Source organism: Strongylocentrotus purpuratus, unplaced genomic scaffold (assembly GCF_000002235.5).
Source record: "Strongylocentrotus purpuratus isolate Spur 01 unplaced genomic scaffold, Spur_5.0 spur5_scaffold_8, whole genome shotgun sequence".
Classification (NCBI taxonomy): domain Eukaryota; kingdom Metazoa; phylum Echinodermata; class Echinoidea; order Camarodonta; family Strongylocentrotidae; genus Strongylocentrotus; species Strongylocentrotus purpuratus.
This window is the reverse complement of record NW_022145614.1, coordinates 21,844,012-22,124,537: the sequence shown is the minus strand read 5'-3', so window position 1 is coordinate 22,124,537 and position 280,526 is coordinate 21,844,012. Positions and strand designations below refer to the sequence as shown.

Sequence of the window (280,526 nt, the reverse complement as noted above, 5' to 3'; positions counted from 1 at the left end):
TTTCTATTTTCAATAGGATATTGCTCAAACTTTCACCAATTTTTTCTCTCATTTGTTTGCATTTATTAAACCCAACTTAAAAGTCATGCAAAGTTTTGGGAAATTTTGAATATTGGATGGATAGTAATTCTTTAAAATGTTGATATATTTTGATGCCCCTGTGGATGTATTATAAGCACTAGAAAATTTAGCCCCTAAAACGATTGTGCTTTTCAAGAAATTTTCAAAATATAATAAAATTTTACTGGTGCTCCCGGTAAATTTAAAATATTTCAAATTGTACCTACTGTATGGCCATTCCATGGTAGCTGCGACCATGAAAATCTCAGAATATGCGGTTTTTATATATAATTTCCAAATGGGAATAGCAAATCGGTCTACCGGTATTGTAGTAAAAAAACATTGTTTTAAACCTAGAGTAATATCAGTCTTGAGAGGGCACTATACAACGTAAAGACTTTATTATTTATATTTCTATCACTTTAGACCCCATTTCAACCGCGACAACGATCATTGAATATTGTGAAATCACATATGCTTCCAATATGTTCATTTGAACCAATTTCATGACCCCAAACCAAAACTTTGTATTACCTTTAATATCAGGTTGGACTTGCCCTTATAACCTTAATGTCACCTTTGATCTACTTGCCAAGATATGGGGGGGGGGGGGGGGGGGCTTTGTTGAGGTTACATTGCATATTCCTGTAAATTATATTGTCTGTTATAGGAACTTTATAATGTTTGTTTTTTTCCTTTACTGCATTATCTTTGCATAATGTTATGAGAGAAAAGAAATCCAATTTGGGTTAACTCATCTGGAACTCAACCCATTTTCACTGTTGTATGGAAGACCAAGAAATTTAATTTAATTATGATGGAGGGAAATTTGTTTCATTAATTTTGTTTTCCCTTGTTAACAGTGTGTTTCATTGTCCAAGCAGTGATGTAAACATATATTGTTCATTTAAACCCATGTGAAATAAATTATCAAGCATTTAATGAGATATAAAACAATATTGCTTCCATCTTGTTATTTTATACATGTAAATGGCAAATGATTGTGTATAAGGTGCTTACAAACAAGCTCAAGTCCATTTCAATATAATATTATCTGCTTAGATTTTTACATCACTTATACAACTGAGCATGGTCAATTCGCTTGCCCAATGCCCATCTACATTTTGGTTGCCTTAGCAATAGCATGTGGACTTGCGCAAATTTGTACTATCCCTATATGAAATTGTGTTTGAACTTTGAAGTGAGGTGAATATGAGACAGTAATACTGTGAAAGTCGATTCGAATGCTTTGAGTGAAACGGATCAGTCGGTGTCAAGAACACTTTGGAAAAACGTGAGTGGGTGGAACAAAATTAACAAAGAGATTCTTTCGTTTTAGAAAATATTCTCTTTCCTATCGCTTAGAAATACATGAGTTTGAGTTTGCATGAATGAGTCAGTGTCACGAGGACATTGCGACAAACGTGTGGGTGGATCATAAAGAATCGTGTCATCTGTACTGCATTTCTTACCAGGAAGTGGGTCGTGATACTGCCTGTGGCAAGAGCATATAGAACATTATGAACCGAAAGTAAAGGTGACAATGCGAGAGTGCTAAGTAAAAATAATTGTATTTTGGGGTTGAGGGTATTTCCAGGGTATTTCACCCGTGAAACCTAATTTATAGGGGATAATAGTGCTTAATTGCCTGATCGGAAGTACATGTATAATAATGTGAAGACCGATCAAGGGTTGGAAAACAAATGTTAATTGTATATTTACATGCCGTAAAAAGCAGCCACTGTACAACTCTACAAAACACTGCATAACTACAACACTACAACAAATATGAACATAGTAAACTAATATTATGTCGTGCCCGGAGGGCTCGCCTCAATTGTCAACATGATATACATGTGGTAATACCATGAATTGCGTATCCATCATAATTATAATAAATCAAATTTTGTAGAACTTCGCAGGAATTATGAATATGTCATGTATGTCCTATCTGTGAAATTTAAACATGAGCAATATCCTAGTATTCAAATTATACAAGGAAACCTGTTTACCTTCTAGACTTAAGGGATAGTTGAGTTCTGTTGCAGAGGGCGCTACACAAAATAATTTTTTGTGAGAAAATGAAAAACTGAGTCTCAAATTGTAAAGAACATACAATTTAAATGACAAAATCATCTTTGTGTGATCAAAATCGGTTCAGAGACGGCTGAAATATCCATAAATATAAGCATTTCTAATATTTGTGTACCACCACAAATTAGATAATTTGAAAAAGCCGTTGAAAAACGAAATAGCACCATTTACGTTTTATTCCAGCCAATGCCGGTGTTGGATTTTTGTTGGCTTTTTTGTGTTCGTTATAACACGCACAACCAGCTGGCCCATGTATTGTTATTATTAACTAATTAATTAATTAACGGTCACCATATTTTTCTGAAAGTACAGCTGAATTGGTATAATTGGCTAAATTTCACACATTTTGGGGTCTAAAATCATCTTCATAGCAAGTTTTGGTCCTAAAAGGACACTAGAAATGTCATAAATAAGAATAAGTGCAATAACCATGCACTTTGAAGACATTAACTGTCTAAAACAAGAACTCAACTATCCCTTTAACTGTCAGGGATGCATCACTCGCATTACGGTCCCATACTTCGTCCACAAAATATATTATAATATGGGACAAATGCAACAGCTCTATCCCAGGCAGATTCGACGCTCCTATCTGACTGACATACTAGAAGAGGTGTCAAAGAACAACAGAAAATACAACCAACCAGTGGCGTAATGAGCAAAAACTTTTTTTTTTTTTTTGGGGGGGGGGGGGGGCTGACAAAAATATCCGTATCACCCCTACTCTTACATGCAGGCCCTGCTGAACGTTTTTCAAAGAGGGGTCTAGGGGCAAAGCCCCGGCGGGGGTTAAGGGGCGGAGCCCCCGAAGCTCAAGGGGTACGATTTTTCAAATTTTCGACGACTCCCCCCCCCAAAAAAAAAAAGGAATTATAGTGCTCCCTACCCCCCACCAGTACGCCAGTGCACACCCCACCCTACACACACACAAAAAAAAAAAATGAAATGAAAGAACACTTCAAGGGCTTGACAGTGTCTTTTTGTGGGAAAATAACGACTTTAAGGATTGCAGGTCTTTTATTAAATAGTCTGATTTTCAGACCCTTGTACCAAATGATCGCACGTTTTGTGCTGCGCAAAGATTCAAAAAGTTTAATTAGGGCCATTACAAGAATCGGGTTATTGATGTAAACAAATGCTCATGTGTCCTTTACCGATCCTTTACAGCTCAATTTATGTATATTACTACCAAAGAAAAAAAAGATGCCAGTCAGTCACTTAATAATTCTATATACTAACTTTTAAATTTCACAGATAGGACATACGTGACATATTTATAATTCCTGCCAAGTTCTACAGAATTTGATGTTGGCTGCAAAAGGTTTACAGTACCTTTAAAACCGATTGATCAAAAATAATAAAGTCGTGTCAAACTATGAGTCCTCTACTTTTTAAGACAGATTCATCATAATACTGGACCTAAGAGAGGGTCATCTAATTGTTCTTTGATTTCTGAACGCATTTCGCTAACTCATTTAAAGAAAATTAGCTAGGCCTAGGCCTATACGGATATAAAAAGAACATCTACAGCATGCAGTATGATTGTTTTCAATGGTTATTAGCCAAAGCAATGAGTAGTACATCGATATTTATAGTTAATACCGTATAGTTGTCGCGGGTCAGTCCTTGAACATTTTTCATTACTTCAGGTTATGTAATCATGATTGATGGCTATAGTGCACATTATGATCTACTTTCAACTCAGAGAAAGTGGTTCACCTAGCATATTGTTATCTCAAGGTATGCATTATTTTCACCCTTTAATGCTTATTATATCGTTTTACACTCGTTTCTTTCCCTGTTACCATGGTTCCCTTGAGTCTCTCTCTAGTAAGTACATACAATATTATGTATCATGTTGTTTCATAAAAAAATTTTTTTTTAATTTCTCGACTCATTTCTCACTTTACTGTCTGTGAAAAGTTCTTACGTGCTTACGCCTACGAAGTTTGAAAGGAATACGAAACTACTGTGTCTGTGCGATTTTCCATGAACATCAGCTAATATTACGCCATAATGATTATTAATTAAGTAACACAATATTCTGATTTATAACAATTATTTCGCAATAAGTTATGTTCCCCCCCCCCCCACTGCCCCCCGGGAGGGCCGCCTCTGATTATCACAATACTCGCTCAAGTAATACATTTCATTATCCCAAAGTTAATTACACAGTTTTTATTTAACTCATTAAGATGTCAAATCTTTTATGATAGTATTCCTTTTTAACAGAGCGGATCATTTTAATCAATGAATTATTTTGAATTTTTAAATTTCTCTTTTTTTTTCTTTTAGTTTTTAATGGTCTAGATTATTTTCGAAAATCTTTATAAAAAGTATTTTTTTTTCTTATTAATTGACTTTATAATGCCACAGGAGATCCAGGGTTTACGGATTCTTCTATTTTTAATAATTTTTTATTGCGGACGACAGGGAGATATTCATTATAGATACGATAAAATATAGAGTAAAACATGTCATAAGCATGATTCACATCTTTTGAGGCATAAATAGGTTTCCAGTCTACACAGCTCAATTTCTTTTTGAAATCATCAATCCTAGAATCATTTATCAATCTCTTAAAACGGGATTCCTTTAAAGGGAAATCATAAGTGTTTTTTTTTTTTTGCAACATAAATATTGGAAAATGATCTGAAATATCCGAGTACAACAGCCCTTCTTCATGTTCAATTTGAATTGCATTTGAATTAGATATAAATTTGGAAAGATATAAATTCTTCAAATTTTTTGAAATTCTTTTGTAAGCTTCGAATATTAATGTTGAGTAAACTATATCGTTGGGTCCCGTTGAATTAAAAGTTCACTAGTAGTATAATATTTACTCTGGGGTGTATAACCTTGATCATATATTATTTAAAGCCATAATATGTACAATTTGGTTATGGCGACTAATATCAATATTTTGATATTGCTAATGCCTTAAAATGCATCAAGGCGCTAAAAATTATAAAATCCTATACATACATGTACACATTGTCATAAAATACACATATATAATTTTATCATTGATAAATATGATTTATTCATATTTGACGTGTATAACTTTGATTAATATAGTACTTCTTTTGGCAGTCCTTTTTAAATATTTTTGTTTTGGGGATAACATTCATTTTTCAATATAATTCATTACGCAAATTTATGCATAATGCCTGGGGGGGGGGGGGGGCAAACGTAAACAAACAGTGGCGTTGAGCGCAAAAATGAAAAGAAAGATCGAGGGAAAATTGAAATTTCATAGGGGGAGGGGGCAGTCCAGTGGCGGATCCGGGGGGGGGGGGGCATTTTTTTTTAGATCCCCCCCCCTGGCGCTCAAGGGGGGGGGGGGGGCAGGGGCGGATCTAGCTTTTTGCTAAGGGGGGGGGGGGTTGACCAATAATGACGATGCGAAGCATCGTCCACGAGCCGCGAAGCAGCGAGCCGATTTTTTGGGGGGTGTTTATTTGAACCCCGTAAGTGATGTTTTCCTGGCATCTATTAACACAATGGAGACCATAAAAAGCAGTGCATGATAACGTCTTTTAAATCAAGTAACAGTTAAATACACAGTTATATCCAGAGTTATCATGTATTGCTTGTCACTACACTCAGACCAGACTGATAAAAAAAGTGAGCAACTTGAACAAGTAATCCAGGAAATGAGCAGCCCAGCTCAGCGTGCGTTGCCAGGTTAAATCTTCACAAAATCCCCACCCAAACGACACTTAAAATATCCCCAAAGTTGCCAAATTTTGACAGAAAATCCCCAAATTCGTTTTTCATAAAACTCAATATTATTTTCATTCCCAAATATTTATTTTTCATCCCCAAAGACTTCATTAATCCCCCAATTTTTTTTTTTTTTTAATGTGGGGATTTTGGGGATGAGAATCGGCAACGCTGGCCTAGCTTGTCACTTCGGCGGTGGCCCGTGTCCTCAAAAAAGCTGATGGGGGGGGGGGGCAAGGGACTCTGTGACATTTGTTCGCCAACCCCCCCCCTCCCCCCAAAAAGAAATAATATAATAATAATAATAATAATAATATAATAATAATAATAATAATAATAAATGAAATAAATACATAGAAATAGAATAAAATAAAATTACAAGTTTAAAAAAAAAGATAAGATTTAAAAAAAATGGTCCCCGGATTTTTTTTTTGGGGGGGGTTGCACCCCCCCAAACCCCCCTCTAGATCCGCTTCTGGGGGGGGGGGGGGGGGGAGGGTTGCGAATTTTCAAATTTTCGAGGGCCAAACAAAATTAAAAATTATTGCTCACTACCTCCCCCCCCCCCACCCCCCCCCCCCCAACTGAGCGATATATTTGCCGGCACGGTTTTCATATTTCAGCACACTAAATTTTAAATTGATTTTAAATTTGGGCCCCCAACCCTAAGAAATCCTGGGGGGCACAATATAAAAAAATCAATGAAGACGAGGCGAGAACAATTAATCATTTAGGCGTGGTAATGAAAATGGCAAATGTTAAGTTGGCTAAATGATCTGAGAAATTTGACTTGTATTATTCGATTTGAAAACCGAAGTCCCCAAATTACGGCATATACTTTGTATGATCAAGGAGATATGATTGAATCTCTTTGCCACTGAAAGGGACACTAGCATAGAGATATATACTACTAACACTCTATGGACACTAGCCACTATTATAGCGCCATCAGGCGTTGATATTCATTCATTCTGATCCTTAGTTAAATCGAAATGGCGCTCCGTTCGAATAGTACAGGGTCTAGACTCCATGGAAGAAACACTTGAAATTGTTATTTATAATGACTTTTTCGAATATCCTGGACTTCAAATGGCTAGTTCAAGGGATAAAGGAACAAATTTGAACCAAATTTTCGTCAAGTTAGGTAAGAAAAACTGTTAATGTTGCTTATTTATGTCTAATGTTAGACAGTAGCCTAGATCTAGATCTAGTCTACCGTAACTGAAGTCTGAACTAACTTAGATCTAGAAAGATCTAACTAACTTTAGTACCGGTAGTACAGGGAATAATTTTCAGCAAAAAAATTGCATAGCAAAACTGCTATACAAAATATTATTTGCATAGCAGTTGGATAAATTTGTATCGCAATTTTTTTCTCATATAGCAAAGCGCACATTTTCAGCCCACTACAAGTACAATAAGATGAATCTACATGTAAACATGGTGGGTGTAGACCTACTCACATTTCTAGTCCTTAAATGGATATGGCCACTTGCTGCAGTGACAGTAAACAAACAACTCCCAGGTACGATCATCGCGCACATGCGATGCATGTAATTAGATCCCACGTGCATTGTCATTGCATTGTGCAATGAACGCGCGAACCATGCCTCAAAACAACAATCGCGGTTAGAAGGTGATCATGATCGTAGCTAGACCGAATTTTCCGTCTCTTTCGTTCGTTAGCCTCTTATTGGGGTAGGGTCGGCCGGCTCTCTCTTTAGAGACGGAAGCCGTTTATACACATGTCCTTGCTAACGCCACGGCCAGTCCTGGTCGTAGCGTTTTGCCCCAAAATCCCCCAAAATGTCATTTTACCTCGAGCATGTTATATTGTAAATTAGGCCTAGGCTATAATAAATCAGTTCCACTTACTAACTTGACTGAAATAATCAGTTTAATAGTCCCTTTTTAGGAAATTATGGGTCAAAATCGAAATCCATTTCGAAAATCTTTTTCAACATGGATTCCGATTTTGACCCATAATTTCCTAAAAAGGGACTATTAAACTGATTATTTCAGTCAAGTTGGTAAGTGGAACTGATTTATTATAGCCTAGGCCTAATTTACAATATAACATGCTCGAGGTAAAATGACATTTTGGGGGATTTTGGGGGCAAAACGCTACGACCAGGACTGGCCGTGGCGTTAGCAAGGACATGTGTATAAACGGCTTCCGTCTCTAAAGAGAGAGCCGACCCTACCCCAATAAGAGGCTAACGAACGAAAGAGACGGAAAATTCGGTCTAGATCGTAGCATGCCACGTGCTTGCGCGACAATGGGTGTATGTTATAAGCTTCACGGTTAGAGAGTGACTGCAGTATACTTCACGCACAGTAGTTACGCTGTAAATGCAAACATACAAGTGCGAGTGAGTAGCCAATTTCGCGATCGCCGGCCCTGTATTCTGATTACAGGGCCGGCGATCGCGAAACGGGCTACTCACTCGCACTTCTGACTTGTACTGAGGTGTGATGAGCTAGCTTAGTAATTCAGATTATTCAGATTGCGAAACGGGCTTCTCACTCGCACTTGTACTTGTACAGAGGTGTGATGAGCCCGCCCTTAAACATGTATGTTTGCATTTGCATCGCAGCAATTGCGATTCATAAAAAAGATGTGTAGCAAATGGCTGAAAATGCGTCACAAATTGCGATGCGATACCGGGAAAATTATTCCCTGTAGTACTAGTGCCAGCTCCAGCAAAGGCAAAGCATAGAGAGTCCATGCTAATGCGTACCTAAGTAAAAGTTCGAAAAGAAACACGAATTTCAACGCGTGGGACTCTAGTGTAGAAAACGAAGATTGAAATCGGGGTAGACTCTAGCTATTAATTTACGCACACTTAGCTGCATTAGTATCCTGTCTGTGTATTAACAGCTATGCTTCTGATTCTCAACATTTCAAACACCACTGCTCAAAACTCAAACTAATTTCACTCAAAATCGGTACTTTTTCACTTTGTCTTTGGTGAGTAGATCTAGACTATGAGTATGACCAAGACCTAGATCTAGATGATTCTAGGCTATAGTAGTACTAGTACTATAGTAGGCCTAGAGTCTACTACTAGTACCGTACCCTGCCCGGTTTCCGCACGATACTGACGATAGGCAGTTTTTTCAGATAACTTCTCTGAAAATGTATATCAATTTGTAGCCGAAATCTAGCGAATCCAACCATGCCATTCTTATGCCTGAAATCGTAAGGGATTGTCCGTAGTGCATTGTCTGCGTGAGGCATTTTCCTTGCCTATTTCCGCCTAGACCCGCCCTAATTCCGCCCGTGCGCAGTTATCACAAAAATAGACCTCTACATGTAGGGTGTCTGATCGCGCACCCGATGTTGTGTGCTAAAATACTTCCCATAGAGATTGCACGCATCCCTATGCAGTCTACGTGTATTGCGCGACCATGAAAATTGGTCAATGATTTTATGAAAAAAGTTGAAATTCAAACCTTTAGGCCATGTAAAATTGATTTCATGTTGATCGTCCCCGCCCGCTTCCTTTTTTCCGCCCGCCTCCTTATATTTGATATTTGATATTTTTTTTATTTTTTTTTATTTTTTATTTTTTTAAATAGATCTAGACCTCTAAAAAAAATTTTTTAAAAATAATCGAGTACAACTTGTTTTAATTCTTTGTCAAAAATAAATATAGAGTTGAAATTTGATCTATATATATGTGTTCTCAGTGTTTTTCTTTTCAGGAAAGAGAGAGCATTGGATTTTGCCCTGAACATTTGATACAGTCAACAAATCTTGGTAGTGGTTTCTGGCATACACTCCCATTCTGGCACTCCTTTGGTAGGGCATATGCAGCATAGATCTACCGTATTTGCCGGCATAAAGGCCGCACCCCCGCATAGGCCGCACCCCCGATTTTGACATTTAAAAAAAAAAAAAAAAAAAAATTGTTTTTTTTGGTTTTTTGTTTTGTTGTTGTTTTGCTGCCGAAACCCACGCGTGGAAGGACCTTCATTTAACATCGAGGTGCAGTTAAAGGCGCTGATTTGTGCTTGTAAACTTGTCACAAATAATAGTAACAATGTCGTTTTTAGAAGAATGTGTAAGATCATTAATGTGAATTAAAAACAATAAAGTACCTATGGTACCAGTGGTGTACCTTGTGGTACACCATTTGTTATAGAAAAAATTTGAGGAACTATTATTATAAACTACATATTGAGATCTATTAGAAAGATTACTTTCAAACCAAGATGACAGTCAAATTTTAGTGTTGTTGTAGTTTCCGAGTGGTGAGTCAACACACTGATTACTGAGCTGGGAGACATTGCCAGGCATAGCGCCATAAATCGAAACTAAAAAAAAAAAAAAATTTTACTCTTTCGCCGCATAGGCCGCACCCCGACTTTTTGATATTTTCTCTTCCAAAAATACTGCGGCCTATACGCCGGCAAATACGGTAGCTGGATTTCGATTTATACATGCATGGGTCATCACCCTTGGTACTTTCAATGTTGGAGTGAGGATTTAATACTTGGCATTCAATATCATGACGTGATGGTAGTATGCATGTCACTTAGTTGGCGTCCTCTGCTTGAGGCAGCTTCCTGTAGTGCAGACTTGGATAGACCAAAGCTAGCCTGTAGGTACGCCTTCAAGGCTTCCAATGAAAATGTTAAATATCATGTCATTCATGTAGATCTACATAAATGTTAAAACAACAATTACAAAATCAAAACGGGCAAGCACTGAATCCAATGACCGGGGTAATAGTATATTTGTAAAGCGCTTAGAGACATTTGTATTAAGCGCTATATAAAAATTAAATATTATTATTATTATTAAAACAAAAATGACAATATATTTACAAATTACATATTTAAAATAAAGGCAACATTTAATATTTAAAAATAGACAAAAGAAACCTGTTGAAGAAAGCCAAAATTGATATTTTAGGGCAAATCAAACTCACTACAGCAACGTTGGTTGATGTACATATTCAATTATATACTATTTGTACACGCGGCAGCCATCTTGGGGAAAAATATCAAATATCGAATAACATGGTACACCCTCCTCCTCTTTTTCAAAAAATCCGGACGATCAACATGTAATCAATTTTACATGGCCTTAGGCCTCGTGATCCTGAAGGTGAAACTCAATAAATGAGGTTTCATATGAAAGATCAGGTTTTTCTCCATATTTCCCAAGGGGCCGTACTCCCGAAATTCTAAAAATATCTTTGTCAAAACAGCGATTGAAATGTTGTTTGCATCCTAGCTCCAAAGTTTGCCACTTTCCGTAAGGATAATATCCAGGTGCTTTTTTTTTGCTAGCCCCAAGGGATCATTTGGCCCAACGGTTTGAAAATACCCTTCCCACATATTTGGAATCAGCTAATTAGGGAGGCGTGAGCTCCGCTCAGTCCAAACCATGGTTACATCGCGTAAAATCTGCGCGTATTGTGAATGAAAGTATGGATAGCTGTTCGCACAATAGTACCGGAAGTGATTACTCGTTATAGTCAATGGCAATATCGCGGAGACAACGTGCACGTTGTCTCCGCGATATTGACTATAACGTGTAATCACTTCCGGGTACTATTGTGCAAACGGCTAGCCATACTAGTCAATGGCAAATATCGCTGAGACAACGTGGCTCAAGCTGCAAGTTGCGCATAACATGCGTACGCTCTGCATACGCTTGCATATTGCACGATACAGCTGTTTGGCTAAACTTAGCAAAACAACATAACTCTGTGTGTACGTCTTTTTCGTCAATTCTGATCAAAATGCTATAAATATTGCAGCGTTTCGAAGGGGCTGTATCTTTTGATAGAAACATCAGTGAGACTCGAAATTTAAAATGTATTGTACTGATTACATTTTTAATTTAAATATCATAACAAAAATGGTGAAAAACGATCCCAAATTGAAAATTGAAAAGTCATTCAGACACCCTACTACATGACTGTAGCTGCATCAGCGCTTGCAACCCAAGAAAGATCTTGAACGACTTTCGTCATGCTAAAACTACACTTTCTGATCTAGGAAACGATTCTGTTTCTGCATTTGGAAAATCCTGTGACTTGTCTTTTAATGTTTTAATATCAGTAATCATTCAAATCTGAGTGGGAGAGGAAAAAGAATCACAAGATGAATAACAACATTTTGTAAATTAGCCACTATTACTGGTTGAAAGAAAGAAAGAAAAAACAGCCACTAAGTGAACACTTTGGAAAAGAAAATGCTGCATGGCATTTCATTTTTATTAGTTCCTTCCACTGCAAACTATTCTTGACAGCTCCCAAATCTTGATTAACAAATAAATCAGCGTAGTATCAAGCATTATCCTCATTATCATCATCGCCGACATCATCTTAACAATCATCATGACAGTTTTAGTGTAGGCATACATGTGACGCAAATGTGGTTTCCTGTTTGATTATTTGTTCAGGTTTTTTTTCTTCTTTTTTTCTAGTTGTTCTAAATTATGCAGTATTTGATAATGCATTCAATCATTATTATAGTCCAACTTAGAAGAAATTTTTTTCCGAAATGATCTTGAAAACAAAGTCGTCGATTCACTGGGGGGGGGGGGGGGGGGGGGAAGGGCTTCAATCCTGGCCTCCCACCTTATTTGAATTTGCCTATCATAATTTTAAGGACAATTACCCCCTGCACAATTGTCCAGAAATTACCCCCCCCCCCCACCGGAAAAAACTACCCCCTGGAAAATTACCCCCGAGGACATTTACCCCCCACCCCTGAAACTTAACCCATAAAGAAGATAATGACACCCCCCCCCCCGGAACAAACAAGGACAACCTTCGATCCAAGGATAATTACCCCCCCCCCCCCCCCCCCCCCCCCCCCCCGTTCATTAGAGGAGAGTCAACCCTGATAATAAGTTGGGTAATTTTAGGGGAGATCATTTTCAGGGTGGTGGGTAATTTTCCTCTGAGGTTATTTTCCATGTAGGGGGGGGGGGGGGGGGGTAATTGTCCTAGAGGGTAATTTTTCGGGGGTTATTGTCCACGGGGGGGGGGGGGGGGGGGGGGGGGTCCTGGAGGGGTAATTATTGTACCTCTGGTATATTGGCCGGGGTGATTGCCCAAGGGGTAATTTACCTAGAACCTTCGCATATAATGTTCACAGGGCAATAAATAAAAAGAACTACTCAATTTACACTAACACTACACTACACTGTCATTTTCTGGTTGTAAACTCAACAAAATTTAATGACTGGCCACCTCTAAATGATTATTTTCTAGACCATGCAAGTGGTCCTGCAAAATTTCAAGTCTATTAACATGACATTGATATTTGTTACAGATTGCTAATTAAAAAGTGAAATGTGAGATAATGTGACCATTACAGACAGGATAGTGATGCTCCTGTGTGTGGTCTTGGTCACAACCCATTAGATTTATCCCAAATAACCCAAAACAATTTTTGGGGCTAAAATTGTTCAAAAAGAAATAGTCTATAGGGGTCTATACATATGAATTCTCCTGAAATAAATAATAAATAGTGTCATTATCAAATGTAGATCATCAAACAATTTGCATATTTCTGTAAAGAGTCTTAAATTGAAGAAACACCAGTTAGTGTTTTTTTTTTGACAGTCGAATCAAAAGGTAGTTTTAGTTGAAGGATACCGTAATGTGATAGTTTATCAATACATACTCTTTATTGTGACAAGGTATTTTAGGCAAAATACCTTTTCTCTCCCAGTTTTTATTCTAGGGTCTCATAAATACTCGTTATATAATTGATTTGATATTGAAAATATAATTTGGAAGAAGTTATTAGAGAGGGAATAATAATGCACATAGGCCCTAAAGGTATGAAGGTATCCTAATGAAAGACTATGAACCCAAGTCTCCTTTCATTTTTCTCTATCTCTATGTCTCCATCTCTCTTTAAGTTGATAAGATCATAGGAGTCACTCCCACACTGCTATTTTCAGTGATGGAAGAGAGTCATTCGTTCCAAGTCCCTCACCCTGTACATTTCTTTCAATCTCTCGCTCTCTCTATAGGATCATAGAATAATAGGTTTGACTCCCACACTATGGTAAAGAGTCATTCATATCCAGTAATGGTAGAATGTCATCCATTCCGAGTCCCTTACTCTGAACGATTCCTCTCTCTCTCTCTCTCTCTCTATCTTTATCTTGGATCATGAGATCATAGCATTCACTCCCACACTGCTTTGTTCAGTGATGGTAGGGAGTCATGCGTTCCCAGTTCGACACCCTGTACAATTCCCCCTATCTCTCTCTCAAGGTTTTATAAGATCCTAGGATTCACCCCCACACTGCTATGTTCACTGATGGAAGAGAGCCATTCATTTCAAATCGCTCACCTTGTACATTTCTGTAAATCTCTCTCACTCTCTACAGGATCATAGGATAATAAGTTTGACTCCTACACTATGTTCAGTGATGGTAGAGAATCATTCATGTCCGGTGATGGTAGAATGTCATCCATTCTGATTCCCTTACCCTTTAGATTCCTGTCTCTCTCTTTCTCTCTCCTTCTCTAGGATCATAATATCAGGATTCACACCCACACTGCTATGTTCATTTCAAGTCCCTCACCATGTACTTTTCCTGTTTTTCTTTCTATCTAAGATCATAAGATCATAGGATTCAATCCAACACTGCAATGTTCAGTGATGGAAGATAGTCGTCAGTACCAGTCCGTCACCCAGACTTTTCTGCCACTCTCTCTCTAGCATCATAAGATCATTGGATTCACTCCCACACTGCTATGTTCAGTGATGGAAGAGAGCCATTCATTCCAAGTCCCTCACCCAGTACTTTCCCTGTTTTTCTCTCTATCTGCGATCATAAGATCATAGGATTCACTCCCACACTGCTATGTTCAGTGATGGAAGAGAGCCTTTCATTCCACGTCTCTCACCCTGTACTTTCCCTGTTTTTCTCTCTATCTATGATCATAAGATCATTCACTCCCACACTGCTATGTTCAGTGATGAAAGAGAGTCATTCATTCCAAGTCCCTCACCCTGTACATTTCTGTTGATCTCTCACTCTCTCTCTATCTACGATCATAAGATCATAGGAGTTACTCCCACACTGCTATGATCAGTGATGGAAGACAGCCATTCATTTCAAGTCCCTCACCCTGTACATTTCTGTCAATCTCTTACTCTCTCTATAGGATCATAGAATAATAGGTTTGACTCCCACACTATGTTCAGTGATGGTAGAGAGTCATTCATTCCAAGTCCCTTACCCTGTACATTTCTGTTGATCTCTCACTCTCTCTCTATCTACGATCATAAGATCATAGCAATCACTCCCACACTGCTTTGTTCAGTGATGGTAGAGTCATGCGTTCCCAGTTCGACACCCTGTACAATTCCCCCTGTCTCTCTCTCAAGGTTTTATAAGATCATAGGATTCACCCCCACACTGCTATGTTCACTGATGGAAGAGAGCCATTCATTTCAAGTCCCTCACCATGTACTTTTCCTGTTTTTTTTCTATCTACGATCATAAGATCATAGGATTCAATGCAAAACTGCAATGTTCAGTGATGGAAGATAGTCGTCAGTTTCCAGTCCGTCACCCGGACATTTCTGCCACTCTCTCTCTCTAGCATTATACGATCATTGGATTCACTCCCACACTGCTATGTTCAGTGATGGAAGAGAGTCATTCATTGCAAGTCTGTTACCCTTTTCATTTCTCTCTGTCTCAAACTTTGATTTCTCTTTAAGTTTATAAGATCATAGGAGTCACTCCGACACTGCTACGTTCAGTGATGGAAGAGAGTCATACATTCCAAGTCTGTTACCCTTTTCATTTATCTCTGTCTCCATCTCTCCATCTCTTGTTAAGTTGATAAGAAAATAGGAGTCACTCCCACACTGCTATGTTCATTGATGGTAGAGAGTCATTCATACCAAGTCACTCAGCCTGTACATTTCTGTCAATCTCTCACTCATTTCAAGTCCCTAACCATGTACTTTTCCTGTTTTTTTTTCTATCCAAGATCATAAGATCATAGGATTCAATGCAACACTGCAATGTTCAGTGATGGAAGATGGTCGTCAGTTACCAGTCCGTCACTCGGACATTTCTGCCACTCTCTCTGTAGCATCATAAGATCATTGGATTCACTCCCACACTGCTATGTTCAGTGATGGAAGAGAGTCATTTGTTCCAAGTCCCTCACCCTGCATATTTCTGTCGATCTCTCACTCTCTCTCTATCTACGATCATAAGATCATTAAATCCACTCCTACACTGCTATGTTCAGTGATGGAAGAGAGCTATTCATTCCACGTCTCTCACCCTGTACTTTCCCTTTTTTTCTCTCTATCTATGATCATAAGATCATTCACTCCCACACTGCTATGTTCAGTGATGAAAGAGAGTCATTTATTCCAAGTCCCTCACTCTTTACATTTCTGTTGATCTCTCACTCTCTCTCTATCTACGATCGTAAGATCATAGGATTCACCCCCACACTGCTACGTCATAGATGGAAGAGAGTCATTCATTCCAAGTCCCTTACCCTGTACATTTTCCGTCTCTCTCTCTCTCTCTCTCTCTCTCTAGGATCATAATACCATAGGTATGACTCTCACATTTCTACATTCAGTAATGTAGGAGAGTCATCCTTCTTAGTCCGTCACCATATATGTTTCTGTCTGCCTATCTGTAGGATCATAAGATCATAGCATTCACTCCAAAACTGCTTTGTTCAGTGATGGTAGAGTCATGCGTTCCCAGTTCAACACCCTGTACAATTTCCCCTGTCTCTCTCTCAAGGTTTTATAAGATCATAGGATTCACCCCCACACTGCTATGTTCACTGATGGAAGAGAGCCATTCATTTCAAGTCCCTCACCATGTACTTTTCCTGATTTTCTCTCTATCTATGATCATAAGATCATAGGATTCAATGCAACACTGCAATGTTCAGTGATGGAAGATAGTCGTCAGTTACCAGTCCGTCACTCGGACATTTCTGCCACTCTCTCTCTAGCATCATAAGATCATTGGATTCACTCCCACACTGCTATGTTCAGTGATGGAAGAGAGTCATTTGTTCCAAGTCCCTCACCCTGCATATTTCTTTCGATCTCTCAGTCTCTCTCTATCTACGATCATAAGATCATTGGATCCACTCCTACACTGCTATGATCAGTGATGAAATAGAGTCATTCATTCCAAGTCCCTTACCCTGTACATTTCTGTTGATCTCTCACTCTCTCTCTATCTACGATCATAAGATCATAGGATTCACTCCCACTCTGCTATGTTCAGTGATGGTAGAGAGTCATCGTCACCCTGTACAGTTCCATGAACGTTTCCCGTCTCTCTCTCTCTCTCTCTAGGATCATAATACCATAGGTATGACTCCCACACTTCTACATTCAGTAATGTAGGAGAGTCATCCTTCTTAGTCCGTCACCATATATGTTTCTGTCTGCCTATCTGTAGGATCATAAGATCATAGCATTCACTCCCACACTGCTTTGTTCAGTGATGGTAGAGTCATGCGTTCCCAGTTCAACACCCTGTACAATTCCCCCTGTCTCTCTCTCAAGGTTTTATAAGATCATAGGATTCACCCCCACACTGCTATGTTCACTGATGGAAGAGAGCCATTCATTTCAAGTCCTTCACCATGTACTTTTCCTGATTTTCTCTCTATCTACGATCATAAGATCATAGGATTCAATGCAACACTGCAATGTTCAGTGATGGAAGATAGTCGTCAGTTACCAGTCCGTCGCTCGGACATTTCTGCCACTCTCTCTCTAGCATCATAAGATCATTGGATTCACTCCCACACTGCTATGTTCAGTGATGGAAGAGAGTCATTCATTCCAAGTCCCTCACCCTGTACTTTCCCTGTTTTTCTCTCTATCTGTGATCATAAGATCATAGGATTCACTCCCACACTGTTATGTTCAGTGATGGAAGAGAGCCATTCATTCCACGTCTCTCACCCTGTACTTTCCTTGTTTTTCTCTCTATCTATGATCACAAGATCATTCACTCCCACACTGCTATGTTCAGTGATGAAAGAGAGTCATTCATTCCAAGTCCCTCACCCTGTACATTTCTGTTGATCTCTCACTCTCTCTCTATCTACGATCGTAAGATCATAGGATTCACCCCCACACTGCTACGTCAGTGATGGAAGAGAGTCATTCATTCCAAGTTCCTCACCCTGTACATTTCTGTTGATCTCTTACTCTCTCTATAGGATCATAGAATAATAGGTTTGACTCCCACACTATGTTCAGTGATGGTAGAGAGTCATTCATTCCAATTCCCTCACCCTGTACATTTCTGTTGATCTCTCACTCTCTCTCTTTCTACGATCATAAGATCATAGGATTCACTCCCACTCTGTTATGTTCAGTGATGGTAGAGAGTCATCGTCACCCTGTTCAGTTCCCTGAACGTTTCCCGTCTCTCTCTCTCTCTCTCTCTCTAGGATCATAATACCATAGGTATGACTCTCACACTTCTACATTCAGTAATGTAGGAGAGTCATCCTTCTTAGTCCGTCACCATATATGTTTCTGTCTGCCTATCTGTAGGATCATAAGATCATAGCATTCACTCCCACACTGCTTTGTTCAGTGATGGTAGAGTCATGCGTTCCCAGTTCAACACCCTGTACAATTTCCCCTGTCTCTCTCTAAAGGTTTTATAAGATCATAGGATTCACCCCCACACTGCTATGTTCACTGATGGAAGAGAGCCATTCATTTCAAGTCCCTCACCATGTACTTTTCCTGATTTTCTCTCTATCTACGATCATAAGATCATAGGATTCAATGCAACACTGCAATGTTCAGTGATGGAAGATAGTCGTCAGTTACCAGTCCGTCACTCGGACATTTCTGCCACTCTCTCTCTAGCATCATAAGATCATTGGATTCACTCCCACACTGCTATGTTCAGTGATGGAAGAGAGTCATTCGTTCCAAGTCCCTCACCCTGTACTTTCCCTGTTTTTCTCCTTATCTGCGATCATAAGATCATAGGATTCACTCCCACACTGCTATGTTCACTGATGGAAGAGAGCCATTCATTTCAAGTCCCTCACCCTGTACTTTCCCTGTTTTTCTCCCTATCTATGATCATAAGATCATTCACTCCCTCACTGCTATGTTCAGTGAAGGAAGAGAGTCATTCGTTCCAAGTCCCTCACCCTGTACTTTCCCTGTTTTTCTCCTTATCTGCGATCATAAGATCATAGGATTCACTCCCACACTGCTATGTTCACTGATGGAAGAGAGCCATTCATTTCAAGTCCCTCACACTGTACTTTCCCTGTTTTTCTCCCTATCTATGATCATAAGATCATTCACTCCCTCACTGCTATGTTCAGTGAAGGAAGAGAGCCATTCATTCCACGTCTCTCACCCTGTACTTTCCCTGTTTTTCTCCCTATCTATGATCATAAGATCATTCACTCCCTCACTGCTATGTTCAGTGAAGGAAGAGAGCCATTCATTCCACGTCTCTCACCCTGTACTTTCCCTGTTTTTCTCTCTATCTATGATCATAAGATCATTCATTCCCACACTGCTATGTTCAGTGATGAAAGAGAGTCATTCATTCCAAGTCCCTCACCCTGTACATTTCTGTTGATCTCTCACTCTCTCTCTATCTACGATCATAAGATCATAGGAGTTACTCCCACACTGCTATGTTCAGTGATGGAAGACAGCCATTCGTTTCAAGTTCCTCACCCTGTACATTTCTGTCAATCTCTTACTCTCTCTATAGGATCATAGAATAATAGGTTTGTCTCCCACACTATGTTCAGTGATGGTAGAGAGTCATTCATTCCAAGTCCCTCATCCTGTACATTTCTGTTGATCTCTCACTCTCTCTCTATCTACGATCATAAGATCATAGGATTCACTCCCACTCTGCTATGTTCAGTGATGGTAGAAAGTCATCGTCACCCTGTACAGTTCCCTGAACGTTTCCCGTCTCTCTCTCTCTTTCTCTTTAGGATCATAATACCATAGGTATGACTCTCACACTTCTACATTCAGTAATGTAGGAGAGTCATCCTTCTTAGTCCGTCACCATATATGTTTCTGTCTGCCTATCTGTAGGATCATAAGATCATAGCATTCACTCCCACACTGCTTTGTTCAGTGATGGTAGAGTCATGCGTTCCCAGTTCAACACCCTGTACAATTTCCCCTGTCTCTCTCTCAAGGTTTTATAAGATCATAGGATTCACCCCCACACTGCTATGTTCACTGATGGAAGAGAGCCATTCATTTCAAGTCCCTCACCCTGCATATTTCTTTCGATCTCTCAGTCTCTCTCTATCTACGATCATAAGATCATTGGATCCACTCCTACACTGCTATGATCAGTGATGAAATAGAGTCATTCATTCCAAGTCCCTTACCCTGTACATTTCTGTTGATCTCTCACTCTCTCTCTATCTACGATCATAAGATCATAGGATTCACTCCCACTCTGCTATGTTCAGTGATGGTAGAGAGTCATCGTCACCCTGTACAGTTCCATGAACGTTTCCCGTCTCTCTCTCTCTCTCTCTAGGATCATAATACCATAGGTATGACTCCCACACTTCTACATTCAGTAATGTAGGAGAGTCATCCTTCTTAGTCCGTCACCATATATGTTTCTGTCTGCCTATCTGTAGAATCATAAGATCATAGCATTCACTCCCACACTGCTTTGTTCAGTGATGGTAGAGTCATGCGTTCCCAGTTCAACACCCTGTACAATTCCCCCTGTCTCTCTCTCAAGGTTTTATAAGATCATAGGATTCACCCCCACACTGCTATGTTCACTGATGGAAGAGAGCCATTCATTTCAAGTCCTTCACCATGTACTTTTCCTGATTTTCTCTCTATCTACGATCATAAGATCATAGGATTCAATGCAACACTGCAATGTTCAGTGATGGAAGATAGTCGTCAGTTACCAGTCCGTCGCTCGGACATTTCTGCCACTCTCTCTCTAGCATCATAAGATCATTGGATTCACTCCCACACTGCTATGTTCAGTGATGGAAGAGAGTCATTCATTCCAAGTCCCTCACCCTGTACTTTCCCTGTTTTTCTCTCTATCTGCGATCATAAGATCATAGGATTCACTCCCACACTGTTATGTTCAGTGATGGAAGAGAGCCATTCATTCCACGTCTCTCACCCTGTACTTTCCTTGTTTTTCTCTCTATCTATGATCACAAGATCATTCACTCCCACACTGCTATGTTCAGTGATGAAAGAGAGTCATTCATTCCAAGTCCCTCACCCTGTACATTTCTGTTGATCTCTCACTCTCTCTCTATCTACGATCGTAAGATCATAGGATTCACCCCCACACTGCTACGTCAGTGATGGAAGAGAGTCATTCATTCCAAGTTCCTCACCCTGTACATTTCTGTTGATCTCTTACTCTCTCTATAGGATCATAGAATAATAGGTTTGACTCCCACACTATGTTCAGTGATGGTAGAGAGTCATTCATTCCAATTCCCTCACCCTGTACATTTCTGTTGATCTCTCACTCTCTCTCTTTCTACGATCATAAGATCATAGGATTCACTCCCACTCTGTTATGTTCAGTGATGGTAGAGAGTCATCGTCACCCTGTTCAGTTCCCTGAACGTTTCCCGTCTCTCTCTCTCTCTCTCTCTCTAGGATCATAATACCATAGGTATGACTCTCACACTTCTACATTCAGTAATGTAGGAGAGTCATCCTTCTTAGTCCGTCACCATATATGTTTCTGTCTGCCTATCTGTAGGATCATAAGATCATAGCATTCACTCCCACACTGCTTTGTTCAGTGATGGTAGAGTCATGCGTTCCCAGTTCAACACCCTGTACAATTTCCCCTGTCTCTCTCTCAAGGTTTTATAAGATCATAGGATTCACCCCCACACTGCTATGTTCACTGATGGAAGAGAGCCATTCATTTCAAGTCCCTCACCATGTACTTTTCCTGATTTTCTCTCTATCTACGATCATAAGATCATAGGATTCAATGCAACACTGCAATGTTCAGTGATGGAAGATAGTCGTCAGTTACCAGTCCGTCACTCGGACATTTCTGCCACTCTCTCTCTAGCATCATAAGATCATTGGATTCACTCCCACACTGCTATGCTCAGTGATGGAAGAGAGTCATTCGTTCCAAGTCCCTCACCCTGTACTTTCCCTGTTTTTCTCCTTATCTGCGATCATAAGATCATAGGATTCACTCCCACACTGCTATGTTCAGTGATGGAAGAGAGCCATTCATTCCACGTCTCTCACCCTGTACTTTCCCTGTTTTTCTCCCTATCTATGATCATAAGATCATTCACTCCCTCACTGCTATGTTCAGTGAAGGAAGAGAGCCATTCATTCCACGTCTCTCACCCTGTACTTTCCCTGTTTTTCTCTCTATCTATGATCATCAGATCATTCACTCCCACACTGCTATGTTCAGTGATGAAAGAGAGTCATTCATTCCAAGTCCCTCACCCTGTACATTTCTGTCGATCTCTCACTCTCTCTCTATCTAACATCATAAGATCATAGGATTCACCCCCACACTGCTACGTCAGTGATGGAAGAGAGTCATTCATTCCAAGTTCCTCACCCTGTACATTTCTGTTGATCTCTCACTCTCTCTCTATCTACGATCGTAAGTTCATAGGAGTTACTCCCACACTGCTATGTTCAGTGATGGAAGACAGCCATTCGTTTCAAGTTCCTCACCCTGTACATTTCTGTCAATCTCTTACTCTTTCTATAGGATCATAGAATAATAGGTTTGTCTCCCACACTATGTTCAGTGATGGTAGAGAGTCATTCATTCCAAGTCCCTCACCCTGTACATTTCTGTTGATCTCTCACTCTCTCTCTATCTACGATCATAAGATCATAGGATTCACTCCCACTCTGCTATGTTCAGTGATGGTAGAGAGTCATCATCACCCTGTACAGTTCCCCGAACGTTTCCCGTCTCTCTCTCTCTCTCTCTCTCTCTCTCTCTCTAGGATCATAATACCATAGGTATGACTCTCACACTTCTACATTCAGTAATGTAGGAGAGTCATCCTTCTTAGTCCGTCACCATATATGTTTCTGTCTGCCTATCTGTAGGATCATAAGATCATAGCATTCACTCCCACACTGCTTTGTTCAGTGATGGTAGAGTCATGCGTTCCCAGTTCAACACCCTGTACAATTTCCCCTGTCTCTCTCTCAAGGTTTTATAAGATCATAGGATTCACCCCCACAACCCACACTGCTATGTTCACTGATGGAAGAGAGCCATTCATTTCAAGTCCCTCACCATGTACTTTTCCTGATTTTCTCTCTATCTACGATCATAAGATCATAGGATTCAATGCAACACTGCAATGTTCAGTGATGGAAGATAGTCGTCAGTTACCAGTCCGTCACTCGGACATTTCTGCCACTCTCTCTCTAGCATCATAAGATCATTGGATTCACTCCCACACTGCTATGTTCAGTGATGGAAGAGAGTCATTTGTTCCAAGTCCCTCACCCTGCATATTTCTGTCGATCTCTCACTCTCTCTCTATCTACCATCATAAGATCATTGGATCCACTCCTACTCTGCTATGTTCAGTGATGGAAGAGAGCCAATCATTCCAAGTCCCTCACCCTGTACTTTCCCTGTTTTTCTCTCTATCTGCGATCATAAGATCATAGGATTCACTCCCACACTGCTATGTTCAGTGATGGAAGAGAGCCATTCATTCCACGTCTCTCACCCTGTTCTTTCCCTGTTTTTCTCCCTATCTATGATCATAAGATCATTCACTCCCTCACTGCTATGTTCAGTGAAGGAAGAGAGCCATTCATTCCACGTCTCTCACCCTGTACTTTCCCTTTTTTTCTCTCTATCTATGATCATAAGATCATTCACTCCCACACTGCTATGTTCAGTGATGAAAAAGAGTCATTCATTCCAAGTCCCTCACCCTGTACATTTCTGTTGATCTCTCACTCTCTCTCTATCTACGATCGTAAGATCATAGGAGTTACTCCCACACTGCTATGTTCAGTGATGGAAGACAGCCATTCGTTTCAAGTTCCTCACCCTGTACATTTCTGTCAATCTCTTACTCTCTCTATAGGATCATAGAATAATAGGTTTGTCTCCCACACTATGTTCAGTGATGGTAGAGAGTCATTCATTCCAAGTTCCTCACCCTGTACATTTCTGTCAATCTCTTACTCTCTCTATAGGATCATAGAATAATAGGTTTGTCTCCCACACTATGTTCAGTGATGGTAGAGAGTCATTCATTCCAAGTCCCTCACCCTGTACATTTCTGTTGATCTCTCACTCTCTCTCTATCTACGATCATAAGATCATAGGATTCACTCCCACTCTGCTATGTTCAGTGATGGTAGAGAGTCATCGTCACCCTGTACAGTTCCCTGAACGTTTCCCGTCTCTCTCTCTCTCTCTCGTTCTAGGATCATAATACCATAGGTATGACTCTCACACTTCTACATTCAGTAATGTAGGAGAGTCATCCTTCTTAGTCCGTCACCATATATGTTTCTGTCTGCCTATCTGTAGGATCATAAGATCATAGCATTCACTCCCACACTGCTTTGTTCAGTGATGGTAGAGTCATGCGTTCCCAGTTCAACACCCTGTACAATTTCCCCTCTCTCTCTCTCAAGGTTTTATAAGATCATAGGATTCACCCCCACAGCCCACACTGCTATGTTCACTGATGGAAGAGAGCCATTCATTTCAAGTCCCTCACCATGTACTTTTCCTGATTTTCTCTCTATCTACGATCATAAGATCATAGGATTCAATGCAACACTGCAATGTTCAGTGATGGAAGATAGTCGTCAGTTACCAGTCCGTCACTCGGACATTTCTGCCACTCTCTCTCTAGCATCATAAGATCATTGGATTCACTCCCACACTGCTATGTTCAGTGATGGAAGAGAGCCATTCATTCCAAGTCCCTCACCCAGTACTTTCCCTGTTTTTCTCTCTATCTGCGATCATAAGATCATAGGATTCACTCCCACACTGCTATGTTCAGTGATGGAAGAGAGCCTTTCATTCCACGTCTCTCACCCTGTACTTTCCCTGTTTTTCTCTCTATCTATGATCACAAGATCATTCACTCCCACACTGCTATGTTCAGTGATGAAAGAGAGTCATTCATTCCAAGTCCCTCACCCTGTACATTTCTGTTGATCTCTCACTCTCTCTCTATCTACGATCATAAGATCATAGGATTCACTCCCACTCTGCTATGTTCAGTGATGGTAGAGAGTCATCGTCACCCTGTACAGTTCCATGAACGTTTCCCGTCTCTCTCTCTCTCTCTCTAGGATCATAATACCATAGGTATGACTCCCACACTTCTACATTCAGTAATGTAGGAGAGTCATCCTTCTTAGTCCGTCACCATATATGTTTCTGTCTGCCTATCTGTAGGATCATAAGATCATAGCATTCACTCCCACACTGCTTTGTTCAGTGATGGTAGAGTCATGCGTTCCCAGTTCAACACCCTGTACAATTTCCCCTGTCTCTCTCTCAAAGTTTTATAAGATCATAGGATTCACCCCCACACTGCTATGTTCACTGATGGAAGAGAGCCATTCATTTCAAGTCCCTCACCATGTACTTTTCCTGTTTTTCTCTCTATCTACGATCATAAGATCATAGGATTCAATGCAACACTGCAATGTTCAGTGATGGAAGATAGTCGTCAGTTACCAGTCCGTCACTCGGACATTTCTGCCACTCTCTCTCTAGCATCATAAGATCATTGGATTCACTCCCACACTGCTATGTTCAGTGATGGAAGAGAGTCATTCGTTCCAAGTCCCTCACCCTGTACTTTCCCTGTTTTTCTCCTTATCTGCGATCATAAGATCATAGGATTCACTCCCACACTGCTATGTTCAGTGATGGAAAAGAGCCATTCATTCCACGTCTCTCACCCTGTACTTTCCCTGTTTTTCTCCCTATCTATGATCATAAGATCATTCACTCCCTCACTGCTATGTTCAGTGAAGGAAGAGAGCCATTCATTCCACGTCTCTCACCATGTACTTTCCCTGTTTTTCTCTCTATCTATGATCATAAGATCATTCACTCCCACACTGCTATGTTCAGTGATGAAAGAGAGTCATTCATTCCAAGTCCCTCACCCTGTACATTTCTGTTGATCTCTCACTCTCTCTCTATCTACGATCATAAGATCATAGGATTCACTCCCACTCTGCTATGTTCAGTGATGGTAGAGAGTCATCGTCACCCTGTACAGTTCCCTGAACGTTTCCCGTCTCTCTCTCTCTCTCTCTCTCTCTAGGATCATAATACCATAGGTATGACTCTCACACTTCTACATTCAGTAATGTAGGAGAGTCATCCTTCTTAGTCCGTCACCATATATGTTTCTGTCTGCCTATCTGTAGGATCATAAGATCATAGCATTCACTCCCACACTGCTTTGTTCAGTGATGGTAGAGTCATGCGTTCCCAGTTCAACACCCTGTACAATTTCCCCTGTCTTTATCTCAAGGTTTTATAAGATCATAGGATTCACCCCCACACTGCTATGTTCACTGATGGAAGAGAGCCATTCATTTCAAGTCCCTCACCATGTACTTTTCCTGATTTTCTCTCTATCTACGATCATAAGATCTTAGGATTCAATGCAACACTGCAATGTTCAGTGATGGAAGATAGTCGTCAGTTACCAGTCCGTCACTCGGACATTTCTGCCACTCTCTCTCTCTAGCATCATAAGATCATTGGATTCACTCCCACACTGCTATGTTCAGTGATGGAAGAGAGTCATTTGTTCCAAGTCCCTCACCCTGCATATTTCTGTCGATCTCTCACTCTCTCTCTATCTACCATCATAAGATCATTGGATCCACTCCTACTCTGCTATGTTCAGTGATGGAAGAGAGCCAATCATTCCAAGTCCCTCACCCTGTACTTTCCCTGTTTTTCTCTCTATCTGCGATCATAAGATCATAGGATTCACTCCCACACTGCTATGTTCAGTGATGGAAGAGAGCCATTCATTCCACGTCTCTCACCCTGTTCTTTCCCTGTTTTTCTCCCTATCTATGATCATAAGATCATTCACTCCCTCACTGCTATGTTCAGTGAAGGAAGAGAGCCATTCATTCCACGTCTCTCACCCTGTACTTTCCCTGTTTTTCTCCCTATCTATGATCATAAGATCATTCACTCCCTCACTGCTATGTTCAGTGAAGGAAGAGAGCCATTCATTCCACGTCTCTCACCCTGTACTTTCCCTGTTTTTCTCTCTATCTATGATCATAAGATCATTCATTCCCACACTGCTATGTTCAGTGATGAAAGAGAGTCATTCATTCCAAGTCCCTCACCCTGTACATTTCTGTTGATCTCTCACTCTCTCTCTATCTACGATCATAAGATCATAGGAGTTACTCCCACACTGCTATGTTCAGTGATGGAAGACAGCCATTCGTTTCAAGTTCCTCACCCTGTACATTTCTGTCAATCTCTTACTCTCTCTATAGGATCATAGAATAATAGGTTTGTCTCCCACACTATGTTCAGTGATGGTAGAGAGTCATTCATTCCAAGTCCCTCACCCTGTACATTTCTGTTGATCTCTCACTCTCTCTCTATCTACGATCATAAGATCATAGGATTCACTCCCACTCTGCTATGTTCAGTGATGGTAGAGAGTCATCGTCACCCTGTACAGTTCCCTGAACGTTTCCCGTCTCTCTCTCTCTCTCTCGTTCTAGGATCATAATACCATAGGTATGACTCTCACACTTCTACATTCAGTAATGTAGGAGAGTCATCCTTCTTAGTCCGTCACCATATATGTTTCTGTCTGCCTATCTGTAGGATCATAAGATCATAGCATTCACTCCCACACTGCTTTGTTCAGTGATGGTAGAGTCATGCGTTCCCAGTTCAACACCCTGTACAATTTCCCCTGTCTCTCTCTCAAGGTTTTATAAGATCATAGGATTCACCCCCACAACCCACACTGCTATGTTCACTGATGGAAGAGAGCCATTCATTTCAAGTCCCTCACCATGTACTTTTCCTGATTTTCTCTCTATCTACGATCATAAGATCATAGGATTCAATGCAACACTGCAATGTTCAGTGATGGAAGATAGTCGTCAGTTACCAGTCCGTCACTCGGACATTTCTGCCACTCTCTCTCTAGCATCATAAGATCATTGGATTCACTCCCACACTGCTATGTTCAGTGATGGAAGAGAGTCATTTGTTCCAAGTCCCTCACCCTGCATATTTCTGTCGATCTCTCACTCTCTCTCTATCTACCATCATAAGATCATTGGATCCACTCCTACTCTGCTATGTTCAGTGATGGAAGAGAGCCAATCATTCCAAGTCCCTCACCCTGTACTTTCCCTGTTTTTCTCTCTATCTGCGATCATAAGATCATAGGATTCACTCCCACACTGCTATGTTCAGTGATGGAAGAGAGCCATTCATTCCACGTCTCTCACCCTGTTCTTTCCCTGTTTTTCTCCCTATCTATGATCATAAGATCATTCACTCCCTCACTGCTATGTTCAGTGAAGGAAGAGAGCCATTCATTCCACGTCTCTCACCCTGTACTTTCCCTTTTTTTCTCTCTATCTATGATCATAAGATCATTCACTCCCACACTGCTATGTTCAGTGATGAAAAAGAGTCATTCATTCCAAGTCCCTCACCCTGTACATTTCTGTTGATCTCTCACTCTCTCTCTATCTACGATCGTAAGATCATAGGAGTTACTCCCACACTGCTATGTTCAGTGATGGAAGACAGCCATTCGTTTCAAGTTCCTCACCCTGTACATTTCTGTCAATCTCTTACTCTCTCTATAGGATCATAGAATAATAGGTTTGTCTCCCACACTATGTTCAGTGATGGTAGAGAGTCATTCATTCCAAGTTCCTCACCCTGTACATTTCTGTCAATCTCTTACTCTCTCTATAGGATCATAGAATAATAGGTTTGTCTCCCACACTATGTTCAGTGATGGTAGAGAGTCATTCATTCCAAGTCCCTCACCCTGTACATTTCTGTTGATCTCTCACTCTCTCTCTATCTACGATCATAAGATCATAGGATTCACTCCCACTCTGCTATGTTCAGTGATGGTAGAGAGTCATCGTCACCCTGTACAGTTCCCTGAACGTTTCCCGTCTCTCTCTCTCTCTCTCGTTCTAGGATCATAATACCATAGGTATGACTCTCACACTTCTACATTCAGTAATGTAGGAGAGTCATCCTTCTTAGTCCGTCACCATATATGTTTCTGTCTGCCTATCTGTAGGATCATAAGATCATAGCATTCACTCCCACACTGCTTTGTTCAGTGATGGTAGAGTCATGCGTTCCCAGTTCAACACCCTGTACAATTTCCCCTCTCTCTCTCTCAAGGTTTTATAAGATCATAGGATTCACCCCCACAGCCCACACTGCTATGTTCACTGATGGAAGAGAGCCATTCATTTCAAGTCCCTCACCATGTACTTTTCCTGATTTTCTCTCTATCTACGATCATAAGATCATAGGATTCAATGCAACACTGCAATGTTCAGTGATGGAAGATAGTCGTCAGTTACCAGTCCGTCACTCGGACATTTCTGCCACTCTCTCTCTAGCATCATAAGATCATTGGATTCACTCCCACACTGCTATGTTCAGTGATGGAAGAGAGCCATTCATTCCAAGTCCCTCACCCAGTACTTTCCCTGTTTTTCTCTCTATCTGCGATCATAAGATCATAGGATTCACTCCCACACTGCTATGTTCAGTGATGGAAGAGAGCCTTTCATTCCACGTCTCTCACCCTGTACTTTCCCTGTTTTTCTCTCTATCTATGATCATAAGATCATTCACTCCCACACTGCTATGTTCAGTGATGAAAGAGAGTCATTCATTCCAAGTCCCTCACCCTGTACATTTCTGTTGATCTCTCACTCTCTCTCTATCTACGATCATAAGATCATAGGATTCACTCCCACTCTGCTATGTTCAGTGATGGTAGAGAGTCATCGTCACCCTGTACAGTTCCATGAACGTTTCCCGTCTCTCTCTCTCTCTCTCTAGGATCATAATACCATAGGTATGACTCCCACACTTCTACATTCAGTAATGTAGGAGAGTCATCCTTCTTAGTCCGTCACCATATATGTTTCTGTCTGCCTATCTGTAGGATCATAAGATCATAGCATTCACTCCCACACTGCTTTGTTCAGTGATGGTAGAGTCATGCGTTCCCAGTTCAACACCCTGTACAATTTCCCCTGTCTCTCTCTCAAAGTTTTATAAGATCATAGGATTCACCCCCACACTGCTATGTTCACTGATGGAAGAGAGCCATTCATTTCAAGTCCCTCACCATGTACTTTTCCTGTTTTTCTCTCTATCTACGATCATAAGATCATAGGATTCAATGCAACACTGCAATGTTCAGTGATGGAAGATAGTCGTCAGTTACCAGTCCGTCACTCGGACATTTCTGCCACTCTCTCTCTAGCATCATAAGATCATTGGATTCACTCCAACACTGCTATGTTCAGTGATGGAAGAGAGTCATTCGTTCCAAGTCCCTCACCCTGTACTTTCCCTGTTTTTCTCCTTATCTGCGATCATAAGATCATAGGATTCACTCCCACACTGCTATGTTCAGTGATGGAAAAGAGCCATTCATTCCACGTCTCTCACCCTGTACTTTCCCTGTTTTTCTCCCTATCTATGATCATAAGATCATTCACTCCCTCACTGCTATGTTCAGTGAAGGAAGAGAGCCATTCATTCCACGTCTCTCACCATGTACTTTCCCTGTTTTTCTCTCTATCTATGATCATAAGATCATTCACTCCCACACTGCTATGTTCAGTGATGAAAGAGAGTCATTCATTTCAAGTCCCTCACCCTGTACATTTCTGTTGATCTCTCACTCTCTCTCTATCTACGATCATAAGATCATAGGATTCACTCCCACTCTGCTATGTTCAGTGATGGTAGAGAGTCATCGTCACCCTGTACAGTTCCCTGAACGTTTCCCGTCTCTCTCTCTCTCTCTCTCTCTCTAGGATCATAATACCATAGGTATGACTCTCACACTTCTACATTCAGTAATGTAGGAGAGTCATCCTTCTTAGTCCGTCACCATATATGTTTCTGTCTGCCTATCTGTAGGATCATAAGATCATAGCATTCACTCCCACACTGCTTTGTTCAGTGATGGTAGAGTCATGCGTTCCCAGTTCAACACCCTGTACAATTTCCCCTGTCTTTATCTCAAGGTTTTATAAGATCATAGGATTCACCCCCACACTGCTATGTTCACTGATGGAAGAGGGCCATTCATTTCAAGTCCCTCACCATGTACTTTTCCTGATTTTCTCTCTATCTACGATCATAAGATCTTAGGATTCAATGCAACACTGCAATGTTCAGTGATGGAAGATAGTCGTCAGTTACCAGTCCGTCACTCGGACATTTCTGCCACTCTCTCTCTCTAGCATCATAAGATCATTGGATTCACTCCCACACTGCTATGTTCAGTGATGGAAGAGAGTCATTTGTTCCAAGTCCCTCACCCTGCATATTTCTGTCGATCTCTCACTCTCTCTCTATCTACCATCATAAGATCATTGGATCCACTCCTACTCTGCTATGTTCAGTGATGGAAGAGAGCCAATCATTCCAAGTCCCTCACCCTGTACTTTCCCTGTTTTTCTCTCTATCTGCGATCATAAGATCATAGGATTCACTCCCACACTGCTATGTTCAGTGATGGAAGAGAGCCATTCATTCCCCGTCTCTCACCCTGTTCTTTCCCTGTTTTTCTCCCTATCTATGATCATAAGATCATTCACTCCCTCACTGCTATGTTCAGTGAAGGAAGAGAGCCATTCATTCCACGTCTCTCACCCTGTACTTTCCCTGTTTTTCTCCCTATCTATGATCATAAGATCATTCACTCCCTCACTGCTATGTTCAGTGAAGGAAGAGAGCCATTCATTCCACGTCTCTCACCCTGTACTTTCCCTGTTTTTCTCTCTATCTATGATCATAAGATCATTCATTCCCACACTGCTATGTTCAGTGATGAAAGAGAGTCATTCATTCCAAGTCCCTCACCCTGTACATTTCTGTTGATCTCTCACTCTCTCTCTATCTACGATCATAAGATCATAGGAGTTACTCCCACACTGCTATGTTCAGTGATGGAAGACAGCCATTCGTTTCAAGTTCCTCACCCTGTACATTTCTGTCAATCTCTTACTCTCTCTATAGGATCATAGAATAATAGGTTTGTCTCCCACACTATGTTCAGTGATGGTAGAGAGTCATTCATTCCAAGTCCCTCACCCTGTACATTTCTGTTGATCTCTCACTCTCTCTCTATCTACGATCATAAGATCATAGGATTCACTCCCACTCTGCTATGTTCAGTGATGGTAGAGAGTCATCGTCACCCTGTACAGTTCCCTGAACGTTTCCCGTCTCTCTCTCTCTCTCTCGTTCTAGGATCATAATACCATAGGTATGACTCTCACACTTCTACATTCAGTAATGTAGGAGAGTCATCCTTCTTAGTCCGTCACCATATATGTTTCTGTCTGCCTATCTGTAGGATCATAAGATCATAGCATTCACTCCCACACTGCTTTGTTCAGTGATGGTAGAGTCATGCGTTCCCAGTTCAACACCCTGTACAATTTCCCCTGTCTCTCTCTCAAGGTTTTATAAGATCATAGGATTCACCCCCACAACCCACACTGCTATGTTCACTGATGGAAGAGAGCCATTCATTTCAAGTCCCTCACCATGTACTTTTCCTGATTTTCTCTCTATCTACGATCATAAGATCATAGGATTCAATGCAACACTGCAATGTTCAGTGATGGAAGATAGTCGTCAGTTACCAGTCCGTCACTCGGACATTTCTGCCACTCTCTCTCTAGCATCATAAGATCATTGGATTCACTCCCACACTGCTATGTTCAGTGATGGAAGAGAGTCATTTGTTCCAAGTCCCTCACCCTGCATATTTCTGTCGATCTCTCACTCTCTCTCTATCTACCATCATAAGATCATTGGATCCACTCCTACTCTGCTATGTTCAGTGATGGAAGAGAGCCAATCATTCCAAGTCCCTCACCCTGTACTTTCCCTGTTTTTCTCTCTATCTGCGATCATAAGATCATAGGATTCACTCCCACACTGCTATGTTCAGTGATGGAAGAGAGCCATTCATTCCACGTCTCTCACCCTGTTCTTTCCCTGTTTTTCTCCCTATCTATGATCATAAGATCATTCACTCCCTCACTGCTATGTTCAGTGAAGGAAGAGAGCCATTCATTCCACGTCTCTCACCCTGTACTTTCCCTTTTTTTCTCTCTATCTATGATCATAAGATCATTCACTCCCACACTGCTATGTTCAGTGATGAAAAAGAGTCATTCATTCCAAGTCCCTCACCCTGTACATTTCTGTTGATCTCTCACTCTCTCTCTATCTACGATCGTAAGATCATAGGAGTTACTCCCACACTGCTATGTTCAGTGATGGAAGACAGCCATTCGTTTCAAGTTCCTCACCCTGTACATTTCTGTCAATCTCTTACTCTCTCTATAGGATCATAGAATAATAGGTTTGTCTCCCACACTATGTTCAGTGATGGTAGAGAGTCATTCATTCCAAGTTCCTCACCCTGTACATTTCTGTCAATCTCTTACTCTCTCTATAGGATCATAGAATAATAGGTTTGTCTCCCACACTATGTTCAGTGATGGTAGAGAGTCATTCATTCCAAGTCCCTCACCCTGTACATTTCTGTTGATCTCTCACTCTCTCTCTATCTACGATCATAAGATCATAGGATTCACTCCCACTCTGCTATGTTCAGTGATGGTAGAGAGTCATCGTCACCCTGTACAGTTCCCTGAACGTTTCCCGTCTCTCTCTCTCTCTCTCGTTCTAGGATCATAATACCATAGGTATGACTCTCACACTTCTACATTCAGTAATGTAGGAGAGTCATCCTTCTTAGTCCGTCACCATATATGTTTCTGTCTGCCTATCTGTAGGATCATAAGATCATAGCATTCACTCCCACACTGCTTTGTTCAGTGATGGTAGAGTCATGCGTTCCCAGTTCAACACCCGGTACAATTTCCCCTCTCTCTCTCTCAAGGTTTTATAAGATCATAGGATTCACCCCCACAGCCCACACTGCTATGTTCACTGATGGAAGAGAGCCATTCATTTCAAGTCCCTCACCATGTACTTTTCCTGATTTTCTCTCTATCTACGATCATAAGATCATAGGATTCAATGCAACACTGCAATGTTCAGTGATGGAAGATAGTCGTCAGTTACCAGTCCGTCACTCGGACATTTCTGCCACTCTCTCTCTAGCATCATAAGATCATTGGATTCACTCCCACACTGCTATGTTCAGTGATGGAAGAGAGCCATTCATTCCAAGTCCCTCACCCAGTACTTTCCCTGTTTTTCTCTCTATCTGCGATCATAAGATCATAGGATTCACTCCCACACTGCTATGTTCAGTGATGGAAGAGAGCCTTTCATTCCACGTCTCTCACCCTGTACTTTCCCTGTTTTTCTCTCTATCTATGATCATAAGATCATTCACTCCCACACTGCTATGTTCAGTGATGAAAGAGAGTCATTCATTCCAAGTCCCTCACCCTGTACATTTCTGTTGATCTCTCACTCTCTCTCTATCTACGATCATAAGATCATAGGATTCACTCCCACTCTGCTATGTTCAGTGATGGTAGAGAGTCATCGTCACCCTGTACAGTTCCATGAACGTTTCCCGTCTCTCTCTCTCTCTCTCTAGGATCATAATACCATAGGTATGACTCCCACACTTCTACATTCAGTAATGTAGGAGAGTCATCCTTCTTAGTCCGTCACCATATATGTTTCTGTCTGCCTATCTGTAGGATCATAAGATCATAGCATTCACTCCCACACTGCTTTGTTCAGTGATGGTAGAGTCATGCGTTCCCAGTTCAACACCCTGTACAATTTCCCCTGTCTCTCTCTCAAAGTTTTATAAGATCATAGGATTCACCCCCACACTGCTATGTTCACTGATGGAAGAGAGCCATTCATTTCAAGTCCCTCACCATGTACTTTTCCTGTTTTTCTCTCTATCTACGATCATAAGATCATAGGATTCAATGCAACACTGCAATGTTTAGTGATGGAAGATAGTCGTCAGTTACCAGTCCGTCACTCGGACATTTCTGCCACTCTCTCTCTAGCATCATAAGATCATTGGATTCACTCCCACACTGCTATGTTCAGTGATGGAAGAGAGTCATTCGTTCCAAGTCCCTCACCCTGTACTTTCCCTGTTTTTCTCCTTATCTGCGATCATAAGATCATAGGATTCACTCCCACACTGCTATGTTCAGTGATGGAAAAGAGCCATTCATTCCACGTCTCTCACCCTGTACTTTCCCTGTTTTTCTCCCTATCTATGATCATAAGATCATTCACTCCCTCACTGCTATGTTCAGTGAAGGAAGAGAGCCATTCATTCCACGTCTCTCACCATGTACTTTCCCTGTTTTTCTCTCTATCTATGATCATAAGATCATTCACTCCCACACTGCTATGTTCAGTGATGAAAGAGAGTCATTCATTCCAAGTCCCTCACCCTGTACATTTCTGTTGATCTCTCACTCTCTCTCTATCTACGATCATAAGATCATAGGATTCACTCCCACTCTGCTATGTTCAGTGATGGTAGAGAGTCATCGTCACCCTGTACAGTTCCCTGAACGTTTCCCGTCTCTCTCTCTCTCTCTCTCTCTAGGATCATAATACCATAGGTATGACTCTCACACTTCTACATTCAGTAATGTAGGAGAGTCATCCTTCTTAGTCCGTCACCATATATGTTTCTGTCTGCCTATCTGTAGGATCATAAGATCATAGCATTCACTCCCACACTGCTTTGTTCAGTGATGGTAGAGTCATGCGTTCCCAGTTCAACACCCTGTACAATTTCCCCTGTCTCTCTCTCAAGGTTTTATAAGATCATAGGATTCACCCCCACACTGCTATGTTCACTGATGGAAGAGAGCCATTCATTTCAAGTCCCTCACCATGTACTTTTCCTGATTTTCTCTCTATCTACGATCATAAGATCATAGGATTCAATGCAACACTGCAATGTTCAGTGATGGAAGATAGTCGTCAGTTACCAGTCCGTCACTCGGACATTTCTGCCACTCTCTCTCTAGCATCATAAGATCATTGGATTCACTCCCACCCAAGACGAAAATCCAATTGAATCCCCATTGAATGTCCCCATTGAATCCAATTTGGAGTAAATGGAAAGTGAAACAATGGGTACCCATTGAAACCAATGGGGACCAATTGCCAATTGGTTTCAATGGGTACCATGCATTGTTTCACTTTCCATTTACTCCGAAATTGGTTCCAATGGGGACCAATCGCCAATTGGTTTCAATGGGTACCCATTGTTTCACTTTCCATTTACTCCAAATTGCCAATTGGTATTAAATTGGGATTCAATGGGGGCATTCAATGGGATTCAATTGGTAAATCGATCCAGTTAGAAGAACCAGTGATAAATTATTGATACTTCATAATCAATATTGGCAACTGTCCACCAATTAGGTATATTCCAATCTCATTTGCATTAACTTCATCTCTAAGATCATTTGAAGTGAATTCAAGAGTTTCATTTACAATGACATTGGCTCGTACAAATATATATACTAAATATGTATATTGTTTTTTGGTTAGTAATCATATAATCAATATATAAATCAATATATCTATTGCTAAAACGTGAATGTAATTGTAACATGATCAGACAAAATAATCTATTGGTTAATAATTGCTGAAGGAATAAAGAAATCACAAAATTGATGTGCATTGTCATAATTTGCTTAACAAATCATGATAAATTTATTTTTCTGTGACACGTGTAAAGTGATAATGAATATTCATGAGATGCCTAGATTTGTTGGTTTCAATTGGCCAATTGGTTTCAATGGGACCAATTGAAGTCCAAATTAAGGCCAATTGGTCCAATTGAAACCAATTGGGGACCCATTAAAGTCTAATGGGGCCTAGGCCAATGGGTCCAATTTGTCCAATGGGGCCAATCCGGACCAATTGAAACCAATTGGGGACCCATTAAAGTCTAATGGGGCCTAGGCCATTGGGGCCAATGGGGCCAATTTGTCCAATGGGGCCAATCCGGACCAACTGACACCAATTGGGGACCCATTAAAGTCTAATGGGGCCTAGGCCAATGGGGCCAATGGGGCCAATTTGTCCAATGGGGCCAATCCGGACCAATTGAAAACATCTGAGGTCCCATTGAAACCTGTTAAAACCTATTGAGACCTATTGAGACCAATTGAAACCAATTGAAACCAATTGAAATTTCAATTGGTGTTCAATTGGTTTCAATTGGATTTTCGTCTTGGGCATGCACACTGCTATGTTCAGTGATGGAAGAGAGTCATTCGTTCCAAGTCCCTCACCCTGTACTTTCCCTGTTTTTCTCTCTATCTGCGATCATAAGATCATAGGATTCACTCCCACACTGCTATGTTCAGTGATGGAAGAGAGCCATTCATTCCACGTCTCTCACCCTGTACTTTCCCTGTTTTTCTCCCTATCTATGACCATAAGATCATTCACTCCCACACTGCTATGTTCAGTGAAGGAAGAGAGCCATTCATTCCACGTCTCTCACCCTGTACTTTCCCTGTTTTTCTCTCTATCTATGATCATAAGATCATTCACTCCCACACTGCTATGTTCAGTGATGAAAGAGAGTCATTCATTCCAAGTCCCTCACCCTGTTCATTTCTGTTGATCTCTCACTCTCTCTCTATCTGCGATCGTAAGATCATAAGATTCACCCCCACACTGCTACGTCAGTGATGGAAGAGAGTCATTCATTCCAAGTTCCTCACCCTGTACATTTCTGTTGATCTCTCACTCTCTCTCTATCTACGATCGTAAGATCATAGGAGTTACTCCCACACTGCTATGTTCAGTGATGGAAGACAGCCATTCGTTGCAAGTTCCTCACCCTGTACATTTCTGTCAATCTCTTACTCTCTCTATAGGATCATACAATAATAGGTTTGTCTCCCACACTATGTTCAGTGATGGTAGAGAGTCATTCATTCCAAGTCCCTCACCCTGTACATTTCTGTTGATCTCTCACTCTCTCTCTATCTACGATCATAAGATCATAGGATTCAATGCAACACTGCAATGTTCAGTGATGGAAGATAGTCGTCAGTTACCAGTCCGTCACTCGGACATTTCTGCCACTCTCTCTCTAGCATCATAAGATCATTGGATTCACTCCCACACTGCTATGTTCAGTGATGGAAGAGAGTCATTTGTTCCAAGTCCCTCACCCTGCATATTTCTGTCGATCTCTCACTCTCTCTCTATCTACCATCATAAGATCATTGGATCCACTCCTACACTGCTATGTTCAGTGATGGAAGAGAGCCAATCATTCCAAGTCCCTCACCCTGTTCTTTCCCTGTTTTTCTCTCTATCTGCGATCATAAGATCATAGGATTCACTCCCACACTGCTATGTTCAGTGATGGAAGAGAGCCATTCATTCCACGTCTCTCACCCTGTACTTTCCCTGTTTTTCTCTCTATCTATGATCATAAGATCATTCACTCCCACACTGCTATGTTCAGTGATGAAAGAGAGTCATTCATTCCAAGTCCCTCACCCTGTACATTTCTGTTGATCTCTCACTCTCTCTCTATCTACGATCGTAAGATCATAGGATTCACCCCCACACTGCTACGTCAGTGATGGAAGAGAGTCATTCATTCCAAGTCCCTTACCCTGTACATTTCTGTTGATCTCTCACTCTCTCTCCATCTACGATCATAAGATCATAGCATTCACTCCCACACTGCTTTGTTCAGTGATGGTAGAGTCATGCGTTCCCAGTTCAACACCCTGTACAATTTCCCCTGTCTCTCTCTCAAGGTTTTATAAGATCATAGGATTCACCCCCACACTGCTATGTTCAGTGATGGAAGAGAGCCATTCATTTCAGGTCCCTCACCATGTACTTTTCCTGTTTTTCTTTCTTTCTAAGATCATAAGATCATAAGATCTATAAGATTCAATCCAACACTGCAATGTTCAGTGATGGAAGATAGTCGTCAGTACCAGTCTGTCACCCGGACTTTTCTACCACTCTCTCTCTAGCCTCATAAGATCATTGGATTCACTCCCATACTGCTATGTCTAGTGATGGAAGAGAGTCATTCATTCCAAGTCCCTTACCCTGTCCATTTCTGTTAATCTCTCACTCTCTCTCTATCTACGATCATAAGATCATAGGAGTCACTCCCACACTGCTTTGTTCAGTGATGGAAGAGTCATGCGTTCCCAGTTCGACACCCTGTACAGTTCCCCGTCTCTCTCTCAAGGTTTTATAAGATCATAGGATTCACCCCCACACTGCTATGTTCACTGATGGAAGAGAACCATTTATTTCAAGTCCCTCACCATGTACTTTTCCTGTTTTTCTTTCTTTCTAAGATCATAAGATCATAAGATCTATAAGATTCAATCCAACACTGCAATGTTCAGTGATGGAAGATAGTCGTCAGTACCAGTCTGTCACCCGGACTTTTCTACCACTCTCTCTCTAGCCTCATAAGATCATTGGATTCACTCCCATACTGCTATGTCTAGTGATGGAAGAGAGTCATTCATTCCAAGTCCCTTACCCTGTACATTTCTGTTAATCTCTCACTCTCTCTCTATCTACGATCATAAGATCATAGGAGTCACTCCCACTCTGCTATGTTCAGTGATGGTAGAGAGTCATCGTCACCCTGTACAGTTCCCTGAACGTTTCCCGTCTCTCTCTCTCTCTCTCGTTCTAGGATCATAATACCATAGGTATGACTCTCACACTTCTACATTCAGTAATGTAGGAGAGTCATCCTTCTTAGTCCGTCACCATATATGTTTCTGTCTGCCTATCTGTAGGATCATAAGATCATAGCATTCACTCCCACACTGCTTTGTTCAGTGATGGTAGAGTCATGCGTTCCCAGTTCAACACCCGGTACAATTTCCCCTCTCTCTCTCTCAAGGTTTTATAAGATCATAGGATTCACCCCCACAGCCCACACTGCTATGTTCACTGATGGAAGAGAGCCATTCATTTCAAGTCCCTCACCATGTACTTTTCCTGATTTTCTCTCTATCTACGATCATAAGATCATAGGATTCAATGCAACACTGCAATGTTCAGTGATGGAAGATAGTCGTCAGTTACCAGTCCGTCACTCGGACATTTCTGCCACTCTCTCTCTAGCATCATAAGATCATTGGATTCACTCCCACACTGCTATGTTCAGTGATGGAAGAGAGCCATTCATTCCAAGTCCCTCACCCAGTACTTTCCCTGTTTTTCTCTCTATCTGCGATCATAAGATCATAGGATTCACTCCCACACTGCTATGTTCAGTGATGGAAGAGAGCCTTTCATTCCACGTCTCTCACCCTGTACTTTCCCTGTTTTTCTCTCTATCTATGATCATAAGATCATTCACTCCCACACTGCTATGTTCAGTGATGAAAGAGAGTCATTCATTCCAAGTCCCTCACCCTGTACATTTCTGTTGATCTCTCACTCTCTCTCTATCTACGATCATAAGATCATAGGATTCACTCCCACTCTGCTATGTTCAGTGATGGTAGAGAGTCATCGTCACCCTGTACAGTTCCATGAACGTTTCCCGTCTCTCTCTCTCTCTCTCTAGGATCATAATACCATAGGTATGACTCCCACACTTCTACATTCAGTAATGTAGGAGAGTCATCCTTCTTAGTCCGTCACCATATATGTTTCTGTCTGCCTATCTGTAGGATCATAAGATCATAGCATTCACTCCCACACTGCTTTGTTCAGTGATGGTAGAGTCATGCGTTCCCAGTTCAACACCCTGTACAATTTCCCCTGTCTCTCTCTCAAAGTTTTATAAGATCATAGGATTCACCCCCACACTGCTATGTTCACTGATGGAAGAGAGCCATTCATTTCAAGTCCCTCACCATGTACTTTTCCTGTTTTTCTCTCTATCTACGATCATAAGATCATAGGATTCAATGCAACACTGCAATGTTTAGTGATGGAAGATAGTCGTCAGTTACCAGTCCGTCACTCGGACATTTCTGCCACTCTCTCTCTAGCATCATAAGATCATTGGATTCACTCCCACACTGCTATGTTCAGTGATGGAAGAGAGTCATTCGTTCCAAGTCCCTCACCCTGTACTTTCCCTGTTTTTCTCCTTATCTGCGATCATAAGATCATAGGATTCACTCCCACACTGCTATGTTCAGTGATGGAAAAGAGCCATTCATTCCACGTCTCTCACCCTGTACTTTCCCTGTTTTTCTCCCTATCTATGATCATAAGATCATTCACTCCCTCACTGCTATGTTCAGTGAAGGAAGAGAGCCATTCATTCCACGTCTCTCACCATGTACTTTCCCTGTTTTTCTCTCTATCTATGATCATAAGATCATTCACTCCCACACTGCTATGTTCAGTGATGAAAGAGAGTCATTCATTCCAAGTCCCTCACCCTGTACATTTCTGTTGATCTCTCACTCTCTCTCTATCTACGATCATAAGATCATAGGATTCACTCCCACTCTGCTATGTTCAGTGATGGTAGAGAGTCATCGTCACCCTGTACAGTTCCCTGAACGTTTCCCGTCTCTCTCTCTCTCTCTCTCTCTAGGATCATAATACCATAGGTATGACTCTCACACTTCTACATTCAGTAATGTAGGAGAGTCATCCTTCTTAGTCCGTCACCATATATGTTTCTGTCTGCCTATCTGTAGGATCATAAGATCATAGCATTCACTCCCACACTGCTTTGTTCAGTGATGGTAGAGTCATGCGTTCCCAGTTCAACACCCTGTACAATTTCCCCTGTCTCTCTCTCAAGGTTTTATAAGATCATAGGATTCACCCCCACACTGCTATGTTCACTGATGGAAGAGAGCCATTCATTTCAAGTCCCTCACCATGTACTTTTCCTGATTTTCTCTCTATCTACGATCATAAGATCATAGGATTCAATGCAACACTGCAATGTTCAGTGATGGAAGATAGTCGTCAGTTACCAGTCCGTCACTCGGACATTTCTGCCACTCTCTCTCTAGCATCATAAGATCATTGGATTCACTCCCAGCATGCACACTGCTATGTTCAGTGATGGAAGAGAGTCATTCGTTCCAAGTCCCTCACCCTGTACTTTCCCTGTTTTTCTCTCTATCTGCGATCATAAGATCATAGGATTCACTCCCACACTGCTATGTTCAGTGATGGAAGAGAGCCATTCATTCCACGTCTCTCACCCTGTACTTTCCCTGTTTTTCTCCCTATCTATGACCATAAGATCATTCACTCCCACACTGCTATGTTCAGTGAAGGAAGAGAGCCATTCATTCCACGTCTCTCACCCTGTACTTTCCCTGTTTTTCTCTCTATCTATGATCATAAGATCATTCACTCCCACACTGCTATGTTCAGTGATGAAAGAGAGTCATTCATTCCAAGTCCCTCACCCTGTTCATTTCTGTTGATCTCTCACTCTCTCTCTATCTGCGATCGTAAGATCATAAGATTCACCCCCACACTGCTACGTCAGTGATGGAAGAGAGTCATTCATTCCAAGTTCCTCACCCTGTACATTTCTGTTGATCTCTCACTCTCTCTCTATCTACGATCGTAAGATCATAGGAGTTACTCCCACACTGCTATGTTCAGTGATGGAAGACAGCCATTCGTTGCAAGTTCCTCACCCTGTACATTTCTGTCAATCTCTTACTCTCTCTATAGGATCATACAATAATAGGTTTGTCTCCCACACTATGTTCAGTGATGGTAGAGAGTCATTCATTCCAAGTCCCTCACCCTGTACATTTCTGTTGATCTCTCACTCTCTCTCTATCTACGATCATAAGATCATAGGATTCAATGCAACACTGCAATGTTCAGTGATGGAAGATAGTCGTCAGTTACCAGTCCGTCACTCTGACATTTCTGCTACTCTCTCTCTAGCATCATAAGATCATTGGATTCACTCCCACACTGCTATGTTCAGTGATGGAAGAGAGTCATTTGTTCCAAGTCCCTCACCCTGCATATTTCTGTCGATCTCTCACTCTCTCTCTATCTACCATCATAAGATCATTGGATCCACTCCTACACTGCTATGTTCAGTGATGGAAGAGAGCCAATCATTCCAAGTCCCTCACCCTGTTCTTTCCCTGTTTTTCTCTCTATCTGCGATCATAAGATCATAGGATTCACTCCCACACTGCTATGTTCAGTGATGGAAGAGAGCCATTCATTCCACGTCTCTCACCCTGTACTTTCCCTGTTTTTCTCTCTATCTATGATCATAAGATCATTCACTCCCACACTGCTATGTTCAGTGATGAAAGAGAGTCATTCATTCCAAGTCCCTCACCCTGTACATTTCTGTTGATCTCTCACTCTCTCTCTATCTACGATCGTAAGATCATAGGATTCACCCCCACACTGCTACGTCAGTGATGGAAGAGAGTCATTCATTCCAAGTCCCTTACCCTGTACATTTCTGTTGATCTCTCACTCTCTCTCCATCTACGATCATAAGATCATAGCATTCACTCCCACACTGCTTTGTTCAGTGATGGTAGAGTCATGCGTTCCCAGTTCAACACCCTGTACAATTTCCCCTGTCTCTCTCTCAAGGTTTTATAAGATCATAGGATTCACCCCCACACTGCTATGTTCAGTGATGGAAGAGAGCCATTCATTTCAGGTCCCTCACCATGTACTTTTCCTGTTTTTCTTTCTTTCTAAGATCATAAGATCATAAGATCTATAAGATTCAATCCAACACTGCAATGTTCAGTGATGGAAGATAGTCGTCAGTACCAGTCTGTCACCCGGACTTTTCTACCACTCTCTCTCTAGCCTCATAAGATCATTGGATTCACTCCCATACTGCTATGTCTAGTGATGGAAGAGAGTCATTCATTCCAAGTCCCTTACCCTGTCCATTTCTGTTAATCTCTCACTCTCTCTCTATCTACGATCATAAGATCATAGGAGTCACTCCCACACTGCTTTGTTCAGTGATGGAAGAGTCATGCGTTCCCAGTTCGACACCCTGTACAGTTCCCCGTCTCTCTCTCAAGGTTTTATAAGATCATAGGATTCACCCCCACACTGCTATGTTCACTGATGGAAGAGAACCATTTATTTCAAGTCCCTCACCATGTACTTTTCCTGTTTTTCTTTCTTTCTAAGATCATAAGATCATAAGATCTATAAGATTCAATCCAACACTGCAATGTTCAGTGATGGAAGATAGTCGTCAGTACCAGTCTGTCACCCGGACTTTTCTACCACTCTCTCTCTAGCCTCATAAGATCATTGGATTCACTCCCATACTGCTATGTCTAGTGATGGAAGAGAGTCATTCATTCCAAGTCCCTTACCCTGTACATTTCTGTTAATCTCTCACTCTCTCTCTATCTACGATCATAAGATCATAGGAGTCACTCCCACACTGCTTTGTTCAGTGATGGTAGAGTCATGCGTTCCCAGTTCGACACCCTGTACAATTCCCCGTCTCTCTCTCAAGGTTTTATAAGATCATAGGATTCACCCCCACACTGCTATGTTCACTGATGGAAGAGAGCCATTCATTCCACGTCTCTCACCCTGTACTTTCCCTGTTTTTCTCTCTATCTATGATCATAAGATCATTCACTCCCACACTGCTATGTTCAGTGATGAAAGAGAGTCATTCATTCCAAGTCCCTCACCCTGTACATTTCTGTTGATCTCTCACTCTCTCTCTATCTACGATCGTAAGATCATAGGATTCACCCCCACACTGCTACGTCAGTGATGGAAGAGAGTCATTCATTCCAAGTCCCTTACCCTGTACATTTCTGTTGATCTCTCACTCTCTCTCCATCTACGATCATAAGATCATAGCATTCACTCCCACACTGCTTTGTTCAGTGATGGTAGAGTCATGCGTTCCCAGTTCAACACCCTGTACAATTTCCCCTGTCTCTCTCTCAAGGTTTTATAAGATCATAGGATTCACCCCCACACTGCTATGTTCAGTGATGGAAGAGAGCCATTCATTTCAAGTCCCTCACCATGTACTTTTCCTGTTTTTCTTTCTTTCTAAGATCATAAGATCATAAGATCTATAAGATTCAATCCAACACTGCAATGTTCAGTGATGGAAGATAGTCGTCAGTACCAGTCTGTCACCCGGACTTTTCTACCACTCTCTCTCTAGCCTCATAAGATCATTGGATTCACTCCCATACTGCTATGTCTAGTGATGGAAGAGAGTCATTCATTCCAAGTCCCTTACCCTGTCCATTTCTGTTAATCTCTCACTCTCTCTCTATCTACGATCATAAGATCATAGGAGTCACTCCCACACTGCTTTGTTCAGTGATGGAAGAGTCATGCGTTCCCAGTTCGACACCCTGTACAGTTCCCCGTCTCTCTCTCAAGGTTTTATAAGATCATAGGATTCACCCCCACACTGCTATGTTCACTGATGGAAGAGAACCATTTATTTCAAGTCCCTCACCATGTACTTTTCCTGTTTTTCTTTCTTTCTAAGATCATAAGATCATAAGATCTATAAGATTCAATCCAACACTGCAATGTTCAGTGATGGAAGATAGTCGTCAGTACCAGTCTGTCACCCGGACTTTTCTACCACTCTCTCTCTAGCCTCATAAGATCATTGGATTCACTCCCATACTGCTATGTCTAGTGATGGAAGAGAGTCATTCATTCCAAGTCCCTTACCCTGTACATTTCTGTTAATCTCTCACTCTCTCTCTATCTACGATCATAAGATCATAGGAGTCACTCCCACACTGCTTTGTTCAGTGATGGTAGAGTCATGCGTTCCCAGTTCGACACCCTGTACAATTCCCCGTCTCTCTCTCAAGGTTTTGTAAGATCATAGGATTCACCCCCACACTGCTATGTTCACTGATGGAAGAGAGCCATTCATTTCAAGTCCCTCACCATGTACTTTTCCTGTTTTTCTTTCTTTCTAAGATCATAAGATCATAGGATTCAATCCGACACTGCAATGTTCAGTGATGGAAGATAGTCGTCAGTTTCCAGTCCGTCACCTGGACATTTCTGCCACTCTCTCTCTAGGATTATAAGATCATTGGATTCACTCCCACACTGCTATGTTCAGTGATGGAAGAGAGTCATTCATTCCAAGTCTGTTACCCTTTTCATTTCTCTCTGTCTCCAACTTTGATCTCTCTTTAAGTTTATAAGATCATAGGAGTCACTCCGGCACTTCTACGTTCAGTGATGGAAGAGAGTCATACATTCCAAGTCTGTTACCCTTTTCATTTCTCTCTGTCTCCATCTCTCCATCTCTTGTTAAGTTGATAAGATAATAGGAGTCACTCCCACACTGCTATGTTCAGTGATGGTAGAGAGTCATTCATTCCAAGTCACTCAGCCTGTACATTTCTGTCAATCTCTCACTCTCTCTATAGGATCATAGAATAATAGGTTTGTCTCCCACACTATATTCAGCGATGGTAGAGAGTCATTCATATCCGGTAGTGGTAGAATGTCATCCATTCAGAGTCCCTTACTCTGAACGATTCCTGTCTCTCTATCTCTATCTTGGATCATAAGATCATAGGATTCACCCCACACTGCTATGTTCAGTGATGGAAGAGAGTCATACATTCCAAGTCTGTTACCCTTTTCATTTCTCTCTGTCTCCATCTCTCCATCTCTTGTAAAGTTGATAAGATAATAGGAGCCACACCCACACTGCTATGTTCAGTGATGAAAGTGAGTCATTCATTCCAAGTCCCTTACCCTGTACATTTCTGTTGATCTCTCACTCTCTCTCTATCTACGATCATAAGATCATAGGATTCACTCCCACTCTGCTATGTTCAGTGATGGTAGAGAGTCATCGTCACCCTGTACAGTTCCATGAATGTTTCCCGTCTCTCTCTCTCTCACTCTCTCTCTAGGATCATAATACCATAGGTATGACTCCTACACTTCTACATTCAGTAATGTAGGAGAGTCATCCTTCTTAGTCCGTCACCATATATGTTTCTGTCTGCCTATCTGTAGGATCATAAGATCATAGCATTCACTCACACACTGCTTTGTTCAGTGATGGTAGAGTCATGCGTTCCCATTTCAACACCCTGTACAATTCCCCCTGTCTCTCTCTCAAGGTTTTATAAGATCATAGGATTCACCCCCACACTGCTATGTTCACTGATGGAAGAGAGCCATTCATTTCAAGTCCCTCACCATGTACTTTTCCTGATTTTCTCTCTATCTACGATCATAAGATCATAGGATTCAATGCAACACTGCAATGTTCAGTGATGGAAGATAGTCGTCAGTTACCAGTCCGTCACTCGGACATTTCTGCCACTCTCTCTCTAGCATCATAAGATCATTGGATTCACTCCCACACTGCTATGTTCAGTGATGGAAGAGAGTCATTCGTTCCAAGTCCCTCACCCTGTACTTTCCCTGTTTTTCTCTCTATCTGCGATCATAAGATCATAGGATTCACCCCACACTGCTATGTTCAGTGATGGAAGAGAGTCATACATTCCAAGTCTGTTACCCTTTTCATTTCTCTCTGTCTCCATCTCTCCATCTCTTGTAAAGTTGATAAGATAATAGGAGCCACTCCCACACTGCTATGTTCAGTGATGAAAGTGAGTCATTCATTCCAAGTCCCTTACCCTGTACATTTCTGTTGATCTCTCACTCTCTCTCTATCTACGATCATAAGATCATAGGATTCACTCCCACTCTGCTATGTTCAGTGATGGTAGAGAGTCATCGTCACCCTGTACAGTTCCATGAATGTTTCCCGTCTCTCTCTCTCTCTCTCTCTCTAGGATCATAATACCATAGGTATGACTCCTACACTTCTACATTCAGTAATGTAGGAGAGTCATCCTTCTTAGTCCGTCACCATATATGTTTCTGTCTGCCTATCTGTAGGATCATAAGATCATAGCATTCACTCCCACACTGCTTTGTTCAGTGATGGTAGAGTCATGCGTTCCCATTTCAACACCCTGTACAATTCCCCCTGTCTCTCTCTCAAGGTTTTATAAGATCATAGGATTCACCCCCACACTGCTATGTTCAGTGATGGAAGAGAGCCATTCATTTCAAGTCCCTCACCATGTACTTTTCCTGATTTTCTCTCTATCTACGATCATAAGATCATAGGATTCAATGCAACACTGCAATGTTCAGTGATGGAAGATAGTCGTCAGTTACCAGTCCGTCACTCGGACATTTCTGCCACTCTCTCTCTAGCATCATAAGATCATTGGATTCACTCCCACACTGCTATGTTCAGTGATGGAAGAGAGTCATTCGTTCCAAGTCCCTCACCCTGTACTTTCCCTGTTTTTCTCTCTATCTGCGATCATAAGATCATAGGATTCACTCCCACACTGCTATGTTCAGTGATGGAAGAGAGTCATACATTCCAAGTCTGTTACCCTTTTCATTTCTCTCTGTCTCCATCTCTCCATCTCTTGTAAAGTTGATAAGATATAGGAGCCACTCCCACACTGCTATGTTCAGTGATGAAAGTGAGTCATTCATTCCAAGTCCCTTACCCTGTACATTTCTGTTGATCTCTCACTCTCTCTCTATCTACGATCATAAGATCATAGGATTCACTCCCACTCTGCTATGTTCAGTGATGGTAGAGAGTCATCGTCACCCTGTACAGTTCCATGAATGTTTCCCGTCTCTCTCTCTCTCTCTCTCTCTAGGATCATAATACCATAGGTATGACTCCTACACTTCTACATTCAGTAATGTAGGAGAGTCATCCTTCTTAGTCCGTCACCATATATGTTTCTGTCTGCCTATCTGTAGGATCATAAGATCATAGCATTCACTCCCACACTGCTTTGTTCAGTGATGGTAGAGTCATGCGTTCCCATTTCAACACCCTGTACAATTCCCCCTGTCTCTCTCTCAAGGTTTTATAAGATCATAGGATTCACCCCCACACTGCTATGTTCAGTGATGGAAGAGAGCCATTCATTTCAAGTCCCTCACCATGTACTTTTCCTGATTTTCTCTCTATCTACGATCATAAGATCATAGGATTCAATGCAACACTGCAATGTTCAGTGATGGAAGATATTCGTCAGTTACCAGTCCGTCACTCGGACATTTCTGCCACTCTCTCTCTAGCATCATAAGATCATTGGATTCACTCCCACACTGCTATGTTCAGTGATGGAAGAGAGTCATTCGTTCCAAGTCCCTCACCCTGTACTTTCCCTGTTTTTCTCTCTATCTGCGATCATAAGATCATAGGATTCACTCCCACACTGCTATGTTCAGTAATGGAAGAGAGCCATTCATTCCACGTCTCTCACCCTGTACTTTCCCTGTTTTTCTCCCTATCTATGACCATAAGATCATTCACTCCCACACTGCTATGTTCAGTGAAGGAAGAGAGCCATTCATTCCACGTCTCTCACCCTGTACTTTCCCTGTTTTTCTCTCTATCTATGATCATAAGATCATTCACTCCCACACTGCTATGTTCAGTGATGAAAGAGAGTCATTCATTCCAAGTCCCTCACCCTGTTCATTTCTGTTGATCTCTTACTCTCTCTCTATCTGCGATCGTAAGATCATAGGATTCACCCCCACACTGCTACGTCAGTGATGGAAGAGAGTCATTCATTCCAAGTTCCTCACCCTGTACATTTCTGTTGATCTCTCACTCTCTCTCTATCTACGATCGTAAGATCATAGGAGTTACTCCCACACTGCTATGTTCAGTGATGGAAGACAGCCATTCGTTGCAAGTTCCTCACCCTGTACATTTCTGTCAATCTCTTACTCTCTCTATAGGATCATACAATAATAGGTTTGTCTCCCACACTATGTTCAGTGATGGTAGAGAGTCATTCATTCCAAGTCCCTCACCCTGTACATTTCTGTTGATCTCTCACTCTCTCTCTATCTACGATCATAAGATCATAGGATTCAATGCAACACTGCAATGTTCAGTGATGGAAGATAGTCGTCAGTTACCAGTCCGTCACTCGGACATTTCTGCCACTCTCTCTCTAGCATCATAAGATCATTGGATTCACTCCCACACTGCTATGTTCAGTGATGGAAGAGAGTCATTTGTTCCAAGTCCCTCACCCTGCATATTTCTGTCGATCTCTCACTCTCTCTCTATCTACCATCATAAGATCATTGGATCCACTCCTACACTGCTATGTTCAGTGATGGAAGAGAGCCAATCATTCCAAGTCCCTCACCCTGTTCTTTCCCTGTTTTTCTCTCTATCTGCGATCATAAGATCATAGGATTCACTCCCACACTGCTATGTTCAGTGATGGAAGAGAGCCATTCATTCCACGTCTCTCACCCTGTACTTTCCCTGTTTTTCTCTCTATCTATGATCATAAGATCATTCACTCCCACACTGCTATGTTCAGTGATGAAAGAGAGTCATTCATTCCAAGTCCCTCACCCTGTACATTTCTGTTGATCTCTCACTCTCTCTCTATCTACGATCGTAAGATCATAGGATTCACCCCCACACTGCTACGTCAGTGATGGAAGAGAGTCATTCATTCCAAGTCCCTTACCCTGTACATTTCTGTTGATCTCTCACTCTCTCTCCATCTACGATCATAAGATCATAGCATTCACTCACACACTGCTTTGTTCAGTGATGGTAGAGTCATGCGTTCCCAGTTCAACACCCTGTACAATTTCCCCTGTCTCTCTCTCAAGGTTTTATAAGATCATAGGATTCACCCCCACACTGCTATGTTCAGTGATGGAAGAGAGCCATTCATTTCAAGTCCCTCACCATGTACTTTTCCTGTTTTTCTTTCTTTCTAAGATCATAAGATCTTAAGATCATAGGATTCAATCCAACACTGCAATGTTCAGTGATGGAAGATAGTCGTCAGTACCAGTCTGTCACCCGGACTTTTCTACCACTCTCTCTCTAGCCTCATAAGATCATTGGATTCACTCCCATACTGCTATGTCTAGTGATGGAAGAGAGTCATTCATTCCAAGTCCCTTACCCTTTACATTTCTGTTAATCTCTCACTCTCTCTCTATCTACGATCATAAGATCATAGGAGTCACTCCCACACTGCTTTGTTCAGTGATGGTAGAGTCATGCGTTCCCAGTTCGACACCCTGTACAATTCCCCGTCTCTCTCTCAAGGTTTTATAAGATCATAGGATTCACCCCCACACTGCTATGTTCAGTGATGGAAGAGAGCCATTCATTTCAGGTCCCTCACCATGTACTTTTCCTGATTTTCTCTCTATCTACGATCATAAGATCATAGGATTCAATGCAACACTGCAATGTTAAGTGATGGAAGATGGTCGTCAGTTACCAGTCCGTCACTCGGACATTTCTGCCACTCTCTCTCTAGCATCATAAGATCATTGGATTCACTCCCACACTGCTATGTTCAGTGATGGAAGAGAGTCATTCGTTCCAAGTCCCTCACCCTGTACTTTCCCTGTTTTTCTCTCTATCTGCGATCATAAGATTATAAGATTCACTCCCACACTGCTATGTTCAGTGATGGAAGAGAGCCATTCATTCCACGTCTCTCACCCTGTACTTTCCCTGTTTTTTCTCCCTATCTATGATCATAAGATCATTCACTCCCACACTGCTATGTTCAGTGAAGGAAGAGAGCCATTCATTCCACGTCTCTCACCCTGTACTTTCCCTGTTTTTCTCTCTATCTATGATCATAAGATCATTCACTCCCACACTGCTATGTTCAGTGATGAAAGAGAGTCATTCATTCCAAGTCCCTCACCCTGTTCATTTCTGTTGATCTCTCACTCTCTCTCTATCTACGATCGTAAGATCATAGGATTCACCCCCACACTGCTACGTCAGTGATGGAAGAGAGTCATTCATTCCAAGTTCCTCACCCTGTACATTTCTGTTGATCTCTCACTCTCTCTCTATCTACGATCGTAAGATCATAGGAGTTACTCCCACACTGCTATGTTCAGTGATGGAAGACAGCCATTCGTTTCAAGTTCCTCACCCTGTACATTTCTGTCAATCTCTTACTCTCTCTATAGGATCATAGAATAATAGGTTTGTCTCCCACACTATGTTCAGTGATGGTAGAGAGTCATTCATTCCAAGTCCCTCACCCTGTACATTTCTGTTGATCTCTCACTCTCTCTCTATCTACGATCATAAGATCATAGGATTCACTCCCACTCTGCTATGTTCAGTGATGTTAGAGAGTCATCGTCACCCTGTACAGTTCCCTGAACGTTTCCCGTCTCTCTCTCTCTCTCTCTCTAGGATCATAATACCATAGGTATGACTCTCACACTTCTACATTCAGTAATGTAGGAGAGTCATCCTTCTTAGTCCGTCACCATATATGTTTCTGTCTGCCTATCTGTAGGATCATAAGATCATAGCATTCACTCCCACACTGCTTTGTTCAGTGATGGTAGAGTCATGCGTTCCAAGTTCAACACCCTGTACAATTTCCCCTGTCTCTCTCTCAAGGTTTTATAAGATCATAGGATTCACCCCCACACTGCTATGTTCACTGATGGAAGAGAGCCATTCATTTCAAGTCCCTCACCATGTACTTTTCCTGATTTTCTCTCTATCTACGATCATAAGATCATAGGATTCAATGCAACACTGCAATGTTCAGTGATGGAAGATAGTCGTCAGTTACCAGTCCGTCACTCGGACATTTCTGCCACTCTCTCTCTAGCATCATAAGATCATTGGATTCACTCCCACACTGCTATGTTCAGTGATGGAAGAGAGTCATTTGTTCCAAGTCCCTCACCCTGCATATTTCTGTCGATCTCTCACTCTCTCTCTATCTACCATCATAAGATCTTTTGATCCACTCCTACACTGCTATGTTCAGTGATGGAAGAGAGCCAATCATTCCAAGTCCCTCACCCTGTTCTTTCCCTGTTTTTTCTCTCTATCTGCGATCATAAGATCATAGGATTCACTCCCACACTGCTATGTTCAGTGATGGAAGAGAGCCATTCATTCCACGTCTCTCACCCTGTACTTTCCCTGTTTTTCTCTCTATCTATGATCATAAGATCATTCACTCCCACACTGCTATGTTCAGTGATGAAAGAGAGTCATTCATTCCAAGTCCCTCACCCTGTACATTTCTGTTGATCTCTCACTCTCTCTCTATCTACGATCGTAAGATCATAGGATTCACCCCCACACTGCTACGTCAGTGATGGAAGAGAGTCATTCATTCCAAGTCCCTTACCCTGTACATTTCTGTTGATCTCTCACTCTCTCTCCATCTACGATCATAAGATCATAGCATTCACTCCCACACTGCTTTGTTCAGTGATGGTAGAGTCATGCGTTCCCAGTTCAACACCCTGTACAATTTCTCCTGTCTCTCTCTCAAGGTTTTATAAGATCATAGGATTCACCCCCACACTGCTATGTTCAGTGATGGAAGAGAGCCATTCATTTCAGGTCCCTCACCATGTACTTTTCTGCTTTTCTTTCTTTCTAAGATCATAAGATCTTAAGATCATAGGATTCAATCCAACACTGCAATGTTCAGTGATGGAAGATAGTCGTCAGTACCAGTCTGTCACCCGGACTTTTCTGCCACTCTCTCTCTATCATCATAAGATCATTGGATTCACTCCCATACTGCTATGTCTAGTGATGGAAGAGAGTCATTCATTCCAAGTCCCTTACCCTGTACATTTCTTTTAATCTCTCACTCTCTCTCTATCTACGATCATAAGGTCATAGGAGTCACTCCCACACTGCTTTGTTCAGTGATGGTAGAGTCATGCGTTCCCAGTTCGACACCCTGTACAATTCCCCGTCTCTCTCTCAAGGTTTTATAAGATCATAGGATTCACCCCCACACTGCTATGTTCACTGATGGAAGAGAGCCATTCATTTCAAGTCCCTCACCATGTACTTTTCCTGTTTTTCTTTCTTTCTAAGATCATAAGATCATAGGATTCAATCCAACACTGCAATGTTCAGTGATGGAAGATAGTCGTCAGTTTCCAGTCCGTCACCCGGACATTTCTACCACTCTCTCTCTCTAGCATTATAAGATCATTGGATTCACTCCCACACTGCTATGTTCAGTGATGGAAGAGAGTCATTCATTCCAAGTCTGTAACCCTTTTCATTTCTCTCTGTCTCCAACTTTGATCTCTCTTTAAGTTTATAAGATCATAGGAGTCACTCCGGCACTGCTACGTTCAGTGATGGAAGAGAGTCATACATTCCAAGTCTGTTACCCTTTTCATTTCTCTCTGTCTCCATCTCTCCTTCTCTTGTTAAGTTGATAAGATAATAGGAGTCACTCCCACACTGCTATGTTCAGTGATGGTAGAGAGTCATTCATTCCAAGTCACTCAGCCTGTACATTTCTGTCAATCTCTCAATCTCTCTATAGGATCATAGAATAATAGGTTTGTCTCCCACACTATATTCAGTGATGGGAGAGAGTCATTCATATCCGGTAGTGGTAGAATGTCATCCATTCAGAGTCCCTTACTCTGAACGATTCCTGTCTCTCTATCTCTATCTTGGATCATAAGATCATAGGATTCACCCCCACACTGCTATGTTCAGTGATGGAAGAGAGCCATTCATTTCAAGTCCCTCACCATGTACTTTTCCTGATTTTCTCTCTATCTACGATCATAAGATCATAGGATTCATTGCAACACTGCAATGCTCAGTGATGGAAGATAGTCGTCAGTTACCAGTCCGTCACTCGGACATTTCTGCCACTCTCTCTCTAGCATCATAAGATCATTGGATTCACTCCCACACTGCTATGTTCAGTGATGGAAGAGAGTCATTCGTTCCAAGTCCCTCACCCTGTACTTTCCCTGTTTTTCTCTCTATCTGCGATCATAAGATCATAGGATTCACTCCCACACTGCTATGTTCAGTGATGGAAGAGAGCCATTCATTCCACGTCTCTCACCCTGTACTTTCCCTGTTTTTCTCCCTATTTATGATCATAAGATCATTCACTCCCACACTGCTATGTTCAGTGAAGGAAGAGAGCCATTCATTTCAAGTCACTCACCCTGTACATTTCTGTCAATCTCTTATACTCTCTCTCTCTATAGGATCATAGAATAATAGGTTTGACTCCCACACTATGTTCAGTGATGGTAGAGAGTCGTTCATTCCAAGTCCTTCACCTTGTACATTTTTGTCTATCTCTCACTCTCTCTCCCTGTACATTTCCTGTTCTTCTCTCTATCTACGATCTTGAGATCATAGGATTCAATGCAACACTGCAATGTTCAGTGATGGAAGATAGTCGTCAGTTACCAGTCCGTCACTCGGACATTTCTGCCACTCTCTCTCTAGCATCATAAGATCATTGGATTCACTCCCACACTGCTATGTTCAGTGATGGAAGAGAGTCATAAGTTACCAGTCCATCACCCGGACATGTCTGCCACTCTCTCTATAGCATCATGAGATCATTGGAGTCACTCCCACACTGCTATGTACAGTGATGGTAGAGAGTCATTCATTCCAAGTCACTCAGCCTGTACATTTCTGTCAATCTCTTACTCTCTCTATAGGATCATAGAATAATAGGTTTGACTCCCACACTATGTTCAGTGATGGTGGTGAGTCATTCATTCCAAGTCCCTCACCCTGTACATTTCTGTCTATCTCTCACTCTCTCTCTCTATAGGATCTTAGGAAAATAGGTTTGACTCCCATACTATGTTCGGTGATGGTAGAGAGTCGTTCATTCCAAGTCCTTCGCCTTGTACATTTTTGTCTATATCTCACTCTCTCTCCCTGTATATTTCCTGTTTTTCTCTCTATCTACGATCATAAGATCATAGGATTCAATCCAACACTGCTATGTTCAGTGATGGAAGATAGTCATCAGTTACCAGTCCATCACCAGGACATGTCTGCCACTCTCTCTATAGCATCATGAGATCATTGGATTCACTCCCACACTGCTATGTTCAGCGATGGAAGAAAGTCATCTGTTCCAAGTCTGTTACCCTTTTCATTTCTCTCTGTCTCCAACTTTGATCTCTCTTTAAGTTTATAAGATCATAGGAGTCACTCCCACACTGCTACGTTCATTGACTGAAGAGAGTCATCCATTCCAAGTCTTTTACCCTTTTCATTTCTCTCTGTCTCCATCTCTCCATCTCTCGTTAAGTTTATAAGATCATAGGAGTCACTCCCACACTGCTATGTTCAGTGATGGAAGAAAGTCATCCGTTCCAAGTCTGTTACCCTTTTCATTTCTCTCTGTCTCCATCTCTCCATCTCTCGTTAAGTTTATAAGATCATAGGAGTCACTCCCACACTGCTATGTTCAGTGATGGAAGAAAGTCATCCGTTCCAAGTCTGTTACCCTTTTCATTTCTCTCTGTCTCCATCTCTCCGTCTCTCGTTAAGTTTATAAGATCATAGGAGTCACTCCCACACTGCTATGTTCAGTGATGGTAGAGAGTCATCCGTTCCAAGTCTGTTACCCTTTTCATTTCTCTCTGTCTCCATCTACCCATCTCTTGTTAAGTTGATAAGATAATAGGAGTCACTCCCACTCTGCTAAATTATGTTCAGTAATGGTAGAGAATCATCCGCTCCCAGTCTGTCACCCTGTACGTTTCTGTCTGTCTGCCTCCATCTTTCTCTAGGTTTATTAGATATTAGGATTCACCCCCACACTGCTATGTTCTGTGATAGAAGAGAGTCATGCGTCCCCAGTCCGTTACCCTTTATTTCTCTCTCTCTCTTTCTCTCTCTCTCTCTCTCCCCCCTCTCTCTATCTCTCTCTCTCTCTCTCTATTTCTAGGTTCATAAGATCATAGGATTCACTCCAACACTGCTATGTTCAGTGATGGAAGAGAGTCATCTGTTTCTAGTCCGTTACCCTGTACATGTCTCTCTCTCTCTTTCACTTAGACTAGAATTAAACCTAGGTTTATAGTTGAACCTGACTTCAGAATACCGGTAAGAATGTCTAGAGATCTACATTGAAAAAACAACAATGTTCTAACAATTTACATGAACTTTGTGTCAACATTATTAGTGAGTCTTATTATATGAAATTACTGAATACAATGGGCTAAATTGTCCTTTTATTCTTTGTTTTTAAAGGGTAGTCCCAATGTTTTTACATGTATGTGATTTAAAAATGAAATTTAATGTTAAAATTGGACAATTTTTTTTAGCCTAGCTTCATGTACATGTGTAGCTCCATTCGAGAGATGCCACTTGATTTTTGTCTCCCCTGCATACATGTACATTGTAGCAAAAAGCGAGACATAGGCGCTGCTTTTCCAGTGACGGCGGGGGCGGCGGCGGCGGCGTCAACATCAAAAACTTAACCTAAGGTTAAGTTTTGGAATTTTTTATATAATATTCAAAGTATAAGTTCTTAGTCTATGAAACTTGGACCAAAAGGTTATCAAGTATCCCCAATTATGTGAGTAGAATTTCAGGTCATAAAGTCAAGGTCAAAGGTCATTTCAAGTCAACAGACTTTGACTATGTTGTGGCATCATCATCGAAAACTTAACCTAAGGTTAAGTTTTTATGCCTCCGCCACCAAAGGTGGTGCCGGAGGCATCATGTTTTCGGGTTGTCCGTCCGTACGTCCGTACGTCCGTCCCGTTTGACCGTTATCACAATATCTCAAGAACCATTTAAGATTTAAACTTAAGACTCGGGAATAGTATTTATCACCATAGGAAGACGATCTGATTAGATTTTGGAGTACGTAGGTCAAAGGTCACAGGTCACAGAGGTCAACTTATGAAATTCCTTGTATTGAGTTTGTTAGCGCGATATCTCAAGAACCATTTGAGATTTAAACTTCAAACTTAAGGATAGTATGTATCACCATAGGAAGACGATCTGATTAGATTTTGGAGCATGTATGTCAAAGGTCAAGGGTCACAGAGGTCAACTTATGAAATTCCATACATTGAGATTGTTATCATGATATCTCAAGAACCACTGGAGATTTAAACTTCAAACTTAGTGATAGTGTGTATCACTATAGGAAAACAATCTGATTACATTTTGGAGCACGTAGGTCAAAGGTCAAGGGTCATAGAGGTCAACTTATGAAATTCAATACATTGAGATTGTTATCATGATATCTCAAGAACCACATGAGATGTAAAAACTTCAAACTTAAGGATAGTATGTATCACCATAGCAAGACGATCTGATTATATTTTGGAACACGTAGGTCAAAGGTCAAGGGTCACAGAGGTCAACTTATGAAATTCCATACATTGAGATTGTTATCATAATATCTCAAGAACCACTGGAGATTTAAACTTCAAACTTAATGATATGTGTATCACCATAGGAAGACAATCTGATTAGATTTTGGAGCACGTAGGTCAAAGGTCAAGGGTCACAGAGGTCAACTTATGAAATTTCATACATTGAGATTGTTATCATAATATCTCAAGAACCACTGGAGATTTAAACTTCAAACTTAATGATATGTGTATCACCATAGGAAGACAATCTGATTAGATTTTGGAGCACGTAGGTCAAAGGTCAAGGGTCACAGAGGTCAACTTATGAAATTCCATACATTGAGATTGTTATCATGATATCTCAAGAACCACTGGAGATTTAAACTCCAAACTTGTTTAAATTGCTCTATGGCGGAGGCATCATTTTCGACTGTGCGCAGTCAAAATTCCATCTAGTTTAATTTTTGATATAATTTTGAAAGTATAAGTTCTTAGTCAATGAAACTTGGACTATAGGGTTATCAAGTATCTCCAATCATGTGAGTAGAATTTCAGGTCACTAAGTCAAGGTCAAAGGTCATTTTATTTGAACAAACTAAGATTTTGTTGTGGCATCAAAATTGTGAATTTTTAGCATATTTTCAAAATTGTTTGTTCAAATTCCATGAAACTTGTACCCAAGGGTTATCAAGTATCACAAATCATATGACACAAATTCCAGGTCAAAGATCATTTTGGGTCAGTAGACTTGGATTATGTTTTCACAACTTACATTAATATGAGAATTAAAAAAAAAAAATCATTTTTAGGTGGTCTGTCAATATCTACAGATCACCTATTGTTTTTCGTCAGAATTTTCTTTCTTTCTTTATTCTTCATTTTTATTTCCTTCACTTTTTTGTTAACAGGTAAACTCAAGATTAGTTTGGTCAATTTCTTTCAATTTTAGCACAGTCATAAGTCATTGCCATAAGACGTTCCAGTAACATTTTTAAGGTCATCAGGTCATTTTGACGTCATGCAGGCGCCATTTTGTGAAATCACATTATCAATCATATCTCCATGATGTATCAGCAAAGGTCATTCATATTCAAATCACATATATTTCAGGTCAAGGGTCAACAGGTCATGTCATCAAAGGTCACATAAAGGTCAAGATGCGCGCGTACGCGTGCGTCAAAAATTTAAAATGCTCAAAATCACTTAACTATTAAACGAGAGTACGAGTCAGGTCATTTCAAGCATTTCAAAATTTTCCATCCGTACGTGTCCCCGTGCATGTCGCGCGCTCACAACGTGCGGAAAAGGTCAAATTCAAATTTTTTACATGAATTAGATTCCTCGTACCGTAAATGACAATTTACATTAATTTCAGTCACTCTTGATCTTTCATAAGGCCGTGAGCGCGCTTCAAAGTTCAAAATCCGCGCGTGCTGTAATGGGCAATATAATGCAAATTTGATCAAAAACATGCCATTTTAAAAATCGAAATAGCTCTTCAGATAGTCAATTGACCCCCAACTTTGATATCATGGTTGGAAAAAGCATGAGTTGGAGATATGATTTCATGTCTCATTTGACCCTCAATTAACTCATGACGTCAGCAGATTTTTGGAAAATTGATTGTATCTCTGTAAATATTGATCAATTTTCTTTCAAATTTTGATATGTTCTACCTGAGAATATTCTCTACAAATGCAGTATACACGATATTTCATTTTGACAATGGCATCGTGGCGTATTTTTGCGATTAAAGGAGGCATGTCAATTTTTCACATTTTGCGTGTATTCTCTATGGGACATGACTTTTTCTCAAAACTGGATACTACATTCTCGTCTTTCGCGAGCAATATCTCCTTTGTTTTACGCTTTGAGTATGTTGTAGCTGAGACAATAAACTATCACAAGTGTGCCCTTTATTTTTTTATTAGATGCCGGGATCATGCTCATATTTCACTTACCAAGTGGGATTTGAGAATTCCATTTTCCGTTTATGTGTAATCTCTATGGGAAATGTTTTGGTATATCGGTAACGCACTTGACTTCCGACCTCGAGGTCCCTGGTTCGAGTCCGGGCGTCTCCAACAATTTTTTTTCTTCACTTTTTTTTCTTTTTGACCTTTCACTGTACCATCTTCTTTGAATATTAAAACACGTACAATCGCCTATAATGTAATAAACAACCATATTTACTTTATTATTACCCTATTATCACTTGATCCATTACTTTTTGCGTGTAATCCTTATGGGAGATGACTTTTTCTCAAATCTGGATTCTACATTCTTGTCTTTTGCGAGCAATATCGCCGTTATTTCGGCTTGATTTTTGTTGATTTTTGAGTATGTTGTAGCTGAGACTATATACTATCTAAATGTTCTCTCATTTTTTTCAGTCTGATGTCATCGTGGTCTGTTGATGATAATCATCAACATCATCATGATCATGATCATCATCGTCATCACCATTACTATCAAGATCATCATCATCATGATCATCATGAGGATCATCATTGTTTACATGTCTATATAACTTCTCCCTATCTCAATATAGTAAATATTATAATCTATCATAAGACTTGAAGACAGACCACCTTATTCGTCCTCGTGACGAAATAAATTCTAGTTTTAAATTAATTTGTTCATATGTCATTCAAATTATCGATCGTGGTACAATTAATAGTCAATAATTCTTCTGATGACTCTTAGTCAATATTCACTTCAAACTGCTGATTATATTCAGAGGATTAAATTTGTTGGGGCCTGCTAATGGGCCACCCTGCCTATAAATAATGTTCCAACCTCAATTTGTTATCATATTGAATTACGTAATGCAGGCGAGACCGCCAAGAGCGATTCCTTTGTTATTCTTTAATCTGGATCTGACTTTGTAAAAATCTCTTGCTCAGTTGCTTGTGGATGACAGTTTTCTGTGTGCCATGCAGGTCATGACATTGAAGAGATTCGTTGCAGAGCTTTAACCAACCTATTGTGCAAGCTTGAGCATCGACTCATTCAGGAGGCAGACCTGGTTCAAGAGCGCCACCTGTTGATTGGTCTGTTGGAATGGTTTAACTTCAAGTCATGCCCTCAGAAGGAAGAGGTGCTGTTGCTGATTCATAGACTTGCGAAGGTAGGTTAACTCCATTCTAACTGGCCTTTCTGTGAGCAAGTTTTGACCGGGGGGGGGGGGGGGGGGTGGTCAATTTGACTTGACACCCCTCCCCCAGCAAAATTTTGCATGGATATTGACATGTATATAAAGAGTACTGCTGCATAACTTTTTTTTCAATTAAAATCGCCTATTTATTTATTTATTTATATATTTATTTCTTAATTATACCTAATGCAAACTAGAAGCCCATTTTTACATAATTAATGATATTCTGTTTAATAAACGTGGTATACAAGTCAATCTTTTGAAAAAAAATTCTGAGGAGCATATAGTCAAGGATATTGTATTGATAATTTTTTTAATTTGAAACCAATTTATTTGTATAATTGTATTGTTTTATCAATTTCTGCATGTATTATATTCTTTCCATTTCTAATGTTTTTCTTTTTTGATGATTTCTTATATTTCACAAATGTTTCTTAATAAAATTCAAGATATACAAGATCAAGAAAAAGGCGTAAAAGACTCAATTGGCAGTGTTGTAGAGCAATTTAGGAAAAGCAGTATTTTGTACAGAAAATATGCAAAACAGCAATTTGGGCCAGACATGTTATACTACAAATTGTTGCATGACCTCGCATCGGACTATTCAATTTTTGCAAACGTAGTTTCAAAAGTTGTAGGACACTTGAAAGGAAAAAAGTCACTTAAAGGTACTATGTCCCATTTGCAGGCCTGGATAATATAAAGGTGCAATTCCAACAGCATTTGAAAGATATTACTAATTTAGATCTTCCCTCAAAACAAAAGGGCTTGAAATTATTATTTTTTTGTTTGAAAATAACGACTGTTAGTTGTCGAATCAAGTTTAGCAATGGCGGCCATTTAATTCAAGGGGGTATAACCCCAAAGAATAAGTATAAGTATTCTAAAAAACGAGATGAATTCTTGCCTTTTGATGTACAATAAACCTTACCAACGTGTACAAGAGAAAGGCCTATATTTATACAGATTTCTTGGAATAATGTAATGCCTTATAGCATGATATGGGGGCAGCCATTTTCTTGAAAATGTGACGTACCAGATGGAGTTGTACATGTATCATGCACCAAGCCTTGATTGGGAAGACTTTTTAATTCAATAACATAACCTTTACTTTTCAATGACAGAGAATCATAGTCGAGAAGGTTCAAACAAATACATACCAGTAATAGGGTAACAATTGTAACTCATATATTGAAAAATACTAAAATAAAACGGTGGAAAAATATACTTCATTTAATGCGAAACCTTCACCCCAGAACAGCACCAACTTTTTTATGCAATTTGCGTTCTAGCAATTGGAGTACAAAGGATAATAGCAGATGAATGAAATGCTTCAACACTACAAACACCTGGGAAGGAAGCATCCATAAATTTGAATACATTTACGGTAGTTGATATACGACTCTGCATATTGTGTCATGCAATCAAGAAAATGGCGACGTCCATATCTTGCTGAGAAACTCAACTGTACTTTATTTTTGCTTTAATATGTCTTTCTCATACACTGTTTTTTTTTTGGCGGGGGGGGGGGGGGGGGGGGGGGGGAGGGAGGGGGGGGGGAATCTTGTAGATTTATGGGCAAGAATAGTTTTCTCAAAACAACCTACCGGTAAGTTATTCTGTGGGGTAATTTTTCCTTTAGTCTGATTTTCAGACCCTTGTACCGAATGGTCGTATGTTTTGTGGTGCGCAAAGATCCAATCAGTTTAATTTTGCCATTACAAGAAGTGGGTTATTGATGCTCATGTCTTATTTTCATGGAAAAACAGTCAGGAAAATTCAAAAATGGTTGGGAGAATTTACTGTTAGAGGGTGATACTGATGTTGCACAGTGACGCCTTCAAAGATAACTATAAATAACTTTGTGGTTTAAGAATTTTTTCACAATTTTTTGGATGTTGAGGGGTAAGTATAGTAGAAGGTATTTAATAGGTAACATTTCATACGAAAATCACACATTTTTTCATTAACCTTCAACAGTGTTACCGAGTCACTTTAAAGGCAAATAGCAATCTACATCGGTTAAAAATTATTTTTTTCTACAGATTTGTAAACTTTTGTATGAATATTTAAAGATAAACAAGGGTAGCAATAGCCCAATGGGTAGAGCAGGGAGGTGATAGAGAAGGAGTGGAAACTCTTTTAATTATTCAAACGCATGAGTTCTAAAGAGTAACAATTGGATGTGTAATATTCCACTTTGCTTTGAAGTTCCATGCTCCGAGCTGCTCTTCCACTGCAGGGAATTTCGGAGGCCAGGCACCAGTTTCACATTTATTACAAAATATTAAAGTACCGCCAAACCTCCTTTTGTTCTTTACAAACCAGGTTTGTAAAAAACGTGTCATATGACGTACGAAAACCAAGGTTTGTTGACAAACCTCCTTTGTGAATTCGGGCCAATGAGACCGATACTGCCCTGGCCTTGGGACAAGGACACTTTGAATGTATGTGTGTTATTTAGTCCAGGAATTTCAGGAAAGATGCTAAAGAGTTCTTGAAAATGAAAAAAGCTGTGGTAAAATGAACCCCCTCAGAGCTGTAGCTAACTTGCTTGCTCCTTTAAAGACTGCAGATGAAATAAACAAGGAACTTTATGTTATGTTATTTTGAATTTGCATCAAAATCAACCTTATTTCTACATGTAGTATATTAGCCATGAATAAGTAGTTCATATTTAAAGATAAAACAAAGTTTTGGTATGGGGTCATGAATTTTGTTCAAATTAAAAGCATATGCGATTTTACAATATTCAATGATCGTGGTCGCGGTTGAAATCAAGTCTATAAAGTGATGAAATTGTAAATAATGAACTCTTTATGTTGTATAGCTCCCTCTCAAGACTGATATTACTTTAGCTTTAAAACAATGTTTCTTGACTGTACAATCGACCAATTTGCTACTCTCATTTGGAAATTATATATCAGAACTGCATATTCCGCAATTTTCATGGTCGCGGCTACCATGGAATGGCTTTAGGCGCTATTTGAAATATTAGAAATTTACCGGGACTATCAGTAATTTTTTTATTATTCAATTCATCGAAAGCAGAAGTGTTTTAGGGGCTAAATTTTCTAGTGCTTATAAATACATCCACAGGGTTGTCAAATATATCAAACAAAATTAGAATTACTATTCATCCAATTTTCAAAATTGCCCAAAACTTTGCATTACCTAAGTATAATATGCAAGTGGCAGTGCCATTAAATATTTATATGTGAACATCTTCTCTCTTTGAAATATTTCTATAGCACCTCTCTGCTTCAGAACACTTGGTAAAGATTGGAGCAGTCCAGTTTCTATCTCACCTGAGGCACGACGTTGAGGATAACCTACAAGCATCCATTGATGGCACTCTAGAACTACTATTAAACCTCCCTGGAGAAGTCACTTCTAATGCTTCCTATGAGCATTGTTTTTATAAGGCACAGACAACAGGCCACAATGGAGGTACATGTAGCACTGGCTTTTTCTATTTTGCTGATAAATGCTGTAGTTTGGCTGTTGCATTCATTACCATAATTTGTGCGATCAACAAATTACCTAATTAAATGTTATTAAGTCAAAATCTAGGCACTTTATTTTAGACAGGTATTCACCAAGTTTGTTTGTTTAAATGTATAGGCATACCCCCCCCCCTTTATGTTGTAGTAAGTGATTTGTTATTTTTTGTAGCATCTTTAATGTATTATGCTACAGGGTCAGCTAATCACAAGGCTTGTTCCTTTCTTGCTGTCCCTCTCATACTTAATCCAATGTATACTTTGTTATTAATTTTTCTTGTGAATTTTACCCTTTGTATCATGTTGATTTATGAATGTTCGCATGTGTTTTCTGGATTTTTATGAGCAAATAAATTGAAATTGAATTGAAAATTGAATTGAAAAAATTGAATTGAATTACCTACATGTACATTTAAAATTCTTTAAACTTCTTAATTCTCATTGTTGTATCAACCGTTTCAAGAAACCCAAGTTGCTAGTCTCCAGCCACTGGCTTCTAATTTATAAAGACATTGAAGAAATTGAGACATACATGTACATTTAAAAATGCTTAATGCCAATGGATCTGGAAAAATCAAATGACCCTCTAGTATATATTATACAATGCCTTACCGTGAATTTCCATTACAAGATAGAGCATAATCCCCTTGTATTTCCCAATTTGTCTCAAATGAACCTCTTGCATAAAAGGTGGTGTTACAACGAAAGAATAGCCTATAATAACCTTCTCTTTCAAATATTCGCCAAGACACGGCATCCATTTTCAGATCCTTGACACTGTCACCAGACATGGCCAATGGCTACTTCCATCTTGAACCTCCATCTCCAACAGGCATCATCAAGAGCAAATCAAGAAGGACAATTTTACAAGACCAATGTCCAGGTAAGAGGGATCTAGGTCTGTTTTATGAGCCATGTGCAATAATGTGAATAATGTGATGGTGATGGTGATGGTGATGGTGATGGTGATGGTGATGGTGATGGTGATGGTGATGGTGATGGTGATGATAATGATGCTGATGATGGTGATGATGGTGATGATGATGATGATGATGATGATAACGATTCTAATGATGATGATGCTGTTGGTCATGATGTTGAAGATGATGATGATGATGATGATCATGATGATGATCATGATGTTGAAGATGATGATCATGATAAGTTTGATTTATATAAATGGTATATGGTGCAATGCTCTCCTTAAAAAAATGTTCAAGTGTGTATGCTCTTTTAAACTTAGTATAACTTGTACCTTTAGTTGTACAAGCAAGTTTTTATGCATGATATAAAATGTTTCAGACTGTCAGTTTTATAAAAAAAAGAACTTAGCAGATTCTATGAACAAGAATTTCATTCATCCAATACCAGTCCACATACATTGAACTTTATGCCAAGATGATTTTGTTGATGATTTACATTGATTTTAATATTTGAAACTTTTATTTGTACACATACCGGTATATTTAGAGATGCTCTTTTTTTGGTTTCCTTTAAAGATACTATGTCCCTTTTGCAGCCAACATCAAATTTTGTAGAACTTTGCAGGAATTATGAATATGTCATGTATTGCTAATGTTTAAATTTCACAGATAGGACATCTGTGAAATTTAAACATTAGCAATGTCCTAATATTCAAATTATGCAAGAAAACCTGTTTACTTACTAGATTTCACTGTCAGAAACTATTGAGTGACTGACTGGTTTTATTTTCTTCTTCGGTAATAACATACATAAAATGAACTGTAAAGGGTACCTGAGCATTTGTCTACATCAATAACACACTTCTTGTAATGGAAGTTAAACTGATTGAATCTTTGAGCAGCATAACAAGTATGACCATTCGGTACAATGGTCTGAAAATCAGACTTTTACTTACTGACTATATAGCTCTTAAAGCTGACATTCTAAGACAATCCCAAATATTGAGTTCAGAATGGTAAATTTATGCGAGTAAACTCCACCAAAGTCTCGAAGTCTGAAACACGGAATTGCACGTAGAGTCAGGCCTCTATTTGTGACGTCACGAACGGTGATCATGGGCTTTGTGAGAGTGAATGGCAGTGATATGCCTACGTAAATGCTGTCCTGTCAGAGCTTAGATTTTTTGTTGTTAATGATGCGATTGATTTTCTGTTTTCATTTGAATGAAGAATAACAAAGCAACATTTTCCAGACGCTGATTTCTTTTTATATCCTCATATTTTCCTCTTTGGTAGAGTTTTAAGACGAGTTTACTGCTTGAGTTTACTCAATAGGCGGGTGCACATATACATTTCTTGTCATCAAATAAGGTACAGGAGCAGTTTTGTAAAACGAATAAGCGTAGAACTATGATAGTACTTATCATAGATGTGTGTGACTGCCTCAAAAAAGGATACAGTACCTGTTAAATGATTTATTTTAAATATCAAACTCGAACGAGATCAAGCACGCTTCCTCTATGATAGCTGACGACATCTATGATTAGTGATTGAACAAAATTCATCCGCGAGTGGAGTGATGCGGCTCTTGCACGGACGTTCGTGAAGCGAGCGGAATCTGCAGGTAAGTCCAGGCCGCTGCTTTTGGCGGCTTGTCCGCTTGTGGTACATACGTGCGCTAGGTACATGTATATGTATATCGGCAATTGCAAGAGAATGAAAGCGACATTACCAGCTAAGGACAAAAACTAATAAAGACCTGCTCCTCAGTGACTACCGGTGTAAGAATTTGGAAGATCATCCTCGTCTGCACTCTCGACCCTTTCTCCTTCATCACTTTCATCACTTTCATCATCTTCCTCCATAAACGCTTCAAAACCCATAAAAAGATTGTTCTGGTCGAATTCACCAGCCGTTATCCGTACTCGTATATTAAAAGCTAGCTAGAGCAAACAGACCGAACATGAAAAGTATAAAGGCAAACGACCGGATCTACGTTACATACCGAGCTAGCTAGTACATGCACAATCTCACCAAATTGATTTCAACACACACAAAAAATTACATGGTGAAAATATTGACTATTATATACCTCCTGGAGACTCCAGCCCAGACGGACAGTCAGACGAACCAGCCGACCATCCATGGCCACTCCCCGATGACTCAAGCCAACACGGTCACCTATTTTTCCCTGACATCCACACCCCGGTGACTTGAGCTCACGCACGCCAGCCATTCTCCACTCCTGACGACGGATAGTCAACCTGTTCGAAACGTCGAGCCACTCATCCTCTCCAAGCGCTATAGTTCTCCTTAGAACTATATGCTAAGAAAGATAACACCAGTCCTTTTCAGGACTACACACTCCCAAGAAAGATTACAGAGTCAGAGTCCTTTTCAGGACTCCTCAACCCCCTCTCTCTCTCTCACATGGTGCACCCGCAAACCTACTGTATATTATATACCTCACTTAAGAAATCCAGCCATCTGATTGGTCAAAATTGCAGTCATGATTTTAGCCATTCCCGTAAAGAAACGAAAAATGCCAAAACCATTTAGTAGTCCAAGAGTGAAATTCTGGTGAAATTCCAGTTACTGGGAAAATAATAAAATCTTGCTGCGATACCCATTGGTTTACGTGTTAAAATGTTCTTTGCGCAGACAACATACAGTGCTTTTTGTCTGCGATTCCCAACTGATCGAAAATTTCAGTCATTTTTCGGGCGGTGATAAACAGACAGTTTATCAAATTTTCCATGATGTTTTAGTAGAGTACAGTAGTAGAGTAGAATGGTTTTATTAGACAACTGCAAAATGGTAGCCCGAAAGCTAAATTACATTGCAAGTTTTACAAGTATTAAAAAACATTTCAACAAAACTTAGATATAGACAAGTACACATAATACCCAGTCGGATAAATCATAACTTATTACATATTCCCTACTTGCAAACAAATTGATGATACAAATAAAATAGGATTCAGCATTTTTATTATTTCTGTAATCATTAAGTGAGGAATATTCATATTTTGAATAGCAACCAATCTTTACCACTTCGTAATTTCCTTTAGTGTATTTTCCATTTTAGTGGTTTATCTATGTTTGCAAAAAAGTATTGTATTCTTTGCCTTTGTATGTTTTTATGAAAGTGGTAAATAAATTCAATTCATTCAAAAGGATAAGGTAAGAATTCTTGGTAGATTTTTGTTTAAATTCGTCATATAAAAGGGATATCGACTGCTTTAATACTCGAGGACTGGCTGTTTCTATACTGGCTCTCGGGAAATTTGCTTTGAGAGTATATGTAAACAGCCAGTCCTCTTGTAGCAGTCGATATCTCTATAATAGCACATCGTTGGCACGATATGTCATAATTCTAAAAAGGGGAATTGATATTATTACTATGGGGTATTAGGGGAAGGTAAAGAATTGTACAAAGAATTATGATTTATTGGACTTTTCAGCCTTCGAAACAAAATAAGCAGACAATCGTATCTCTCTGCACATGCTTTTCTATGGAACATTGGGATACTTGAATATACTCTTTCCTGGTCATTTGGTCACAAATAGTGGACCACCCTGTGACTGACTTTTTATGCAAAGAGAGGAGGCTATTTTTCGACATTTCAATAGAGGATATCGAGTAGCCAGAATTTTTTTTGGTGATGTACTATGTAAATGAACAACTTATAAATAGCATATGCTTGCCGTAGGTACCATTTATTTGCTTAGAATGTCAGCTTTAAGTCGATTCGACAAGTAATAGTCGTTTTTTTTTCCCTACTTAAAGACATTTTCAAGCCCCCTTTTTTTAGGGAAGTTCTAAATTAGTATTATCTTTCAAATGCCTTTGGAATTTAACCTTTTCATTTTTTTGACCAGCAACTGGGACATAATACCTGTAATGCAATTTAATGTCCAGTTTTAAAGACAATTATTGTATTCAGCAGCATTACGCCGCGTCATATTCTTGTGTGCGCTCTAACTGCCACATTCCTCGACAGATTAAAAAAAAAATTGTATAGAGGTGTATCTTGGTATAATCTACACACCTATAACTTTTGGTGGAGCTGCCCCCAGTGTTCCGTCTTCTATAGGGTACAAGGCCATATTTTTGTGGATGGTTTGTGTGCACTCTACAGGCCACAGAATTTGTTCAAATTTTAAACAAAGGTGTATCTTGGTATAATCTACAAGCCTATAGATTTTGGTGATGCTGCTTCCAGTGTTACTTCTTTTATAGGGTCAAAGGTCTATTTTTATAGATGTCTTGTGTGCACTCTAGTGTGCAGTCTACCTGCATCATTTCTTGATGGATTTCTTTCAAATATTGTTTGGAGGTGTGTCTTAGTACAATCTAAACAACTTTAGTGTTTGGTGATGCTTCCACCTGTGTTCTATGTGTTATAGGGTCAAAGGTCATACTTTGGTGGCTGTCTTTTGTGCGCTCGAACTGTCGCATTTCTTGACAGCTTTCTTTCAAATTTTCTACAGAGATGCATTATACTCTAATCTACTCATATATTGTTTTATTGATGCTGCTCTAAGTCTTGACAATAGTCCAAGCCACTAGTGGCGATCTCTACGTCATCCTTTCGTTTCAGGGAGGGGAGAGGGGATCTATGTCCCTCCTTCGAACATATAAGGATGACACAAAACCGCTGCCACTGCTGGGGGATACATTCGCATTACATTTCTAGTTTTGTTGTAATTTGATGTAATATTGATGAAAATGTGAGCTTTTATTTTAGCTTTGAAATTTTCTCTTTTAAATTCCATAATTTCAGGTCGTGAAGGAATATGTGGAGTGATATTTTCTACATTTCCATGGTTACCTCTGACTGCTACAGATGTTCATGTGCTTACATCAACAAACAAGTAAGAAACTGAGCCCAATTTGCTGAGTAAATTTACTTACTGCTTAGGTATGCAAAGGAAATGTGTGAGGGAACTTGTTTGATTGTCTTTTTATTCGTTGATTGCAACATGATTTATTGAATAGGGAACTTCATGTAGCTTGGGCATTCCTAAATGATAAAACATTCTTGAAATATATGCAAATGTTTACACAAATTGAATACTTTTTCAAAGTGTGAGGCAAATATTCAGAAGGGAGATGGCAAAAAAAAAAAAAAAATCATCAGTGACCGTTTTTTTTTTTTTTTTTTTTTTTTTTTTGGGGGGGGGGGGGGGTTGTCCAGTACTCAAAATACCTGCGATGCTTTTCTTGATAATGTTAATAACAGTCACATTTGCATAGTACTTGATACTATGTTTCTAAGCGCCGTTCATCGCAATTATTGAAATTATTAATGATGATGCATTGTCATAAGGCCTAAAAAAAAAAATGTTGTATTGCCCTTTGCGAATGACCCAAAAATCTTGAAATCTACGGTCGGCCTTTAAAACTATATTTTTTTTTCTTCAGAGAAAAGGATTAAAAAGTGAGAAATAATGGCAAAATCCTGCCACTACTCTGCAGTTGTATTGGGTTTCCCACTTGTTATGCATTACCATATTGTGTTGCTTGATTTTGATTCTAATAAGATTAAACATGTAAATTAATTATCTTATAATGTTCTGTAATTGAAAATTTCTTTCTTCAGCTCTCTGTGTAGTTCTGAAGCACAAGTTGTGGTAACATCCTGTGATTTCATCAATGATGTAGTTTTACATGACTTCCCTGCGGAGATCTTCCTTCAGAGACCAAACATTATACAAGTAAAGCAAACAAATAATTATCTTCTTTCTTTTTAGGGGTTATTAAATTTAAGTGAGTTATTGCTCTCAGATAGGTATGTACTAAAATCATGCACAAGAAATAAAAAATAGAAAGAGACGTAGAACATTTAACTAAAAGAATAGATATGGTGGGAACTAATATATATGTAGACCAAGGAAGGGCTCACAGTTTTTTAGCCGCTTTAAAGTGCCCGTTCAAAGAAAATCACAAATATGGCAAATAACGTATCACTAAAAACTGGTAAGCTAACAGATGGCCATCATACAAGTTTTAGGTCAACTTCATATTGGGTGATTTATAATGATACATGTACAAATAAAACCACCTCCATTGCATCTGGGATATACGAGGGATTCGCCACAAAAAAAAAACGATGTTTAATGACGTCACAATATGAACCAATCCTGCTGAAGCAGACAACATCCCATAAAGAATAAACATAATTGCAATGCTATTATTTCTAAAATTATAATGGGTTTAGTGTATATAAATGTGATGGCATTTTACACCATTCAAAAGGGATATGAAAATGACCCTGATAACTAAATTCTTTTGTTTGTAAACACACAGGATTGGGGTTAATGAACGATCAAAGAATCCACACTTTCAAATTAAAAAAAACAGAATGATAGCAATAAAGGCATTTGTTCCCTCTTGAAACGCCTAACACAACGCAGTCTATGCAGCTGAAAATACAATGGCGTCTTTTTTGTTTACATTTGATGGATTCCTTAATTTTTTATCGCTGCATTTTTCATCAAAAAAATACTATGCGCTGGGTTTAGAGTGAGGTAATAGATTAAACATTTAGCCTGACGGTAGCGAAGTATTAAGAGAAACAACTGAAGAGAAGATGACAAAACAGGCAAAGGCAAAGGTCTAGTTTAAGATTGGGAAAGCTGGAAAATGAAATTAAAAGCTAGTATTTACAAATATGATGACTTGCAGTGTACTGTAAAGACACTTCAATTGTAACAAAAGACATTTTTATGAAATAAAATCCATCAATCATCTGGAAAGAGACGTTATAGGGAGCAATATATCTTTTTATGTTTTCCTTTTTAAAGCTATAAGTGAAATTCGGGAATTAATTTTACCATTTTACCAGTAAGTGAATATCTCTGATCACTGATCAAATTATGATTAATGATATCAGAATGTTGCTTTTGTTACCTGTGGATGTGAAAAATGATTTTTAGTAATCTTTTTCCTCAGAATCTTCTAGCCCTTCTGGCTGACCACCCCCAAGATGATGACAACAAGGCTTGTGTTACCCAGCATGCCGTCGACTGCCTTACTAACATCTCTTTACTGCTCATGGCTCGTTTCCAGTTCTACCATGATCCTGCACTCTACTGTCCAAAGCAAGGTTAGTCTTATTCTGTTCATCCTGAGTAACAAGACTATCAAGGAAACCCTCAGGGTCTGCTTTGTAAGAGTGTTAGGATCTCTTGTGAAGCTTCCTTGCGGATGTCTTTCTGCTCGGGATTTAGCAAACGAGGAACCCATCTTGCAGAAGCTCTGAACAAGTTGCGCAGATTATGTAGGATAGTTTCAACAGACATGCTCATTTCAGCAGTTATGTGTCACATCACTTCGCGCATGTCCTCATGACATAATTATATAGTACAGCTACTATATAAATATACTCTACTGAAACAGTGCTTCTTTACAGACACGCAATACAAATTATTCAAAACCTCCTGAAGTTGAGTGCATTTTCAGCAGCAGACAAGGCTTTTCTTATGTTTAGTGGTCGAGTGCATACGTCACTGGACTGTCGATTGACGTTCTGCGGTTCGAGTCCTGCCGCAGCAATAATATTCTTTGGCAAGACATTGATCTACATTTGCTACACTCAACCCATGATGTAAATGGGTACCTGGCAGAAATTAATTTCTTGAAATGCTAGAGCGCTGTAATGGCAGCACAGCTAAAGCCGGGGTAATAATTTCCAAGTTTGTTAAGGCGCCTGTATGTGTGCATTATAAATATTTTTATTATGCCTCCGTTACAAAGTAGCCAGAGGTGTTATGTTTTCGGGTCGTCCATCCGTCAGTCCGTACGTCCCGTTCTCGTTCTTGATGGATTCCTGCCAAACTTAAAGTACAAGTCCACTCCACTGTAAAGTTGAGCTGATTAGATAGACAAAAATATAAAAAGCCCAAATATAACATGGTTTTGGAAAATGGTGCTCAGACCTATTTTTAATAATTTTGTTTAATGAGCAAAAAACAAGTAAATGGTCGAGTCGGTTTTCCCCCACAATGCATTTTTTGTGACATAGGGTCCTCACAACACAGATTTGAAATGTAACCAAATTTAATGCATACGTCTTTGTGAAGTTCCTCGATACAAACTATTTCTTTCACCTGATAAGAATAACACTATTTCAACATGTCAGAATGCAAACTGCATATATTAAGTGTTGCTAGTTAGGGCAATACATAATGTTTGTCCTACCTGGCAACGACTAATGTTGCAGTTCCGATTCTATTGTCTATTGAAATACACGTATGCGTCCGTATCCAGCTGTACAGGTATTTCGAGGGCCTTTTTTCGATCAGAACACTAACTTAGGCTAAAGTTGAAATGATATCACTTTTTCTCGATTTTTTTCTCCACATAACTTCATTATTTTTTAAATAGATGAGATGAATCGATATATCTAAATGATACTTCAAATAACTTTAGCACATAATAGCTAATAATAAGCTGGAAAACTTTGTCAAAATATTAGGGATACACCTCGGCTTCTGTAGAAGCCCGTCGTCACAGACTTAACAACTCGTTCAGCTTCTGTAGAAGCCCGTCGTCTCCAAAGTGTTCATAAATTGATTAGACTTTTGGGTCACGAGGTCAAAGGTCACAGAGCTCATTTTGTATGCAAAAATAGCTTGTGTTTACATCATTAAAACCGATGGAAGGATTAATATCAAACTAGGGACATGTACATGTATGTATCTTACAGAGCCAATGAACTGATTAGATATTAGGGTCATAAGGTCAAAGATCAAAGGGTCATACATGTACCTGTGTATACGACAAATAGCTTGTAATCTCGATATTCTGAGAACCTGTAAATGGACCACAATCAAACTTGAATTTGAAAAATTGCTTCTGTTTTTTTTCCCTTTTTTTTCTCTATGGCGGAGGCATCATTTTCAACTGCATTGCAGTCAAAGGTCCATCCAGTTATTATTATTATTATTAGCGGTAGGTTACTCCAAAGCTTTGTAGCAGCACAACTGAAAGCGCAATCTCCAAGATTTAATTTTGTTTTTTTTGTGAGAAAGGTTTAGAAGCAGCTTGTCCTTTTATTTTGTAAGTTTTGTGCATATGGATGTGAATTCAAAGATAATAATTCAGACAACTAATCTTCCATCTCATTTTCCAAGAGTTCCTGTCTAGGACCAATTCAACAACGTCATCTGTCGGAGGAGAGCAATCACACTCCACCATCCAATCCACATTGAGTTCAGAGTCTAGACCCTCCATCATAGGAAGGACCAACAGACGTGTGAGTGGAGATGGAAGAGACTGGGATTCTCATAGCTCTGTGTGAGTAAGCATATGATGGAGTTGGGGCAAAGGGGTTTGGCTTCTTCAACTTCATAAACTTCGTTGCAATATTCATTTGCTGAGTTGCTCCCTCAAATGATTACAAAATATTCAGCTGATGATAATATTTTTGTTTTTGTGGAATGTATGATGTACATTAAAAATAAGACAATATCTCTTTTGCACTTATCCTGGGTTTCGCTTTAGTAGCAATTATGAGCATGTTCTTCTGTGTAATAAACCTACATGAAGAGACAACTATTAACATAAAGTATCTTGTCTACATGTATTTACATGTGCACTGGGCAAGGGTTCAACCTCTCAGTCTGTCCATTGAAATACATATGAATGAACTACTACTCAGATATTTCGATTTGATTTGATAAGGTTTTATTCGAATATTCAACAATACAGCTGGAGGCTGATACAAGTGAATTTACAAGGTAAAATAGACATAAAAATATAATTATATGCTTTAACATTTTTAAATGAATCCAGATATAAACAGTACATAGTACATAAATCATAAATAATGAAAACAATAATAATATTGAGTTCGGTTTGCATACTTGGATATGAAATAAATAGAAAATCAAAGGGTGTAAGATCAGATATACAGTTTGAGGGTCGGTGCAGGACATTTTGATAATGTATTAAGAGAAAAATTATTATTGATTATTAAAAAATTGAAACTAAATGATTAAACTGTAACATTTACATGAAGTATATATAACAAAATAAATCGATAAAATACAGTTATTAAATATTGTTATGTATGATCTTCATGAATACGTGATGTAAAACCCGGCTTGAAAACATAAAATTACATTTATTAAATTACATTTATTGAAATAACCTTAAAGGCCCACTGCACTACTTGTAGCTACTTGCGTCCTCTATATAACAAACCATGCCTAATCGGTGACCATTGGTCCCCCATGATCCTTTTTTTATTATGTTAACTGAGAGCTGAGTTGATGAGATAACCACCTGTCAAGTGACCTTGCAGGGCAGTCTAATCCCTCCTGTAAACTATGGCAGATACGCTTTAATAATTATTGCATTGATCAACTTGCATTTATCAAAGTTAAATTTAAAAAGTCAGATAATATACATTGTTCTTCTGAGTTGCATAGATTGGTGATGAGAATATCTTTTATAATAATTTATCGGATCAATTTATTTCATGTCTGATTGTTGAAAGTTGTGGAAAGTTTGATCTTAAATCACTTGATTTCAGCCTTTTTCCGCATTTCCTGTTTCACCTTCCCCTAAAAAAGTGTGATTTAGTTTTTCATGTGAACAGTGTAAAATTATCTTGAGAGATTATCTTGGACGTGTTTTTCGCGACCTCCTGAAAAATGCACTTTTCTGCAGCCAAATAAAGGACTCAAGGAAACTTTTTATACCAAACTGACGACGAAAGGACAGTGGTGAGATTTGTGTAATTCATTTTCCACAAATTTTTAGACTTTTAAAGATTTTGGCCATTTTATACTGTTATTTTGGTCAATTTTCAAATATTTATTTTCCTGATTTTTGAACATTAAACGCAATATAAACAGTTTACGCAGAATTCATCTTGGATACAGCGCAAGTGAGCGCAAAGATACAACGCAAGTGTGCGCTAGTGAGTTATCTCAGCATTTATTACGCACTGATGTTAACGCAGTATTTTTCAGCAAACAGGTGAACAATTATATTAAATGATGTCACAATGACCATCGATAACGTAAGGAGTCTCCGTGTGAAGGAACTCAAAGCTGAACTGCAGAAACGTGGTCTAAATAAAAATGGTGTAAAAGAAACTTTGGTTAATAGGCTGCAAAGTGCAATCAATGACAATATCCATCAAGCGAGTAATGACAAAAGGAATCAGGGGACGAATACTGAGCAAGCTGATCTCTATGACCTATTCAATCTAGTTTTGTCGTCAGTTAATGAACTAGCCGACAGGCTTATCCATCTTGAAGCTAAGTTTGATAGTGCTGATCTGGTAAGGAGAAAATAGATCTCAATGAGATAGTGGGAACTATCTCAAGAGTTAATCCCGCGAGGTATGAGCGACCAGGAAATGTTTATACCGTCCCGACGAAGAATAGGTTCGATGTCCTTGCGGATAATCATGTCACTGACGCTGAGCCTGCTACTTCGATGTCGACGAGCGACCAGATGAAAGAGTACAGAGATGGGCATCGCCAGCGCCGCTTGTTGGAGGTACCTGCTGCTGTTTTCGAAGGCACTGACGCAAAGCCTCCTACTTCGATGTCGACGAGCGACCAGATGAAAGAGTACCGAGATGGGCATCGCCAGCGCCGCTTGTTGGGGGTACCTGCTGCTGTTTTCGAAGGCACTGACGCAAAGCCTTCGAATTCGATGTCGACGAGCGACCAAACCAATGAGTTCCGACAAGGGCATCGCCAACGCCGCTTGTCTGAGCTACCTGATGTTGTCATCGAAGGCGACTCGATGATCAAGCACATCGAGGGCCGACTCCTGAGCCGAAAACATCGAGTAGTCTGCCATCCGAACCCAGGGGCAACGGTGGCTGATATCTCCTCTAAGAAGGCTACTGAGGGTGTAAAGGCGAAAGGAGACGTCATTCTACATGTCGGGTCAAATGACTTGTCGAAAGGTAATGGTAGTACATCCACCGCCGATGACATCATAGCATTAGCAGACGTGATTGCAGCAAAAGGCTGTGATGTATGCTTATCTGGTGTTATACACCGCAGATGGGAATCGGTTCACCAGAGGCGCAGTGTCGACGGGGTTAATGGGCGATTGAGAAGAGCTGCCCGTGAAAGGAGATGGGGTTTCGTTGACAACGAAAACATAGGTGACAGGCACCTTGGCAGAGATGGGGTCCACATCAATAAGGCAGGACAAGCTGTTCTTGCCTCTAATCTACGCCACTTTATTGAGCGACCTCAAGGGCCACCTACTCAGCAAATGTCCTACGCTGAAGTTGTTGGATCTTCAACGCAGGATTTCGAGATGATTGCTCCGAGAGGGAGGCTAAAGTCTGCAACTGCTCTTCCAATGTTTCCACTGACAAAAGCTCAACAGGGGTGGCACGAGCATCTACGTCTCGTCATGGCAACATGCTGTTAAACTCTGTCTCTGGTACTGGCATACTACATCATAATCTTCAGGATCAATCTCATGAACTGAATAAGAGTAACATTAAACAGTTGGAAGGTGGTTCAGTTCCTCCGTTTAGAAACAGGGGCTTAACATTTGCCCATTTGAATATTCATAGCTTAGTTGCTAAGATTGACGAACTTAGATTACTTCTGAGAAATGCATCATTTGATGTTATTGGTTTAAATGAAACATTTTGCGACTCCATGATTGATGATTCTGAATTGTATATAGATGATTATATTTTATTACGTAGAGACCGTACGAGACATGGTGGTGGTAGGGCTGTATATATATCCAAGAGGTTCAATTATAAAAGAAGGGATGATTTGATTTCATCTACTTTAGAATGCCTTTGGTTTGAATTGCATTATCCAAATAAGTCTCCCATCCTGGTTGGAGAGTTTTACAGACCTCCAAATTCTCACGTTGATTTCTTTGAAGAATTAGACGGAAATATGGACGCTGCTCTCTCGCAAGATATGAGCTGTATTATTTTAGGTGATTTCAATTGTGATTGTATGCCACACCAACTTGATCTGAATGCTGAAAAGTTAATTTTTTATACAAATATGTACGGGCTAAGTCAGCTAATTGATACTGCCACAAGAGTTACAAATACCTCTTCTACTTTAATTGATTTGATATTTGTATCAGACAAGGAACTTTACAATGAATGGGGAATATTTGAAACTAGCATAAGTGATCATTATTTGGTGTATACGGTTCGCGATTTTAGTGCAAAGATCCATAACAAATCTGAATACGCAGAATTTCGCTCGTTTAAAAATCTTGACGAGGAGAAATTTTACAGTGAATTGAGAAGTACTCCTTGGCAGGTCATAAAAGATATAGATAATGTTGATGTTGCGTGGGATATGTGGTTGACTCTATTCAATAATATAATCAACAAGCACATACCAGTATGTAAAAAGCGGATAAGAAAAAAGGCATGTCCATGGATATCTGACGAGATTGTTAAGCTTATGACGGAACGTGATAAAGTTCTCAAAGCTGCTAAAGCTAACAAAAGTGATGATCTTTGGGACACCTACAAATATCTAAAGAATACAGTTATTCATCTCATGAGGAAAAGAAAAAGAGAATATAATGCAGACCAGATCTCGCAAAATCATAACAATAGTAAGCAAATGTGGAGATGTTTGAGAAACCTTGTGCCTAAGTCATTACCTATATCTCCCAATAGCATAAATGTTGATGGTGCTAATGTGTCAGACAATGCAAATATTGCTGAAGCTTTTAATGACTTTTTCATTTCTAATGCTACTAAGATTACAAAGGACCTGCGAAGGAATAAGTCTCAACTGAGAGTAGACGAGGACAATAATATTGGTCCAACTCATTCGCAATTTAATTTGAATTTGATTACTGAGGATTTTGTATTGAAACAGATTGATAATCTGAGTATAGATAAAGCAACTGGTGAAGATCACATCAGCTGTAAACTTTTAAAGATGACGAAGAATGTTATCTCAGGGTCTCTTTGTGATATCATTAACAAATCCCTGTCTACAGGAGTTGTTCCACGTGAATGGAAAAAGGCTCGGGTAGTACCAATATTCAAATCTGGAGATATTTCTTCTTTGAATAATTACCGCCCCATTTCAATATTACCTATCGTGAGTAAAATTATAGAAAGGGCCGTCCACCAACAACTCAGTGAATTCTTGGACGTTAATCAATTATTACACCCTAATCAGTCTGGTTTTAGACCTAAACATTCAACAGCTACTGCACTTGCAAAACTTGTAAATCAATGGTCGTTGAATATTGATAACAGAGATTTCTGGAGTTGCCTTCATAGATCTTCGTAAGGCTTTTGATACTGTTGACCATGAGCTACTTCTACATAAACTAGCTTGTATAGGGTGTAGTAATAGGACTATTTATTGGTTCAAATCAAATTTAGGGTATCGACAACAAGTGACCCAATTTAAAGGAGCCAAGTCGCATCCATCAACCATCAAATTAGGTGTGCCACAAGGTTCAATTCTTGGTCCCCTTTTATTTTCAATATATGTTAATAGTCTACCTGAATGTACTCCTGAAGGTATTATAGATATGTATGCTGACGATACGACACTTACCGTCAGTGCAAATGATGCAACTGTTGTGGAAGAAAAATTAACTGTTGCGTTAAACAGAGTCATGGCATGGATTAAGGAAAATCGTCTTGTTCTTAACACTGAAAAAACTTGTGTCATGTTAATAGGCTCTCCTGCTAATCTCAAGAAAATTGAATCTTTCACCATTTCATTAAACGGCAATTTGATCAAAAGAGTTCAATTCACCAAATGCTTAGGACTTTTGATAGATGAAGAATTGAAATGGTCTAAACAAATCGAAAACGTAAGTAAACTTACCCAGAAAAACATTAGCATGATAAAGAGAGCAAAGAGTTTTTTGCCTCAAAAATCCTTAAAGTTACTTTATAACAGTCTAGTGTTGCCACGATTAGATTACTGCTCTGTTGTATGGTCGAACCGATTTCATTCTCATACAACTAAGCTGCAAAAAATTCAAAAGAGGGCCGCAAGAATAATATTGAACAAGACATATGACACACCGTCGGCTGATTTGTTCACAAGTCTTAAATGGATGACACTAGACAAGCGGTTTGAGTTAAGTCGTGTTATGATGATTTATAAATGTGTTCATAACTTAGCACCTTCTTACCTTCAGGTAGGCTTAATCAATCCTAATGATGTACATGAGCATCATACAAGGCAAATAGACAGTGGATGTTTACGTGTGCCTAGATTTCACACTGATTGTTATAAGTGTAGCCCAATTGTTTCTTCCATATTTGAATGGAATAAGCTAGATAATTCATTGAGAACGGCTTCCTCTGTCAATTCATTTAAGAGATTGTTTAAACAAAGTTGTAATTTGTGAATGGCTCAGCCGTATATACACTACGTGCATGTTCTGTAATATTTACATGACTTATTCACATAATTGCGACTTAATTAATATTTTCCTATTGACATTACTGTTTACTAGGTTTATGATATATGTTTATTTTGCAAACGAGTATTATTTTTGTAACTGTTCTGTATAAATGTTATAAACGATGTAAATATGTTCATTCAGGGCCCCATGGAAGACCACTACTTGCTGGTGAATGGGCTACCCTGTCAAAAGATCAGAAATAAATAAATAAATAAAAAGTGTCATTATTGAATGAAAAGTTGATTTTCTCTGAACTCTAATGTAGTAATGCAAATATTTTGTTATCCCAAACCAGAGGTTCTAGCCCCCTCTTACCCAGCTCCATCACCCCTCCAGCGGTGGACCCTGAGACAGATTCTGATGACACCATCGTCCTGCAATTCTCCCAGATGACACTGCCACAGTTCACCCTCGATGTCATGCTGCAGGCATTGAGTCTTCTCAAGGTCAGCTCTTTGGAGCTCACCTCTCATCTCTTTCATCTCCTCCACCAAGCTTTTCGTCTCCTCAGCATAGCCATGACCGCAGACATCTGGCAGGACAAGAGTGTATCTGGAAGACTGCTGGTAAATACTTTTTAGCCTTTTGAAAGTCATGGTTTTTTTCCTTCCTATTCACAGAAATGAACAGAAATGGTCAAGCCATATCAAGGCAATTTAATGAATTAGGTGGAAAACCAAACCTATTAAATGGTTCTTAAACGGATAGTTGAGTTCTGTTGCAGAGGGAGCTACACAAAATAATTTTTTGTGAGATAATGAAAACTGAGTGTCGAATTTGAAAGAACATACAATTTAAATGACAAAATCATCTTTGTTTGATCAATATCGGTTCAGAGACGGCTGAAATATCCATAAATATAACCATTTCTAATATTTGTGTACCACCACAAGTATTAGATAATTTGAGCCAGCAGTTGAAAAAATGAAATAGCGCTTTATACGTTCTATTCCAGCCAATGCCGATGTTGGCTTTTTGTCGGCTTTTTTGTGTTGGCTACAATAAGCACAACTAGCCGGCCCATGTATTGTTATTATTTATTAATTGATTAAATATCGGTCACCATATTTTTTAAAAGTAGAGCTTAATTGGTATAATCGTATTGTCTAAATTTCACACATTTTGGGGTCTAAAGTTACCTTCATAGCAATTTTAGATCCTAAAAGGGCACTAGAAATATCATTACCAAGAACAAGTGCAATAATCATGCACTTTGAAGGCATTTGCGGTCTAAAACAAGAACTCAACTATCATTTTTTATAATTAATTACAGTTCCAGTATATCAGTTGTATTGATCTCAATGCAAGCATATGGTACGGATATGTTGACACTTTTTTATTTTGATAATGTCATCACCACTACCTGAAATTGGATAAAAATGATATATGATTCATTAAGTTCAAGACTTTGCTTTAAAATAATTTATGGTTTTAAGTAGACTTTTCCACTGAGAAAAGGGTAGCTTTCTTGTGTAGTCAATGGAAATAGAGACAGAGTAATTTAATGTTTATGCATCATTGATTTCTTCTCAATTCTTGAAGACTGACAAACTGAGTGAATGCCTTGAATCTATGGGAGGTCTCATCCATCATCACCATCAGTCTGCTCACAATGGTCACATGACAAGTCAACAGAGAACACATCACATTCAAATCTACCAAGCCCTAGCTTCATTCACCCTTGCAATCATCAACCAGTTTGCTCCTGTATCAAAGGTAATCCTTCTTCTGCATGTCTTCTCTCTCTCTCTCTCTTTTTCTCTCTCTCATTTTGCTATTCCCCTAGTACTCTTAACATTAATTTGATTTGGGCTTTATTTACATTTTAAAAAGGTAAGGGTGAGGAATTGTGAATTATAATTGTGTTTTAGGTTAGGTTTAGGCATGTTTGGTCCAGCAATGCAGTTGTGTCTCCCAACTCTTCCTGTGTTGCTTTTGCCTTCCCTCTCTTTCTTTCTTTATTTCTTTCTTTCATTTCTATCTCTCTCTCTCTATCTCTCATAGCCTTTCTCTTTCTCTCTTCCTCTATCACCTTCAACTTTACCCTGATGTATCATGAAGTTGCTGTCATGTGTATACATTTCTGTACTACTCATTAACTTTAACCTATTGAATATTAGCCCAAAATAAATCTGGATAAAATCCAATGGAAATGCATGATGAATCAAACTGTGATTGTTTCTAACAGGTTAAGTAATTTCTATCAAAATTTGGTTTACAACTTGATATATTTTATTTGCATTTATATTTATAGCAGGCCCAGGATCTAATTCCTGAGGAGCTTTCCACAGCCCTAGGTCTGCTACTAGTTGATGCAGGATTCAACCTTGCCTATCCCGAGTGCATCAAAAATCTTCAGCACTATGTCAAATCTGTGAGCCCAGAACAGCATTCCATCTTCACTGATATGGAACAAATCATCTTGTCCATGCAGAGTGCATGTGCCCTTGTGAAAGGAAAGAACTCTTTGGTAAGTTCATTGAAGGAAGGGCAATCCAACCTTGAAAATGACAAGTTTCCTTGATAGGAAATACAACAATAATTGTGACTACTCAGTAAAATATTTAAGGAAAATGAAAACATTAAATGGATAGTTTAATTCTTGTTTTAAGTAGTCGCCCGAAGAATCAAGTATTTCAAATTGATGCGAAATTCATATCATTGCAAAAGGGAAGCTGTACTGATCAAATAAAACAACTTCCCTTTCAAAATATGTTTGGGGCCTGCAGTAATCATCTCTCAAAAATGTTAATTTTGAGATCCAGGTTTTCTGCCTTCAGCGGTCCTCTGTAGAGCATTAAGATTTGTGACCTCACATGCAAGACACAGCAAGCCACAAAGCATTTTACTCCTTTCCATGATATCTATATGATTTTTCAGAAAATGGTCTGTGTTTTTCAAGAGAAAATCTTTCCAGCCATATGTAATTTGTTCATAATTATCAGTTGTCGTGAAGTTTCTTTGGGTGACTACATTAAGATTTTAAAGTGTATGGTTATTGCTCTTATTCTTATTCATGAAGGTAATTATAGACCTCTTAATGTGTGAAATTGAGATAAAATACGATCATACCAATTCAGCTCCAGTTAAAGAAAAATATGGTGGCATTATTTAATTAATTAATTAATAATAATGATACACAGGCCGGCTGGTGATGTGTGTATTATTATACTCAACACGAAAAAGCTAACAAAAAGCCAACATTGGCATTGGCTGGAATACTATGTCGTTTTTTTAACTGCTGGTTAAAAAATATTGAATATATGTGGAGCCCCACAAATATTAGAAATGGTCATATTTATTGATATTTCAACCATCTCTGAACCAATATTTTGATCAAACAAAGATGATTTTGTCATTTAAATTATATGTTCTTTCAAATTTGACTCTCAGTTTTTCATTATTCCCCCCCCCCCCCAAAAAAAAAAAAAAAAAAAAAAAATTGTATAGTGCCCTCTGCAACAAAACTTGTAATGGGTTAAAAAGAAAAACTTGTATATTTAGACTTTTGATGGGTATCCACAAGGGCAATAATTTAAACCATGTATGTTATGAGTGATATAATCCCTTACAACTATCTATTCTCTTTATTCACATAGTAACTTACAGTATCCTTTTTTATGATGTGAACAGATTTTATTTTGAATTGGACAATATTGCCCATGATTCCTATAGAAAGGTTACTTTGGTGAAAATTAAAAATAAAATGCATGGTAAAAAGCAAATCCCAAGCATTTTAATGTATTCTTTAATCTTGATATAGCTTTGTGTTATTCAACGGTTTGTGATTTCTCTCACTCAATAGAAACTGCATGACCAGGTTGAACTGGCTCAGGGCGCATGTCTTGCATGGTCCTACTATGGGATGAATGATATCATCGAGACGTTAGTCCAACTCTCCTCTGACATGTAAGTAGAGTGTAGTAAGTTTGGATATATGTAGTGATTGGAGAATAGTTTGTTATATGCAACTCCATAACTTTAGATGCATATCTGAAGGTGATACCAGTGGTGGTGACTAATTAGGGAACTATGCTTCTAGCTTATTTTAGTTTAATAATGTTATGACCTGTGAGTCAGCTATGTGAATTATTTCATTTGCAGATGTGGAGCTGATACCATTGGTGATGAATTGTTAGAGAGAACTGTTATTCTTTAAACAGATGATGTTGACTCATGAGTCATTTATGTAAATGATTGCAATTTCAGATTCAGTTCAAGATGTGATAAGGTTGATGATGAGCTTTAAAAAAAAATTCTTTAAAATTACTCCAATAGCTATATTACATAATTTTCTGATACATCATCTATGTACCGATAGATGATATCACATGCAGGTTTAGAGTGATGATAAAGAGCAATATATACCTTTACCATTGCTTTAATAGCTCAATCATGAATCATTTATGAAAATGATTTTGGATGCAGATCTAGAGCTTCTACTGCTGATGATGAATATGTTCTGCAACATTTCCTCCTATGTTAGCGCCATCATAAGTTATTTATATGAATGATTTCAGATGCAGATCCAGAGATGATTCCAGTGGTAGTGCAGATGAGAGATCTTGTCATTCAACATTGCTACACTACCTAGCACATCCAGATCTCAGCTGCAGATCACACACATACAGAGCCTGCCTCAAAATTACCAAGGTACAAATATGTATTGATTAAGACGGATATCTAGTTTGCAAGGAAACTGTCTCTAAGAAGAAATATTATAAATACATTTATACACATTAACAGGAGCAAGTAACTTAGGAATTATGCTGTAGAGTTATGATTTTAAGAATATTATTTGATTTCAACACTGAATTTAGTGAAAACTTTTTCAAGTAGTAATTGTACTTTTAATAAAATTAGTGAGAAATTTTTCTTTAAGCTTACCAATCAAGTTGTTGTATATTGACATAAGGTAACTTTCAGTTTTCTTTGACCAAGGTACTAAAGGGTTTAAATTATTGAATACTAAGCCCCAAATAAAATTAGATTTGATGGAAACTGCACATTGTACCAATATCCAAATAGTACACATATCAAGTTCATAGATATTTATAGTCCTGCTTCTGTCCATTTGCATATATTTGTTTATCCTTCAATTATCTTTGTTCTCCTCCTTACACGCATCCCACACAGTGTGGTTTCTCCACTGATCGCACGACCCTCCAAAACATGGCTGTCCAAAAAAACATTGAGATGCAAAAAAGTATTCTGACATAATGCCTTAGCTTATGCCCTAATGAATATGCATCAGTAAGATCGTTGATCTGTATGTGTGTACTTTGTGCTTGCAGTTAACTGTCAGCAGCAATTAGGTACACCCTGCCCTAAAATCACCCCCTGGGAAAACACTGCATTGTGCAGCTAGCCAGCTACTGGTTGGAAGTTAATGTTATTAACAACGATGGCTACCAGGCACCAGTGTTTTGTAAGCAGTACGGATCTCATCTTATGCAAACATTATTCTAGTCTAGACTAGATTAAATGATATGTTGCAATTATCTATTGCTATTTGCAGTTGTAAACACTCCTGCACAAATATACCACTCCTTGTTTTGATGAATTTTTTTTTTCTTCAGTTGTGGCTCATTCTGATCTGACCTCGAATTAGGAGATCATATCTATATCTCCAGAATCGTACTGTCGATTGATCTAAATGTATTTGTGTGAATAATCTGTTGGTAATAACAATAATAATAATGACATTAATGCACATACATGTGCACGACTAATTTGCAGCCTCCCAAAATTCTCTCGAATAACCCCACTTCTAAAGGAACTACACTGGTTGCCAATTCGCCAGAGAATTACATTTAAAATATTAATGATAGTCTACAAAGCTCTAAATGGTCAAACTCCTAGTTACGTTACTGAATTGTTGCATATCAAGTCTCAAACTCATGGTCGTAACCTTTGTAGTACACAAGACACATTTATGTTGCTAATACCCCCCATATAAAACCAAAGTAACCCTTGGGGACCGGTCATTTCTTTGTGCTGCCCCTAGATTATGGAATAAATTACTGCTAGAAATAAGGAAAGCCCCATCACTAGATAATATTAAATCAAAACTGAAAACCCACTTGTTCATATAGTATGTATAGCACAGCATTTACGAGCTCTTGCAGCGCAGTAGAATATATCCACATGGTTATTGTGCTTTACAAATGAATATTATTATTATTATTATTAATGATGATTATGATAATAATGATAATTATAACATTAATGATTATAATTATAACTAGACATTGAATTTGTCATGGTGACGAATAAGGTGATCTGCTGCTTTGATTGACACACAACACATGTTGAAACTCAATGGGAGATTTGATCTTTTAAAAAAATTCCCCCCTCCACTCATATAACACGCCTATGTAATAATAATATAATAATACACAACATTTATTAGGCGCTTAATACAGGTGTTTCTAAGCGCACCATTGTCTGACTCAAAATTACTAACCAAAACTTAAAATAAACACAAATTATGAATCTGTTCTTTATTCAATAAATCATGCATATATGATTATACAAATAAAAATAAAAATGAGATCAAACACGATGATGATGATGATGATTCCCAGCATTTGTATGGCGCCACATATCTGTTTAAAAAAAAACATTCAAAGGCATGAGCTCCTCCAATAAAGTTGGCATTTAAATGTCTGAAGGAAGATGTGACTTTTGGGTGAAGCTTTGAAGTGGTCAAGGTTGTCAATTTCGCGAATAGATGATGGGAGAGAATTCCACAGGCGAGCAGCAATAGAGGAAAATGCCTGGTCTCCATATCCCTTGAGATGAGTAATGGGCATCTGGAGAGTAAGGCCAGATGAGCGAAGTCCAGGGCGAAGATGACGCCGCTTGATTAAAGATGACACATATGCTGGGGTCTGACCATAAATTGCCTTAAATGTGAGCAGCAGGACCTTCAATTCAATTCTGCTCTTGACAGGAAGCCAATGTAGCTCAGCCAGAACAGGAGAGATGTGATCATGCTTCCACAGCCCAGTAAGCAAACGTGCTGCTGCATTATGTACTGCTTGGAGTCTGTTCAAGGTTTCAGAAGGAAGGCCAGCTAGAAGACTGTTACAGAAATCAAGTCTAGAGGAAATAAGTGAATGGATAAGGCTTTCTGCTGCCTTCCTCGTAAGCAATGGTCTAATGGCTGTAATATTACGAAGCTGGAAGTAAGCAGTCTGACATACCTGTGAAATATGCCTGTCCATTTTCATGGACTGATCGAAGTAGACCCCAAGGTAATGGGCGCCTACCGTAGGAGAGACAGACACATTGCCAACTTGGAGGTCCATGGAGTTGATCTTTTTCCTCATGTTAGGTGAAGAAATTATAAGGTATTCAGACTTGTCATCATTGAGTTTCATGAAATTCTTCATCATCCATTGACGAATATCGGCAAGGCATGAGGTCATCCTTGCAGCTATGGCCTTTTCATCAGTTTCCACTCTTGGATCAAATGTCACATACAGCTGAGTGTCATCTGCGTAGAAGTGGACTTGTAGACCATGTTGACGGGCTACGTTCCCAAGAGTGAACGATGTGAAGAGTATCGGTCTGAGGACGGAACCCTGCGGAATGCCGTAGGTCAAGGAAGCTTCATCCGACACAGTTCCACTGATGTTCACAGCCTGTCGTCTGCAGTGAAGATATGACCTGAACCATTCCAGTGCAGTGTCATCGACCTTGAAGTCCTGTTTGCAGCCTCTGGAGAAGGACATGGTGATCAATCGTATCAAATGCAGCAGATAAGTCCAAAAGAATTACCATAGCTGCTTTCTTGTTGTCGACTACCCTCAGGATGTCATTAGATATTTTCAGAAGAGCAGTCTCCACGCTGTGAAGCCTCTTGTACTCCGACTGCATGGTCTTATAAAGGTCATAGTCCTGAAGGTGTGATGTCAGTCTTTTGGCGACTACTTTCTTGAGAACTTTGGCGAGGAAAGGCAGGTTAGATATAGGCCGATAACTGCTCATCTCATCACGATCTAGGGATGACTTCGTCAGTACATGAGTAACATGAGCAAGTTTCAGCTCCTCCAGAAACTTCCCTTCCTGTAGAGAAGCATTGACTATCCTTGAGATAAGCATGGCCATCAAGTCATCATTTTCCTTCACAACTGAGGTAGGAATCGGATCCAGGGAGCATGACTTAGCAGGGGTCCTTCGAATGACTCTATGTACCTCCAGATTTGTTGCACAATAATCACAGGATTGATTACAAATATTGCAAAACAAACTGAAGTGCAATTAAGTATAAAAGTTTCCATTTTTTCACACTGTACAAAGATTAAAGGTAAAATATGGCCCATACATGTAGATATAATAGTATAGAAATAGAAAATAACACATTTTGCCAATGTATCAATCATTCAACACGCTTAAAACTACTACACCCCTCATCAATCTTCGGTTCCTGATCTTTTTCGTTCAATTCCATGTGCGAGTTTGAGGACACCATCAATTTCTGACTGGGCGGTCAACTTTATTTTCTGACATTCCCGGTAATCAGAGATTTTCAAGGGATTTAGGTGGTGGATCACTAAAACAATTGCATAAAAATATTGTTAAACAAATTGATGACAAGATAGTTTGATGTGTGAGGGAGAAGGTTAAGTAGTAGCATAAATGATAACATAAACTGACTTTGCCTATGATTGTGTTCGTTAAACTCCACAAGACTACAATCTCAAACATTGATGATAATGAATAATATTAGTAACAATGATAATAATGATAATAATAATAATAATTAGATGTTGCTTGTAAAGTATCGGTTTGCATGGTGATGTAGATATACAGTAGGCTTGTGGATGCACCATGTTAGAGAGAGGGAGGATTGAGGAGTCCTGTAAAGGACTCTCGGTAATCTTTCTTGAGGTTGTGTAGTCCTGAAAAGGACTGTTGGTGTAGTCTTGAAAAAGACTGTTGGTTATCTTTCTTAGCTTGGAGAGGATGGGTGGCGGGAGTGGCTCAACGTTTCGAACAGGTTGACTATCCGTCTGCCTGACTGATAGTTAACCTGTTTGAAACGTTGAGCCATCCTTATAGTGTCCTTATAGTGAGACTGGTATCTTTGTGACGGCGGCAGAAAAATTACGTAAATATCCAAAGTGATTGTCTTGTTTCTACTTGTCCTATCCTAGCCTTTGTGGGCGGGTTTGCTTTCCCCAAAGATTTTTGGGGACTTTTGCAAATTTAACTGGCTGTATGCAAGGGTGAATGAAAGGCAATGACTGTCTCCGTTCTTAGTGTTGAGGGTGTTATTTTCTTAGCTGATTGGGCGTGTGACACAGAAACATTCCAGGCAGTGGGCAAAGATGTTTGTTATAAAACCACTCAATGAATTTGCAGTCCATCTTTGATGAAATATGTTTCTTTTACTTTTGTACAGGACTCACTGAAGGTTGCAGAAGCAGTACATCCAAGGTCAGAGGTCAGCCATCATGTGACATTTCTCCTTGACCCTGCCGTCCTTCATGAAATAGCATGCTATGGCCTGGATGATTCAAATGAAGAGGTATGGCTTCTATAAGGCTGTATATTGTTGATTTTAAAAAATTAATATGGAGACACAAGCGGTGCATGTATACAAAATGGAAGCTGCTCTGTGGCGACCGTCACTGGTTATTTGTCCGTCTCATATTTTTGTGGTTCATCCTGGCTTTTAGGTATTACAAAGTTTTGGTATGGGGTCATGAATTTGGTTCAAATGAACATATTAGAAGCATATGCGATTTTACAATATTCAATGATCATTGTCATGGTCGAAATCGAGTCTAGAGTGATTGAATTATAGTTAATAAACACTTTATGTTGTAAAGCGCCCTCTCAAGACTGATATTTCTTTAGCTTCAAAACAATGTTGTTGTTTTTTTTACTACAATCGACCAATTTCTGTTGTGCAGATATCAGCAGGTGAAAATAGGAAAGCTAGTCTCATGTGTTCGTTCCATCAGTACTGTATTAACTGGATGCGGCCCAGGCTTCCCTTTTCTTCAGACAAGGGTGTACCGGTGCTCTTTTCCATTTACACTAATGATTTTGTGAGCACTGACGACAATTGCTCTATGATTAAATATGCCGATGATATGGTGATTACAGGGTTTATTTTCAGGTGATAATATTGAATATTTTTTTTCACTGATCCAACAGTTTGTTGAATGGTGTGACAGCTAGGCATAACTTACAATTAAATGTAGCAAAAACGAAAGAAATTCTAATAGATTTTCATAAGAGAACTGTAGTGGATCATGCACACCTTTGTATTCACGATTCCGTAGTCGAGCAGCAGAGATGCCAACCAGTACGATTTTATCGTATTTAGTACGATAATACTTTATTTATTTTTAATTTTTTTTTTTTATACCCATAAAAACCATGGAATCGCATAGAAACATGTACAAGTAAACCCCGCAACCCCAACAAAAACTTTGCTTTACACTTTTCTTTTAAAATTGTAATGAAAGAGCAAACATTTTACTTGACCGTACCACCAGTATCACATTTTTCTGAAATGTTACTGGCCCGTGGCCAACCGGCCATTGATAGTGTTGAGTTTTCGTGAAAATCTGATTTTTCTCTCCGAAATCTGATTTTTTAGGATACTTAGTCTGTTTTTTTGTGTCAAGAGGTTGGCATCTCTGGAGCAGGTTAGCGAGTACAAATATCTTGGCACTACCATATCAAGTAAATAGGATTGGTCGAAATATTTCAACATTATTCAGAAGAAAGCAAATCAAAGGCTTTATTTCCTTAGATAACTTAAGAAACTACACATGGACAAGACACTTCTTGTTCTGTTCTATAAATCAATCAATCAATCTTATTTGTTACCTTGGTAATGGAACACGTGCTAGCAGAAAGAAAACTGAAAGAATAAGGAAAATTGCTCAGCGCGTCATCGGTTTGGGATTGCCCAGTTTAGAAAATATATATGTTGATCGTACATTGCTGAAGGTAACACGTATTATGAAAGAGCCAACACATCCTTTGTTCCATAATTATAATGTTAACCGATCAGGAATTCGCCTCTGCGCTTCAGACGTTCATTTGTGCCTGATTCGACTCATATTTACAAAAGTAGGGTTAAACAAGGGCAAGTATTGTAGACATTGTATTGCTTTCCTCCATTTCCTAGGCAAGCAATCACATTGTACTTATCATGCTTATCTGATACAGACTATTTCCATGGTCCCTATTTATGTTTGAATTGCAAGGTGCCTGGATGTGGGACGTCGCTCGTATTGATTGATGTTATGTTGTTATTATGTTTTATAATTTGTATAATTGTGTACATTGTAACACACCTGTACCATGAGCAATGAATTTGCATTCGTTTGGACAATAAATCAATTCAATTCAATTCATGAGTCAAACCTTTTGTTATCAAAACAAAATAAAAACAAACAAATGTTTAACTATATCACATTTCATTATCTGCATGTAAACATAATGTAACAGTATATTACATGTACATGTTCTTGTATGTTCAATATATTTTCTCTTTTTTTTTTTTTTTTTTTTAAATCCAGGTTCAGAAAATGAGTGAGTCTATACTCCTCACATTGCTGCAGGGTCGTCTCCTCATGAGCCAGGCATTGTGGGATAAATTGCTACAAGCTTTTATTCCCATCATGCCCTTGCTGCAGGTTAGTCTATATTCCTACATACATGTACATGCTAATTATTTACTACATTGCATAGAATGTGTGACCAATATATAATTTCTTGTTCAATATCCTTGTCAATTATTGTTTTTGCTTTCTTTTCTTCTTTGATTAAGTGTAATTGCTCTAATTATTATCATCATCATTATCATCTAAAATTTATCAGTAATATAACTCTAAATTTTCTTCATTTATCTTATCATACCTCTTTGTAATCAGTCAACATGTTACTGTTTCAAAATAGTTTGAACCTCTCCACATGCAAGATATGTCATATTTACTTGTAACAGGCCCATGCCAGCAACAGTCTAGCTGTAAGCCATTGTGCCAATGACCTGATCAACAAGTGCAAAGACCCAGCAGTTTTTGGATCCTATTCCAGACTACCAGCTGTAGAACAGATCCGAGGTGGGCTGAGGATGATGTTCAGTAAAGACTTCAGGTAATATACTTTGCATACATATCATACAATTTCCTTATGCATTTGAGAAACGACTGTGAATTGAACTGAGTTCAAATAGTTAATTCATGGTTTTCTTCTTCTTCTTCTGTTGAAGTACAGGCCACCATGTTGTTGGTGTATCTTCGTACTTTGGGGTTGTGCAGATATATATATGTACAGTGATGTTTTAAATCATACTGTAGACACACTGTCAAACTGAATGCAAGCCGACTGCTGATTGGTAGAATCTTGACCATTCACAGTATTCTAATTTTGTTCCCGTTATATTGTGTCAGTCTCATCTGTGTGACGGGGATATCAGACATAGGTTTACATCGTTACCTTGGCTGGGCACAATTGTGTTACTGAAATTTTCTTGGTAAAGCCAGTCATGTCAAAACTAAATGTTGAATTGCTCAAATTGTAGGCATTTCATATCAACAGATTTGGGAAGAAGATGTGTTGTATTATCAAACATGTATTATGCAGAAACTGAGAAAGTATGAAATAAATATAATTCAGAAGCAATTCAAAATTTCAACGAGGTACATGCATAAAGTAATATTGTCTGTTTGGAGCTACAAGGGCATTAACTCATATACTTTAACACAGAATTAACAATCTGTGGCTCCAAACAAATGATATGCAGATGAACTGATTTTATTTTAGGGACACATGCATAGAGAAAGGTCAAAGGTCTTGGTATTGACCACATACTGTATTCATAGTCATTTTATTTTCATCTAGTTCTGCTCTTGTTATTTTATTGCCTCTGATAAGGGTACGTGCTGAGGCCTCCTCGACTCTCCTGTGGCACCTGCTCAACGAGCCTGAGGCAGAGCTCAAGCACCCCAACCTCAGTCCCCTACCCTCTGGTGTTGAAGACCTGTTTGTCTTTCACACCAAGACTAGTCTGGATAATCACAATGGGATGTCAGTGTTTCAGGTGGGCAAAGTGGGATTGTTATACCAGAGTTGTACTTTGTAAGGATTTTCTGTATATTCCATAACAAGGACAATGCCTATGTCATGTAAGACTGTAGAAAATTGTCAAAAGAATAAATCTTCAATCTAAATTGGTTACTATAAAACATCAGTTTGCTACATTTAATCAGTATACATTAAATCACATTATTTCAATTTCAAAATTCAATTCATATTTTGTTCCAGAGAATATAGCAGTTATTGCTTTTGTGTTCATGCAAACAACGAATGCATTTAATAGAACAGATGGATTGTAACAAACTCATACTTGATGGGTGAATTTTGTATCAGCATTTTTTAAATGACTAACTGTCCAAGGTATTTTGTCACATACATATTACATAACCGACTACATTAAAGATTTTCATATGCAGTGAAACCTGTATGAAAATATCACCCAACTTAAGAGGGACAACAAAAAATAATTAATGGGTCTTTATCTACAGAAACCCACTCCAATGCAAAATAGTTAGAGTCAACCATACAGTCTATCTATACAGAGGGTCACTAAAGCCAGTTAGTTTTTCCTCATGATCGTATGAAATTTTTGATGTGAATTATTATCAATATTCCATGATACTGTTAGGTGTGTGTGTGTGGGATATATTAAAGCCTATCACCATGTACTATTATATTTTTTTCTGGTCACATGTAGGAGGATGGTTTATTGCAAGTATTAAACATCTTCACCTCTGAGAATGAAGAGAGAGACCTGAAGAAATCAGCACTCCAACAAATGGCTATCATCTTACAAGGTATGCAGAAGAAGGTATGGCCCGTGCTCTAGCTACTATTGCTAGCTCCAGCTCTGGACCAAATACTAAACCTGACCCAAACGCTAACACTAGACCCAACTGCAACCATAACCCTGTATCTTTGACAAAATAAAGTTTTATTATTGTCCCAGTAAACACTGCATGACAACAAATATAAATTAATATGATGCATTATTTACCACAATGAATCAATAACTACGCAGCCATCAAGAACTAAAACGTCACAACCACGCATTCCCCACCCCAATACATCGGGAGCCAGCTCCATTCGTCACAGACAGGTGGTTATAGGCTGCAAGAGACTATCCGACCGCCCTGCTCTGCAGGGCCTGTTCGTTAAGTCTGAGGTGTCGACTTGAGTGAATCCGCCGTACCCCGTGCGGCCTTGATAACTTACGAGTCGGCTTTTTACCGTCACAGATGGGTGGTTACGAGACAAGCAGAATATAGACCCTGGTCTGGTTTAACCCTGTCCGGGTTCGCCGGTTTGGACCCCACCTGACCTTGCGATTCAATCCTGTACCAGTTTGCCAGGATTGTGTCCGATCTTTCGGATCTCACCTTCCAGTATCCGGACCTGTTTTACATGTACCTGATACTCGAGATCCTGTTTCTCATCATCATGGCGAAGCTTTGCTCTCCTCCCGGCAAGGAGACTAGCGGATCGTGGTTGCGCCCGCCCCCTTGGGGCCAGGTTCCCCATGTAGCTGATTTTGAGGGTAAGGTTGGTGAATCTGAGTCATCAACTGATTCATCATCACACCGGCTCTCACACCGGCCCAGGCTTCCCTTTTCTTCAGACAAGGGGTTCCCCCTATGATTCTTTTTTGTGCCGGGGGGTGTTTCACAAAGATCCTAATTTGAACTTATTTCTTGGACTTAAAAATTATGGAAAGCCATTAGAAAATAATTTGTAAAAGTTATTTTAGGCTACAAATGCCTCTCCATATTATATTATTTAAGTCCAACTTAGGATCTTTGTCTATCACCCCCCCCCCCCCCCCCTTTGTCTAGCAAATAATAGGTAGATACCTTGATTTATTGTGGTAAATCAGAAAAATCAGAACTGATTTTATTATTTACTTTATAAATCTATGTATCTACCTATGTCCCTCCCTCCGTCCCCTCTCCTTGCCCGGCAACATGTCCGAAGCGTTGTCTCTGGCGGTTGCGCACGTGACCCTGGGAAGGAGATGTATTAGGGTGGGGCATGCACGGTTGTGACGTTTTAGTTTTCGATAGCTGCGTAGTTCAGAGAAACTAGCGAAAAATTGGTAGATACATTGATTTATATAATAAATAATAAAATCAGTTCTGATTTTTTCTGACTTATGTTTGTTGTACATGTATGTTAGCTAAATGTTGGTTTTAAAGCTTTAAAGCCAGAAGTTAATACACAAAGCTAGAAACATGTAGTAGTATTCCGAGGTTATACATGTATTTTAGTGAATCTATTTTAGTGTGTTCTAGAATATATCAGAGGTTAGTAGAAAACTCTGCTGTGCATTTTATTAAAATTATTTTTGATTGTACCCTTTAGATTGTAAACAAAGTTCCCACTGCATCCATGATTTCAAGTTCTTGAATGCCTCTGGTTTGTCCATTGAACAGATAGCAGACTGCATCACACCTTTGTATCCCACGGGGGTATGGAGAAGATGATGAAAACCCTAGCAACCATCATAATCCCTACAGCACAATCCAGTATGACATGTGAGCTGGTACCCCCTCTAGTCTCTATCCTACGCCATCTAGTGCATGCTAACACAGCTAGGAGAAGAAAGATGGTGCACCAGTCTGGATTGTACTTGATGCTGCTCAGAGGTTAGATATGATTTAAGTTTTGTACTATAGTAGAAATGTATTTTGGTACAATCTACACATCTACACTTTTGGGCAATGCTGCCCTCATTGTTCCATCTTTTATATGGTCAAAGGTCATATGTCCTTTATGCGCTTAGAATTGCCACATTTCTTGACGGATGTCTTTCAAATGTTGTATGGAGGTGTTTTAGTACAATCTACACATCTTTAGTGTTTGGTGATGCTGCCACTTGTGTTCCGTCTGTTATAGTGTCAAAGGTCATATTTTGGTGGCTGTCTTTTGTGAGCTCTAACTGCCACATTTCTTGACAGATTTCTTTCAAATTTTCTACAGATATGCATTATACTCTAATCTACACACATATTGTTTCGGTGATGCTGCTCCTAGTCTTGACAATAGTTCGAGCCACTAGTGGCGATCTCTACGTCATCCTTTTGTTTCAGGGAGGGGAGAGGGGATCTTTGTCCCTCCTTCGAACATAAGGATGACACAAAACCGCTGCCACTGCTGGGGGATACATTCGCATTGCGCAGCAATACAGATTGAGATCTTTGTAGTTATATATTTCTCATTGCCATGATTTGGAAAAAAGAAGAAAGGAAATATACACTAATGTTGTGATACATCTGACAAATGACAGTTTTTGTCATAAGCTACTGAAATCCTTGCTTCTGATTAGTTATCAACAGATTTGTCACTGATTTTTGTCATTTGTCATTGAATAAAAGGCTTTGTGAAACGGGTCCCTGCAATTACCAAATATGGAACTTCTGTATTCCTGTCAAGCTGCTGCCTTTCTGTAAAATACTGAAAAGAGTCCCTCGCAATAGGTAGTCTATAAATATGGGTTGATTGATGTATGTATTGATGGGTTTCATTGATTAGTCAATGTAATGACTTATGGATTATTTATCTGTTGCATGAATTCGTTAATGAATTAAGGAGTTTATTGAATGCTGAGTTAATTGACTGGTAAGTTATCCAATAGTCAATAGATTTGTGTTTGGTTGGATGAATAGATTTATTGATTTATGGAATGATTGATTGACTGTTTGATTAATTCGTTCCTCATTAATCAATTACTACAGCCTCTCTGATCTGCAGAGGCTCAGAGGAAGCCAGGCAGGAGATTGCTCATCTGCTTACACTCCTCATCTTTGATGAGACAATCACCATGGCAACAGATAACCAGCATGGCTCCAGGACAGTCTGTTTCCCGTTGGTCATCACTCAACAGTAAGGCTTTTTATGCCTCCGTTACAAAGTAGCCGGAGGCATTATGTTTTCGGGTTGTCTGTCCGTCCGTACGTCCATACGTCCCGTTCTCGTGATCGTGTTATCTCAAGAAAAGATTGATGGATTCCTGCCAAATTTGGGTCATGTATGAATCTTGCAAAGCTAATAAAGTGATAAGATTTTGGGGTTACAAGGTCAAAGGTCACAGGGCTCATTATGTATGCAAAAATAGCTCGTGATCACATAATCATTAGAACCAATGGACAGATTACCATCAAACTCAGGACTTGTATGTATCTTGCTGACCCAATGAATTGATTAGATTTTTGGGTCATGAGGTCAAAGGTCATGGGGCTCATTATGTATGCAAAAATAGCTTGAGAACGCATTCTCATTAGAACTGACGGATGCATTACTATCAAACTCAGAGCATATATGTATCTTGCAGAGCCAATGAACCTTTTAGATTATAGTGTCATAATGTCAAAGATCAAAAGGTCATACATGTACATGTATATGGAAAATAGCTTGTAATCACAATATTCTGAGAACCTGTATAAAATGGATTACTGTATTTGCCGGCGTAAAGGCCGCATTATTTTTGGAAGAGAAAATATCAAAAAGTCGTTGTGCGGCCTTTACGACGAAAGAGTAAAAAAAAAAAAAAAAATCTAAGTCAAAACCAGCACGAATTTACCCATATGGGATTACAAACTGTAAAATAACTATACCACTATGGTACAGGACATTTTCAAACATCTTACCAACAATTTTATTTTGCATTTCAATTCAATTTCAATTCAAGGTTCAATTCAAGGTTCAATTCAAGGTTTATTAAAAAATATCTTCACAGCCGTAAAAGGCTGAATTGCGATACAATTCACAGATAAAAACATGCAAAATTACAAAAATATACATATCAAATACATTAAACATAATTTGACAAAAATTAAAAATCAAATATAAAATATATAAACTGAAAACCAAAGAGTTCAAAGGTGATTTTTAGAAAAATGGGTTGTTCAAATTACATCAGGAGTTTAACGATTATTTAAATTTTAAAACCATTGCAGACATCTAAAGACAAGATGAGAAATTGCAAAAGATTATATTTCAAATTAAAAACTCAACTTTGGAATGATAAAAGATAAGTTTGTTCATTAGAAATGAATCATCGATTTACAATATTCACATGGTAATAAGTTAAATGTATTGCACAAAGTTTTTAGGAAAGTACAAACAAATAAACAAATTAAACGTTTTAAGGAAAGTAAAATTTAAATAAAGATATATTGAAAAAATTCTCTTCTTAAAAAACAACAAATGGTTACATAACTTAATGCAATTTAAAGCAATTTCCATTAAAAATGTATCTATAAGAGATTACAATTCTGTGTTCAATAGACGGACTATGTAAGGTATGGCACTTTTTCGGTAACGTTCTGTTCTGCATCTGGTTTCTATCAATTTATCACCGTTTCGGAGTTGGCGATGAGATGACCTCACCTCTGGGAGCCAGTCACAAAAGTTTCTGAACAACTGTGCAGCAAACTTCCTGCACAATTCATCTCGACGTGCCTTCAAAGAGATCATGTTACATGAAAGCAATGCTTGGTCGTATGATTCATATTATGTACCAAGTATCATCCTCAATGCTCTCTTCTGTATGGTTTCGATTGTCGCAATTTGCTGCAAAGTTAATGAAGAGTGCCAAACAATGCAACAATATTCCAATATCGGACGAATGTATGAAGTGAACAAAGTAAAAAGGTCAGATGTTGGCATTCCAAATCGCTTTAGCAATCGTATCAGGTACAATTTCCTGGAAGCGTTGGAAGTAATATGACTTACGTGGTCATCCCACTTGAGGTCACTTCTGATAATGATGCCAAGAAGTTTAACCTGGATACCCTGAAGAGTACTTTGTCCATCTAGCCGGCAGCTTTGGGCAAAAGTTAGATCATCAACGTATTTCCATCGTCTGACTTTAGATGATCTAAGGGCTTCATTTACAACACCCAAAAATATCAAAGGACCAAGCCGTGTGCCTTGAGGTACACCTGCTTTGGTAGTAAGTGGGGGTGAGAGCTGACCTCGGTAGCGCACCTGCTGAGTGCGTTAAGTGAGAAACGAACACAACCACTGGATGAGAGAAGGTCTAGCTCCCATGGCATACAAGTTGTTGATGGCGAGATTGTGGTCCACAAGGTCAAACGCTTTTGAGAAATCTGTAAGTACTATAGAGGTGACAGTGTTGGGCTTGTCAGCACTTGACTGTAGGTAATCAATGAGGCTCAGTAGATAGTGGCTCGTAGACATACGGCGGTTGCCAAATAGCTGAGGATCGATACTTTCACCAATATCTGCCATGAACCATCGGTATACAAAGAGTTCAAGGAGTTTGGCAAAGTGGTCTGTTAAAGCAATTGGGCGTAGCTTTTCAAGTGATGGTGGTGATTCCTTCGGAAGTGGCACAATGATAGATTTCTTCCAATGGCTTGGCACTACGCCCTGTTCAAATGAGGGATTCATGATGTGGCACAATGGAGAGCTAAGCTCTACGGAAAACTCACGGATCAGTCGAGAAGAAATGCCATCCGGGCCTCCGCTTTTCCCAACTTTCACCTTCGACAATTCTTTGTAGACGGTCAACGGCTGAACGGAGGGAATTGTATTTGTTGGGAAGGGTCTGAATGCTGGGAGATGGACCGGATCTAATGAACGTGAATGATCAGATACACCAACAAAATGTGAGTTGATGGCTTTAGCTATAGCTCCCACATCACTTGGATCAACTCCTGGGATCGAAAGAGACATCTTCTGTTGCACATTGGAAGTCATTAGTTTTATGTACTGGTACCACGATCTTGGATTTTCTTGTTTCAGATTTTGGACTCGATCGTGGTAAAATGACTTCTTAGCTCGCTTTATCTGTCTTTGAACCTTGTTGCGAAGGGTATGCTAGCTGGGAGAGTTCTGAAGGAATGCGGCCTGTCGTTGCTGTATCAACGCCTTCACCTTTGTGCAGACCTGCCAACCAGTACGATTTAGTCGTATTTAGTACGATTTTTAAAAGCAAATACGACAGTACGATTTTCCTTAATAAAATACGATTTTCAAAACAAAAAAAATAATAAAAAACGATTTATTTTATTAATATTTTGTGTGTGTGTCCGCCATTTTCAATGACAAAATGTCCATTCTGTCCTGTAAAGTATCCTAAAAGCATCTCACATCGGCAATTTGGGGATGTTTATTGGTTCATCGAACACACCAGTCGTGACGAAATAATGCATATTCAACCAATGATCAAGAAAAAAAATTCTTCCTGTAGGTAGAAACTGTAAGAGGCATTGATCCGCGTAACAATCCGTGTTTATTTTCAAGAATACAACTTTTGTCAGTAAAATACAACTTTTGACACTAAAGAATACAGTTTTTGAACTCCAGAGGTTGGCAGGTCTGCTTGTGGTTATCCATGGCTTGTCAGAGACATGTGTTTGTACTGATTTACTGGGGAAATATAGATCAATTGCACAGTTTAGTTCCGAGTAAAAGAGATTGCACTTTCTTTCAACACAAGATTGGGTGTACATGCTTGTCCAATCTTTGTGCGTTATCCAATCCCCAAAGCTTCTGATACCAGATTCACATACTGGTCGGACAACCCTCCGTTTGACTTCATTTTTCTGGATATGGTGTCTTCTAGGACGCCATGATACCCCGTTGTGATCACTTAGTCCCACAGGTGATACAAGTTCCACAGGCTTGTAGAGAGAGGCCATATTTGTCACAATCTTATCCAGCGTTGCATCATTTCTAGTTGGGAGATTTACTACCTGTTTTAGCCTGTGGGCATTAAGTAGTGGGGCTATGTTGAGACGATTAAAGTCCCCTGAAATGATAATACCTGCTCCTGGGTGGCTGGTAAAAATGTCATCAAGAGAAGCTACAAGAGACTGGATGAAGGTTTGGTTATTCCCGTTGTCTGGGGGCGAGTAGATTGCAGCGACGAAGATAGATGATATGGACCTGGGTAGTCTGCGAGGACGAAGTTGTACCCACAGAATTTCAAGATCCTCAGGAATGGTGAATTGGGTGGGAGTAGGGTTCAGGTAAGATTTGGCATACAGGGCAACACCTCCACCCTGCTTCGCTTGTCTGTTCTTCCAGAACATAGTATAATCTGGAATGCTGAAGACGCTTTGGGGGATTTCATCCTTCAACCATGTCTCGCTGACGCACACCAGATCAATCTCCATGTCCTGGACCATGCAGTAGAATTCGTCGAATTTGTTATTTAAGGATCGGGCATTTGCCATGTATACCGATGGAAGTGAGGTGTCAGTATGGCTGGCCTTTGTTGCCATTGTAACCCTTTGCAGACAAGGTGTTCTGGAATGACTTAGTCGATAAGGTCGACTGCTTGGACATGAGACTAGTGCTGGAATGGGCTTGCTTTGTAGCTCTCTGTTGACTTTCTTCCTTTGTTTTCTCGATCCACCACGGCACCCCCTATGAGTAGCTTTCTTAATCGAAATCCCCAAGTCTGTGATCTTCCTCCATACATCAGCACTAAGATTATATGGCACCGCCTGCCTTCCATACTGATGTTGCTGAAGTTCTTCTCTCGAATATTTTATTCTAGATTTCTTCAGAGATTCACTTGTCAATATAATTGGGCTGTTGTCTGGGCCTGGGTTAGGTTGAATGTCCCCGCTGACAAGGAGTTTAATGTTGAAACTAGCACAACAATTACTATAGTAGGGAATGTTAGCTTTCAAAAACCCTTTGTGATGAAGTCTAATTACCCCTTTGAGGTTGACATCACTAAGTCTGAAGTAGTATTCTTCGTCATTTGATTCATTCCAACCAGACTGCACTCCACATATAAGGACACAAAGAAGAAAACAGTAAAGCTCCATACCTTATAAGTCACAATTCTGATGCACAATGAACTATACTGTCTTTTGTTAAGAAGATAGGCTTTAGCGAACACAGATCTTCAGACAGTGCATGTGTACTATCATGGCAGCTAATGTAGAATCAGATGATGTACAAACTTGAAAAAATGTCTCCAAATATATCTTCATCTCCTTGTCATGAAATCAACTAAAACTTGTCGTGTTAGTTCCTTGCTATACGATATAACTTCAGTTTAGCTTTAGAAACATAATAATCAGTAGATGACGTACTGCAAAACTTGACAAATCAGTAGAGCTGTAAAACAGTGCTGGCGGCCAGTCAGGTGCTCAAGGACCCGTCATTGCATTGTTGACATGAAAACAAAAATAACTTCCTAAAACAACATTTGCCGATATATATCTTGATCTAAGTTTGTGCCAATGCATTGCAAAAGTAAAGGAAGGGACCGTTTAACGGACCTGCCGCGAAGCATCCATCCGAAGTCGCCATTTTGTTTTTCCATTTCATGCAATTTCGTACATTGTGGTAGGGGTATATCGGACACCAAATCTGCCTGCGATCACTTTTTTAGCTAAACTTCCGGTAAATTATAAGAATATTGATGAATTTGGTATCAGTTTGTAAAAAAAAATGGTGTTTTAAGAGAAAATTATGATTATTTTGTTTTGTCCGTTTGTTTTTTTTTCCTTTGTTTTTTTTCCCCCTCTTTGAAATGTCAAAGTTGGGGTGCGGCCTTTGCAGCGGTGCGGCCTTATCGCCGGCAAATACGGTACAATCAAACTTGAATTTGAAAAATTGCTTCTGTTTTGGTTCGTAAAATACCTCTATGGCAGAGGCATAATTTTCGCCATCATCATAATAATAATTACATTTTTAGGGCGCTTTATACAGGTGTTTCTAAGCGCACAGGTGCTGCTGTCAAACTTGGTAAAATTATTTAACACGTTCAATAGCTTAAAAGCAACAAAATGAAATAAAATATTACTGATACAATACTATTCAGTTGAATGCGTCTCCAGTATACTATAACTGATTAGAAAGGTGGGTTTTGAGAAGGGTTTTGAATGATTCAATGGATGGGGCATTTTGAATATGGGGTAGGAGTTTGTCCCAGAGGGCAGGGGCGATCAATGAAAAGTCACGGTCACCATAACGTGTTTTTGTTCGTGAGCTGTGAATTAGTTGCATGTGGGAAGATGAACGGAGGGATCTGGCAGAAGAGGAGGATAGAAGGGAGACTAGGTCAAGAAGATATTTAGAGGCAAGGTTATGTGTTATTTTGTATGAAAGAAGTAGGATTTTGAAGGTAATGCGAGAATGGACTGGTAGGCAATGAAGTGAGCGAAGAATAGGTGATATATAGTCATATTTCCTACTTATGTGATCAATCTAGCTGCTGAATTTTGGATGCGCTGGAGAGGAGATATATGAGAAATTGGGAGGCCGGCAAGGAGGGAGTTGCAATAGTCCAGATAGGAGGAGACGAAGGATAGGACAAGTCTTTCAGTTGAGGCTTTGTCAAGCAGTCTCCTTGGCCGGTATTCAATTCAATACTTAGTATAAGTAAGAAATTTACTAAGCAAATGGCTAAGTTAAGTAAGTTACTTATCTCGTATTCAAATCGCATTTCAGACTTATACTTACGTAAGACAAAATCTAAGTAAAATACATGTACTTACTGATAAGCATTGTGACGTCACACGGTCAATCAAAAGTAATGAGCAATTGATGCGTTGCAATGAATGCGCACTGATATAATTGTGCGCAGGTTATGGTACTGCGTAAGAAAACCATATGCCTGCCAATCAAGGCCTCCAAATAATTGGCTTAAGTCTGGTATGGAGTTGGCTTAGATTTAGAGTAAAATACTTAGCCAAAAGTGTGAATTGAATACCATAATTGGCTCAGTATTTTATCTAAGCCAAATACTAAGTAAAAAGCTTAAATTTTGTACTTAAGTATTGAATTGAATACGGGCCCTGATCTTTCCAATTTTGTAGATGCCTCAAGATGCAGATTTGCAGACGTTTTTGATGACTTTTGAAGAGTAAGGTGTTTGTCCAATGTAATGCCGAGGTCTCTAACGGTTTCAGAGGTCATTAGTAAACCCTCATCAGTTGTCAGAACTGGTGGAGGCGCCATGCTCCTGAACTGTGAAGAAAAATGGATCAGTACTGACTTGATTTTGTTAAGTCTGTGTTATTGGCTGACCAGTATTTGACATGTCTGTATACAGGAAAGAGTAGACTTTGATTAAAGCTACACGCGTTCCAAGCATCAGGTGGCAGAATGAATACATGGTTGACATCCAAAAGAAATACAATCAGGGGTACACAAAAGAAGAGATGCCAGATTTTAAAACCCCTCCAGTGATGTGGAGGTGCTGCTACTGACTGCAATTGAAAAGGCAGCTGTAACATACAAAGTGAACTGATATAACAAAATGTACTATTGAAAATAAATACAAAGTAATTATACAAAGTAAAGTGTTCAAAGTAAATGTACAGCACTGAGCACTGGAAGTGGTAGTGCAGAGCAAGGTACAGTATTAAGATCAGAGATTCAAAGACTCAACTTCTAAATATGGAGCTAACTTACCAAAATATTGGTTAAAAAATGTCTAGCAAGATCCTTGACACACACAGAATACAATAGTAACAACAACATTTCAAAATTGCAGCAAAAACTTAACTAAAAGAGCAAAATAATCAGAGCCCTAAAATAAGAAAGGCTACCTATGGAGGCGCACACCATCGTTGTCATCTTCATCAATGCAATTATCATCGTCATCGTCATCATTGTCATACTATAAAGCCCCAAAACAAGTACAATGGGCAGCTGTAGAAACAGCTTATAAACAGTAATTTAATATTTGAAATAGCAGGAGAGAAATGAATATACAGGTCAACAGTATATTTTTAAAGAAATAATGTAATTTTGTGTGCACTTGACCTCTGTCATAGAATATTACTTGGGAATTTATCAAGTTTATGCTACTATTATATGAAATGAATAACTAATTTTTGTGTAGATTTGTTCTTAAGTCGACTATGTGTGTACCATTCACAGCTTTCAGCTTCCATTCAGATGTGGTATAACATCTTCATCCCGTGCTCATCGATTGGCTCCTAGACCCAGTCCAGACCCCCTGAGACAGCCTGAGAACTGGTCCAGGATCAAACTGGAATGGATGAAGGCCAGGACTATCGGTCAAGATGGTCTGATGCAGGCCCTCCTGCATGATGACATAATAACTGTTGAATATAGGTATGTTGTTGTCTGTTGAAGATTATGTTGTATTGAAAAGAATTAATACTTATGATTTCTTTCAGGTTACAGCTTTCCTTACTTATTTCATTTATTAATTTATCTACTATTCATTATCCAGTCAAAGTTGAAGAAGAAGAAAAAAACCATAATATAGAGACAAAGGATGTAAGAAATACCATGACTACTGGTATTTGCAAAGGATAGCCAAAAGGAATCTAGTTTCTGTTAATGAGGTTCTCCTCATCAGTCAGTGGCTTACAAACATAGACAAACATACATAAATACAACAACAACAAAAAACAAAAAAAAAAAAAAAATCAGTTTTCAATTATATTTATCCACTGATGATAATAATGAAGTAATAAAGTATTCTCTAACTTAGCTTACTACTGTAGAGACATCATCCTAGATTTAATGACACATCCCGCAGACAATGTTTAACAAAATCAGAATTCTTTACTTCATTCTTGGACCAGGGACCCAAGTCCCTACTTGGACCAAGCACAATACCAGACTCTTACCCAAACCCTAACTAAACTTAACCTAAAACCAAATCTCAACCTAATGTCAATGTTCTTGTTGATTCTCTCACTTGGGGATATTTGTAGAAGAAAAATGTAATAGGGTTAATATTTGAGGCACACTTACATGTATTATGCTTCTTATTTGTACTAAATTAATTTTGAGACTGTGCGAACTGGAATGTAATGAAATAAACATCTGTCCTTCTAGATTTAGGACAATAGTCAGTTCAATGCAATGTGAGTAAAAGAAAAGTTTACACCTAGAAAATTGCTAATAATTTAATAATCATCTATGAACAGTAAATTATTATTCATCTTATGAAAGAGTGTTTCATCCAAAGTCACGTGACCTTTTGTCTTTGCATGTCAGCCCGAAAATTGCTCATTTTCGTAATTGTGTACAAAGCATATGGAAATGTGATTTTTCCTAAAAAGAGATAAAACATTGGTTATTTGGTCTTGTTTAAAGTTTAGGTGTTTGTGTTGGGGGTCAAAATAGTTGAATTGTAGTTAGAAATGAAATAAAACAACAACAAAAATGAAATACATAAGAAATTATCAAAACAAGAGATAACATAAAGATTCCAAATTTGTTTGTCGTATTGTTATTCAAAATAGTCTTGCGAATATATGTAGTGAAAAAAAATGCTTAAATATGAAGAATGTATGATTTATGGATAAAAATGTGAATTTTATGACCTTATTTGCATAAATTACCATAAATATGCAAATGAGTGAATTTTTCAAAAATCGAATTTACCATTGTATTCTATACACTTCACTTGACATGCGTGCAAATTTTAGCGGTGATCAGCCGTTTTACAGCCGAGATCTTAGGCCCCCCCCCCCCACCGGTACTAGAAAGATCTCAAATAACCGACCTCATTAGGGTTAAGAGTGCAAAAATCGACTTGCAGCTAAGTAAAAAAATTGGGATTATGGTATTAATTCGATCTTTGCAAATTCATATTGGAGAAGTGTTATGACAATGTGACAAGGAATGAAAATTTCTCCTTAAAAAAATATATCCATTAAAATATTCAGCATGTAATAAGGCTCGGTGCACCCATCCCACATATATAGAGAAGCGATAGTTAAAGCTTTTAAATAAAACAAACACCTTACTACTTCGGTCTCCAGTGTGTCTCAGATTGTAGAATATTGAATTTAATATTTATAAACTTTTCTGAAAAGGATGCTAAGATTCCCCACCAAAATGTATAAGAGAGTTTTAAAGCAAGATATTCTTAGCAGAGTGTACAGTTTCTCAGCATGACATGAGCATAGCCATTTCCTTGACATAAAAGTTGCATATCAAATAAATGTACCAGGTATTCAAGCTTATGGTTACTTCCTTCCCACGTGTGCGGTGAAGAAGTATTTTATTAACTTACTATTATCTTTTGTAATACAATTATCAGAATGCAAATTGCATAAATAAGTTATTTCTCTTCTGGGGTAAAGGTTTCTCATGAATGAAAAATAGATTTGTCAACTGCTATATTCAAGTACATTGCATTTTTAAATCAATGAGTTACACTTTCTCCCCTGTTATATATTTTTCACTAGATATATTTTCGTAACCTTCTCAATTATGATTTTTCCCATCACTTTTTCATGTCGTCAACCTACAGCTCTGAACTGTTACTTGAACCAGATGAGAGAGCTCTGTTGGCCACATCATACCCCCCAACTTGTCTTCATCAGTCTCTCCAGACAATTATAGCTGCTACCTCCCATTTTACAGTGAAGCAGGCCATTTGTCAACTGTCTCTAATGAAGCAGTGGGCTAGGCTACAACAAAATAGGGGGGTTACTGAAGGAGGGGAGATGTCAAGTTTAACGAGAGCACTGCTTAATTTTGATTGGAAGGCAGCATTGAACAGGTGAGTCAAGTTTTAGGTATGACACATGCTCCAGCAATGTTGCTGTATATCCAATTTTCCACACTAACTGAATTCCTTACCATGGACCAAACACTATACCTAACTGTAGCCTAATCCCAAACCTAAACTAAAAAATCAATAAAATCCCTACATTATATCTTTGACACAATATAGCCTGTAACAATTTTTGCCAGATCAATGTTAGGATCAGCCGCTTGTTCTCAGGTTTTCACATTTTACATTACAATTATAATCTTACTTGACAGCTGTGTTTAAAGTATTAATTTTTTCCTGTAAAATGTTGTGGTTTTATGGATTTGACAAAATACTTTTATACACAATAATTGATGGGCTACCTACAAAATAGGGGAAATATCATTGTTGTTCTATGTTGCATTGTTCTGTTGTAGCTAAGGATCATAATCAATATTGCTATGAGTAATTCATTTTGCAGAACATTCTGTTTTGACATTTTGCAAGCATGTTTAAAAATGAATTTGAGAATATTGCTTTACTGAAATGATATGAAAATATAGCATGTCAATACAGAGGAAAGAATAGTTTACTTCCTTCCTCTGAATGAAAGAACTTTGGAATCATGACTAATTGGAATTTGATATATTGTTTTTAATTTCACAGATTTCTTGCAGTTATTCCAGCCAACAACGAAGACGAGCACCTCCTAGCTCTCCTTCTCTCCCTGCTGTCCCAACTCCTGAGATCCCCCGACCTTGTGACCCCCGACCTCATTGAGTGGGTCGGGTCAACATGCAGTGGGGGCAGGCTCTCGCTTGTGGAGCTCCTGGGGAATTACCCCCCTGCTGGTCAGATGGGAGAGGGGCAGACTGATGGGAGAGGGAAGGGGAAGGAGGGGTCACAAGCTCTGGTGAGGAAAGAGATTCTGAGGTTGCTGACTGGCTTTGTGCAGAATCTCCCACTGTCACAAGATGCATGGTGAGCAGATATTCTTTTTTGGGATGCTCCATGCTATTTAGCATAAAAGTTTAAGTTGTTGGTTCCTCTTCTTCTTTATATTAACTCATGTGTTTAAGTGAATTGGAAAATGTAAATGTATGTCACATTAGTTTCCATATATTTAAGAGCAAAACTTTTTATACATGTATTTGATGGTCGTACTTGAATATATATATATATATATATATATATATATATATATATATATATATATATGAAGATTGTATGAGCCTTCGATGACCTTGTGTAGGAACATTTACCATAGACTTAATGTTTGTCATAGCCTTTTGTATTATTAAAACCCATTCATACCCCAGACCAGCATCATACCAACAAAATATTATTCAGGTTAGATTTAATTTTTCATTCACCAAACAAAGATAGAAACAAACAAATTATATACCCACAAATGGTTGATTTAAAATTTATTACTGATTAAAAAGATTTTTTTTCTTCTTCAGGAGGCGAAGAGGGATCTTCCTAGGTGGTTCCCTCGTTCATGGTCTACTCGGAAGCTTGGACCTTGCTGATGCTCTACATTTCTATGATCTACCTTCCCTTGAAAGCACACTACATTGCCTTGTCCATGTAACTGCCAGGTAAGAATCGTTTGTTCTTCTCCTGTGCTCACGACTTGAGGGTCGGGGTAATGGATTCATACACCAATGCTCTCCACTGTCTCCTCTTGCTGTTTCTGTGTATTCTGCAAGGGATCTCCCTGTCGACTGTTCAATATCATCTGTCCATCTGCTTCTTTGCCTTCTTCTTGACCTTATCTCATTGGTTGATTCGGGCCCTAATGACTTGTCTAAAATACTGCAGTTTACACTTTCTCATGGACTCTTAAAGGCCCACTGCACTACTTGTAGCTACTTGCGCCCTCTATATAACAAACAATGCCTAATTGGTGACCATTGGTCCCCCATGATCCTCTTTTTCTTATGTTAACTGAGAGCTGAGTTGATGAGATAACCACCTGTCCAGTGACCTTGCAGGGCGGTCTAATCCCTCCTATAAACTACGGCAGATAAGCTTTAAAACTTTTGCTCAATTTCCAATTCCTCAATGGCTCATTTGTTTCTTCTGTGAGAAGTCCAGCTGATCCTCAGAGCACATCTGTAACCTGTCATCTCAAATGAAGACAGCCTTTTAATATCAGCTGCTCTCAAAGTCGATGCTTCACATCCATACAATTCCTCTGGCCACACCAATGTTTTAATGGGTCTCGGTTTGATGCGCTTATTGATAGTACGATCTTTTCATAGGGAACTCAGTGAGGCATATATCCCCAGGTAAGAATATTATTACTTTAATATCAAGGTTGGTGTTGTGTTGACCGTGTGTGTATAAGGTGTTTTGTATACTTCTTACATTATTAATTTGCAAATTCTCTTAATTTCTATCATTTGTTGTGACTTTAAGGCCCATTATGTTGTCATGTCATTGTTCATGTACCTGCCATGTAGAAATGTTGAATTGTCTTGGTTTGTGTTAAGTACATACAATGTTCACCTTGACATCACTCTTGCCCATGTCGTTACAAGATAGCAGTGGTGACTCGTCTTGGTTTGTGTTCAGTTAGGTGGAATCTTTGATGATTCATACAGCATTGCTGATTCTCTGCATTTCTATTCATTGCCTTGTCTAAGAAGAGCGTAAAATATACAGGATACCACAATGTGTCTGTTCCATTGTTCCCTATGGTATATATTGCATAAAATGAATTTCTTTGTATTGCTCAATGCTTAGATCTGGTTGGAGTCTTGACTGGGCTGATGGGGATAGCCTCACTCTCTGTCAACAGATGCTCAAATCCCTTCAGGAGGTAAATTTAAAGCTTTTGGTTTCTCAAAATAAGAGCAAAATCTGTCAGCCAATTTACGGTGAATAAAGATAATTTAAATATATTTGGTGGAAATTAATCTAGTGCATTCCTCTTTTACCATCTCCAATTGTCTTGGGGTTTTCGTTATGATTCTGCCAGACTTTATTTTACAAGGCATTCCAAAGGGTGTCAAAATGATGTAGCAAAATATATCATGCAACCTTTGCTGTACCTGTTTATATGTTTGTTGACTTAATATATGAATTGATTACATATGACTGACATTTTTTAATTGGACACGTCAACAATGAATATGCCAATTACACAAAAAATAATTCAGCAGATACTCTACACTCTACAGGCAATGACACTGTACCACATTTTGGCTAAAACCCTTTTTATAGAATTACAAACATTGCCATTTTGCAATGATCACTGTGTGATGAAAGTCATGTTATGTTGTTGCCATAGGTTGTATCAGCGTTCCATGTTGGCAGAGGAGGTACTGCTATGTCATACATGGGAAAGGGTGTTACCAAGAGTGCTACACTCTGTCTACTTCACCTCACCAGAGAGATGGCAGCAAGGGCTGTAGACAAGGTATGGAGTTTATGGACAGTCTATGAAAAATGGAATGGTTAAATAGACTTTCTGGCTTCACGTGTGTCACAGTTAACGGACTTGTATAACAGAAGAATTTTGATAAGCAAATTTTTACATGGGTATCTCTTCTCCAACATAACCGTATCACAAAAAATACTTGTATGGTTCTAAAATGTCTAAAAATGCATACATTTTGGGTGTTGGGTTTACCACTTATGGCATTCCATTTAAATATCTTTTTTTCCTATTTTTAATGAGACCTACAGATCAGTGTGTCACAAATGTTCAGATAAGGCTAACCAAAAGATTGTTTTTTTCTCAAATTAATTGTATATAGAATAAATTAAAACATTTAAAATATGGATGATATTAACCTTTTTATGATGATGAAGGGTTCCCTACTTGTCAGTGCTTCTTTGATTTTTCACTGCAGAGCTGGCCTATGGAGTGGCTATATACCAGCAAAGGTTCATCAGAAGCGGGCTTTGCATGGCTTACTCCTCTACTCTCATACAGAGACCCTGAGGTAGGATGAAACTACTGTCATGGTTTACGTCGGACCACTTGATACCTGGCATTTTTTCTTTGACTATGGCATGCAAAACAAGCCCTGATAATAGTTTTTCTTGCAGCACAAACAAATACAAACTGTTGATCGTGATCAAGCATGTGCATGAAGAACGTTGAAATCATATCAACCTGCAGATGTTTCCTGAGATATGTCAGACTTTGGTATACCTGTATGATCAGTTGATATTCTATCAAGGTCAAATTATCTTCATGTAAACATATGCTAGTTCTTTCACATCAAAATATCAGATTTTTACAAATTAGCTCAACTAACAAGTATATTGCGGCAGGCAACACTCAAAATTTGCCGCAACATTGCGCTTTATTGCCCATCTCCACATCTCTTTGAGTATTACCGATATGCTCACAGCGCATTGTGGCCGTCAGCAGCGGCTCTACCGCCCCGGTAAGACCAGCGTGCATGCTGCCGCGCCATATCTGCTGGAGCTAGAGGCGATCGCAAGAACCAAAACATGAGAGCATATTGAGAAGAAGAGGAGGACCAAAGATGTGTGGAAGGATATGGAATATACTAAAGAAATAATGTATTAAGGTTGCTCTGAATGATGAGGAGGAATGTGCAGAACAGGAAGAAATGGAGAGAATGTCATCATGGGATGAAAATCATTTACCCCATGTAACTTGTTAAGTTGTAAGAGGGAAAATGTTGACTTAAATAAATGATAATCATGAAATAGCAAAGAATTTACTAGTATCATGGGTACCAATTCAATGGAAACTTGTATTTAAAAAAAGCGCCCCTGTGAGAAGGCTCACAGGCTCTCTTTTTTTTTGCGGGGGAGGGGGGGGGGGAGCCCCTGTGAGAAAAAAAAAATCAGGTTTGATTGCAGGGCTTAATACTAATACAGGGGCACAGGCAGAAATCCCAAATTAACAAACTATTCCATGCATAGATGTAGTGTGATTTTGTGAAACAATTCCCGTACATCAAACATGCAAGTGCTGTGTTTATTTATGTAATCATGATAATTTTCATCACCATTGCTGTTATTTTTTCACTAATCAGGTTCGAGCTGCTGGTCTTAGCATTGCTGCATCCCTTGCTTCCAATGAGCAGGGTTGTGTTGCCATAGCAACTTGTTTCCAGCAGCAGACAGGGGGTGTCTGGGGGCTGGCTCTCTCAATTCTACTTGATCATTCAGAATGCAGTGTAGTCAGGCAACAGGTAATTTCATATCCATCCTAGACCTAATGTGAATTTCTAACCGCCCTTTTGTCAATCTTTATTTGACCAAGGTATGGTAATACCTAGAGAGGAAAATAAATATTATTGTTTTCCTCTGTCAAGGTCAACAATCAACTTTCAATGAAGGGCTGAATAAATTGATTTGACATTTTGTTTCAAGAAAACGGCCTGAATGGCAGACATAAAATTTATCTGCCTGAAGTACATACCTGCCAACCCTCCCGCATTTTCCGGGATATTCCGCATTTCTGGAATTTTAGGACCTTAAAATGCGGGAGATTCCGCATTTTGGAAATTTAAGCCAAATTGGGCTTGTATTACCATTTGCCGCGATTTGTGTGAGAGCTCTCGTATAGTATACTGTGTGTGTGTTGATGGCCGCGGAAGCTCATTTGGCTTGTAATGACGGTTTTGCAGCGTGTTTGTGCCACTGATCTATAGCGTAGAGATCAGCATTATGTGTGTGTGTGTAAGCCTGGCATGTACTCTCCATACACGTACACACACACACACACCCATACAAGCAATGTACAAGAACATGCACGCTTCACGTGCGATAAATTTTGAGCGAACGGGTTAGCTTCGACGTGTGATCGTGAATGGTTACTAAACTTGCAAAAGTTTGTCAGTTTTACTTATAATGTCTTCCAATCCCAAGGAATACGCTTGCTTGATGGATTCATGGAGTTTACCGTACCGTACTAACTTTTCAATTGTCTAATCCAGTATTTGGAAGAAGTGTGTCGGGACTATGGTATACAGAGTGAACGCACGCTGCAGTGCGGTACCGGAGGTGAGTCGGTGCCAGTGGAGTGGGGCAGCGATGGCGAGGCGTACCGTACATGTACTGTGTATAGTTTGATCGATGCATGTCAAATGTTGCCGTAACTGAGCTGTGTTGGACAATCGCTACACCGAATTGAATTCAGCGTACCTGCCAACCCTTCCGAATAATCCGGAATATTCCATTTTCTGGATTTTTAGGACCCCAAAATCCGGAATATTCTGTTTTTTTTTCAAAATTTCGATTTTTTTTTTTTTTTTTTTTTTTTTTTTTTTTTTTTTTGGTGTTGCTTAAGCCAAATTAAGCTTGTTTTATCCTTTACGCGATGTTAGAGTTCACGTGTATTGCGTGCGTTGAAGGGCTGCATGATTAAATTCGCTTTTTTTTGCACAGATTTACCGCGTATTGCCAGTTACACTGCCGCTGCATGTGCGAACGCCTGTTAAGTGTACAGATTTCTTATTTTCGAAGACATACCGCGCTAAAAATTCTTAATTCTCATTTTCAAATGTTGGCAGGTATGGAAGTATATATTATTATAATGAATTTGTCTTTAAATATGCCTTTATAAATGTGTCAATGTTTCACCTAAAAGTTGCTGTCCTAGGTACTTTTCTTTGAGCTGATTTTATATGTTTCTTCAACAGCCATCCCTTCTCCATGAATTAAGCCATTTATTGACACATGTATGTGTTACTTATATGCTGTAGTAGACTCTGGCTACTCTGATTCTGTTGTGTGTGTTGGGGGCATAGCCACATCAGAATATATGTTTATCCCATTTCAGGGTTTATTTTTATACTGAATAGATTTTATTCTCTTTGTATGTACTTTTGTAGATTGAAGAATTAATGTTCACATCCTTTGATTCATTTATTTACCACAATAAATCAACGTATCTACCTATCATTGCTTAGTCCTCCAGACAACTCACAAGCAAGCTATCGAGAGAAAAAAGTCACAATTGTGCATACCCCATCCCTAGGTATACCCTCAGTCAGGCGCGCACGCAATCTTCCACTCTCTTTCTCGCAGTCATCTTGGGTGGTTCAGATAAGTCACTGTGCACTAAAATTCTCAGTTTTTAACTCTATGTTGCGTTTTTGGTGCCTTTTGATCAGTAAATTTCTGTTCCGTTTTGTTTTCTAACAATTTGGTTCGGTTTTTACCCTCAGTCACATTATTTGTTTGGCAATAAGATAGATTAGAAATTGCCGAGCATACTTTCTTTTTGTGTTCAGTCCCGGGCACGACTTTTTGTGTTGCAGCTGTTTTGCGCCTATTCGGCTGTGTGTGTGTGTGTGTGTGTGTATAGCTTGACTTGTTACAGAATTTGTGCATACCTATTTTGTTATACTTTGTATGGTGCATGTTTTGAATAATTTGTCAATGCTAAGAATGCTTGTTGACCCTTTTGAATAATTTGTTTCGCTACTCAGTCAGGATAATTTGTTGACGCTATGAAAGCTTGTCGACTTGTTGTTATTTTTGGCATTCTTTTAGAAAGCTTGTTTTGTTTATTTTTTCGCAGATTCAAGTGGAACAAAGTTTCCTCTGCTTCTGGACTCCCTCCCCCAAGTTACGGCTGCCATTACCACCTCACTAGCGAGTGAGCTTGGTTGGGCAGGGGGGGGGGGGGTGGGTAAGGGCTTCACACGCTCAGGCTCGCGACGTCTTGCAGCCCACCCCGGGTATTATATACCGGGTGTCTCTGGTGTGACGCCCTTCGATGAGTCAGTTACTGCACGGCCTGGCTCAGCCCGTCCCGAATTGTATCCAGCCGCCGTGAGTAGCTTACAGTCTATAAATTTGGAGCGTATCACCGAGAATACAAAGACTGCTACAAGCCATGCCCCCTTAATAGGAACAGCCAGCCATGTAGAAGCCACGGGTCGGGAGCTAAGAAGGCGAAGAAGAAAATCTAAGCCTCAGTCAGCCTTTTCTGCATCCGCTCAGTGGTTCCGACAGTTTCAGACAACACTCCCCTGGAGGTTATTTTTCACCCGGAGGATTTTAAGTCTTGAGTTTGCAAGGGCTTCGGCGGATTATCGCGGGTCATTTCAGGCACCTCTCTCCAAAACTTATTAACGTGGGTCTTAGGCTTGGGGTGAACCTCAGTGCCAAGAGCTTCAAGGACCTTGTCAGAGATGACGAGGGTTTCTCACTTGTCAGCCTTCTGGCAAGGCTGGGGGTGTCTGCGGAAGATTGCTCAGTCCTTAAGAATCTTCTTCCTTTTGCTGTCAGGGCTTATGTGGACGAGTCTCTCATGCACAGCGGAAGTTGCTTCCACTCATTGCCGCCAGCTCGCCCTCTCGACACTGGGGGTTCTGGAATGGGATATTCCATGCGAGGGCATTCCCTCGGCCGATCGGTTCCTCTGTGGGGGTCAATTTCCTTCTATTTTACAGAAGAAAATTTAATCGGAGGAAGCAGACGGTCGACATGGTCGAGCATTTCTGCCCGCAGGAGCCAGCCAGGGCTCTTCTAAGGCCTACCCACCGGCCTGCGGCATCCACATCATAACAGCAGGCTTCAGTACGCTTCCATGCCTCGGCACCCTTCCTCCAGCCTCGACCGAGCCTTTGCAGGGGGTCTGCTAAAGGTTCGGAGGGGCCCAAGCCCTTCCCCCAAACTAATCGGCACTTTTGAGGCGTTGCCCTGAGCGCTTGGGGACGGGGTTGGCGGGCGGCTCCGGTGGTTCCTTGAGCCCATGACACCAGGGGTGTCAGCACCTCCTACGCACTATTTCATGAAGTGTCACTTCTCAATATTATGAAAGCTGCCTTTTTGCTTTTCCCCAACACCTTCACTACCTTCTATCTTAAGGATATTCCAGCAAGTGAAGAGTCTTTCGCTACTGTGACGTTGATAGCGACAACGCTTCCCGGGCCCCCCGCTAACCTCCTTTGGGACATGCCCCCAGCTTACATCTGTGTTGGTCTAAGCAATAATAGGTAGATGCATCACGTGTTTCCTTTCGACCGTTTCGAGACTCCGCTTTATGCGCTTTCGGCCAGTGGATAACTCGGACTGATTGGTCTTGCGTCACCGATTGTGCTGATGCTAATTCGATGGCTGAGCAATTGCAACGACTACTGACCTGTCAACATGAACTTTTCTTTGAACTTGTCACAACTAAGCGTCGTCCAAGCAACAAAACTTGGATTACGAACAATCTCCGCAGATTAATTTTGCGACGTGACAAGGCGTTCAAGACTAACTGCGTCTCCTATAAACGATTACGGAACGCCGTCCAAAGGGAGATCAAAGTTGCCAAGAAGTCTTTCTACGAACGGAAAACTGCCCATCTAAGAAACGCTGAACCAGGCAAATGGCATCAGCAAATTCGAAACATGGCTGGCCTTCGTAAGCAATCACTGCGTCTCCCTGAAGACGAGAAGTCTACTGTAGAAATTGCCAACGAACTGAATCAACATTTCGCCCAGATTTGCACTACACTTCCCCCTTTGAACACACATCAACTTCCTGTTTATCTGCCAGCTGCTTCTTGCCCGCCAATCATCGACCGTCGGCAGGTATTTGAGGGGCTTCGTCAGTTGAATGTGTCGAAGGCATGTCATCCTAGGGATCTACCGCCTCGGTTGATTAAGGAGTTCGCTTATGAGATTTCAGAACCCCTTACAGTTCTTTTCAACTTATGTCTGAGATCTGGATGCTTTTCTGATGCCTGGAAAGATTCTTCTGTCTGTCCTATTCCAAAGGGCAGTCGTGTTACCGGATATGACCAATTACGACCAATATCCATCACACCCATTCTGGCTCGCCTCTTTGAGGGATTTCTTGCTGACTGGGTAATGGAGGACATTAAGCCCCTTGTGGATTCTCACCAATTTGGAAACATGAAGGGTTCTTCGGTCAATCACTACCTTGTTGGAATGCTTGACCATATTCACAAAGGCCTTGACCGGCCAGGCTTTGTCGCCAATGTCTGTGCCATCGACTTTTGTAAAGCTTTCGACAAGATCAATCACACTATTGCCATCAAGAAAATGATCAATCTCGGTGTTGATAGGTCCATTCTGCCAACCATCCGCAGTTTTTTTTCGCGGAGAACGCAGTCTGTTCGCTTCCAGGGTGTATCGTCTGAATCCCGACAGCTCTCTTGCGGTGTTCCACAAGGGACGAAACTTGGCCCTATCACATTCCTTGTTATGATCAACGATGCTGCTGAAAATTGTGACTACTGGAAGTATGTCGATGATTTGTCACTTGTGGAAGTTGTTCATCACTCACGGCCGTCAGAAATGCAGTCGAATCTCGATTCCTTAAGTCGCTGGTGTGATGACAACGATATGGCTCCTAAACCGGAAAAGTGTCAAGTGTTGCAAGTCTCTTTTCTTCGTCATGCTCCTCTCCCTGTTCATTTGTCCATTCGTGATGTACCCTTGCAATCCTGCTCATCTTTTAAACTTCTTGGTGTTATCGTTCAGGATGATCTAAAATGGAAAGAGCAGGTGAAACGCATGGTTGGAAATGCATCACGTCGCCTCTTCATTCTATGTAAACTCAAGAAGTTTGGTGTCAAACCGGAGGATCTCGTGTTCATATACTCTGTGTACATACGACCAATACTAGAGTATGCAGTACCTGTTTGGGGAACAAGTTTAACCCTGCTCTTGTTCGTTTGCTAAATTCGATCAACTGAAATCTTGTTAGATCTGTTTTATATATTGTCATTTTTCGAACTCTCTCCCTCTCTCCGTCTCTCTCTCTCTCTCTCTCTCTCTCTCTCTTCCTCCCTTTCTCTAACTCTTTCTCTCTCCTTCTCCTTTCCCTCCTCCCCTCTCCCACTGTTTCTCTATTTCTGTCTTGTATTTCCTCTTCTCAATTTTCTGACAATGTGATAATTACTCATTAATAATGTTCACCAATATGTATAGGTCATTGACATTCACCAATTTTAAACAGTATAATAACAATTCCATAATGGCATCCTTAGTCATGTAGCATTTGACATTTCCGTATTATGTGCATTTTACTTTTACAATGCTTCATTAAGCTGAATCAACTCAATTCTCATTCAATTGCTTACATTTTGTTTTTGTCATGAATTGAACTCTCTTTTTTCTCATTATCCTTTCCCTCTCCCTCTCTTCCACTTTTCACTCTTTATTTCTTCTTTCTTCTTTCTTCTCTCCTTCTTCTTTCCCTCCTCCCCTCTCCCTCTGTTTCTCTTTTTCTGTCTTGTATTTCCTCTTCTCAATTTTCTGACAATGTGATAATTACTCATTAATAATGTTCACCAATATGTATAGGTCGTTGACATTCACCAATTTTAAACAGTATAATAACAATTCCATAATGGCATTCGTATTAATGTATCATTTGACATTTCCGTATTATGTGCATTTTACTTTTACAATGCTTCATTAAGCTGAATCAACTCAATTCTCGTTCATTTGCTTACATTTTTTTGTCATGAAGTGAACTCTTTTTTCTCTCGTTATCCTTTCCCTCTCCCTCTCTTCCACTTTTCACTCTTCATTTCTTCTCTCTTCTCAATTCACTGACAAACTGATTATCACCATTTTATAACTTACAATCTTTCTTTTTTTCTTCATACTTTAAGTTATTACTGAATTTTTAATTCAACGGTTTTTAATGCATTTTTATATGATACAATGAGTGATTTCAAGTTTGGTGTTAGTGTTAGTGTTAGTGTTTAGAGCAGTCAAGAGCTCTTAAATCGAGCGGAGAATTTGCTGATGAAATTAAGAGCCCGGTACCGATATCAAAATCGATAGTTTAACACCAGCCGTGACGTCACCACATACTTGATTTTACGACGATGATTTAAAAATAGTACATCAAAACTAAAGATATCATGAAAAGTACAGAATAAATTTACACCTATTTCTCTGGTCTTAGAAAATAACTAATTTTACACGAAAGAATATAGGAATTATGTGTTTCACATATTTTTATTTGATTGTCAGACAATAAATTGGCGTCGTTCGTGCGTTGAATGTGTGCGGATACAACACTAACACCGAACTGGAAATCAACATTTGCTTAATCCCTAGGGGCTAGTGTTAGTGAATAGGACATTTGTACGTAAAATATCAACACCAGCCACAAAGGTCGGTTCAGCAGACGACAATTTTGCAAAATCTGCTAAACACTAGCTACCGGAAGTTGACGATATTCAGAGGTCAAAGCCTTAACACCAGCTGATTTCCATTTCGGTGTTTAGGCTGGTGTTAGTGTTTATTAAACACTAACACCAGCCTTAAACACCCAACTTGAAATCACTCAATGTGAGCAATGTACTTTAACTTATTACTGAATTTTAAATCTACTGTTTTTAATGCATTTTTATATGATACATTTTAAGCCAATTATTGTTAGTCTTTGGACTTTTTATTTGGTATATTTGTAATAAAACCGAAATTGAATTGAATTGAATTGAATTGAATTGATGTATTGTGGTAAATTAGTTAAATAAGAACTGATTTTAATATTTACTATATAGATCTATGTATCTACCTATGTCCCTCCCTCCGTCCCCTCTCCTTGACTGGCAACATGTCCCAAGTTTGTGTCTTGGACTGCTTGTAAGAGAGGAAGAAGTGCGTGACTGAGGATAAAGCGGTGTCCTAGGGGTGTGGTATGTACATTTGTGACTTTTTTCTCTCGATGGCTTGCTTGTCTGGAGGACTAAGCAATAATAGGTAGATACGTAGATTTATATAGTATAGAGACATCGACTGCTTTGAGAGGCCTGGCTGTTTTATAGGTTCAAGGGAACGTGCGCACATCCTGCCATGACCCCGAGGCGCACCTGGGTGGGCGGTGCTCCGAGGGGTCATGGCAGAATGTGCTAGTTCCCAAGAGCCTATAAAACAGCCAGATCTCGAATATTAGAGCAGTCGATATGTCTTTTATACGCCGAATCAAAACAAAAATCTTCCAAGAATTCTTACCTTATCCTTTTATTGAGTAAAGATTGGTTAAAACATCACAGAAAATCTGAGACACTGTCTGTTAATCTTCGCTGGAAAAATGACTAAAAGTTTCAATCATTTGGGAACTAAAAGCACTGTATGGTTCCGCGCTCGCACAAAGACAATTTTAACACATAAACCAATGGGGATCGCAGCATGAGGGCATTTTTTAAAACACTATTGACCGGTATGAGGGCACTTTTCAAAAGACTATTGACTGGTAGACGGGTATGAGGGCATGGCTAAAATCATGACTCCAATTTTGACCAGTCAGATGGCTGGATTTCTAAAGTGAGTATAATAAATAATAAAATCAGTTCTGATTTAACTAGTTTGCTATAATTTGACCTTTTAATTGTACAGGCAGCATCATTTCTTGCCAATCTACTGCTGCAGCCTTTAACCACCGATGACGTACCCACAGGTCAGAAATCCAGACCCTCTGGTCATCAACAAAAGGTGAGCTAATTCTGACAAACTTCCTTTTGTAGCTATATCAGGAGAAAAGTCACCTTTGATTGGAGGATTTATTTTATGAGATCTTTACTTCAGTACTTTGGTATAGAAGATTTTCATGAAGAAATCATTTTCAGCATTCTAAACAGTTACTGGTACATTGTATGTATATTGATTTGATCTCATATGCATATTCATCATGTGTTATCGAGGGTAAGACATATTTACATCCATATTAAAGCATGAAGAATAATCCAGTATACACGTATGTTTGTACTTGTAAAGATTGGCATCGCTGGACTCTCTGCTGTCAATGCTTTACTCCAGTATCATCGCTTCTTCCCTGAGATAGCCACTATGTTCACCCACTACTACCCAGACCCTACCATCCAACCCATCAGTATAGTGGAAGATTCCACTCTACCATCAAGCATGCAAAGCGGACCTCCTACACTCACCACACCAGGTAGGTGACTTCCATCAGTGTGGGAGGGGTCACATAATTTATGCTTGGATGTATTTTATGTAATTAAGATGTGGCAAATGGCAATACAGAACTGCCTCAGGGAACTCTTGTATGCATGTCTTACGTTTTGTAACCTACATTGAGTACCGGTAGATTTTTCTGTGATTCTCTGTCTTAATCTATTTATCTTGCATAGATCTCTGTTTATTTCTCTCCCCTAAAGAGTTTCTTCATTCTTTTCCCCAGATTCATCTGAAAATGAGGATAGTATAAGACCTAGTCAGTCAAGAGGTCAGAGTTCACAGGTAAAACAGTTGCATATTTCAAACATAAAATACAGTTACCATTGATTTGTCAATATTGAAATATATATATAGTTAATATGATAAAATTTCTTGGGCAGCAAAAATAAGAAAACAAAATATAACATAAAGTCAGGAAAACGGAGAGGAGAAACATGAAGAAAAGAAGTAAAAAGCGAAGTTGTAGAAAATGCATGTACATCAAAAAATATAAATTGCATACATGTATTTTTAACGAGTCATTAAGACGATATACAATTTTTTTTTATTTAAAAAAAAATTGTTTTTCTACAGCGTCTGTATCAACATTTGGATACCCCTAGGTCTTACGTTAGGTCTGTGTTCATAGATTTCTCAAGTGCCTTTAATACGATTGTACCTCACATACTGATAGATAAGCTACTTAATATGAATGTCAAACCATGTCCTGTTAGGATTATCTATAATTTCCTTGTAGACAGACCACAATAATCAATAATAATCTGAACTCTATCATCAAATGTCTGAATCTGGGTGCTCATCAAGGCTGTGTAATTTCACAAATTCTCTCGCTCTATATTAGTGGCTATACCATCACCAATGATAATTGTTCAATAATTAAGTATGCAGACGACACTATTATAACTGGTTTCCTTCAAGGAGATTCCAGCCCATATTTTAGAGAAGTTGATCAATTTGTAAACTGGTGCGATTGGCACCATCTAGTTCTTAACGTCAAAAAGACTAAGGAAATGGTATTTGATTTTTGTCGTTCCTCTCAGCCTCATGACCTGTTGGTTATCCATGTTCAAAGCATTGAGCGAGTTTCTGAATATAAGTACTTGAGAACAACTGTTGATAATTAACTTAACTGGAATAGGAACACCCAAATTGTAGCAGGCAAAGCGAGTCAAAGGTTATACTTTCTCAGGAAACTCGAGGAAACTCATGTGGATAATAGGATCCTAGTTCTCTTCTACCAATCTCTTATACAGAGTATCCTGACATTCAATTTCCTGTGCACTTTTGGTAATCTTTCAAAACAAAATCAGAGAAAGTTAGATAGACCCAGGAAAATTGCCCAGCGGTTGATTTGTTCAGATCTTCCCACTATCAGTACTGTGTATGAAAAACGTATGTTACTTAAAGTTCATACAATAATTAATGACTCATCACATCCATTACATCATTTCTTTGGATTTAATCGCTTAGGAACGGTTGTTCATACCCGTACCGAGAAGCAACCGCTGTCGTTACAGACAATCCTTTGTACCTAATGTTAGACCATAAACGATGACCCTATTGGTGACGAATCGACCCTTTGAAAGTCTCTTGCCAGCCAGTTATATATTTTCCTTGTAATTCTAACACCTGCCAATTGACCTCCTGCTCAATCTTGCCTCTGCTCTGTTTTATGCATAATTAGTATCATAAAGCCGTTTTTTTAAAAATGTGCAACATAATGGACCAGTTTCGTAGTGTGTTCAGGTTGGGTGCGTGGGTCTTTGTTGGGGTGCCTGGATGCGGGCGGCTCCATTCACCTGTTGGGAGTGGTTGTGTTTCGGTGGGCGGGGTGTGAGTTGCGTGCATTGGTTGGGCGAGCTCTAATGTATTGCCAGCCTAGTAGCGCTATCGTGTGCAATTCGCATTCTGCCTGTTGGGATACGATTGTTCCTGGCGGGTGGGTGTCCTGTACAACTTGTCCCCCTTTTCAATTTCTTTCCCTTCCCTCTATTTACATCCTCTTCTCTCCTTTCCCTCCTCCACCATTGCCACCTTTCGTTCCTATCTTTCTCTCTCTCTCCTCCTCCTTCTATGTTTCTCTCCCCCTCTCTGTCTCTCTCCCCTCTCTCTCTTCTTACTATTTTGCTCTTCAATCTAGTCTCCTTCCGACCTTTTTCTCTTTTCTCAATCTTTAAATATCGAATCCTTTCTTAGGTTTTCCCTATTATTATGTAATTTATACTTATGCTTTTTTGTTAATGTCATGACTCTCGTGTGAAATTAAGTACATTATGTGACGATTACACCTAAATGTTTATCAATTATTTTGTAACTACATTTTATTTTGTTTATGTGCTTCCAGTGGAAGCCAATTTCTATTTTTTGAATATGGATCAATAAAAGAATCTATCTATCTATCTAACCTTGTAAACAGTGAACATGGTATATAGATGATAGTAGATAGATAGATAGGTAGATAGAACCAGTAGGCATTAGGTTTAACTCAACTACCGGTATACAATATTCACTATTTCTCCTTTTTGCATTGATGGATGGGGATAGATGGGGATATTTATGACAATTCTAGTTGGTTATAATTCTTTCTTTCACAAGACCCACATTGTGTAGTTTGTATTTAATACTTATGTATATGTTACTAACTCGATATAACTTGTATGATCAGTATAGGAACTGGTAAATACAATGCTGTATGGTAACAATGTCATACATATTTAATCAGTCCATCTATTTTGTTGCTATTATATTTTGATATTTACATTTGTACAGGATGGTAGAGAGAGGAGACATCTAGAGATGAGATCCCCCGAGGGTATGTCATTTAATAAATGTTAGAATTTCAATCATGCTAGATGTATACCTATTGCATAAGTTTTCTAAGCTTAAAGCTAATCTTGAGCTCTGTTTTGGGAATGGTATGTCGAGAGAATATAGCTACAATTCATTCTGAATTGTTTATCCTGCAATAGGTTGTTTGTTTGAACCAGTTAAATAACAACAAACTCACAAAAACTTGCTCGAAATCATCTTTAAAAACCCCACAACTCTGATTTGCACACTGTGGCATTTGTTTATATTAAAGCACATGGTGTCTGGCCTACTTGACTTGATTTCCTTATCTTTATATGCTGATTACTCAGCCACTATACATTTTCTAACAAAAATTGTTAGGCACATGTCATTTATTTGTAATCTTAAACATTCAGTGTAAGTTTTGTTTGTATCTGTGAGAATTTAGTTTTTACCATTACCAGAACTCAAGCTCATTTTTAAGAAGATGATGGTATGTGTCAGATTCAGTCTACTAGTTTCTTTTGGTTAGGCAGCATTCTTTTATTATAACGTTCCCACTCTGGAAGAAACTTCATGAAAATAATGCTCCTTTGTTTATTTTATCTACTGCTTTCTGAAATAGGACCATACGTCAAATGATGTCAATTAAAAGCAAAATTAATTCAAATCTCTTACTAAAAATTCTTTTTGAAATAATGTAGTATAAGATAATTTTAATTTAATATTTTGATTAAAATGCACTCTTTGATCCTAAAATTTATATTAATGGGGATCCACACTAACGGGTCACTTTTTTTTATGCCTCCGTTACGAAGTAGCCGGAGGCATTATGTTTTCGGGTTGTCCGTCCGTCCGTACCGTACGTATGTCCGTCCGTACGTCCCGTTCTCGTGATCGCGTTATCTGAAGAACCGATTGATGGATTCCTGCCAAACATAGGTCATGTATGTATCTTGCAGAGACAATGAACTGATTAGATTTTGGGGTCACGAGGTCAAAGGTCAAAGGTCACAGGGCTCATTATGTATGCTAAACAGCTTGTGATCGCGTTATCTCAAGAACCGATTGATGGATTCCTGCCAAACTTAGGTCATGTATGTTACTTGCAGAGCCGATGAACTGATTAAATTTTGGGGTCATGAGGTCAAGGTCAAAGGTCATGCGGCTCATTATGCATGCAAAAATAGCTTGTGATCGCATTATCATTAGAACAGATTGATGGATTCCTCCCAAACTTAGATCATGTATGTATCTTGCAGAGCCAATGAACTGAGTAGATTCTTGGGTCATGAGGTCAAAGGTCATGGGCTCATTATGTATGTAAAAATAGCTTGTGAACGCATTCTCATTAGAACTGACAGATGGATTACTATTTAACTCGGGACATCTTGCAGAGCCAATGAACTGAGTAGATGTTAGGGTCATGTGGTCAAAGATCAAAGGGTCATATATGTATATGAGAAATTGCTTGTAATCACGATATTCTGAGAACCTGTTAATGGATTACAATTGAACTTGAATTTGAACAATTTCTTCTGTTTTGGTTTGTAAAATTGCTCTATGACGGAGGCATCATTTCGACTGCGCGCAGTCGAAGTTCCATCTAGTTTATCAAAGATCAAAGGGTCATATATGTATATGAGAAATTGCTTGTAATCACGATATTCTGAAACCTGTTAATAGATTACAATTGAACTTGAATTTGAAAAATTTCTTCTGTTTTGGTTTGTAAAATTGCTCTATGACGGAGGCATCATTTTCGACTGCGTGCAGTCAAAGTTCCATCTAGTTATTGTTGTTTCTTGTCAGGTCAATCAATATCCTCTCAGGATACCGTCTCCAGCTCTTCCTCTGGGGTCACAGGAGGTCGCTATGAGAGTGTCGTGACCCCTGGCCTGATGACCTCTACAACATGCATTCTTACCAACCTCCTAGCTGTCCTTCCAAGTGATGTGGTCCATGCTGTTACAAAGGAAAACATCCTCCAGACATTGCAAGGGTAGAGCTTATATTTGTATCTTTTAGATGCCACTTTTCAACTCCATATACTAATTAAATATAATCAGCCAAGTCAAATTGAACATCAAACTTGAACGAAACTCTAAACCTAACCCTAAACCAAAATCGAATTGCAACCTTACCTTTAACCCTATACTTTTGATGAATGAAAGCCTGGAGCAAGAGAGGAAGATTTGGCTAGAATTCTATTCGTTTTGCTGGCAGACATTTTTTCCATCTCTTCTTTACAGAGTTATCAACGTCAACCGCATCCAGTTACTCCTCCAGCAAGCCACACCTTCTTCCTCTGAGAACCATGCCCCCTTGCAAACAGACCCCGCCCACTCCCCTACATCTTACTACGCAAGCCAGGTCCAGCTGTGCAGACAGAGCTCTATGTGTACAGCTGTCCTGAGATTTTATCTAGCATGCTTACAACAGGACACGCCTACCCTGCTTGATGCATTGCATGATGGGAAGCTTATTGCTAAATGTTGCCAGATTCTCACCCTGCAGCTGCCGGAGCAAGGAGGTCAGGACTTCTATTTAGATTTTATCATTCAGATATTTGAAGAACCCCCCCCCCCCCCCCACAAAAAAAAAAAAAAATTGTCAATGTATTCTGTTTTCTTGGTACTTGTGATAAGATTACTATTTAGTGATATTGTGATATTAAAGAACTGCTGAGAATATTTTCACAAGACTCTTTAAAGGTACTATGTCCCATTTGCAGGCCCAAATAATGAAAAGGTTAAATTCCAACGGCATTTGAAAGATGATACTAATTTAGAACTTCCCTAAAAAAAAGGGGGGCTTGAAAATGTCTTTAAGTGGGAAAATAATGACTATTAGTCGTTGAATCGACTTGAGAGCTATAGAGCCAGTAAGTATTTAGTCTGATTTTCAGACCAATGTACCGAATGGTCGTACGTTTTATGCTGCGCAAAAATTCAATCAGTTTAATTTTGGCCATTACAAGAAGTGGGTTATTGATGTAGACAAATGCTCATGTGCCTTTAAAGCTCATTTTATGTATGTTATTACCAAAGAAGAAAAAAAGCCAGTCAGTCACTCAATAGTGTCTGACAGTGAAGTCTAGTAAGTAAACAGGTTTCCTTGCATAATTTGAATATTAGGACCCTGACTACATTTAAATTTCACAGATAGGACATACTGTACAGTACATGACATATTCAAAATTCCTGCAAAGTTCTACAGAATTTGATGTTGGCTGCAAAAGGGACATAGTATCTTTAACCTGTTAAAACAAACTCCATGGGATCGAAGCAATTACCTTATGTTGAAGTCCGTTTTTTTTTTTAAAGTAACATAAAGTAGGAACTGGGATATAATAATTTCCTTATTGCATGATAATTTGTTATAACAGTGCTTTTATAATGGAGTTCCCCTTATTGCCAAGTGTTGTTCTTCTTAAATATGGTATACGTGTAAGATAGACTCCCCTTATGATTTTCATTGTAACTGCAAGCAGATATTGCCATTTTGATTTTTCACTCATGCTCTACCCAGAGATAGTAATAATAATAATAATGATAAATGGATTCATATAGCACCTTTTCCAAAGTATAAAAGGTGCTGTTTCTTAAAATAGTTGTACAGGTATGTTTTCAGATAAGCAGGAATAACTAACTTTCAATGTCTTAATCCCATACTTGGTCCTCTCACCCTCCTGACAGCAACCTTCCCAGGAAGCTCTGGGTTTATAGCTAAATCTTCTACGATCAGATGCAGGCCGCTTTGCAGCTCTGACCTGTGTCCATAAGCATGTTCTGAATGAGTGTTCTGAATGAGTGTGCTGTAAGACCCCCATGTCCCCTCAATGATATTGAAAACCCACAACTTGTGTCATATTTTAAAAATCTTCAGTTTTAAAAAGCTATTGTTGATACACAAAATAATAATATGCATGCCCTCACTCATTTGGTTTTCATGATTTAGATGCCAAGCTAGCAACTGGGGTCCATGACCTTTGGAGGGTATCATTTGAGTTTCTGACAATGCTCTGTCATCTCTCAGGGTTAGAACACCTCAATACTGTTCTTGGAAGGAGCTGGAAGAATATCACAGGTAAGGAACACAACTATAATTAAACCCTTTCTTTGTTGGAGTAGGTTGATCATCAAGTCAGACTAGAATGTGGATCTACCGTAACATGGAAAAATATATAATTGTGTAATACTTCTGCTGTAATTGAAGCATCCAAGTTGGCAATTGCAATGTAATCAAAGATACATGTACACAAGTGAAGGGGCTTGAGAACAAAATTGCTTTTAAAGTAAAGAAAAGGGATTTTATTGAATACATTTGGAATATTCATACTTGTTATGCCTCCACCACTAAGGTTGGTCCTGGAGGCATGATAATGAGCCATTGTGACCTATGTTTTTGTACTTATTAATGATAATCATTACTGCTTTTTGTCTCGCCAATGTTAAGTTTTTTTAACTTTCAATATAACTTGAAAATATAAGTTCTTCATACATGCCAACTGTTCAAATTAAAGAGGAACATTCCTCTTTTTGGGAGAAGATAATTATCATTTTAATGCAGGTTGTTCCTCTTCCTGTACAAATTTGTCTGTAGTATTGAATAGGAGAGTTAGGATTGTTCCTCTTTTTTTTTTAAATAGCATAATTTGTTCAGATTTCTGATTTTCAAATGTTGGCATGTATGGTTCTTATACAATGAAACTTGGACTAAAGAGTTATCAAGTATCCCCAATCATGTGAATAGATCTTCAGGTCACTAAGTCAAGGTCAAAGGTCATTTCTGGTCTGCAAACTTAGACTTTGTTGTGGCATCAACATCAAGATTTTGAATTTTTAGCATAATTTCATAAGTGTTTGTTCAAATTTCATGAAACTTGTACCCAAGGGTTATCAAGTATATCAAATCATATGACACAAATTCCAGGTCACAAAGTCAAGGTCAAAGGTCATTTTAGGTCAGTAGACTTGAATTATGTTTTTCAGAACTTAATATGGGAATTAAGAAATCAAATTTTTTTTATTTGTTCATATTTCATGAAAGTTATCAATCTTGGTACAAACAATAGTAAATAATTCTTCTGATGATTCTTAGTCAATATTCACTTCAAAATGCTGATTATATTTAGAGAATCTTATTTTGGGGCCTGCTAATGGGCCACCCTGCCTATAAATACTGTCCTAACCTCAATTTTTTTATCATATCGAATTGCGTAATGCAGGCGAGAGCATTTCCCTTGTTTTAAAAGTACTTTACTAGTTAAAACCATAAACAACCAAAGCATGTAGAGTATTACCTGGTCACTAGATTCTACTTAGGATCAGCTGGTATGGGAAAAGGCTGAAGCACACACCCAACCCAGTCTACCTAGGCGTCACACTGGATCGCTCCCTAACCTACAAGAACCACATTGCCAACACCAAGGCAAAAGTTGGAGCCCGCAATAGCATCCTCAAGAAACTTGCCAACACCAACTTGGGGACTGATGCCAGAACAATCCGGACGACAGCCCTTGCGCTTTGCTTCTCTGCTGCGGAGTATGCTTCACCAGTATGGAGTAGATCGGCCAATGCATCCAAGATCGATCCAGCTCTAAATTCATCTTGCAGAGCGATCACTGGTTGCCTTAGGCCAACTAAAGTAGAAGACATCTACCTGCTCTGCGGTATTGCCCCTCCACACTTCAGAAGGCTGGTTTTGTCCCAGAAAGAAAAGGACAAACAAGAGAATAATCCACTCCACCCACTCTTCGAACAACAGCCAGTGGGCAAGCAGCTCAAATCCAGACGCAGCTTTCTGCACACTGTAGAGCCCCTTAATACCAGCCCTCACAACCAAAGGATGACTTTGTGGTCTAACCACCTCCAGACCACTCCACATGAACTCTCCCTCAGCCAGAAGGAATCCCTCGCATCCGGCTCCAGTGAGACTTGGCCTACCTGGCTAAGCCTCAACCGCCTAAGAACTGGCTACGGACGATGCAGAGTCCTAATGCAGAGATGGGGTCTAGGAGATGAACAAACAACATGTGAATGCGGCCAGGAACAGACAATGGAACACCTGCTAGTCTGCCCACTCCTGCCTGAGCCATGCACCCAAGATGACCTGGAAGCCGTGAATTGCCGTGCCAAAGCCTGTGTGGACCACTGGACGGGACTTGTGTAGTAACTCGATAAGAAGAAGACTAGATTCTATTATGATTCTTGTTTTTTGTTATTATATGACCATTCCTTTTATGTTTTCGGGTTGTCTATCCGTCCGTACATATGTCTGTACGTCCCGTTCTCGTGATCACGTTATCTCAAGAACCGATCAATGGATTACCGCCAAACTTGGAACATGTATGTATCTTGCATAGCCAATGAACTGATTAGATTTTCGGGTCACAAGGTCAAAAGTCACAGCTCATTATGTATGCAAAAATAGCTTGTGAACACAATTGTGAATAGAACCAACGGATTAATTACTATCAAACTCAGGACATGTATGTACATGTATCTTGCAGAGCCAATGAATTGATTAGATTTTAGGGTCATGAGGTCATTGATCAAAGGGTCATACATGTATATGAAAAGTAGCTTGTAATCATGATATTCTGTGAACCTGTAAATGGATTACAATTAAACTTTTTAAAATTGGTTTTGTTTTGGTTTGTAAAATCGCTCTATGGCAGAGGCATCATCTAGTTGTTTACAATACAGGTACCACACTCTGTTAGCATTCATACTATCTCCTATTTCCTTTTAAATTCTTTAAATGCAGTTGGATAAGTATGAGTTTATCTCTGGTTTGAAATATTACATCACATCTTCCTGTTAAACATATAAACAGATGGTTCTGTTTATAGTTCTCATCCTATGCATCCCACATTCTATATTCTATTACACTTGTTATCACACCAGGCTGCATCATATCTGTTGTGAGCAAGACCAGTCCTGCATCAACCCGCATCACTGCTCTCAACTTTCTCTCTGTCATCCTCAACAAGGCTGAGGAGGAGGAGGAGGAGAAAAGGAGGTGGAGCCTCCCTACAAGGAATGTAGAGGATGGATGCAAGGAGACAACTGCTGAAAGCCAAGATGAGAAGTCTCTCGTGGTGAGGCTTTTGGATGGGAGAAAAGAACAGCGAGGTAGGTAGTCTTCATTCAAAATCGAGAAATTTGTATTAACATCAGGGAACTCCTCTTAATTTTCTTCTTTTCACCAAGACTACAATAATATAGACTTTAAATTAATGGTTCTTCCTTCTATACTTGATAGTCTTGATCATACATGAATATATCAAAATACAAACTTTTTTTATGTCTTAATGTTATCTTCCTTCATTATGAATCCTCCAAGTTACATTGATCGTTTCATGAGAGGAAAGAACAAAAACAATTGCAAGATATGTGTGTTTTTTCTTCATATATTTAAAATTGAAAGAAATAAAATTAAAGTCTAAGATTGTATGGATTGTGTGTGTTACCACTCGCTAATTTAAATAAGAGTAGCTTATTGAGAAGATTTTTTATTTTTCTTCATGAATATTTTGTTAAATTTAAATACTATTGGAAAATGTAATGTTTCATCTGTCTAACCCTCTCTCACTCGCGTTAATTCCTCTTTTTCTAATGATCTTGTATTATATAGGTACATCAGCTGGTAATGAGCTGTGTGAAGCCTTGTTGAAGGCCTATGATGGTTTCCTACCGAGGTCTACAGGACCATGTCTAGCCATGGAGAAATCATCTGTCTTCTCTGCTCTCAAAGTCCTACTTGCCATCTCAGATACAGCCAAGAGCCAGGCTCTAGCAGGTAAATGCAACACATTCTACATGTAAAAATTATGATGATGAATATGGAGGAGAGAGAGAGAGAGAGAGAGAAGAGGGGGTGGAGTTGGAGGGTGAACAGTAGAGGAGAGTGGATGGCAGGAAAGACTAAGAAACCAGCTATCCTCTCTGCTCTCAAGGTTCTCCTCACCATCTCAGATACAGTCAAGAGTCAGGCACTAGCAGGTCTGTGGAATACCTTCTAGTTAGTTATACAGTGCGTCTCAGAAAAACGAAACCGAGAATTATCGATGTTTTACCATAACTTAATCACAATGATAATTAATAAATGACACATTTTTGTAAAGCTTAGATCCTCCTCTTTCATCTGATGCAACTCATATGATGCATATTTAACGCATGAGTGATTAAAATCAATTTGAAGAGAGGAAACCAAAAAGTCATTTGGGGAACTGTATCTGAATTTCAAAGAGAAAATCACATTTCTAGAAAGTTCAGTTTCTGCCCTTTCATATGACACCTCAATCATTAAAAATGAGCAAGGAGTTACAAAGGACTGTTTGTTTAAAGTAGTGCTTGCATTTCCATAATTTGATTAAATGAATTCGTTTTCACTGGCTGCCTGCCGTAGCAACAAGCAGAATTGACAATAGACTTAACTTCATTTCGTTGACAATCAGCCGTGCATGAATTCTTTCGACTATGGCTGATCTTCAACGCTAAGAATCTGCTAAGAATCTGGCACTAGCTTGTAAGTGGAGTACAATCTTCCTTTCAAGAATGGAGAAGAGGAGACGAGGGTGAGAGGGAGAGGGAAGGCGGGAGAAGCAAGATAGATGAGAGGGAGGGGGGGGGGGTGGGACGATTAAAAATTAGAAACCAGTTGCTTTCTCTGCTACACAAATATATGTATCTCAGATACAGCCAAGAGTCGGGCACTCACTGCTGGTAAATGCTATAATAATGGAAGAAAAAAAATAGAAAGAGGAGAAGAAGGAGGATAAATAGAAAGAAGAAGAGAAGAGCAGGATGGAGGAAGACTACAGGAAGACTAAGATACATACATATCCTTAGATAAAGCATGTGTACATTTATCTCTCTGTCTTTAAAGACAGTAAATTGTTAATTTTCTCATATTCTACCTGTTGTTGCTAGCTGGACTAGTAGAGACTACCATTGCCACACTGAGACAGATCCATGCTAAACTCATCCTAGAGAGTCTTCACATGGACAAGACCAATGCAAAGAAGAAGGTAAGAGTGTGCCTATTTGAGTCTTGATTCTCATGAAATATCAGTCATTTATAAAGCCCCTTTCCTACAGGACGCAAAGCTCTTGAAGATATCACCCCTAAAGTACTGCTTTGAGTTTTTAAAAATCGTTTATTGAGCAGCAGTATTATACTGTTCAAGCATCACTGATTTCTAATGGACATGGGCATGTGAATATTCCATAGTCTAGAAGCAACAGAGAGGAGATTGGATTTATTTTTGCTACATTCCTGAAATAACCTTGTGATAGGAAATCTTTAAAGTTCTAACATGTGTAAGCTACTATGAATATCTGTCATTTTATCATCTTTTGTTAATGGTTGACTGTTTACAGGAGGATCCAATGTTTGATGAGCTTCAGTCTTTGTTCGATCTTCTCAACAAAATCATGGTGAACAGCCATGATGTCAAGGTAATCTACACAAAACAATTTCAATTTCAATTTCATTTATTTCCACTAATTGATAAAATACAATATAAATTACAATCAAATATAAAAACATTAAAACAAGAGATGAACCTGCAGAGGGGGTGGTTAAAAGCCACAGAGGTTTCCTGGGATCATCCCCTGCTTAAAATTACAATATTAAAATACTTTTTTGTTTTTTAAATTAAACTATAAACACATACATAAACAAATAAATATTACAAGCAAATCTATGATAGGAAAAATCACATGTCAAAGGACAAAGGTCAATTTTTTAAAACACAAAATTATATCGATTACAAAGAAAAACACATGAATTATACTTTATTTATATCACAAATGAATTATACTTTTTTGTTTAACTTAGTCAACATTTTTTTCCAGAGGTGATTCTTTTCAACAGTTGCCCTCCATAATATTTCCTTTAAATAAATGTTGAATATGTTTGTAAAATTACTTCATTTTTTGCGTATATAAAACATAAGAAGCTAAATTAATCAATAGATTTGTAAAAACTACATATTTTGAATTTATATAATCACATTGCTTGCCTACAATTATATCACTGTATTCAAGTTTTTCATTATCAAACACTACTTCTGTTTCTCTGAGAAAAATTAAGACCTTGTTCCAAAATATTTTTGAGTACTCACAGTCATAAAATAAAAGATAATAATTTTCTGCGCATTTGCACTTCAAACAATAATCATGATCAGATATTTTGAAACGATATAGATATTCTTCACATGCTAATTACTTATAGAGTAGTTTAAAATTAAACTGTTTTAATCGTTTTTCCTTAACGTATGTCAAATTCATTTTCCACATATTTGTCCAGGTTCCCAATAAATTTGAACATTTGGATTTATAAAGGTTCTATCTACTAATACCTTATATATAATTTATGACATTTTTATTTTTGTAACTGATATATTAGGACATATTTTTGGTGTCAATTCTAAAAAATGAAGACGTGTATTTTTGTCTGAACAAAAACAGTTTCACATTTTAACTTTCTTTTCCAGTCTTGAGGTATACACTTCCAAAGTAATTTAACCTCACATAAATACTTATTTTTAATACAAAGAAATTCTTTTGCCCGATTTACATCCACATCCCCTTTGACGTCTATGATGTCCCATATAATATTCCAGATTTTAGCCAGTGTTTCCACCATAAACATAATTTTTGTTCTTTTATATATGTGTTTCCCCATAACAGCTGCATTCTAATATTGGTGTTCTTATTATATGATTTATTTACACATTGACATTTTTTCCATGCCGAAATACATTGTTGGTAGAATAAAGGTATTTATTTTAGAACTGTTTAATCTTTGTTTTTTAAGAAACTCATCTTGAGCACTAAAAAGTTAGGCCCAAGATAGTTCAAATAATAATATGGGACAATCTTCCATCTAAAATTATGATCTTTATTATCCATTAACTTAAAGAGCCAAAGCAAAACTTTGTAAAACAAAATCTGACATATTCAAACCTTTATCAGTTGACCCAATTCTAGTTTCTCTCTTTACCCTATCTACACCATTCCATACAAAATTGTAAATGAGTTTTTCAATTTGTTTATATATAGAATCAATATTTGGAAAAACTGACATTATATAAGTAATATTTGACAATACAAGTGATTTCAATACAGTTATTTTACCAAAAGTATGTAAACTTTCTACATTTCCACCGTTCAATACTCAAAAGTTGCAAGTTGGTTTTGTTTTATTTAGAAAATAAGCAAGCATTGACATATTCCTTTGTACATTTGATATGAATTACATTGGCTGTAAGCTTTGCTTCTTGCCCCTTCCATTTTAGTCCGATTGAAAGTATGGAATTGATATTTACCTGGGATACTTTTGTTAAAGTCAACATATTTTCCCTCAATTTATTATATTACTGGCATTTTATTACATACATTTACACATTTTTTTTCTTCTTCTTGATTATCAGATGGCAGCTCACCAGGCAGGCCTAGGTGTGATTATTCATAAACTGTGGGCTTGGCTTGGTTTGGACATCAAGCTCATGACTAATACACTCTTACTTCTCACTACCTACACTGCTCGATGCCCTGCTGGTATGTCTCCTATAATACTTATATTACCTTTTGCTTCCCTTTTCGTCCAAAGCACTAATTTATGTAGATTCTCTGTCATTGAGTTGAGAATAGAATAATAGATTACAAGTACCAGTACATGTTAACAGATGAACATTATGATGTGGGATATTTGTGTACATACAACTGTGGTACCGTAGATTGAGTCTTTTGTGACATCACTCCCCACCCCCTCCTATTAATTGTGTAAGCTACTAAATTATTCATACCCTTAAAAAATTTTATAACTTTTTAAGTATGTGAAAAAACAGGCATGATAATTACCAGATTTTGTCCTGATTTCTCCCCCCCCCCCCCCCCCGATTCCCCCCCCCCCCATTTTTCCTGATTTTCTTACTCAAAAGGGTGGGAATGATGTTAGATGCCATTTTTTTTTTACTCAAGGGGGGGGGGGGGTTGAGGAAAAAAAACTACTTGTTTTTAGTGCTCACTATCACCCCTGAAAACTGATTTGACCCGAAATATGTTTCTTGAAAAAGTGACTCGTATCCTGCCATAAGGCTGCATGAACGCTACCGTTATAATGCTTTGTACACGCGAGCGCGCTATCGATTGGGTGTTTATTTCATGCGAGCGACCCATCGCTTCTGTGCTTTATGCATGATTGCTTGCATATGGAATGCTCATTGTACTGTGCCTAGTGTTTCACACATGCTATTGATAGTACCATCGCGTTAATCCGATTATCTCAAAATTAATTTGGCACAGGGGGATTTGAGGCTTGGCACAATGGGTATTAGCCCTGTAGCATTAGGCTGTATTCATTATGGCAGGATAAGAGTTAAAGCATACATCTGAGAGTATTCAACAAAGGCCCTAATTCAACCAGTCCACCTTTCATTCTTGAGTTATGAAAAAAACAATAAATTTACAAGGGGTATGCATAGCTGCCAACTGTTACGATTTAAAAAAAAAAATTGTTACGAATTTCCCTCCCTCGTTAGTCGTTACGAAACTATGAATACCCTTCTATTATTATGAATTTCAATTCTTTTTATTGGGTGTGTGTGTATGTGTGCCATTTTCAACGGCAAAATGCCCATTCTGTCTTGTAAAGTATCCTACAAGCATCTCACGTTGGCAATTTGGGGATGTTCATTTGGTTCATCGAACACAGCAGTCATGACGAAATCATGCATATTCAACCAATAATCCATTAAAACAATTCTTCCTGTATGTAGGAACTGTAACAGGCATTGACCTTTGTTTTTGGTTTTTAATACAATTTTTGTCAGTAAAATACAACTTTGGGGATTAAATAATTCAGTTTTTGAAATGTAGAGGTTGGCAGGTCTGACATAGATGTGTGCTTTACGCACATCTATGATATTCAGTTTTACTTAAATGTTACTAATTGAAAATTCCAAATGTTGGCAGCTATAGGTATGAATAATTTAGTTATTATCTGTATATCTAGATCTGCCGAGCTGTCATTTAATGAAATATATCTGACCATGCCCCTCTGGCCATGAGGTATGATAACCATCACTACCATATATCAAATAAATTGCTACAAATTAAAATAGTTACATGAATGATAGGAAATGTAGCCGTAAGTCTAAAACCAATGAACATACAAATAAAGGACATGAATCATGTACCGGTACACCTTATTTTAGTCTTCGTAGACTTTCATTGCAATTTGTAGACCATGTAAGGAGCCTTTCATTTTGTGTGTTTGAACAAGTGTTGCATTATTATGTTTGACAAGGATTTTGAATTTACTTAATTTTAATATGTGAATGTCTATTTAAGCTATGCTAATGACGATCCATTTTTTCTACATATAATTTCATGTAACCTTGTAAGCCTATGATTATGATGATGATGATGATGATGATGATGTATATGGAAGTTAAAAATCATCAATCCGTCAATCAATCAGTCAACCAAAATTTTTATCCTCTAAGTGTGCGCAGCAATTGCATCTTGTGGACCTGGACAGACTGGTAACTCAATCATGCACTATCTGATAAGACTGGTGGAGAGGGAGAAACTAAAGGTGGAGAAAGGAACAGAATCTGGCTTGCTAGCTCAGGTTTTCTCCATACTAGGCAATTTGGTTTGGTATGGAGAATGCAGGAATGTCTTACAAAAGGTGAGAAGAGATCAATAACAAAATTTAGAAAATCAGGGGAAAAACTGAGTTCCCTTTTTTTAAAGTTAGGAACAATTTCAGGGAATTTAAGGAAAAATTACTCAAATCATTTACACAAATTTGGTTTTTATTACAAAAATGGCCATTTGTGAAATACAAATGTATTTTTGTTTGCAAGAGACTAGTAAATGCATCTATCTATCTATCATATAACCAATTTGCACCTCCATAAATGTGAATACATTAGTAAACGAATGATTGAAAAACAGATACTCAGAACAGCTGAAAATGTGATAGTTTGTCATTAGGGTCTGTGGTAAAATCATCAAAATTATTAGACAGGTTTATTTTAACACAGCAGAACAGATGAATAAGATTGAACATCAATTTTAATACATTTGTGAAATGGGGGTGGGGGGGGGGGGGTGTTTCATGAACATAAATTGACTTCAATATTCAAAAATCTATTTAAAGGTAAAGACCAGTTTTGGAAACGCCCCCCTCTCAAAAAATGAAATGGAAGTTAAAATCAATCATGTGTAAGAATATGTTTTGACTTATACATGATGATACAAATTTTGCTGGGAAACCGCCTACTAATTGATATATTTAGTAAATTCCTATATCTATCCGGACTGGATAGATATAGGGTAGTCCCATATACATCTTTCTGTGTACAGTGCTTGTAACTTTACCAAGACTGGGCCAAATTTCTTATCATTTTGATGATTCCATAACCTTTCAGTACACACCAATACTGATATGCTAGATGATCAATCTTTTCTGATCGATTCTCATTTTTCAAATAAAGAGATAAAACATTGGTTATTTGGTCTTGTTTATAGTTAAGGTGTTTATTTTGGGGTCAAAATAGTTGAATTATAGTTGGAAATGAAATAAAACAACAAAAACAATAAAATACTTAAGTTAAAAAAACAAAGAAATACATAAGAAATTATCAAAACAATAGATAACATAAGGAATAACCCTGGGGGGGGGGGGCTTCTAAGGCCCCCCCCCCCCACCCTATGATCTCGGCCGTAAAACGACATGAAGTGTATAGAATACTATGGTAATTTCATTTTTTTGAAAAATTCACTAATTTGCATATTTATGGTAATTTATGCAAATAAGGTCATCAAATTCACATTTTTGCCCATAAATCAGACATTATTCATATTTAAGCATTCTTTCTTACTACATATATTTGTGAGACCATTTGGAATAATAATACAACACAAAAAATTGAAAAACCAGGGTTATTCCTTATGTTATCTATTGTTTTGATAATTTCTTATGTATTTCTTTGTTTTTTTAACTTAAGTATTTTATTGTTTTTGTTGTTTTATTTCATTTCCAACTATAATTCAACTATTTTGACCCCAAAATAAACACCTTAACTATAAACAAGACCAAATAACCAATGTTTTATCTCTTTATTTGAAAAATGAGAATCGATCAGAAAAGATTGATCATCTAGCATATCAGTATTGGTGTGTACTGAAAGGTTATGGAATCATCAAAATGATAAGAAATTTGGCCCAGTCTTGGTAAAGTTACAAGCACTGTACACAGAAAGATGTATATGGGACTACCCTATATCTATCCAGTCCGGATAGATATAGGAATTTACTAAATATATCAATTAGTAGGCGGTTCCCCCCCCCCCCCCCCCCCCCCCCCCCCCCCCCCCCCCCCGGGCTATGCAGTTTCAAAATAGCCCAGGCTAAATAGGGTTAAAATAGATAGGATTGATCTGATCAATTTTAAGATCAATTACAAGATCAATTTTAAGGCTTGAAGAATTCTAGAGATCTCGCTCTTTCCAGGTTGCATCTGCCGAACTTTGGAATAAACTACCGGAAAATATAAAAAACTTTGATACTGTAGATAACTTTAAGGCGTGTCTTAAAACATTTCTTTTCAAAATATTTTCCAATGTTAACGAGAGGAAGTTTGTTGAGCATATCTCGCTCTTCTTATGTTGCTCTATCCACCTTTCCTTCTTGCTCTTTCTTACAGCGTGATATGTGCTGTATAAGAACGGTTTATTATTTGTATGATTATTAAATTATTTTATCTTTATTGTTTTCTGTCATTTTAGAGTGGATTTCTGGGGTCATTCATCAAGGTCAAACTTCCCAGAAGCTCCAAGCAGACCAAGAATGCTGCCAGCTCACACATGTTTGCTGCCCTCTGGCTCCAGCTCCTGACCAATCTCACTTTTGCAATGGAAGGCCAACAAATGGTCATGAGGATTCCAGGTATGAAAGAAGGCTTTCTGTTTAAATGTTATTTGAGCCTACAGTGTGTGCACTTCTATACATGTACAAGTTTATTGGAGATAACATTGTACCCACACTTGGCAGTATTTTGGGCACTTCCTACATTACAGATAACAAGTAAGTCACTGGACAGAACTCGTTCTCTGTTATAAGGTAGTTGAAAAATTGGAGTCGGTTAAAACAAAATTATTTACCACAATAAATCATATGTACCTATTGTATATGTATCATATCTACCTATTATTGCTTAGTCCTCCAGACAAAGCAGTCATCGAAATAAAAAAGTCACAGCATACCCCACCCCAAGACCCTGCTATACCACCTGTCACGTGTGCACCACGCCCGCATGCAACTTCCCTTTTTTCGCAGTCAATCGATAAGGAGTACAGATAAGTCACTCGCGCAAAATTTGGAGTTTTTGACTCCTAGCAGCGTTTTGGGTGCCTTTCTTTCTGTAATTTCCATTTCCATTTTGTTTTTATACAATTCGGTTAGAGTTTTTAACCCTCAGTCACTTTAGTTTGGCAGTATTTAGTGTTCACTTTTGCCAAGCGTATTTCCTTTTTTTAGTACAGTCCCGGGCACAGTTTTTTGTGTACCAGGGTTTTTCTCTGTGTGAACTTGAATGTTACGGAAATTTTTTGTGCATACCTCTTTTTGTTGTGATGTGTTTTGTTAACGGCATGGTTCCTTTGTTTGGGCTCGCTGATCGTTACAGTTATTTTGTTGACACTCACTATGAACATTACGGACAATGAAAGCGGACAAAATATACAGTTCCTCAGGTAAACAAAGGAACATCCCTTCACTGCTATTATGTAAACACTAGCAGGACCCGTGGAAAATCCACGGGATTCTAGGGGAGGGGGCCAAATAGATAGATAGAGGCCTATGTGCTTCCAAAAAATTTTTAGATTATCTTTATATAGAGAATTTTCATAATGCTGTTTGACCATGAATGGCGCATCGTAAAACAAACTATGTCAGATAGGATCTCGATAATTACTATTTATTTGCATTATTATTGTTGTGATTTCAATGTAGTTTCATGAAAAGACTACATATGCAGAGGCTTGGATTATGATTATGTTGGCATTGTTCACAAAATGTGTATAATTATTTTCAAAGTAAAGATTTTACGCGAAAAATCGGACGGTTTGTGCACAAATTGACTCGACTGTGTGTGGGACTGTGAGCGTAGAATCCAGTGAAAGATTTTTTTTTCGGAGACTTGATCTATATCAAATTTTGGGAAAATTTTTGGGGGCTACTTTTTTTTATCTTTCGGGGGCTCATTTTTCTTGGGCTAATTTTTCATTAATTCATTTAAAGATGCAGTTTGTTTAGTTAAGTAGCGTAGTGTTACATAAAAAAAGGCGTACTTTCTGCGTCAAGTTTCTACGCCGAAAGTACGCGAATTTTGTTAAACATATTAAATTGTTTGCGTCCATCTTGCGTACTTTTTTGCGTCCCTCAGGGTAAAGTAACGTAGGCCAGCGTACTCTCAGCTCAGCGTAGTTGGTACGCAACTCAACTATGGACCCCACGCCAATTAGTGATCGACCTGCCAGTGTCACAAATAAGGCATTAAAAATATGCTCATCTGACCGTAATTAAATGCCTAAAACCCCTGAGCTTTCGGGGGTTCAGCCCTTTGTACCCGTGGACACCACGCCTACACTCAAATGGCTTTGAGTTACCTGACCCCCCCCCCCCCATACTTTAAAAATTGATTTGATGCAAGAACTGTATCATACTAAAAGTATTATCATGTTTTTAAACGACCATGACGACCGTCTGATTTTCTTGTGAAAAATGATTATCGAAATTCAGTATACAACTATACATGGCCAGAATAATCACAATCCAAGCCCAGGTTTCATACATCTATTCACGAAACTATATTGAAATCGGGGCAATAGTAGCAATTTCAAAGTGTTGTTTAGACTCTCCTCACACCCACGGACAGACCTGGCTACTCCGGTCACCGCTACTCCATGCTCACACACTCAGCTCCGACAGCACCGCCGACAGCGCGGCGCTCAGCTGCCGTGGCAATACACTGTGGACTCAAGGCAGTTTGCAACTGAACTGTCACGTGAAGGCGTACTATCACAGATCTATTTGCGCTATTCTTGTTGTGATTTCGATGTAGTTTTCATGAAAAGACCAATAAAACAGAAGCTTGGACTATGATTATGTTGGCATAGATCACAGAATTTGTATAATTATTTTCAGAGTAAAGATTTTACGTGAAAATAGGTCCATGGTTTGCGCCAGTTGTCTCAATCGCCTCGACTCGAATCGACTGTGGTATGTGCATGTGTGTGACCTGAGAGCGTGTAATACACGTACACTGTGGGCCGGGCGCCTGGCCTACAAAGCATATCCTATAGAAAGACGCATAGCACGGGTAAGCTCAACCCGTTGAGGATACATATTGGCTACATCCCCTCACCCGGGTGAGTCGTCTGTTGATGTGTATTTCTCTTACATGCTACAAAGCGAACCCTATAGCAAGAGGTTCTTACTCGGGATACGCCGCAGCTTTTTCAATGAGACTTGCTACACCCGTTGACGCGAGTGGATTCTCGTCCATCGTGTGTCTCTTCGTCTCTCTTTGATAATTAGACAGAGGGCGGGTGCACGCCTTGCCGACTCGCTCTCGCGGGTTCGTCGCCTCCTCGCAATCCGCGACGCCCGCCGTGCTCTCGTCCGCCCGTCCTCCCCGGCCGCCCCGAAACCGCGTTTAACGGCATGGACGTCGATCGCGGGGTCGACGTGGCACGCGGGTTACGGGAGACAGACCTCGTGGAATTGTGCCGCCCTCCCCGCGCCACGGCGGAGGCGGGCGGGGTCGGGGAAAGACGTTTTTGAGGAACCGTTTTGTACCCGTTTGGACCCCCCGCAGCGATTAGTGGTATTAGTAATATAGATGTGTAAAACAGGTGTCACATGCATTTACCTGTTCTACACATTTTTACATATAGCAGTGAAGGGATGTTCCTTTGTCTACCTGAGGAACTGTATATTTTGTCCGCTTTCATTGTCCGTGATGTTCATAGTGACTAAGATAAGCGTTTCTCCCTTTTCGTATCTGCTTTGTTTGCTACGCTAGGGCTTTTTATTTTCGCTACGATTTGTTGTAGCGGCATTGTTTTGTAGCAACGCTGTTGCTACTTAATTAATTTGTTTATCGACGCTAATTGTCCGTTTACTTTTTGTTAGTGACCTTTGTTACTTCTCATTTTTTATTTGCTTCAAGAAAAGTTTGTTGTCCTTGTTTTGCTTTCTTTGGAAAGCTTGTTTTGTCTCATCCACAGGTTTGCGATGAGCAAGGATTCTGGATCTGGATTTGATTTTCTCCCCCCAATTACGACTGTCGTTACGGACTCACTCATGAGTGAGTTTGGTGCGGCAGGGGGGGGGGGAGTAAGGGGGTCTCAAGTACAGGCTCGAGACAGGTTGCTCCCCGCACCAGGTATTTTTATGCCTGGTGTGTCTGGAGTTTGCCCTGTAGTAAGTTATCAACGGATACAGCGTCCGGGTCAGCCAGCAGGCTGCGCTCCGGGGCCAGTATGTCGAGGTCTAGAGATTCGTAACTGATCGAATAAAGAGACTCCTACCAGCGGCTCTCCCCCTCGTGGGTTAGTTCGACTCGTAGACGCCCCGGGCTTCAGGGCCCCTGGCTTTGTTGCAAGGCAACATCCATGCAAAGCACGAGCCGTGCACTCAAGCACGAAGGTGACCCGGTTTACGCACCGATTCATTTCGGCAGTATTCCTGCTTCCACATTTGAGGTGCCTGTAATAACCCCAGTGGAACCCCAGGGTCACAAGCTCGCCGAGGCTTCTCACGAAGCATAGACACGAGCAGCTTGCTGAGGCTTTTCACGAAGCATTAACGCGAGCAGGCCCCAGTCAATTCGACCAGAGGGTTTCCCTGAAGCTTCGCACGATGTGTTGAAGCGAACAGGCCCCGGTCACACCAAGCAAGGGGTTTCGCTAAAGCTTCTCTCGATGCATTGCTAGGGGTTTTTCGCTCATGTTTCTATAGAAGCAGTGAAGCGAGACGGCCCAGGTCAATCTGACCGTAGAGCCTAGCTTGAGAAAGCTAGCAAGGCCAAGAAGCCCCCCTTTGTCCCCCGTTGTGGCGGAAGGGTTCAAGCACCCAGGCTTCGGCTGGGTCGTGGGCTATTGTCTTGGCAGGTGCACAAAGTTTGGCAATAAATTTGTCACCTGGCACGTTGGTGGTTCGGTGCCTACCGTAACCCGTGCCCTGGCTGGTGTTGTCTCAGAGCTGGGCTCTTTGTCCTCAGATTCAGATTATTTTTCAGAATTCTTGGGTGTCGCTCCTGTGGCGTTAAGATTGTCACCCCATGCAGTCGGCTCGAGATATGAATATTCATGACGAAAAGTCTGCGGCAGGTCTGCAGCAAGTCTGCGGCAGACCTGCCGCAGACTCTTCATCATACTGAAAGAGTATGCGGCAAGTCTGCAGCAAGTCTGCGGCAGACCTGCCGCAGACTCTTCATCATACTGAAAGAGTATGCGGCAAGTCTGCGGCAGACCTGCCGCAGACTCTTCATCATACTGAAACTCCTTACACATGTGGCACAAGGACATATTCTTTTGAGTATGCGGCAGGTCTGCAGCAAGTCTGCGGCAGACCTGCCGCAGACTCTTTATCATACTGAAAGAGTATGCGGCAAGTCTGCGGCAGACCTGCCGCAGACTCTTCATCATACTGAAAGAGTATGCGGCAAGTCTGCAGCAAGTCTGCGGCAGACCTGCCGCAGACTCTTCATCATACTGAAAGAGTATGCGGCAAGTCTGCGGCAGACCTGCCGCAGACTCTTCATCATACTGAAACTCCTTACACATGTGGCACAAGGACATATTCTTTTGAGTATGCGGCAGGTCTGCAGCAAGTCTGCGGCAGACCTGCCGCAGACTCTTTATCATACTGAAAGAGTATGCGGCAAGTCTGCGGCAGACCTGCCGCAGACTCTTCATCATACTGAAAGAGTATGCGGCAAGTCTGCGGCAGACCTGCCGCAGACTCTTCATCATACTGAAACTCCTTACACATGTGGCACAAGGACATATTCTTTTGAGTATGCGGCAAGTCTGCTGCAGGAGTATGCCGCAGACTCTTCATCATACTGAAAGAGTATGCGGCAAGTCTGCGGCAAAACTAATTTGCATGTGAAAAAGATGACTGTCTGCGGCAGGTCTGCTGCAGATCTGCGGCAAGTCTGCCGCAGGAGTATGCGGCAGGCTCATTTCTTTCCTATGGGTCATATACATGTAGACCTGCTGCAGACCTGCCACATACTCCAGTACGTGGCAATAAAGTATGCATGTAGAAGAACCAGTGATAAACTGATTGATACTTCATAATCAATATTACCAATTAGGTAATACCAATATATATATATATATTACCGATTAGGTATATTCTATTCTCAATTGTATTAACTTCATCACATTGATCATTTGAAGTGTATTCAAGAGTAACATTTAAAGTGACACAGGCTCGTACACATATATATATATACTAAATATGTATATTGTTTCTTGGTTAGTAATCATAGTTTCTTGGTTAGTAATCAATATATCTATTGCTTAAACGTGAATGTAATTGTAACATGATCAGACAAAATAATCTATTGGTTAATAATGGCAAAAGGAAAATAGAAATCACAAAAATGATGTGCATTGTCTTAATTTGCTTAACAAATCATGATAAATGTATTTTTCTGTCACACGTGTAAAGTAATAATGAATATGCATGAGATGATTGGTTTCAATTGGCCCTATTAGACTTTAATGGGATTTCCTGTGGCAGACCTGCCGCAGACTGTCCCTGTGGCATACTAGTATGCGGCAAGTCTGGAGCAAAGTTTCATCCTGCCACAGATCTGCCGCAGACTGTTCCTGTGGCATACTAGTATGCGGCAAGTCTGCAGCAAAATTTCATCCTGCCGCAGATCTGCCGCAGACTGTTCCTGTGGCATACTAGTATGCGGCAAGTCTGGAGCAAAGTTTCATCCTGCCGCAGATCTGCCGCAGACTGTTCCTGTGGCATAATAGTATGCGGCAAGTCTGCAGCAAAATTTCATCCTGCCGCAGATCTGCCGCAGACTGTTCCTGTGGCATACTAGTATGCGGCAAGTCTGCAGCAAAATTTCTTTCTGCCGCATACTTCGGCATACTCTTTGCCGCAGACTAAAAGTCTGCGGCAGGTCTGCGGCAGACCTGCGGCATACTTTTCACTTTCCTATGGGTTTCCATTAGGCTTTGTGTCTTAGGCGCCTGCTTTTCTCGGTGCTTCTCCGGGAGAGGAGTCGTTTGACTCAGTGGTGGTCTTACCTCAGCTTTGAGTTGTCAGTGTGACTGGGACTCTGTCTCCCATGTCTCGGGAGGTTTGGGCCGCGAGTTTGCCTCAGCCCCGGGTCTGGTTTCCGATGCGAGGTTTTCTTAGGAAAGTTTCTTTTTGATATTTTTTTCTCGGCCCAGCTCCGGTGGTAGTGTTCCGTCTTCGCTGTTAACAGCGTTCTTTCCCTGATACTCTACCTTTTCTTGAGGAATTTAGACCGAGTTGTCTTCCTCGGACTCGCTGTCGGGCTTAGCTCCGGGTCACTTTGTGGGCCTGGGGTCTGAGACTTTACTTTGTTGATTGTATATTTTTCGGATGCTTCTCAGGCCGACTCTCGGGAGGGTTGTTCGTCATCTTTGATTAGGACAAAATATACTATTCCTCAGGTAAACAAAGGAACATCCCTTCACTGCTATTATGTAAACATGTGTAAAACAGGTGTCACATGCATTTACCTGTTCTACACATTTTTACATATAGCAGCTGAAGCTCTAGAAAGGCTGTGAAGCTCGTTTCGCCACCCGTTTCTACGGGTGAGAAGCGGAGGGGCTCGAGGCCCTATTCACACCGGCCGTATAACTTAAGTTTAAGCTCTAGTACGGCCGTGTAGCTCGCTTCGTATCTAGGGATAAGAAGTGGAAGAGCTCATCCATCCTATCTTCGGCTGGGTCTGGAGCTAAGTCATGCCGTCAATCGCGTAGATGTCCCGGCTTTTAAAGGGCCGTGAAGTTTGTTTCGTCCTCCGTTTTTAAGGGTAAGAAACGGAAGGGCTCGTCCACCCAAGTTTCGGCTGGGGAAGGAGATAAGAAGGAGAGGCAGAAATCTTCGCCAATGTTGGCCTTTTCTGCTACCGCTCAGGCGGAGCTTCGGGATGTTTTCGCAAACGACTACTGTTCCACCGGGTCCAGTCCGTGTCGGGCTGTGTCCATCCACCATGAAAGGTTTTCGGTTTATTTACGGCTGTCGCCGTGGATACAACGACTGTTACAAGCCGTGCTGTCTTGTCCGGAATGGCCAGCTTTGTAGGAGGCGCAGGCCTTGCAGACTGTGCGTAGTTGTTTTGCAATCCGCCCGTTCCCACCGGCCAGGAGGCTGAGGAGGCGAAGTGGTAATTTGACGGCCAAGGTTTGGTTTCGAGCCAGACTAGTTCACACCATACTCGTTTTCAGTTGTATTAGTGAGTGTGTCTGCTGTGGCGTGAAAGTTGTCACCATGTTTATGGGAGTTGATATTTGGGTTACTGAAGTTGTCAGTAAACCTGGCAGGCGCCGCGGTTTTCAGGCGGAGGTTTACTCCTTTTCTTGCCCGTGCTTCGGCCGGCATTTGAGCCGGCCCTGGTCACACCTGACTCAGTTTCGGGTTCGATTGTTGAGTCTCTGGTGTTGCTTCTCCGGCATCTGTTAGACCTTTTAGGCCCAGATTGCCTGGTGCTGCTGTTGGCTCGCCACCATATGCTGTCGGCCCTTGTTTGGGGTTAAGCCTCCAGCTGTTTTTTAGTGCTCCTCCGGGGGCAATTACTATCGGCATCGTGACCCATTTTGGGGGATTGGTGCCCCCAGTCCATAAGTCTGACTTGGACTCTGTCTAGCAGTTTTTTCCGTATATGTCTCGGGTTCTCAGTTGAGTTGCCCCCATGACAGAGAGCCCCCGGTCACGCGGTGGCTTCTACCACCAAGCGTTGCAGCCTAAGGTGCGGTGTAGCGCCTTGGTGATGATCGTACTGGGTCTGTAGCTAAACCTTCCAGCTTTAGAAGGGTTTTTGGCAGGCTTTGTTACCCGACGTTTCGGCGTCGGGTAGGAAGCGTTTGCTTTCGGATTTTGAGTCTCCGATTGTGGCTTCGGCTGAGAAGTCCATCGGCCGCCCACGGGGCTAATGGGGGCTTTGCCCCTGCCCCTGGGGTATCTTGGCTGGACTCAGTTAAACCTTTCTGGTGTTTCCGGTTCTCGGGTTTGTTTCGGGATCCATCTTGCTAAGCTCAGCATCTGAGAATCTCTGCCCGTTGTTGGTGGCTATACTCCCAGTTTAGTCAATGAAACTGGGACTATAGGGTTATCAAGTCTCCCCAATCTTGTGAGTAGAATCTCAGGTCACTAAGTTAAGGTCAAAGGTCATTTAAGGTCAACAAACTTAGACTTTGTTGTGGCATCAACATCAAGATTTTCAAAATGCTTCTTCTTCGTTATTTTTCAACCGATTTTGATTCTGATTGTTTAATATGATAGGGCTAGGAAGGGGATTTAAAATTTCTACACAGAATTGTGAAATTCATTATCTATGCTAATTTATGCAAATTTATTCGAAATCACAAAAAAGGCTTCTTCTCGACCGATTTTGGTTTGCTTTATATCGTAGAGCTAACTTTGGTACACTAAACATCTACACAGAATTTTGAAATTGTTCTCGATTAATTAATTATGGTAATTTATGCAAATTTATTCCAAAAATAACAAAAACTGCTTCTTTTCCCTCATTTCTTGACCAATTTTGATTTGGTTTGCCTTATCTGGTAGAGCTAAATTTGGAACACTAAACTTCTACACAGAATTGTGAGATTTTGCTCCATTGATTATTTATGGTACTTTATGCAAATGAAATGAAATTATGTCCCTTCCAGGGCATCAAATTTTTATTTTTTGACCAGTTCAAAAGTGTACCACATAAAATTTACGATATTTGTTGTTGCGAGATGCGGATGAGCGCTACGTCATTGACGTTCTGGTTTATCATATTGAATTGCGTTATGCAGGCGAGACCGCCAAGAGCGTTTCCCTTGTTTATTTTGATGACTGCTTTGTCTGGAGGACTAAGCAATAATAGGTAGATACATAGATTTATATAGTAAATAATAAAATCAGTTCTGATTTAACTAACTATTCATTTTGGATGCCCCTCATACATGTACATTTAAAAATATTAAAAAAACTTTAAAGTAGGAATTTTAAGGTACCGGTAATGTTATTGTGAAATATACTGGTATTTGGTATCAATGGCTTGTAATTCATAAAACTCTGAAGTCAATAGCTTTGACTTCTAAATAGCAATTATTTCAATCATTATGTCAACTTTTTTACCTTTGATGATATTAAGAACAACTGATTTCACTGTCTCCTCTTCACCATGATTGACCAGGAATACAATTAGTCAATACTGGTAAATTCTAGCTAAGAGGGCCATTTTGTAATTGAATTATTTATAAGATGACCAATGACATTTCTATGACCTTTCTGCTACTCTGCCTATTAAATACTAATTGGCCATGTTCCTATTAGGAAATGGTAATTGCTTTGTTCTTGAGGTGCCCTGCGAAGAAGGTTATATTTAAATTAATGATATATTCTCTAGATTATTAGACATAGCTCAGGAATGTCCTCCCTCCCCCCCCCCCCTTTTTATGCCTCCGTTACGAAGTAGCCGGAGGCATTATGTTTTCGGGTTGTCCGTCCGTACGTACGTATGTACGTACGTCCCATTCTCGTGATCGCGTTATCTCAAGAACGGACTGATGGATTCCTACCAAACTTTTGTCATGTATGTAACTAGCAGAGCCAATGAATTTATTAGATTTGGGGGTCACGAGGTCAAAGGTCACAAAATAGCTTGTGATTGCATTATCATTAGAACCGATGGATGGATTACCATCAAACTCAAGACATGTATGTATCTTGCATTTGGGGTCATGAGGTCAAAGATCAAAGGGTTGTACATGTATATGAGAAATAGCTTGTAATCACGATATTCTGAGAACCTGTTAATGGATTACAACCAAACTTGAATTTGGAAAATTTCTTCCATTTTGGTTGGTAAAATTGCTCTATGACGGAGGCATCACTTTCGACTGCGCGCAGTCGAAGTTCCATCTAGTTTTTTTTTAAATCACACATACATGTATATTGCTCCAAAGTGTCTCAACAACACATGGGAGCATGGTAGAGTATGTTTTTAGTGTAATCTACCCCTGTCCTTATCAAACAATTTAAACATTTGTTGTTGTTTGTTGAGTCCCTGTTTATTTTATTCATTTATTTTCTTCAAATTAACTTTTTCATTAAGACATCTTTATTGTTTCCCCTAGCCCAAAACATGATTGATTTGTATGGTCATTCATAACAGTAATGGTAGATTTGAGATAAGATTTACTTGCAACTTACTCATTGTATCAGATTAGATAAGGGTCTGTTATTGTGAAATGATGCATCTACCGGTATACAAAAAGTTTTGAAATGCCAAGTCACTTATAATACATGTATTTATTAATTGTTTTATTTATTTTTTTAATATTTTTTTTTTACATTGTTCCATTTTAAAAGCTGTGGTTATCTTTTGAGGTACATGTGGATATGAAACCATTTATATGTAGTAAAGATATGCATACAAGTAATTAAGATTAAGTTGGATATTTTCTTGCCTTAAATTAATACTGGCCTAGGAGATGTTTTTCCCATGTCATAGTTGTTATTTCATTGACCTTTACCACACACACAACCCCCCCCCCAAAAAAAAAAAAAAAAAACCTGGTTATATTGTTCCAAAAATATTCCATTACCAAGTCTCCCCCCTCCCCCCTTTGTATGGAATAAGACCAAAACAACTCAAAGCTTAGATCAGTGGAGAGTTTGAAGGTGATTATCCTTCCTCATATGGTGCAGTGGTTAGTTCTTGCCCAGTTAGACTGACTCATCCTGGTGTTTTAACCAGCTAAGCATATCTTACATAGAGGTTTTTCCCTATACTGGAGTAATGCCATTTCTATGTCATTTTGATACCCCTGTTGTTTTTAATCATGACACTAACAGTGTTTCTCTTAGATCTGCAGATGTGCTCTAATTATTTTGAAATATTCAATCCAATCCAGGAAATTAAAAAGCGCCAATAGTATAGTTGCCTAATCAAAGGCGCTAAGCTTGAAAACTATAGTAGGATTTAATTTCAACTTGTACATATTTGTTTGATATGATTGAGACGGGTAGAAAAAATCAATGAGATGATGCAGATGACTCTCATTATGATATAATTTGATATTGGGATCAAATAACATAAGAGCAGATAAACATGGTAATGTTGTTTGTAATCGCTGGACCAAGTAGGTGTTATCAAAAATTGATGTTGCTATAGTTTCCCTTGAAGCCAATCTCTAACCATAACCAGTAAGAGGCAGTACATATACATTGCAAGTCTCATTCAGAAAAGATGGATAACTTTTTACTTCATGGAACAATAACAAGAAGGGAAAAAAGGGGTACCAGGTATTTAAAAAAGTCAAGGTAAAAAAGAAAGTCTCATTAAAAAAAAATAACACTCACTCTAAGGCTGCGTAAAACTGCCATAAAATACTGGGCAAAAATCATTTTGTATTAATTGCCTTTGGTACATTTCCCCTGATTATCCTTCCTTTAGATCACCTTCAAGATATTTTTGTCAAACTCATTGAAAATAACTAGGTACAATGGTTTCTTTAATTTCTTTGAAGATTAAAATATAGAACTTCACATTACCTTACTTGTAGTTTTACCTTTTAATTCTCAAAATATGGTGTTGATTACAAAATATAAATCATTGTGCTTAGTGAGAGGAGACGCAGGTAGGTCTCTAAACAAGGTCAGGTAGATTGTGGTGTACTTACAGGTCATCCTTTGGTCAGCACTAGCATTCACTCCACACACGTAGATCCTCTATTTCCTTAGCAATGGGTACTCTCTAAGGGGAAGAAGATGGTCTTGAGACTCATAAAACTACCTGTAAGGAAACCTCAGGATTATTACTGTGTTTGTCATCAGGAAGAAGGTTAAAATAAAATATTGTGGGAAGACTGAATTGAATGAAACATTGTTTGTGTGATACATGTATTAAGAAATGTGTTCAAAAGCTTTACTTGTTGCTGGAGATGGATGTTTATTTCTGAGTTCACAAAAGTGAGGCATTTCTGTTAAAGCCAATCTTGAGTTCTTGTAATAGAAACAATCTTCTAGAAATTTTAGTTGAAATTAATTTTTGCTATTGCCAAAACTCCTGAAATGCCTGGATGTAGCCTTGTGAACGTAATTTGGGCCACTTGCAGGACTTGCATACTATACTTACGGCACAGAACTGAACATACAGTTCTGTGGCGTAGGGTGGCACGCCTGTACACGTATCATGCATGGGCATTATAAGTATGTACATGCCCGAAAGCTATTCCAGGTTCCTCAGTTTTTGTGACAGCAGCAACGAAAACAAGAGAAAGATACTCCAAATCATATCAACAACCAGATTGAATTAATCAATGGAAGGCCCTTCTCATAACTTCAAGAAAACTACGGGCATAAGATTACCTCATCAAAACATAGTATGTCATTTGGTCATCCAACAGGCCAACAAACCCTTTATTGTAGTCCTGTCCATTAATATTCAGACAAGTTTCTGCACTTGCAAAACTTGCAAACAAACACAACCAAAAAAGTTGATGTTATCATTTCTGTGCCTCCTCTTGCCTGTCCCACACTCAAATATCTCATATGTAGTATGTTTAACAGTATTTTTATATTTATTTTGTTATTATTCACTTTTGAAATTGCTTGGAAATTGTGAGAAATCACTGTGAGTACTGTCTGGAAATGAAATAGACACACCCACACACAATCACTGCTGTCATGGACAAAAACGTGGAGTAATATCCAACAGAGAATTAATCTGTCTTGCCACTTTCAAAAGATCCCTTAAAATATGCTTCTTCTCCCTGTAATATATTAAGATGTACCTAATTTATGAGTTTTATGTTTCTCTCCACATTCTGTGATATTGTAAGCGTTATGGTACTGATTGCTTTTCTACATAATTAATATAATTATAAACTAGCTGTAAATCAACCACAAGGATTAACAGAATGCTTGTCATAGGGAAAGATGCATTGATATGAAGCCATTGGGGGAAGGTGGAATTGAAAGGACTAAAAATAGACTTAAGAACAATGTCTTTTTTTATTTAATATGGGCCAAAATATCAGTATTTTTTTGTATGTATTCATTATGTAAATATTGTATTTTTGATAGGAAAATAAAATTGAATTAATTCAATTGAAATATGAACAGATAATTGTTGACAGCTAGTCATACCAGCAGTCCCTGCAAGCAGCCCAAGATGGGCCAATCAAAGTAGATAGCTGCTGCTCAGATGATGTTATGTATCACTAATCTATTCACAACAAATGTAACAAGACATTTCTAACACATGTAACATAAGAAACTTGTGGAACACACAAGATAATGGTATGAAAGTATGCACTTATATATTTATTTGACTAATATTGTATTTGTAGCAAAATTGACCCTCTGATCTTTGCTTCCTATCAATGTAGTTATTTCTTTAACCTCTTTTTTGTAGATGCCCTAGATCTGTTAATTGACTTCACCCAGTGTCCAGCTCCTACTCTCCAAGACTCTGCCTTGCTGGTTCTACACAATCTCTGCTATCTGACTGTCAATAAAACAAGATTACTTGCAAATGGTGAGTGCTTCACCTTGTGATAGATATCCATGTATATGATCAACCTGTATAGTGGCCACCTACTGTTAAAGGTACTATGTCCCTTTTGCAGCCAACCTCAAATGCTGTAGAACTTTGCAGGAATTATGAATATGTCATGTATGTCCTATCTGTGAAATTTAAGCATTAGCAGTGTCCTCATATTCAAATTATGCAAGGAAACCCGTTTACTTGCTAGACTTCACTGTCAGACACTATTGAGTGACTGACTGGCTTTTTTTCTTCTTTGGTAACAACATACATAAAAAAAGTTGTAAAGGGTACATGAGCATTTGTCTACATCAATAACCCACTTCTTGTGATGGCCAAGATTAAACTGATTGAATCTTTGCGCGGCATAAAACGTATGACCATTCGGTACATTATTGTCTGAAAATTAAGACTATTACTTTTGGGCTCTATAGCCCTAAAGTCGATTTGACGACTAATAGTCGTTATTTTCCCACTTGAAGACATTTTCAAGCCCCACCTTTTTTAGGGAAGTTCTAAATTAGTATTATCTTTCAAATGCAGTTGGAATTTAACTTTTTCATTTTTTTGGCCAGCAAATGGGACATACTACCTTTAACAACTACATTATTCATACCCCTCGTAAATTTGATGTTTCTGTATTTTTCGTATCTCTTGAATGAAAGGGAAACTGGTTGAATTAGGGCCTTTGTTGAATACTTTTATTAGATGTAAGCTCTGATATGTCACATTTTCAAAAAACATTGATTGGGATGAAATAATTTTTCATGTACATAACAAATTATAAAAATTGGTAAGGGTATAGATAATTCAGTTAACTACTTATATACACTGCCCTCCAAAAGATTGGGTACACCTGTAATCAGAACTGAGTTTTTACAAAAACCAACACTTTATTTATCATCAGATTTGTGGCACTTTAACAAATTGGTATCAAACTGAAGAATAGACATTTAACTTCTAGTTGACACCAGTTTCAAAATTGTAAAGCGTTTTAGGAGGCAGTCATGCTCTAAAAAAGGCAACCTACCCTCTTAAAATATAATTCCCTTGCAACAAGGAGGTTACTGTTTGGTCAGTTATGCCAGCATTTTGCCCTTTTGGTATTCTACAAAATCTTCTCCTTGTTTGTCCTAATGAATAAGGAGTGCTTATTGTCAATAAATGTTGAATAGTGTTTCATGAACCCCCCCCCCCCCCCCCCCCCCCTCCTGGTGTCAACTTGAAGGCTGATGTCTTCTCATCAGTTTGATACCAAATTGTTGCAGTGTCACTAATCTGACGATAAATAGAATGTGGGTGATTGTGAAAAATCTGTTTGGATTACAGGTGTACCCAAACTTTTGGAGGGCAGTGTATAAAGACCACAATCTCTGCTATCTGGCTACTTATAAAACAAGATTACTGGCAAATTGCGAATATTTTAATAGAATTAATGTTGCAACTTTTTATAGTGGTCATCTCTATCAAATAAAAAATCTAAATCAAAATCAAATTTTTAAAAAGACCACGATCTTTGTTATCTTAATATAGTTCATGTATGTAAAAGAATATTCTTGGCTCTTATTATTCTTTTTTTTTTCTCCATCAAGTATTTGTTTAGATTAATAAGTGTGACAATAATGTGAAAATTCTTGTTTTCTTTCAACCCAGATAAATTGGTCAGTCTCTTTCTGACCATTTTGACCAATGGAGACCTAAAAACCCAGTATACAGTGACCAGTGCCTTGTATGCTCTCATGTATGACAGCCAGAAGGTAAGTGTTGTCAAGCCTAGAGACTTTAGTAGGCATTTGTTGAAAAACTGTGCAAAACTGACGAGGGAAAATGTTTTTGTTCTCTATATAACATGTATTAGATGCTTTAATTTTCACCAATCTTCACACAAATATGCATTCGGATCAGATTTATTTTATTAATGTACATGTACCCTCATAGCCTTAAAATATTTGAAACACATTTGAATACCCATTTCAAATCAATTTGTTGTCTCGTCTGCATAGCAAAAGTGAGACATAGGCGCTGCTTTTGACGGCGGTGGCAGCGGCAACGTCAACATGTTGTCAACACGTCGTCAAAAGCTTAACCTCAGGTTAAGTGTTTGAATATTTAATATAATTTTGAAAGTATAAGTATAAGTATCCCCAATCATGTGAGTAGAATTTCAAGTCACAAAGTCAAGGTCAAAGGTCATTTCAGGTCAACAAACTTATACTATGTTGTGGCATCATCATTAAAAACTTAACCTTTTGAGTTTTTAATATAATTTTGATAGTATAAGTTCTTATTCAAATAAACTTAGACTGAAGGGTTATGAAGTATCCCCAATCATGTGAGTAGAATTTCAGGTCACTAAGTCAAGGTCAAAGGTCATTTCAGGGCAACAAACTTATACTATGTTGTGTCATCAACATCAAAACTTAAAGATGAAGTTGAGTTCTGGTCATGCGATTGCATTGTGAAAGAAACGGTGTGGAACCGACCAGAAAAGGTTGATCATCTAGCATATAAGAATTTGTGTGTATTGCAAGGTTCTGGAATCCTCACAATGATAAGAAATTTGGCCAAGACTTGGTAAAGTTACAAACACTGTACACAGAAAGATGTATATGGGACTACACGAACACGTGGCGTAAAAAGCCGGCCCCCCGATTTTTACGATGTTACATGCATATTTAGAATATGAAGGCATTTGAAGAGCCATGCTCTTCAGGGAACATGTCTTATCTGATGTTCTTCCACACTTGCATAATAAGAATGAGTAATGCTCACAAATTATTTTTCACCTCTTCCCAGAACTCAACCTTCTCTTTAACCAAAGTTTAAGATTTTGAATTTTTATCATAAATTTGAAAATATACATTCCTATTCCATGAAACTTGAACATAAGGGTTATCAAGTATCATCAATCTTGTGATTAATCTTTTAGGGTGATAAATTCAAGGTCAAATGTCATTTCAGGTCTGCAAACTTAGACCTTGTTGTGGCATCATCATCAAGATTTTCAATTTTTTAGCATAATTTCAAAAGTGTTTGTTCAAATTCCTTGAAACTGTACCCAAGGGTTATCAAGTATCACAAATCATATAACAACAAGTTCAGGTCACAAAATCAAGGTCAAAGGTCATTTTAGGTCAGTAGACTTGCTACTCTCCACCCAGGTGTCAAATGGGTACCCGGTAGGATGTGGCCGTCATTGTTGGTCAAACAGCTTGTGAGCGTCAAGTAACGCCCGGCTGGAATGCTCCCCAGGGAGTGGAGGTTGTGCACACAGTGTGTGCGGGCAAGCACTGAATCCAATGACAGGGGTAATAGTATATTTGTAAAGCACTTAGAGACATTTGTATTAAGCGCTATATAAAAATTAAATATTATTATTATTATTATTAGACTTGGATTATGTTTTCACAACTTAATATGTGAATTAATAAATCAATTTTTGTTATTTGTTCATATTTCATGAAAGTTATCAATCTTGGTACAAATAATATAAGTCAAAATAAAGATTATATTCAGAGGATTTCATTTTGGGGGGCCTGCTAATGAGTCACCCCGGCTATAAAATAATGTCCCAACCTCAACTTTTCATCATATTAAATTGCGTAATGCAGACGAGACCGCCAAGAGCGTTTCCCTTGGTTAGGATAAAGATTTTGTATTGTCTAAACGAATGACTGTGTAATACGGCTATTGTCTAAATTATTATGGCTAAATTATTAGAATAAATGTTAATATCCTGTGAAGTGGTGTTAATGCAAAGACCTTATTTCGTTAGATATTGAATTTTAACAATAAATCGTATATCATATATGAAAAAAAAATGCCTATTTTATATACTGGTAATACATACACTACCCTTGCCCATTATTTTAGATTTGGTGTGGGGTAAATAGTACTAACTAGTCTGTCATTACTAATCAGTACTTAGGCAGATGGCTACATGCTACACTTTTGCATATCGGTATGATAAACACACTTCCTCATAAACGCACTTCTATATTTTCATTCTTCAGGCCAAAGCGTTATTGAAACCATCTCGTCTGAGCTTGAGTCTCAAGGAGCTTGAAGTGGTCTTACAGAAAGAGATGCAGCACCCTCAGCCCCCAGCCACTCTTATTGAGGCAACAAGAAGAGACATGGCTACTAGGTGTCAGTTTGTTACATCAGCCATCACAGCTCTTCTGCAGGATTGAAGACTCAATTACATGGGGAACAAACAGAGTTGGGTACAAAGTCATTCAAAATTGTACTTTAGGATTGAATCCTCAGACAGAGGGAACAAGAAAATATGTAGGTACCAAAGAGAGTCTGGTACAGCTTTTCAACAGGACTAAATCCTCACTGTGCATAAGGCAACTTCTTCTTATAGAAAAAAATATCCCCATTCGGAGTGATGCAACAAGAAGAGACATGAGTTTTCAGTTTGTTATATCAGCCGATACAGCTTTTCTACAGGACTGAGTCCATGCTCTGATCAAGGAAATAAGAAAAGACTTGGACACCAGAATCTGGTACAGATTTTTGACATGACTGAATCTTCACTGTAAACGAGGCAATGAGAGTGACATTGTTATCAAGTGTCGGTTTGTGAATATGGGTGTGTGATATTTTTTCCAAATTCTATTTACACATTCTGTAGGCAAAATACAATTTACTAATGCTGATGGTTATTTCAAAACTGAAGTGTCATTTATTAAAGGTAAAGACCAGTTATGGTCATGCGATTGCATTGTGAAAGAAACGTTGTGGAATCGATCAGAAAGGTTGATCATCTAGCATCTAGCATCTGCAAGGTTCTGGAATCATCAAAATGATAAGAAATTTGGCCCATTCTTCGTAAAGTTACAAGCACTATACACAGAAAGATGTATATGGGACTACCCTATATCTCTCACAGACCATGAGAGAAACAAATTTACCAAATATATGAATTAGTAGGCAGTTTCACGGCAAATTTTTATCATCATGTATTAGTCAAAACATATTCTTTCACATGATTGGTAATGAGAGCTTCCATTTCATTTTTTGAAATTGGGGCGTTTCCAATACTGGTCTTTACCTTTAATATACACTTCTTGTATTCTTTTAAATGCAGTATTAAAGTGCGGGTTCATAGAAAATCACAAATATGGCAAATAGCGTATTACTAGAAACTGGCAAGCTAACGGATGGCCATCATGCAAGATTTAGGTCAACTACATATCGGGTGATTTATACAAATAACACAACCTCCATCACATCTGGGATATGCAAGAGATTCGCCAGAAAAATAATGATGTTTTAATGCCGTCACAATATGAACCAACCCTGCCCAAGCAGACGACATCCCTTAAAGAATGAACATAATTGCAATGCTTTTATTTCTCAAATTATAATGAGTTTAGTGTATATAAATGTGATGGAATTTTACACCATTCAAAAAGGGATGTGACCCCAAGTCTGATAACTAAATTCTTTTGTTTGTAAATACACATGATAAGGATTAATGAACAATCAAAGAAACCATACTTTCAAATTAAAAAACCTCCGGAATGATAGCATGGATGTCATTTGTTCCCTCTTGAAACGCCGATCATGCCGTAGTGTATGCAGCTGAAAATACAATGGCGTCTTATTTGTTTACAAGCGACGGATTCTTTTTTTTTGTTTATCCTTGCATTTTTCATCAAAATAGTACCATGCACTGGGTTTAGAGTGAGGCAATAGATTAAACATTTCGCCTGAGGTTATTGAAGGAAGAGAAATAACTGAAGAAAAGATGACAAAACAGGCACTGAAATTGTGTGAGATGTCATGGGACATCGTCTGCTTGTGCACGTCATGTTCAACATGTGACGTCATATCTCAGCAGCAACCGGAGAGCTTTTCAGGTGCCATGCCGGGGCAGTACTTAAGCGTTTTGTAATTAATAATAATAAATAATCATTACTTTGTATGTTTCCAAGCATTGGCTTTTGATAACCTTGGTCAATCAAAGTGTCACCTTTCCAATAATGACAATAAAGTTAGTTTTTTAAATCAATAAACCTTCTCTTTAAGGGTTGTGAATTTGCTTTGCTGTAAATATGCTTTACTGTAAATATGTGGAATATGTAATTGTAAATTCATGTATAATGAAAGATTCTAAAACTGTATACAGACGTAAAATTTTGAGAATGTAGCTTGAAATCAATGTATTAAATACTGTACATGCACAGTGAGGAGCATTTTGTTGATGCATTGGTTCTTGATAAAAGGTATAAAAGTTTTATTGTCGCTCTCCATATCTCCTCTACCAACCCTCCCCCCCCCCCTTTCTCTCTCTTTTATCTCTTACTCTCTCTCTCTCTCCCTCCCCTCCCTCCTTCTCCCCTCCCTCTCCTTCCCTTCCCTCTCCTTCTCCCTCCCTTCCCTCTCCCTCCCCTCCCTCTCCCTCCCTCTCCCTCCCCTCCCTCTCCCTCCCTCTCCCTCTCCCTCCCTCTCCCTCCCTCTCCCTCTCTCTCTCTCCCTCCCCCTCCCTCTCCCTCTCCCTCCCTCTCCCTCTCCCTCCCCCTCCCTCTTTTTCTCTCCCAATCACCCACCCCCTTGCTCCAAGTGATATGTTATTTCAACCTTGTATCTCAGACTTTCTCAGTTTATTTCTATCGAGCTGTATGTTGCATCTGACACATGTGTGCCAGTTTGTGTAGAAAACTTTGTTTTCTAAAGGATATTCTAAATATGGCTTGGCATACGATCAGAGAATAAACCAAAGCACGTGTGTTTAATTTCATCTGTGTTTTATGGGATATGTGCCTCAAAGTTTGGCCATTTGAGCCACAATGCACTTTTTGTTAGCTTAAGCAGTTCAAACATAGCTCTGTAAGTTACAAAGTGTATTTGTCTTTTGTCATGCTTTTGTAGTACTTTTTGAGATTACCAAATCAAACCAAACCAGTAGATACATGTCGGCTCAATTTCAGGAGTTTTTAATTTTGTACTACATCTTTATTAATAATAGATTGGATTTCAATAGCCCTTTAGTACCAATCTCTCTCCTATTACAGAAGACTTTAAGTAAGAAACACATAGTGCATAAAGTAGCAGATGCAGGGCATGTGTCATGTACCGGTATATGGTAAGGATTTTGATAAATCTGTAAACAATAGTGCATCCCATAGCAGTTGAAGAATGTGTACACAAATCTATCATCCTGAAGCTAGTGATTACTGACATCATGCTATTCTTATCACTAGAAGGGACTTAGATGTTAAACTATTTGATATGGCCTTGTCAGACAATTGTTAGAAGTAAAGATCCATTTAATGGAGCATACTGTACCTCACCATTTAATCAATCACATGTAATTTTAGGAGAGAGTTAAAAATGGATTTGCTGGAAGGCTCTGTTTTATTTGTGCCTTATCCACTGCTGCCTCTTATTTTCTAATCTCAATTCTTCTCCAAGTGCCTTAAAATTACATTCTTCCTCCTACACCCCCCTCCTCTCTCTCTCTCTCTCTCTCTCTCTCTCCCTCCCTTCCCCCCCCCCCCCCCACCCACCCACCCTCTTACCCTCCTCGCACTGTCTTTATCTTTCGCTGTTCCTTAATTCTTTCAAATTTTCTAGGTGCACAGAATATGTACCGCTGCATTGACGATTTTGGTGGGTACCTATCTTTTTTGCAGAGTATAAATCAGTTTCTATATCGCTTGTGTGGCTCCAGCTGTGTCCATACTTTCTTCAGGAGAATATTTTCTTCATGTATGTACAGCAAAATTTAAACCGTCATCATCATTTTCCTGCTTTTATCCATAGGTAAGATATTGCAATTTACCTTACTCTGAAATTTGAATTTGATTTTTCTCTTTTCAATCAAATATATCCTCATCAACAGCAGTTAAAGAGGGAAGGGGATATAGTTTGTTGGTTAAATCTATCCTTTTGATGAGTTGAGGGAAATGAACAGTGATTTTCAGATGTCGGATAGCAGTCTATTTTAAGACGTTTTAAATAAGATTGAGAGATTGATGTTATTAACACATGACAAGAGCAGGGTAGAAACCACTGCTCTTTACAAGGACTATACGATTATACCATTCTTAAAGTGACTGGCAGGAAGATTTACAGAAAGAGAAAGAACAGAGTCAAACGTTAACATGGATGCAGGGTCTTCAAAAGTGAGGGGTGGATGTGGCACCAACTAAAAAGGGCACTTTCTGGAAAGAGCAGCACCTACAAAGGGAAACCTCAAACCAAAGGTGCTCTCATTAAAAGGAAAATGGCATTTATTTGAAAGGAAAAGGTGGCATATTTCAAAATGAAAAGGGCACTTTTCACAAGTGAAAAGAACACTAAAACTAAAAGAAGAGGAGCATGTGTCAAAGCGTTTAGAAAAAGATAATTTTCACTCGCCAGCTAGAGCTGAAGAAGGACACTTATGAGAACCGAAAAAGGGGCACGCGTCAAAGAGAAAACAGTTATCAAAGGTGAAAAGGGGCACTTTCCGCACATGAAAAGAGGCACTCGTCAGAGATGAAGGAAAAAAAACACTTATGAGAATGGCAAAGGGACACCTATCAGATAGTATAGGAGCATTTATCAGAGGTGAAAAGTGGAGGGGAAGCGTCATTCATAAGAATGTAGAGCGGGAATCTTTAAGAAAGAAAGAGGGCCCTCATCTGAAGGAAAAGTTTAACAAGGGTCACTTAGAAAAGTGGGGGCACTGTGCTCCTGCCCCAAGGAGCGTCACCGCTGCATGGCTGATATCAACTTGTAGAGGGGAAGTAATGTTGAAATTAAGAACGTAATAAGCATGTGGAAAGAAATGAAGCGAAATATCATTTTCATTAGTATAAAATTCATTGAGTGTATATAAATTAAATAATACAATAGGCCGATATAGATGTTGGAAAGAAAGAGAGAGAGGGAAAATTAGTATCATCTCTACACCCCCTCCCCAATAATTCTGATTATTATAACCCCGGACAATTCCATAGGAAGGGAGTATTTGTCCTTAAATCATGTACATGTACATGAAAACAATTGATACTACAGAAATGAAAGTATAGAGTAAAGATATACATTTAAGCAATATTCATAACATGTCTCGATCACACATTTTGTTTTCATAACATTCACAATTTATTCACTGTACACATAAAATAATGATTAATTGCTATACAGGTAGAATACACACAACAAAAAAACCTCCCCCTGTATGGACAGTGGTGCTTATATATATCGCCAACACATTCTATACACACAATAAAATAATTTGTTACAGAAATTTACATGGTACTTGTTTACATTTAAATAACATCCTCGAAACATCTAACATTCAGTAGAATACTGAATTAGTTTACAATTGAGCAATCATTTAGATTTATACACGTTTATGTCTCTAAGTTACGTATGTCTCAAAATTAGAAGACAAGTTTATGAATCATATTTCTTTCAACATGTCAGGTAAGTCATTTAGACTCTTAAACAACGTTAACAGAATAATTACCAAAATAAAACACATTTCCACATTTTACACTATCGTGATTTAAGCTCTAAGAATGACAGTTTGATCAGCCTCTCCTTTTGGCGTCATATTTTTTATTATGAAACCTTCCCCTTATGAAATAATTGTATTTTAAGAAAATTACGATGATTATGAAATAAGACACTAGCCTTATCAAAATATCAGTACTATCACGATTTCATCCTTAAAAAAAACTAATACCATCATAACAAACTTCACAACTACTCTATAAAAGAACAATTGGGCGTGTTTTGGGAATACAGGAACAGCTTTTAGTCCCTTTTAAATAAAAAAATTAACAGAAGATCGACTTCTCATACTGACGTTACATCAAGCAATTACGTCAAGACACATTAATAATAAAATCCCTCCTTAAAAAAACTTCTGCATTCCAAGTCTTCTACATGTCATTCTACATGACCTTTTATCGGGGAAATCGTGCCTACTTTATTTGTCCGGTTCGTGGTTTCTTCTAATTCACCTTCGTGGCATTCATCCAATATGGGTGGCGGGAACAGCTAGAGATTCTAATTCAATTTCTTAGGCGGACATGTCCAAGAAAGCTATATTTTATATTTCCGCGTGTATTTTTAGAATGGGAGCTTACTGCAATTAATTTTAAGAAGTCTATCTGACGTTTTGTTCATGTATGAACATGACCTTGCAATGTATTAGCAGAGGCGTCGGTCCCAGTTTCGCGTAATTATCGAGGGAGGCAAGTGCCCAACACCCCCAGTAACAACACCCCTGTAAAACAGATAAATACATTTTCATGTACAGGGAAGTGATCTGGGAACATGCAATCTGATTAAGAAAGTCACTAGATTCGACGTCTTATTTATTACCCTTTAATTCGCTTATCAATAATCCCGAAACCTACATGGGCCATTAAACAACAAACATGATGGTTGTTTTAGACTTATTTTCTATTACACTATTTCACTTGTATTACAATACAATAGTTTCCCTGATCTGTTTTAAACCTAACAATTTGTGTATCATTATCATAAACAGATCGTCTTCAAACTCACGTGGTCTATTTATTCTGGCATAGAATTGTCCATTTTCAGCACTCCAATTAAACTGTCTTACCGATTTAAAGGTAATATTTTGAAGTACGAGCTGTAAAGTGATTGCATTTTACATTTTTTTAAATCCCAAATTGATTTTAATGTATTTGTCGTACTTTGCTGAAAAGAGAAACTTGCTGTTTTGCCATTTCTTAGGCCCTATACACTCTCGTGGTCGAACCTCATTTTAAATAATTCAGGTTTACTTGAATGAGGTAATCAACTTTTAGTTCTGTCTCCAAAAAATCGTTGGTTTCCCAACCTGAATTTACCATAGCATGAGAAATCATTGTCTATCAATAGAATTGACTGTTTCAATCTAACTTTAATATTTTCATATCACTAAGTAATATTCTTATTTCTGTAGACTTCAAGTTCATCAAAACCTTACAAGGTGACATTACAAATTGCTACCATACAATATACACAACAATATGATTTCGTATACAGAAAAATGAATTGTCATAAACGTTCATAATGGAGTGGAGTTTGTATTCTAATATTTTGTAATCGATTTATGAATACATTTCACCGAAACGTCAATATAAATATCATATCACTGTCACCATATATATAATGAACATAGAAATGTTGGCCTATAATCTGGCTCATTTTACATGATCATCTTAACATTATCCAATAATCTTTCAGTTAGATTCAGATCAATAATACGGCCATCTATGATATTTGAGCAATCGTTGCTATACATTTAAGTCTATGAGATAATAATAATAATAATAAATTATATTTCTATAGCGCATACAAGGTATGTCTCTATGCGCTTTACATAGAGATAAACTTGTACGATGTTTTGTTTCCAATCTACCGATTTGCTCGTCATCGATCATGGTGATAAAGCAATATAAACAAGAATAAATAAATAAAGTAATTTTTTACGATGGCATTTATCATGGTTTGTTGAATATATAGTGGTCATTCGGAGATAAAAACCCTATACTACCCAAAGGGTGACGTCATTCATTACGTCTACAATTATAACACTGAAAGTCTAATGGAAATTCAGTTGCATAGTTCCTTGCACATTAACAACCATGCCACGAGTACTATCCGTAGATCTAAATAAATATCGATATATTTTATTTGACGAATGAAAAAAGAGCGGGAAATAGAGACTTGAAGACCGACACAAAAATATCTCAAAATATACCTTTACAATCGGATATCGAACACCTAGTTAGGTTTTCTTTCAATCAAACTTGGTCAAAATTTTCCGAAGAATCGTTCACGGGATCGTTCAATCATCATCATAGGTAGTCTAGTTCCATTCGGAGGGTTTCGGGATCACTCGGCGATGTCGAGTGGTGGTGAGCACAGATCACACGAAACTGGGCAGTAATGTCGAGCGTAATCGCGATTGTCACATAGTCTTGTAGACCATTGGCAGTGGTGGAACTTGTCCCGGCATTCCACTTTCGAGGAAACAGAAATGAATAATAATTATAATAATAATAATAATCCGAATCATAAAACGGATGAATAGTAAAGTCGATTTCCTATTTGTATATTTTAATTGGGTCAGTGTGCCTAATTGACAAAGAATACCTAACATATTTCATGAATAAAAGGTTAGGTTTATATTGTATAATATAATCAACTATGTAAACAGGATATCAATGTGTAAGTTTATAGTCTAAAGGGATTTTGGAGTCACTGGCGAAACTGATACGAGAACAAAGAAAGGCACATAGGGCACGTGCCCTCCTAGCCATCGAATTGCAGGGGGAAAGATAGAGAAATAAGGGGAGAGTTGTGACAAGGGAATTATACATAACTATAAGCATAAGGATCCTTTCAATACATCACCAGTCGAAACCAGTGTTAATTCATATTTCATCCACCTGTAGTGAGACTGTTTTCCCTCCCTCATGATGCCAGTGTCGCCAGACCTTTTTCAGTGGGGGAGGGGGGGGGGGTGTAGAGACCACCGATTATAGACAAAACTAGCCATCAATTACCGACAAAAATATTAATGCCAATGTCCCAATGTCTATAAACCCGGGGCTGGGGGCGAATTATTTACAGAGTGCACGGGAGAGGGGACTTTCCCCGCGGAAGCTTTGACGTTTCATTAAATTATTAGAGAAAGAAGACGATTCGTTGTACCGTTCTCGGCTCTTATTCCTTGTCTGAATCCAGTTTGCCTCCTCCGCGCGAAGCGCGGAAGCCTTTGACGTTTCATTACATTATTGTTATTTATTTATTTGTCTTTTTATTTCAATTATTAAAAAAGGGTAGCCCAATCAGCATATAGCCTACACTGAAAGTAGGTATGTGCCTGTCTAGCGTCTTCCAATTTACAATTACAATTAGAGAAAGAAGATCGTTCTGAACTCTTAATCCTTGTTTGTATTTAGTTTAATTCCGCGCAAAGCGCGGAATTGACGTTTCATCAAATGATCAGAGAAAGAAGACGATTCGTGGTTCTGTTCACGACTCTTAATTCTTGACTGAAATCAGCCCCCCCCTTCTCGCGCCAAGCGCGGATGCTTTGACGTACGTTGCATGAAATTATTAGCTGAGAGCAGACGATTCATTGTACCGTTCTCGACTCTTAATCCTTGTCTGGATTTAGTTTTTCCCGCGGAAGCTTTGACGTTTCATTAAATTATTAGAGAAAGAAGACGATTCATTATTCAGTTCTCGACTCTTAATTCTTGTCTGAAATCAGTTCCCCCCCCCCCCCTCTCGCGCCAAGCGCGGAAGCTTTGACGTTTTATCGAATTATTAGCGGAAAGCAGACGATTCGTTGTACCGTTCTCGACTTTTAATGCTCGTCTGAATTTTCAAAAATGTTTTATTGTCTGCTCCCTTTTCTCTGATATATTTCTCTCTCTCTCTCTCTCTCTCTCTCTCTCTCTCTCTCTCCCTCTCTCTTTTTTTTTTTGGCCGGCGTAGTTGTAGTCTCTCTCGAAGTCGTCACATCGGATAAAGAGTCACAGTTCGTAGGGGGAAAAAGTTTAACGGCCGACCGACACATTTCACCGACTTCCAACTTCTGCATTGATATCGAACACGAGGATCAAGCAAGAATACCGACACAGCTGACCCGACAAAGCAACGTTTCTATGCGTATCCAGTTTGCTCCCTCGACGAGACGACTCCACCCAACAACCCTCCTCTCTCTCTCTCGTACTCCCATCCTTCTCTTTAAGGCCCCTCTCTCTCTCCTCTCTTTCATCCCCGTTTCTTTTGTTTTCCTTTTTTCTTCTTCTATTTTTTCCTTTTCTTTTATTTCTTTTCATTTCTTTCCTCTCCTTTCTCTTTTTTTTCATTTTCTCTTTCCTTCTTCTCTTTCCTTCTTCTCTTTTCTTTCCTTTCTTTTTGTTTTCTTCTTTTATTTCCCCCTCATTTTTCCACTCCCCCTTTTCTCATTTTTCCCGACGGCAGCGCAATTTTACCGACAATATCCTGACAGGTGGGTATGTCTCACCCCATCCCCCCCCCCCTTTAGCGACGCCCCTGACTGTGCCCCCTCGTTGCATGGATCCACGCTGCTCCACAGTGTGCAGTTTATGTAGGAATTCGAGAGACATACAATGTATACTCACATGAGCAATCATCGCCAAACCATCCCTCAGGGCAGTCACATTCACAGGCGGATTGCTGAAGACTTCCTCCATTCTTGCATCTCTTACGACAGTTGCCTGATGAGAGAATAAGAAAAGGAAAAAAGAGTTTTTATTTGACTAGCTGCAGTTCTAGATTGCTCCTACAACTCAGTACAAACTTAGGATTGGTTGAATAGACCGTGGGTCAAAATTAAGATTAAACATAGTTCAGTTGATATACAATTGATAAATGATACGGGAGCTACGGCGGATTCAGGTTTCAAGACATAATTTAAAAATAAAGTGGAAAGGGGTAATCACATTTTCTTTATGTTTTAATAGTGATTACCAAAACAATCTGACAAACCATAAACATTTTTTTTTCTCCGAGGAACCTTTTGACTTGAAAATTTGCGAAACTTGAAGGGAGGGTTTTTCTTTTCTCTCGTGTACTTGGGATACGCTAAGAGTGAATTTCAAACGAGCATAAGTTAATTTTAATATTGTCCTACAATATGGGTTCACTGACTGACCACTGGATGCTTTCTCGCATGAAGATAATAATTATGCATTGTTGTTGGGTTTTTAATTTTGTTTTGTTTTGTTTTTTAAATATTATGTGATGTGACTGGAATGGATAGTGTCTGGGGTATAGTAGAGTCTACACCCCTATTGTGTTTTTAACCACTCATGAACGCCAGGAGGTATCGAGTGCTCTAATGGGGGATTAAAATATACAGCAGTGAGGGCATACAAGGTAACTTTGGAACAGTCTAACACGCCCGATTTGATAGCCGAGGGTGTTTGGACCGTTTTGAAGGTACCGAGTGTGGGTAATTTTACTAATGCCCGAACAAAATGATGTGTATTATTTGTTGTATAACATGATGTTTTATAACATGATTTTACTAATGACTGGTCATTATCAAAATTGCGTGTTAGGTAATACAAATGCCTGGTCACGTGTACGCTCTCAATCAATCATTTGATTAGGATCCACGTCATCATGTTATAAAGCTAAATCACGTAGATAATGGCGAACTTCGCCCTTCATGATATGACTTATGCAGTCTGACGGTAGGCAAAACAATATTTTTCTCCAACAGTTCCCCACCTGAACTACACCTTTGCATGAATGTAGAATGAGTAAACTACTGAACTACTCGTATCTAGCCTGACCATATTTAACGATTATGCGATAGGCCTTGCTAGTTGTCATTCCTCTATATTTACTGAAATGATGATTGCGAATGGGGGGGGGGGGCGCTTAATGGGAAAACATTCTAATAATTTCAGCCCTCTATTGACCCCTTATTATTTCAGCTAGTAATAGCTGAACTAATAATAGGTCAATAGAGGGATTTTGTCAGAAGTGTATCTAAGGAAAATGGGGGGGGGGGGGGGAGGCGCCAAACCCAAACGCTGAAATTGCGCCCATGACCAAACATCCATCCCCGTAAAAAAAAAAAAATCGTACTATTGATTATTCAATACTTAATAAAGACATCGGATACTACGTGGCAGCTGATTTCATTGCACTTTACCCTGGATTGAGGGTCAGAATTAAAGCAAACATCTGCACGTATGAAGTGAGGGAACAAAACAAACTAACATTAATAGTTTAATAACCTTTACACACACTTTACAATCTCGGTTTTGGACACACACAAATTAATGAAGAAATCCAGGCTAAACATAGGCAATGGATTTACCTTGTCTGTGATCCCCCTAAGTTCCCTACATTGCATCTAGGGTTACTTGCTCCCAATGCTCCCCCCCCCCCCTCCCTGTCATCCACATGTATTTGTGATGGTTTAATTAGATTGATGGACAGCGGGAAATGAGATACATCCTTAGGGATACTCCCCGAAGGTCTGGCAGGGGTGGACTAAGAAATTGACAGGAGCGTATACAAGGATACGGGTAAATACACCCTCCCCAACTCGGCCTCCTACCTCCTAGATGGAGAGAGAGAGAGAGAGAGAGAGAGAGAGAGAGAGAGAGAGAGAGAGAGAGAGAGAGAGAGAGAGAATGAAATGTAATAGACCCACCCACCCCTTTCCACGACGTACCCTCCCTAATCGGTAACGTTAATTACTTCTTCACCCCCTATTAAAACTTGTGCACCCACCCCTCTATGATTCCGGGCCCGCTCCATTGTGTGACCCGCTCTACGCCATGGGGGGGGGGGGGGTATTGAGAAATATGCACGTTTTGTAATATGGCCAAAGCTGACCTATTATGGTCAACCAGGGTACCTTCTCTTACGTCTGGCAGGGGGTTGCATGGGACGGGGATCGCATGGGAACTATGCAATAAGAAAAGGGGGAGCAGTGGCGTATCTACTGAGTGCATGTATTTTCCCCTCCCCCATCGAATGGTGATAAAAGAAGTGAGATGGGGGATATGGGAGGGAAAGAGGGAAAGAGGGAAATAATTGGAGCAGGAAAGAGAATGTAAAAAAATAAGGTGTTCGACCTCTCTAACACCCTCTCCATAACTGTGGAATTTCTAATTTACTACGTATTATATCAATGCCGGTTTGTCTTAGAAAGAGAGGAAAGGGGAAGGAAGGACCGGGGAAATGAATAATGGAACGTTAAAACAAATAATAGAACCCCTTTTCAAGATCCCCCTTAACCGTGGTCCTTGTTAGTTATAGTGTTTAAGACTGTTGACACCCCCATACCAGTACGCAACTGAAGGGGTTGGTAATATCAGGTGTCTGACCATGCTGCAAAATAAGGGTGTCTTGGAATACGGCCGAAACCAGGGACATTTATTCTTTTCCTATTACATTTTAGAGTTTCTCAAAAGAGGGAGAACATTGAAGTCACGGAGATGAAGGACAACTAAACATATTCATAACATGTTTCGTTATCCATTGTTTAATGTTTTTTCTTTCTTTGACATTAAGATTAGTTATGCAATTTCATTTTAATGATAGACAACTACTCTCAATCTACAATGTCAAGAAAATTACCTGTTTTCCAAGGGACTTTACGTTGTACTTTCAAAGAATGATTTTACATTTAACTTCGTAGTCACATAACACAAGTTCAACAGAGTGTAAGGTACCAATTACGTAATCTAAGTTTCATAAGAAAGTGTTTATCTAAACCTGCGGCTGAGATCTTAATTCATGCTTTAATTTCTTCTCGTTTAGATTTTGCAAATTCATTGTTCTGTAACCTTCCAAAAAAAGATGTCACAAAACTGCAACGACTTCAAAATTCTGCAGCCTGCCTATTAACATTCACTAAGAAATCTGATTCCATATCACCAATTCTCCGTTCTCTCCATTGGTTGCCAGTTGAAAAAAGGATTATTTTTAAAATTATGTTACTTGTACATCATTCAGTTTACTCTCTTTCTTCCCCTACATACCTGAGCAACTCTGTTTCAAAATACAACCCCACACGAAGTCTTCGCTCCTCATCAGACACACTATTACTTAATACACCCAGAATAAAACATGCTTGGGGTGAACGGGCTTTCTCAGCCATGGGTCCAAAACTGTGGAATAAGCTCCCTCTAAAATTACGTCAACTGTCATCGACAGAAACATTCAAATTACAACTAAAAACCTATTTGTTTCTTTCGTTGTAATTATTGCAATATTTTAATTTACTATGTCTAGGAGAATTCCGAATTTGTTTTTCGGTTTATTGTTTTTTCTTTCTTATGCCTGTTACATGTACTCTTTTCTAAGCGCCATGAGCACCGAAAGGTGGACCTGTGCGCTATACAAGTAGCCACTATTATTATTATTATTATTATTAGACATTTAAGATTTAAAATTTAATTGAATCAAAGTGTCAAGGAAAAATCAAGAATATCGAGGAAGTGAGTAGTTCTCAGATTATTGAAATAAATCTTAACGATTTTGTTTGCCCACGGTTAACATACCGCCGTAGAGAACATTCGATAAACATCTTTATTTTGTTGCTCCTTCTTCTTCTTCTTCTTCTTCTTCTTCTCTCTCTCTCTCTCTCTCTATCTGTGTGTGTGTGTGTGTGTGTGTCTCTCTCTCTCTCTCTCTCTCTCTCTCTCTCTCTATCTCTCTATCTCTGTGTCTCTCTCCATGTCCACAGTCATCTCTTTATGTTGGCATCAATCGGGTGAATTTTCTTGGATCAATGACAAGTTCCTTTCCAGTTCGAGCAACATTCTCTGAAGACGATTTTGATTGAATGAATGGTGGAGGAAAGGAAAAGAAAATGACTGAAAGTTTTCCTCACCTGTTCTTGTATTGCCACCAGTGTTGATTTCTGGGAAAGAAATGAAAAGAAATGAAAACGTGTTATGAACAAAATTTCGATCCCTGATTTTTGTTTAACATGATCGGGATTCTAATAGATATGGAATAAGTTACTTTTATCATAATAACAGTACATGGTATTTCAAAAGCGCCTTTAACAAGTTGTCAAGAACTTTTTTTTAACAGACAATGCATCAACAATTGATTACATAATTATATAGATCAAATCACGGCAATGGGGTATGAAAGCGATATTTACAATGTTTAAAGCTTAGGATTAAGTTACTTATGGATAAGTTTTTATTATAACCCTCTCCCTCTCTGTCAATATCTTGCATGTCTATTTTGTTTTTATTAATGATTCTTTTTTCATCGCCTCCCATAACCAACCTCCCCCCCCCCCACTCTGTCTCTCTCTCTCTCCCTATTTCTTTCTCTCTGTCCCTCCCCGCCCTTTCTCTCTCTCTGCTTTGTGTCTACATTACATTTTATCCCCGTCTGTATGACAAAAAAAATCTATTTTCAACTATGGCAACAACAACATGTTATAAAGAGAACGCCTCCAAAAGATCACACCATTCTGTTTTCCACTTTTCGGGTAATCAAATGAGATTAATCACCAAATTAAACGCTATTTGTGAAGAATTAATAGATTAAAAGGGTAGAGAATAACTTCATCAGAGGCGGAAATCTAAGATTAGGCCCTTTTCCCCCATCTTGACAGCGTATATTAGCTTCCCCCTTCCCCATCCAATAGGGGTAGGAAACAAGAGGAAACAAACACGTTCTCCGGGATGAGCTGACGGGAAATGGTGGCTTACAGGTCGAACTTTGTAAAATCTAGTCTTGACTGGTCGTGTAAATGTTACGTTGATTTCAATACATTTAGCCTTTTACTGACTTCGTGGAGTTGCGGTACAACTTTGACTTTACAAGTCATGATTATTGCCCCTTGTCATGATGATACAACTATAAATACAACTTGGGGTGTCTTCAAATTATATACTTAGCTACACCTGGGTCGAGAGAGGCACCTGACAACCGAACGCCTTTTTTTAAAGTTTCACGCACCCATAATCTCATCAGTTGAACTTCTATAATATAGTAGATAGTTTAAAGTTATCAAATCCCTTATGAATAGTAGGGAGGCCGAAGTAAATTGACTTTAAACACCGAAGGTTTTTTTTTATTTCAAATGTATATTTGAAAAATGTCAATGTCGTGAAATCTAAACATTAGAAACCACAAGTAGTTTCATGAGGAAATAAATACTATTTTTCTTCCTCGCTCGCTTCGCCTTCTCGAAACACTTAGAATCAGGATTATTTCAGTCAGCGAGGTGCCTTTTTTAATGATTTGTTTTCTTCCAAACAAGAGTTGCAAAAATCAAAACAAAGTAAATAAAAAATTACATCATTCAGAAATTAAATCAGTTTTAGTTAAAAGTTCAAAGTAAATTCTTTCTTCTTTCTTTTTCATCGAAAACAACATATAGAACAACAATACTCAAAATATACATACCTTTTTTTTTTTTTTTTTTTAAATCAAACAATGAGTTGTACATAAAACAATATTACTCTTTAAATAAAACACAGTACTACCCATGCATATAAACACATCACCAAACTACATACACATATAGCCAAACAAAAACACGACACCCTCATACACCCCATTCCCATTAAACGCACAGCTACGTCGTATAACGAAACGATGCCCAAACATGCGTTTCGTTATACGACGTATAAAGAATCACGTCTAATCACGCCTAATCACGGAATGTGTTGTGTGTGGACGTCACGTAACTAGTATATCTAGTCAAACTAGAACGGTATAACTGGGCGGGGCTTTACGTGACCTTTTTGTGTCAATGTCCCTCTAAAATTATTCCATTTTCGGAAATGAAGTACTAAAGTTCCATGTTCTTCTTCTAATTTAACTTTCTCACCTTTACTTTCCAACATTTGTTTTTGTATTTCTCTAATATAAAAGCTGAATATTATTATTATTATTATTAATCAAAGGAGATCTTTTTTGTCTCTCGAAAATTGTAATATAAATTATATTTAACAATTTACCAATTGTTCCATTCCTTTCTGGTTATTCTAATGCCTATGGTATTAGCAACTTAAAACATTTCCACAAGATTTTTACAATTGCTAAATGTTCCACATGCATAAACATTTTGTCAAAATAAGCACAGACCATCCTTTACCAAGCCAAACATGCGTGATTCTTTTTTTAGTGTAGACAATAATTCACCATTCAACATTTTATGCTAAAATTCTCCTAGTCCGTTATCCGAAGTAGATCTCCTTAATCTCAGAAATACCTCGTTAATTTCTTCTCCAGTCAAAGTCTATTAGACGTAGAAGGTATATATGTTTTACCATGTATCAATGCTGTATATAATAATTTTAATAGAAGTTACATCATTGTATATAATATTATTAAACTTCTGATAAGATTGCTCCTGATTGACCATGTTACAAATACGCAAATAAATTCCAGAATGATCTGGTGCTATGGAGAGCAGTAAATCTTATTCCACAATATTTTCTTGGAAATAAACTGGACAGTTCCAATAATCAAGGCGACTTTGCATAAATGGAGACAATAACCTATAGATAAATGGTCTTCTCATACTATTCCTTTGTCTTCAAATATCTATTAATTGTCTTAAGTAATAAATGAAAAGTAATAAATGTAGTTTTAATCTTGTCCCATAGTAATCTAATTCATAATCTCTCCTCTTTCTTCTTACTAAAATGTCTAAGTCTTGTAAAAAAAAAAACTGTCATCATAATGTATCTCCCATTATGATCTATATCAGAACCTTCAAATCTAAACGTGAATTTAACAATACAAGAACACCTTTATTGTGTGAAGTACTATGACTAAAATAACAACTTCTATCCCACATTAATTTCCATGTATCTTCTATATTAAGAGTACTGTATGTTTCTTTAAACAACACAATATCTGCATCTCTATCATTGCACTAAGTAAATATCTGAGATAATGGTTCTTTTCCCTAATTTCTTTCACGTTTAAGGAAAGAAAATTACAAGAAAGGGGTATGTAACTTAAATCCATCACTATAACAATAATATATTCTGAGCAGAGGACAGGGACACATACATTGAGAATCAAAATATTTCTTCTTGACGGAATACAAAATATATACAAGGTGATATTTAAGTAGTTGCAATCCACATAAAAAAGACGAATAAAGAACAGGAGAAGTGAACTCTATTTTTGTTATTGAGACGACATTGACGGAGACAATCACAATCACAATCACAATGAATTCGTTAAGAAAACGATGAATGTCCATCCGTAATAGGTCCATGCTACAACCTTCACCTGCACAATCATCCTTAAGGGGCTTTCACACCGGGCCTTGCGTAGAGTTGCGTAGAGTTGCGTAGAGTTGCGTAGCGACTACGCCGATCGTACGCAACCCTACGCCGATCGTACGCAACCCTACACAACTGTACGCGGAGGGACGCGAATGGGTACGCGAGATGAACGCAAAAAATTAAACATGTTTAATTTTTTTCGCGTACCTTCGGCGTAGACTTTACTACGCAACTGTACGCCAAGCCTACGCAACTGTACGCCAAGCCTACGCAAATGTACGCCAAGCCTACGCAACAATACGCTACCCTACGCCAGTCCGACGAAGCATTAAAAACGTATAGATATTTTTTGGTATATACCTGGATGTAAACTTGGCAGGTTTTGATCATTGATCATTCTTGCTTGTAATTCTGTTTGTACTACTACAAGGTATTTCAGACTGACATGTTTTGTTTTGTTATGGTTTATTCAATTTGTGATAATTGACATCTCAGGCTGTTGATATAATAAACAGAGATAATATTCATAAACTGATGCCTCATGCGAAATGTTATTATGTTTTGTGGAAATCTGTATGTATTTGTGTCGGTTTGTTTGCTTGTGTGTACGTTTGTGGTCCTGTTTGTATGTTTGTAATATAATTTTGTTTAATTGAAATGAGCAAAGAAATGATTTTGTCTCACTCTGTTAGTGAGACTGAGTGAGTGTGTATGTCAGAAGTATTTCTTTAAATCTAATAAATGACTAACATTTATATCATTACATTGTCACACACAAATACGCTACGGACCAAGGACAACAGATATCGTCTTCAAACTTTCAGGAAACTGTTATGGAATGATATTTTACAAATGAGTGAAAAGGGATATGGTCAACAAATATCAGACTTCTGTCCACATTTATTCACAAATCAAAATAAGCGCTCTCTTTTGTTGGCGTTTTGAGGTATCAAATCACATCACGTGACCTTGCAATGTTCATCAAAAGAAAGTTGAACTTTGTTGATGTACTACATTATTGTACTATGTATCATTCAAAAGGGTAATACATGAACTTCATTTATTAACCTTTGGAATGATACATAGTACAATAATGTAGTACATCCACAAAAATGTCTGCATTTTTTGGAAAATAAAATCTTGAACAAATTAACATTACTTCAAAATAACCTCAGCAGTTGCTAATGCCTACTAAAAAAAACTGAAAATTTAACGGTCAAAAACGTGTACCAAATGCCACTTTTTACTATTAACACTTATGGCAGGTTTATAAATGTTATTTTCTTCACTCACTATTTTACTTAAATTGGCGTTTCAGCCCTATTTCACGCATGCAAAAGAGACCCACTGCCCCTTGGATGTCACCGTTTGTCAGAATGTTATTATTATACTAAGATCAAGTTATGTTCACATGTAATAACATGTACAATTCTTTGTACACTGCACAGTTCATTTATACAATAAATTGAACTGTCTTTTTAACATATTTTTTATGATATATGTTCATAAAGCGCCAATGGCTATACTCGCGGCTCCTACAAAGCGTCTATTGCATTTTTACATGGCATTTTCGCACACAGTAAGCAACCGTACGCAACCGTAAGCAACCCTACGCCAGGCCTACGCAAGCGTACGTAACCCTACGCCAGGTCTACGCGATCGTACGTAACCCTACGCCAATTGCCTACGCCGTAGGTACGCGGTGCCTACGCACAGGGTACGTAACTATACGCCGATCGTACGCAAGCCTACGCAGGGACTACGCCGAAGCATCAATTTATTCATGAGTACGCAGCTTAACTTCGGCGTAGTCGGTACGCAGCACTACGCAACTCTACGCAGATCCGGTGTGAAAGGGGCTTTACACACTCATCCACCCGACTCATTCAATAGACAGAAACAAAATGATCTCATACATTGTGTGCAGGGCACTTGACGAGTGCAACAGTAAAGCAAGACCGATCTTCTGTGATGAATTTAGGATTTTGGTGACGCGGAACGATTTACTTTTAAAAAGGAGTCGTGACTATAAAACCAAGGTTGAAAAAAAAACGCTGTTATCCACGATACCCCCGTCTTTAATTTTGAAAAATTATGATTGAATACTTACTGCATAGCTCACACATAGCAGGGCAGTTGTCCAATACATACGGGTGCTCTTCGTCACACCAGTTCGGATACCAACCATGGTAGCATAGCTGATGCTTATTCTCACATGGTTCTGAGAAAGAACAAAGAATATAATAACTAAAGTTTGATTATATCTATCATGGAAAAGGGGAAATAACATAATTCATCTCTGGAAATTTACATAATAGACTTATGACAATAAAATATATACCAATTACAAAAGATGGAAAACAAATTAATAATAAATTAATAAAAAGGGAGTGGAAATATCTGTCAGTCCATATACAGTATTATTGATTTCCTTGAAAACATCTGTTCTAAATGAAGGCAGCATAAAATATCTTTTCTTTCATTACATTGTTTATCTATAATTAAACAATCTTAAAATATATAGACAATCTGCAAGTGCTAACGACGGTATTGATGTATTGCAATAGTCAATGCCCGTGCATTTCTACCTTTCTCTCAGCAATATAGAACATATTCACATGACCGCGTTTCCCTTTTAAAGTGCAAGTCCACTCCATAAATAATTTACTTTCAATAGAAGCAGAAAAATCAGACAAACTCATCAAAAAAAGTTATAGCAAATTCGGATAACTAATAGAAAGTTATGATTTTTTGAAAAAGTATGTGAAACTATGGAACAATGGAAATCACTACACAAACTGCCAATTTGGTTTTCAGTTTGTGACGTCATGTCTTAATTACAGTCAAACCTGCTTTAGAGACCACCTGTCTACAAAGGCCACATTTGTTGCTTCCCTTGAAAATGGTTTCTTATTGAATCATGCACTAAAGGAACCTGTCTACAAAGACCACCTGTCTTCAAAGGCCACTTTTTGTGTTTCCCTTTAGCGGTCGCTATAGACAGGTTTGACTGTATTTATCAATTGCTTTATATAGTTTAATCCCATTAATTTCCCTTTTTATCCACCAAAACTTGATTTCCCCATGCCTTTGCCCAGGTTATATGATTCGTATCATATTGCGTCCATGACATTTCACAGAATATTTTTTTGTATATAAATAGTTTATCAAAATTCACATTTCTCATGATTTAATTGGAAAAAAATACTTTATATTAGTGCATCCACACAAAAACATATCAATCTAACTTGGTTGCTGGTGTGAAGAAATAAGATACGTAGGAGGGGGGGGGGGATAGAAAATTTATATTATCAATATAAAGAAAATAATTAGTGGATAGTGAGGACATGACGTCACAGACTCATGAGTGAGTTGCCAATTTGTCTTGTGATTTTCAAAGTATTTCATGTCATTAAAAATTCATAATTTTTTTATTAGTTATCCGATTTTGCTCAAACTTGTTTTGATTGGTTTGTCTGATTTTTCTGCTTCTATTGAAAATAAGTTATTTTTGGAGTGGACTTGTCCTTTGAGATGTTCGTCTTCATGTGTTTCTTGTTGTATAACAGGCGTTGATATCCCGGACTGTTCTTAAGAACATCACCCCATACTTGGACCTAATGTAGACCTTGCGTTCTTAACCTATTAGGGGGTTTGTATCTCTATTGAACCTGACATCATTAAACAGGGGCGGATACAGGATTTTGCAAAGAGGAGGCGCAATTTTTATAAATTAAATAAGCGAAGGGAGCAAACACTGTACATGTATTGTGAACTTAAGGAATGCAATTTGCGTTTCAAAGGTGGGGGAGGGGTGTAGGAGGGGTCCCTAAATCTGCAAGTGTCATTGAAGGTTCCGGAAAATACTTCTTTAGTGAGCATTTGAGGGAAATTGAAGGGCTGAAAGAATGAGGGTACCTTTTAGCAACTTCAATTATCCAGTTGTTTGGTCGTAATTAATTTGACAGTAAAATTATAAAAGGTGCCTTTTAAAACATTCAAAAAGCACACACAAATTTTAAACGCAATGCTTGCAAACCTTATTCGAAAAGTCTGATTTAAAACGATTATCACTTAATAGTCGGGTAAGATACCCACCTATTTATTTTAACCAGTTTCACTCTTTAAGGGATGTACGTCTCACTTAGTTGTTCTTTACCATCCTGCTTTCCCATCACACTTTTGATTGATTTTACATCTTGGCGGCCCCCAAAATAACGACAATAACACGTGCTCCTATTTATTTTTAATTGTTACTATAATTGTTTCAGCCTACTCGTGTTTCAACAAAAGAAGCTCCCGTTTAAAAAATCCTCGTGTAAGTAAATTGATTATTTGTAATTTCTACTCAATTAACATGATTAAAGTGAAATTAGTGACTGCATAATATACATGTATACCTTTAACCGTGCATGCTTAGCATACGTTTTTTGAAGCGAACGTGAGGGGTCCTTAATTGGAATAATCGCAATAATTGGGATAGCAAATATTTTCCAAGTTAGACCACTTAGGCTACCTCCTGCTGACGATGGGGGTAATTAAGAGAATGACAGAAGGGACCAAACATCGAATTAATACACGACAAATTCAATCTCGAGTCACATGAGGGGATGATTTTTTTTTAGAGGAAACAGGGTCCGTCCGAAGAAGAGAAAGTTATTGACGTGCACATGGTTTGAATTCAGTATTCTACAATTTTCTGAAATATGTAGCGTGACATGCATTTCAACATGCTTTATGTCTGTATCTAATTTCAGTATAATTATGCGTTGTGTCTTATGGTACATATATTTCTGAGATCAAAGTCGTTTGTTTTTAGAACTTTGAAAACAGAAATATTTCTCTCCTTATGGATAATAAATACATAAAGATGTCATTTAAACAAAGTCAGAAGAATTGATCACAGTATGCTTCCTTAATTAATTCAACATTTCTTGTGATTTCATTGTTAAAATATAATCTAATTCATGCTTCTCTGCCTATATGCACCTTAATGTACACCCCTTTTCCATCTAAATTCAAACCTATGAGGTCCCTGTTATTTTGCTCTATTTATGCACTTACAACTAGTCATATTGATGAAGTCGAGGAGAATGATCGAAAACCTCTATTGGGCGCATCAAACTTATAAACATAGAACTGTGAATATGATTGATATTGCTAGTAAAATATCTTCACTTCGTTTGGCATGAATATCTCGTTGTTTTTTTAAAATGATAATGGCTCTTATTGGAAAAATATGTTAAGATACTGGTCCGATAAAATAGGGGGTTTGCCACTTTGTTTACATTTCAATTGTAACATAAAAGATATGAATTTATTATGCTCTAAACATAATTTGCCAGAATTCTATGTAGATCTTTTTTTTACTTGGTCAGAACTAAAATTCACTGATATGTTTAAAGTAAGAAATATTCCAAATGAAATTATTTGGAAAAATAGTAACATTACCTTTAAGAAAAAATATTGTTTTATCTAGAATGGCAAGATGCCGGTTTATTGAAAATTCATAATTTGATTACAAATGGTATTTGGAATGACTCTACATTATCAAATACAAAAGTGAAAGCACAACAGCTCTTATTCGATTTTAAATATACAAAATTAAAGAAAGCATTTCCGCAGTGTTGGTTGGATAGATTAAGCTATGATTTTGAACAAGAATGTGATATTTCAAATATTATAGAAATAGAAACAGGGGATAAAGTGAATGTTTTTGTTATGAAAGTGAAAGATTATTATCGTTTGTTAATACATAATAAGTCAAGAGAACCAAATATCATTTACGTTTGGAATTCCTTTTTAGATTTGGATAATGACTTTGTTTGGAAGGATGTATTTTTATTTAGATTAAAGCAAATTCGTAATAATAAAGTACAACAATTTAATTTCAAAATGATTCAGAAGTTTATTGCCTCAAAAGAAAACTTATATAAATGGCAAATTGTTAATAATAAATAATGCAACTCTTGTGGACATGTTGACTCAACTTTTCATTTTATGTTATATTGCAAGGATGTGACTTTGTTTTGGAAAATAATATGTAATTTGATATTTAATCTATTCCAAAAAGAAATACAAATAGACCAAAAGATAATAGTTGTAGGTAAGAATATTGGAAACAAGAAATATTCACTTCTGAATATTATTTTAAATTATGCGCAATACGCAATTTATAAATGTTACGTTAAGAAGATTGTTAATGGTTCTGTTTACTACCCACATAATTTTTTTTTAATTCAAGTCGTTGCTAAGATTATTTTTAAGTTATGAATGTGTTAGCAAAGAAAATAATACTTAGCTGGAAGAATTGTTGAATATACTTTAATTTTTAGCCTATGTTATGTTTCACTCAGTCATTGATTTATTAAAGTAAATATCTATTGCTATTATGGAAGTAAAAACCTCGCTTGAGGATAAGAGGAAACAAATAAACGTCGAATGTTTCCCCTTAAAATTCTTACCATTTATAGTGACGGTAAATCAATTTCGTCGGGTCGTCTAGTATCATAACTTGCTACTTAATCATAAATTGTCTCATCACTCATCCATTAATTCAAGCACACTTACAAGTAACATAAATAATCGTTTTATTTTAGGAAGCTACGAAGGGTCAATGATAAGCTGAGTATTAGAGGGAAACATGTATTAACTTTAAAGGTCGACTTCATCAATCTTACCGGCCGATTACCCTTGATTAACTTTTTACTTTAGCTGCAGAAAGAATGCATGGTAAACTGAATCTCTTTGCTTTATCCAGGCAAAATAAATAATCTTAACAATGCATATAAAATAGTACATTGATAACCTTTAAATTACGTTGTTCTTGATGGCCCTTTTAATTCTGGTATAGAGATGACGTGGTAGAGAGCATCAATTGACAACATAATGTTCAAAGTAATGTTCAAATACCAAGTCGAGAAGAATTTCTGACGGATGGCAGTCTGTGGTATTGTGTAATGTATCAAAGCAAACATGTATCAATAGCAAATAGCATATTATCTAAAGAAATTATTTTAAAAATGTATATTATTATTCCCCAATACTATGTCTACTAAAGGTACATTTAGAGGGTTAAAAGTTTTAAGAAACTTACCAGAACATGATAAGCCCATCCATCCATCATCACATGTACATTGACATGTTGATTCGTCTAAGGTTCCATGCATACACTTGATGGTACATTCTGCAAACGAGAACAAAACCATTTTGAATTTAATCAAAGAAAATAACGTGTTGGTAGTGGCAATGACCATATAAACGTTTATTTAGCCGTCATTCAAATACTTTTAATTTACGACTGTAAAAAGTCCGTTAAAAGATTTGAAATGGTATGAAAAGAAAAACTTTGATGTATAAATCAACTTTAACGCTGGTTAGAAATATCCAACAAGGTCATAGCCCAACGTTATTTACATTTTTAGTCATTTTTGACGGGAAAAGTGGACCCCTACATCTTTTAAATGTATACCTAGAGTGGGAATTAACAATGTTAATGAGAACTGAGCTCGAGACCGTGGAAGGCTACGGGTAGCCTCGTGAAGGAACGTTAGTTATTCGCATTAAAACATCACATCCCGACACCATAGACCCCGTCGGAATGCTGGGACCGCGAGTAATGATAGGGGGCAATAACAGGTCCTGCACCGCGAAGGGATGGGGCGACAGGGGTTTGTTTTTATTGGAGCTGTGATGGGATTATGTGTTTAACTCTTTTGGAGTAGAGTGCTTGAAAGTTATAAAGCGATCATCATTTGGTATTGGTTATGATTTTGATAATTATGTTCAACATACTTCAAAAGGGGCCAGCTATTAGCTTTGAATGATCACCCTCCGTGTTATAACAATATATATCTTCGATACCACTACGAGGGACACTGACTGTATCAAAACTATCCATTCCCGCTATAGCATTATCGGAACTGACTAATGGCGCTTAGGGAGGGGGGGTGTGTTATGTGATGCCACTATCCCTATTGCTTCACCCCCCCCCCCACGCTCTAAAAAGACTCTCATTCAAGTCAATCACACCTAACGCCATGAGCGTACACATGGGGTGGCACAAGGGGGCCATGCCCCCCTATTCAGTCACTTAAAAAACATGCTTTACCTCATGCTTCATGTAGGAATTGTATACACCCACCCCCCCCCCCGGACTCCTACACACCTTCAGATCAATTTACCAGGCCGGAGTATGTAATGCATGCGCGCACCCACAAGCACTAGCGTACTGAAGGGGGGGGGGGGGTGGAGGGCAGTTGCTTCCCCAAAAAATAAATTTCAAAGGTGGTTTATTCTTAAATTTTTTCTGCCCCCTGGACCCCGTCTAGGGCCCTATAAGGCGGGCACCTCAATGCTCACCTGACGGTAATTTAATGCCTAAAACCCCTGAGCTTCTAGGTGCTCAGCCCCTGGTCCCCACACCAATTAGTGTCCTGAGCAGCATCGTGAATAAGGTATCAAAATATGCTCATATGACCGTAATTAAATGCCCTTACCCCTGAGCTTCCGGGGACTCAGCCCCTAGACCCCACTAAGGGGCCCTTAGGCAAGCCCCTGAATGATTATCTGACCGTTAAAAATGCCTCAAATCCCTGAATTTCATGGGGCTCAGCCACCTGGACCCCACGCCAATTAGTGAGATGCCACGGTCGTGAATAAGGAATCAAAATATGCTCATCTGACCGTAATTAAATGCCCTTACCTCCTGAGCCTCCGGGGACTCCGCCCCTAGACCCAACGCCAATGCACACACTACGCTCTAGTCTCTAGCTGATCGTAAATACTTTAGCCTCCCCCAACCCACTTTGAAGAACGTTCAGCGGGGACTGCATATTTAAAAGTGGTGATGAGGATTTTGTGTCTGCTTAGTTGATCCTTCACGTGAAGATGGTCGAGGCATTGGAAAACTATGTTGAAACTAACTGAAGTCATCAATAAGATCTATGATGATGGAAAGTTGTAAAGATATATATATTACGCTTTGTACTGATATGTGCGCTGGGTGTGTTTGAGTGCTGATAATATTATTATAGTTCACAATTTGGTATTTATTCAATTATTGTTTTTATATTTTCCTGTTTTACGTGATTAACTTAATCATAATTTGTTCTTGAATCGATTGGGTGAGTGGTACATACGCGGTATTATTTTATTTTACTTTTAGGCTCTGTATAAGCTTGGCTTGTTAGAGCTCTTGTGAGTAGTGTGCCGCGGGGTTTCATATCCTTAAACTGCTGGCGAACAGAGCAACAAGACCAAGCTCTGTAATTGTTAGGTTTCTCCAATGGTAGGTTTGTCCAATAATGCCGAGTTTGTGCCACGGAACCTAGTCGGACATTTCGATTATATTCTTTTTATGTCATACGTCTTTATCTTCTTTTTTTAAAATATTTTTTTATAGTTTAGTCTACCTTGCTGATACCTCCTCAAAATATATACGATAGACTATCATTAATTCTGCTGCATTACCATATAGCTTATTTAGAGGTTACTGCAGATCAATCACCTGTACTGTATCTAGACTATAGTTAAGTGTAGGAGAACAGTAAAAACAGTGGGGCCATTGAAGGAGCGTTCACGTCGCGGTCCGTCAGATGAAAATCTGCGAATCCTTCAACCACACTTCTCAAGTTTCTTTTAGTAACTACCACTGGACGGGACTTGTGTAGTGACTCGATAAGAAGAAGAAGAAGATGGAAAGTTTCCAGACGACCTGTGCAAATCAATATTTATTACACCTGGAGCAGTGGAATGCGGGCAACATTGAATAATCAGCCTCAAGAGCCATATCCCAAAGATAATCTTGCGAGTTCTACATGTACTTCAAAGAGCAAGGAATCAACTCCAGAAATCAGTAATGTGCAGTTTGGTTTTGTCAAGGAAGCTGGAACTGGAAATGCTGTTTTTGTTTTGCGGTCTATAGCGGACAGAGCTGGAGAAATGCAAAAAGACGTCTTCCTGTGTTTCATCGATTACACGAAAGCCTTCGATAAAGTAAAGTTTGAAGACTTATGCCTAGGTCACATTTGCTCTACGGCTAGGATACGGCGGCCGTACGCCCCCGAAGGGTGAAGCGGGAGCATCAGTCTAGCCGCACGGTCGCCGTGTGGTCCCTCATGCGGGCAACTTGCGGCTACCTTGCGTCTGCCTTAGTATTTAGCAAAAAAGCTACGGCCGCCGCAGGGACGCCCTAATGCGACCGTGCGTCATCACTTCAAAGGCCGTATGGCAGTCGCATATTTTCTTTCTCCACAAATTAAAAAAAAGCCTTGCGGCTACCCTAATGCCTGGATTACATCTGTGAAACAAAATCGTAGAGGAGCGGAGCCCGTGAATTCGTGCGAAAATCTCACGGCCGCCTCCTGCTTCCGTACGGAGGCCGCATGGAAAGGGGATACAGGCAGGATACGGGCTCCGCGTAGACTAATCGCAGGCCAAATGTAATCCAGGCATTATCGCGAAACAAAATCGTTGAGGCGCGGAGCCCTTGAATCCGTACGAATAGCTCACGGCCGCCTCCTTCCTCCGCACAGAGGCCGGGTGGGAAAGGGGTTACGGGCAGGATACGGGCTCCGCGTAGACTAATCACAGGCCAAATGTAATCCAGGCATAACATATGTGACCGCTACCGTATATATCCGAGGGAATGCTGCGGCGGTCCTGTAATTGCTATTGGCCGTAGATATTTTAGACCGCACGGCCGCCGCGGCAAATGTGACTTAATGCCTGGATTACGTTTGCCCCGGGCGCCTTACGATAAATTGGTCTTTGATTTTTCGTGCGATTTGGGGGGCATCGTAGGAGGCTACGGGCCACGATGTTTTTGTTTACATTATCTACGAGCATCGTGCCATTTCTTGTATTGGCCCCTCGGGGGCAGGCCGGGGCGAATCCGTACAGAGTCTGCTCAGCACTCGTGCGATTTCAGTGCAGTAGCCAGGCAGTCATCGCAGCTTCCGAACGGAAATCGTACGGAGCCCGTACAGCTTCCGTGCAGAGGTTGCGCGGAGAACGTACGGTGATCGTGCAGCCGCCTTGCCATTTTTGAGCGTCCGAGTCCCCAGTATATATGCACGATCAGCGCGAGGCCTTCGCGCGATGCACGTGCGAAACTTCTCGCGAAACAAAATCGTAGAGGTTGCGGAACCCGTGAATCCGTACGGAAATCTCACCGCCGCCCCCTGCCTCCGCACGGAGGCCGCACGAAAAAGGAGATACGGGCAGGTTACGGGCTCCTTAGACTAATCGCAGGCCAAATGTAATCCAGGCATTAGGCATTAGAGTGGAAACAGAATTAAGTGACTACATCAACATTAAGAGGAGGGTTCGGCAAGGATGTGTCATGTCTCCAGATCTTTTCGATTGTTACAGTGAGTTGATACTTACAAACCTAGAACAGGAAAGAGGATTGAAGGTGGAGGACAAAATATCACAAACATACGGTATGTATATGATACTATATTAATCGCAGAATCAGAGAAGGACCTGCAGCAACTTTCGGATGTTGTCGTCAGAGAAAGTGACTAGAGAGGATTATCACTAAATTACAAGAAAACGGAATGCATGGTAATTTCAAAGAAGGGATGAATACCATGCTCTCTTAAGATCAACAACAACAATCAAATAAAACAAGCCACCTCTGTTAATTACCTCGGTACTAAAATAACCGACGATGCAAGCAGGAAATAAAGAGAACGATCTTAAAGAACAAGAAGCTGAAGATGACGACGAGACTGTATGTGTATCCAGTTCTGATGTATGGATGTGAAGCTTGGACCCTGACATCAGACCTAAGAAAGCGACTGGAAAGTTGTGACGTTTGGTTCGTGAGAAGGATGCTAAGAATTTCATGGACAGAAAGAGTTTCTAATGATGAGGTATTTGCCATGGCAGGAACAAGACGAAAGCTTCTGAATAATATAAGAGGTCACCAGCTGAGTTTCTTGGGTCATGTTATTCGGAAGAATGGTTTGGAAAATTTTTGCACTGACTGGAAGAATCGAGGGGAGGAGGAGTAGGGGTAAAAGGAGGATTATGTGGATGAGTAGCTTAAAGAGTGTGATTTCTGATAGTGGAATTGATCTCGGGGATAATGAATTACTTCATAGAATATGGGACAGAGAGTTGTGGCATTACATGGTCGCGAACGTCTCAGGAGACGGCACTTAAAGAAGAAGAATTTAAGGGAAGTTCACGATAATAGAAGAGAGAAATTAGGTAAACTCAGATATTGATAAAAACAGAAGTATAAATCTTGAAAAGATGGAGACGGAATAGATCAAGAGCAATGGTGATGATCACGATAAGTAATAACAATAATAAATAATTGACATAAAGTGGATTTAGAAAGCATAGAATCTGATCGACACCCCATTCTTCTCACTTATTTGCGCTCATGCAAGCATTCAGAAAATTTCTTATTATCACGTTCCCATTTAATTTCACCTAGATGGGCAGTGACAAATGTTGAATAAGGATTTGCCACATGATGTTAATACTTATATTATTTCATAAAAATTAATTACTCTTTCACATTGAACAGACTACTAATGCCAATGGAAAACATATAGGACGACTTGCTTACATTCTAGATTACATTGTGTTTTTAGTAGACAAGTGATTTATTTTCATTCATAATGACGTTGCCATGAGCAAACGCATTTTTCTTTATGTATCACATATGATAATGAGTTGAAAATTGTATATTTAATCTGACGGCAGCTTTCCCCTTACACACGTCAACGTCATCAGAGTTTCAGTCAGCTAATTTAATTCTTTGGTAATGTAACATGTATTAACGTTCATCTGTCTAATCAGTCGTTATGTACAAACCTAAACCATCAAAGGGTATGTTCCGCCCTTGAGAGTGACGAGATACAACATATTTGATATTAGTAACGTTATGTGCATTTTAAATTAATGTTCGTAATAAGATCGCTCCGTTTCCCTAAAAAAATTACATGAGATATTTTAAACAATGATGAATCAGAATAACCATGAGTTTTCATTAATCATTCCTAGTTAGTTATTCTGGTATTTAAGATTATTAGTATACATTGTACTTGAGTGAAATGTTACAGCATATACCTTCAGGCAGTAGGGCTTCTGAACTTAGAGGTTAAAGGCTCTTATTTTGTCATCATTTCAACTAAATTTGATTTGAGTACAGAGCTAAAGTTATAACTACATAATTATATTACTATTCCAATGCTTTCTATTTCTTCCACTATTGACTGAACTCCATTAGCAGCTACTTTTATTTCTTCTACTCTCCTCCCATTCTCCACTTCCTTCTCGTCCGCCTCGGCGATTACCACCACCAACACCGCTTCTACTGCTACTATTATTATTATTATTACCACAGACGTCACTACTATTAATTTTAAAACCACTACTATTACTTTACTGCTACTACTACTACTACTATTACTGCTGCTGCTACTACTACTACTACTACTACCTCTTTCACCACCACCACCACCACCACCACCACCAACACTACTACTTCCACCACCACCGCTACCACCACCACCACCACCACCACTACTACTACTACTACTACTACTACTACTACTACTACTACTACTACTACTACTACTACTACCCCTACTACTACTACCCTACTACATGTACTACTGTTTCAACTACCACCACCACTACTACTACTACTACTACTACTACTACTACTTCTTCTTCTTCTTATACTAAAATACAACTACGACGACTTCTAATGTTATGACCACTCTCTCTCTCTCTCTCTCAATCTTACTTTCACCTCTATTTTTAATTTCATAGATATTTGTATATTCCTTGTATTCATTCGTTAACGATTTCAGTGCCATTCGGAGATAATCCTATCCCATGTAGGCCTACTCTATTTGAAGTTAAAGATAAACTTGAGTTCTGGTAAAAAAAAAAAAAAAAGAAACTTACACTGAATGTTCAAGATTAAAAATAAATGTAATTTGCCAATCAATTTTGGTAGAAAATGTATACTAGCTGAGAAATGAGCATAAAAAGATAAGGAAATCAAGGTAAGTAGGCCCGACACCATTTGTGTAGTCCGATATACATCTTTCTGTGTACAGACTGGGCCAAATTTATTATGATTTTGATGACTCCAGAACCTTGCAGTACACACCAATACTTGCATGATCCATGATCAACTTTTTCTGATCCATGCCACACCTTTTCTTTCAAAATGCAATCGCATGACCAGAACTAAAATTTGTCTTTAAAGATCAGCTTGAGCTCTGGTATCTATAGAAAATAAATTCGCACAGAATCCAACATAACTTACACTGAATGTTCAAGATTACAAATAAATTACATGTGCCAAACGACTTTGGGAAAAAATGTATTGGGGCTGAGAAATAAGCATAGAACGAAAAGGATATCAAGGTGCAAATGAGAGTTGTGGTGTTTATTGAAGACACGATAAGATGATACGGTCACGGACCTACATGGAGGAATCCAGACGCTCAATTAGCACCCAAAACGGTTTACGCGCGCTCTCACTTGGATATGCAAGCATTTCTGTCCCAGGTATTCTTGCAAAGCGAGTAGTGAATGAATTATCACAATAGACAGGGAAGTATCAATATCACATGGGATAATCTACATTTAGGTCAACATTTGGCCGCCTTTGCGATCAGACTTTCTTAACTAGAACTAAACAGTAATTACAAACTTACCTGAAATACTTTTGTTTTGTCATTATACAAAAGGAACAGTTTTTGGAATGATACAATGATGCGCCAGCTACTGCGTATGCAGGATTTTTTTCGAGGGGGGGGGGGGGTTAACATTTGAAAATCGAGCCGAAAATTTCGCAACGACTCAGCCAGCCGGTGAATAAGCGGGGGTGGGGGAGGGGTAAGGTCACTTTTTTGTCACCCTTTAGCACAATTTGAAAAAAATTGAGGGGGGGGGGGGGTAAACCCCCAAAACACCCCCCCCCCCTTCCTGCGTACGCGCCTGTGCGGCAGCCATATTGTGCTTGTGCGCTTATGCACTGAGTTCAAATTATATTATTCAACACACAAATTAAAATAAATATGAAAAATTATATTATACAAATATACACTGTCTTGAGAGGTTCTGGTTAAAACTATGCGCAAGACGTGACTTCAATAGTACTATTTGCTGAGGGGCAAAGCCCCGAAGCAAATGGTACTTTTGGAGTCACCGAGGCCTATAGTTTTAACCAGTACCTCGAATAGAGGCATGGTATATTTGTTTTATATCCTGCATCAAAAATGTATTTTATTTTTAAAAATAAAAAAAATTAAGAACAAAAAAATGTCAATTTTTAACTAAAAATATTTAAAATATTTTTTTTTCATTAAATTAAGATTTTTTTTTTTTAAATCACATTTTTTTTCAACTCCCAAATAGTAAACCAAAATAGTACTCTCATATAGTACTTTCTAAAAATAGTTCAAATATTTCTTGTCATGTGACGAGCTCTCAAACCAATCAAAATCCAACAAATTTTTGATGCAGGATATAATAGGACTTATGATGACATTATGACAAGGGCAATAACACTATTGGGTCATGGACGCGCATCGATGTCGATTTTACAAGTTTGTATACTAAAAGAGTATGAAAGTTAACCATGACCAATAAATCCAATGTCTATGTCCACAGCATATTGATATTTTGAAAATTCAAACTTTAAGAAGTAATATTTGTTGAACAGAAATGAGAACAGGATTATGAAACTAACCTGAGCAATCTTCTCCACCCCATGGAGTAGGACAGTCACATTCACATGTGAAACCGCTCTTTCGACCCCCGTTCACACACATTGGCCCTCCACAATCTATCAGGAAAGCAGGAATAAGATGCAGGATTTGTTTAGAGACTATGAGAGCATAGGAAGTAGGGGTAAATAGAAATAGATAGAGTTACAAGGACGGATACAGAAACAGAAATGAGGAGACACATAACATGAAGAGATAGCAGACAAATGTTCAGACGAGATATTAGGCAGAGATAGGTAATGAACATAGACGCAGATTATAACAAAGAGAGATTAACAATCGAAGGTGTGTTCACATTTTGCTCTTAAACATTTTTGTATATCGAAATGATTGAATCTTTCAACTAATTGGGACTACTTTATATTGTTGCACCTCAATAATATACTTAATTCCGAACCTTTTTTCAACTGTATTTGACTTGAAACTTTGCTACCTCATCTTCATTTCCATTAGGTACAAACTTAACTTTAAAGTTATGATACTTTTAAACACTTGATCCTTTGTTATTTCACTTTGCAATAATTACAATTATAAGGATGCTTTATTTTGCTAGTTATTTCACTAAACAGTTTCAACCTCATTTTGCGATCATTACATATCATTACATATCTTTAAGAATGGTTATATTCTACTTAATTTACTTGATATTTTGCTTCTCCATTTTGTAATAATTACAGAATTTGTAATGATTTTATAGAAATGATAGTTAAGATGTGCCGCCTTACCGCATAAACCGCACATAGCAGGGCAGAGTTCTTCTACAGGGTTGTCGTCATTGTTGTTGAAACACCATTCTTTAGGCCAACCGTTACCACACCACGCATGTGTGTTGTTACAAACCTCTGAAAATTATGGCAAGTTCGAATGTTCAGATAATCATAATAATAAAAGTTTACAGCTTTTCTTAATTTAACAAAAATTGTAGGCGTGCGTCGATCATGACAATGTTTCATTCAAAGATAATTTAAACTAATATACGAATATAATTCTGAAGATAGTTATTTGGTTCTAAGTGCAAGCAAATCATAATATATATGCTTATACACTTATTTCAACACTATTGCAAATTACTACTACTACTAACCAGAAAAAATACTGCTCCTATTTCCATTACAACGGTTGTTAAGGGATTACGTAACATCAGAATCATTTAAACTTACTTTCGCAAGACAATCCCATCCAACCAGTGGGGCAGGAACATACACAGTTCTGCTCATCAAGGATGCCACCATTTTGACATTCAAGCATACAATCTAAAATATAAAGAATACACAAATTCCGTCTCTATTTTTAGTGCAAAAATATACAAACTTGTTATGTGCGGCGAAACGCGCCGAAAAAAATTACAGCGACCGATTAAGAGTCAAATGAAAGCTGTAATATATTTTACTTCTGTTGGTACAGTATGATGATTTTTTTTCTCCAGAAGTTCTATAATCAATCTCACGTGATGCGTGTTAACCCTAAGTTACTGAAGAGGGAGTATATCAAATCAGATACCATTCCGACCAAAAATGTGACAAGGAAAATAAGTTGCCTTTTGCCAACAATTTTTGAAACGGGCACAAGAACACATTTTTGTCTTTGTTCGTATAGTATGCTACATCGGGATTGGACAGGGGCACTAGCTGTTCTTGCACCCCCTTAATCATCCACAGCTATAACCACAAACCAAACATTGCAAATCTTCAAGAACTTCCACTTTACTATATATGTATAAGTGGCCAACAATATTATTCCGACCATGAAAGGTCAAGTTTGTATAATGTCAAGTGACACAAGGAGCTACGTGCAAGATATATTTCCCGCTCAGAAGTCTTACTCATCATACTAGGAATTGCGTTTGTTTATCAAGAGGGACAGTCCAATATCCCTATTGGAATCCGCTATACCCCTGGTAGATCCCTTAGACACACCCCTCCAGACTACGTGAGCCATCTTTTATCGTGTTCATAGACTCATCTAAGTGAATATGATATGGCACGGTTCTGATCTTGTGATATTCGGTAGTACTCACAATGATCTTGTGATGGTTGAATCGTTAATAATAATAATAATAAAAACGTTGCTTATAAAGCGCTTACCACCGAATAGACTGATAACAATTTCATATTAAACAAAACAAAAGAGTGCAAATAAACCTACAAATTACAATACAACTTTTGAAATACACAGCAATGTGAACAGAGTAAGTAAATCATCAAAAGCATTTTTTGTTGATTTACTTTAAACAAATATTTATATTATTCATAACAATTAAAAATAATGAGGTTTATAATAGGCCTACATACACAGTATTTTTGTAGCAAAAGTATGGTAGTAATAATAAATGCTCATGAAATCCCATACTCGATATCAATTCAGTTTCCTTACATCGATATTTAAAAAAAAATGATAAATTCTTGAGCTATCATTGAACTATCATTATTAAATATTTGTGACACGAATTATTATAATTCGTATTATTTTCTTCTTTCTACTCTATTTTTCAATCTAAAACAGGTCGATATGCATAGACCTACTTCCATAATACTCCGGCAATTTTATCTACAATTCTTTTTGCTCCATCGCTTTGGGGCTTAGAAATCAATATCATGGAAATTAGTATTCGCAGGGGCGGAGTAGACTGTCGTTTCTATAGGCATGATTGGGATAGATCAAGCATTATGGGAATAGGGAATGGCGGCCAGAGGAAATTAAGATTTGGGCACAGTTCATTAACGCAGTATCTGCTTGCTTGGGTCAGTTGAAGATCTATAGAGAGCGACTGAGGTCTTCACGGACGAAAATTTGCCTACAAAATTTCCCAAAACCTAAAGGAAGTTTCATTTTATAGACTATAGAGGTTTTAAAACAAATGGTCATCAGGATTTCAACTTTGCAATCAGAAGTTCCCCCCTCAAAAAAAAGAAGAAATGACGAAGTTGTGCAATTCGCTGGTAAGGTTAATAAAATACTAAATTAAAAAACGGAAATTTAGAATAAATTAAAATAATCCTCATCCCTTCCCTCCCCCCCCCCCCTCCTCTCCCCAGCGTAACCCATCCACCCCTTGAGGTGTTGCATGGCGAGAAAGGGTTGATACCTACCACAAGCTGGTTCACGAAGATCACAGTCACCTGAGGAAAAAAGAGAGAAAGTGTGCGAAAAATTGTGAGAAAATTGGGTCAGATATGTCATTAATTCAGTTTACGGTGGTACAGTTTGAGGACAATCCTCAAACTGTACCACCGTAACTGCAACTGCAACTTCTCAATCAATCAATATGGACTAGGGTTAAAATTTTGTCAAATTCGTTAATATAACGGAACGTGGATGAAATCCTAGAGCGCTGTAATGGCAGCTAGGCTAAAGCCGGGGTAATAATAAATGCGCCTCAGAATAGAATTTCTAGATAGACGGCGCTATAGAAATGCCTATTATTATTATTATTATTATTATTATCATTAATTAGATCACTTTCAGGTCAAGTCATGTCAGTGATGATAAATGCTTCTGAATAGCAGCGTGATTATATTCATAACACTAAAACTTTCTACCTGAAATCGGCGAGCTTTGTTGACGGTGACACCCGTGCCTAAAATGGCGGAAAATTTCATTTTAAACCGGTTAAAATGAAATTTTCCGCCATTTTAGGCACGGGTGTCACCGTCCCATACACTCTCGTTAAATTCAAGAAAAAAAAAATGAACGAAACAATTTAAGCTGCATTATAATATTATCTGGTAATGGCGGAAATTTTGTAGTAATATTGTATTTAATGGAATCACAAAATCTACCCAACTGTTAAATAGCAAAACAATAAAGATTGAAATTGTACGAGTTGTAGCATTTTGTTTAGTGTATTTCTTGTATATGTATATTTTTTTAGCAAATGACTTTTTTTTATAAATCACACACTTATATTTGAATTTATTCTATACTTGTTTGTCAATGTTACTGTGCTAAATTTACTTTTTTTTTAAACAATATGTACGACTCGCTGAAAGGCAGTAAGTTTTGACTGATTGTGAGTGTTTACCGTGATTAAATAATTACACATACAAGATACAATATAATAACATAACCCTGTTCGATTTAAACTTGCCAAGTCTAAATTTGAAAAATCAACCTAACGCAAAAATATCCTCATGCATCACCTGTTGGAATGTACGAACATTGCAATGACATATCATATAAACCAAATATGGTTTATAATAGCAGGACAATGGAATTGTCTTGTCCTTAAGTTTATTTCTTGAAAGTCTTTGCAATCGTGTTAAAAACACATTTACTTTATCGTCATCTTGGCCATGTTGACATTTCTTGTATAGCTTCAAATGGACTCTTGACCACCACTTAACCCGGCCAAGTAGATCAGATTTCTAAAATATTGGTTTCTTTTTCTGAAATGGGCCTTGCTAAAATAAGCATATTTATCCCACAAAGGCGGATAAAACCGATGAGTTGTTTTTAAGAGTCACTCATTATGGTCTTGACCTACTGTAGCTACTAGGTAACGCAAGTCTGTGGGAATTTGAGGGTTGCGCTTCGGCCTGCAGCACGGGGAGGTAGCTTGCCGGGTCACAGCATGTGAGGCAAAGGGAGGCCATTATGACAAACCAAATCGAATTATTCCATCTGAACTTCAGCCGACCTGTAATTATATATTGCGATTCAATCAAGGGAAGATTGACGACCTATACCACAAAGGGAAAACAAGTGTGAATCATGGCCCCAGTCCCACCCCGCCATCAACGGTTTTAAGATAAGTCTTAAATAGATCAACAAATTGATCCAATGTTGCATTAATAATTACGCAGTTTTTATTAGAATTGTACCGCTCTATTTCAGTCTGAACAATGTTTGTAAATTCATGTGAATCTCTTTAAATAGAACCACCTGCGGTTGTTTCAAGAGAAGGAAAGACACATGACATCTTAATGCGGAACTTCCAATATGGTACTTAGCCAGGTCCCAACATCCTCATTATTAGAAACATTCTCGGACCCACTTTGGTTTGGCGTTCATTAGAAAAGTCATCCTTAAAGAGATAAATGAGACTACCAAACAATGTAAGACACCTGTAAAAAAAATATTAAAAAACCTTGACAAATATGAGATCTTGATCATACATTATCTTCTCATCACATTGCAAATTAATTTATTTCTCATAAATCTTCGACTAAGCTGGAGACAATTATGGAATAAACAGGAAAATAATAGGGAAGATAAAATAGAGGAAGATTTATAAAAATTATCCATGTCTAAAATGAAAAGCAATGGTCCAGAGAGTTATGGTAGGGCACTCCAAAGGTAACTGATTTGATCGGATAACCCTGGCAAATAAGCTCTAATATCACATTGGGGTTTTCTAATGAACAATTCTGTAAATAAAGAATGTGATTCCCTAAAACACTGTGGTGGGCCCTGGATCTATTTCCCTTATTTCGGGTGCATGCAAAGTGTAAAAGAAGTCCTTAACCATAACTCAATATCTTTCAGATAACATTGATCGTTCATCCGCATGCCACATACATCCAAAATGATTTTGGAAGATGACCATAATCTGATTGTTGAAAAGTATATATTATATTTTAGAATGCTTAGTTGTGAATGCCATATCAATTTAGAATCTACAAGCGCTCGAAGATTTGCTATTTTATACAGGATTAACCCCCCCCCCCCAAAAAAAAAAAAAAAAAAAAAAAAAACACAACAACAACAACATAAATACATAAATAAATAAATAAATATACAAATAAATGAATAATAATAATAATAATATTCCTTGGTCGCGAAGAGTGGGATGATTTTCTGGCATCGAGTGAAAGTGAAGAAGAAAAGAAACCCTCAATCTGACATCATTGTGCCAGAAATGCATGCTGGGAGGAAGGTCAGTTTCAATACCATGTGACCGCACTTCCTCAAAGCAAATAGATCAAGGATCTCTAACATTGTTCTGTTATTGTAACGAAGCTCATCCGAAGAAAAATCTTGTATGGCCTAGTGTAAACATAAATTATCCTTTTTTTCAAACAACTTTTTACCCTCATTGTCATTTCGGTTATCGTCGTCTATTTTCTGTTAATAGGGACTTTTAGATGTGCATGGACTGATACGTGTGACGTCCATTCAAGGCAGTGCATTAAAAGGACGTCGATCGTAGCATAGACCTTTTGGCCCGAATTCACAGAGGAGGTTTGTCGACAAACCTTCGTTTTTGTACGTCATATGACGCGTTTCTACGCCTTTTTTACAAACCTGGTTTGTAAAGAACAAAAGGAGGTTTGGCGAAACAAAAGGAAGTTTGTCGACAAACCTCCTTTGTGAATTCGGGCCATAGTCTTCGTGCGAATCTAAAAGTCCCTATTGTAACGAGGTGCATCCAAAGACACACGTGCAAGTATGAACATCGAATGTCATTTGAACTATGATTGTTGCCTAGCATTGTCATCATGATGATCGTCGTCAATGTGAATGAACGTCCTCTTGTTTTGGCTTCATCCGCAGTAATTGCATAACCACGGGAACCACGAGCGGATGTAGGATTTTAAAAGGGGGCACCAGTTCGAAGAAAATATTGTGATAAGTGGAAAAGAAAACCAGATCAGATTTGCCAGGTGCCTTTTGGGTCGAACATTTTTTTTTTAAGGGGGGCACTTTTTGCCGTGTAATTTATGTATGCCAATTGGGTCTTAAAAGAGGTGCGGATCGGTTGTAAAATCCTCCCTTCACCATCCACCAGTGAGCACTATCATTTCCCCTTCTTTTGGCTTTATTGGCATCAACAAAGGAACTGCGTACTATCCGGTAGAAAACCTTCAATAACAGATAGTATCAATTTATGAAATCCTGTCGGAAAGCAGGGTGATTTGGTAGTCTTATCTCCTGCAATTAATCATTTCTCTCCTCATAAGAAATTCGTGTTATCGTGCTTTCACCAAGATGAGCCACTATCATAAGCAGCAATTTCAATTTGGTTGCAAATCAATTAATACAACCATTGCTCCTTCTTCTACACAGTTTAAACACCACTATTTTACTTATCATGCCCATCCTCTTGCATTGCTTCACGCTCTTTGCAAATACATTAGTGGCATTATTCATTTTTAGCTCATCCATACATTTTCGATTTCAACGGAATATTTTAAGTGAGGACCCTTATGTCTTTTTTTTTCTCTTGGAAACTATCGTAAATCCTAGTTTAATCTAATCATGGTCATAATCGCCCAGGGTAGTTTCATATCATTATATTTGAAGGCACCTGGCTCTCGAGGGACAAATGTGGGCAAAACACCTTATCTGGGCATTTAAGCACCGAACAAGGCTCGAACCCGGACCGTGCGTGTGAAAGACCAGAGTCTTTACCTGTGGAACAGTGCTCTTGAAATCTAAATGGCGTCGGCCCATTTAGTTTTATAAGAACTGTTTCAGCATATTAAAACAGATACTTTTACTAACCCATTCAAAATGTTAGTTTATAGACATATTGTAAATAATTATTCTAAAACTATAGTTGCATATTTGCCCAAATGAAAGTCTTAACCAGACCATCTGTTACAGCTATTTTTACTGAGGACGTTGCCTCTTCAACCCTCCTGTAAACCTCTAGCCACAATACCACTTTATACCCATAGTATCCATTGCCAGTGTTAATACAAGGATTTAGAAGATGGACTCTTTGAAGAAACCACACTCATTTGTAAAATTGTGGGGGACGATTTCCTTTCATCCGACATCGGAAAAAGAGGAGAACCCCTGCTCGGGAAAAGGTCATTTCGGTTTACATTTGTTGAGATACGTCATAAACAATCACCTCCAAAACGAGTAAGATTAAGGGTTGTCAGTGCGCTTCCTTGTTTACTCAAGATTTTAGGGTTTTCTTAATGAGAGTTTAAAGGTACTATGTCGCATTTGCAGGCCAAACAAAAATGAAAAGGTTAAATTCCAACGGCATTTGAAAGATAATACTAACTTAGAACTTCCCTAAAAAAAGGGGGGCTTGAAAATCTCTTAAAGTGGCAAAATAACGACCATTAGTTGTCGAATCGACTTAAGAGCTATAGAGCCAGTAAGTAATAGTCTGATTTTCAGACCATTGTACCGAATGGTCGTAAGTTTTATGCTGCGCAAAGATTCAATCAGTTTAATTTTGGCCATTACAAGAAGTGGGTTATTGATGTCGACAAATGCTCATATACCCTTCACAGCTCATTGTATGTATGTTATTACCAAAGAAGAAAAAAGCCAGTCAGTCACTCGATAGTGTCTGACAGTGAAGTCTAGCAAGTAAACGATTTCCTTGCATAATTTGAATATAAGGACACTGCTAACGTATACATTTCACAGATAGGACATACATGATATATTAACAATTCCTGCAAAGTTCTACAGAATTTGATGTTGGCTGCAAAAGGGACATAGTATCTTTAAGGGATATGTAGACTACAACTGACTCGGTGATGTATGCATTTTTACATATTTAGATATGGAGCAAAAAAAAGTGTGCATTTTCTTAATGCGGAAGAAACTGACGAGATGAATGACGATTTGAATAATCATTAAAAAGACCAATGCGCATAATTCAATTTCGTAGACTGCGATTATACTTATACGTATAATATTTTTTATGAAGAATTTTTCTGTTGATCGCGATTGCTTGTAAATTGTACAGGAATGTTTAATAATATTAACATTTTGTTTCACGATTAAGTCTTTCCAACAGAGCGTGTATGCTTAAGTTTTCATATTCAAGTTAGATACGTTATGTAACACTGTAATCATAAGTTAATCGTTGGTTAAATATTCTAATGATTAATTGGCCAATTAATTCAAGCATAAACAAAGACAGAGCTGAGCGTGGGTATGACAAATATAGTCAGTCTAGAAAGGCAGGGAGAGAGAAAAGAGAGAGAGAGAGAGATAAAGATATAGAGTAACAAGTAGAGGGGAGCGGAGGAAGAAGAAGAGGAGAGGTAGAGAGATGAGAGAGAGATAGAGAGAGAGAGAGAGAGAGAGAGACAGACAGAGACAGACAGACAGAGAGAGACAGAGAGACAGAGAGAGAGAGAGAGAGAGAGAGAGAGAGAGAGAGAGACGAAGGGGGTGAATAGAAATAGAAGATGCAAGTAACAAATTGACGTCAAATCTTTTACTACTTATATCTGTATCTCAGACATTTACCGAATCAATATTTACATACTACTTAAGGGGATGAGGTAGAAATAAATAATCGCTTTATTGATATGGATATTCCATGTCAATATACATGTAACTCTGCTCACTATAATACAGCTCTTCCCTGCTCTAAACAGTCATGGTAGATATCATCAGATAAAAACCCCGACATTCAGACACCGAGTAAAATAAAGATGATATCCTGATGGGATATTTCATTCTGGAGGAGTATAACCGGGGTATGAGTCGCCGTTATACATTTTTATACAAGCGACAAATTTAATGAAACACAATTTAAAATCCAACCTCTGTTCCTATCTATATATATTATAGGGCCTATAATATGACACGTGTGGAACATAGGTATTGGTTTACTAAGGGGAAGGGGTGTCCAAAGACTTTTAAAAAAAAATATGCGTTCGTGATTAACATTATTACAGTGGTGGCTTTACGGGAGGCAGGGACCCCCCATCCTTCCTTCTCATCTTGTCTCCTCCAGGCCTCCTCGTGGGGTTATAACAGTGACAACCTTGGCTCTCGTACTCACTCTCGTGTTAAAGGCACTTGTAGGAGATCGCTAGCCGGATGGTAACATTGACATTGACTCAGTCAACACAGGCTGTGTTCATACGTTGGCAAATTTCGTGATTTCAATCATGCAATAAAAATACAAGAATAATGATGCGCCTTTGTGAGAAACTAGACTTAATGATGTAGATCTACTGGATGCTTACTTAAAAGCACATACTTGGTTTCTTAGCAATCAGGTAAGATAATAAAGTAATCAATTATTCAATCAATCAATCAATCCACTTACTACACAGTCCGTCTCTGCATCGCCCAGAACCAGAAGTACATTGTGTACACGGTCTCCCGATGTCATATGGCTTTTTACCGTGGATATTACCTCTGTGGGGAAAAAACAAAACAAGATACCATATTCGAATCGAAATGACACAATATAATATTATGGCACCTTTCTGTAATATCCACATGCTTAACTCCTTACCAAATTATTTTCAATTGCAGGTAGACACACTTACGTTTAATCAATAAGAAACGTTCAAGGTCTTACTTTTACTTTTGATCAACTCTTGAAATGGCACCTTTTACGATAATAAATTTAGAAAGGCTCAAATGAAAATGGGAAATGATTGCAAGATATAACTACCGAATGAAATGAAGATGAATTTAATATGTGAAAAAAATCAACTAAATTGACGAATTACAATTTGCTACAGAGGAATAGAAAATATGCAGATTATCCATCTGTTTACAAACCAGCCTGCACCAACATATCAAAATCTGGTTTAGTCCACATAATTATGGTGCGCTCATGCGTTTGAATAGTTTTGTGACTCAAAATCACGCAAAAAAATATATTGATGGGATGATAATTTTTTTAATGAACTTTTGAATTGTAGGTTATGTCACTGCTCTATTTCATAACCATCCTTGCTTCCATTGCAAATGGGGCTTGTGATTACCTGAAAGCTGGTCGAAGCTTAATCTGACCTAGCAAATACTATAAGACGCAAAATATGATAACAATGCTATTTTGGAACAGCTGAATGAAATGTCTCATCACCATGCAGTGATAAAAATCATTACAAGGAAGTTGTATAATGTACAGATTGTCCAGAAGAAAAAAAAATCCCCCAAAATCTCTTAAAATGAAAGAGCAAAACAAGAAGAAGAAACATCTGCGTACCCCGGTCCATAATTGCAGACTAGATAGAGAGCATCTCGTATGACCATGGTACTACCAGGGATGTTCATCTCATCACACCAGTGTGAGGCGCAACCAAGCTTATTAGTATCCCACCATATCATCTGGAAAAAAAAGCGAGATTTTATTTGATAAGAAAAGAAAACATGGGCATAATTACCGTTATCAGTTGGGTTGGATTAAAAATATTATCATCCAAAGGCAGATCCAGAACCACTGTATGAAAGGAACCTCCAAAATGATAACCATGTATCAATATTTGAAAGCCGTCAAAGTCCAAAAATACCATTATATATATTGCCAATGTAAATATATTTGTTATAAAGGGGAGGCAATTTTCCCCCTATGTGGATACGCTTCTGATAACCGTATGTAGAAACATCATTATACTGGCCTATATTTTGGGATTAATATGGTATACTAGAAATTTTGAAGATAACACAGACTATAAAAACCTTATGGGAAAAATTTTCAATAAATTCTTTAATTATGGTAATCTGATCGAGCTCTCAAAAGGGGCCACTATCTCATAAAAATCTTTATTAGAAATTAAATTGTTTTTCTATGCGCAGTTGGGCACACATCTGATGTGTCCCCTGTGCCCAAAATCAATCAATTTCTCTGTTTTAGCTGAATGGTGATGTGAAGTACATTTGAATGTACTTTAATAAATAATATTCACAATGGAAGGCGCCGAAACGCAATTTCCCTCTGCCATTTTTAGGTGGCAAATTGTATAGCCGTAGTCTGAATACCAGATACAATGTTTGGATTATGATGCTGAATTAAGCAAAGCAATACATATTCACGATGTCACATGCACTGTTGACTTTTGTGGATTTTGGGGTTCGTTCGTTTTGTTTTTGTGGTTTTTCGTGCGCATACTTTTGTTCTACGCTAAGTTGATTGATTTGGCGACAAATTTGGTCTAATATTTGTAATTATCGAGCAGTGAATTGTACACGAAAAGAGTTTTCAAGCATGTCATCTCCATGGTACACCGTATATGTTAAAACAACATAATCATTTCAGAATCCTTCGTTCGTGTATGTATTGTATTTATTAAACTTCTTTGATGTACATCAATATTCTGTTTATTAACATATAAATCAATTTACAATGCAACGTAACAAATCAATATTCTGTTTGTAAACATATAAACATGTATCATATACATCAGTTCACAGTGTAATGTAACAAATCAATATTCTGTTCGTGATTGTATCGTAGGACACGTAATAGTTAAGCTTCATGATGTACAAGTAGTATGTTTCAGCGAATGAATGCCAGAATGTAGGGCAGGGTCATGTCACGTGAACATGTTTTTTACCGATTAATTTAATTTCTTGTTTTGTAAATATGTTGAAGTTCTGAAAGCGATTCTAGATTCTTGTCATCTGGTTGATGTTAAGCTTGTTTAATGGTGAATATCCGATCCAGCTTTTAGTGCCTTATATCGCAGTTGCTATACTAACTATCATCATCAGCTGCAGCATCCACATCATCGTTTTCATCAACATCATTATCTTCATCATCACTACATCATCATCGTCGTCGTCACCGTTATCGTCACCCTCTTTCCTTTTACACCTCACCATCACCATCGTTGTCATTATCGTGTTCGTCACGATCCTCTCCTCTTTAGCATCTCTCCACCCCCTCTCTCCTCATACTTCCACTATTCTTTCTCCTCATCATCGTCATCATCATTATCGGCGTTGTCATCATCATCGTTGTATTTTAATTTCTTTCCGACTGCTTTCCTTTCTAAACCACAATGTTATTTCAAAACCTACCAATTTCTAAGCATTAAGCCCAGACTTGGGCAACTTCCAAGAATAAAAATGCTCAACCGTATAGGGGGCACCCCACCCCCCCCCCCCCCTCGTTCAAGTAACCGGCAATGGACATATTATTGCTTTATAGTTTCGATTTCAGAGCTGGTACATCTAAAATTGCATCAGCTAAGAATATCTTGCCGGACATGTCGGATTTTCAAGTAATTTTATCAATCTATTTTATCGTGGATATCTATGTAGTTTTTACTCTAATGTAACAGATCAGCACATAGTGCTTTTTATGATTTAAAAGAAAGATTGTCTATAATTATCATTTGTTCCCTTTGTGATAATGTTATATTTTCAGGAAAAATTCCAACAATTTTGATTAATTTCAACCTATCAGATGTCCATACTATAATGTCACTACGATAAGATTATTACTATAAGCCTAAATATTATATATTTTGTGCATGTCATTTTCATACCGACCGTATTAAAAATTTACTCTTGATCAATTATAGAAATTTGAATGGATTAGAAATGCTTTCATAAGGTATATATGCTACATGCTATACGAAAGACTAATCTGTAACCCAAAGTCAGATAGGTACCGCTCCTAACTCCCTCCTATATCCCCTAACTAACTTGCTGTACCACCTGACTAAGTTCAAGTCAAATTACCCGTGTCAATTTCAGTTCCTTCAAGATCGCTTTCCCAAGGCAATCATGTTTGTCGCCCCCGTGCCAGACAAAACCATTAATCATAAATAGCTTCCTCCCATCAAAACTGTACAACTGCCCTAGAGACCAAACCTACTCGATTCACTCAATTGCAAAATACTATTCCGATTGGATTGTGCCAATTTCTGTTTTCACTCTTTCCGCTCCATGACTAGGGCGTGAAACGCTAAACACCATGTTGAAAAATACGAGCGTTACTAGGCAACGCGTCTATATCATTGTACAAAAGAAACGTCTATATTTGTTATTGTGTTGGCTGTGTGGTGACTTGGTGTTAAATTTGAGTGAATGTGAATGTGGCATTAGCCTGATATTACGTTGGTTTTAATAGAAACAGACAAATGTGGGGAACAGGGCAGTGAAAATTTGAGCAAATTCCGATTACAAATAAGACAGCTAAGAATTTTTGAATTTGCGATCAATTAAACACGACTTGGTATCACTGTGACGTATCTTGCGAGATTCTCTCCAATTTGCTTTGTACATAAATTGCATTAACTATCATTTTCTTCATTATTGATGACAGAAAAGATTTTTTTTTTTCCTTAAAGGGGTTGTATAGAAATATATTTGCAATAATTATATCAAGGGTATGATTGCAAATTTTCTCGAGGGAAAATCTAAATCTATGATATTCTTTTTGAACAGAGCAAATGGTAGGGGACCTGGCAAGATCCGTTACAGAGTCGCCAATTTGTGTTTGATTGATAGCAGCTTTAAATTTGCATAACTTTTTTTTTTATTTTAATCGAAATTAGCTCAAACTTTCACTGCCCGGTTTCTCTCATTTTTCTTTCTTTTTTCTTTCTTTTTTCCTTTTTGTTATTGTTGCTTCTATCAAAACCAGCTTAATTTCAGGGTGAACTTCCCCTTTAATAAATGTCGATCTCTCGACACTTGCGTGCTGAGTCATAAACATTCTTCTACTGTTTTGTGTATTTACACTCGGAATCATAAATATTCCTGTTTCTACGGGCCATTGGTGATGTTAAAGAAGGGATATATAAACCGTCTGTTTGCATATGGCAACACCTACAAGATAAAACGAAAACGAAATGCCGCATTGAAAGATGATGAATGATGCAGTTTTCTTGTAACAGACTCTGGTTGTGGGTGTGTAGTTGAGCCTTGAGGCTTACTCGAGCTTGCCTTTCGTGGTTTTGTATACGTTAAGTATAGCAACCAGATAACCGACATAATAAGCAGCATAAATTATTGTTCTATTGATGTAATCAAAATTAAACACCCAGGAGCATATTAGCGGAGCGGCATTATGGTCGGCAAAGTGGCGCAAAATTATAGTTTTCGTGATTAATTAATGTTGGGAAATCGATTTAAAAAAACCGTCGGAAAATGGAAAGAAAAGAGAGTTTGGCTGGAAGGGTAAATTTATTATCGAAAATAGATTGCCAATTGGACCAAGACAACAATGTCATATGTAAGGGTGCAGACAAATACAGAATTCAACGCCGTGCATTGAATGAGGGGGGGGGGGTGACTTGTCCCTAATTTTTCCTTTTCTTACAATATATAAATACAACCAACGTCTATTCCACAAAATCATATGAAAAAAATATTCATAACTATGGAATCTAAAATGCATAAATTATCATGCAGTTCTAAAACAAAAGGAAATTGAACTGTGTGTTAAATGATATGAGTTAACACCCTTCTAACTCTCAATATTTTGATATCACGATAGACAGAATTGATGGTGTGGAGGTGTCTGGTATAGTGTTGCATTTAATTAAATCTCAACGTAAGGGTTGAGGGTTCGAATCCGAGCCGGGCGCTAACGTCCTTTGGGAAGACATTAATCCACATTTGCCACTCTCCACCCACGTGTAAATGAGGCCCTGGCAATTGATGGGCAAATATTATTTGCAGGGCCCTCAGGAAGAACAGCAAAGATGCTGGTGAGGTTTCTCCTTGTTAATCAATTTTTTCTTTTATTTGTTATGATTATCATTCTTGAATTATTATTCTTCTTCTTCTTTTCTTCTTCTTGTTATTATTGTTTTTATTATTTTCGATTCTCATCGAGTCTTCCCTGTACTCACCTGTGTATAATGTCCACATAGTGTATTTGGTTTACAAGTATCCGTTGTGATATCGTAGTTATTTTTCTCATGGTACCATAACGAAGCGAGGTAAAATGGCGACATGTTTATCCCGCGGGGGTTCTTCCCATAGGCCAAGTTCTGTCCGACGTGTTTGAATTGTTTGGAATCGATGGCCTGCCCGTGAGCCCATATGCACTTCTTGGCATACTTCTTCGACATAAGAGTTAGCTCGTCATCCCATACCTGTGCAAAAAGGGAAACAAATCAAGATTCGGTTAGAAACTTTTAAAAATAAATAATAATAATAATAATAATAACAATACTATTACTACTAATAATAATGATAATAATGATAATACTACTACTACTACTACTACTACTACTACTACTACTACTACTACTACTACTACTACTACTACTACTACTAATAATAGTAATAGTAATATAACAATGCTAACAAATAATATTAATAATCAGTATTTGTAAGTCGCCGAATTCCGAATTCACTTGAAATCAGGCTCAATGGGCACTTGTGCAAAAACATATAATCAAATATACATATCCTTTAGAAATTCAACATTTTGAAATAATATTGGGTAGAATTTAGCCCGAAATAGCAATTATATGACACCAACTTTTGCGACTTAAGTGTGCAATATTTTATTCATCCGGTAGACCAGACTCTGCTATCTCTTGGTACCCAGCAAAACCAAAATATGTACTCGTGTTCAACCCCCTTTTATTTCCCATCAACTTTCTGTCTTATTCTGAGTGCAAGTTGTTGTATCTTTCAAAAAAATTGCACAGACTTTCGAGAAATCAATTCAAGGGCAATTTCAATCATCTATTAGGATGATTGCCTATTGAACCATATCTGGGTTATGTTACTTTTGTATAATGTCTTTGTAAGATCGCACGTTCTATATAGTGATGCACAAGGATACTAACATTGCCTTATAATAAGTCTTCGCGATCAAGTTACTTGAAATGTTATATATAGCTATACGATTATTCTTTATACAACGTTTCTTTATAGAGTTTTGGGATAAATTTGTTGTGTGTGGCAATGAGATAAGGTGTCGGGTTGTTTTTCCTTCGCATGTTATTGTGATGTCATAATTGACAAGGATCCAACTTCCTCTAAAATGGCTGAATGGCTTGCAAAATATGTGACATTGTGAAATCTGCCCTTCAGGAGCTCAAAGATGATTCAAAAAGGCTGTATAAGAACTTTTTTCTCTCTCCCTTTTGTGACATCAGATGTCATCACGTTGTCCAGACTGAATAGGATTTCCCCTTAGGTTACTCAATCTTCCTCCTCGTTAAATCGGAAGGACCATAATTCATCTTCTATTTTGTATCCAAATATTCCCGCTCAAAATACACGACTGCCTTTGGTTCCGTTTTACTTGTGAGCAAAATTAGAGAAGTCATGACTTGGATTTATAGAGAGTCGTCCATCATCACGTATCTGTGAGTTGGAGGTTTGTTTGGGTCGGTTGGGGTTTAATTTCAAGCTCATGTTGGTCTGAAATTCCTAAGAGAGTCTCAGATAGCAAACGCAAGAAAAGGAATGAAACAGAAGCAGCATTTGACCTACTTTATAATGGACATTCCATTAACCGTGATATTAAAGGTAATACAAAGTTTTGGGAAATTTTGAAAATTGGGTGGATAGTGAATCTTTACAATTTTGATATATTTCGATGCCCCTGTGGATGTATTATAAGCACTAAAAAAATAGCTCCTAAAACACTTCTGTTTTCAAGAAAAATTGAATATAAAATTTTTCCGGTGCTCCCGGTAAATTTTGATAAATTTCAAATAGCGCCTATCTCAGAATATGTAGTTGGGATATATAATTTCCAAACGGGAATAGCTAATCGGTCGATTTCAGTCAAGAAACATTGTTTCATAGCTTAATTAATATTTTGACCTTGAGAGGGAGCTATACAACATAAAGAGTTTATTATTTATAATTTCATAACTTTAGACTCGATTTCAACCGCGACAACGATCAATGTATATTGTAGGAACGCATATGCTTCCAATATGTTAATTTGAACCAAATTCATGACCCCATACCAAAACTTTGTAATACCTTTAATAGCTTAGGGGTTTGGAATCGCAACATGCATGACAGGGAAACACAAACCATGAACCTGATCTTCGAAATAGTAATGCAAGGGTGACGAATGCACAATAGCAAAGTCAATGTTCCTTTTTCTATCAAAAACGGCGTTAGTGATGTTATATCGAAATATTAAAATAGTTCAGAGCATAAAACAAGCTGGTACGTGTCATATAATTATTAGTTATAATATTGTTTTACCACTGTATATACAAGCCACAATGTTTATTGTTAATTTGTGATTACTCGAGAAACTATATCACCCGTTGATTTTCTTGTTTATATAATTGCTTTATATATGTATTGTGAAACAAAATTCTCATGTATATGAATGAAGTTTACTGATAAAATTCAAATTCAAATTCAAACAGAATATCGTAGCCTAATGCGTCACCGCGGTACAAATGTCATTTAGTAAGATCTTGGTATTCATGTTCCACTCTCCACCCAGGTAAAAGGGTACCTCCTAGAAATGTATTCCTCGAATGTTTTCAGCACCTTAGAGGAGCTGGGCTAAAGCCATGATAAGAATACTATTTTGTAAGCATATTGGACATTCCTTGGGATGGATATGTGCTCAATGAAAATGTAGTTTTCATCATATACTATACACAGAAATCCATGCTCACTTAAAATAAAAAATCAGCTTTGAAAAATCTACAAAGATCAACTTAACTTTTCAAACGCAAGATACACTGTAGCCAAATTTTTGTCGACTGAGCTGTGACGTTAGATCACAAAATGGAACAGAAAGTTAAACTGCGGGTCTACTACCTAAAAAGAATGTAACAAAGATATCTGAATAACAAAGACTCACTGTTTAACCATAAATCATTGATAAGTGAGCGAATTAGATTCGAATTTGGAGACAACAGTGATTTTCTTGTTTGCAGTAGATACATCATTGATAATGACAGATCTACGTAGATCAATGCGATTTCACAAAATCTTTTCTTCCAAAGCCGATGAATGGCTCGCATTCACACCGGCAAATCGGATGTGAGTCATGAAATAACAACGGAAGCCTAAATGTATTTTCTTTTGAAGTATTGAAGAAATAAAGAAAAACACCAAACTAATTCAGTCATTCGCCCATTTCTCCAATCCTATTCCCAATGTACTTATTCAGGGCTATTTAACAATAAAAAATTGTTTTGTCAGGCAACTATATAACATAACAAATGGAAACATGACGTCACAATGGAGCCATTCATGATTTCTGCAAATCCCGCTCTCTTCCATACGAAAGCTTCCCTCCAAATCTAGATGAAGTAAAAGATAAATTTCTCGAAAGTAGAAAAGAAGAAAACAAACTTGCAATGGAAAGGGATACTCTTTCAGTTCACTTAAACAAATGAGAGGCCTTGGAAGGTTTTGTGTTTTTAGTTTGTTGTTAATCTTTCTCTCTCTCTCTCTCTCTCTCTCTCTGCAGGGGGGATTTTTTCGCTTTTCAGAAGCGGTACTGTAACTTTATCTTTATTGGTTATTGACCGACTATATTTTTTCATATACAATCATTTTTTTCTTTTTTTTACTTCAACAAATAAAGCGTTTTTGGAAGAAAAAATGAAAATGAAATGACTAAGTACTTTATCATTATTATAATTAATACTATTATTGTTTTAAACGAATAAGGAAATGTATGAAGTAATTGTGTTTTATTTTGTTTTGAAGATGTACGTATCACTGTTGTTTAGCAATTGATGTTAATGAATGAAGCAGTAGAGAGATCTACATTCTCTCTTTCTTTGTTCTTTTCTCATCCTATCCCATTCTAATCTTCCCCTATGCCTATTGATTAAAATGACACTTTTTTATAACACATGTCTGTTATTTTCATTTAATATGTTAGCTTCTTACTTAATTTTGTTCTTCCTAATTTATTCATATGAAACTTTTTATATCATATATCTTTATGATTGTTATTATTTAATTAACTAGCTTGTTAATGGATTTTGTTTTATATACATGTTTGTCATCTTTAATTAGTTTTTCCTACGTATTTATTTATGTATATGTATTTATGATCTGTTTTATGTTTTTTACACGGACTTGCTGAAAAGCAGTCTGTTTAGGCTGATGTGAGTTTTACCGTGAATAAATAAATTCAATTCAATTCAATTTAACTCATTAACACCAATTGCTAACCTACAATGATAAGTAGAGTAGAGACTCGCCCTTGATAAGCCTACATGTGTGTCCCAGACGGAATAAAATACTCATAGGGATGACGTACATAATCACCTTGCTGGTCAGAAAACTCATTCATCACCACAGTGATCGTGTCATCGTCCTAATATCAATTAAATGGGACACTTGTGTTTTCACTAAAGAAGTAGGGAAGAATCAAAGTTGTTGTAAACATGGCCGTGATTCATTATAATAACCGGTGAGAAGGCATAAACCAGTGAAACGGTTAAGCGTGGGGAGCCTTCCCCTTAAAAGAATGGTGTAGTATAAAACTATTTCTCTCGGATAGTTATATCCTTCTTCTTCTTTTTTTTTTTTTTTGTTGCTCTTACCATTTGTGCGAGAAAGCGCGGCGACCAAGCATCAATTTTCGATACTTTTTGTACTTCCAATAGCTCTTTTCTTACAGTGCGTAACTTGGAATTGTTAGATATTTTTGGAGAGAGCGTAGAGATCTAGCAACAATATTTCCAAGCTTGAGATTCAGCAAATTAAAAAGCACGACACCGCGTATGATGTTGTAAAGTTTGGTCACCAAGTTCGCGCAAATTTTCCAACTTTCCAGGAGAATGTGTCCACCACGTTCCCCCGGGATCTTCGCCCCTGATTGTTAATGATTTGAAACAAACAACAAAATCAATTGAATGAAGAAATGGCAGTCCTCGCAATTGGAGAAGCAGGATTTTAAGATGTTAGAAAAATTCTGATAATTTTGTTAACAATTCGTTTTTTCTCATCCTCCAGCTCGAGTTAACCCTAAAAAGGCCGGGCTATTTGAGGTCTTAATACGGCCGGGGGGGGGGCATTATGCCGTCCCCCCCCCCCCCCAAGATCTCGGCCGTGAAACAGCCGATCGCCGCGAAAATTTGCACGAATGTCAAGTGAAGTGTATAGAATACTATGGTAAATTTATTTTTTTGAAAAATTCCCTTATTTGCATATTGATGGTTATTTTTGCAAATAAGGTCATAAAATTCACCTCTTTTTAGGAAAAATTACATTCCCATATGTTTTGTCCACAATTCACGAAAATGAGCGATTTTCGGGCTGACATGCAAAGACAAAAGGTCACGTGAATTTGTAACTGTACGTCCGATTTTCAAAACAATCGTTTTAAAAGATGCGCAAGACTCGAAAGAAAAAAGTCTGCGAGCGGCGGGGCACCATCCGTAAGCGTTCCCGAACAGTCAGATAAAAATCACGTAGGGGGTGGGGGCATAATGGCCCCTGGCCTTATTAGGGTTAAATGTTACACTAGATGCATCTGCAGACTATTTGCAGGTACGAAACTGTCATGTCAATGAATCTCACTTATTCATAACAGCACATAAAGTGAAATATATTAAATCAAATGAGCAGGTCCGAGATGGGGAAACGAATGAATAAACGTCTCACGACTTTTTTTTCTTCATTTCAAACATGCAGGTCAACTGGAAACCTGCCAATTCTTCATTAGCCTTTCGGAAAGGCGATAATTTTAGGTGCCATAACTTATTTTCATAATGTATTCCCATGCGATTTCTTTTCTTTTTTAATATAGTGACGAGTAATTTCATGCAGACACTTCAGAAAACTCGATATACTCTGTAAGGCAACCTTTTACATCTATTTTGGTGCTACCTTACAAAACATAATGTATCTATACAGTCAGGGGCGGCGATCCCGGGGGGACGGGGGGGGGACACGTCCCCCTCCCCCTCGATTTTTGTAGGGGTGGATCGTCCCCCCGGAAAATTTGAAAAAGTACACAAAAATAATGTACAGCAAATACTGACTAAAGACTGCAACACACTATTAAGCTTTGGAGGGCCCAAGAGTGCAGCATTTAGACAAATAAAAATGCAAAAATCTTCTGGCTCGGGAGCTATGCTCCCTCGCATAATATCCTTCAAAATGTACAATTAATATTGTAGAAAAATGAAGTGTGAAACAGGAATTTTGTTTGTTTTCATACTATAGTTTTGCTAAGAAATATAATTTACCTTGACCCCTCTCGTTCACTATGTTTACTCACTCGTGCTTTGGGCAGTCCCCCCCCCCCCCCCCCGATAAAATTCAAACGTGGTTTATTTCTAATTCGATACCAGTTACTAATTTACAAGTGTTACTGATTTTAATGATTTTCCCCAGGCTTCCGGGGGCTCTGCCCCCTGTACCCCACTAAGGGCCCTAAGGCTTGTCCCTGGTTACTCAGCTGACCATAATTAAATTCCTAAAATACCTGAGCTTCCGGGGGCTCAGCCCCCTGGACCCCACCAGGGCCCTAAGCGGGCCTCTGGATGGTCATCTGACCATATTCAAAAGCCTAACACCCTGAGCTTACGGGGGCTCCGCCCCCTAAACACCACCAAGGGCCCTATCAGGCGGCCCCTGGATGCTCATCTGATCGTAATTAAATGCCTAAAACCGCTGAGCTTCTGGGGGCTTCGCCCCCTGGACCTCAGTACGATTAGTGACCTGCATGCAAGTGTCACAAATAAGGTATCAAAATATGCTCATCTGACCCTTATTAAATGCCTAAAAGCTCTGAGCTTCACGGGGCTTTGCCCCTGGACCCCACGCCAAAGTTACACCCAACTTAATTGCTTTGCTCTATTTGATCGCAAATACTTTACCCTCCCCTCCCCCTCCAACTTTGAAAAACGGTTCCGCGGGGCCTGCATGTAACATCTAAGAGCGATGATGATACGGATTTTTTTCTCCCCTCCCCCCAAAAAAACGTTTTGGCTCATTACGTCATTCCTCCCTCGTTCCTCGCATATCGTCCCCCCCCCCCGGTCATGAAAAGAAATCGCCCCCCCCCCCTGTATACAGTAGATTTGCGGGTGCACCATGTGAGAGAGAGAGAGAGGGTTGAGGAGTCCTGAAAAGGACTCTGACTCAGTAATCTTTCTTGGGGGTATCTAAGATTAAAAGGCGGGAAAGGTGCGCAATATTGAATATACATTTTTAAAAATCGATTACGTGACGACCAATCTTCCAAATAGGATGCATTTTGTGAGTGAGTTTACATTTGACCACTATTGGAATGTCAATAACCACCTTTCAACGACCTAGAAGATAGATAAAACCTACCTAGCAAAATCCATATTTTGAATAAGGATGCATCTCTCAAAGAGTTACAGTAGATCAAGTTATACTAGGGGCAAATCAGATTTTGCGGTTCACGGACAGGGCAGAATTGAGGCATAGCGATTATCCTGACTGGTTTGTCCACTTGATTATAGATAATACTTTTCATAATTGGCTTCTCATTTTTATCTTCATTTAGCTTTCTGGTATTAGACTATTAATTTTTATTTTGTTTTATTTTTTCGAATTTGTTCAAAACTATTTCATCTTCATTAATATATTCACGATGTTAAAAACGTGTCGTTCTAAAGCCACTTTGTACATAGTTTAATTACAGCTTTAAGGTTTATTTTTTCTCGTATAGTTTCCATTTAAATTACAAGGGTATTCCAAAATGAATCCTTGTCTCCAAAATACGACATTCGAATTTCACCTGACTTTGACCTTTTTCTAAGAAATTTAGAACATTCAAGATTCAAGATTCAAATGAGGTTTTATTCACGACTTGTCAAAAAGTCCAAGACTAAAAATGCAAGTTTACATCAAACATACAATCATATAAAAAAGCATTCAAAAACATATATTTATATATATATATATAAGAAAACACAGCAAATGGGAAAGAAAAAATATATATATATATATATAAAAATGAATAAATGTTTACATCAAAACATCAAATAGGTATACAAATTAAAACAAATAAATAAATAAAAATAATACAAAACAAAAAATACACGATATAAAATATTGCTAGCAAAATTGAGTATGAATATGAAATGACACATATTTAATTTTATGACAGGAATGGGGAAGAGAAAGTGGGAAAGCGGTGATGGGTGTGTGTGTGTGTGTGTGTGTGTGCGTGTGTGTGTGTGTGTGTGTGTGTATGAGAGAGAGAGAGAGAGAGAGAGAGAGATGGGGAGGGAGACAGGTAGAGAAATTCCTCTCTCTCTCTCTCTCTCTCTCTCCCTGATAGATAAGTTGAGAGGTTGAGAGGAAGTGAGGGAGGGAGGAGCAGAGAGCGGCAGAGGGGGGGGGGGGATGATGGGAGGGTGTGAAAATATTAGAGAGATAAGAAATATAAAAGAGCGGGTGCTGTAGATATTGAGGAATGGTAGGTTGCAGGTTATTAAAGGTAATGCAAAGTTTGGGCTTGATACAGTAGATCAAGTTATACTAGGGGCAAATCAGATTTTGCGGTTCACGGACAGGGCAGAGTTGAGGCATAGCGAGTATCCTGACTGGTTTGTCCACTTGATTATAGATAATACTTTTCATAATTGGCTTCTCAATTTTATCTTCATTTAGCTTTCTGGTATTAGACTATTAATTTTTATTTTGTTTTATTTTTTCGAATTTGTTCAAAACTATTTCATCTTCATTAATATATTCACGATGTTAAAAACGTGTCGTTCTAAAGCCACTTTGTACATAGTTTAATTACAGCTTTAAGGTTTATTTTTTCTCGTATAGTTTCCATTTAAATTACAAGGGTATTCCAAAATGAATCCTTGTCTCCAAAATACGACATTCGAATTCCACCTGACTTTGACCTTTTTCTAAGAAATTTAGAACATTCAAGATTCAAGATTCAAATGAGGTTTTATTCACGACTTGTCAAAAAGTCCAAAGACTAAAAATGCAAGTTTACATCAAACATACAATCATATAAAAAAGCATTCAAAAACATATATTTATATATATATATATATATATATATATAAAGAAAACACAGCAAATGGGAAAGAAAATATATATATATATATATATAAAATGAATAAATGTTTACATCAAAACATCAAATAGGTATACAAATTAAAACAAATAAATAAATAAAAATAATACAAAACAAAAAATACACGATATAAAATATTGCTAGCAAAATTGAGTATGAATATGAAATGACACATATTTAAGTAATATTGACTGCCTTCTGGGCAATACGACATATATCACCCGAACCGAAGGTGAGGGTGATATATGACAAGTCGTATTGCCCTGAATTAGGCAGTCAATATTCCTATTATTAACCATATCAGACATCTAGAGCAAACAAGAAACTCTTACTATCTTATACTCTTAAATTATGTAGGCTACACAGGGTTTCCTAGCATTAGAAGTTGCAAAAACATTGTCAAACCAGCACTGTTCATCCAGTGTTTGACAGATTTTCGATACACTGCAAACAGTTTGCCTAGGGTGTGATTGTTACGTCACAATAGAGTTCGTGCAAAGTGCGCATTTTCTTATACACGATGCGCGATGTAAATTACAATAGCTGATGCGCGATGTAAATTACAACTGGCACTATATTATTGCTCACTAGTTTAACACGCATTTTGCCATTGACTTTTCAGAGCGGGCTAAAATATTTCTCCATTGGTTTACTGTATAACCTATATTGCCCGCCAAATTACACACAAACCCTATTGACTCTTCTGAGCGGGCTAAAATATTTGCGCATTGGTTTACTGTATAACCTATATTGCCCGCCAAATTACACACAAAATCCCATTGACTTTTCTGAGCGGACTAACTTATTGTAATTTTGTTGACTTATCCATCAAACCTTGAGGGCAATAACTTTTAAAAATTGCCCTGCTCAGATGTCTGATACGGTTAATAATTAATTTTATGACAGGAATGGGAAAAGAAAGTGGGAAAGCGGTAATGGTGTGTGTGTGTGTGAGTGTGTGTGGGTGTGTGTGCGTGTGCGTGTATGTGTGTGTGTGTGTGAGAGAGAGAGAGAGAGAGACAGAGAGAGAGAGAGAGAGAGAGAGATGGGGAGGGAGACAGGTAGAGAAATTCCTCTCTCTCTCTCTCTCTCTCTCCCTGATAGATAAGTTGAGAGGTTGAGAGGAAGTGAGGGAGGGAGGAGCAGAGAGCGGCAGAGGGGGGGGGGGGGGGTGATGGGAGGGTGTGAAAATATTAGAGAGATAAGAAATATAAAAGAGCGGGTGCTGTAGATATTGAGGAATGGTAGGTTGCAGGTTATTAAAGGTAATGCAAAGTTTGGGGGAAATTTGAATGGATAGTAATTCTTCACAATTTTTATATATTTGGACGCCCCTGTGGATTTATTATAATCAGTAGTTTTTAGCCCCTAACACACTTCTGCTTTCGAGACATTGAATAATAAAAAATTCACCGGTGCTCCCGGTAAATTTCAAATATTTCAGATAACGCCTAAGGCCATTCCAAGGTAGCTGCGACCATGAAAATCTCAGAATATGTAATTCTGATATATAATTTCCTACCGGGAATAGCAAATCGGTCGATTGTAGTCGAGAAACATTGTTTTAAAGGTAAAGTATTATCAGTCTTGAGAGGGCACTATACAACATAAAGAGTTTATTATTTACAATTTCATCACGTAGACTCGAATTCAACCGCGACAACGATCATTGAACCGTTAAATCGCATAAGCTTCCAATATGTTCATTTGAACCAAATTCATGACCCCATACCAAAACTTTGTAATACCTTTAAGGTCAAATAGTAGCATATCTTGTTACCACAATACATACTCAAACTGAAGTTAAAGGTAAAGATCAGTTTTGGAAACGACCCCCTCTCAAAAACTGAAATGGAAGCTCTTATTACCAATCATGTGAAAGAATATGTTTTGACTAATACGTGTTGATACAAATTTTGCCGAGAAACCGCCTACTAATTGATATATTTGGTAAATTATTATATCTATTTGGACCTGATAGATATCGCGCACGTGTCGCGTAGTCCCATAAACATCTTTCTGTGTACAGTGCTTGTAACTTTACCAAGGCTGGGCCAAATTTCTTATCATTTTGATGATTCCAGAACCTTGCAGTACACACCAATACTTATATGCTAGATGATCAACCTTTTCTGATCGATTCCACAACGTTTCTTTCAATATGCGATCTCATGAGCATAACTGGTCTTTATCTTTAAGGGTTGAGAATTCCCAAGATAAGGACGGAATATCGCCACCCTATATCGCGCAATAAATCGCTTATACAACGAATTCATAAATCGTGCATTTCCAGCACTTGGAAACAAGGAGGGGTGAGATCCCTACCCCGAGCATTAATGAAGACTAATGGGTAATTGAATCATAAATATGATAAATTAATCCCCAACCTATGAAACCTGGGAGCTTTTTTCTCGGGTGATAACGGAAGGGGTAGGAGAATAAATGGCATCCTGTGGTTCACCAATTGCTGACACCCGACACATCCCCTCTCGTGAAGATTGAAAGGGGAACAAGAATTCTCTTTACATGTTACGCACCTATTACGTACTTATCATTTTGAGCTCATTTAACTTTTCAAGGATTTTTTTGCTCTACTCGGAGACCTCAAATGTGGCTGAATATCTTGCATATGCTATCACGAAAAGATTTAATTATTTATAAATTGGAAATGAATGTATTGCCTGGTACGTGGTATATACACTGTCGTTCATAGAGCTGGAAATTTTTTGTTTTACCCCAATTTACGGAATTATTTTAAAAATAATTTATTCCTAATAGATCAAGATAATAGTATACATTCTCAGATTTATTGAATAATAATTTGACAATGTGTGTTTTGCGTGACCGCTAAAGCATGTGTATGCTACTATGCTTATCAACTAGGGGAATCAACTCTGGCCGTCCAGAGGATTTTTTTTATGTTGGGGACCGGGGTAAAATGCAATAAATTATTGAAAATTTATTGCATTTTTTTTAATTTTTTTTATTAATGGAAACTGTCCCCCTACCCTAGCCCCCGCTGCGTACAGTCATGGTTCAGTGACAAAGCAATGGCCTCGTAACTGTGAGGCCCAAGGATCAAAACCGTGTCGATGTGCTATATTAGTGCCCTTTTGTGGGGCATTATTCCTCATGAATGTCATTTATGACTTAAAGGCGTAGGTCCCTTAGTTGATAAGCATAGTAGCACACACATGCTTTAGCAGTCACGCAAAACACACATTGGCAAATTATTATTCAATAAAATCTGAGAATGTATACTATTATCTAGATCTATTATTTTTAAATTATTTTTAAAATAATTCCATAAATTGGGGTAAAACAAAAATATTCCACCTTTATAAGCGACAGTGTATATGAGCGACAGTGAATTATAGCAAATTTAACATCGGATCGATCAAGGGTACGCCTCACCCCCCCCCCCCCCCCCTCGTTTGAAGACCTTCTCCTTCCCTAAAAAACACAATCAAAGAAAACTCTAGTTGTAGTATGCTAACGTTAAATGGGGCTGCCCGAATATAACCGGCGAAATCCCGTCCAGAGGAGGAAGAGGAGGTGGTAATGTATTCATTACGCGGAACTTCCCATACCTGAAGGACCGCTATTCATAATAGGATAAGAGAGGCACTATTCAAAGGAAATAAGGACTGTTATTCATAAGGACCGCTATTCATAATGTGAAATGAGGGTCACTATTCATAATTCACATTGAGGGTCATTATTCGTAAGGACCGCTATTCATAATACGAAATCGGGGTCGCTATTCATTAACATGAAGAAGGGGCGCTTTTCATAATTTACAAGTGGGGTCACTACTCATAAGGATCATAAGGATCGCTATTCAAAATACGAGAAGAGGGTCGCTATTCATAAAACGAGAAGAGGGTCGCTATTTATAATACGACCCTATTTCGCAGCCCCTCTTCTAAAATGAATATCTGGATACCCCACTTCCTGACACTGGTTAAGGACAGCCAGGTGAAAGCCAGATTCTGGGTAGACATGGAATTGAAACGCACGGATCCAGTCAAAGAAGATGAAGGACAGGATAAGAGATCTTAGTCACACTTGACCCTGGGACATGTGGAAATACTATGGGGGCAATCGAAATCAAGACGAATTTCATCTTGCGATTTACACCCAGTTCAATTTGTAGCCACTGATCTCTACGGAAAAAATCGTATTGATCAGTGTTTGTAGACTGTGCTTGCAGGCTGTGATATGATGATCAGCTTTATACCACCAATCACTTATCATGAAATGTTTATGCACTGAACATGATTTATGAATCGAACAGACGAACTGAAGCTTTTGTTTTCGTCTTTCACCCATCAGATTAAATTACAAAAATGACCCAAAAGCGGAATTCAAGCAATGTAAAAGGGATCTAAATGAAACAATCCCCACAAATTTCCTGCTATGAGTGCAAAATGAAATGCTTTGATATACCATTTTGACCCCCTCCCCCCCCCCCCCACTCAGTGTTATTTAGGATACGCATATGCTTGTTCCCTCTTTATGAAAGCACCCCCTATCTGAGGAGTGCCAACATTTCCGAAGCCCCCTTTCGCGGGCTTTTCCTGCCTTGGAGACCCCCCTAAATCATGAAAAATGCTCAATGTACCCCCCTAAATTCGGAATAATTTCTCAGGAGTCCAAAGAGATGGAAGAAAAAAAAGAAAAAACACCCCCTTTTTAAAGATATCTCCAGGTGAAAAGTTAATACACCCCTTTTTTTTTTACAATTCTCGGGCCGGACTTTGTCGCACGAAAAGTACCCCTTCACCAGACATTTTGTGTCATTCACGTGTTTTTTACACGTGTTTTTTCCCATGGGGGGGGGGGGGGGCGGGGCAGCCCCCCTCCCCCCCTGGATCCGCCACTGCGCACGGTCGCCTTAGTAGGTCCATGGTGCGTCCCTGTGGCGGCCGTAGGTTTTTGACAAATACTACGGCAGACGCAAGGTAACCGCTAGGTGCCCGCAAGGCGGCTTAAGGGGGAATATACAACTACTGTGAGGCCAGACTGATGCTACCGCTTCACCCCTGGAGTATATACAACGCAAGGCCATCGTACGCCAGACGTACGGTCGCCGTGGAACCGCTCTACGGCATGGCTACGATGTGTCTAATCGTATACGGCAAAACTAGAAATGAAAACAGTTATAACTCCGCGTTATAATCCCACAGCGATCCGTACGGCCTGAAAAGATAGGAATATGCCCTAGGGTGACTCTGAGGCCACCACAGATCTTCTGCGGCCGCCGCAAGTATCTCTCGATTTCGGGGGCGTACGGCCGCCGTATCCTAGCCGTAAAGCAAATGTGACTTAGGCATGAGTAGAGAAAAAATAAACAGAAAAAGATCGCCCGGGCACCGTCTGGAGCCCGCACGGGACCCGTACGTTGCCCCTGGGGCCCTTCACGGGCTTTTTACTGCCTAACGGTCAGACGTGCTCGTCATTGTAAAAAAAATCTTGTTCTACCGCTGCATATCTGAAAGAGGATTAATACTGGTGCCTACCGCCCCCAGCCAATCGTTTCAGTGCATTCTCAATGGATGAAATCATCTACATAGGTCTATCTACATTTGCCACTCTTAACCTAGGTTTTAAATGGGTATCTGGTTGGATGTGCAAGGTACATGCGATAGGCATTATGTGCGCTTGTAAAATGGCGCGTGACCGGAATATCCCGCACAAGATAGTGCCGATTAGTAATCGATCCAATGACCGGGGTAATCCACTGCCTTTACTGTTTCCGTGTCGGGCGCCCAATTAGCTGAGAAAATAACACATCCTCAATGCTAATACCTCCTTGATCTTTACCTTACCTTTCGATGGGTGCATTTTCGAAGCTCGCGCGATTAGTGGAGTACCGCGCTATGTGTGGGATGCATTAATGTACTATGTCCCATTTGCAGGCCAAAGGTTAAATTCCAACGACATTTGAAAGACAATACTAATTTTGAACCTCCCTCAAAACGAAAGTGCTTGAAAATGGCTTTTAGTGGGAGAATAACGACCTTTAGTTGTCGAATCGACTTAAGTGATTGCAATCACCCTTAGGTGATTGATAGTCTGATTTCCATACCCTTGTACCGAATGGTCGTACGTTTTGTGCTTCACAAAGAATCAATCAGTGTGGATTTGGCCTTTGCAAGTAGTGAGATCTGGATGTAGACAAATGCTCATGCACCAGTTACAGCTATGTTATTACCTAAAAATAAAAGATGTCAGTCAGTCACTCAATAGTGTCTGACAGGGAAGTCTAGAAGGTAGACGGGTTTCCCTGCATAATTTAAATACTAAGACACTGCTAATGTTTAAATTTCACATAATTCCTGCAAAGTTCTACAGAATTTGATGTTGGCTGCAAAAGGGACATAGTATCTTTAAGAAAGGAGGACAAAGTGGATAGAAGAATGAAAAATACAAAATTGGACAAAATCTGGAATATTACCGGGGAAATAATAATTACAATGTAAAGCGCAATGCAAATGCGACTATTATAATTATTATTATTATTATTAAGACCACTTACCATTTCCTCCATATTAGATGCTGGGCCGGGAGTCCGTCTTCTGTATGAATTATGCATATCAAGAAGACGTTTCTTGTGTTTGTTACTTAGTGGAGTATACTCGCTCCGTAGATCTTTCCGTTTCTTAGGCTTTTTCTGTGAATGAAACAAAATTACAGAGATTTATTGTTAAAAACAGCAAATGGTAATAACAATGATAATAATAATGGTCATGATAATAATATTAATAGCCCACGCAAAAATGTGCTACAACGCCACTTCCATAATGGAGTATTCATACTTCAATTTCCATTGTTCAAATGCATGCAGGGAAGTGGTAAATTAATCACCTAGATATAGCAGGACAACATATAAAAGGGCAGTAAGTGAAGCATACCATTTTGAAAAATAACATTGTTTTTTTAATTTAAAAAAAAAGGTTTAGCGCGATACACATACATGTAACACTATTGATTTATCAATCAGTTCTATATAATTATATATATAATATTTAGGTATAGTGTTATCAGATATCACGTAACATAATCTGCATTAGGTGTAGATGTACAGTGACCTCGTTTTGTAACATAAGTCATTTTCCCAATCAAAGGGTACCAATCACTATAACATATAATTTGCTCTGTATGTTAAAGGTTCCATGCCGCTTTACTTTATTACAAATACGAGTGTCGTACATTACCTGTATAAATAGATATTGCAAGATGAAATGCATTTCAATAAACATAAAAATATGGACGTCCCACCTTTGTAAATACCCCCCCCCCCCCCTCATGCTGTCAAATATGTCATCTTTTAAGTTCGTATAGATTATATAACCATTGTATTGTGAAAATTAGAAGGAACAAATGTATTGAAAAATTCCACTAACCTCAAAATGAGGGCTTGAAATAATCATACCTCACACAGTGCATAACGAGCCCAGAGTACTATAAGTGGTTTAAAATAAGACATACATGGTAATACAGGGTTTCATGTTAGATCTGATAAATTTGAATGATCAAGAATCAAGAAATATTTTAGAAGATTTATACAACTTGCAATCTAAGAATTAAATTGTCCGTATACTTTCCATACATTTCAAAGATTTAGTGGGTGAAGTAGTAATACCAAATGAATCATTCAGAATTATGACTTCTTGATGCGATTACATATTAAACAAAGAGAATGATCATCAAAATCAGTGAATCTAAATGATTTATTGAAATGTTGTATCGAAGAATGCTTTATGAGGTTGTACAGTTTTACAATAGTTTATCTACTAAGCAAAGCAGTAAATAGCATTAATCATGCATGGCTTGTATTGAAATTTAGTTCTCTTGCCGAGATGCATAACCTGCAACATTTTTAAAGTTTCTATTTGCATTTTCTGACATTTTCACCTTTTTTAAAGTAAATAATTTTACCTTTCGTTGCCATTAGCCATCTCAAATCCGTTTTTATGTGTGATTTCAGTAAGTCATACATGATTGAATGTTTATGGTATATTGAATAAATCTAGTCATCTGATAGGTCGAAATTGGAGTCGTGATTTTAACCATGCCCGTAAACAAACGAACAATTGCCCGTTACCTGGATGAAGGGCAATAGTTAATGAGAAAGATGCCCGTTGCCCCCGGGTAACAGGCCGCATAAATACATTTTGCTGAGATCCCCATAGGTTTACGTGTAAAAAGTTGTTATGTGCGAGCGCGGATACCATACAGTGATTTGTGTCTGCGATTCCCGAATGATCGTTCAGGCAACTTTCCAGCCAGGGGCGTCGCTAGACTTTTTCAGTGGTGGGGGAGGTGGTGTAGAGGCCACCGATTACCGACAAATACATTAATGCCAATGTCCACAAATTTAAACCCTATAAACCCGGGGTCAGGGGGCCGGGGGCTAATTTGTCCTACCAAGAAGTTGCTGGTAACTTCTTGGTCCTACGAACTAACTATACCTGCGCCTGCGCACATGGTCTTCCCTTGACATCATAAATATACGGTTTATTTCGTCAAAACTAGTCAGCATCGTAGCTAAGAAATGTGCAACTAGTATGAGCAACTATTCGGTGTGGCGTAATCGGAAAGCGCACTGTACACAAATCTCCCGGGTTTGAAGCTCATTGCGGCGATTTTTGAACCCCTTTTTTCTTTTGCTGATATTATAGTAAGGTTGACAATGTCAATCATCCTGCTATGATGTAACGTCCCCTTGAGCCTGTAGAAACAGCGATGCCTCTCAAAGCAGTCAATATATTTATACAATTCGTATTTAAAGGTATCGACCAGTTTTGGAAACGCCCCCCTCTCCAAAAATGAAATGGAAGCTCTTATTACCAATCATGTGAAAGAATATATTTTGACCAATACGTGATGATACAAATTTTGCCGGGAAACCGCCTACTAATTGATATATGGTTAATTTAATAATTATCATATCGATCCGGCCTGAATAGATACCGCGAATGTACTTCAACATTGAACATTTGGGCATATATTTGATTTTTGCGAATTTAGGTTGAAGTATTGCCAATACTATATACAGGGGTGTATATATATATTCAATAAATGAATACAAAAATAGATAAAATAATTAAATTTACAAATATTTATATAAAACGCTACTGCAAAAAATAAGAACGAAAGAGGAAGAGGTGAACGAATACCTATTCTCAAATATCTGTTAGACAATGACACCCTTATTCCTCAATGAAATCAAGTTGGTTTTGAAAGAAGTTCCGTTATTCTGATAATCAATAAAACAATCATATGGATAGATACATGTAGTCGCTTGTAGTAGTTCCTGACATTATTTTCTTGACACGAGAAGGTACTCATTCACATAGGAAGTGTTTGTGGCATGGCGTGGATGCCACAGGAGGGAAAACATGAATGCGATCATGACTGACTGACCTTGTAATTATAACTATAACCATGGTCGGGAGGATGAGGGGGAAGTGGGAAAGGGGGGGGGGGGTTCTCCCCCTCTCTCTCTCTCTCTCTCTCTCTCTCTCTTTTCTCTATCTCTGTTTCCCTTTCTCTTTCTCTCTCTCTCTCTCTCTCTCTTTTTCTCTCTCTTTATATTTTTTTTCTTTCTCTCCCATCATCCCCCATTTGCGAAGTGTGAAAGAACTCACAACTTGAAATAATCTTGTAATAATCTTCGCATGCAGATTGGGAACTCGAAGAGAATTTAGAAAAAGACTTTTGGTATTTCCATTGCCATCGGGTGTTATCAATCGGTTATGTTCATTCGGTCGAGTAGAAACGGAAGGTACCGTCTCACTGTCAAAGCGCTCATAATAGTTCACGCAACTTGGGCGTGAATCGCCCACGTCTTTCGGATATATGAATAGAATTGTATACTGGGCATAAACGGATATTGCATTTGTGACGTTACAAGTTAACGTCAAATAACTAAATTCGCTGTAATGGACGGAACGTAAAGTATCAGATAACGACCCAAACAGTCATTGAAAACCAAGTTTCAGTAAGCCCGTTGCACACAATAATTGGCGTGATCTTTGAAGCATCGTTCGAAATGCGAATGAAAAATAAACAGTTCAAACGTAGCTTTGATTTACTGGCGCATGGACTAATTTGAGGGATAGGCTTGATCAGCACATGAAATAACGAGTATGCATTACATTTATTTTACTCTGTTCTTTGGGGGCTTGATTTGATTTGTATTCTTTTTCGAATGAGGTAACCGTACATATTTTTTAGTAACTAGGTCAAGGGCGCAGACATGCTGCGTCCCTCACATTCGTAACATCGCTACAGACACGCAACATAGCTTGGAGTTTATGAGGGTTATAATATGCAAAATGTCTCAAGATCTTGAGTGCAGTTAAATGACGTATTTTATTTCAGTCTTTCTCCTCATGATGCAGCATATCAAGGTCATTTTCTTTATGTATATTCATCTATGTAAGAATAATCACGATAATAGTGATGGCAACATGCCGTACTTGTATAAGTGATATTCAATATATGGAACAAAGTATCACTCTTTGCTGTTCAAAAATTATTTGGAAATTAATTCGCTTCGTCTTTACTATTTTCTTATTGATTCTATCCCTGGAAAAAGTCTAAACTATGTTTAGATTTTAGTATAACCAGTAGCGTATCGAGAAATTGCCAAACGACGGCGGGGGAGGGGCACAATGTATATGGGCTACCCTGCGTGTCGTAGACCCTTTGCAAGTATGCAATCCCTGCACTGGTACCTGATGATTATATAAAGTTAACAGCCATGCTAGAGCTTCTATCAAGCACAAATCAAGCTAACAGAAAGTTTCCATCTTTACCTCTTTTATCCATCCACCATTATTTATAGTAGCGAATAGAACACGCACCGATACCTGGGATTTGCCTAAATAGGCCCAATATTTGTTCGTGTCTGCAAACGATTGATACGTCAAGAAATAAATAAACTCTTTGTGTTCTGATTTCATTTCCTTCGACTTCCAGATGTTTCGTCCCTTGTCGACTTGAATTCATCAGAAGGTCGAGAGCAAAATTCTTTCCAGTCTTTCCTTGCAATGTTTAGATTCCCAAACGTATCTGAGGTTTACCATGAACTCATTTTAATGCAACATTTCCAGTTTGGCTCTTATTCAAGGCAATGAATATGACTCGTGTTAGCAAAACTGGTTTCAACTCAAAATCACCCGCTGACATCACGTCAACCATGAGCGATGTTAAACAAAATCGAGAAGCGTGTTGATTTTCAGTTTAAAGGGGCGTTCACAAATCACTATTTGACGGTAACCATAGTTATAGTTACTGTAATATTGGGACACACCTCCTGCGAGATAATATCCTAAAACTAACCAAATTTCCCGACTTCAACGCTGGACCCGACACAAAAACTAATCCTAACCCTAACCCTAAACCTGACCTAAACCTCAATTCAAACCCTAATCATAACCTTATAATCTTTTTAGAAAATAAATCATTACCAGAGGTGATGTCGGGTCACGGTATGCTATATTACACATTGTTTTTTTAGTTGGTCTCCTGTTGAAAAGGTGGGGGATGTGTATTCGAGCCTATACAAATTGATGCTGGAGGCTCACATGCTGGATAAATTTGTTCTTTTGTCTCCCTCCCCATTAAAACTTGGTTTTGCTGTTCACAAATACGCCCCTACTGTACGCCCCCCCCCCCAAAAAAAAAAAAAAAAAAAAAAAAAACTATACGCCCCTTATGTAACGAGGCAACGGCGTCCGTGGTTTTCTTCGGTCGAGTCGCGCCTGTGTTCGAATCGTTGATTATACAAATCTCATCAATTTAAGTTTGATATATCACCTTTGTCTTCCAATTATGTGGTCTGTTTTGCCAAATATGAATACAATAATGCGGCACCCCCCTTATTACATTAAGGAGAAGAATAAAAAAAAGGTCACTTTTTAGTCAGTATGAAGCGATAAAAACTGTTCAGTACCAACAAAAAATCACACATTCAGTATGGGGTGGACATCTGTATACAAGATGGCTGCTGCTGCTACTATCCGACGTGATATCATGCATGGATTGTGACGTCATCGATGACGTCTTGCCCTTTAGGAATAAACGACAGATCATTTCTAATTCTGAGAGTGATGTATTGGGGTAACCGGTGGAATTGGTGACATTACAAAGTGTGTTTTGACATGACCATGGCCGTTAAAGAGCATCAACTGATCTATGACAGCGGACACCTAGCTAAGGCGCCCCCCCCCCCCCAAGTGGATTCTAGTTTACAAGCCTCAAATATACTTATCGCTCTTTTAATTTAGGATGTTCGAGGTTTTATTGGGATACAGGAAGATATGTGCCTGTTTACATACAAACATAGTGTTGGGAACTTGGGTTGGCTCTTATGCACGAGTTATTCGGTCAGATATCAAGGAGTTTAATGATAATGATATTTCTACAGAGGCAGCGCTCCCCACTTTTTCAAGTGCCCCCGAAGTGCCCTTTTTTACAAAGGAAAAGTTTCCCTTTTACTTCAGAAAGGTGTCTCTTTTTATTTCTATTAGGTGTCTTTTCCGTATTTGTATAAGTGCCCCTTTAAATGCTTCCTCTACCTATGATAATTACCCCTGTTCTAATCTGCGAGGTGCCCCTTTTACAAGTGTCCCCTTTTCCTTTGTAGTAAATGCCACTTTTCATCTCTGATGAGTGCCCCTTTTCAATTCTGCCCCATTTCCTATCTCATAAGTGCCCTTTTCCACTTCAGATTAATGCCCATTTCCCTTTGAAAAGGTGTCACTTTTCATCAATGATGGGTGTCCTTTTCACACCTCCAATGAATGCAACTGTTAAAATCACAATGTAATGGTATATACCAATGTCTAAAAATTGTTGATCTTCGCCATCCCTCCCCCCCCCCCCCCCCCCCAATTTGGGAATACGCTCCGCTGCCATCTAACAAAAAAAATACACCGACATAAAAAATGACATGACAAACACAAAGTTAAACTTTTGATCTTACTAAAAAATAAAGCCTTTGTTTTGTATTGACGTTAAAGATACTATGTCCCTTTTGCAGCTAACATCAAATTCTGTAGAACTTTGCAGGAATTATGAATATGCATGTGTATGTCCTATCTGCGAAATTTAAACGTTAGCAGTGTCCTAATATTCAAATTATGCAAGGAAACCCGTTTACTTGCTAGACTTCACTGTCAGACACTATTGAATGACTGACTTGCTTTTTGCCTTCTACATCAATATAACGCACTCTTCTTGTAATGGCCGAAATTAAACTGATTTAATCTTTGCGCAGCACAAAACGTACGATCATTCGGTACAATGGTCTGAAAATACTATTACTTATTGTATTGGTAACATCCCACTTAAAGGGAAAGTCCACCCTGAAATTAAGTTAGTTTTAATAGGAGTAGAAAAATGAGAGAAACAAGTCAGTGAAAGTTTGAGCAAATTCCGATTAAAAATAAGGAAGTTAGGATTTTTGAAGTTGTGATCAATCAAACACAAATTGGCAACTCTATGACGTATCATGCGAGCTCAACTTCCATTTGCTCAGTACTAAAAAAATCTTAAATTTTCATTTTCCCTCAAGAAAAATTTCAACCATACATGCACCCTAAATATAATAATTGCAAATATGTTTCTATACTCCCCCTGCACGGAACAAATATTCCGTCATCAATAACGAAGAAAACATGATTTTATGGAATATTATGCACAAAGCAAATGAAGGAGAGCTCGTATAATAAGTCACAGAGTTGCCAATTTGTATTTGATTGATCACAACTTCAATAATTCATAACTTTCTTATTTTCATTCAGAATTTGCTTAAACTTTCACTCACCTGATTTTCTTATTATTCTGCCTCTATCGAAACAAACTTATTTTTGGGGTGGACTTTCCCTTTAAAGACATTTTCAAGCCCCCTCCCCCCTTTTCTTTTTAGGGAAGTTTGAAATTAGTATTATCTTTCAAATGCCGTTGGAATTCAACCTTTTCATTTTTTGGCCTGCAAATGAGACATATACCTTGAAAAGTTTAACTCTGAAACATACGTATTACAAATACAGATGAATTGCTTTTGTTGTAATTTCGTGGAATGGGTATTTTATCAGTAGAATAAGTTTAGCAGAAGAAACTTCTAAAACATAACACAGATGCCAACGCCACGAAACAGAAGTAATAGTTCTGCACCCCTCCCCAGCCATGTATCATGTAAGGAGTTAAGTCCGTGTCATAAACTGTTAGTCACATAGAATCAGACAGGGCTAAATCCAGAACTTCTTGAATTGGGGAGTGCAATGGGTAGGGTGTCAGGCCTCATTAGCCGACACGATTAGGTATAGTTTTCTAAAAGGCAAAACAAAAATCCTCAAATGTACACGTATTTCAGACAACTATTGTGCGTATTCCGATGGAATTTTATGGCGGGCCGGGGAGAGGGGTTCACACCCCTTCCCTCCTCTGGATCACTCGAAATGCAAGACAACTGTGACAGCTTGTCAGATGAGATCATAACTCAAGCAAATCATCTAAAGTATATAGCTAACCAAAACTCCGATATGTCATGTCGCATCATATAATGTTTTGCGGAAGGAGAAATATGTTGGCCTATCTTAACCCCCTGGATGTTTTAGCTCGGGGGATCTATTCGGGGGTTCACAAGGGATTTGCACCCATACCTCCCTGAGAGTCAATTTCCATACAACATGTGTATAAAGTCCATCAGCGTATATGAGACTGGTTCATTTGACTGTTACGAGCAGGTGGTATTATTTGAATATGTATGGTAATATCCCCACATATTGAGACATTCGAGGGATGCCGCTCTAATGGGTCACCTTTTTTCCACCAAAAAATCCTTAAAACTGGGTCCGCTGTTTCAAAATTTCCAAAATGTTCGTGTTTGCATGGCAAACACCCGAAAATTGTGAAAAATAGGCTTTACTTCGAGAAAAATCCCCCCAAAATGGATAGGGGTTTCGAGGCTTGAGCGGTACCCCCCCCCCCCCCCCCGTCCAAATCAAATCTAAGTACCCCCCCCCCCCGGTATATACACAATCATGTACTCCTAATCTGGACAATGAGTCAAATGGGGATTTCATCATGTCATGCCTTTGAGACATCCCGGGATTAGTTGATTATTGATACCTTATTGCCATCAGCGAATACGGGTGCTTCCGATTTCAAAACTCAATAATGTTTCAAAACCGGTGCCCTATATATGCATATTGCATCTCTTGTGCAATTCATACACTGTAAAACAAAGTAAGTAGACTATAACTTTCTAGCATCTAAATACTAAATGTTTTTTTCCGCCGTTTGTGGACAAGACTGGCTATGCCACCATTCCAAAGCGGCGACAGGAATGAGGATCCCCCATCTGCCATCCTCTGCTGAACATCAACTTCTAAATCCACTCCATAATCCATCACGAACGGTCCCCGAATCTCACTGCATGGCGGAGAAGTAAATGTACATGTGCCAGCCTCAGGCCGTGTAGGCACTACATCTTTTAGAGCCAACAGTGATACAAATAAGCACTTTTTTTCCTTATATATATTGGTACGTTGGTTTTGACTTTATTGTTTTTAGACTGATGCAAATCTGTGCCGAAATCTCACCAATCCCCCCCCCCCCCCCCTGCTACCATTTAGTTAAAGTTAAAGGTGAGTTCTGGTAATGCGATTGCATTGTGAAAGAAAAGGTGTGGAATGGATCAGAAAAGTTGATCATATAGCATGGAAGTATTGGTGTGTAATGCAAGGTTCTGGAGTCATCAAAATCATCATAAATTTGGCACAGTCTTGGTAAAGTAACACTCACTGTACACAGAAAGATGTATATGGGACAACACAAATGGTGTCGGGGCTAGTACTATCTTGATTTCCTTATCTTTCTATGCTCCATACTCAGCCAGTATACATTTTCTTCCAAAATTGTTTGGCACATGACATTTATTTGTAATCTTGAACATTCAGTGTAAGTTTCGTTAGATTTTGTGAGAATTTTTTAATTTTTAATTTTTTAATTTTTTTTTTTTTAAACCAGAACTCACTTTATCTTTAAGACGCGCTCCTAGCCAATAAACCGGTCATGCCCCATTGACAGTTGTTTAATCATTGTTGTTTAATCATTGTTGTTTAATCATTGTCATTTATTAAGGCAAGTTGATGTTGCTTTATAAACTAGGCTATACACACAAGTATACCAAATACAACATGACTAGACGTTTCAAAGCCGCTTCTTTCAATAAGTCAGATTCAATATGTATGTGGCCTTCGCTATAATTTAGCTTCGTTCGATTTTTATTCTTTACGGGAAACACACGTTTTAATCAAAGGCTATTCTAGCAAGCCCTTCAAATTCCATATTACCTCGAAAGTGTAAACGAATTTTATTCATATTTCACGATAATAAAATCTATCATTAATTAAGACGAGTCCATCTGGTACACTTTAGTAATCAGTGTATGTAGGACAAGGTAACGATTTGCCTCTGAATATTGCCTCAAATGGAATCCTGGAATCCTTCGCAAACTATTCTAAAAGGAAATTGAAATCTTCTAAATCCAAATTCAAAGATGTATAGGTCTATATAAAGAAGGTGATTCATTAACAAAAAGAGAGGGGTAGAGGTAGTGACGAAAAGGAGATGGATGGTGAGAGATAGAAAGACATATGACAGAAGAGAGAGAGAGAGAGAGAGAGAGAGAGAGAGAGAGAGAGATGACTAGAGAAAAGAGAGAAAGCGAGGAGTGACGAGAGAAATTGAGATAAGAGAGAGAGAGAGAGAGAGAGAGAGAGAGAGAGAGAAATAGACAGTGGAGTGATCTGGAGCAGCAGAAGGAAGAGGGATCGAGAGAGAAAGTTAGAAACAGAGAGAAAGAAGAACGGTTGTGAAGACAGAATGATAAATAGAGTGCATGAATTCCCCTAAAGCGGACTCTCGCACGCAATCATTTTTTTCTGATGGATGGGGGACATGGCTGACTCTAACCAAGAATATCCTCCTCGCTCTAACAAAGTTCTTGCAACTAGACCCAGACCTGACATAAACATGAAATAGACGGATAAAAACGAATTTACTTGGCAGATCTCCATACTCAGTTTGCAAAAATTAACATAGAACACCATCTGACATTCTTGTTGTCATGTTGTCATGACTTCAAAAGGACGGCCAAAATGTAGATGGTATTCACTATTATTATCATTATTCTTAAAAGGTGCCTGACATCATTATCAGATAAGGGAATTCCCATATCCAAATAATAAATGAGAAATTAAAGCGATAATATAATGGGAAAGTTTATAATAAAATGAAGTTAATACGACAGTTTAATGAGTGTAGGCAAATTTTTGCCCCATATCTCTTATATTCTTTTTTCTCCTTCAAGAAGAGCTGTCCCAATGAAATAAAGTATGTGTTTACAGAACGAATCAATGACAGATAACATGCAAAAGTTGAAGAAACTTGTTATTTGTGTTATTAGACACTTGTCATTTTAACTCAGTTAATTTTTGTGTGTTTTTCCTATAGATAAAAAAAAAAAAAAATTTTTGATAATTCCGGCGCATCACTACTAATAATGACTGTTTTGAGAAGAGCGGAGAACCCAAATTAGCAATTATAGGGAACATGTGGCGAATATCTAAAGTAATGAAGATATACATGCCGTTTCTTTAAATGAAAAAACAATAGAAGCAGAGGCCTAATGCAGTTTTGGTTGAAGTTGCTTTAATGAATATTTAGACACATTCAATCAAAACCGCTCCAATTATCACTTGAAAACGCTATGAAATTGCCTTTGAACTGTTTGAATTAATTATATTAAATGAATAAGATGTTAAATAAATAAGTAACATATTTCAACAAATATATATATGGTAAAATCGATTCACTTAACAACCTGCGTTGTAAATGCCAAAAGTGATGTTTATTCAACATCCTATCGGATTGATGTGATCTCCAACCAATACCCCAGTAACACCGTCAATTAAACGTCTCCAAATCGACCAATAGTTCGGGGTAATGTAACTTTCTCTTTGGCCTGTTGTCGAGCTGTTGTCAGTCTTGAAGGTAAGACTGGAGTGCAATGGCACCTTAGTCCCTCCATGTGAGTACTAATAGATGTATCAGGTTCTTGTTCCATTTTTCAGCAGCAGTCAAGTTCAGGAGCAGGACGGAAGCCGGGATGACTATGGAATCTTGAACAGTTACAGCTGTTTGATATGGATACCTCATTCTAGATACTGTCAATCAATCATCAAATGACATTAACCCTATTCAATCAACCCGAAGGCGAAGATAAACGACTTTTCGACTTGTCGTTAGTTGAGTGCCGTGTAAAGCAGCGGTGTTGACAAAAATACATACACAATCAATCAACTTACTGTCTTTCCGCAGAAAGTAAAATACGTGAAACTGAAAGGCAGTTTCAGCAAATGCAAAACTATTGCTTGGAGATGATTTTGTTTTAATCTTGACTTAAAAGCTGACCACATGATAAATGACTAGATGACTGTCGTCAGTGGAGTGCCATGAAAGACTGTAGTGTTGACGACGAATCAATGTCTGATGTCTCTACACAGAAAAGTATAGTTTATAAAACTTTCATTTTGTAAAACGCAATTCCATCAACGGAAAAAACAATTTTTAAAGGTTATACAATAATGAGAAATGATGAAGACGTCCGTGTTTATCTTTATTCAAAGAATATAAACGAGAAATATAAACGAGAAGATAAGTGATTAGTTAACTGTCGTCAGCTGAGTGGCGTAGACGAGAGTTTATGATAGTTACATTTATAGCTCGTATCCTCACTCTCTTTCCAGGGAACAGTACATAAAACAAATCATCAAGAACCAATTTCAATTACGTGAAATACTATTCAAAGATAGAAGACAGGTTTTTAAGCGACAAAAATGTCATGATAGTTAAAAGCCATGGAGACAATATGGGTCGGGGTTGAAACGACAACAGACTGCTCATATTACTCTTGGATGTAATTGAATTGGTTATAATTGGTTATGATTGAATTCAAAGTTTAAAGTAATATGCATTGTCTCATTTGGTCATTTTGTTTAGTACAAACCCAGTTAAACTTCAGTTTTACAATATGTTTTATAGTCGGTTTGGAACCATCGAATAAAGATTCGGAAATGTTGACAAACTGTCATATAGTTTTGTATATGATTAATTCATCGTTTTTATTTGTTCATCTAGTTGTAATTTTTAAATTTATGTTCATAGCATTGCAACGTCACTACCCATGTTTTCAAACTGTACTACATGTATAATGTCATATAATTGTATTATTCCGAAATGATTAACATGGTCAAGTTGTCGATGACTAAAACAATTCCCGCACGCACGATCTAAATGGCTCTTAAAATCTGATTATCGCGGTACGACTCGAGGGACAATTATCAAAATAGATTTAGTTAGAACTGCTACAGTAAATGGTATTATATTTGCTTTATATTTTAGACTAAAAATGAAACAATTCTTTCTGAAATTCATTATCATTTCTTATTAAATAGCTTTTGTCAACGAATATATTTCAACATCGTGCTCGTAAAGAGGTCCACATCTTATTATTAAGGATGTGCCGTACTTGTATTGATCACGGAGTTTGTCGAAAGTTTAAAATAGGAGTATTCTTCCTATCTTTTTCCTGTGAATGTATACAAATAGATCAAGTCCGGTTGCTGGTCTAAATGAGATTGTGGATGGAAAAGTTTGGACTCGGGACAAACCTTATTTATTTTTGCGTCAAAGAAATAATGTATGAGTTCAGTCTACATTGGGGAATATACTCCAGTAAATCTAGGATTTCTATAAATAATAAGATTCTCTGTACAATGATTTCGAAGCACAAGTCAATGGTTATGTGTTGACGTCACAATACTAAGGTAATAACGTGGACTTAAAGCACCAAACTTTAAACGTTGACTCCGACATTGAATTTAATCAAAAAGACAGCCCTCGCTTGAGTTTGTCCATGACTTTTAGTTTTGTTCGTCTGGTTTTACATTCACGACTATAAACATTACTACTAGTGCTCTATATTAGTTAGCATAATATCCCATTAATCATATATCCCAGGCAGCTTTGTGGATCCACCCTCTCATTCTATATGTATTTATCTATCTATTTTTATCTTTCTCTCTCTTTATCTTTAATTTTTCTCCTCTTTCTCTTCCCTTCCTGTTCCTCTCTCTCTCTTTGTCTCTCTCTCTCTCTCTTTCTCTCACCTGTACTTGCACTTGCTCATTTTAACTTCGAAAACATGATACAAATTTTGGGGCGGTAATCTCCCTATATCATTACCGTTTTTAATTGCAGTATGTTAAAGGAACCTTACCGGCAGCGGGGTTAAATCAGTCTCTCCCTCACCACTTATCAACAAATTTGCCAGCCTATTGTTTTTCCTTTCGCGTACATATCTTCCCTATAATACAATTAATTAAAAGACACAGTCATATACGGATTCATTACACTTGGACGAGGGTAAAATGTTAACATTATTATTAACATCATTACATCATTACCATCTCGTTATTCGGAATATCTCTGGTAACATGTTACGATAGGGGTTTCATTATCAATGTTTAAGCCTAGCTTAGTCAGAACGTGCTGTATGTGTGTTTTTTTTTGGGGGGGTGGGGGTGGGGGGGGGGGGGCTGGCTATAAATGTGAAGATCATTTTCGCAGGAGTACATGAAATGTTTGACAACACATCTGCCCTTCCCGTCTAAGATCTCCCGTGATGGTTTACATATATAACAGATAATTAAATCACAACAGAAATTCATATGATAATATATATATATAATATAATCGTGTAAAGAGGAATTCATTAATCATACATGATCCACCGATCTCCCTATATTATTTATTAACTAGCTGTCAGACGACATCCATATTTTGTTTCTACACTCTTGGTGAAAAGAGATGGCCTTTCAAAACAGATTCCAAAATACACATAAAGGGAGACAATAAAAGTGACCGTTATAAATATAGAGACCACATGTTTATAACGGTCACTTTTATTGTCTCCCTTTATGTGTGTTTTGGAATCTGTTTTGAAAGGCCATCTCTTTACAGTGGCCCAATTATCTGTTTCCCTTGTGTAGTTTTTATTGCCGGGTTAGACTGTAAATTCGATATAGTCAAATAAACAACAGACCATCTAAACTTTCTAAAACTTTAATACACCGTGGGAAGGATGCGAACAAAAACATAGCGATGGTATTCACTAGTCTATATTTTACTTCCCAAAAACGGAATTCTAGTTATAATAGTTACCTTCATTACGAAAGTAAGGCGTAAGCTGAATCTGCCTGAAAGCAAGGCTAAATGTGGATGAGTGAGACTATGGGAAGGGGGTTAAGTGGGCTATATTTAACCCCATTACCCCGGTTAAGATAATAATCTTACCCTGTATTAAGTCTTTTTCAAGTTAAATCTCCTAGTTCACGACGATGTTGAGATGTGAAAGCTTATCCCCTTGCATTATGAGAGTGTGCTTAAAATCCCATCAGGATTGGGTTTTTCCTCTTTATAAGATGTTTATTTTTTCGCACTGCGGCCTCAGAAATCGTTAAAATTCTCTTCGCTTGCAAATAGATTTTTCAGACCATCACACTCAGCTGCAAAGTATAATGCTTATTAAAGCAATATCTTCTATGGAGTATAAAGTGAAACAAATATTGAAATCATCCCTGATAATGTAATCACAGTGTAGGGGTATATACCAATGTCTAAAAAAATTGTATATTTTCGCTTTGAGATTTCCCTTTGTAGGTGCCCTTTTTCCAGAAAGTGCCCTTTTTTGGGTCCCCCCTCACTTTGGAAGTTGCTCGGCCGCCCCTGGTATGCACAATCTCCACTCCCTCGGGAGCATACAGCCAGGCGTTACTTGATGCTCAAAAACTGTTTGACCAACAATGACGGTCGCATCCTACCGGGTACCCATTTAACGGATGGAGATTAGCAAGTGCAGGTTAATGAAAAAATTCTCCGATAGATCGATAAATAGGCAATTGGACGATTTTAACCAGATGCTACACTTATAAAACGAATATCAAACATTTTATTTTTCGTTGTCATGAAATACCAACGTAACGACAAATTTATGAATTTAGTCTAGATTTGTCAATTTTTTGGAAGTTTGCGGCAAAAAAAAATCGACAAATGAAAGAAACAAAATTACCCAATACCTTTAAATTAGCTTCACGTGAACTGTTCTCCTTGAGTTTTCATTGAGTTCTGTTTGTCATTGAAACGTTTACTGAATATACTGAAGGAACATGTGCATAAAGACTACCTGCCTGTAAAGATCTTTTTTCTTCCCATTTGAGTGCCCCCCCCCCCCCCCCCCGCCAAATTTTTTTTTATCTACATAATCAACTACAGTCCCTGGTCGAACGAAGCAGTAAATACTTTAGTACAAGTTTAACTGTATAATTTATTAGTGTGGCCAAAATTCGGAACAGATATGGACCACTAACTCAACATTGTTCGGCATTAAAACTAATCTGTCTATATTTAGGAAACAAAATAAAGGCTTAATTTATGATTTTTCATTATCATTATGTTTTTATTTTTTTATTACTATTTTTTATTTATTTATTTTTTTTTTTTTTTAGGGGGGGGGTGTACAAATATTGGGAAAAGGCTGTCGAAATACACCAAAAATATACATTAGCTTTTGACACTGATATAACTTTGAACTGTATGCAGAGACTTATCCAGAAATTATTAAACAGAGGGGTGGCACTTGCATGGCATGGTTGAAATGAAAAAGAAAGGAGGGAAGAAGCGAAAGGGCAGAGATACTTGATGAATAAAAGTGAAGGAGAGACGGGCGTAGATGAATACAAAGTGGATGACAAGTGAAGATGAAAGAGCGAAAGCGACAGCTGGACGGCCTGTATATTTTCTGTATAGTACCAATAATCATTTATGTAAAGATAAAGTACTGAATCATTCACTATAGTGGACAACATGAAAAGTTGTTAATGTAAATATTAAAGTTGTTTGCGGTGAGTCTGTGTGTACTCAATTCACAGAAGGGTAACACAGATGATTTAAAAAGAAAAAAAAAGAAAAGTACCGACCTGTCTAGAAGTGTTATTTGACAGTTTCCAATGTCATTTTGATATACCACACTCATGGATAGTGTAGGAAGATACTGTATTTGACACTTGTTGATGATGGAAATGGTCATGGAATGCGGTCCATAGGGGTATGTAAAATTTGTAAAATAGTTTACAAATTTGATTTGGGCAGAAGACAAAAATACAAAAATAATCCAATATCATTAGTTTTCATATCTTTGTCACAATTGATCTTCATATTCTTTGCCCCATCATCTTAAGAGAATTCTCGAGTCTAGAGTCTAGAACGAAATTTCATCATTCTGAATTACATTTTACTTCTTGTATAACGTTCATGTCTACTGTTCATTTGTGCTTAGGGCTCTTAAATTAAATTAGATTTATTAATTTAATTCATAAAAATCAAATGAGAAAAAAATTACATCGAGAAGTGTGAAGGATCTAACACGCCAACAACCATGTAGCTACATAATAGAGGATCCATGTTAAAAAGGACAACATGGTGATGAAGCAAACAAAGGTACCAAAATCATTTAATTCATCAATTCTAAATGCTGAGTCGCACATGACTTACACGAGTCGAAGTCTAGAAGATGCTGTTACTGCTTTGACATGCCCTTTAAGATTAATGTGAACCGAGATGGGGATCTCGCAAGTAGACCAGACGGTACGTAGACTTGTACATTGACGGAAACTCTTGTCTTGAACTTGAGGTCTATCGACTGCTGTCTGAGGCCACGATTACTCAGCATGTATGAGAGCCAATCTCGGTATTCCTACACCCGTTCAAGACTTTTCTAAATATTTCTTGTCTCACTCGAATAATAAAAAAATAAAAAATCCCCTTTCAAATAGTGATTTACTACTCCACTTCAATTAACTGCTGTGTGCGTCACGTACACAGGTGAATAAGTCAAATTTGCCACGTTTGATTCATTCTGAATGCCATAGCTTAATTTAAAGGGTTGATGACACGAATCGAAATAGATACAAGGGTGTTGTGATGAGGCTAAAAGTTAAGGCAAAAACTGTCGGCTGCAAATCGCTGATTTTGTACAATAACTACTGACGGCCAAAAGAGTATATCCAGGTTGGGGGGGGGGGATATTTGCAGAAGTGTGTCTTAAATGACATCCTCTTTCACATTATGATGCAATCGAGGTGAAATTTTACCATCAAAATATTGGCAAATTTGGGGCTTCCAACACTTCAATAATAATATAGATATTTATATAGCGCCGGTATCCCTCAGGCTCTGACGGTCATGGCGCTGTACATATTGCCCTGGTTGAAGCCGAGCTGCCAAAGTAACTAGCGCTAAAGCACATTTAAACCTGGGAGAGTGGCAAATGTAGATTAACGTATTGACAAAGGACATCATTGGGAGTGGAGATTGTGCACACAGTGTGTGCGGACAAGTGTTAAATCCAATAACCGGGGTAATAGTATATTTGTAAAGCGCTTAGAGACTTTCGTATTAAAGACCGTCACCACTACTGGGCCAGAAGGGAGCCATCGAGGTCACTGTGACAGGTGGCTATCTCATTAACTCAGCTCTCATTTAACATAAGAAAAAGAGGATCATGGGGGACCAACAGGCACCGATTGGGGAAGTTTTCTATATAGAGGGAGCAAGTAGCTACAAGTATGGCAGTGTGCCTTTAAGCGCTATATAAAGCGGAATATTAGTAGTAGTAGTAGTGGCGCGGCAGGACTTGAACCTCGTATCTTGTGATCTACAGTCGGGTGACTTATCCACTAGACCACAACACCTCTATAGAAGTTCTTGTGGAAGTTCTGGTAAACAAGTCAGTCATGTCAGTGAAGTGGTGTATCTAGGTATTTCGGCACCCGGGGAAAGCACTGAAATTGCGCCTCCCCCCCCCCCCCCCCCCCTCGCCAAATCTTGTTTATCTACATAACTATTCAGTCGAGCGAAGCGACCGCAAAACAAAAACATTTTCACTATATTAAATACCTCGTCATCAAAATAGACACTGCCTGATTATGAAGACTATCAGGCATCTCGTTCCCAAGAATAATCATATTTTTCCGATGTTGCGAGAAAACGGAGCGAGCGAGCACAAATGGACACTTTAGTATCGTTGAAATGTTATTTCATCACCAAAATAAACAGCTAAGATGCAAGCAAGAGTTTATTCTGGCAACTTGTTGCTGAATATTAGGCAGTGGAGTTGCTAATTTTGGATATCAGCGGATTTCTATTATCTTCTCGCTCAATAATAGTGGAAGAAGTAAACAAGGTAACAGAAATTTAAGATTTCTTTCAAATGCTCCCACAAATGTCTTTTTTACACTGCAGAATATATTGAGGCCCAAGGAGCGTACCGACGAGAATTAAACATTTTCTTACCCTGTAAAAATGCTGTTCATGAAGCTATAATATTTATTTGGACGCAAAGTTACGAGATCCATCTGAAGCAATACGCTTGAAGGAGCAAAACGACCGATCTTCAGAAAATGTAAAACCCTGAAAATCTTAAACGTAATGGGGGTGCATACTACTTAAGGTCATGAATCTCCATCTCTCTTTTGAATTTGTTTGCGCGCCCTCTCTTGCTCTTGCAAATGTTCAGACAATCTACTCACTGACGGGGCTGACAGCTGTCAAACAACAAAACCTGGAAACAATTTTAAGTAATAGATTTTATGACATATGCTCCAGTGCCCATTGCTCCGCCTTAAATTTAAACTTTACGCTAACCCTAGCCTAAAATTGAACCTAAACCCAATCGCAACACAAACCATAATGCCTATTACTACGAGGAATCATTCTGCTAGCATTATTACATTGATGCATACGCCAGCGATTCAGAGAGCAACGTTTGTACTGCCGATTTTTCATCAGTCATTATTTTGTATTAATAAATGGCGCTTTAAAAGCTGCATCATTCGCTGATGCATGCCTATGTCAGCAAATAATGCCACGACGTGGATCCTACAAGGTATTTACAAGAAAAATAAGTCCAATGACAAGACGTCGTGTGCAAAAAAGAAGCATGTTCCATCAATTTAGTTGACGAATTAAAACCATAGGAAATGTCGCCGGAGCATTTGTCAGATCACCGAATACAAGTTGTACGCAGAAGCGGCAACCGTTTACAACTTGCGATTAAGAGCTTGCTTTTGTCTCCCTGATGACTAACACACGTATCACAGGTTGCTGGCTCTATTCCAATGACTAACTACACCGATGGGGTCGCACTTGTTCACATTCTTTTATTAATAGAAAGGAGGGAAACCCAACTAAAGAATAGAACTCTCATCCAATTAAGACACAACTTCACACAAGGGAACTTACTATTTAAATAGTCATTGATTACTATTTTCTCTTGTCATTGAACTTATTTTTCTCGTGAAGTCCTTGTAGGATCTATTTCATCAACGACTATCAAATTAAATTTTGACATTTGTTTTCTTTTATAAGCAACACTATTGAAAACAGTTACTAAGTATATTAAATAACCTTATCGTTAGTTCAACGGTTTGCTCCGTCATATATTAATTTGTTAGTGTAATTATTTCGATTCTCTTTACTGAACGAATCTTCAAGCTCAAAGTTGTCGAAAACAAAACGATGACCAGTGATTGTAGCAGATGGTTACTATGCTGATATGTTAAAGCCCCACTGTCCTACTTGTAGCTTCTTGCTCCCTCTATATAGAAGACTTCCCCAATCGGTGCCTGTTGGTCCCCCATGATCCTCTATTTCTTATGTTATTTGAGAGCTGAGTTGATGAGATAGCCACCTGTCAGTGACCTCGCTGTGCGGTCTAATCCCTCCTAACCACACTAGTGTTGATAAGCTTTAAGGTTTATTTGTAAACTCTAAGGTCTATACCTTATTATTATAATATCTGACGTATGCATGGAGGTATCGATCTTAATAAAAAAATTAAAAAAACGGAATAGAAAATACAGATATCCGTCGTAAGTATAAAAATAATATAAGCCGATATAAGGTATCCTAGCGAAGACTTATATTATTGAAATATTATCTGACAGTATGCAACAAAGCAACATTTCGAAACTAGATCAATTTTATATGAACTAAATCCAAAAAGCAAATCATAAAGCAGATATGCCTTTTGGCATGGCTGGCCTGACTGGAAAGCGTGCATTGTGAATCCTCTATTTTCACGCTTTCCGCTTTTGGACTAAAACCACAATTACAGACATCAATGACAGGCAACTGTTTTCATTGTGCCGTGAAATAGTTTTCAGCATTTGTACGTTTTCATTAACATAGTTTTAAGCGGATACGCTTTATCGTATTGACTTAGAAGATCATCTCTCCTGTAATGATATTTTCGTTTGAAACACTCACCGTAAATAATGTTTGTGACTTAAAGGTACTGTGTCCCTTTTTGCAGCCAACCTCAAATTATGTAGAACTTTGCAAGAATTATGAATATATGTCCTATCTGTGAAATTTAAACGTTAGCAGTGTCCTAATATCTAAATTATGCAAGGAAACCCGTTTACTTGCTAGATTTCACTGTCAGACACTATTGAGTGACTTACTGACTTTTTCTTCTTTGGTAATAACATACATAAAATGAGCTGTAAAGGGTACATTAGCATTTGTCTACATCAATAACCCACTTCTTGTGATGGCCAAAATTAAACTGATTGAATCTTTGCGCAGCATAAAACGTATGACCATTCGGTACAATGGTCTGAAAATCAAGACTATTACTTATTGGCTCTATAGCTCCTAAGTCGATTTGACAACTAATAGTCGTTATTTTCCCACTTAAAGACATTTTCAAGCCCCACTTTTTTAAGGGAAGTTCTAAATTAGTATCATCTTTCAAATGCCGTTGGAATTTAACCTTTTCATTTTTTTTTGGCCTGCAAATGGGACATAGTACCATAATATCTTGTCATGTGTCAATTCTTGCACTCGTTACTTGTTCTTTCATCATTTGCCGTTGGCTCTATAATCACCAAAATTGATAAATCACAAATCACTTCTGTAATGCACTAATAATTCATGTGTAATTTATTAATTGATTATTTTGCAATTCATGAACTATTTTAAGATTAAACAGAACCATCACTAAAAGGATAACAATAAATTTGTAATTTATTCTGACTACTGGTATCTTTAACATAGCCTTGAATAAAAGTAAAAGAGAAACCCAGAACCTGAAAATTAAACAATTTTGGTGTTAATCTGGATTTCTGCTCTCCAGATTGAAATAATTTGTTGTTGGTAGCAGATAATTTGATATTGATGTTCCCAATGCTGGCCAACTTCCATCTTTCGGCCCTCCCCCTAAATAATGTCCGAGTTTGTTTGAAATATGGCCATGCTTTGAAATCATATAAACTGGTCAATTATAGACAGACCATGAAATTTGAGAAATTCCGTTTAATAACTCACTTTGTATCATATGGAAGAGATATGGGTTCGCCAAAAACGGAAATGAGTCACTACTTGTTTGATTTGTTATGGGAGTTATCGATCAGGATTTAGTACTTGGAATACCTGGGAAAATAAGAGGAAAAGGATTCTGGTAAATATGATAACATTCTTCTTCCCATTACTCTAAAACAGGAAATTCTTGTGTCATTCGTGATTCAGAGAGCTTTTGTGAAACCCACTCCCACGCTTAAAAGATTAGTTTTATTCTGATAATCTAACCGACTGTACGGGAATTCAATGGAACTCATATAACATCCTACAAACTAGAAAAGATTGATCTGCAAGATGAAATGAGTTTCCCAAGAAGACATTTCTTAACAGGTTTAGTTAACTGGTACATAATAAGTAGATTACTTACACCGTCAAAATCTGTTACTAATAAACCCGTATGAGCAAGCGAGTGAGAAAGGAAGATAGTCAATTTGAAAGGGATTTTGAGAAGACGAACCTATTTAGAGCGCTAAATGTTAACCTATCTCGTTTCTACGGTACTAGTCCAGTTATTTACTACAATGGTCTGTTATCATGGTTATACATATTCCATATGATCACAGGTAGACGGTGGTGATGACAAAGTACTATTTTAACAGTTGCAAAGGGTGGTACATGTATACATAATTACATCCCCTTTTGCATCCCTAGATTAAACACAAGCTCGTAACAACGTAAACATGGGATGAGATACCCTCACGATTTTTCATCAGAAGTAGAACCATTCAATAAAATATTTCCATTGGACATTGATTATTGTCAAAATCGAATAAAATGGAGTATGTATAGATGAATATTTTTATTTTTCTACTCCATGTGACCTTTTATCTAGAGGTACAAAATATCTATACCAGGCCCCGTCTTATAAAGAGTTGCAACTTGAAATAAATAGCTATTCCTATCTATTAACTAAGTACACAGTTGCGATTAATGTTCAGTTGCGATTGATTTGAATCAATTGCATTTCTTTATGATACGGGGCCCAGAGCGTGCTTTACTTACCCTTCTTGGTTGTGCTAGCCTCGATGATGGTCTTGATCTCCTTGCTTCTAGAGCTTGTCTCAGATCCTCTCTTTCCATTTCCCTCTCGTCCAGCCTTGCTTCATCCTCTAACCTCAGTACTAAATCCTCCAGGTTGGTTCCTTCACCATCAGACGGAACCTCCCTGGTCGTCGTCGCCTCATCGTCGGCCTCGTCGACGCTGCTAAAATTCCAGAAGAGCAGAAAATCATCATCCAAAAAGTTAAGCGAATACGAAGGGTCATACGCTTCTGGCGCTGATGACGTCGTCGTTATCGACGTGAATTCTTCGTTGTTTTGAGCTTGTTGGTGACTCCGAGTCCTAAGAATAACGGCGTCGGGATCGACCTCGGCGATGGGGTCCCGCAACGTCCTCTGCGGGACACCGTCGACCACCGCGACGAAAAAATATAGCAAAAAGTAAGCAGAAACAGACCCGAAATGTCGAAGCGTATTCGTCCTGCACACTGAAGGCATATTCACAAAAATATATGTGTTTTGAATCAAACAAAGACGATGTATGATGCGAGTTGCGTTATTCCTGAAATGACCTGCGGTGATCTTGACAAGTAAATATATACAGGTTGTGAAAGAAGACGGGCAAACTTAGTGGTGTTGGTTGCGATGATAGTAATCCAGGCAAGGTTGGGGTAGAAAATAATAAATAACCAGGAATGATAGGTGATAATGAGGTGCAAACGAGCGCGGTGTAGCCGCCAGCCAGTATCAATCAGTCCGCTGGGATGATAATTGTGCGCGAGGAGAGTGGGAGGAGGTGGGGTGTGCATCCATATTGGCCCTGTATGCGTGTTGAGTGTGTGCGTGGCGGCTACTCGAGTGAATCAACGACTTATGTATATGACCTGCAACAATATAGCGACTAAGTTTCACAGAGAGGTGTGGACTCGTCGATTTCAGTTTGTAGGGGTGTGTCATGTCGTTCTTTTGTTGTGCTCTGGCTTGTATATAATGTTTCAAGATGCGTATGTTTCAAGGTGGACCTAAATGGTTTTGTCATGATTTGTTATTTGATGCGACATTTATATCAAATGATTCCATATATTCTTACCAATAAGCTGGAAAGAAAATATTTTCACTTTACAAGTTTGATTGAATTTAGAACCTTTTCACCACTCCAAGAATATCAAGCTCTTCCGTCATTTCTGATTCTCTAAAGAATAGACCTATATTTTCTAATGGCAAGTCAGGGTGAGTTCGAGGAATAGCGAGATAGATGCGTAGAGAAATACTGCAGTTCTTGGCAGGAGAAATATTTGAAGAATTAAACTTTACTAAAGGGGTTAAAGGTACTATGTCCCATTTGCAGGCCCAAAAAATGAAGAGGTTAAATTCCATCGGCATTTGAAAGAAAATGCTAATTTAGAACTTCCCTAAAAAAGGGGATTTGAAAATGTCTTTAAGTGGGAAAATAACGACTATTAGTTGTCGAATCGACTTAAAGGTAAAGACCAGTTTTGGAAACGCCCCCCTCTCAAAAAATTTAACGGAAGCTCTTATTACCAATCTTGTGAAAGAATATGTTTTGACTAATACGTGATCATACAAATTTTGCCGAGAAACCGCCTCCTAATTGATATATTTGGTAAATTATTATATCTATGTGGACTTGATAGACATAACGCACGTGTCGCGCATGTGTGCGTAGTCCCATAAACATCTTTATGTGTACAGTGCTTGTAACTTTACCAAGACTGGGCCAAATTTCTTATCATTTTAATGATTCAAGAACCTTGCAGTACACACCAATACGTATATGCTAGATGATCAACCTTTTCTGATCGATTCCACAGCGTTTCTTTCATAATGCAATCGCATTCTTTAGGAGCTACACACACAAATGTATATTGTTGTTGTTGTTTTAGTATTTAGGGCGTGTGTCATTCAATTATGAATATTAACGCCGAATTCATTTTTTTTGATAATTTTAAATGGGAGCAGAAAAAAGGAGGGGAAAAAAAATCGACGCTGTTCAATTTTTCGCAATTTGCGGAGATTCCAGACAGGTAAGTAATAGTCTGATTTTCAGACCATTGTACCGAATGGTCATACGTTTTATGCTGCGAAAAGATTCAATCAGTTTAATTTTGGCCATTACGAGAAGTGGGTTATTGATGTAGACAAATGCTCAGATACCCTTTACAGCTCATTTTATGTATGTTATTACCAAAGAAGAAAAAAAAGTCAGTCAGTCACTCAATAGTGTCTGACAGTGAAGTCTAGCAAGTAAACGGGTTTCCTTGCATAATTTTAATATTAGGACACTGCTAACGTTTAAATTTCACATACATGACATATTCATATTTTCTGCAAAGTTCTACAGAATTTGATGTTGGCTGCAAAAGGGACATAATATCTTTGGTAGATAAAATGAATGAATGAAAGAAAGAATTAAACTTTTGAAATCTGAATAGATAAGCCACCGTGAGACTGAAAATTAGACTACGGACATAAATTTTAAAAAACTTTTAATTGATATCTGGCCGCCCAAGGGTTGCAATTAGACTGAGATTGCGATCAATAATTTGAGACTATTCATAGAGCTGATGTAATAATGATTAATCGGACACGCAGGCTTGCTCGCTAATTGGCAACGCTTTGCCGAGGTTCCATTAACACTACAAATCGATGTACTTCACTTCATTACGAACTGATTTGATGTCAGTACCCAATTCTTCGAGGAACATGTGATAAAAAGGACGATGAACGATGACTCGTAAGCGATATTTTAAAAGAATGAACAAAATTACTAGTTATCTTTATATGGTAAGGGGCATAATTCGTAATTGAGTTGGGCCAATTTGCGTCAAAATTGTAAGGCATATTATTGAGACAGAGGCAGATATTGACGATTGCTCTCAGTAGAAAAGATGGGGCCTGGATTCGGGCTTATGTCTCCGCATCGTAGGAGCTCAAGCTGAAAAGTCGAATTACTGTTACTGTAGTACAAAATACGTGTAGACAAATATTTGTAATGAACAAGTTTAGGGGTTAAAACCCTGCTGGCTTTATAAGAGTGCAGAGAAAATACAGGTAGGTAGCCTTCATTCATATATATATGCATAACAAACACGCCAGAAAAATGCTCACCACTGGCTGTATAGAACACATTGAAACTGGTCCTTTTATCCTGCATCAGTCAATTGTAAAGTCCATTGTGTACATGGCTGAGTGAATATGCTGAATGGTGCTATGCTGGGCAAGCCCATGTACTCAGGGCATAAAGATGGCTGCACGCTATGATCCAGTGTAGAGTCTAAAAAAAATATCTGCTTTCTTCAACAAGTGAGTATCATAAGAATCCACAGAAAATGTCTAGATAGTGCTATATCCAATAGTGATCAAACTGCCTCTCTCAGTCCAAGAGAAGGCAATATACTTCGTGCAATATCAACAGAAACATTGGGAGCACAGTCAGCTGCCTGCCAGGCGCTTGAAGTCCGAAGAACTTAAGTCAAAATAGGCCTGAAGAGGGGATATACGTGAATGCTAGAGAGGGGGATAAAGAGAGAGAGAGAGAGAGAGAGAGAGAGCAAGAGAGAGAGATTAATGGAGCATCATTCTGAGCATAATCCTTGGAAAGAGTGCACGATAAAAGTGATCTGGTTATCAGTTCTAGGAATCCGAAGCGAGAATATGACATTAATTTCATTAATTTATTTGAGGAAGACAGGTGGTCAATTATTGGGACTTCATATCCATGGTATTTTGCTGTCACTAGCAACCAACGAAACGGATGACCGCCGATGTTCTTTTGAATTCCGGTAAAGAGGAAATACACCAGGCTGAGAAATTATAGCCCATGTTTGCATAACAAATATACTGTAGGGGAGAGAAAGAATTCCGAAATTACAAAGACTGGAGGAAGGAGGCCCGTAAAAGAGAGATAAAGAGAGGAGAGAGAGAGAGAGAGAGAGAGAAGACAAGAATAAAGAGATAGGAAGAGAAAATGAGAAATATGGAGAAGGGGAAGAGAAAGATTTGAAAAGTGTGTGAATAGAAAGGTTGTGGAGGGGAAATAAGAAATAGACCGATGACGGACGAGGAAATCAATACATAGAAAAAGCTTATTTACAAGTTATCCGTAAACAAATGTGCTAGACACGAAATTCCTTACAATAAATTTATTTATAGCATGATATGTTTGATATCCGTATAGTCTTGACAAATGAAAAAAAAAATAATACAAATAAATACTATTACTATAGACAGTTGAATGAATAAAGAAAAAAAGAATAAAAAACTAACTAAATAAGTCAATATATCAATGAATAAATGCCATAACAATGATTGTTAAAGTAGATATTCATTGATTTTAAATCTAGCTTTATTTTCATTATTGCAAAGTTGAAACTTTGATTCGACAAGGTTATCAAAATTCAATGCTAAGAAACATTCGAAGTAATGATTATTATAAATTACAAAACGCTTAAATACAGCCCCGGCATAGCACCTGAATAGCTCTCCGAACGCTGCTGAGATATGTGAGATCACAGCAGGGACATGATTTGCACAAGCAGACGATGTACCATGACATCTCACACATTTTCAGTGCCTGTATTTTCATCTTCTCTTGAGTTCTTTCTCTTACTTCACTACCGCCAGGCTAAATGTATAATCTATTGCCTCACTCTAAACCCCGCGCATGGTTTTATTTTGATGACAAATGCAGCGATACAAAAATAAAGACGCCATTGTATATTCAGCTGCAGACACCGCGGTATGTTCGGCGTTTTAAGAGGGAACAAATGCCGTCCTTAATATCAATCCGGGGGTTTTTCAATTTGAAAGGCTGGTTTCTTTGATTGTTAATTAACCCCTATCCTGTGTATTTACAAGCAAAAGATTTTAGTTATCAGGATCGGGTCATGTCCCCTTTTGATCGGTTTGACGTGCCAGTACATTTATATACACTAAACTCATTATAATTTGACAAATAATAGCTTTGCAATTATGTCCATTCTTTATGGGATGTCGTCTGCTTTGGCAGTATTGGTCCCTGTTGTGACGTCATTAAAACATCGTTATTTTTCTGGCGAATCTCTCGTATATCCCAGCTGCTATGGAGGTGGTTGTATTTTTATTTTTATAAATCACCCGATATGTAGCTGACCTCAAACTTGTACGATGGCCATCTGTTAGAGGGCAAAAGCTAATGAGTGGCATTGATAATGGCGCCAAAGTCCGTCTTGAGACAAAATGATGGCCGAAATTAATCTTAGGAATCATGCAATCTAAATATTCATTATGCCTCTGGGGCTAACCTTGAAATATGCGTTACCACAGACAGATATTTAATCCCGATATAACAAAAATTGGCTCATGCATTTAGGACATCAACAGATCCAGTGATGTCAGAACAGTGTGAACGCTCGTACATTTGGTAATATTTTATAGTACCACAACGATAGTTAAAAATTATTGAGCCTGGAAAACATACGGTTTCTTCAAAGAAATTAATTGCTGGTCTCATATTATTTGTGGGCAGAAGCGTCATGATACAGCCAATCAATCAAAGTGGAAAACAAAAATTGCTAAGATGGAGTACTACAAATGTTACTCAATGCACATACGGAAAATAGCCAATCAGTGAGAAAGTCAGGTTTATTTTTTAACGACTCTACAATCAGTATATGGGAGTTTTCGCAAACTCGCCGACAGAGAATCTGCGGTTCGTGTGCAAAATCGAGAAGCTACTATAGTAACAGCAGGGTGACCGCTGAGGTACTAGGGCGCTTTAGTAGGGACTTTTAGATTCGCACGAAGACAATAGGTCTATGCTACGATCGACGTCCTTTTAAAGCACTGCCGTGAATGGAAGTACCACGTATCAGTCCACGCAAATCTAAAAGTCCCTAATAACGAGACGGAAGGCAAAGAGGACGGGAGAATTCACTCAACCGAGATCAAATAATGTATGCAGTTCGGATTCTGTCTATTGAAATACTATATTATTCTTATCAGGTGAGTTAAATAATTTGTATTGAGGCACTTCACAAAGACTTATGCATTAAATTTGGTTACATTACGAAAACGGCGGAAGGCAAAGACGAGGGTAACCGAGCAAAATAGTCAATCTGCGCATGTGCGAACCAGAATTTTCTCCGTCTTGTTGATTTTCACGACCGTTCTCAGCCATAATAAACTCCATAAACTCCATAAAGCCATAATAAATAATAAACTCGACGGAAGAGTTGTATCGACGTACAATAGACCATTTTCGTAATGTAACCAAATTTAATGCATAAGTCTTTGTGAAGTGCCACAATAAAAATTATGTAATACCCCTGATAAGAATAATAGTATTTCAATAGACAGAATCCGAACTGCATACATTATTTGATCTCGGTTGAGTGAATTCTCCCGTCCTCTTTGCCTTCCGTCTCGTTACTAAAGCGCCCTACTGAAATCCAGAACGGGTTTTGGCCAAATCTACGGGCGTTCTCAATGATGCCCCAAGTGAATCAAGTGCCTCGATACAAACTATTTCATTCACGTGATAATAAAATAGTATTTAAATAGACAGATTCCAATCTGCATCCTTTTAGTTGTTGCCATAATACATGCAGTTTGCATTCTGACTATTGCGAATCATAGACAGGGGAATGAAATAATTTGTATTGAGGAACTTCACAAAGACTTATGTATTAAATTTGATTACATTACGAAAATGGCCTCTTCCCTGCCACGCAATACAGTACAGACGGGACTACACGACTAGCAGAACTTGTCTCGACCAAGCCACGAAACGGCTTTTTATCAAATTTCAACAATTTATCGTCAAGTTTTAAAACAATTCCTCAATTCCTCAGTACCTCAGCGGTACGTCACCCTGCTGTTACAATAGTAGCTTCTCGATTTTGCACACGAACCGCACATTCTCTGTCCGCAATGAGCTTGCGAAATACCCCTAATTGTTTGTCGAACTGGCAACAACTAATGTATGCAGTTTGGATTCTGTGTATTAAAATACTATTATTCTTATTAGGTGAATGAAATAGTTTGTATCGAGGCACTTCACAAACACTATGAACATGACGGACAAAGAAAGAGGACAAAATATTCAGTTCCTCAGGTAGGCAAAGGAACATCCCTTCCCTGCTATTATGTACAAATGTGTGGAACAGGTGTCACATGCATATTCACATGTTCTACACATTTTTACATGATAATAGCAGTGAAGGGATGTTCTTTTGTCTACCACAGCAATTGTTGAGGGTAGAATGAGGAACTGTATATTTTGTCCTCTTTCTTTGTCCGTCATAAGGGACTTCTAGATTCGCACGAAGACAATAGGTCTATACTACGATCGACGTTCTTTTAATGCACTGCCTTGAATGGACGTCACACGTATCAGTCCACGCAAATCTAAAAGTCCCTATATTCATAGTGAAAGACGTATGCATTACAAAAATCGGCATTGCAGATGGAATACCTCCGTACTATACGTACGCATTCACCGAAAAGCGAAACCGCGTATTGTATCGAGGGCGGTCTGTGTGCGACGGCCGTAGACCTGAGTGCTCTGCGTCGTAGAAGGTCTGTCCGTTGCTGAGCGAAAACTCGCTATTAGTGAAACCATCGAGGACTTAAGACTTATTATGATTAGCTAACTACCCTGAGACTATTCAGAAGTTCAAAATACCTATTAGAATCTAAAGATTCGTGTGAGAGAGTTGAATACACCCATCTAAAACTTCAGATTAGATAAATTTTGAAAATCTTTAAGATCTTTAATACACTTCAAATGGGTTCATGCAAAAGCTGCACCACGACGAAAAATGCATTTGGTCATTTTCTCGGTTGAAATATTCAAACGGTGCTTGAACATAGCTTAATGGAAGTGATATCGATTGAACAAGTGTGGCCATTGAAGTGGACCATTAAGGGGACATGATCGACCCATGACCTAAACGTTGTGGGAATTCATAATCCTGTACCAAGCGACGCATATTCCAATACTCCGCCTTTATCGGTCATTCGCGGATATCATATGTGCTTATGCCTAGGTCACTATATACGACCGCCGCAGCATTACCACCGTCACATACTGTAGCAGTCACATAAGTTAGGGTAGCCACACTGCATATTTTAAATTTGTAGAGACGAAAACCTGCGGCTGTCGTAGGCAGGGGGACCATACGGCGACCGTGCGGCCAGACTGATGCAGCGCAGACGCGAGGCCACCGTACGTCCGACGTTTGGTTGCCGCGGAACCGCTCTACGGTATGGCTACGGCGTGTCTAATTGCTACGACGAACCTAAAAACGACCTGTAAAATATGCCTAGAATAGATTTGGCCAGCGATTAGTCTACGGAGCACATATCCTGCCAATATCCCCTGTTATGTGGGGCCTCCGTGCGGAGTCAGGAGGCGACCCGTGAGACTTTCGTACGGATTCATGGGCTCCGCGGCCTCTACGATTTGGTTTCGCGAGATGTTATACAAATTTTTAAATCGTGGGCTACTAACACATACCGCACCCTTAATTACACGGTAGACTGCACACAATTGAATTTCCCGCCCTTTTCAGGCAACCAACCAGGTCATGGCCGGAGTGACACACACCGGCCAGGGCGAAGAGCCACCTCTTTTACAACTCAATGAAGAAGATGAATTTCGAACAGTAAAACACTCTCGTAGGGAGCAAAAACCGAGAAAATAAACGCAGGCGCGAAGGAAGCATTGCAATTGAAAATCTTTCAATGAGAACAGAATCTTCTTCCTCAGAAGACCAAAATACAACCCAGAACCGCTAATCGGAACTCAAAGTCTTAATTACCGCCATAGATCAATCAAAATCGCTAAAGAATGTGAATCCCATTATTATAACTAGAAATATCCGTGAAGCTTGTCCGAACCCTGTGGAATTTATCAAACCCACAGCCCAAGGTCTCCTTATCAAATGCAAAAAACAGAAACAAGTAAAAGCACTATCTCAAATTTAAAGTATACGTATCTATTTGTAAAGTATTCGTAACTAGACGTAATGTGCTCGCAATAACTCGTAACAATCCGTAAAGCCATTGTAAGACGACCCGAATTAAATCGTAAACAACACGTAAGCACTCGTTATAATCCGTAAAAAGTCTGTAAGTAATCCGCAAATAATCCGTAAACAAATCGTAAACCAACTGAAACAAATCGTTAAAGTCTTTACGAGTCATTTATGGATTCTTGCGAGCAGTCAACGGATGATAAAGTATTGATACGAGCGGTTTACGATACTTACGGATTGTTACGACCTATTTACGAGTTATTTACGGACAAATAAATCCGTGGACAATCGTAAAAAGATTTTTGACATGTCCAAAAAATTGCCTCTCCTTTCACGGATCCTTGCTAGTTGTGACGAGCTATTTGCAGATACCAGCGAGTTATTTACGGATGCTTGCGATGGACTACGAGTTGACGATCCGTAAGGACTCGTAAGGAAAATCTGTGTATGTGAAGGGGGTATAACTCAGATAACCTCCCTCTTCCTCCCCGACCAGTGAGGCCATCCACAGTAATCCGCCCTGAAAACGCCACCCCGCAACCAGATCCCCAGCCCTGGAACACCCCGCTGCAAAAAAACGCACAGAGCAGTAAATTAATAGGTAAGGATGGAAAAACTGAAGTAGAACTAGAAGCCCTCCCTCGAGGTAACCTGGTAACATTAATGAGTGATGAGCAATTAATCTCTTTCATTACGCAACTTGTTTTCACTTTTACGGATAGAAAATCTGAGAAGGAGATTTCATAGCCCCTTTCACACCGGATCTGCCTAGAGTTGCGTAGTGTTTCGTACCAAATACGCCGAAGTTAAGCTGCGTACTCATGAATAATTTGGTGCTTCGGCGTAGTCCCTGCGTAGGTTATGCGTAGGCTTGCGTACGATCGCGTATAGTTACGTACCCTGTGCGTAGGCACCGCGTACCTACGGCGTAGGCAATTGACGTAGGGTTACGTACGCTTGCGTAGGCCTGGCGTTGGGTTGCTTACTGTGAGCGAAAGTGCCATGTAAAAATGCAATAGACGCTCGTAGGAGCCGCGAGTGTAGCCATTGGCGCTTTATAAACCTATTTTTCTGCCCTCAATCCACTGCTGCCTGCTGTCCTGAACACATCAGTGCTGTTTGAATTACAGATGACTGTTTTAATAACACAGGCAGAAAAAGATCATGAGTTGTTTGGGCCCTCGGCAAAAAGGTACAATACTCCATCATCTGGATGCCCTGGAAAGACTAATTAGTCATGTGGCAGAACATGAACGATTGGGAGAAGAACAAGTACAGAGAAGGAAAGAAGCTAGAAGAAGAAGAAGAAGAAGAAGAAGAAGAAGAAGAAGAAGTGTGTGGGTAAAACCTTGGACCTAGCGCAGGCCCCTGCGGTGAAAGAACTGCATGCTGAGGATGTTTCTGCATTTACCAATTTCATACGGATGGGACCACAGGATTTCCATAAAGATACTAACTACAGGAAGTCTCTGGAACCTGGTTTAAAGCTAGCTGTCACCTTGAGGTTTCTGGCCACCGGCAACAGCTACAAGACACTTCAATATGGATTCTGAGTTGCCCATAACACTAATTTTTGTGTTTATTCCACAAGTGTGCCAGGCAATATTCGATAAATTATCTGACGAAGTTCTCATGTGCCCAGATACTCCAGAGGGGTGGAAATAAGTGGCCTCGACCACAACCCTTGCCCTTCTTTCCTGGCATTTTTGCAGTAATTAAAGAATAAATAATAATAGCGAGAATAGAGTCCAACGGGACGAATAAAATGTAGCACTGCAGGAATAGTAACGAAAAGTCCAACAGGGATCAAGCAGTCATTGTGGCTAGGCTGCGCGCAGGTTGGATCTAGGACGTCTTTATACGTTTTTAATGCTTCTTCGGACTGGCGTAGGGTAGCGTATTGTTGCGTAGGCTTGGCGTACAGTTGCGTAGGCTTGGCGTACAATTGTGTAGTGTTGCGTAGACTTGCGTACAAATTGCGTACTTTCTGCGTAAAGTGTCTACGCCGAAAGCACCTTTCACACCGGATCTGCGTAGAGTTGCGTAGTGTTGCGTACTGATTACGCCGAAGTTAAGCTGCGTACTCATGAATAAATTGATGCTTCGGCGTAGGTTATGCGTAGGCTTGCGTACGATGGCGTATAGTTACGTATCCTGTGCGTAGGCACCGCGTACCTACGGCGTAGGCAATTGGCGTAGGGTTACGTACAATTACGTAGGCCTGACGTAGGGTTATGTACGCTTGCGTAGGTCTGGCGTAGGGTTGCTTACGGTTGCGTACGGTTGCTTAATATGTGCGAAAATGCCATGTAGAAATGCGATATACGCTCGTAGGAGCCACGAGTGTAGCCATTGGCGCTTTATAAACCTATATAAAAAAAATGGGTTAAAAAGACAGTCCAATTTATTGTATAAACGAACTGTGCAGTGTACAAAGAATTGTATATGTTATTACATGTAAACATAACTTGATCTTAGTATAATAATAACATTCTGACAAACTGTGACATCCAAGGGGCGGTTGGTCTCTTTTGCATGCGCGAAATAGGGCTGAAACGTCAACTTGCGTAAAATAACATTTATAAACCTGCCATAAGTTTTAATAGTAAAAAGTGGCATTTGGTACACGTTTTTGACCGTTATATTTTCAGTTTTTTAGTAAGATATTAATAACTGCTGAGGTTATTTGGCAGTAAATGTTAATTTGTTCAACATTTTATTTTCCAAAAAATGCAGATTTTTTGGGGATGTACTACATTATTGTACTATGTATCATTCACAAGGGTAATAAATGAACTTTCTTTTGATGTACATTGCAAGGTCACGTGATGTGATTTGATACCTCAAAACGCCAACAAAAGAGGGCGCTTATTTTGATTTGTGAATAATGTGGACAGAAGTCTGATACTTGTTGACAAAATCCCCTTTTTCACTCAATTGTAAAATATTTTTTCAGTTCATTTTATTTCATTTCAGTTTCCTGAAAGTTTGAAGACGAAAGCTGTTATCCTTTGTCCGTAGCGTATATGTGTGTGACAATGTAATGATATAAATGTTAGTCATTTATTCGATTTAAAATAAATACTTCTGACATGCATCCTCACTCAATCTCACTAACAGAGTGAGACAAAAACATTTCTTTGCTCATTTCAATTAAACAAAATTATATTACAAATATACAAACAGGACCACAAACGTACACACAAGCAAACAAACCGACACAAATACATACAAATTTCCACAAAACATAATAACATTTCGCATGAGGCATCAGTTTGTCAATCTTAACTCTGTTTATTATATCAACATTGATTGATTGATTGATTGATTGATTGATTGATTTTTTATTCGTCAAGTTTCCAACATACAACAATATACAATAATAACAGATCAGAAATAAGTCAGCTTGAACAGGATAACCCACGAAAGCTCGAGAGCTTATTTCCAGTGGGGTCCCTTACAGACATTGTATAAAATTAATAAGTTAAAATAGTAATATTTACAGACAGATAAGAAAATTAAAAGAACTACTTATTAAAGATAATAATAATAATAACAACATTAAACTGATGATAGAAATGATATAAGGAGAAGAAGAAAAAGAGGAGAAGGAAGAATAGGAAAATAATGATGAATTTGTAGGATTTCTATAATGTACGAAAACATAAGTATATACAACATGAAAAAGTATGAACCGACAGAAGAATAAAAATTTCAAACATATAACATGTCATTCACTTCTCTTCTCTGACTGTCAAGTATTAGGTATTCCTTTAATTTCCTCTTAAAATGATCATAGTTTCCTATTTCTTTTACACCATTGGGAAGGGAATTCCAATGTTTTATGGCATTGTAATAAAACGAATTTCCAATACTACCTACTCTTTCTGGTAAGTTAAAGTTGAATCGTCTATTTCTTGGATTATAATCATGTACGTCATGTACAACAGCCTGAGATGTCAACATCACAAATTGAATAAAGCATAACAAAACAAAACATGTCAGTCTGAAATACCTTGTAGTAGTACAAACAGAATTACAACCCAAAAAATACAAAATAAAGTCAAAGAAACACTTTTTCTTCATGAAAAGAATACATGTGAGAACGCACACATGTTACCAAAAATAGCATCTCCCTTCAAAATAATGATCAATACCTGTCAAGTTTACATCCAGGTATATACCCAAAAAAAATCTGTTTTATAGCCAAATTTTGAGGTGTCTCTTGTAAACTACTTCTAATTTCCTATTAAAAACTTCATATACGTCAATATTCACATGTACTCCACAACTGCACATGCATTTCCGTGATTTTAAGCGATTCAGTTTTTTTTTGCGCAGGCATTTTGTTGATTCTTCAAGGCACAGTTTGGGTTTTTATGGCTGACTGGCGGCGGTCGTGATGAGATCAAAGCCTGGAAGCATGTTTGTAATGTAATTATGATACTTGTGACAGAGTCAGGTGCATGAATATATTATAGTACCGATCAGTGTCCATTTGTAGTAGGTCCATGATTGCAATTATGCAAATTTAAAAATCGTGCTTTCCGGTAATTACCGGATGCATGGCTATGGCAAAATCATGCGTCCGATAATTACTGGAAAGCATAATTTTGCCGTGCACCCGGTAAATATGTAAAATTAACAGATTTTTGTATTTTTGACACGACATCGGCATATGTTCATGGCAAGGGAAAGAAGTCAGTCTGGCAAAGTATACGATGATACCACAGAGACATTTGCTTGTCTAGCTAAGTATCCCTTCCAGAAGATGACCGTTGACTCTGAGCCTTTCTTTCGTTTTTTCAAGCAAGAATCTGGGCATCAACACGCCCCCCCCCCCCTCTTGCGCATACTTTCTTTCTACCGTGAATGTTGTAATTTATCTGTATTTCCATTGATACGCTTCAACTGATAATTATGGCAAGAAAATTAAAACAAAAGAGAGGTAGAAATAAGTAAATTACTATTATAAAATGACTACGGCCTATGGCCCCAATTATTAGCACCGATGATTTCTTAGTACCGTATTTTATATGTGAGGATAATGGTTTGTACACTGCTGGTCGTAATGGTGGAATAATTATTTTTACCCCAATTTGTGGAACGATTTTGACATTTATTTATTCCTAATAGATCTAGATAATAGTATACATTCTCAGATTTTATTGATTAATAATTTGTGAGTGTTCGTTTTGTTTCATAGGACTTTTAGATTGAGTGGACGAGAACAGCATGAACGTCCACTGATCATGTGTGTCTATGGCAAGCCGTTCTTGACCCAATTCTTGACATCAAGAAATAGGAATAAATGTAAAAACGGCTTGCCATGGACACGCATGCGTGTCTACTCAATCTAAAAGTCCCCAGTAGCAGTGAGGCAAGTGGTCTTGTGGATAATCGCTACACAATGCAAATGTACTCGGTTCGAATTCCAGCTACGCCTTTATACCCCATGTTACTTGTATCATTTTTTCATCACCCCATGATATTGACTTGTCCATCTCTATTTAATTGATAGAGAACTGGCACATTTGATCCCATAAACAGAGAATCATAAACTATAACATAACAAATAAATTTAAATGTCATACTTCTGCATTGAAAAGGTACTTCAGATTACACATGTTTCGTGTGTTAGGCATTCATTTTATACGATATTAAAAATTAAACATTTGATAATCTATAACATACTTTCAACATGTGACGAAGAGGAAATGTGATTATATTTTTATTGTCATCTACAAAGAAAATGGGAAAGAACTGCGACTTGTGTAAATTCAGATCATTTAAATGACAGCAGTGCAACTTTACCCAACGACTGCTAGGTAAAACGAACATTTAGATTGTGAATAGAAGTATAAATGTGTAATCCGGGCATGAACATTTTCCAAATCACTACTACGTCATATATAGATATAAAAATAGTTCAGAAAGAAATGGACTGCAGGCTAAATAAGTCCTTTCATTGTCACCTATAGTTAGCGTCACGCTGTGACGTCACAATATCTTAGAAATCTAGACGACAGCATAGGTCTGCGAAGAGCAGGATGCCCGATCGAGATCAATATTTGTGTTTGAAGTCTTCCGTTCATTAGCTTCCCACGCACAGGCTCTATATCTATGTCGTCATTTATTTGTTCCGGTTTTCTTTCGTCATTATTTGCCCGTCCGATTCTCATGAACTCCGTTTTTATGATCTTCTTAGTGTTGTCTGTATTATTTGGCCGACTGTATTGTCTCAACAATCTTGTTGCGTCGAATACCTTTACTGAATGTTAAAGTCTGAGTCAATCTGGCTTCTTTAGTACTAAACGTATTTATATGATTGCAATTGGAGTGGAAAAGACGGGGATCTAATATTTGTTCAGTTGGATTTGAAATAAATCTAAAAATAGGCTTGATTCGTTAAATAATTCTCATCAGTTTAATTATGTACGTCATACAACTGTTCATCTGAATTTGGGTAGACACTCCTTAGGTGCTTATAATAATAATAATAATACTCAGTTTTTATATAGCGCAAATTAAGTCTCTAAGCGCTGTGGAAATAGAAAAAATCAAGAAGTGAGTACAGAAGAAAGGAAATGATAAGAACAAAATAGCATGATGAATATCCAAACTGAAACTACATGTACATGTATAATACATTATATTGTATAAAGAATGGTACACAATTACATTTGAAAAAGGTAAGACTTTAACGGAGGCTTGAATATATCAAGAGAAGAACATTCTTTGATATTAATAGGAAGTTTGTTCCATAGTTGAGGGACTGCATATTGAAATGCTCTATGCCCATATGATATTGTAGATACCGTAAGGGGGACAAACAACTGTCTTGAACTAGAACGAAGCTGCCTTATTGGATGATACTCATTGAGAAGCTGTTGTAAGTAGAGAGGAGCCAATTTATGCTGACATTTGAATGCTATTACAAGAAATTTAAATATTAATCTATCTTTAACTGGAAGCCAATGTAAATTACGAAGTATGAGGGAAACTGATTCTCGTGAATGTGTTCTAGTAATGAGCCTGGCAGCAGAATTTTGTATTCGCTGCAGTCTACAAATCAGTGTATCAGGCAGACCGTACAATAAACCATTACAGCTATCAATATGGCTAATTACAAAAGCGTGGACAAGTCTTTCTGTTGTATCCTGATCAAGGTAACGCCTTATTTTTCCTATCTTGTGTAGCCCATAAGCAGCACTACGGCACATTTTGCTTACGTGAATTGACATTGCTAATTGATTATCTATCACACACACTAAGAAATAGGGGTACATTTGGGGTGCAGATTACGCGTAGTTGGCCGAGGGTACTAATCTGCTCCATATAGGGCGCACTCAGTGCATTCTACGTAAAATGTGCACCCTGAGGGGTGCAAGAATTTGGAGGGTGCAGAATGTGCATCCCACTAGTCTTTATCAAAGCATTATGAAATTATACTGTAGTTTGAAGATTGATCTGTTCTCAAGTCTGTGTATATATTTCAAGAACAACATAACACAACAATAAACAATTATACCCTTGTTTATGCATCGTTATTATTACGTGGTCAGCAAATGATTTAGTATTTTTCTTCTTTGAAATCGGCAGTAGCCTCCACAGAGGCGAAAGTATGCCGTGTCCCGACTGTTGCCCCATACAGTATATTTTGTGTAAGCCGTCTGCTTCGCATGGCAATCGTTAAAAAAGGTCGTGATTCTGACTTTAAAATTTAATAACCGGTGTTAAGAATAAATCATTATATGAAGGCTCTTCCCTGCTAGTTCAGCCTGTATATCACTTAAAATAATTATGGCCTACATGATCTAAACTTACCTGCGTACGCATATTTTGTTTGTTATTTTGCCTGATCATGTTGATTGAACTGAAGTGAAGAAAAAGAATGACTAAATTCAGACTAGATCTAGATCTCTAGTCTATTTAATCGAAACAAAAGACACTGAGACCGATTTGAATTTTTAAAAATGTATACAAACTGTATAACAAGGACTGGACTTCTAGTTATGCCTATCCATTGACTAAAATAAGTAGTTTCACTTCACTTCCTGTTAAAATTCTTTCAATCAATGACAATGAATGCTGCCACTGTGCCAGCTGTAAATTCACCTTCACTGTCCTGCTTGCCCAGTGACATCATAAGCAGTGCTGATGTCCTCTTGGCAATGCCAATGGGCTGTTTATTCCATTACAGCTAGAATGTGTTATAGGGAACAAGGCAGATTTATTTGGTAAATTTGCATGGTCATTAAGATTTTAACCTTAATTAAGGCAATTATTTAATGTTCTTCCTTTCTTGGTGGGGGGGGGGGGGGATTGAGACTGTGATTTTTTTTTCTCCCAAGGAAGAAGAAATATTTTCCTGCCCAAATAGAAACCATTATACTTTGTGTTAACATGAAATATTTTTCTCTCTTTTTACAATCAGGCTATCATCATGGGGAGAATCTGTGCTGTTATTGGGTGCTCGAACAGTACATTCAAGCTTGATAAATGGTATTCACAATTGTGTGACAGACATGGCCTGAAATATGGGGCCTGCGTATGCACACCACCTTTTGTACCATTCCCTTTTCCTTTGCAAAATAAAGATGCAGACGGCCGTCGACGATGGATAAAGGCGATAAATCGAAAACGTCCAAATGGCAAAAACCGGGAACCAACGTATGGAGATAAGGTTTGCTCATATCACTTTCGAGATGGACAACCTAGTGCAGCGGCCGGGCCAGACCCAACAATAGGGACTTTTAGATTGAGTGGACGAGAACACGACGAACGCCGACTGATCATGCGTGTCAACGTACTCAACTGCCCATGTTGACTACAAATCTTTTAGATTTCACTCGACGATAATTATGCATGCAGGAAGTAACACTATGAATATCACGAAAAAAGAAAGAGGACAAAATATACAGTTCCTCATTCTACCCTCAACAAAAGAACATCCCTTCACTCCTATTATTTGAAAATGTGTAGAACAGGTGAATATGCGTGTGGCACATGGTCTACACATTTTTATAAAATAGCAGGGAAGGGATGTTCCTTTGTCTACCTGATGAACTGTATATTTTATGCGCACGCGGCATACAAGTACCTTGGGCATGTAAAGGCGCTATATAAATATCAATATGTATGTATGTTCTAGATTTAGGAAAATCAAGGTTGATGCATTCTCGATCGCCGACTGAGACGACGTAACGCATGCGCAGTGCCTTAAAATGACGTCACACGTTGCAGTCAAAGCTGTTGACGTGCAAATCTAAAAGTCCCTAATGAATCTGGGATACAGCTCAGCACACTAGTCTTCACATAAATCTCCTCGTCTGCCTTCAAGAGAAAGACCTCAGTGCCCAGAAAAGAAGAAATCAACAAGTAAACGGAAGAGAAAGAAAGTCGACTTGACAGGAGATCCTGACTCACATGAAACATCTACGGCTGAGGAGCACCTAGAAGTTAGTGAGACAGCTTCAAGTAAAGAAAAGAGGAAATCAACATGTAAACGGAAGAGAAAGGACGTCGACTTGACAGGAGATCCTGACTTTCATGGATCCTCTACTCTTGATGAGCACCAAGAAATTGATGAGAAAGCTTCAAGCTTCAAGATGAGAAAGCTACCTGCCTTGGATGTGTTGCAAAGCAAAAAAAAATTGAAGATCTACAACAGAGGAATAGTCATTTACAGGCAAAGCTGAAAGCTACAAAGAAACAGCATGGTAAGAAGATATGACTACTGTTGTCACGAGAACTGATAAAACTGTCAGATTGTACACGGGATTTGAATCCAAAAAGTCACGAGTAATATGTCCTTTCCTTTTATTCGTCTGATGAAAGGGACATAATGTTTCTGGTGATTTGTTGAACTATTTGATTGGAGCCAAGGAGCCCTATGTCTATATTAATTAAGAGAAGCAAACATAGGCTGTGCAGGAATACAGTAATTGTGCTAGTAAAATGCACGGGTATGAACTGGTTAGTGTTTATTTCTGTCTTGAGACTAGCTTAACTTGATACATTTATTAGAATATCATAATTGAATGTACCTCTTTATATCTTGTATCAGGGCTGAACATTTATGAAATAAATAAAACATGGACATGTGAAATTGACTAACTACATGTATGTATGTCGGGTTCCAAAGTATTACAAATTTACTGTTTTTCTATACACATTTACAGGTGTATTTTCTATAGGTTATAGGAATACATTTTTTTTTAATAATTGAAGTGTGCTAATTACCAAAGTATTGTATGTTTTGTGTGTGCTTATATTTTTATCAAGACAAAAAATAGGATTTTTGTATCCTTATGCAATAATAAAGCAGCTAACTACATATGATATGCAGCTCAAAGAGATATCTTGATCTTGAGAATAGTTACATTCTCATCTTATATTTCTGTTGTAAATAGTGACAGAGAGAGGTTTTCTTCTCCAAGCCGAAATCAGGGCCCCGTCTTACAAAGAGTTACGATCGATCCAAATCAATCGTAAGTCCTCCAATCAATCGCAAGTTTGCAGTCTCCTATCTCTTATGTACATAGTTACGATTGATATCAATCGCAAATAAGTTACGATTGATATCAACTCTTTGTAAGACGGGGCCCAGATTTCCGCATGTAGAACACGTGATCGGACTTACAATCGATTGTATCTCTTTCTGCAACGGGGCCCAGAAGTGATTACTGTTCTTTTACTACTATAAGTTCCAATCGATGTGCATTCTAGTATTCTTGTTTGTCCTGTAGAATAGTATTAATTTAGTTTTTGTACAATATATTTGCTGTCCCCAAATTATTTGGTGGAATTGATGGAATAAATGAAGATAACATTTTCAGTAGTCATCTTCATTTATAAGAATAAATTGGTGTTGATTCCCTGACTAAAGCTGTTAAAGTTTGTTCTCCCCCTCTGTTTTCCCCTCATTAATTGACAGGCCATTTTCCGATGACCATGATGATATCTCCTGCAGGCACGCCTCTAATCTGGGAATCACGTTAGGCCAGTCATCACGATTCACTATAGCATACACCTGGGTGTCATCAGCATACATAGCGTGACCAAATCCATGTGCCTTAATGATATCTTCAAGGGGAGAGGAGTACACAGTAAAAAGAATAGGACACAACACCGAGCCCTGTGGCACTCCACGTAGCAGTTCTTGATTAGCCGACGTCTTCCCTCTAATGACGAAAGAATGAGAACGACCCTTAATATATGATTCAATCCAATCAAAAGCAGCACTACTGAATCCAAATCTGTTCCGCAGCCAAAGGAGTAAGATGCTATGGGACAACGTGTCGAAGGCTGCTGAATAGTCTAACATCAGCAGAACTGCTTCTTGACCACAGTCCAAGGCAAGGAGGAGATCATTGCAAACCTTCAGCAAAACTGTCTCACAACTGTGATTTTTCCGATATGCGGACTGCATGATAGAATTCAAGTTGTTCGCTGCCAGATAACACTGTATCTGTGAGGCTGCTGCACGTTCAAGAGCTTTAGAGATGAACTTCAAATTAGCAATCGGTCTATAACTATTCAGGTCATCAGCATCCAATTTACTTTTCTTCAAAAGTAAATTGACCTGGGCATGTTTCAAGAAATCAGGAAACAGTCCCTGATCAAACGATAGATTGATGATCTGTGCAATAATTGGACCGATCACACTCTTGCACCGTTTTAGAAGATGAGTGGGGATTGGATCAAGTACACAAGTAGATGACGGAGAATCAGCAACGAGTTTAATTGCCTGCTGTACTGAAATTGGAGTGAACTTCACAAATGCAACACTAGATCGTTGGTCAGCATGTTGGTCATCTGAAGGTGAGTCTGCAGAGGTTGGTACTGGATGCAATTTATCAATGATGCGGCTTATCTTCTCTTTGAAAAATTGGGAGAAACGCAACTCATCGGAATCAGTGGAAGGGAGCACCATGGTTTGATTAGCATCACATAATTTCTGAACTTTCTTGAAAAGATCACGGGAATCACAATCTCTGAACTGGCTGACGTGAAAGTTTTTCTTAGCTTCTCGTATGAGGTGACAGTACTGGCTACTAAAAAACTTAAAGTTCTGATTATCAACCTCAAGCCCAGAAGATCGCTTTTTATGCTCTAAACGTCTCAGGTTTTGTTTAGCTTTTCGTAGTTCATCATTATACCAAGGTGCATTAGGTCGACCGGTTATTTCCTTCGACAGGAGGGGAGCATGCTTATCCAAAAGATCTCTAAGAACATGATCATATTGATCTACTAGAATTTTTAAGTCAGAAGAAGGATGAGTATACCATTCTGACTCAAGAATGTCCCTACAAAATTTGTCAACGTCAATCGCATCTATTTTACGTGTGGTAATTCGTAGCTTGACAGGATCTGGTTTTCTCGTGCTCAGTACGTGAACAGGTGACAGCAGCATGATCGGATGGTAAGTATTCTGTGGTTGCTACATTGCTGACAAGGTCATCCGAAGCACGTGACAAGACCAAGTCTAGTGTATGCCCCCGTTCGTGAGTAGAACCTGCGACATGTTGTACTAAGTCGAAAGAACTGATCAGCTCCATGAATGCTTGGGCCTCCCTATTCTGCTCATCATCCACATGAAAATTGAAATCGCCAGTGATTAAAAGTCTACTCGGATCACACACAAGGAGCTCCAAATATGATGAAAACTCGTGAATGAATAAAGACGCTGTCTGTTGATGGTTCTGAGTTCTCTGCGGCCTGTAAACCACTACTAGTCGAAGGGGCGTTCTACGACTTTCTGATATTGTAAGATCAATATATTCAAATGACTCCTGCAATCGATGCATGTTTTGCTTAACTCTATGATTTTTACATAAGCATACACCCACACCACCACCAATTCGATTCTTTCTGAGGATGTGCAGGAAAGTGTGAGTTGGAAGAGTGGCCAAAAGATCTGCAATTGGGCTATTATCTCTATCATCTCCATATAGCCATGTTTCAGAGAGGGCAAGGATATCCAGCTGTTTAGAAATGATGAGATCACAAACCATGCGCACTTTTCTATTGATAGAGCGGGCATTCCATAGTCCAAGTTGACATTCGGACTTATCATCTACAGTTACACATTTTGTGCGTCTATTCCTGCCTCCTTTGTGACCTCGTTTAATTTTCGGTCTTATCTTAAGACAGAAGCTTTTAACAAAATTGACACCATAAAGATTTGGATTAGAAGATATTCCCAGTATGATCATATATGAATACTGTTTTTTTAGGTCATCATAATGCAAAATTTATTTCATTATCATATTTTTGTAAATATCACATTTTGTTAAAAAACGACATAGAAATGCCATCATTATTTACGTTGACATTGAACAATAATGTGTTTGATGAATACTTACAAAATATCAACTAAGCGTCCACATTTTGGAACATGTTTCAATTTTATTATCACGTCATATTATCATTTAACAATAAACACATCAGTTACTCTCAATTTCAATCAAAAATATATCACGCATTACAGATAAACCTTAATTTCATAATTCATTAACATCTTAACCTCAGGAAAATGAGAACATTTAAAAACTAGACCTGCAATCGTGGCACAACGATATGCGTGCAATGACGGGCAATTTGGCACCAACGGTCGTCTATACTAACATAATTATAAACAGTATAATATGGTGTCTGAAATGCGAGTAACTCACAATTTTGTGTGTGAACATATATCATACTTGGTATCATCCGAAAGGGTCAGTTTGACACCATTGTCATCTGCGCGCAATGTACTGCACGCATTTAACACGCTATTACGTAATGCATAGTAAATTCATCATTTTTAGCGATAACTTTGCGCTGAGGTCATTGAAATTTACCAAACTTGGCAGACAGTTGTCACGTATATTGATACATGTGTCTGCTAAGTTTCATTATTGTAGGTATAATGATCGCAATTTTAGAGCAAGTTGAAGTTATTTCGCAATTTTCTTGAAAATTGCGAATTTGGAGAGCAATTTTCTCAAATTTGGTCAAAAATAGGGTATATAATTTCGCATATGGCTTGAAAGGGGATATCTTCGGGTATCTAAATTCAAAAAAGGGTACGGTCTGCCAAGCCATAATGGAGATACGGCCACAGAAAGAAAGCCAATTCCCAGAACTTTAGAGGGCGCTATTTATTTTGTGCATAGCCATTGGAGCGTGAAATTTGGCATGGCTATGTGCAAATATGAGATAAAGATACTGTAAGATTTAAATACAAAACGGAATTTATATGAAAAAGTTATGGCAGTTTTAGATTTGTTGGGGTCCACTTTTCAAGAATTTTAAAGATTTTTGACGGAGTCGGTTTTGGATTTGAATTTTGAGTTCGAAGATGGCATTTTGAAGGTCAGGTTATACGTCGCAAATGAAAGAACATCTCTCAGACTATCTAAAGGATTTTGTTAGAAGTTTGTAGGATCTAGTATAGTGGAGATAGGAAGGAAGAAAGAAAGGCCCAAAAATGGACCAGAAACGGACAAAATGGCGCCTCGATGGTTATGCATGAGTGATTTCGAAAATCGAAAAGTAGGTGACCTTGATGAGATGCTAGAGACTATGCCTATGAAATTTGAACGGAAATGGACATGAGGAAAGCACCTAACTAGGAATAACAAACACTACGTGCAAAACGAATGCGATTTCCTGGGAAGAAGAAGAATATTAATTTGGAAGAACGTGAACGAAAACAAGGCAATGACGATGTTCGTCATTGCAAATGACGATGTTCGTCATTGCAAATGACGATGTTCGTCATTGCAAAAAAAGCGACTAATATATCGACCATATTACGTGATGATATAAACTGTGGTGTACTAAATAGCTTGTTCAAGAGAATATCTGCAGTAAGTTTATTGCCCGCGGTTTAATATGACGGGGCCATCGGCTATCCCATTGATAGATAGTGTGAATATGACACCAGTATAATTATGCAGATTCATGGTCCTTTGACATTACTATTTCCACTCGTTTAAGCTGTATTAAATGTATACATCCTATCCGTATCTAAATCATCGAAAGAATATGTTGGTTATTTACACAGTGGGAATACTCCATGCATTTTTGTATTACCTTGTTTGTCATATTACGAATTACATAATAAAGCGTTAACATAATTATTTATGTTATGTATTTTAATTCTGTCATTATGATATACAAAATTATTCAGAAGTACTGTATTAAAGCTCTAAATTTTAGTAAAGGAAAACGATATAAAGTAACCTGTCAATTATTTTTAACACACTTCTACTCTTCCCTGGATTGGTTAGTACAGTAAACAGCGGTGTAGCTACAAAGGGGCATTTGAGCTCTTGTTCGTTGATACTTTACGAACAGGGACATAAAGTTGTAAAAAATGATTGAGGAGCATAGTTTGTGCCACAACATTCACTTTTTTTTTATAATTAATGGTTACCTTTAACGTTAGATCGGAGGGAGGTCAAATAAAATAGATTTTGAAAGATAGACACTTGACCGAGGAAACTGTATACAGTTTATGATTTATTAAAGGAAACCAAAACCTTCATACTAAGTTACTTTTATTGTAAAGTTTAAGATATTTGAAAAATATCAGTAACAATTTGAACAAAATCGGGCAAGGAATAAGGAAGTAAGAGCTTTTTGAAATGACTTGTCACTAGAGGGCGGTATTCAATTTGATGACATCATCTGTGGACAACTCTCCATGCCTTTTGTACATCAAATTTCATGTTTTTCCTTCTTTCTTGTGATTGAGATAATGTACTCCCCCGAAAGCAAGATATAGAATGCAAAATGATATTCTACTTCACATGTTATGAAGTCGGATCAAGAACACAAATAAATAAGAAGAAAACAAAAAAATTGTGAAATTAAAGGCAGGGAGAGTTGTTCACAGATGATGTCATCAAATTAAATACCGCCCTCTAGTGACTAGTCATTTCAAAAAGCTCAAGAAGCCCACGCCAAAGCTATACACGAAATTGACTGGCGCAAATAATCTTTGAGATTGAAGAGCGCCATCTAAACGAAGAACCAACCAACCATCTTAGTTCCTTATTCCTTGCCCGATTTTGTTCAAATTTTCACTGATTTTATTCAAATCTTTTAAACTTTACAATAAAAGTAACTTAGTATGAAGGTTTTGGTTTCCTTTAATGTATATTCTCTAGAATTTATTCATTTCTAAAACCCTTCTTACAAAGAATGCTCAGATTTCTATGGACATTTACCATGGCTATTACATCATGCAATTGACTCAAATGGCTCTCAATTTCGATAACGCGCAAGTAAATATAGTTGGTTAATTTAATACTGACTGTTTAATGTTAAGTTCAAAATTTCTATTTGAATATACATGTAAGTGGTGCTATGTGGGATAATCCTATCGTCAGCATTACGGATAAAGGACTGTCCAAATTAAAAGGCTCTAAAATGATCGTGACAATTATCGTAAATGCAATTGTTGGTATGAAAGGTGACAATAATTCATAGAAAACTCGGATGTAGTTAATATGTAAAAACGACATTTTGACGTTCAGGCTTGGAGCGACCTTGACAGTTGTACTAATGATAATGACTCTAACAGGCGCCACAGACTAGGGATACAGAAGGAACGGAAAACACCGTGCAAAATATAAGCCATGAAAAAGTAGTCGAATCTGGAGGAAGGAGTGGGCAAAAAGTACGAAAAATGCATTCTCACAGAAGGAACAATGAGTTCAATTCAGCATTTCAATGTCAATATCAAAATGAGATTTTCAATGCAGTATAACAGATTACAAGAAACAAAATATCGTTTATAAGACGGTCTTGAATGAAAATGGGAAACCTAAGGAACGAAACTAATTATTTTACTGGCTTTTGTAAATTTTGACCAAAAGAAAAGAAAAATGACTCCAAAATAAAATTGACATTAAAGAGAGAATTTAAAGCATGATATACATTTTTCCTTTCATCATGCTCATTTGAGTACAAATCGCAAAATGAAGTACAATATGAAGAAAAAAAATAATTATGATCTCAATATTCAGCTTGTGTTACTAACTCAATCAATATTAAAATCAGACAAAATTGAAAAGATATTAAGAAAATCAAGATAAAAAAAAACGAAACTCCCTCCGGGTGCCTTAAGAAGGGCGGCGCTACGAATGGCTTAAACAATAGAGATCGGGCCAAAAGTTGTCTTAGGCTATGGGGGCCATCCTCCCGATCATAGAAATTCCAGGGCCAGATGACGACTCACTGGTCAGGAAACTGACGCCGCGTAGGGGCAATCCCCCCTCACATATTCGCTCGAATTGAAATAATCATAATAATTGAATTTAAAAAAAAACGAAACTCGCTAGGGGTGCCTTAGAAAGGGCGGCGCTATGGATGGCTTAAACAATAGAGATCGGGCCTCAAATTGTCTTAGGCTATGGGGTCCATCCTCCCGAGCATAGAGAATAAATTTCAGGGCCAGATGACGACTCACTGGCCAGGAAACTGACGCCGCGTACATGTATGTAACAAATTTGTTTGTCTTTTGCGTCCAAGACGTGAAGATCAAAACAAGTGACGTATAGAGCCTACCTTTGTTTGGTAATTTTTTTCATTTTTTCTGTACTCAATAGCAGACGTGAAAATCGGCTGGAAAATCTGCGTCTCCCAAAAAGGCAACGCAGGCGTGAATATTTGACGTGATTTTTTTCTTTCAGTTCTTCAGCCAACAGCAATTATAGGGCCGCCGCAGCATTCCCACGGTCACATATGTTAAGGTAGCCGCATATTTTGAACCTGTAGAGACGGAAAATCTGCGACTGCCGTACGGCCTTTGAAGCGATGAAGCACGGTCGCCTTAGGGCGTCCCTGTGGTGGCCTTTGGTTTTTGACAAATACTAAGGTAGAGACAAGGAAGCCGCAAGGTGCCCGCAAGGCGACTCAAGGGGGACCATACGGCGACCGTGCGACCAGACTGATGCTACCGCTTCACCCCTGGAATATATATAAACGCATAGCCACCATACGCCCGACGTACGGTCGCCGTGGAGCCGCTCTACGGCATGACTACGGCGTGTCTAATCACTAAAGCGAACCTAGAACGCAAGGCTACCGTACGCCCGTTTCTCTATGCCACTTCATGATTTGATCACAGTGTTTACGTCCTATAAGAACGGTTCTACGATACTGTTGTGTAGTATGGCATTCTTCACTAACTCTAAACCAGGAAGCTCAAATAGAGTCAATCCAAAAACGTGCCTTGCGGACAATATTAGGACTAAGATATGAATCCAACCGTCAGGCTCTCGCAATGTGTAACCTGTCCTCTCTGAGAGACAGAAGAGAAGAGCTCTGTCTAAATTTTGCTAGGTCCGTCTACTTTTGATAGCATAATACTGTCAATCTTTGTGAATTACATGTATTTTTTCTTCACTATAACTTCAATTTCTGTATCAAGATACAAATTAGGTCATCCTCAGTAACCTCATTTCTTTCCCATGTTTTTTTCTTTCTTTCTTTATATAATTTATTTGCCAGTTATCTAAAGCCTCTTTTAAATCCCAGTTGATTCCTTATAATTTATTTTCAAATTGCAATCTTTGCCTGAACACATCTACAATTCGCCAAATCTTAATGCATTAGATTTTAGATTCAATTAACTATCTCGGATTGAACAATTATATTATTGCTAAATGTAGAAACATAATGTAAATATTTCCAATACGCTTTACCTCAATTTATCAGTTTAACTCTTCGTATTGTATACTGTCGATTTCATAATTACATGTATTATCTTAAATTGTCTTTGGTTGCTCGTTATTTTATCTTAACACTATTAGTTTACGCAGGTCTGCAACTACTCCTTTTAAATCTTGCTTCTTTGCTATATCCGCCTGTATTTAGTTGTTTTTTTTAAATATTTTTTTGAAGAGGTTGTTATTATACTCCCTTAATGTTTCTACTACCATCTGTGTTAAAAAAGAAAACATACTCATTCATTCATTTTTATATAACTTACCAAAAGATTTTTAGGTGAGCCATACAAAGATTACAATGTATTTTTTGTTCCATCTTATTATTACTATTCGTAATGTCAATGTTGCAATGCATACTTTGATCTTTTTATCGTCAATTTGTATGTAATTTTTAATTGTTGGCAAGATCCCCCTTCTCTCCTCCCCCTTCTTTACCAAGAGGTAAAGAAGGGGGAGGAGAGAAGGGGGAGGAGAGAAGGGGGATCTCTTTTCTCTCTTTCTCCATCTTTCTATCTTTCCTGCTCGATCTCTTTCTTCACTATATCTCTCGGTCTCTTATCCTTTCTTTCTCTTTCTCTCACTTTCCTTCCCTCTCTCTCCTCCTCTCCCTCTGTCCTCTATCTCTCTCTCTCTCTCTCTATCTCCCTTTCCCTTTTTAACCTCTTTTCTCTACATCTTTTCCTTCTCTCTTCCTCACTTTGAATGCATATGTGTTGAGGTACATATTCCCCTTTTCCTTCGTATTTTTGCTTTTGTTTTACATTTGGTACAAAATTTAGGATAAACATGTGACATAATACGTGTACTTATAATTATGTAAACGATACTGTTTTAGATTGTACTCTCGTAAAAATGCAATGTATATCCATGTGCAATTCAGTATATGTAACTGCGATGCATGATTAAAAAAAATACCATAGAAATGAAAACATCCCACGGCGACTCGTACGGCCTGTAAAGATAGGGATACGCTAAGGGTGACACTGAGGCCACCGCAGATTCTCTGCGGCCGCCGCAAGTATCTCTCAATTGTTGGGGTGTACGGCCGCCGTATCCTTGCCGTAGAGCAAATGTGACCTAGGCATTACTGAAAAAAATCCACTTCAAATATTCACGTCTGTGTTGCCCTTTTGGGAGACGCAGACGTGAATATTTGACGCAGATTTTCCAGCCGATTTTTACGCCTGCGTGTTCCTTCACGGTCATTGAGTACAGAAAAATGAAAAAATGACCAAACAAGGGTATACGTCATTTTTTTTAACGTAAAAATCGAAGAAAAAAAATTGCATTGGTAAACGTCAAATTGTTGCGTTTGCGCGTCCATTAGGAGCCAAAATAGTGAAGTTTAGTGATGGAGACGACTCTTTAGATTGATCTATAAAGTTCTGAAGAGATACATATTTTATCTATCAAGAATATATCAAATAAATCATATTCATTTCATGGTAAGAAACAAATTATTCCAAATATATGGACAACAGTGTATATTAGAGCCTACCGATCGAAATCTATAACATTTTTTAAAGCAATTTTTATTAATCGTACATAAATTTAATGCAAATCACTTTGTAGCAGTGATCTACCGTTATGTTTGGTATGTATTATGTGCTTGTAACGAATTAATATGTATTATGTGTTTGTAATGAATCAATATGTAAATATAAGTTATTCTTAAGAGTTGAATCTACTGTAACTTCATATTTTTTTCTTGGATTCACTTTACATGAGCCCTAAAACGCAAAATACTCCAAAAAAAGTAATAATGCCTAGGTCACGTTTTCCGCGGCGGCCTGGGGGTCTAAAATATCTACGCCCGATAGCAATTATAGGGCAGCCGCAGCATCCCCATGTTCACATACGAATTAAGCATTCACACATGTAAGGGTAGCCAAACGGCGTATTTTAAATTTGTGGAGACGGAAAGCCTGCGGCCGCCGTACGGACTTTGAAGTGATGACGCACGATCGTCATAGGCCGTCCCTGCGGTGGCCGTAGGTGTTTGACAAATGCCAAGGCAGACGCAAGGTAACCGCAAATCAATTAAATATTAAATGATAGAATTGTATTTGTAATTTCCGAAGATGTTGCGCTAATTGGTAGCCCTTTCAATTTTTGTTATGATAAAGGGCACATTGAATCATTTTTATAAAATTACCTGATAAAGGAAAATATTCAGCAATTCAGTTTGACATTTTTTAGTACTAGCTTTCATTATTTCGTAATCAATTGATAACGTCATCCGAAAGATATGTGTGTTTATTGTCGATTTAAATCTTGGTTCAGGTATGTAATTTACATATTGTGTTTATCTAAATGGAAATGAGGAATTTGATTTTGAACTTTAACTTTAATTCAAAAAAAATGTAATGGAATTTATTTTGATCCTTATCATAATTATTAGTGATAAGACACACGCAAAAGTGTATGCTTCGTCTTTTCGTAACAATTCTTGCACATCTTTTCTATGTTCAGTTTGCGGTAAACGTGGCGATGTAAAATAACACATATTGGGAAACGATTTTTGATGGTGATTTACGGAGAAAAAAAATGACGAGACATAAAAGGTCAAGGGTTTGTTTCATCTTCGTTTCATCTTCGTTTTAATCTTCGAAATTGGTTCGTAAAGACCTGACTGATTGACTCGAGTGTTTATTATGGCGTTCCATTGAATTGTCGTCGCACCGAAACACCGGACCGCGTGAAAAGTAGTAATTTCCTGTCTAGAATAATATTAGAAGTATTTGACATGTGTCATCAAAAATATTTGTAAACGTAAGATAGGCTACATCATCTCAAGAAAAGTCTTTCAGCATTCAATGCAATATTTTGGAAAATATTTCTCTTAAAGGTATTATGTCCCTTTTGCACCCAACCTCAAATTATGTAGAACTTTGCAGGAATTATGAATATGTCACGTATGTCCTATCTGTGAAAACGTTAGCAGTGTCCTCATATTCAAATTATGCAAGGAAACCTGTTTACTTGCTAGACTTCACTGTCAGACACTATTGAGTGACTGACTGGCTTTTTCTTCCTCGGTAATGACATACTGTACATGAAAAGAGTTAGGGTACATGAGCATTTGTCTACATCAATAACCCACTTCTTGTGATGGCCAAGATTAAACTGATTGAATCTTTGCGCAGCATAAAACGTATGACCATTCGGTACAATTGTCTGAAAAGCAAGACTATTACTTTTGGGCTCTATAGCCCTAAAGTCGATTTGACAACTAATAGTCATTATTTTCCCACTTGAAGACATTTTCAAGCCCCATGTTTTTTAGGGAAGTTCTAAATAAGTATTATCTTTTTAAATGCAGTTGGAATTTAACTTTTTCATTTTTGGGGCCTGCAAATGGGACATAGTACTTTTAAGAACTGTCAAATAGCGCATATAGGTCCTTTTGAGGCGTTTTTGTTAGTTTTTCATTACAATGGCTAATATCTTCCCAATTGAGTATAGAAGCGTCTTCTAAATGTATGGTACGACCTGTTCTACACGTTTATCTATTTGGTTCCTGTATCCCATTCTCATTATTGGCGAAAATGACAATACCATGTTGAGAACTGTCAAATAGCGCATATAGTTCCTTTTGAGGCGTTTTTGTTAGTTTTTCAATCAAATGACAAATATCTTCCCTATTTAGTTTAGTAGCGACTTCTAAATGGTATCATGATGTATGGTTCGACCTGATCTACACGTTTATGTATTTGGTTCTTGTCTCCCATTTTTATTTTTGGTGAAAATGGCAATACCTTGTTAAGAACTGTCAAATAAACAAATAGCGCTATTTTATGCGGTTTTTCTTAGGTTTTTCATCCGAATGACAAATATCTTCCCTATTACGTATGGTAGCGACTTCTAACTGACATAATAATGTGTTGTACGACCTGCTCTACACGTTTATGTATTTGGTTATTGTCTACCATTCTCATTTTTTGGTAAAAATGGCAATGCCATATTAATAACTGTCAAATAGAAAAATAGCTCCTTTCGAGGCATTTTTGTTAGTTTTGGTTTAAATTGCAAATATCTTTCCTATTAATTATAGTACTGTTGCGTCTTCTTATTGATGTAATGATGTATGATATGACCTGATCTAGACGTTGATATATTTGGTTTTTGTCTCCCATTTTTATTTTTTTAGTGAAAATGGCAATACCATGTTAAGAACTGTCAAATAGCGCATATTATAGCTCTTTTTGAGGGTTCTAGGACAATTAACCCCTGGGCAATCACCCCCGGAAAATTACCCCCCGGAAAACTACCCCCAAAGGACAATTACCCCCTGGAATATTATCCACCGGAGAATCACCCCCCGAGGACAACTACCCCCAAGGACAACTATCCCCCGAGGACAACTACCCCCGAGTACAATTACCCCCCGAGGACAATTACCCCCTAGGACAATTACCCCCGAGGACAAATACCCCCCTATGACAACTACCCCTAAGGACAATTACCCCCCGGAAAATTACCCCCCGGAAAACTACCCCCAAAGGACAATTACCCCCTGGAATATTATCCCCCGGAGAATCACCCCCCGAGGACAACTACCCCCAAGGACAACTATCCCCCGAGGACAACTACCCCCGAGTACAATTACCCCCCGAGGACAATTACCCCCTAGGACAATTACCCCTAAGGACAATTACCCCCCGGAAAATTACCCCCCGGAGAATTACCCCCCGAGGACAATTACCTCCCGAGGACAACTATCCCCCGAGGACAACTACCCCCGAGTACAATTACCCCCCGAGGACAATTACCCCCTAGGACAATTACCCCCGAGGACAACCCCCCGAGAAAACTACCCCCGATGATAATAACCCCCCCCCCCCCCCCCGAGGACAACTACCCCCTTGAACAATCAGGATTCAATAGCAAAAGACGATCTGACACATTGAGAGATGGCTACGAGTCCTTAAGATCCCCTGCATGAACCCATATTCTTTCAAATACTATAGCACGTTGTCTTTCTCATTACTACACATTTCCCTTTTATTATAATTTATGCAACGCCAGTACGGTTGCTAATTTCCACGAAGGAGGTAAGTATTAGGTAATTGTCCAGCGCTTTTCAAAATGCATAGAAATACATTTCTCTAAAGTAGCGTTATTTTTTAACTTTTTGTTAGTCACGGTATCCTCTTAAGAAATGAAAAGTTTCTCCCAAATCACAAAGTCTTTACAGACTATTAATTTTGCATGACTCTGGCTCTCGTCAAGTACTATGCACACACGTATGGGCAAATTTAAGAATAAAAAGGAGAAGACATTTTCAAACTGGTAAAAAAATTAGTTTGTAATCCACACACTAGAAACTATTTAAAGTACTGTATGCGGGCACCTTGCCGCCGAATGTACATAAATAAAAAGTGATATATTCGGTCATGACCTTGATACACGAATATGAGGATATTCGGGCTTCTCGTTGCCATTAATTGCCTTGCTGTCAAAATATTGTCAGCGAGCGAGGAAGGAAGACTCTTTAGTATCTTCACAATTTTATTTTCTCATGTAATTACATATGTTAACCGTTTCTGGTATTTGATTTTTTTTACAAAATCAACGTTTTC

General features: G+C 38.5%; 2 protein-coding genes across 2 annotated transcripts; one reads left to right on the top strand and one right to left on the bottom strand.

Annotated features, from left to right (window-relative positions):
* The first annotated feature begins 61,322 nt into the window (after positions 1-61,322).
* LOC585877 (rotatin) lies at positions 61,323-160,249 on the top strand. Its single transcript, XM_030975676.1, has 44 exons — positions 61,323-61,532; positions 64,811-65,009; positions 65,811-65,945; positions 70,772-70,862; positions 71,591-71,705; positions 72,943-73,096; positions 75,126-75,288; positions 81,701-81,971; positions 82,948-83,121; positions 83,660-83,875; positions 85,211-85,314; positions 85,926-86,058; positions 90,818-90,943; positions 92,958-93,074; positions 93,383-93,534; positions 94,315-94,480; positions 95,174-95,273; positions 96,906-97,118; positions 98,208-98,355; positions 106,351-106,548; positions 108,710-108,961; positions 109,601-109,915; positions 110,398-110,535; positions 111,686-111,761; positions 112,233-112,361; positions 112,798-112,890; positions 113,962-114,120; positions 122,254-122,349; positions 122,632-122,812; positions 123,059-123,117; positions 125,605-125,647; positions 127,438-127,627; positions 127,878-128,158; positions 129,586-129,714; positions 132,537-132,764; positions 133,267-133,431; positions 134,565-134,662; positions 135,015-135,092; positions 137,072-137,198; positions 139,148-139,335; positions 141,440-141,599; positions 155,359-155,481; positions 157,144-157,247; positions 159,504-160,249. Exons 3-44 carry the CDS (start codon positions 65,852-65,854, stop codon positions 159,681-159,683), a joined length of 6,327 nt encoding a protein of 2,108 aa, XP_030831536.1. The 5' UTR covers positions 61,323-61,532; positions 64,811-65,009; positions 65,811-65,851; the 3' UTR covers positions 159,684-160,249.
* A 4,319-nt stretch (positions 160,250-164,568) lies between these two features.
* Positions 164,569-248,066, bottom strand: LOC764722. Its single transcript, XM_001201179.4, has 14 exons — positions 247,182-248,066; positions 224,155-224,289; positions 208,480-208,725; positions 203,880-204,001; positions 202,986-203,077; positions 196,099-196,128; positions 194,170-194,262; positions 193,735-193,851; positions 192,973-193,068; positions 184,336-184,425; positions 179,350-179,460; positions 173,858-173,887; positions 169,617-169,712; positions 164,569-167,477 (listed from the first exon to the last, which is right to left on the bottom strand). The coding sequence occupies exons 1-14, from the start codon at positions 247,674-247,676 to the stop codon at positions 167,350-167,352; spliced, it is 1,881 nt and encodes a 626-aa protein (XP_001201179.2). The 5' UTR covers positions 247,677-248,066; the 3' UTR covers positions 164,569-167,349.
* Positions 248,067-280,526: the final 32,460 nt, after the last annotated feature.

Bases quoted from the DNA above. Each gene is read 5' to 3' on its own strand.
- LOC585877 (XM_030975676.1), top strand. From the start codon at position 65,852: ATGGCCAATGGCTACTTCCATCTTGAACCTCCATCTCCAACAGGCATC. The intron at 93,075-93,382 runs GTTAGTCTATAT...TACTTGTAACAG, and splicing joins CCATCATGCCCTTGCTGCAG to GCCCATGCCAGCAACAGTCT. The intron at 123,118-125,604 runs GTAAAACAGTTG...ACATTTGTACAG, and splicing joins CAAGAGGTCAGAGTTCACAG to GATGGTAGAGAGAGGAGACA.
- LOC764722 (XM_001201179.4), bottom strand. From the start codon at position 247,676: ATGCCTTCAGTGTGCAGGACGAATACGCTTCGACATTTCGGGTCTGTT. The intron at 224,290-247,181 runs GTAAGTAAAGCA...TTTCATTCACAG, and splicing joins GGCTAGCACAACCAAGAAGG to AAAAAGCCTAAGAAACGGAA. The intron at 196,129-202,985 runs GTAAGTGGATTG...TTTTTTCCTCAG, and splicing joins ATGCAGAGACGGACTGTGTA to GTGACTGTGATCTTCGTGAA.